The following is a 249,152-nucleotide window of genomic DNA, read 5'->3' as shown; positions in this document are numbered from 1 at the left end:
GGACGGGGCTTTGGGCCGCCTGGGCTAGTGGAAGGTGTCCCTGCCCGGGGCAGGAGGGTTGGAACTGGATGATCTCTAAGGTCCCTTCCACCCCAAACCATCCTGTGATCGATGATTGATTGAAAAGATGAACTTACCTTTTGCAGCATTCTAGCATTCATTAATACCCACCGCTGCACCACGTTCACTCATGTCTCATGCACACTGCTGGGATGGTACAGAGAGACCTTAATGTAAATTCAGACCTGCTCTGCTCTTGAGGAAAAACTCCAGTCAACTAATAGCTTCGTAAGATTTGAATGGCTCTCTTGCAAAAATATTTTTTCTGCAACTGATACATGCACTGAAATTACCAACAATGAAATATTTACATATCAGACAAGAAAAGTGTGGCCAAAATCCATGCAAGTTTTAATTCAAAGATTACCAGCATTATTAAACTAACCAACTATAATGTATCTAGCAGGTTGCAATGCATATGATTCATCTAGAAAGCTGTTCCAGTAAAAAAGATTAATTTATATACAGAACTGAAATACACAATTAGCTGTCATTACAGAACATCCTTTAACAATCCCAGCCAGGTGAACATGGTTATTCACAGTTTGTGGATACACAAATTGGTGCTCTCTAAAACAAAACAGAAGTTCCTGAATTTGTCTACAATGAAGTGTATGCACTGGAAAACAATGAACTACCCTGACTGGAAGTGAGGAATGGGTGACCACTATTTGTCCTACACAGCTTTTTCGTCTTCCTTGCATTGCTGTTTTATGTCAGTACTTGGTGACTTGACCTTCTGTTGCACAACAAGCACTTAAACCAAAAAATGTTTATCCTGTTTCCTTCTTCACCTCATGTAACAGCCACTGACATGGCAATACTGACAGTCAAATTTCAATCGGAGCATTAGGAGCAGCTTATCTTCTGAATGAAACAAAACAAGTACAAACACAGAAGTACACAGAAAGGATTCACTAATCGCCTCTCTTGCAAGGCTCAGTAGACAAACATACAGCGGCAACAGTTGTTTTTAGAAAGTATTTTATGTTCTTGCAAAGAAGAGTGGAATTGAAGAAGTAAATACTGGAACTAACACTTGAAGTTACAACCAGTTGTCAAACATACTACAGCTAGATTATCCACTGATGAAAGTCAGTGACTAGATCCCATAATGCTGAGATTCTCCCACTTCATCTCTGGGGCTGTGGTTCCAGAAATGTATGAATTTCTCTGGATTAATTTCTTCAGTCACAAAATCTTGATAACATACCTTCCCTTATATTGTGAGGCTTAATGGATAAACAAGATCCAGTGGACCTACTACATGGAGATTTTCAAAAAGCCCTTGATGAGGTTCCACACCTAAGGTGGTAGAAAAATGAAGTTGTCACAGGATTGGAGGAAAGGTCATTTTATGGATTTGCTAAAAGGTTACAGGATACAAAAGTTACAGCTGTTTAAAAGGCGGGAAGGAAAGAGCACAGCATAAAGGTAATTTTTCAGAATAGAGAACAGTTATCAAGGGGGATTGGTGGGGCCAGTTCTATTCAATATCTTCATCAATGATCTGGGTAAAAGAGTGCCCACACAGTGAGGGCAATACTAAACTTCTCCAGGTAGCTACATGACATATAGAAGGCACATAAAGCCAGAAGCAGCTCACAAAAATGTGGCAAATAAGCTTCTACATAGATAAGGCAATCCATTTGGGGGAAAAATAATCTGAACCAGGTGTACGTGGTGCTGAATTCACATCTAGCAGCTATCACCTGGGAAAGCAATCTTGGAGTCATGCTTGATGCTTCTCTGAAATCATCTGCTTAGTGTGCAGGGGCAGCCAAAAAAGCAACCAAATGGTACGCATCATCTAGTGAGGTATTGAGAACAAAACATAAAATATGATTTTGCCACTATTCAGAGCCTTGGCCCACCCCTCTTCTTCAGTTCAGTGCACGGTTCTGGCCTCCAGACGTCCAGAAGAATGTAGTGAAGTTAGAGATGATGTGGAAGAGGTCACCTAAAACGGTCAGGGCAGTGGAGCATCTAACTTACCTGAGAAATATAAAAAGATGGGAACTCAGCTTGGAGGCTGAGGAGGATACAGTCAGGTATTTTAAAAGCCACTCAGTATTGCACTAAATTCTGTAATACCAGAACTAGTGGCACTCACTGAAATAAGTAAGAGGTCACTTTAAAAGTGATAGAAGTACTTCTTTACACTGTGAATGGTAACTATCTGTAATCTGTTGCCACAGCACTTATGGAGGCAGATTGTACCAGGAAATTCAAAAGAGAGAAGAAAAATTAATGGCAATATGAATGAATACTAAAGGCTGGGACAAATTCTTTTAGCATCCTTAATCCTATTACAGCTGTTGCTGCCGAACTATGAAGAATGCAAACAGCAGATATTTTGTGCTCTTCCTAAGTAACATCTCTTACTGCAAATGTCAGAGAGGAAATGTTGGGGTTGTAGTCTGGCCCAAGAAGGTGTTTTTTATGCCCTTATGTTCCTTTTGTGTGTTCTAAGACAAAAGATGCTGATGTTGCACAGCTGTTATTACAGTATTCTGTCCAGGGTAAAACTACAAAGCAAGTAATTGTTTTTGTGGTTCCTTTTTTTGACTATTAAGGCACACTTTGTCATCTTGCTCATTTTCCATTGTCCTGTGCAAAATTATAGTCAGCGCTATTACTTTTACAGTTATCAAACAAGCAGCATGAAAGACTGAGAAATAGCACAACACAAGATAGGTTGACCACAAACCAGATTCTTTTTAAAGGATATGCAAATCAGTGTCAATATGATGATTATGAGCAATTCTAAAACAAGCAGATATTAACAATGTTATATGAAATAACTGATGTGCCTGGTTTTTAGTCCTTCGTTTTTATAGAAAACTAATTTTTTTCTTTTCCCCTTTTACAGACTCCACGCTGGACTAAACCCACAGTTCGTCCAATATCCAAGTGTTCAGCCGGTTTGGCTTCCATCACAAGAGGCCATTTTGTACACTTACTGATGATTTGAAGTAGTCAAAAAACCATGAATCAGACTTCAAAACTTAGAAAGAATGGTCTAAAGTAGAGTGGACTTCAATTATTTTTGTTTGCCTTCTGTTTTCTGAGCCTGTGTGGCATCTTTTGATCCTATTTCCTCAAGAAAGACGAAGTCCACAAACTTAAGAGTTCTGTTTGTGTTAAGGAAAACTGAAATTGTCATTGCTTTCAGTCAAGAGTTGAGGCCTTAAGAAAAATACCAGATGTTGTAAAATATGGCAAAATTGGAAGTACTGGTAATATTGGAATAGAAATAATGTATGAAACATAGCTGAGTCTCAAGCTTAACTTGGAATTCTGGCCAGAATTTTCATAACTAACAAGTAATCAAACCTAGTTTTCGATTCATTCCTTCATGCAGAGAAAGCAAGCTGTGAAACTTGAGCTTCAGACATCCTCTGAATTTTGTAGCTTTGATTCAAATTTGTTTCCAGCATGATACTGGGAGAGAGGGAAAGAGAAATATTTGACATCAGCTATGAAGGCCAACAGTTTGGATGATCCTCTCATTTGTTAGATGAAATAGGTTCTAGCACTCCTTGTTTGTATGTGTTTCAGTGATTTTTCATGAGTTTTCAGATAATCTAAGGCACTATGTGTTTACTTCCCCTGTCATAGATTCAGGCTTAGTGTCACACTGGATGCTTCTGTAGCTTCACACATCTTCCCAGTGGGTTATCACTTTTCAGTGGCAGTAGTGGGGTGATGAAATTCCTTTCCCTCCTCTTCCACGGGAACCATTACATCATTCCCTGGAAAAGACTCTGTTTCCTGCTCTGGATAGTGCATTGCCAGTTCCTCTTCCATGTTTTCCTGGGCATCAACATTACTTTCACATCCTCTAGCAGCACAGTTCTTGCCACTAGGCACTTCTGAAATGGACCCCACAATAACAGTGTCGGCTTTCATGATGTATATTTTTTCTGAGGAAGGAAAAAAAATAGTGCTGAGCATAATTAACAATCACAGCTGACACTAGAGGTGGTTCCTTTTCATGCAAAATCTTTATTCAGTACTCAGGTGGGGTTTTTTTCCCCTGTTCTTTCTTTAATCAGAGGCATGCAGATCAAGCCCATCACTGTAAAAACACAGAATTCAATAACTCACTAAAGCTTTTGGAATTCACATATTTTAAGTTGTCTATTTCATTGTTTATTTATAAAGTGCTTTATTTTGAAAACAAAGCACTGAACATACCAAGTGATAAAGAAGGCCTGCACCTTTCGTACTACACTGTCTGGTTTTGGAACACTGTCAATGGAACTCTGGGCATTTTAGATCGAGTAGATCTAGCTCCCATGTGATGAAGTCACTGCACTGTAGCTAGGACTACAGGAGAAAGACAAGTTAGAAAAGTCAGTAAGATATTCACAAAAGTCTGTTAGAAGCAGCAATTAATTGGGATCTAGGGAAGATAGATATGGAGAATCCAAGGCTTATGCTCCTGCTGTTTCGAGATGCAACAATACCTGCGTTAAAAGGAGCCTTTGGGCAAGGATCAGCACTGTACAGAAATTCTGGGTAGTTATCTGGGGTCTTAGGACCAGCAAAGAAATTAATTTCTTTCCAGCAGAGAATCAACTGGGGTAGGCTTGAACCTTGTGTCCAACTTGTTGACCCTACTCCTTTACCAAATGTAAATAAGGCCTTTACTATGTCTTGGACCACTACATTTTATTCAGAAGGATGCTGCAGATCGGACACTGTAGGTTATTGGTCACAATTGCTTGGAGATATTTGGTATGTTAAGTCAAATCACCAGATTCATCCCAAGTCCATCACTCACAGAAAAAAACAGAAAGGGCATTTAGTAAGGAAAGGTCAGCTCTAGTAATACCAAAAAACCCCCTTCAAATAATATCTCAAAATTGAGTTTACAGGAGACATTCTGACAGTGTTTCCAGAGTGTGTCTCAGGTAACAGTTCTCCCCCTGGGAGCAGGCTTCCTTGCCTGACTTTATCTCCTACCCTGTGTCATGGTCAAAGACTTTATGGAACATACAGGAGAAACATTTCAAGCTATTACTATGAAACCAAGAGAAGAAAATGATAGCTTCAGACATGTGAAGTAAAACTGTCATTAAGTGTTACAGCATCATTGTCCAGCTGACATATTTTGGATTTCAAATTTCTTCTGCAAATATACATCTTCTGGAATGAAAAAGAGGAAAAGCAGCATTTTTCTGTCAGGTTCAGAAGAGAGTAAGGTAAATGTGAAAGTAAGAAAGCATTATATTCAAATGAACAGATATACCAGAATTTGTGTGTCATAGGTTCCAACCTTTGTTAGAAGCTTTGGACACTTTGCAGTTTACTAATAATCTCAGAATGACATTATGTGACCATGGTTGAAAAATTGAAGAGGCAAGAGGGGAAAAAAAAAAAAAAGCAAGACTCACCAATTCGATTATTTGTGTGGTCTCTCACTCGAGAATCGATAGGACAATCTGGGGCATTCCCATTGCTCTGTGTCACGTCCGTCAGACTCAGATCAGGACTATGTGCTTTGTCTGTGCTGGAGACCAAGTTATTGTTGGTTTCCAAAGGGAGGGTTCTGTCGATTAACTCCTTCTCTTCTGGCCCACTGTCAGTACTCAGTATGATCTTCTGCCAATACAAAGAGGAAAGTAGAAGTGGGGTGAATGTAAAAACAACACTGTGAAGATTGCAGTAGGTCTACAGACTACTCCTGTGGCAGTCAGAACAACATCAGGTACTTCAGCACCACTGTCACAGGGAGTAAAAAATTCCAAAGTGTCTGACTGATATAGGAACTTAAGATTCTTTGAATTAGGTTCCTGCATCACTTAAGGCCATATTTGAAAATATCATTTCTAAACTAAATTCACAGATTTTTGATGACGTTTGCAAGAATGTACCTCACTTCCACTGAAATCCAGTTTCTTGGGCCTGCTTGGATGCTTTGGTAAATTCCACTGCCTTGTCCGCAATTTAGGTGCCGATGAGCTTTTGTAAATCCACCTATCTGTCGTTTTGACTTTTTGCCACAAGTCTTATACTGTATGCTCTGCTGCAGAGTCTGCTATCCTGTAATATAGTAGCAGCTGCATTCTGGGGGCTGAAGTTCAGTAGCACCTTTCAGCAAAGGGTATAACATCAGTAAGAAAGATAGATGCTGGAGGTAAGAATTTTAAGGGATTTGCTCAGAAAGAACTTTAACAAGATATTTTTCATATTTAGGTGTGAGATAGGTATCAGAGGACAAACCTGTACAGATGTGTAGTCATACAGCGAGTCAAACAGTCAAAACCGAAAATGTATGGTTTAACTTCCTCTTAGATTTTGCAAAGACCTACCATGCTTCTATGGAACAACAAAACCAACCAGAGGTTGAACTGGTTGAACTTCAAAATGGAATTGCCTCAGCAGAACGTCAGGTAGGAGAAACAAGCTCAGACTATTATGTGAAGAGTTAATTACAAACAGTCCTTTAAAAGAGGAGCCAGAACCTGAGAGAGGCTCCGGGTCCTGCATCACAAATTTCTGATTGTTCCTAGCTCTGTTTCCACAAGGTTGGAAAAGAAAAATAAAAACATAGTAAGACTCTGAAATGTGCAGTTTAAAACTCTTGCTCATCTCTGACTCATTATACAAGCAAGAGTGGAAGCTCCCCATAATTCAGGAATGAGCAATGATACACTGAAATTATGATAGCTGATTGCAATCAGATTTATTAAAATAAGTAGTATCTTGTATGTGTGCAGATGTACAACATTGAAAACAAAACTGATTTTTAAAAAAAGGGAAGAGTCTAAAGAGTGTTTTAGGAGATACAGACATCTAAAGATAACAAGCCTAATAAACTGAGAAGACTCAGAGGATGAAAGTTGCTGTAGTTTCACTGAAAGTGGGGGAACCAAACAGAGCTGCAATGATTTCAGCAGCTGAGGAACTGCTTTCTGTTGTGACCATATTGACTGATGTTTGTCTTGTTCATCTGCAAACTACACTGTTAAACCAGAAGCTGGTCTTGATGGAGAGTCTTCCAGACAAACAACACTCACTGTGTACCCATATTACAGTCATGCTAAATCCTACAAAGAGGGAAGGTGACATGGAGGGAGACAGAAGAAGAGTACAAATCCCGCTTGTGTGACTGGAGCAGTAAGGTAAAATGGGACTGACAAAGCTCTCCCAGAAGGTAGAAAAGGCATGTTCATCCTGTGATTTTGGATCTTGTCCCATAGAATGCAACATGAATGGCATAAGACCAAACCAAATACTCCCTTCACAAGCAAGATTGGCAGCATCACATTATTTAATGCCACATTAAACATAGCCCAAGACATGAAAGTAGCAAGTTCTAGTACATCTCATTGCTGCACCTAGAGGCTCACATGTTGTAGAGGCAAGTCCAAACAAAAAGGCTGGCACTCTTTAACAGGACATTTAAAAATATCATTATTTACATTGGAATGCAAAGTGATCTGGTTTGGATTATTGTTCACACTTACTGCACATTTGTTCACTAGATCAGAACCTGCAATAGAAAGAGGAAAAATTGTCAGAAGAAACTTCACAGCAACAACAAGAATGTTAATACTTGCTCTGAAAGATCACCTAGCCATGTGTCCTAAACTACTCTACTGCCCAACCCTCCTGCATGCTTTCTTTACCACAGAGGGCACACTTACATGACGTGGCTGAGGTGAACCAGCAACATGTTGCTGCCAAAACTGTGAGATCCTGCTCTCCCCAGAGCCCTTTGTGGCCATCCCTATCGCTCTCCCCACACCACAACTGGTATTAATCTAATGAAACGATGAACTGATTAAACTTTCTAGATAAGCAGAAGCCAGGCTTATTAAAAAAAAAAAAAAGTTAATAACTTTGTACTGGATTAACAAGTTGGATCAATTCATCGTGTGGTCAGATGAATATTAAGGGGATGGGATTTTATGCAAGAATAGAGGAAGGGAACACTGGGGAAAGAAGAGAGGTGAGAACGAGGGAGTGTACAGCATGCTTCTGTAGTACCATGAAGCTAGACAGACTCAGGCCCACCATCTAATCTCACCCTGACATGCAGCCACCTTTATTTACAATGCATCAGCTCTGCAATGCTGCACAGTAACAGTTTCTATTGCGTAAGGCAAGTGAGGAAGCAAAAATTCCATTTGGAGAAAACTAAGCTGCACACAAGAGCTTTTAAACCATATTCCTAAATAAATGAGTATAAAAAGCTCTAATGTGTGGTGATTAGGAGAATCTAACATAACAGAAGAGAATAGATCAGTCAATGGAAATGGACGTGCTGAGAGGGGATTAGTTAATTGGGCAAAATGTGTGTACTCTAGGGGATCTGCACGGGTTGCTATGGCTAACACCCACTTTTTTTGGAACACGTCTCCCACACTTGAGTGCCCAGAAATGAACTGGGCTCTTTTCCAGCAAAGCCTCCCTGCACTGACAGATCGTCCAGGCATACAGGTGCCATGGGAAGAACATGCCATCTAGTGGCTTGTCACAGCCAGGTGTCACCTGCCTGCGCAGGACAGCCAGGACTGCCCTTCAGCATCTCAGCAGAGACGTACATTTGACATGAAAAAGTTCCATGTTTTAAATTAAAATTCCATATAATAAAGTTCCATATTAAAACTATCCACTTATTCTTTAGACGCATGGATTACAACTCCTGGCCATCAGTCACTCACCTTGAGATTTGAGTCCGGATTTGTGCGAAGTGACAGAATGCAGATGTGCTGATAAAAGAAACCATTCATTTAGCAAAACTCATCATGGAGCGTGCAGGCTCTAACAGCTTTACCACACCCACAGATTTACAACCAACCTACAAAGTGCTCATCCTGCTTTCTATAAAAGACGGAATGTGGTTCCACAGACACACCCCATGTATAACTCTATTGAGAGTCACTACCAGTAAAAATCACTCTTCCTCTCATGCTCAAAGTCCAACCCCATTCCTGGAACAAACAAATACTCACAAAACACTTCAGGTATCATTTAATATTAGTGTCTGTGCTGAGAAAAGAAACCACTGGTTACCCTTTCCCCACCCAGCCTGTAGCATCTTCCTCCATAAGTTCTCAGCTGCTTCAATCTTTCTCTCATGTTCTCCAACATGCTGCATCAACAGTTTGCCTAGAACCCTTATTTGCCTTCACCAGGCAGTAGTGAACATTCTCTACCCCAATGACCTCCAAAAATTTTGGGATATTTGAGTTCCCAGTTGGCATATACTTGGAGATCGAACAGCATGCTATGTATTATAGCTTTAAAAACTCACGCTTTCCTTTGAGGATGAGGATCCGCTTCTTGCAAACCTTCCATTTCCAAAATAACAGCATGCCCACAAGTAGCACTATCACAGAGAGAACCACTCCCCAAAGAACTACACCTATAGCACAGAAAGGGAAATGGAGTACAGGAAAGGCCAAGAAAAGGCAGAGGGGAAACTTTTAGTAGATCTATGTGTTTGGACATAGATCCATGGACATCATTTCACAAGTTGTAGGGGATTTGCAGGAAGATCCCACATAAAAATTGCATTTACCCAAGATATATCCAAATAAAACATGCTAGACAGAGTAAATGCTTTATCTTTGTTACCTCCCGTTGTCATCTCCCCCTTGGCCGAGGTGGGAAAAGTGCCAGTCAGAGCTTTCTCCTCAGGAGTGGAACTGGGGTTTTCAGTTGTTGTGGCACTTAAGAGGATACTAGCAATGGTCACGAGGTTCTCGTGAAACCTCCTTGGGTCCGAGTTGTTTGTTTCACTGCTGAATCTCATGGACAAAGTGCTTGGGCTGAGGTAGGTGGGCAACTGGTCCAGGCAAACCTGATCATGTGTGGCATTTCCTTCACTTAGTGCCACTTTGTTTAACTTGGCACAGCTGGGGAATGAAAGAGAACAGTGTTATCAGGGCTACAGGAAACTGCCATGGTACATGGTAGGAGTATTTTTCATGTGACAAACGTCCCTTTGGTCATTTTTGTACCACTTGCATTTATCGCTTTCAGTGAAAAAGTCTAAACTTCTTCTCACCCCTGTGGCATTAATTCTTGACCTGGATGCAAACCTGATACTCAGACGTGTGTACAATTTGGTAAACTAAAACTAAAACTGAGGCAAGAGGGATTCCTTCCTTCCTTCCTTCCTCCAGTACAGAGCTGTGCCACAGGTACAGAGGCCTTCTAAACTCTGCACGGAGGCTCAAAGTTATCCCATTGCCTCTAAGATAAATTTGTATACCCTGTACCAGAAATGACAGGAGTCCCTTTTCATTATTAACTTTAATTAATTAGTTAGTCACTTTAAAGAACTATGGACTTACTTTGTGTGGGGCTTGCAGATGTCAGTGCTGGAGTTTTGATCAGAGAAGGTCCCAGAAGGGCACTCTTCACAAGTAACATCATTTGTTGAGGTGCCTGAATAAAAATAATGACTGAGGACCAACCAAACAAAATGCATCAGGTCCAGGCCTATGGCCACGATCAGGAAAGGTAAACTAGACAGGTAGGAATTCCTACCTCTGACTTTGACTCCAAAACCAGGTTTGCAAACAGTGTGCTGCTGGCATCGCATGCAGGTGTTCAGAACAGGGGTTTGACAGAACAGGCCTGGCCGGCACTCACACACACGGCTAGAATTGAAGGAGCAGGGCTCCTTCTCCACAAGGTCGGATTCTGTGGGGAAGAAACAGATGTGGTAACAAAGGATCACCCTGCAAGGAAAACGTAAAGCAGGGGCCAGAGCTGAGCAACATCAGTTCAAAGGCTCAGGAAACAGAACAAGCTGCTGGCACTCTTCACGATAGCAACTTAAGTCATGAATAATTGGAGAAGCCTGTAGGCAATGGCTTGTAATATAAGACAGAAACAGAAATCAGACTTGGGCAGCACTGGATGAGAGAAGTTTTTGGTAGTCCCAGGTCACACAGGAAGTGATACTAATTATGTGCAAGGTAGCATTCTGTTCTCTAAATCAGTAACCAAGGATGGATAATTTTGCTGCTGGAAATTCTAAACGAATAAAATATAAATAAAGCGTAAAGAGAGAATATAACTGAGAGGTAAGTGTGAGGGCAAGCAAACCTTTTGCACATGATACACAAGCATCACATTGTGGCTTTTGGAATGCTTCATTCACATATTGTTCAGGTCCACATCTCATGCAGTCTTCATCTGGGTCCCTAGGACATGCTTTCTTTTTAACATAGCCTGGAGAAAGAAACACAAAATATGCAGATACCTGTCTCACAGGAGACAACCATCCTGAAGTATTCTTGTATGCTCTTTTACCTGTTAGACACACTACCACAGTCTTCTCTTTGTACCTGTCATTTGTGTCTCTAGCATAAATTTTTGTCTTTGCCTTTCAAGTGTGAAGGGATCACAGCTGTCCTGTTACAACACCACCATGCATGGCATCACAGTCAGTTGGGATTGCTGCAGACTGGGCACACGGGCACAATAGGCATTTGCTGACAGTTAGAAAGAAAAGACTGCCAAGTCTGCAACGAGGGCAATATTGTCCTGCCATTACTAAGTTTGCAGGCAATTGTTTTTCATTTTCTTCTTGACTATAGCAACTGAGTCTTGATATTTTGCTACCTAAGGCATCGCTTTTCCTTTCAAAAGCTGCAAGAATTGCCTAGGTGCACATGGATTCATGCAGGGATGACCCCATCTCCCATGTTCACAATGGGAGGTTACGAGATGGTACTTCTTGAGCTGTGTCTTATATATCCCTAACAGGTTTGCAGTAGGGTGCTTTCTGAGCAGTCCTGCTAGTTTTACAGTTGCCTTGATGGTTATGGTTTAATGGTTTCATTTTTCAATTGTTTTCCTTTAAACAAATCAGATTACCCATGTATGTCTTTCTGATGCTGGATGTATATGCAATACACTTGCTCTGCTCAACACTTCCAACTCCCCTGGACTCCGTGCTCCCAGTTTGCAAGCACACTACCCTGGACCTCACAGACCTTCTGTGTATATGCATCATGTATGAAGTTGAGCAGCTGGCTGAATTAGAAGACCTCTGCAGGTCTTTGTCAAACTTAAACTATTCCGTGACTCTATATTTATGTCTGGTAATCATTTCCTAGTGACTAGTTTTTAAAAGCATCCATCTCGTAAGCCAGGTACAATAACCAGCTAGGAGTATGGGAAAGGCTGGGACAGAAGCATTCCTAATGTTTCAGCTCCTGAAGCAACAGATGAGGTATTCTACCACTGGCCATAGTGCCAAAGATATTAGAAGGCACAGTGGTCAGCTGTGACATTGTGGCCTTGCCAAAAGGTGGAAATAACTACCAGAAGGCAGTTGCAGAAGCAAAAGGGAAAGCTAAAGCAGCGACATAAAGATTGGAAGAGTTGAATGTTTCACAGATGGAAAATAGGAGAGAAACGAATCCCAGTTTCAACATCCAGCCTGCAATACCCAGTCAGAAAGAGTTAATCACAGGGAGGGGGAAGCTGGCAGGGAAATAACTCACCTACTATGCATTTTGCCAAGCATGATGTAGGAGTGCAGGTAAAAACAGCTGTGCTATATTTGGCCCACTAAATACCACCAGACAAGCCTGAACCACATCACTCCCACCTCCTCAAAACTACTCATCTGAGACTATTCTTTTCAAGGTGAGGGCTGACTGCTGAATCTCAGCACTCAAGCTACACGCACGTGTACCCGCACATGTGTGTCATTTTGCCCTTCCTCCCCCAAGGACCCAAAAGCTTTAACTTCAGTTGAGATTTCCTGTACACATGGGTCCCTCCCTTGGGGGATGTGTGCCCCAGGTGCAGTAGCTTTGAAGCTTGCCTAACAGTGTCTTCTGGTGCTGTTCTCCACTGATTGTGTTCATAGCTCAACAACCAGATAAAAGCCTGAGCAGTAGGAATACCAGCTGCAACCACCTGTACAGAAAAATGTGCTGAAAGTAAGTAGATTAAATAAGTGGTTTAAGTGTTTTATTTTGTACGTGCATTCATTCACTCCTGAGGATTTGCTGTTAACTGTGGGTGAGAAATTATCTTGAGCATTGACTGCAGCACTATCTTGTGGAGTGGGATATCTGATTTAGAGTCTAAAACAAACAAAAAAAAAACCCAAAACAAAAACCCACCCAAACAAAGAAGGTAAAAACCAAACAGAATAAACAGAAATGAAGCGGAATACCAACTTCTGCATAACATGAGCTGTTCTAGCATATACCATTATTTTCCGCGAAACTCTGTGCCTCCCCTTGACAGGAGGGAAATATTTTGTTCTGTGATGACAGAAAGAAAATATTCTTCTAGTATCCCAGGTATGAAGTCTCATTTTACCTTGCACAAGAATTAAGTACATGAGAAGAGATGGGGAAACTGTAGAACTTGATAGAATGATCTTTGGAGGTTTAGTTTGAAGTCTGTCTTGAAATTGAACTCGAAAATAACTGAGAGGATGACTTGCATGTGGGTCAGTGTGCTCAGACTGAAAGCTGTACATCTGTGGGCTGAAACGCTAAGGAATGTAAAGTCAGGCTGCATCAAGGGTTTGAGATGCTCCACTTTGATTAAGTAGAATTTTAGAAAAGCTTCTCTTTCTTTGCAGTGAGCAGTTGAGTTAGTAGCAGATATGAACAGGTTATCGCTTGAAGGAGTAGTGGAAGATTAAAATGAAAAAGGATTCTTACAAGTTTCTGTTGCAAAGGAGGCCCTGGAGGATGTGAAGAGATGTCCAACGTGGCAACAAAATGAGTTTCAGAAATAAGCAGAGGTGAAATGATTGAAGCTGGTGGCTCATTTCAGCCAGATATAAATCAGATCTTTGCTTTTCACAAGACCTCACTACGACATCTGTCATTATGGGAGCTTTTGCAAAGTATGGTTTTGAAAGAGAGAAGAACTTTTCTTGGGGCTGTCTCAGAGTCAGATCCCCACCCCTTTTCTTTTACAGGAGCAGTTTCTCCATCCCTTGGTCTTGTTTACTTATACAACCTCTGAATGATTCTAGTGGTGTGGCCAGCAGTACAAGACGTCCCAGCAGGAACCCTGATGTAACTGCATGCAAATTCTAGCAATCAGGTGTTAAACCCCTCTTTATTATTAGAGCACAAATGAATGTCAAAAATTTCCTTTCAAAAAGAAAAAAAAAAGAAAACATTTCTATAAGAAGAGATTGATGACAGTGAAGTACCATGAAATGCCCCACCCACCACGGGGCTTTTTGGCCAACAGGGGGAGTTTGAGACATTTCCAGAAGTCTTGTCTCACCAAAGTGTTTCCTGCTTCTGACCTCATGTGCCTCTGAGTCACAACTAGCTTTGTGCAAAGCCCACTGTGTCCCCTGACAAGGGGCTGTTCCCTTTCTCATGTGAGACGCTTTCTAAACTCTTTTGACTATGAGGATAATGACAGATTTTCCACACCTTCGTTTTATATTTTTTCTTTCTAATCAGAAACTTATTTAGCCTAATTTCACTGTGCTATTTCACACTCCGAGGCAAGTTGAAATGAATTCTTAGACCTGCCTACTTGCTACTTTGAAGTGTCAAGTCAACTGATAAAAAACACATAAAAAAGTCTAGCAAGTTACCTTGTTTGTAAGTTACAGATTGTTTGCATGCCGACTGAACAGAGGCAGGGCAGTGGGGAACAAGTTCACATCTGGATCCACTCTAGACAGCGATTCATGAAACTGTACTTTTCTCCAGGGACAAAATGCAATTCTGCAGGTATACCTGGTTCCCACCTATCTCTGTGAGAAAGGCTCCATGTTAATTTGACTGAATTACAAACATACTGACCTGAGGGACACTGGTAACAGCAGCTTCGTGAAGTTTCATCATAAAACCAATTCTCAAGTGTATCACACAATTGAGATGGGGTTAATGATGTCTAGAAATTGAAACAGAAAAAAGACACAATTAGAAAACGATTAGTTCTGTATTAGAGCAGATCCCAGTATCTGTCTCAAGTGATGGTAGTTGCAGATGGTAAGGAAAAGCCTACAGCTTTTTGAAAGTTCAAGTATCCTCAAAGCAACTAAACAACTGTTGCCCATATGCTTAAGCAAAGATTGCAATAATCAGTGTATTTAGCAACAATTCAGTATATATCTTCACTCAGCAGGCTCTTTTATCTGAAAGTCATTTAAACCTAGGAATGGAAGACCGTAGCCCAACCTGTGTATCAAGCATTTCAGCGCTCAGAAACTAACTCCTTGTTTCATACAATAAAAAGGGTAGTGGCATTGCCCTACAAAAATGTTTTTCAGCCAATGCTCCAAACACCCTTTGAAACCTAGCTGCAGGATCACTAAGAAATTAGTCTCTATCTCCTTTAGAAATCTTGTAGCAGTTAGCAAGTAAAACCAAAAGGCTAAAAATCACTGTCCTGAAATGATGCCATGTTAATTTGAGATAAGGATTTTTTAGAAAATAAAATAAAAATCCCTAACATCTGTAACAGATTTCCAGCTCTGTGTGCACTGGAATAAGAGGGAGTGTCATAGACAGCATCATCTAAATCTAGCTAGATTGGCTGTAATCGACAAATATAATTGTTTGCAGCAAATAAGTTATTTATGCAGTCATAATGCTTGAATTTAGTGACCTAAAGATGTGTTTATTAAAACCCAATAAATTGTTTCACTTATCAGCAACAAATCCTACACTGACAGCAAGAGGTTTTTGCCTTGAAAAGAATACTACAAATATTCATACAATGAAGCCCTTATTCAAATAACTAATCCCATTTCAGTTGTGAGTGAAGGTTTTCAGGACCAACCTTTGGTTTGACCACATAACTGACACTTGTTTAGCTAAAAAAAACCCACACAATAGTTCTAATATTAGCTTAGTAAATGAGACTCAGCTGTGAAGTGTATCAAGAAGCATATAATAAGACTTCATTTTTATATGGCAGGGCCACTACATGCTCTGGGAAATTACACTGCTACAAGTTTTCTGATGAGAAAATGTAATTTAAAAAATTTGGCATCTCCCTTAATAATCCCCTAAAAATATTGTTATCTGAATTTCATTTTCAGTATTTGCTAGAAGGTATAAATGGCAATTTTTTGTAAAGACTCAATCAGCAGATTCCCCAGAGATTTTCCCACATGATACTGGTAGAGCAATTAAACATTTCAGAAAGCTTACATCTCACTTTCTGCGGATGAATTTCCCATTGCCTTCGAAATAATACCTACTGTCTCCTACTGCCTTTGTATGCAGTGCAGAATCTTACTACCTAATTCCACAGCTGTATTCTCCTGTTTAATACACTGTTCTTTTCACCACAGGAGCATAAAACACAGAAGTTATTTAACTTGCCCCAGGTTACATCAGAAAACGGGAACTTTCAGTCAAGCAGGAAATTAACAAAAGGACAAGAAATAGAAACATATTGAAAGCATTAAATTTCATCGAGCTCCAGTAATAGAACTGAGAAATCCTGCCTGACACATTTCTGCACTAACCACTGGGCTACACAGCCTCCCTACAGAGCATTTTTTTCTAGTTTACTCTATAGACAAAATAGCAGATGTGTGCTTGCTCAGCCTGACTCAAATCAAATTTACAAATGTGCACCCTGTATTTTTCTTTTCTGAACAGGAAGCCCTAGACTGTAGGAAAAGGAAGTGGAATCTCCTTGCATCTGTGTGGAGAAGCACCCTGGTTAGCCAGCCACTCTAAGACTAAATTGAATAACAGGAAATGACACGAGACCAGTCACCAGACAAAGGGTCATTCAGGAGTCACTTCAGTGATATGAAGCGAATTAACTAGTTTTATAAAGAAAATTTAAGAAACAACAGCATCCTGGCTAATTAACTAAAATCCAGAAAAACTGGATCAGTTTCTCCGTAAGAGCTATGGGAAGTCACCACAAAAGCCTGATCTTCTCCTCCTGGTTCTCCTGGGCAACCAACTCTGGCTGCAAATGATGTTGAATTTTAAATTGGGATGGGAACAAAATTCTTGAGTGATTTATGCAGCACATAAGCTTACAGCTTAATTAAATGTCCCATTTGGGATTTAAATAAAGGAATAGCATCTGTGTAAAAGTGTGAGGGAAGGGCTGCTTTTTAAAAAGTTACCTTGTCTAAAATACTGAAATCAGGAGTTTAAGATTAGATTCTGCTCTTAGTTACTGCAATGCAAATTCTGATTATGAATTTGACCTGATACTAGTGCTGTGATAAATTACTGCATGAACTATGCATACATACTATACAAATTATGAAAATATGCATACAAAAGAGAGTACTCAACCCTTTTTTTTTTTTTCCTTTCCACGAGAGGGCAGCTATATACTACAACCACCTACGTAATACATGACACCCACAGCTTCACAACAAATGCTGCTTTCAAGTACCCAGTTATGCACAGCTTTGTAGCCACGTTTACTGTTTACTGAGCCAAGTCCAAGGTGCTCTGATGTAAAAAGAAGTCATTTTAACAAATCATGATGAATTTCTATGGCTGAGAAACCACCTTCTGAAGACCCCACCACTTCTAATTGGTAGCTATCTGCAAACTGTCTTTAAGAGTTGTCATCTGCTCAGTAGAGGTGTTTCATAAGTATGAAAGTTATTATAGATCGTTCTAGTGATAAATAATGTACATATCAATGCCCAGCATCAGTCGTCATCTCCCCATTCTTGTCATTTTTTCCCCTCTAAATCCTAAAGCTGTTTGATTTCTAATGTGACCTGTAACAGCAATGCAATGATGCAAAGTTCTGCTCTTAAACCAAGCAGAAAGGTTGGCCCTTTGTAGACAGCATACTTTAAGGTATGGACCTGGGTATAAACCAAGCCCCCATATCTCTAGCACTTCAGGGTTAAAAGCTCAAAATAAATTACATAAGCAAAACTGGCAGCGTGGAAAGGCAAGTGTCACTAAAAGTTATATAGGCTCTGCTTCTAACTTATGCAAGGTGTTTTGTAAGCTAAATTTCAAGTTTTTATGCATCTGGAATAAAAAAATCTTGCACTAAGAACCCACCAAAACTTCCATAAATTCTTGGGGGAGTGAAACTAATTGGTGCCTGAACGCAAAAAGAACATGCCTTGGAGAAATGGCAGAGGTGAAGGTCTCAAAATGTTTTAAGTCCTCCATTAAATTATGGTGCAAACTCATCTTCTGCAGAGGTTTGATTAGGCCACTTATGGGAAAAGGGTGAAGGAAAGTCAGTCATACAAGGATAACGTAATTTTCATTTTTCTGTCTCTGTGTAATGAATATCAGGGTAATAAATTAACTAAAACAAAAGATACCCAGACAAAAATATGAAGTGAAAAGGGAACAAAACCACGCATTATTAGTGGGTAGCAATAGGCCTGAACTGAGGTAATTTACCCACTCAATGACTGAACATGTGAATTACCTCAGTTTCACCACCTGTAACTACTCTTCCCACGTGTAAAATACCACCTCTGACATCTCATGTACAATTAGAGAAATTAGGGTGCAAGTTTGCAATAAAATATTGGCTTGTTTGATCTTTCATTTTGATGAGCTCAGTGTTTCTAATTAGGAAGAGATCACTGAAAACAATTCATCAAGAAACACAGCAAATTCTAGATTTCATATTTTCTAGTCCCACTCCCTTCATGACTCTGCGTTTATGGAAAGATACCTTATGCATTTTCTGGATTTGACCATCATCTTAGGTCTCTGTGTGCAAGAAGACTCCAAGTAATATGATTGATATGTTTGGGGTTTTTGTTCCTCAGCTGTTGTCTAGATTTCTGCTGTTAAAAAGGAGTAGCCATCAGCCATCAAATCCATTCAACTTTGGTGGTAGCACCAGGGAACCCCAGATAGGCTCTGTAAGGGCATGCAGGACATATTGTCACTCCCGTCCCACTGGGTCCTCAACTTTAGATTTGCTTGCTTTTACCAAATCTCGTCCAAACTGTTCCCAATGGTGCTGTAAACACTTCTTATCCTGCCAACACTTGCAGCTCAATTGCTAAGGGAAGGACAACTGCTACCAGGACAGGTCAGTTTGCTACAGCGGAACTTACAGTTTACGTTCTCTCTAGCTTTTCCAGTGAAACATAAAAGCATCTTCCCACTCAAAAACTTGGATAAGCAGTTTGCTCAGAACATCACATGCTATTTGTAATCAAAACAGAGAAGGGAAAAGCTAGTCGTCTTCTAACACTGTGGCTACAAAGGAATCTGATGAGAGCACAGAATGATTCTGTTTAGATGAGGGAAATTCTGAGAAAAATTCCCACCAACAGTAGCAGCATTGATCTCCCCAGCACAGAAACACACTGTTCTGAGCTGCATAGACCTGTTTTGAGCTGCGTTACCAACGGCTGCAACTGTGGAAGCCTGCTATGTACCGGGTTTGCGGTATTGCGACTGAGATGATGGTAGCCAACAGTGGAAGTTTCAAAGAAAATGTCCCTCTTGTCAAGCCTTAATCAGAACAAGGATCACCCATAAGAAGAGAGGGAATCACAAGGGCAGTGAAAGAAAAAGGAAAAATTAATGTAAAAAGGGATACTTTATCATATGAGGGCTCAAGAATACAGCAGGATGGAAAAGCATATGTGCTCTTACTGCTCTCATTGCCAACAAAAACCTCAGTGTTAAGACATTTCTAATATATTTCTGGTTGTGAGTGCTTGGACAAAACCAAGCATCATAAAATACTAAATAAGACACATAAGATTTAACTACAAAATAGTGAAAGTCTTCTGCCTTAGACTTTTATCCCATTTGTTAGTATGAGCTTAAGTCAAAGTGTAATATTTTAATACGTTCTAGGATGACAGTGGAAATGTAACCCTGTCTCAGAAAAAAATATGAACTTAATTACTTTGACTCAGGATTGTGTGAATAATAAAACTAATTTTTCCAGAGCAAAACCAGTTTATTTAAATTAAGACTCTTTGTTAGGCAGAAGCTGAAGGTTAAGGTTTGACTTAGCAGGTCCTAGTTGCTCATAAATAGCTCTTGAAATGAAAGGAAGATAGAGCAAAGGAGACAGAAAAAAGTTTCAGCCTCACATTTCAAAACCTCAACACTATCACCTTCTTACAAAAAAGCACCAGCTGTGAGTGGTGGGGTGGGGTGGGGGGGTTCACTTTCTTCATTCCATGGTGCCTGTGTGTAGAGGCCTACAAAAAAGAAAGGGCTAAGAAATTCTTCACTTACAGTGTTGGCCATTTCTCCTGGCTCCAGTATGCTTACAGAGATTGTCAATTAGCCAGTGAGAGAAGATTCACTTCATCATTTTTGTCCCTTTGTCCCTTACTACTACTTTTTTAGGGAAGGATTTGTGTGTAAGAACTTGCACTTCTGCCCCATTCCCTCCTTTTCTTCCTAGAATGCCTAGAAACACTGAAGACTGTGGTATAATCCATACTCAGCAGCAACTAGAATGTGGCTTTGCTTCATCAAGGAAATCACCAATAAGTTTTACAGAACAAACTCATCATCTCTGCAAGGCACAGAATGAAATGCGGTAACCTCAAAATCCTCTTTAATTAACATTCGGAGTATTTTTCATCTTTTGACTGTCCCTCCTCCTTATCCAGTGTTGTCTGAATCTCAAGACAGACAGAAACAGAACTCAGGTTCTGCCAGGGAAATTAAAATTTCTAGTACAATTTCACTTTTTAAGGCATCATTTCCCAGTATTTCCTGAAGAGAAGGAGATGTACATTTCCCTGTCCCCTCTCCAAAAGATAATCCAGTCTCAATGAAGAAATATCAATTTTATGCCAAGGACATATAGTCCATTAGTACTTAGAGTTCTGTTCATTAATATGTATTATAAAAAAACCTTTAAAATTCAAGGAAGATCACAGAAGTATTGGTGAGTAGGGGCGAGGAATCCAACTGTGGAGGACAGTAGGTCTTTGTCTTTCTCTCTGCTTCTGAGGAAACTCTGAAAGGATGGGGCTGTACTAATAATGGATTAGCGAAGAGGGAATATGTCTCTTACAGCTGTGCTAATCCTGTGGCTCTTTGCCATCCAAGGGTGCAATCCCACTTCCCCTCTCTTGCCTGTACCCACATTTTCCTTCCCATCTAACTCCTTGATTATTTAAGACAGAGTAATTGTGTTTCCAGAGGATGACTCAGTTCTAGGAGTTCATTTGACTGAAAACTCTGCTTTCTGAATTTGTGAAGTTGGTTTTCAGGGGGTCAGTGCACTGAAACAACTCACCCTGTGGCTGGACAGTCCCTTGCACTAAATTCAGTGCAAGAAAGTTGGTGGCACTGTGTAGCCAGGAGCAGGGCCCCCCCTTTGTGGGACAGGTCTCTGCTGACGGGCACAGCTGTAATGGGAAACCTCACAGACATTATTTCTGCATCTGTATACCTTATCAGAATTGAGTTGATCTGGACTGGGCATGAGACACGATGCACAGTTGATACTGCTTTATGCCAGCTGTAGAGGAACAGATAAGTATTTGAACTATTTCTTTTTTCAAAGCATTGGAGATCAAGGCACAATTAAATAAAGCAAACATATTTGATACAAAGCATTGGGGTTTTTCAGTGCTTGCTTTTGAGAATTTGTTTTAGAAAATAGGCTTTTTGTAGCTCTTCTCACTTTCTGCACATTTGCTATTTCAATTTAAATAATTGCAGTTGTAAAGATGTTGCTGAATTCAGTGGGCTACTCTGCAATTCAGTCAGTACAAGGTTTGACTCATTTAATTATGGTCTTTTGAGCTCAGAGAGAAAATGTGATGGTGAGGCAGAGTAAGAAATCAGCTTGCTACAAATGAGCTGTAAGTCAGGAAGAAACCATATTACGGTAAAAAAAAAAAATCTTCTACCAGCATTGGCTATTCTAGAACTGACTAATAGTGTAGCAAAACAGTTGACTCCCTTTCAAGCTTCTATCCAAATTCTGACAGTACAAATAAAGATGATAATCTAAGACTTCAAGTAGTCAAGCTTCAACTGCTTGATAGTAAAGACAGTATTAACAAATGAGAGTTAGCTGAATATTAAAACAAACAAACCCCAAATTGTGAACCCAAGTGAGGTAGAATATGGTTTAAAATATGACTGATAATTGTGACTTGCTCACATTAAACAGTACCACTTGTACTCCAGTGGCAGGAAAAGCAAAGGTTGATGTGATAGAGGCAATACAGAAAGACAGTGAAAACCCAGTTGCTTATCCCAGCAAGACCTACATATTTATTCTGGGTAACTGATGATTTTTCAGTGAGTCTGAATGTTGACAATGAGTATCAGAAAAACAAATTTTCTCTCTGCGCCTTTCATTCTGTGAACAAATCACCAAAAGTGATGTCAAATAGCAAAAATACCATCTTTTTTTCTACTGCCTTTCTCCTAAAGCAGTTTGCATTCAGCAGACTGGGCAAGCTTACCTGAATGCCCTCCTAAGCATTCAGGTGGGTAAGGACTACAGACTCCAGTCCTATAGAAGAACAGTGATCTTTCTATGTTTCAGGAAGGAGACAGTGGCAGGACAGATAACCATAGCAAACAGAGCAAACTTGCAATGTGGGAGGGGAATTTACAGCTAAAGACACAAGGGCAAACTCCTACTCTTGTACCAAAAGAGCCAGGAGGATCTTTTTCAAATATCTATGAAGAGGATGCAGGAGTTGGTTATTTTCAAAGATCTAATCAGAGTCAGTTACTTGTAAAAAATTTCCTGAGAGCCCAAGTGATGTGCTATATCATTCAGTTGCAATGTATAGACAGGTGTCTTGGGCTAATCCATGCTCGTATTTCCACTGCAAGGGAAAATGGCCAGTTTCAGGATCCAACACAACGTGCAGTTATTCACCTACTTGAATTTACCTATGCAAAGAGCCTCTGCAAGTGACCTTTTTTTTTTTTTTTTAATGTGTGTGCATAAGTGTCAGCCAGGGAAATCACCTGGATTTATGCCAGGTGCTGAGGGCTCATTGCCACGTGATCCACTAGGGAGAGGAGAGAGTGGCAGGGGAGGCGGGGAGCAAACCCACAAGAGGCAATACAATGTGAGCAGGGACCTAGCTTGCATCTACAGCATCAACTGAGTGCAACTAGAGGGCTATGTCTATTTTAAGTCAACTTGACACAGAAATAATAGCCTATTCATGAGAAAGTCAGTGTCAGAGGGGTGGGTGGTTATGAAGAGGAAGGTATTTTATTGTTTTGTTTGCCTTTACATCTTTCAGTTTTCCAGCCCTGACTCACTTGAGCAGAGTGAGCAGAAGCCCTCTGGACCAAGCTCCACAATGAATACACCTGTCACAGAGCACCTGGCCATCCAGGTGAAAATAAAAGCCACTCACACAAACAAATGAGAATGTCCCCCCACCCCTATCAAATCTTTCCTCATTCCCTAGCTGTGATGTGCCTGGGGGTGCAGCAACACTAGCCATGCCAACAAAAAGATGCAGATCATAATTTGTATTCCCTGCCCCTACCTGCAAAGTTCCCAGAGAGGGCAAACTCTCCTGGCTGCTCTGCTTTATAGCTTTATCTCCTGACAGTTCTGCTTTATACCTTTATCACACTGTGTTGCACAAAGCTCGTTTCTGTGGATGCCCACTACCCAGCACCCAGCCTGTGGGCAGGATAGCCCTGCTGCCTGGGGTGCCCCCAGACCTCTCCAGGCTCCTGCATCCTGAGGGGCTGCAGGATCCTGGTGCCACCCTGCCTTACCTGCGGGGCTGTCTGGATATCCTGGAGAAGCAGCAGCAGCCACAGTCCTTGTGCCAGGCTGCAGGCAGCCATCTGCAGTGGTGTTAAATCTCCCTAGCTCCCAGCATCGCAGGTTAGACAGCCAGGTTGCTCCTCCTGGAGGCTGAGATCTGCCCAGGGTCCAGCCCAGTCTTGCTCCGTGTCTGTTCATTCAGTCCAGAGCCATTCCAACTGTTCAAGACAAGCAGGAGACAGGCTTTGAGACTCCAGCAAGCTGAGAAAACAATTTAGAAGGAAGAGGGGGAGGGGGGGGGGGGGGGCTGTTCAAAAAAGAAAAGTAAAAAAAGAACAAAACAAAACCACGTCAATCACTAGTCCCGGAGCTGTCGGGTTTCTGTGAGTCGGTTGCATGCATCAAGGTTGTCACCCGAAGTACACAGTTGGCTGTGCAGAAACGCAGGCTCCTGAGTCATCTAGGCTGCCCTCAGAGAGCACTTCGCTACCTCAAAGCTTCAGCCAGGCATGAGTCCAAGCCCTGCCCCGTCCATCTGCCACACTCTCAAGAGCTGCAACCAAGCCTCAAGAGAGTTCCCAGTAAGAAACACTCATTTTTTCACTACAGTCATTTTACTCCTGTTTGAATGAGTGTGTGAAAACTCACAACCAAGCAGGGTGACTTCACAAAGGTTTAGGCTTTACACATTAACATTTAAACACCAACAGACTATCCTCTTGAGAATCCTTTTCTTTCCTCCAATCCCACTTGAAATCAATTCCTGTTCTGACCATCATGTCTTGGACTGCTACTCGTCATTTCACCCACTTTCATTTGTTACTCTGGATAATGTTTTTTGGGTCTGGTGTCTGGAAAGATTTCAGCTGGTTTAAGGTGTCATGAAGCTTTCTTATCTGCCCTAAAAGTTTTGTCAAAAGTAAAAGTTAGCCACTTCAAAAAAGGGCAGACTGCCTTGAAAACCTCTCTGAGGTGCTCAGGAAAGTAATGAGAATCTGAATTCTCACACCCATGGTTTTTTGCTTCTCACCCTTATCAGGAAAAACAGAAGAAATGAGAAAAGATTGCGAGTCAGATAATTGATTATTTTATTAAAGACCCACAGATACAGCACTGCCAACATGACAGAGTATCAAAGATGAGAGCATTCCACAGGGAACCTGGGATGATGTAAATACCTTCTTTAACTCACAGCTGTAACTGTTTTCTTTTTAACTAACTGCCCCCATCTCTTTCTCCTGAACAACATCTTATAAAAACCAGGCATTTTCAGAACATTGCATACTGTGTATTTGACAAATAAATCTAACTTCCTTTCTTCACCCTGTCAGGTTACTTCTCAGTTTCTAAGCTCTCTTAGCTATAAGAAAGCTGACTGTGGTAGGTATGCCATTAAGGTCTAGAGACAACTAAGTATCTGAATAGCCAAATATTACATTCTTGGGTTTCCTAATTAAATAATGGGCTAGAAAATGTCTTAATCTTGTGTAATAATATGCCATTAGGCAATTCTCCCAAATGATGAGTTTGATTTCATATGACACAGAAGTCAAGGCAATTAGTGATGCTATGTTTGATCTGTTTTCCTTTTTTTTTTTTTCCTGATCAGCTCCTGTCTAAGCTTTTCTAGCACGACAGGAACCAACGTGAGACACAGCCTGGAAAGTTTTAGCCTCTGTAAGTTATACTGCTGAGGTCAATGTATCTGATACAAAAACTAAGCATCTGAGTACAAAAAATTGTGTGTGGAAGACCTTTCCCAGGACTGGGAACACGGAAAGTTTTCTGGCCTGTTTTTCCAGAAAAAATAAGACTGAAATGAGCATACTGAGCATTTTGTATATATACATATGTGAGTTCCTTTTTAATCAATGGTGTTTTTTAACCCATTGGATAACTTCAGTCAAATTTGGCTGAGAATGCAATGCCATCAAGTTCTACAAAGTTTCATAGAAGGAGATGACTTGGATAAAGAGGAAAGATTCTAGTTAACACCCTCACTGAGGGAAAGGCTATGGTGGGAGACCACTGTTCCTCAGAAGAAAGAATCTGTCTCACACGTCCGAAGTGTAACCAGGCTTCCCAGCTGCCACCCTTCTTAGAACTTCTTATTCTTAAATTAATTCTTAATTGAACTAGACATTTAAAAGGATGGGAAGTGGAAAGTGCTTATCGTTGCTGCTGGCTTTTTGGAAAGGCAATTACATCACACAAGTCTGTAAGAAAAGCAACAGCAATGAAAAGAAGAGATTGTGTTTAATAGGAAAGTTCTAATCTGCATGCATTTTTAACTGAATGCATTAATTTCAGACTGTGTGTTTTGATTTCAAATACAATGAAAGGGGCTTTCCAAAAGAAGCCCTTATCAGTAACTGGAAGAAGCACCTCCATTTTATAACAAACCCACGCTACTGTTCTCTAAATGTTGCCTATATTTCCTAGAAAATAATCCTCTATGAAAAAAAAAAAAAAGCAGAACAATAAAAGCAAGCAAACAACCCCTATTTCTCTGTTCTTCCATCGGAGGACAATGTCTACCAGAAAAAAAGGGGAAAGCCCCTGTGAGCATGCTATTATTATTTAGAATGTTTATTTGATTACATCTGTCTCTAACATCTGAATCTTCTTTTGGTTTAGGTGTTAAAGGTAGCAATGCCCAAAGACAAGGTTGCTTGGCATTTTCTATTCTAATTAATTTAGTTAACGCCGAGCTCAGCTAATGCTTCGGTAATTCTTACACCAGGTATCTGATCTGTGCTGATCATCTGTGTGTGCAGCGTGGAGTTGAGGTGGAGGGGAGCAGAGAAGGTTCTGTAAATCAGGGGTTATTCAAAAGTCACTTGATACCTGGAGCAAAAGAATGCAGAGACCCAGCTAAGCCATGAGGGAAAATCTCTTTAACACGCGCCCAAGACATTTCTTCAGCACTGTTTACTCATTGTGCTGCTAACAGCAACAGCCTAGGAAAAAAAGTAGTAATAGAATATTGTAGAAGTAGCATTGTTGCACACACACTCTAGCAAAAGTACTCATGACATTTTCTAATTTTAAGTGGCCTATTTTAGTATCATTTTGCATTTTTAGCACGGGTATGTTCAGTTAATATACATCTGGTATCGGTGAAAAAAAAAACACTGAGAAAAGTGTCATCTCTAAACATTTGTCAAACAGATAAGGGAGACCATGAAATTTAAAAGGATACATATTAGAATAACCTTGTCTAAAATCTGAATTTCAGTGTCTGTCAGTGTTGCTATTTAGAGCATTGCAGTATGCTGATGAAAAATCACTAAACTCTTGCTACTTTGCTAGATGAAACACCAGACCCTTCACTCGGGTCTCAGTAAAGTAAAACTTCACTATGAGTCTCAGTAGTACCAAAGGCAGTGCTTGCTGGGATACATACTACATACTATCAGGGGTACAAATAAAAGGTGGAATTCTTAACAAATTTAAAAAGAAAAGAAAAATGAAGGCATTTACTGTAATAAAACCCAAAGAATCTCATGGTTAAAGGAAGGAAAGCAAGCAGTCACCAAGAATGACTTTCTTGACACTTCTCTTGATCTATTTATTCATTTTAGCCATCAGAGAGCTCTCTTCCTGGGGATCTTGGAAAGTGACACTCTGGTAACAACACACAGGGAGAGCATTCAGGATCCCAATGATTTTAGGCATTGTAAGTGAAGCCAATATACTGAACTTCTCTGGAAATCTTTCAGTAGCCCAAAAAGGACAGACAGGAGGGAGGGCAACACTGCTGCAATGTGATCTCACTGAGAAACATCACTTAGCGAGCAAGCAGTCGGAGCTTGAACTAGCTGTACCTGACAAAGTATTTGAATTTGTCTGAACATGAAAAAAGGAATAAAATCTCATTTATGCCCAGTATGCCACAGATTGGCAAAATTCTGTCCCTCTATGCCACTCTGATACTGTTACTTATTTTCTGGCACATACTCTTCTCTTATTCTTAGTATTAAATATTTGTCAAACCATTTAATTATGGCCCATCCATCAAACCACTCTGCAATGTTAAATACATTGCAGGTGCTCTTGATAACATGATCTGCAGAGCTATACTGATTTAGCAATTTACCTTGGTATATTTGCCACTGTGATCAACAAGGAAGATGGTATGAAGCTCTTGTTGCAGCCTTGTTGAAACATAGCAATGGCTTAAAATAGGAATTCCCAGCAGGAAAAAAACTGCTTATAATGAGCTGGGGTCATAATAAAATCCCAATACACAGGAGAAATCCCAGTCATTTCAGTAACTGTAGTTTCAGTAGATAGACATTCTCACAGGATGTTTCTGTTCTCTAGCAAAAATAATAAAAAAAGAGATCAGTTTCCTTGCTTTATATGAAGTTTCATGCATATGCAAACCAGCAATCTAAAATAAAAGAACATAGTTCTTGTTTGTTTGCAATTCAGTACTTTTGACTCAATCAGCTGTGCTCTTCCCGAGCACAGAAAATTTCTTGGCAATTAATGAACAACCAAAGGAAGGAAATGCATCCTGGTCTGTTCCCAAGCAATGATAAAGTTACTTTTTTTTTGTAATTATAGAATATAACATCAAAAAGTACTTATGTGAAACAGACAACTCCTGACTGTGGGAAGCTCAGAAATGCTGTCAACAGTAATTGTTTTTGTGGGAAGCTCAGAAATGTTGCCAACAGGAATTGTTTTTGCTGACTCTGAGCCACAACATAGCTGTTGGAAGAGCTCTCCAGATAGCACAGAACCTAGGCGTACTGGGAAGACAAGAATCTTCTCAGCTGATGTTAGTCTCATTGCAAGAAGTCTTGCTTCAGTTGAGATCTATACATCCCCCCCACAAAGCCCAGTGACTCCATTCATGTTCCCTAGTTTTCATTCCAATTACTTCCATCCAAACATATCCTCAGTTTAAATAGTACAATATATGGCAGTGCTACACTCTGGCCTTCCAGAAGCAGCAAAGTCACTCTTAGTATTGTTATACATAAAAAGTTAAATTTTCTGGAAGTGTAACCATGCATTTCTGCTACCAGAGATCTGGATTCAGTGTTTATATGCAAAACAAGATATGATGATGTGTCTGTCATTTTCTTAACTTTCTGATTGGTTAAGTCATTCAGAACTTTGAAACAAAAATTTAAGCAGCTAAAAATGCGTCAGACTAATCAAGTTAATAATAATGATAACATGGCTTAATTTTCACTTAGATTTCTTTTACGGATGTCATTTATATAAAGTTGATGTGGATAACAAAATCTTATAACTATTTTTGTTTTCTCAACTAATACTACTACTTTATATAGAGTGATAAAATAACTAATGTAACAAAAAAGCAACCATATAAAAGGTCTTTCTCTGGTGCATAGTAGCTTCAAAACTAAAGTGCATTTTGAGTCAGACTGAAAAATGAGAAGAGCTGACAGAGAACTCTGTGCTCTCAGGAAAGACTTGGCTTCCATGAAAGAAACCAAAACCAGATCACACAATTACTATGCCCACAGGCTGGCTGAGAGAGAAAGAACCTTAAAAGAAAGATCACATCATGTCTGTACTTTCAGTAATTCTGACTACAGCTTCTGGAAGAGTGGTAAATTTACATGTTGTCATTCTCCATAGAAAAAGCTCTTGACAAAGATGTTATTATTTGAGTGTCATTTGTATTATACCCTTCCTCCCATACCTTGCTAGAAATGGAGAGGTTCCAAGGTGAATCTTCCACAGTCCAGACAGGAAAGCCTCTCGATTGTTACAGCTGTAAAGAAAGAGGTGGGTAATAAAGCTTGGGCAGGTAATATCATGTGAAGGCCAAGGCATTTTAAAGATCCTTCATGCCCTTTCTTCACACCTCCCTAGCACTGGTTTGATTTAAAGCAAAAGTCTTCTCTGCTGCTCGTTTGCTGGAGTAATCAATACTGTAAGTCTAAATGACCCACAACAGCATTATTTATTTTGGGCCCCCTCCCCATCTTTTGCACTGTTACAAATTAATCCATGAGCACCAGCTTTGACTTTAGCTCAGTCTTACCTCATGTCAAAGTCTTTGTCTGGAGTTCCATAAAGCTCGTGGTTTCTCCTACCACATCAGAAAGTGCAGGAATGCTTCTATAAAGCCGTCGGGTAGACGAAAGGACTGGTAAAAGGCATGAAACTAAGTACATACTTGCCTTTACCTAGCAAGGTTCTAAACATATGGTATGTCCACACAGAGAGCTAATAAGCAACAGTCAGTTTGCAGTAAATTCACATCTTTTTATTTCACAGTAATTCCCCCCATTTAGAAAGTCTACTTGAAATAGTTAAGTTATAGTTAAAGAAGCATGTTCAAGGTTTACATTACTTTCGACTGCACAGTTACTCTTCATGAGTCTGGTGTTGAGCTTTATCTAGCACTAAATGATCTTGTTTTTCAGCTACTCACAAGCCAGTCAAACTCTCAAGTGTTAGAGTAGAACACTGTCAACGCAGATGTCTGCCTCAGTCTGAATTCTTGAATTCCCCTACTACAAGGTAACTCTTATATCAAGAACGTGTCTTTTGAGAAGCCAAAAACTGACCAGCCTAAAGCCTCATAAAAATCCAAACCTTGCACAAACTTCATGGTGAATGCATTTGGTTTTCAGTGGGGAGATCTCTAATAAATTCATTCTCTCTAAGCACTCTCAAGCCACTCACAGCTCCCGAAGTTGCCTGTTGTGCAGTATCTTCACATGATTGAATTCCCACATGGAGTTTCAGAAGCAAAACCAGACTTTCTCTATAGCAACTTCTCCTCATCAGCATATGACCAGGAACTGGAATTGAGAAGAGGAAGACTATCTCCTTTGCTTTCAAGGAGACCTTCAAAGTGGAAGTTTTGGAAAGAAAGTGCCATATAATTCATATAGAGGTCAAAGACAGAATCAACTGAAGGGACAAAAAAGCTTAGACTAGAAGAAACTCATGACCAGGACTGGAGAGGAAGGAGATCAGCTCACTAGGGAGGAAGAAAACTGGTGAGGGAAGCTTGGACTGATTGGATACTGTAAATAAAAACCGTGTTAGAAGGAATAGGCATATGCAAAGAAATTTTAATGCTAGCATTTCTTAAATTTTGAGTATCAGACTGAGTATTTTAAAGGTGTTCTTGTACTCCAGTCTAGGTGTTAATTATTTGAGTTTCATTAAAACTAAAATCTAACTCATCAGATCCAGTTTTCACCTACAGTTTTTGGAAGATGCTATTCAGCTGTGAACAGAATCAAACCAGAAAGTATATTCAGGTACTCAAGAATTCCCATCTGTACACTCTTGGCAGAAGATGCTAAAGAAAACTTCAATGAAAAGTACTATGAAGTGAGAGATTCAAGCATAGGACAGAATCAAAGTGAGAAGTAAAAGAAGCTTTTGCAGAACTTCTGTCATTTCACAAAAGATCTACTTTCAGACACTTTGTTTGTGTGAAGTGCCAGACCGGTCTTTTGTAGCCAGGTTTAGTTATTTCAGCAAAACATTTAACCTGTCAAGTTCATCTGTAAGTCAATAAGCAGTTCCCAAGTAAACCAGCTGTTTCAGGATGAAACACTACTCTTGCATTTACTGGAAATCACTTATGATCTTGCTGTACTCCCTATATTTACTTTTTTTTTTTTTACTTTGGGAATAAATACACCCTTTTAGAAGATTACTGGAATTATGAGTATTTCAATTCCTTTTAATAACAAGAAATTCTGCTCACATTTACTCAAATATAAATCCAAACAAACTCTAGTGAATTCAACAAAGTAACTCTAGATCTCTATTGGTGGAACTGCAAAGAATCCTACTGAGTTCAAAATAATGAGATATGCCTGAGTTTTCCTTGTTAACTACCTTTTGTGCAAATATTTTACATTTGTTCACTCTTACACAATTGTTAATGCTATTGTTGCAATTGAAATATGCTCTATGTATATGCCTGGGAAGTAAAACAAGGAAACTGAAAAAGCACCAAGAGTTCCAATTCTATACATTTTAAATCAAAATCAAAAATAAAAATGTTTGGGGAAGACTGGCCATGTGGTTAAAACACAGGAGTGGGAGTCATTAGTTCCCAGTACCATCACAGACTTTTTGGGTAACTCATATCCTTTCTTAGTACTGTGGTTCTCCTCATCTAAAGGCTGAGAGTTATAAAGCTTATCTATTAACAGAAGCAAGATAAGCTTTCCTTTGCTGACATAAACAAAACAAAGTTGGGAAATATTAACTAATTTTTGTGAAAGAAACAAATGGGAAGATTTTCAGGGCACAGTTTTTTCAAAGGCTAAAACTTTTTTTCTATGACTGTAGCTGAGCATCTCAACTCTGACAATTTAGGGTCTTATTTTCCTCTTCCTAGCAGCATGTTTTTGCTCTGCAGAAACCAATGGAATACATCAGCTGAAACAGAAAACCAAGTCCTTATGTTTGGTCTGCTGTTACCCAGGAAACTGGTGAAATTGAGGTTTTTAACTCTGAAGAGAAGAAGGGGCAGATTCTCTCTTGTGTTTTCAGATTTGACACACTCTGAAAACAAATTCTTCTGTGCTTTGAAAATGCAAGTTCCAAAGAGATGAAAGCCTCAAAAATCAAAGTTTGCAAATCATTCAAAAAGCAGATGTTTCACCTGAGGGTTCCGGAGACAGTCATTCCTTGACATGCTGATAACTAAACAGAATGAATAAGTCAGCACCATATTCATTCAAGACTCTTTGTATTATTTCTTACAATGTACTGACAGTAAGAAACACCTGATCCTGAGACATCACCAAAACTATCTTACAATAATCCTAGAGGAAGCAAATAGACAAAACACTAACTGGAGTTGAACATCGTTACTGAGAAGCAGACGGAACTATGTTTTAAAGGCTGAACTACACTTCTCTTAAAACCAATCACAAATGCATTATTAACCATGTCTAATTTGTTTAATTAAGTAAAGCTGGAGTTCCCAATTTATGAATCACACAGTACAGTCAGAAAGGGGAACTAAATCACCAGCTTTACCATCAAAGCATCCAGCAGTCATCACTTACGCCAAAAGAGAACACAAATGGGCACACACACTGGGACCAGCCATTAGCTGAAGACCCAGCTGCACTAAGACAGCATGTTCCCAAGCACTATGAACGGAAAAAGAAAAATCCAGGTCAAGTCAAGAATGTTGGGCTTCACTTTGGCTATTCCAGCTTTTGGTGGCAACAAAGTGTGAGCAACACCGTAGCTTCCAATTTTGCCAAATATATACATTATTCTCCCAGTAAAGTCTTCCACTGTAATCACACACATCAGTCACACATCAGAGTGAAGGATCCATGCCTCTCCCTGAGGGATTTTATGGCCCACTGCAGAAGATGGTTGGGAACAGGCTGCCACCCCTCTATGAGCACATTCGAGTTCTCTCTTCCCACCCCAAGACAAAAAAAATTTCATCTTAAAACCATTGCAACAAACATCTCCTAGTCTCTAATGTAAAAACAATGAAGTCAGGCTTAGGCAGATCCCTCCTCACCAACCGTTGTAGAAAATTCTTTCTCCATAGGGATTACTGTGCATTTTAGGCATTAGGGGGACATATCTCCCTAAATCTTGGCCACAGGCCGTGCAGCAGCATGACTGCCTCCAGGAACCAGAGACAAATAATCCCAGAGCCCTGTGCCTGCACAACAAAGTTCAGTATTTGTATTATTTTGTTGCTAAGGTCATAGACCTGGAGATACTGCTACACTATTGGGAACTCTTCCTTACCACACCATTCTGAATACCAGGTCAGCACAGGTCTCCCCCCACCCACCTCTTACATTCCTGCCTTCCCACTCCAGCCCTGCTCTCTACAGTCCCAGTATTTCATGCCCCCTGCTTCCTCCCAACATACCTCTCACCACTTCCTACTATACACTCCCACAGTCTCACCACAGTTTAGCCTCGTCTCCAGAAATCCCCGGCCTCAAAATGTTCCCGTTTTGCTCATCCACAATCTCGACATCCCACACACACTACCCCCACCCTCGGTTCTCCCCTGGAAGTGCAGATTCCAGCACTGGCTCCACCACAGCTCAGGTTGCTGCAGAGTCCACAGTCCAAGCACAGAAGCCCTGGATGAAACGCAATTTTTCAACCAGTAAATAGATGTAATTCCTTTACAATGTACTCCCAGGTGAAATCTTGGTCACCCTTCTACATGAAAGGGTCTATTATCTTGGATTGCGTAACACTTATTGCAGGATAAAGCCACCGTGCAAAACCTTGTTACTGCACTGTATCCAGTTCATGTATCCACACCCAACCTACCCCTCACGCACATGGTTCAAAGGCCTGTTACTTATCATTACTCTAGGCTCGATAAAACTTCTTTTGCCCATCTCTGGCATTGAGATTTCGCCTCATGCTCAGTACCAAAAGTAAAAAATCTGTTTCTCATAAAGCATGACCTCACTTTCTAGAAATGACTTTTCTGTTGTTATTCCTTACATTACTGATGTTCAAATTAAACTATCCAGGATTTGTAACTTTGGCATCTTGACTACAACGAGCAGCCACAGTGCTCGGCACATAGCCTTACAGACCTCAGCAGAGTGGCAGTGAGAAAACAGATGAAAGGGGTACACACGTTTGCTTCAGCTGCGGGTCACGTGAAATTAGAGCAAGAATTTTTTTGGTAACTCTACCCTGAAATGAGATTATGATCAGAAGCTTGACAATATGCGAATCACCTCCTTACCAGAAGACAAGGCCTCCATGCACATCCATGGCCAGGTGTCCTAATTAAAAAAAATACAGGTTTACTCACTTTCAGACCTCCTGTCTCTCTTCCAGAGAAACAGTGCAGCTAGAAACAAAGGGTTCTAGATCAAATTCTGGATCACATATCAACTATTAACCAAGCTCCAATTGCAAAACCTTTGATAATTTCAATTATGAATGGAAAGAGAAGACCAAGTTGGCCCAGCAGACAAATCTGTTTCTGTGTATTATCAACTACAAACTGACCTGGGCTCTACTCAGAGTGGAAATTTCAAAACATACAGTCTGCTTAACTGCTGCTGGAAAACCTGAGTACACTGGTTAGATTCCTTATGCAAAAAGGATCACGATATAAGCTTGATCTGCACTGATATAGTGACATAATTATAAAAACAACATAGAATGATCAGGTCATTCTCTTAAGTTAATAAGCAAATCAGATTTTCTGCTCTGAAAGAGTAAATAAAAAGCAAAGGAAACAATTCCTTATACCAGTGCAGACAAGAAAGTGAACTAATGTGCCAATACTTTAACATGGAAATTGAAATCAGTTCTCCTAATGTGATTTCTTTTTTTTTAATTATCAAAAAAAGGCACATGGGATGACTCAGATAATTAAAAAAGAGTATTTTGGGACTGAGCATTTGTGAGAAGTTACAGCTGAAAGGGGATGTGAGAACACAAGAGGAGGATACGAAGGGAGAGTTAAAGCTAGCCTGAAGCTAGCTTGGGGAAAAGAATCTTTTCTAAAGCTCTGCTACTCTGACCAAGATCTGGCATTGTAAATTTTAACCATGCAGTGGAGAGATATGGAGGGAGATGAAGAAGAAAAAAAAAGGAAAAAAAAAGAGGTTCCATAAACAGGTACCATTTTCAGTCTGTTTCAGCTTGTAAATGAGGGTGGCATAAAACAGGCCAGAACCAACATAAAAAGAGACAAATTGAGGTTAACTTGGGTAAGCAGGTGCATGTCACTGACTTCTTTCACCTGTTTCTAGTGGAGGAAGAGTCATAATCACACTTTCGATACTTTCACAAGTGTAAAATACTGAAAGTATTCCTAGCTATCAGGAGACATTTTGACTTCAACATTGGTTCTGTCCTGCATTCACCAGACACATCTCACATAAGTTACCTGATCTCACAGTGCTTCATTTTCTCTATTTTTAAAGTGGAGCAGGCTTGCTGTAATTTATTTCTGGATAAATTAAGAAGAGGTTTATGACTTCTAATGTTTTGGGTTTGAAGGCAAGGTAGTAAAAATCTTGAATTTTCTCTATTTAGTATAACATTTGGCAGTTAGTATTTTATAGTCACTGGATTAACTTCTTTTAAAATCAGTATTTTCAATAATGGAAATAATGTGACCACTTCCATTCACTTTACCCTACACGTGCACAGCCCAAAGCTAAACTGCTCAGTCATGCTTTTCATTTTCCATTCTAAGTCTTACATTAAGATTTCATAAACTTGCACTATTCCTTTCCTTCCTTAAAAAAAGTCTATTCATACATTTGATTTAATAAATAATGTATTTGATATATAAATAACAGTGAATGCCAAGAAGCTGCAAATATCATTGGTGTAAACCCAATTCCTTCTGTCAAGCTAGTTCCCAGAAATAAATCTGAAGCAGAAATTGCTGTTTCTGGCTTATTCAAGGTAAAATAAAACATCAGTTTTATTGGTTTTAGGCAAGGAAAGTAAGGTCAGTCTATAAAGTTCAAACAAATCACACTATGTATTTTGCTTTGGTACAATTTTAAAGCTGCAAAATGTTTTTTGGTTTATCTCCAAAAGACTTGGAAAAGCAGAGGGGAGCATAATTTGCAAACATTTTAAGCCATTATCTAGCTTTTCGCTGAATAAAATCCCATTTTAACATTCTTTTTCACATTCATAATTATTCTGATGTAATGCACCCTATAGCTACAGACACTGCTCTGACAATAAACTGGACTTTAACTGAATTATTGAGTAACTCAAGTTTAAGGCACTAGCAAATTATGTGTTGTTTCAAACATCTGGAAATTAATGTATTTGTATGCATTCCACTGAACCAGGCCATTCACAGGCCAATTCCTCACCCTGGCATTCAGAGTTGACATTACACTTCTCGTTTATTTAGTTGAGGTGGCAGATGAACTCTGTTGCTACAGCTGTCCTAGTGGTAACAGTACTAGTTAGTCATCCTGTACACATCACATCACAGGCCTAGGTGGGAAAGCTCATGCATCTGCTTAGAAGTAGCTACAAAAAGCAAAAAAGAAAAGTGAAAAAACATAGTTGAATGTACAAACTCTCACATGTGTATTGAATGCTCATGTATGCGCACAACTATGAAAACTAGGAAAAATCTGTTCAAATATTTATTTTTATCCAAATAAGACTTGTTTCCACACCCTGCGCCCATCCCTTCCCCAGAGCAATCAAGTCAATGGTTCACAGAGTTGAGGCAGTCAGATTTAAATTTGGAGCTGCTCTGTAGTGTCCAGGTCTGGTTTGCTCCCTCTGCTGAGAAGCACTGCTAAATCTGAAGCGTGTCAAGTGGGTCAGGTTCAGAAGCTGGTCAGTTCCGGTTCCTCCTGACACTCTGGACACCGAGTTCTGGAATCCAAAAGAAGAGGATATTAATCAAAGAATGCCAAAGTGACTTTTCCCGTTTTGATGAAGATTGGTGAGCTGAACAGGCTTTTGCCTGTTATCCAGCTCTATTTCCTTTTTTGTGTCTGTGCACACTAGTTTACACAGCAGCGGAAGGAAAATGTTTCCCTGTGGAGATAAGGAGATAATCTTCCAGGCGCTTTCGTTTGCTCAGCCATCGATGATTATCATACCCTCTAGTGAGAGAGGATCACGATTCCCATCTGTGCATTTCACAGCACCTCCAGGGACTCTTACCAGGCGAGGATGGTGAGACGGCTTCTCTTCCAGTGAAGCTCGCAGATCCAAACTGCTGAGCGTGGGGTTGCTGGAAGGGATGGTATTTTCCCAGCCGGCCAGGCAATGCTGTGAAAAGAGATGGGCTTGTTAGTTATAAATAGTAACTTCTACACAAGGAGGTTTTATCGGGTAATTAATTAATTTTTGTAGAGTTTTATATGACTAACAGGAAAGAGAAGAAATCTCTAACAAAGCAAAACTGCATAGCTATCCCCTCTTCCACCCTTCACCAGCTAATTATTTCTGAACCAATCTTCTGCTTTGTGAACTCAAGCACCTGACCTCTCTGAACCCACCTCAACTGACTCATCCAGTTCTCTAGACCACAGAACCAGGTTTCTTCCTACCTCTTCCTGGAAAATCTCTAGGCCAGGGCTAGGTCTGATTAGTAATAATCCCTGCAGCATAGCCTAGTGGCTGGAATACAGGACCAACTCTACAAAACCAGTTTTAAATCCCATCTTGTCACTATTGATTTTGCCTGGCTCCTATACACTGTGAACACTTCACAGAACCTTGTCTTTTAGACTCCCTAACATCTGTGGAAAGAAACACGGGCGCTCTTCGGTATGGTTCATCATGTTGAAAGTTCAATACCTGAAATAAGGCAGCTGAATTATGCCCCAGAAGCATACAGCTCCATATGGCACTTTCTTTTTCTCAGTGTAAAGCATGTGGAGATATGTCATATACTTTATGCCAGTTACACCAAGGTATGAACTCAGAAGCACACACCAGTGGTTTTTCTTGCTACCTCAGTGACGTAAATCAGAAATTTTAGTGGAAACCCTGCCAGGGGCATGAGTCCCAGTTTCTCTTTCCTTCTTGTGCTGTGAAACAACGCCCAGCCTGTGCTGTGCCCTCAGTATCAGCAAGAAAACAGCAACTTACTGAAGGTAATGCCAGGTCGTCTGCCGGTTCGAAGCTCTTCCTGCGATGGGCTTTGTATTTGTAGGCAGGCATAAGAGTAGACCTGGGAACGCTGACCCTGCAACCACACAACAGAAGTAATCACCTACACCTTCGACAAGGCAGCGGAAATTTGCATGTCTTCCCACTCAGAATCCAAGGGCCTAATCCCAAAGTGAGCCAAGCGAAATAGTTTTGGATTAGGGCGTTAGACTTACCATGTACATTCAGATTCTGGGCCAAATTCAGATAAAACATGCATTTCTCACTGACTTCAAAACTGGTTTTGCTTACAGAAAAGATCAATAGGGAGTTTTTAAGCAAGAGGTATCTCTGCCCTAAGAACAGCAACCTTCTACAGAGCTATTCTGATGCTGTTTTCTCCCTCATATGATCAGCTTTTTCTTCCCTACTGTTTCCTTGAGTTCTGCAATATTACAAAGCAATAACTCTTATCTACCTGACATAGGCTGGCTCTTCCAGTATCTCTGGGGGCTGGTGAGTACGTGGGATCTTACACATGAGGCAGACAGATTCTGAATCCAGAGGGACAGTGAAGAGGCGCTGGTTTAATCGGTAACAGTAAACACCTGTCACAGAGTAGCAAATCATCATCGTATTTCTAGTTTGTCAGAAGGTTCCTCAACTCAGTCAACAAAGCTGTGTTCTACCACAGTACCACACACGCATTCTATAGAAAGAGCTGCTTTTCCTGAAGTATCTTTCACATTTCCTGTCCCCAAATAAGTTCCTAAAAAGCAAAACCAAAACTTCAACCTCCTCAACTTATAAAGAGAACATTAGCCAATTACAAGAAACCCTGACAAAGTAAGATGACACTGATTGACAGAGGATTCCTAGAAGACTCAAGTATCTTTGGAGTAGGAAGTTAAATCTGGTTTAGAAGCTGCAGCTAAAAACAACACATTCTTCCTTGTCTGGCTCTCTGAGAACGACAGCCAAAGACTGCTCAGTTGTTTGTTCACAGGAATTGGATTAAGAAGAAATCTGATCTTACACTTATGGGAACTGTTTATCAAATCTGGTTCTTGTTCAGGAACTATGTAATCCAGAGCCTTGGGCCTAAACAAACATGCAAACAAATCAGTTAGTGACAGGGGCGCAGACCCTCTGAACAGCTTTTCCAAGCATACATTTGTGATTGGGAGGTAAATAAAGGCCTACAAAGCCACCCTTACAATTTCCCCACTCCAATCAGATTAAACTTCTCATTACTCTAAAGGGATACATTGCTGCTTCAGCTCTTCCCCCATATCCACTTACTCCAGGTGCTGCTCATCAATACACGCTTCTTTATTGGCCTGTCGGAACTCATGCAGCTCAGCAAAGTATTGGTCAGATTTTTCTGCTACTGAAGATTTTGTATCCAGGAGCCCTGAGAACACCAAGGAAAGAGAAAAGTTCGAGGATTTACCAAATTCAGGAAAGCACCAAGCAAGCCTCACGCAGAACAGTCAAACCAACCAAAGTTCTGAAGCACCAAAATGGATAATGACAAGAGCATGCCATCACATCAAGTCAGAGATTTACTGTGTGGTTTAGCCCCCTTATTGCATTTATTCATTTTGGTTACTTGGTATCCCCCTCTGACCCCACTCAGCTTTGCCACTTGCTGCCTGGCTTCCCACACCGCTGCTACTTCATCATTCCAGGGACGCAGAGGTCACCTCTGGCCCGGACAGGGAACAGTTTCTGACAAAACTGCAGCTCCTCTGCTGAGACCTGCTACGGGGGCTCTAGGTCTGCAGTTCTGTCACACCTCAATTTAAAGGGGTGGTAAATTGTGTTTTGACTCTTCATATTACCACTTCATGCCGAGGGCTGTGCTTCAGGTTTAGGATTCACCTGCAATCCAGTCATAGCCCAGAAAAGGACGCACGGCCCAGCTGCTCACAGGTATGGTACATTCTTCAGGGTCAGACTGAAACGCCACATGACCAGCTTGCTTCTGGGAAGAAAACAATTCATAAAGACTTCTTATACATCTAGCAGGACATTCAAAGGTACAGCTGAGGAAACAACTGGCAGCTGTTCAAATGGGACAGCTGTGGCTTAGCTGAGGCTGGATTCTACCTATGCCTCTACCAGCAATTTGCTCACCAACCCTTCGACTTCTCAATTCATAAAACAGTAAGAGGAGGCAGGGGATGTGCCCAGGCTAAGGTGGTATTTTTCAGGGACTTAAAGAAAATGCTGACTTCCCTGCGTCACACAACCCCAAACATCAGGCCAGCTGTGCTGCCCTGGAAGATGATCACGGCAATAGCCTGCCCTTCATGCTTAAGGAAACAAGCTATGCAGCAGCAGCACTGCACCGGGCTGTTGAATATTTCTCCCCGAGCGTATGAATCACACAGGCAAATGACAAGGAGTCTTACAGTGAAGTGCTACAGTTTTCTGGTCTTTGGTTCAAGGGCTAAGGAACGCAGGGCCTGAAGAAACTGCCAACAGCCCCTGGCTGCTAGGGCTGGGAACAGTTCTGAGCTCAACCTCCAATTTACATAGTGGGAACAGGGCAAGTAATGTTTTCCTGACGCCTTCTCCCCATCCTTCTATTGACTTATGAAAATAAGCAAAGCATTGGTTTCACCATTTACCTTCAACTCTTTGGATGGAGATGTCAGCAAGACTGATTTATGGATTATGGGCTCTCTAATGACGACATGCTGCTTGCTGGTCTGTTCGCTTTGTATTCTGCTCAGTGATGGCTCCAGATGACCCTTAAGCTGTTTTTTCTCATGGAAACCATGCAGCAGAGTGGACTGTGCTCTGTTCTCTCCATGTCCCAGAAGGAAGGATTCCTTCTCTGGACTTCCTCGAGCACAGCCATCCCTATCCACTCTGGAGGATTCTCTGCCACACATAATGACTGCAGACACTGGCATAACATTCTTCTCTTTTCCAGGAAAGCTGGAATCCAAACCTACTGCTTCCTGCATCTTCGGTTGTTGTTGCTGTACTCCTCTGTCATTGCTGGTGTGTTTAAGAGATGAACAGAGGGCTGCCCTGGCTGCGTAAGCTCTAGGTTCCAGAGACACCAACGTTGCAGGATCAGCTGTAGACTTCACAGCATCGACCTGATTTTCCTTCTGTAAAGACACAGACTCTCATATCACACAGCAGCATTCAGATTACAGATACCTTTCGTTAGGACATTTCACTCAGTAAGAGAAAATCAACCTCTCATTCCAGTCTGCTCACCCCTTTAAATTCCTGTGGGGAAAAAAGCAAAATCCTTGTATCATTCATGAGATATTATTATTGTTGGGAGAAGATAAGAAAGGGATCCACTTCCAGCTAAATGCAGCTTTTCCCAAGTTGAGGAACTGCTAAACTTTCAGCCTTTGTTCTTAGAAGAAATAAAAGGACTGTGTTCCACAATGTTCATTCATCTCTTAAATGAAGAAACCTAAATTTCTTCACCTGGAACTAATCTCTGAACCCTTTGCAAGGAGAACGTATTGGAGACCACAGGATAAACAATAAACAAAGACTAGCTACTTTTCTAACAGACTCCATATTTCACATTTCACTTTCTACCAGCTCCTCTACGTCCATGCATCTCCTTTACCTCACCCTTCCATAGGCAGAGCTGCTGCCTATCAGACAATGTCGGTTTGCTTGCCAGCACTTCTAGCACAGACACAACACATACCCCTCTCTTGGGCAAGGGGACAGATCTCTCAGTAGCTGTTCTATTACGAAGAGATGCTGGAAAGAGCGGCTTCCTGGGAAGTCTTTTTCTGATCTCTTCCTGCTTCATTTGGAGCCTTTGTAGAAGGTCCTGGCTGGCCTGACGCAGCCTCTTCAGGTGCTCTAACTCCATCCTATGAAAACATTTTCCTGTAAAGCCAGAGGAAAGGTGAACTACATAAATGGAAGCATTAAGCAAAGAAGCAAACTCGAGAGAAACGACTTTCAGAGGACTTTTCATAAAAACCACTTACAGCTGTTGGAACATTGAGGAGTGTCGCTCATAGCTCTTGAGAAATCAGCCAGTCTCAAAACTCTTTACGCTAAGAATGAGCACCACTGCACACTTCTCTCCCCTCAGATGTACTGTCAAGTATTTTGCACCCAGAAACTGGCAGCTGACTGAATAGAGACAAGACACTCTTACAGAGGAAACAGTAAACATGAAAAAAGTCACATCAAAAAGCCACATAAGAGACATTTGATTCAGAGGCTGATATTTAGGACAACCTTATGTAATTCTGCTTTAATGTTATTTTTAAGCATCAAAATTTATACTGTGGTAGGTAATACCAGGATGCTCATAAGTTCAAAATATGAATAATGAATATGAATGTATTGACTACATCCAAAAGAAATACAGAGTCAAGACTATCCTCCACGTTCCCCGGGCAGGAAGACTCCAAAAGGCTCAATTATGACTAAGGCTCTGACAATTCCAATCACTAAGCCCTTTTATTAGAAGAGGGGAAAAAAATGAGTTTATAAATAAATAAATAAATAAAATAAAGCTTAGTTAGATAAATAAATAAAGCTTAGTTTGACAGGAACACTGCTCAACATGTTTATAACGTCAAAATTGCCTCTAAATTTGCAGGAAGTGTTTTTTTTTAAATAAAACAAAGAAAACCCCTAAACCCAAATTCCCACATTGCTTTTGGCTAGAGTGATCGTGTTCTCAAGAAAACGCTGTGCTTCCCTAAGACCTTTTGTTCCAAAGGATCCCTAAACCCTGCTCCAAAGCTCATCTGATTTGCTTTTGTCTCTGCTACCTTGGCAACTGGACGTGAGGAATCACATGCATATGCTGCACAACAGCACTGGGATGAGCAAAGCACAGTGCTACCAATAGAAAAACTACAAGAAATAAGCCAGAGGTGCACTACTGGGCATAAAATAGAAATGTCAGTCTTGAGGCACTAAATTTGAGATCATTTGAATAAAACAGAAGTTCTCACACTATGCACACGACAAAACTACCAGCATCCTCTCATCATTGCTCATCAGAAAACAAATACTCTGAAAATAACATTAGTCAAGGGACTTTCTGGAAGGGTTTTACCAGATGAGGTCCACTCTTAGCATAATCTTCAATAAGCTGTTAGTCCTTCGTGCTCAACCCCAGGGGTTCAAGCTTATGAAATTATTTTAGCCCCAATCCTTTGCGAAAAGGAGCTTGGCTTCTGGCAGTTAAAAATAAATAATGGTTGTCTCACGAGATTCTAAGAACTTTCCTCTCTGCAAGAAAGTTGTCCAACACCTATGCGCAGCTCCCCAGAGCTGTTTCTGCGCAGACGCGCTGGCTCGGCTCTCCCATGCCCATAAGACAGGGGAGACGGCCCCGAGCGTTGTAAAATTCCCCTTTCCTCTTCCAGAGGCCAGTCTGGCAGCCGGCAGACGAGTGGGAAGCCCCGCCTCCCTCCAGAGTACGGCGTGGGGAGCTGCGAGCCTCACCAGGCCCGGCGGCTCCACGGCCGCGGGCGCCCCAACTGCCCGCGCCGACTCCGCGCTTTCAGGCCCACCTGCGCCGCGCCGCTCCGCTCCCGCGGCCGGGGCACCCCCGCCCTCGCTCCAGTCGCCACCGGGATTCCCCAGGAAGGCCCCGGGCCAGCCGTTCTCGCATCGGCGCGGTTGGGCCCGCCCCGCCTCTCCCGGCATGCGCGGGGCCCGGAGCACCGCCCGGCGGCGGCGGGAGGAGCCCCGGAGCCCCGCGGAGCCGCCGCCAAGCCCCCGCCCGGAGCGCAGGCCGAGGGCAGGGAGGGGCAGGACCCGGGCCTAACGTTCCTCCTTTTGGGCTCGTTCAACCGCCGCAGCTGATTGTCTGAAGGGAGCACGTACCCCCAACACCCCCGGGAGCTAAAAGGGAGCCGCTCTCAAAGGTCATCACTGAAAATCTGCCTCTTGTAGCACACCCGCTGTAATCTCCCGGGAGAAGAGCGATTCACCGCCCTCAGCCTCCGAACGCAGTATCTGCTGACCATTAACACTTCCTACAACGTGCTCAAGAAATCACTGATTCAACACTGACATTTTTAGTGTAACTTAAGAAGGAATCTCTTAAACTTTCTATCAGATAGTTCAGTATCATTGGTCTTGTTAATTTTCATAGGAACACAGATAAAAGGTCACTATTGTCAAACATGCTATTTACTACAACAGAGTGGCATATCATCGTCTGAATATATGATACTTACACTTGAAGATTTTGTATCATGACATGCAGAACACAGCAGGAGAAATATTTTTCCAATTCATTTTTATTGTGGTTTCCATTGTTTACAGCATTGATACAGGAATAATTCATGCAAATTTATCACCTTAAATACAGCAGAGAGAAAACTCACTGGTAAGAGTATTTTGAAGAGCTCCATCAACATAACACAATGAGAAAAGTAGCAGCAATAAGATAAAGTGCATTTAGCTGACCTTCTTTAATAAGAGTTTGGAGATTGGTTTTGGAATTACCTGTTCTAAGGATTAGTTTACTATTCTTTAGCAAAATCAGAACAGCCTCCTTGCCACTAGTGTTCATTCCTCCACCACTCTGAATTAAAGAAGTGCAGCTGTATTTTGTTTAAGAGGAATCCAGATCATAGGCCTTTCTTTTAACAGCTTGATTCTTGATCACTTGGGCTTCTAGGGACAAGGGTTAGAGACACACTTAAAAACTCTTCCCTCCCATGTTAGCAGTTTTGCTTCTTAAAAAATTCACGCGGTTCTTTCCCCCGTTCTATAGGTTAGGTTTCAGCACTACAGCGAGAATGCCTACATCACCAAAATCTGAACAGTTGTAGAAACACACACTGGCAAGACACCAGATTCTAAGAACACATCAGTCTCTTTTCCCGTCACAGATCAGACATTGGCTTAAAGATCAGCTCATTTATCAGATTTCCCCTAAAGGCCTGCTGAGGAGATGCTAACACCGCACACACGTCTTCAAAAGCAAGGTCAGCATTTCAGGTAACCTAGAGCTGCCGAGCAGTGGTACAGCATCATCTCCCTCCACCTGGAACTGACAATTTCCTGGTGTATTAGGGATGTGATTAATGTTTTAACTCAATAGCACAGCACATAGCCTATTATAAACGTGTATGTGACAGCTTGAGAGCCTAGAGATGCAAATTTATTCACCTAATACCTGCAGCAGAGTAACAGTGGATGATTCCACTTGCCACAAGCCCTAGAGAACACACTTCCAGAGGCAAGGACTCAAATTCCTTTCTTATTCATTCTCAGATCTGATCTAAGCCATATTTATGGCCTGGTGGTTGCCTGAGGAAACCAACCAAGCCCTCTGATGAAAGACACTTCAGTTTGGTTTGGATTCAAAGCTAATGGAAGCAAAAGGTTTGTTTGCTTCCTGCATTCCAGGGACATAACAAAAGTCTTACTGCCAGCTCCTATGATCAAGATACTTAAAGTCTTACTGTAAATTTTAGAACAGTCTAAAGTACATACTGACATATCACTATTTTTACTCCCTCAAGAATCAGGCAGCTTCTTCCTTCTGGAACTTTCATGACACACAAAACAGGAGACTTGTCACAGGCACATATATTCACACCTGAGCATGAACGAGAAATCCTAAGGCCAGCTGATACCATTTCCAAGAAAAAATTCTCATTGCCAGTAAGAAGGAAAAAAAAAAAATCCACGCTTAGTAGTTCTGAATTCAGCTGGGACCTGCTCAAAGATAGCCCATATTTTCTGAAGTTTGATGCTGAACAGATTTAGGTTGTCACTAACCTCAGAATTACAGGATCTGATTCCAGATTCCTCAGACATTTTATGGGGAACAGAAAGGTTATACCCAACACAAGGCAAAACACTGACCCACTAAGTGGAAAACAAACTTTGCAACGTAGGAACCTAATCCTGGTACTACTGTAATCAGTGGGAATTTCTTCTCTATCTTTTCCAAAAGGAAGAGACTCAAAGTCTCTACAGTTCTCAAATCTTATACTCCAGAAGTGCTCCAGGGCAAAACTCAACAATTAATTTCATCTATTTGCAAATAAAGAATGTTTTTAAAAAAAATGAATTGCCTTAACCCATTCTTGCCCTGGCATGAAATACAAGGGGGACATCTCCTGTCCGCCCCAGAGGAGCTGCACTTGCCAGCTCATTCTCATACTTTTAACAGAAGAGAAATAACATCAAATCATATTACTGCATGGACTGTAACATCCTATGGGAACTCTGCATAAAGCAAAATCTCTTACAGCTTGTAATCTGCATGCTGTTCTTGTGGCCAAATTGTGGTAATGGAATTCCAAAGGCCTGCTTCCAGAAACACAGCTGTGCATTTCCAAAAAAACCCCACATTCATCAACTTATCTCATAAGGCAGTTTGTTAGATTCTGTCAAGCAGCTTTTCTTTCTTATTTTTCTTCCTCAGCAAGCTGCCAAATTATCAGCACTACCTCCTTCAGAGGAGCCAGTCACATCTTTGCAAACTACTTGTCTATGACGTGAAATGGGCCAGACTGCATTACTAAAGAGCTCTTAAGAGGAAGAAACTAACTCCAAAGACAATAAGCTTACCAAAGCAAAATCTCTGTCTTGCTTTGGAAGTGAACTGGGTTTTGTTCATAGGTTTAAACATACTGACAGTAATAAACCTTCCTATGAAGGGACACGGTGACTCTGTCATGTTCTGTAATAACGGAATATTGACCTAGGAGATAGGCCTGCACGGGCTATAAATGCACTGTGAAACCATCATTACAGCTGTGTGCATGGGGCCTGTGTTTAGACAAACAGCTGCTTGTCACATACATCAACTTGGGGCTTGGAAATCAAAAGTTCTATCGTCATGTAGTAAAGTCAGAATAATTTTTAACCTAATAAACACTTGTTTGTTTTAAAGTTGTTACTGTACTTGATTTTGCTTTAAAAAGCCCCCTGTAAATGTATGAAGCACACATTCCTTCTGAAGTAGCCTGGTCTTACAAGAAGGAAAAAAAAGAGTTATAAACAGCTAGTGTTTAGAGGTGGGACACAAAACGGGGAAGCAGAATCCTACTGTTCACACAGCAACTGGAAACAGCAATAGGCTTTTGCTCATTCCGTTTAGGGAATTCCATCACCCACCATGTTCTCTGCAGTAATTAAGAGAGCACTGAAGGAAAAGCGTTGATCGTCTCTTCTTCACACACTATCTGCTTTGCTGAAGGTACTGATGTGTGAACATGTTGAGTTCACTGTCAAGCCAACCCGCTTTATTCCTGCAAAGACAGAAAATCTTCATTAGGTGAGTAAAACAGCTTTTCTCAGGCCAATCTGAAAGAAGCATGACTAAAACGAGTAAACAGCAAGGCCTGGAGAGGAGTGCCAGAGGTCCATTCCAAAATGCTGCTACTCTTCCTTGCCCTGCCTCAGGTCAGGAGCACTTGCCTGCTAACAGTCCCTAGGCTTTGAGCTTCAAACCGAGATCTCGGTCACAGCTTCACACTGATCTTACTGTGTTGGTAAGGAAGGTTTGAAAAATTCTTCCCAACAGCCTTTGCAGGGTGAAGAAAAACATCAAACTGTGTACAAAGGCAAAGGTGAGACTTTTTGCATAATTTTATAATAGCCTGAAGGAGTTTGTAGGAGTAGGGGACTGTACATTTTGATAAATGAAAAGGAACTGTAATTCCAAACAAACCAAAAACAAGAGGGAAAAGGTGTTTTGTGAGACAGAATATTTAAATGACTGTCAGCTGTACATGGGAAAGTACACAGTGAAAGGGAACACAACTTGGTAGGGAAAGATGCTGATGTCTGCACATCAAACGCTGTGACGGAGGAAGGACTGCACTCAAAGATACACCCTAATCTGAACATTTTAGGGCAATCACATGAAAAACAATTGTATGCAAATGTCTGTGTATACGGGATGGTAAAAACCTCACCTGAGCAGTTTTGCTTTACTCTGCAGTGAATCCAAAACTTCGATTTTTTTATTCATGACAGAAATTTCCTGCTCAAGATTCTCCCGTGTGACATCCACTTGCTGACACAAATGAGCAAACGTTCCAGCAAGCTCTCTATGAAACAAGAAGAATAGCTGGATATGACAACTAAGATCAAGCAACAAATTCAAGGAATAAATCCCTTTGCTGTATGGTGATACTGACTCAGATGTTCATCTTTTCACTTCCGCACAAGAATATGTTAACAGCATCAAGAGCAACTCGATTTGAAAAATGGAAATACATTAAGACTAATGCTTAACAGTACCCAAATACTACATCGGTGATTCAAAAATAAATGTAATATTCTTTTAAAACACATGTATCATTACACATTCTAAAATCTGGAATTCAGTATGCAGACCTATCTTGTTTTAACAAGGAATATCATTTAACCCCAAACAACAGAATTCAGAGAAGGTTTTAGCTGAATATAGGCAACTCACTGTTGGACTTGGTGGCTGCAATTAGAACCCGTATAACTGACGATGAGCTGCAACTTCTCACCAGCGTACTCTACAAACTGCCGTTTGAAAGCTCTCTCCTTTGCTTTTGTGGTCCAGGTGAGGCGCTCATATACATAAAGGAGCCCATAAAGGCCAAAAGAGAGAGCAATCAGTCTCCAACCCACAGCCTTCCAGACCTAAAAAAAGCACAAGGAGAAGCAAATAACAGGATCATCATCTAGGAACAATGCTAACTCCTAACAACGGTGCAGGCAGCATTGCGCTTATCTTCTAGGTGCAGGCAGCATTGTGCTTATCTTCTAGGCACATGAAAATGAGCCAGAGAGATAACCCTGAGGTCAGACAGCTCACTACTGATGCCCAGTCTACAAAATAAAAATACAAAACTCCAATAGTTTAGGTTAGGTATGGGTTAATCTTTCCAACACATTTAAATTACACCTGCAAGTGCAAGCGAACTTCATCTGGTTCACAGAATCCCTGTTTCTGAAGTAAAAGATATTTTTAAGCAACCATCTCCCCTTTGAGAAATCATCCACTGCTAGACACTGTGACACCAGAATAGCATGTAGGTATGGAACTGGCGCTACAGAAACTCAGATTCTTCCCACAGCAGGAACTAGTTATCATGCAACTTGAGTTAGATCTCTTACGCCTCTGCAGTTTGGGGAGATTTGAGATTCAAAACATCCATTACTTTCAAAAGACAGAAAAGCAGGAAGTGCTGATTTTTTCCAAAATAAATTAGGCATAGTATCTAAAATTAAGTGCTCTCCTCCCCTTCCAGGAAGGAAGATACACATCATCAGAGGCTCTTTGTAGATCTATCTGTCCTGATTCCTCTATAAATGGGAAAAGTAACTAGTTTTCTCACAGAAAAAAAAAAAAAAACCAGACACTATTTAATGCTTTTGTAACATATTTTGAAGGGTTCTCTTTGCAACAAACCTGGCTCCAGGCCTAATTATTATGCAAAATAAGCTCAGTATTTATACTCAAATGGGAGATCAAAGGAGAAAGTATTTCACTATCTGTGAATAGCAACTATCTCCAGTATCCAGCAGTGGAAGCACTTTTCAAGTCTGTGCTCCAACTTTATTTATATAAATGCCGCTCAGACTGCCAACGCACCACGCCACCAACCACGATGATCCCCATGGAAGTTCGGGAAGTTAACGAGGCCAGTCCAGTCACCATCGACACCATGAGCTCTTCCTGGGTCATAGAGCCCTGAGGCAAAGGAGGCAGACTGGGATTTGCTGGTGTTAAAGGGCGTTGAACCTAATTAGAAAAGCAGTGACAAAACAAAACAAAAACAAAGTACATAATAAGAGAAGGCAAGCCACTGCCCTTCCCACCAAAAAGACTTCAACAGCTACCGAAGTGATGAATATCACATCTACCCTGATCACTCAACAAGGTATCTCACCTGGTCATTATAGCCCATCAAGGCCCGACGACCATTCTTTGGTCCCAAAAACCTGTTCACCAGCATTGTCCATCCAAGAGAGAAATGGAATTCTATGTCCTCTTGGAAGTCGGCACAAAGCTTGTCACAGTTCAGATCATAGCTGAGTGTGAAGCACTGTCGGGGAACTAACATGTCTATCTGGCCCCGCAAAGAGACTGGGAGAAGGGGTTTTAAACCATCTGCACAGAAAATAAAAACATCAAAAAAAGACTACTGAGTTCACAAGAACTAACTGAACTTGTATTCTGTAATCAGGGTGGTTATGGGTTGTTCCATCGTCCGCAGTTATTTTTCTTAGTACCTTAAACTTCCTAAAGCCAAGCATGTTGCAAAGCGAGAGATACATCACAAATTACTATTCAATTCTTAGTTCTTCAGATCAACACAGGAGGAAATCTTTCCATGGATGCTCCTTAATCACTACAGGTAGCTGGTGAAATTTACAGTTTAGCCATAGCTTGCAGAACAAAATCTGAAAGCCAGTTCTAAGACTGTTCAGGCACCATACTCCTAATTAAAGCTTATATTCAGACAGGCACCTAGTTACAAGTTACTCACATTTCATTAGAATTTTGGTCTGAGAATCTCTCAAGTTTCTGAAGTCACAGTTCCTCTCTGTCCTGAGAATTAAGCTGATTTTATATATTCATCAGCAAATCACCGCACAAGCTCAGAGAGTGGAAAAAGCAGGAGGAACTACTCCTCCACACAACAGCATTACTAATCAAGATGTAAAGTAAGATGATGCCAACTGCATATCAGCCATCAGATTAAAAGAGAAAGCCAGTTATTTTGCATTACAGTTAAAGGAAAGATAAAGGGAAATATTGCCTGCTGAACTGACCTATCATTTCTTGCTGCATTGTCTGCAGGGAAGCTGTGATTGCATTGGAGCAACGATCTGACATGTTACGGCCCAGGCCTTCTTCAATGTGTTTATGCAGCTCCTGACAAACAAAGGAAGAATTATTAAACTTAAAATAAACATAGGTGAGACGCAGGCTACAGGTGCTAGAGCTCACAAGTTAAAAAAACCCTCCCAGAACAGAGGCATGCTTTCTGTCTGCCCACAGTTCTATCATTAATTTCATTTCCCCCCCCCGCTGCATTCCTCAGTGAAGGAGAGGAAAAAGCAAATAAAAAAAAAATCTCACATGTACTCTGTAGTCTAGGAAGAGTTCTGTCTGATCTATACAATGTGATACATCACACGCGTACCAATTTATCACTGAGATTACTAAAAGAATAATCAATTTCTTCCTTTTTTTTTTTTTAGATGTTCACTTTTTACAGAAGCTATCCAAATGCAAGAGACATTCTAACAAAAGATTTTTCAGTGCATGAAAAGCTTAGCTCATATTACTGAGCTCAGAGCAAAAAAGACCTCTTTAAATTGCTTAAGCAATCTGTATGAAGTAAACATCACTTACACTCTTGTAAACTTTAAGAACTACTTGAGATGGATGGAAGTCTGCTTGGTATTCATCTACCAGCACTGAAAGCCGTCTGATTTCTTCTGCCATTGCATTTGACACCTAGAGAAACAGCACAGGACAGAGTTTCTATATATCCTGTCCTAGGGAGAGACAGAAAACCACCACTGAAGACATGCATTTCTTAGGGAGCAGTACTGAACACCAGGCACTATGACTGTGCAGCACCATGCAGCCATTGTGCACCAATTGCAAAATGCAGTACTGGTGACTTGCAAACAAAGAAGATGGCCGAGAAGTATATAGATCTATGCTCTGTATAACAATGCAGACAGAAAAAGACTGAGGCAATATAAGACTTGCGAAAAATGTACAGGCCTTTTCTGTATATTCATACTCGTAAAAATGGCATGTTATTATTGATAGTAAGACAACTGACGTTATTATGAATAAGGAAACTTAAATATTTTTAGTATTTTAGGAAACATTTAAGACTGAAATATAGTAGCAATAATAATTCAAACATTAATCAAAATCTCATTGTTTTTTTAAATCATCTTATATAAGTCTCTCTGAAAGGCACCCCCAAGTATTCTACTTTTCATTTTATTACTTAAAAAAAAAAAGACTTCTTCTGAAAGCATTTCATGTCTTCCCATCTGTAACTCCCCCATTTCTAGTACTTCAAACCTTTGTCAGCGCTTTGCATTTTTCCCACCATGCCAGTAGTGTTTCAGACAATCTATTTTTCTGCAGCCACTCCTCCTTACCTGCCTCTCCACTTCTTCTGTGATCTGTTTTATTTTCCGCTTGTAGTCTTGAGTAAGGAGCTCCAGCTGTTTGTCAATAAAACCTAAACGTTCCTGTCGTTCCTCTCGCATTTCCAGACAGTAAACTCTGGTGAAAACAAAGTACTCATCAAAAAGCCAGATAAATGCATTTTTGATCTACAATTATCATTTGAACTCCAGAAACAAGACAGATTCTCTTGCCCAAGAACAAAATGTGTCAGTATCTACAACACACTACGTCTGCATGGCACAGGACAAAGAAAAGGTTCTTTTCCCAATACTCTCAGAATTCACTAGAAGCAAGACTACTGGTACGCGTCCATCCCACTCCCAAACACGCTGTATTCTGCTCTGCGTTTTAAATGCTCATATTCCCTTAAATTTCTCCCAGAAGACAAGCTTCAGTTATGCAAGCACCAAGCCCTCCTCACCGCTGTTCCTGGGCAGCAATATGCACAGAATCCATGATGAGACGAACATCTTCCGCAATCTGCTTTGCTCTCACCGTATGCTGCTCAAATTTTGTTTTTACTGCTGACTGCGAGATACATTCCTGCATATAAAAGGCAGCCCAAGATCAGCAGCAGGCAGAAGCACACTAACACAACTTCTCCTTCCCATATAATCTAGTTTCAAAACATGGTCCCGCTCCATGTTTATAAACTCCAGTCCCCAGCCCTTCAGGAGTAAAATCTAAACAGGTTAGTACACATAACACTCACCTCAAATCTTCTCTCGAAGTTCTGAAACTCAAACATTCTTACTTGAAAACCATCTGCCAATGCTCCACCTGAGAGAAGGAAAGTACGAAACAACCACTTAAGTTTTGAGAAAGCAATCAGATGTTGGACGTCAGGAAATGCTCCTGCTTTACCTTGAAGCCAGTGCAAAAGTGCTGCTAAGTCACCTCTTTGCTTTTGACTGTTCTATTAATAATCTGACCCACCCCAATTTTATCCATTTTTTGGAACAAGATATTCTCTATTTTCTTCTCTCTAAGAAAATGGAAAGTTTCTGTTAGCTTTCCTCACCTCCTTCTGGCATCCCCTGAGCCCTCTGAATCCTGGCATTGAGCACTTCTTTCGCTGACACAAAGAAAATTCGATCCCCTGCCTGGGCTCGATCCACCACACCCAGCTCATCTACCAGGAAACTGGTACACCGCTCCATGTGCTGTCGACGGACCTGAGGGATAAACAGGATAAACCCCACATGCAGTTAAACCCACTTTATGCTCCATCTCTTAAAGGTTACACCAGGCACCCAGATGCCCTCTGCTGGTCTAAGCTCCCAATACAAAATTAAAAAAAAAAATAAAAAATTGCTGTTTTATGGAATCTTCCAGAGGTGATCTAAGTGATCTAACTTCAAAAGGCCCCAGTGAAACTCTTTATTTCCAGCTCAGAAATTTCAAGTCATGTTTTGATCACTAATCTATACGCACTCTAGTCTCCACACTATGGTAATAAAAATCCAAACTGTAAAACAATCACATACACGACTTTGATTCTACCTGCAAGGCCCAGAGTCAAAATGAACTCTCTAATATCCATGCAAAGAGAAGGAATTTAAACACATCACAAACCTCTTCCATGTACTCTGGTTCAGATGCAGACGCATCCCAACGGTTATTTAAAATAAATATATTGGGTCGAGACAGACGTTCATTCACCTTGTGAAAGAACTGTTTCTCCTACGCAAAACAGAACGAAACCTCTTAAGATTAACATGTCAAAGTCTTTCAACTTTTAGCCAAATTCACTGAACAAGTGGACTTGAACATACAGTTTGCATCAACGTTGATTCAGAATTTGCCACCAGGACAAACACATCAGCATCTAGACAGAATTTGTCAATCCAACTGTCCAGCTCAGTGGTTACATCAATGCCAGGGCTAGCAATAAAAAGAGAAGAGACATTACGATGCTATGGAAACAGCAAAAACGGAATTTAAAAAGTTAATAAGAAATGTGTTTCAGCTTTTCAGGGCATCAATTTCCCATGTCTGAGCTACAGTGTCCTGAGGCGACACAGAGTACAGACTAAAAGGAAGTACCAATAAAGAGAAACTCTGACCGCCAACCACAGCAAAGGACTTTAGTTGCTGTCATAGATTAGAACAGGGTCAATTTCCTTGATGTTTGTTAAATTTGTATTATAAGACATTTCTGTAATTAATCTGTGATAAGCAGGAAAGGAAAGAAAGGTATTTCTCACCTGTCCATCAGCACCAGGTCATCCTTTAAGAGAGGACATTTGGAATTGGGCCACATTACGCTGACTAGGCTGCCAGCATTCAGAAGTTCATCTTGATGAAGGGCATGAGCCAGCTGGTTCACTGTCTATTAAAGACAGATAATTTATAGCATTTCCTGTATGCTAAGACCCATTAACACAATTATCTCCCCTTCAGGGCTGTTCACAGTTTAAGATAAAACCCAAATCCAAATCACCTTCTCACTGGGAGGTTTTCCACATAAAACTTTCTTGAGTCTCCTAGTCAAAAGACAACTAGTTTATGAGAGATTTTCTTGTCAAGAAAGGCCACTGAGGAATTATCAGGAAGTCTGTGCCTTCTGTCAGTCCTACAGAGCTCAGAGCTCAGGCATCATTTTGGTTCCCTGCTATCACTAACAAATACAACATACTGTCTTTTTCATAAAATGAACAAGTTCCATCCTGTAACTTGCTCCATTCCTCCCTTCCTACATCTATCAAAAACGCGTTCTCCATCTCTATTCCTTTAGTGATTAAAATCCTTAACTGTGAAATTGATTTATAGTGCTTTAATTTTCTTGTTCCTTCCCTTTTCTGGAACTTCGGAAGAGCTCTTCTCCTCTTACCTTATGCTTAAGGAAACTGTACCTTAACACTCTTCTTTTCCTCTGAGCCTTCAGTAAGCAGGAAAGCTTCATGTCCATCTGTCCCTTCTACACGCAGGAAACAATTCGTGGTGTGTCCAATTCCTGAAGGAAGGACTTTGTCCCACAGCATGGCATTTATCACAGTGCTTTTCCCATTGCTCGTCCTGAAGGCAGATTAAAGAACGGGACAGCTAGGCTTCTGAGAGTCAGGTATACTCATTTTCATATTACAGAAAGCAAGTTCTCTAAACTCAAGCAGCATCAGAAGCATTAATAATTTAAGTGCCATAGGCAATTTACAAAAAGACTTTTCTATTTTCTTATTTTAAGAATTCTTCCAAATCAAAGAATTACGTGCTACAGTATTTGTTTCCAATTTACAAGAGGATTAATATGAGGGACATGCACATTACAGGCAAAAGCTGGAGCACTAGTGTTTCTATAAATATATTTTACTGGCTACAATCCTAAAGCAGCCAGTTGCTTTACTAAGTGGAGAGCACAGGCAACATAAGCACGTGACTCACCTTCCAAAAAAAGCAACTTTCATGTGTCGCCTTGCCAACACTTCACTAATGCCACTGACTTTTGACAGGTATCCTTTGACTTCCAGCACCTGCTCTTCTGTGGTGACAGGATCAAGCTCTATATTCTTGTGTGTTTCTAAAATCAAAATACATCATGTCTCTGAATTCCAGAAGTCATCTCTCTCAGCACTGGGTGAAACATCTCCTTCACGACGCAACACACATAACTCAGTGTTTATCTGTGTCCCAAAGTCTGTGTGGGTAATCTTGACACAGGCAATTACACCCTGAGGTGATTTTGCATTAGCATTTATCAGCTGGTCTCTTTTGTGTATCTAATAACCATTCTCATCCTTAGGACTGCCTTAAACAGAATGCAGCCAACACTTCAAACACTCCAACATCCTTAAAAAAAGATAAATCTTCTATCTGTGTTTTAAGCTGTTAAAGCCAATTATTGGCATATGCTATATGTCACCAGCAATGACTCCTCTAGGCAAGAATATTTAAAGAATTATAGGCAAAAAACATAAAGGGTCTTGTATAGTTTATTAAAAAACTCCCAAACATAAAACCCCACGCATAGCTCACTAACCAGCTCAGTTTCCTAACACGTGTGAACTTGTCAACTTTAAAATATGAACCCTGAACTCCACCCAAATTCAATAAAATAATTTTCTGTTCTTATAAATACTGATATATAAACAGACATGCACGTATAAATAAGCACAGGTCTGTGAGAGCCATTTAACCAAATGAGGTTTTTTTCGTGTGTGTTTGAGGGAACTGTATGTGGGCAAAGCACCGTTACACACTCGTAGTTCAAGAATTCAGCTTACCTTCCAGGAACGAGGAGCTCTCATTGATGTATGCAGCCAATTGTTCAAAGATACCATTGATTTTCTTCTTTGCAGTGACAAAATGTTTAAGTGGAGAAGCATTTACCTCAGCCATGTGTCTTTTATCCTTCTTCACTGCAACTATTGACTTGGAACGTGTAAACAACAGGGACATTGCGCTACAGGGAAAAATCCAGTAAATGAAGGTGGCTCACCAAGTGCCAACAGCTATCCAGCTAAGCATCCTACCAAAAACTAGGTAAGTACACATTTTAAAAACATTTTTTCTTTCACAAAGAAGTTGTTCCACTTTCTACAATTGGAAATTACTCCTACATCAGAAATAAAAAAATTCCTCTGTCCTCCGTTCCAATAAACAGGCCCCCAGCGATCACTTCTGCCCTCCCTCCGCTTACTTTCAGGATGAGTTACGTTTTCACAAGTCAGGCATGGTCAGCTCGAGGCCCTCCTGAATACGAACGACCGCAGTTTTCCTGCCCTCTCCTTCACCCTGGCCAGGCTCCGTCCCGCAGCTCTTTCAGCGACGCCGACTCCAGCCTGTCCCCGTCTCTGCGGCAGAGGGACCGGCGGATGAGGGACACAGGCAGCCGAGCTCCCTGCTGGGCCAGGCTCTGCTCCCCCGCCATCCCAGTGCCCGGGGGGATGCACTGGGCAGATGCGCCAGGCGGCCGCCATCGCCTTCCCCTCAGAGCTGCGGGGGCAGGCGGGCGCGCGCGAGGTAAGGGGCGGGAAGCGCCCCTGGCCCGCTCCCACAGGGCGGCGCGCGCCTCGGCGGGGCGGCAGGACCCTGCCCCGGCGGGCCCGGCCCGGCCCTCCCCTCTCCCTGCCCCTGCCGCCGGGGAGGCGACACCCCCCTCCCCGAGAGACCGGCCCGGCCTCAGGCGGCTCCCACCTCCCCTACGGCCAGGCACCACCCCGCCGCTCACCTTCACCGCCGCTCCCGCAAGGCCGCCATGTTACCCGTGCGTCATCGCCCCGCGCGGGGCGGGCCCGCTCCCGGGGCACCATGGGCGCGGTAGTCTGTAGGGCGCCGGCGCGGGGAGGGGCGGGGGGGGGGGGGGGGGCGGCGGCTGCCGGTACCCGCCCCAGGAATGAAACCAGCGAGAGCGGCACCGGGGGGGGTAAGGGTTTAATGCGAGTTCCCCTGGTTGAAACTGTACATCCCGTGAGACAGACTCGTCATTAATTCCAATCACCGTACTGGGCAGAGGAAAGTCGCAACAAAATAAGTGAAAAAAACCCACAAAACCTGCTGAATAAATACATACACCTTTTCGACATCTTCTCAACGATTGGCCTATCAAGTCCCTTCATTTGGTAACGGATAGTTCTGGATTTCACATAACAAGATTTATTATTTTACTTTTCAAACTGATTGTCCCTGCCTGGATTTTTCTCCCTTGGGCACGCCTGAGTGTGTAGCCTTGAAATAAGACCTAAAAAGCGTGTGGAAAGCATCAGAAAAAGATCTATGTCACCTTCCCCAGGTCCATTCAAATTGCATAAAGTCCCCTGCCAGAATTTACACGTCTAAAGCTATTCTGCCTGCATTAATGTGACCCATCCTAGATGAAGGGGCTCTAGACCTGACAATTAGTAGAAGCTGGAGACACAGAGAGCTAAGAGGAAGATTTTTTTTTTTTTTGCAAGGACAGTCATGATGTGAATTTACTGCTCGTGAAACATACGGGTCTGGCAGAACCAGAGCATAATGGTGTCTGATAAGCAGAGCAGGTATCTCACAGGCAACGGCAAAAAAGGTTTCTCCCCTCTCTAACCATGGGCCTAGTCTAGACAGATTTTTATACTATCAGCTCATCACAATCTCTCAGCACTTTCCAACCACACATTTCTATCAGCTTCAACCCCACTGGAGAAGTGTCTGCAGTGGAGTGTTTTGGTTTGAAATCTCAAATAATAGAAACACTGACTAAGGATTTCCTCTAAGTACCAGAGAACAGCTCTTTGATGGCCCATTCAAATTAGATGCAAAGAAAATTATCAAAACAATCTCTGAGAACTGGAATGAGGCCACCAAAGACCACTGGGGCTTCTGGGTTGTTATCCAGAGACTGATTAGAGCTTTTGACAATTTTAACATGGGATAAAACAGAGACAATTCAGCAGTGGAGCCCTCCTGACTGATCTATTTGTTCTCAGCCTTCCCTGTCTTAGATTTTATCTACGCATACCAACATGGTCTGAATTTGTCTGGGTGTGCATGCTCCTTTTAGTTGCAGTAATAGAAGACAGGGAAGCTATCTTTTATCTCTTCAGCCTAATCCCAGAGGTAAAGTACCATTAGCGGACCTTCCTTTGGCTAAGTGGAAGCACCTAGATTGCCACTGCTGCTGCTTTGAACTTTGTGATATGCTTCCAAGGACTGCAAAGAGGTAAGGAATCAGATGATCTTCAGAGCTGCATCTGGTATGACATTTAACTGTTATGACTTGTGGAGTCAGCTCCCTGATTGGTTTATATTTGGAATAGTATCCAGGAATCATTGTCTAATGTCCAGTCCTGTATATGCTGAATGATGAAAATGGGCTTCCAGCTACTTGGAGAGACAGCTTGTGACTTGCCTCCAAAAAGCTGGATTTCCAGTCCAAGAAAGCATTTTTGTAAAGCCAACCAACCAGTGAAGGTTCAAGTAAATCGCATTTCCAAGAAACAGCGGATGACGAGCAGAATCAAAAATGAAGGCACAAAATCTCCTTCCAAATTCTACAGCAATATTCCTAGATATTACCTGCAGTATCAGAGAGGGAGATCTTCCAGTAGTGGAGTCTTAAAATATTGTTAAAAACCAATATTCAAAGAGCTTTGATCAATGCCTTAGAAACTGTCAGCAGCATTCCCTGTTTCCACTCAAAGTCAGCAGTGAGCAGGGCCAGGGAAAGGTCTTTCCTGTGAAGCATGGCTCTAGGGGTCAAGAAAGGACACTGCGATATAACGGGTTCCTTTGGTGGTTGGAAGACCTTCGTGATAATGAGTCAGGCGTCCTGGATGCATCAGGGTCCACCCTTTCCGTGGAGCTCGAATGGAGCAATTGTAGCGCAGGAACCGGCAGCCTCCTCCCTGATGGAGACAAACCAGACACATCAGCTTGGTAAAAACACCTCAAGGAAAGGGTCTTTGCCTTCTCCTGGCAGCCTTTCTGAAAGCGTGAGAAGGTGTTTGAGAGATCTCCTACGTTCTGATGCATTTAAAAATCTTCTTTTTACCCTAGCCCAGTCATTCATTGCAATCCTTAGTGTGAAGAAGCCAGATATGGATAAAGAAAGGGTTTTCATCTGCCTGGACTGCTCAAGGGGCTGTACTGCATTCTTGACACACTGGCAAACACTTACCTCATAGTCTATTCCAACTCGGTTCAAAGCAATGTTAATGGTAAAGGTGGAAGCGTCATGATGGGGCATTAAAGAGGGCTGCTCGTCAGGTTTGTAGCGAACCACAAAGGCTAGCTCAAACTGAGTCTGCAGGAGAGAAGAACAAAGTGCACATCTGTTACAGGGCTATAGTAGTCCACGGCTACTGAGCTGCAGAGCAGGGCATAATATTTAAATTGCATCCCACTGCTAAGAGAGAAAGGCAACAATAAGACAGGAGAATGTCACTGGGAAATTGCGTATTTCCTGATGTGTACACTTATGTCATACTCTGGGGTCAGTATGCATATTGCTAGAGGATTCTAGCAGGCTTTTCACAGAGTTGAAACTGGAGGAGGTGTTGAGCTGACCACAAGTTGTGATGCTAAGGTATACATACCTTGGTATAGTATCCAGGGTACAGTTTCTCTGTGATGGGTGCAATATAGTCCAGAAGAAACTTATACCATTCTCTTTCAAAGCCAATTTGGTTCATGTGTATGTCAATAGTTGGGACGTTCTCATATCCTCCTTGTATTCTGCTGTCCTGAAATAGCATCATGAAAATACCCATAAGGATGGGAACCCTGCACTTGTTGGTTCTGGTAACTACAATTAAATATGACGTTTATTTATCAGAATTTCCAGGATGGAAAACTCATTTCAAACAATAATTAAAACCTAAGGTAAACAATATTACCATCAGAAGGGCTGAACACTGTAGCTTCAGGGGACACTAAAGTGGACTCAGAAAAACTAGTCAGATTTAAGAACACATGCAAAATCACGGAGTTAATCAGGAACAAAAGTATTGCCTCCAGTTTTCTGGTTTAACTGTGAGATCTAATGCCTTCCTACAGGAGGCACTGCTGCCACCAAACATGCATGGGTAAAGTTATGACACAGAAATCAAAGAGCTCCTGCTTTTTCTTACCGTGTTGTCACCTGTGGACCACTGGCCATAATGTTCCATTTCTTCCACCAACTCATCACAGGCAGTGTCAGTGAATATGGGGAACCAGTACACATCTGGGCAGGGCTGCAGGAAATAGACAGGTGAGAACAGCAGAAACAAGGACAGGTGCTCGAGGCAAAAGGAGTAAGACTAAACTGATTGTAGATCAAGTCAGTTTAAGTGGAAAGTAACTAAAATGTTGATAGAAATTTGTCTTGTGATTTATGTGCCCCACTTCCACTTAAGAGAGCTGGAGATGCACTTCTAGAAGAATGATTTGGCTCTAAAAATACTTTCAAGGTCATGTTTCCTCTGGTTTTCAAAGACTACGAGGTCGTGCTGAACTGCTTATTCCTGAGAACGTCCACTGTGATGATACAAGCATTGTCCTGATGCTAATCTCCTATTCTGCTGGATAAGAGTGATGTTTTCTTACCATTTCTACCAATTTCCCTTTCAGAGCTGCTGTGTAGTTTTCATGGATGTACTTTTCTCTCCAGTCCTGCAGTTAAAAGATAAGCAAACCAGTCATTTCTGTGGGGCCTGGTTAAAGAGGCAATGAAAGGCCAGGCACTTGTGCAGCAGTATTTCACAGGCTTTGAAGATGCAGATGTTATGAAACACATAAACATCCTCTTTTCAAATTCTGTGACTACATTCCTCATCCCACCTGAGACACGTCGTTATTACAAAGCCTGGACCTTCCCTATTGGTGAAGCTAGTCATCAAGTCTTCACATGCCACATTGCTAAGCCTGCTGAGCATGCAGGTTCTCTCACCTCAGGATTGCTGAATATTTGCCAGAGGTCATTGTGGAGGTGAGTTGTCTGATAATTCTCCAGGGATAGTATGTGTCCAAACTGATGCCGATTTGTCAGGTACATAAAGACTCCCTGCAGGACAGGGGGAAACAATCAAGCTTTGTTTCCAGGCCTCACATTTCTGTGAGCCACTAAGAAATACAAGCACTGGACAGTTCCTCATGGATGATGGCTCTGCCGAAGCTGTTCAGTTACTCATTCTTTCTCCTGTGGGCCTTCAGTTTAATTCCCACCCTGGGTATGAGGAACTTTGAGAGGTTATAGCCAGAGCCAGTAATTCTGTACCTCTTGTCAGCCAGGGTTGGAAGCAGAGCAGAGCAGCTGCTGTGTGATTAGGTTCTTCCTTCTTACCCTGTCAACCCCATTTAGAACAGCCCTGAATAGGCCCAAGAACGAAAATGTTATCCACATTTAGTGGTCGCTGGCTCTGTGTGGTTTCACAGCAAAAGAAAAATCCCACACTGGTCCAAGCCTGCACAGTACTGAATAACACCAGTTCATCCTGTCCCATGCCCCAGCAAAGCTGAATGCCTTGAAACTACTTAATCTTGTCACCTCCACCCTGGCACGCAGCTCTCCCCTGCCAGCCTCTCTCTCGACTGACCTGATTTCGAACGTTGTGGCAGAAAGCCATGTCAGCATCTAGCTTGCCACTGTGGAAGAGATCTCCCTGGTCAAGCTCCGACCGCAGAGCCTTGGCTTTAACCATGTAAACACTGCTGATGTAGGGAACGTTCCAAAGCCCGCTGAAACACAGGGGTAGGAGGGTAAGACTTGAAATACCACTAAGACAGAAACTGCTGGAGTTGACGGGATGGCAGGCAGCACTGCAGCTTCAGCCAGGCTTGCCTAAATGAGCCAACTCAGAACAGTAGGGAGAAATCATACCAATAGGGATTGTCATTCCAGGAAAAATCACTTATATTGCCCAGAGCTTTTAAGCTGCACAAATGCTAGTCCACTGTGAAAGTAATTAATTGCTACCGTGTGTTTTTGCAAGGGACATAATGGCTTGAATCTCTTCCCAGAGAGATCAACTTTTTTTTTTCAGTGATTTAAAAAAACTGAACCAGCCAAAATTGCATAAGCTGATTTCCAGCATTTATCGCACATATAATGGCCTAAAAAAAAGAGGGCCCCTCAAGAATATGAACGAACCAACAACTGTATTTTGTTAATCTTCCATTCAAGGATCACCTGGTATTTTATGAAGATTAACCGACAAAGATTAAACAGCACTTCGCAGGATTTTAAGGATCACACTAACTATAATCCACAGGTGGGAAAACATGACATGAATAGGATGAAGTGATTTCAGCAGAGTCAGGACTCTCAAACCCTATAGGAAAATCTGCCCAAAGTATGTATCATCTCTGCTCAGGGGAGAACATAGAGCAGCTTCCAAATGGGAGCACAGACTTCTTTTCCTTTTCTATACACAAAGGCAGTGCTCCACTGTGCTCTCTAGTTCTTTGGCATTAGCTAGTTTGATGATAATGTGCTGCAGCAAGCTTTACATTTGAGGGATTATATCAGTAAGAAGCTTTCTCTGCATACTCACACCCTCCGCCTTTGAACAATATCCACATAATCTTCTGAGCGGGCATAGTATCCATCAGGGCTCAGCGCTCCCCAGAAATTCGACCACAGCTTCTCATGACGGCTTACCAGTGGGGCAATCACCAGCCTGTGAGCACAAAAGGAAAAGGAATTGCAGGACAGGATGTTACCACAGCAAGAAAAGGAAAAGATTTACAAACCACAGACTCTCTCTCATTTCCAGGGTTGCTGCTTCTGTTAACTGTGTTGGAATAAAATTCCACATAAGAAAGGGCAAATATGGTCACAATCTCCTCTCCAACTGCACCCTGCAGCAGGTCTCTTAAAATCCGATTTGTTCTAGTGAATATATAAAGACAAAAACTAGGGATGATTTATATCCACTGCCTAAAATCCAGAGATTACAACTACAGTTAAAAAAACACTAAATAAGAGGTGTTTGTCTAACGTTCTACCTCTGACACAATTCTCCTAGGGCCTTACACATCTCAGTGAGGAAAGAGCTCACTGTATTCTTCATGTGAAAGATGAGCAGTAAGGATTGCTCAGACCAAAGAACTCACTTGTTCTGTTCGATCAGGATCCTTAGAGTCTCTGTGTTCTTCAGAACTATCTCAGCATCCAGGCTAAAGTAATAGTCACAGTCAGGATCCTTTCTGCACAAATCCCTATAGCCAGAGAACAAGAAAAGTCACATCAAAATCCTCCTAAAACAGAGCAAGACAAGGGACAGAACACCAAGAATTCCTTCACCTTGTAGTCTAAAGGTTTTCTTCTGGATGCTCAGAAAAGTTCAGTTTAATGTAATAATCCAGAGGCCTAGCATAATATAAGCACATCAGATTCAGTATCCAATAGCAGGCACTGAGACACAGCCAAAATCACATTTAGCAAACTGTTTCCTCAGCTCAGAATGAAGAGGTTCCCATTTATCCAGACTTGAGCTCAAATTCACACCTCCAGATCACAGAGAGGAGGATACCCTGCCACTAGCTCTTAGTTTTACTACTACACCCCTCCTTTTCAGAGATATAGGTGCATATTCTTTGTGATTTACAACTGGGCATACAGACTGCTTGATGAGGGCAGGGCTATCCTTCTAACAGAGCAAAGGACCAGGGGGAACTTCATTTCTGAAACTGGAGAAAGGGAGCTGGTATTGAAGATGATTTTTTTCCCAATATATAATGGGCACGGGGAGTTAATGCTAGGAAAATTGAAAGAAAAGGGTGACTGAAAGAAGAGAAGCATCCACTTGACAGTGATGATCCTCAGAAAAAACAGATTGCCTTAGCTCGGACACAGGCTGACTCTGCCAGCCACCATGTATGGGCCTCTTCACTTACATGCCCAAGTTACGCGCCTCAGCATTCTCCACCTCATCATCTGGTCCAATCACTTTGATGGCGAGATATTCTTTGCCATGGTCTTTAACAAAAGAGTCCACCTGCATCACGTGATGTTGCTCCTATGCCAAAGGAAAAATAAGGAAGAACAGATAAGATGGGCTCATCCCAGGCTGCTCAGCCTCCTGTTGTTGAAAATGACAAGCCAGATGAACAACATCTCTCCCCACTTCCACATCTGTACAGCTGCATGGAGCTATTTTATAGGCGCCATCGCAGATAAGCACTGGGATTACAGAGCCTGAAAGTCCAGTCAAAGGTTGCAAAGGTGCCTGGAGTACAGGAGGAAGTATACATTTTCCCCACATTTGCTAAAACCATCACAGGACAACTTTACTTACATGGTTGTGAATGAAGAGCTGGATTCGTTGCTTTGGGTAATGAAGGTTACGAAGCCGCAAGAAAAACTGGGAGAGGAATGGGGTGGGCTGCTCGATGAAAATGCCTATCAGAATCATTGGCAATGCCTCATCCTACATTCAGTGAGAAGAGGAGAGAAGTGGTGGCTCATGTACCACGTCAGACACATAAGATCCTATTGTAAGACTTGAAAGCATTGGACATCAGCCTTACCTTAAACCCTGTGAGGCTTCGCAGACCTTCATCACACACAGTGCAGCCAGTCTCAAATGTCCATATTTGAGGAATGTAGTTTCCCAGGTAGTTCAGCTGCAGCTGCAAAAGGCAAAAGGCAATTTGCCACGTTACGCATTAAAGGGCAGGGGAGTTTCTTTGCATTCACCCCCAGTGTAAGATCATATTTCATCAGAACTTCATTTACCTTCTTCTTGGACTAAAGAATCTGAAAAGTGTGACTGCCTGAGGGTTCAATTACACGTTCAACTTTGAACCAGACACATCTTGCTGCTATGGACGTGGACCACTTACTGTTTCTCAAATATAAATGCACACAGGGAAAGTCAATATATAGGAAGACAGTAACCTGATACACTGGAGCCTCAAGGGTCACTTTGCAACAAATACATAACAAATTTTTCTCTCAGGATGCCCACTTACCTTGGTGGGTCCATTTCCATGAATCACCACAGGCAGAGTGTCATACAACAAGTTTCTTGCTCTCACTCGTGAGTTTTCAAACTTCAGAACTACCTCATCTGGAAATGACAATGCCATCATGTTATCAGGGGAAGGCTTTTATTGATAATTAGCAGCACAATGCCTCAATTCTAGTGAACAACTGCTGAAAGATGAAAGCATGAATGTGGATAACCATGCACAAGTAGTTTAAGAGCTACAGACCACATCCAGAGAGGAGAAAAAAATGTTCAAAATGATCCTGTGAGGTAGCAGGAGGATGGCTGGGCTGGCAAATACACCTTCTACTGGGAACTGGCAGAAGCCACACTGAAACAGTCTTTCAAATCTGGCACTGACAAACTGTGCAGTGAGGAAGGCTATCAATGGCCAGGGAGGAGTCAAGCCCTTCTCACCTAAGCATCCTAGGTACCTGCTGTCTCTCTTTTTCACCCCTGACAAAAGTCCACCCTGCTGGCACAGATATCCAAGATGTCTCAACACAACCACACAAAATCCTTTGGAAAACAGACTAGGACAGACCCAAGCTCCAGTCTATCACTGTTATAATGAGCACAGAAGTCAAAACTACACTGTTGTTATAATCTTTTACCTGGCTGGAATAAAGACAGAGTGGTGCAAGACTATAAACTGAAAATATTAGGCAGTAGTGTCAGGAGAGTAAGTGAATTACTTTTGCCAGGACTAGCAATATCAATCAATCAGCGGGTCAGGTCAGAAGCCTGGTACGGTCAGTGAGTGCTCACAGGCAATATCTGGCTGCATCTCACCTTCTGTGGCATTCCAGACAGTTCTGAAGCGGAAAGACAGGCAAGCCCTAGGCACCTTGTGTGTTGTTACTTGCACTGAAAGTCCCTCCCAGTTTCAATCCCCAAGGCTAATGCAATCCGACATGCTTGGAGATCAAAGTGGTAAGGAGGTGTAAGATGGAAAACCTGACCTGCATTCCCCCCTGGTGAAGAGGGAATTGCAAGGGAAACCTAGTTGGTTGCAGTGGAAATGCAAATAAATTCCAGAAGCATGGCAGAGACTTTTTAGTGAAGCTTATTCTGCAGGGACAAGAATTTCTGAAATTTAATCCCTTCAGCCACAACTTTATTTCTGGTGTCAACATGCAGTTGCATTCTAAGGAGAAATGAGCTTCCTTCTTCCATCTCACCTAATGCTCCATTTAGGTTTTGGAAGATCCGGCTTCTTTGGTCTAGACTGATGTTGACACTTTCCTTTAAAAGAATGAGATAAATAACCTTAATTAGAATACAAGTGGGCATCCATTCTTTACATGTGAGAGACCCTATGCTGAGCGAAGATATATTACATTCCTATAATAATTTCCATACTCTCCAAGCTCTGAAGCCTAAAACACTCCCAGCTAATCCTCATTTTCACTTGATCTGAGTCAATTTGTCATTTTCTAAAACAATTTAAAGATATTATATTAGGCAAAACCATGCAAATAAACATTTTAAAGCTGCTGTGTGTGTGCCAATAATAATACGCAGCATATTAATGAAGCACACTTGCAGCAGTGTCATATAAAACCCATGTATAATATGCAGGAGTGCCAAACATCTGCAAACACATCTAACAAAACATCTAGCAAAAACATCTGCTGTGAAGAGTTTCTTGCCATCTATCCACAGGGCAAGCGTTACCCCAAGTGTTGCCCCAGGTACCGGTGTCAAACCAGAACACAGTAAGGGCACAAGGCCAGCTTGTGCAATCTTTGTTTTTATCCCCTGCTGCAAGTGACACTCTGAATGGATTTTTGTCAGACTAAAACCCAGCTCTGATTTAACAGAGTTCAGTGTCCCTCCAGGCATCCGTTAAGATTGATTACTGGAAAGGACAGCAGGGTGCTAACATTCGCTGTCTAAACGCCAACTCAGTGGAATTACTCAGCCTTTGTGGGGCACAGGGCCAGAACTGCAGATGAGAACATTAAAGGAACTGTTCACGCTAAAATATCATGGGCCATATTCAGATTCAGGGAAGTAAAAAAGTGCAGCTGTTCTGAATTTTTTACCAGCCCTGCTGGTGAAAAAGTGCAACTCCTTCTCTAATCAGTCTGAAAGCAGTTTGTGCTTGACTTTACTGTTACAGTTTGACTTCTTAGTTCTGCTGCATCTGTGGTGTCCCTCAGGGACAGAGTGCAGTGCGTAATGCAGAACTGGGCAGGGACAACGGAAGTGGAATCACCCCGTAGGCTGGATGATTCGGCCAGCACACCACATGGTGCTGGAATCACAATGACGCTTCCAGGGTCCTTTCCAGACTTCTGTATGATGTTACGTGGCATGCTACATAGGCTGACGCACATTTTGTCGGCCAGGATCTGGAGGTGTTTGCTGAAGGCAGTGGGAGCCCCTTTGTTCTAGCAGAGCTACCCACTGTGATGCCCACGGTCCCTGTCCTGTGGCACAAAGCAACTAAAAGGCTGTGAACCTTGGTCCCTTTCATCACCTCAAATCTGCTCAGGCGTCATCTGCCCCTTTACCAAAAACAAGCTTTAGTGCCAAGTTGGACATCTCTAAGTCAGCACTGCACTCTGCAGGGAAGATACAGACTTAAAGTCTGGGTTTCACATCCCCTGGGAGGAGGCTGGTTAGTTCTGCCACACTCAGTAGCTTTAAACATCAGCACATACAGATATTGGTATGAGTTTCCAGTAAGACTTGTTTTAAGACATCTATCTTCCCAGCCACATTTTAAGCTTAAAGATAAAAATGGCTAATAACAGAACAAAGGGGTAGTGACTGAAACGCAAATTTTCAGAAGGGAAATGGATAACTAGACATACTACTGGCCTTTTCTGTCTAAGGATGCCAGAGCAGTAATTAAGCATCGATACATCTGTGATTAGCTTCTTTACTGTCAACAGGGATACTGCACAGAGGATTAACAGCAATGTTTCTCTTCCTAATCAAAAAAATCTAGCTCCACCTACTCTTTTTTCTGGATCCAAGAAGACATTCGTATAGAAGAGCTGGTCACTGTCATCATCCTGTCCTTTCCAATCCTCCACAAGCTTCTTCAGGTTTGGAGCATAACCTATGAATCCTGTCGGAATAAGTACAAAGGGATGTTTCAACCCAGACAATCAAAAAAGGGAAGTACTCCTGTATACACATACTCTCACTCCTTTCACACAAAGTCTCACTCCACCCTGTGTGCTGCAGAGATACACCAGCTTTCAGCAAAGGCAATTCCTGACATGGAATGACACCAGGATCAAACCTGTAATCTTCAGCATCAGAAAAGCTCAGATACCCACACCCTGAATGACAAGTCTCACTGAAAAGGGAGAAGGGATAGGGAACAGGTTCCTATCCTCTACAGGCAATCCATAGCTATGTCCCCTCCTGCAGGTAAAAGACAGGAGCATTGTTAGTCTTTCCATTATAGCCAGTTATGCCCAGGACTTCAGTTTGCACCGTCTTCTTGAAAGAAGCTTTCCACACCTGGTCGCTTGTTACTTCTGAGAGGTTCTCAGTTGAAAGAAGATTCTGTGTCTTACCTCCAGAACCCAGGAAGCGCTTTCCATCTCGCACCTGAGGGTACTTGGCTTCCAGCTTTCTGTCAGGATAGATGTAGTTCTCTGCTGAGAAGACCACCTTGCTCTTGGCCTGTTTGAACTTCTTCAGCAATTCTGTGGGGCCCGAAGCAAAAAGTACATCATAGCTAAAGACAGACAAGAAAGGGACAGAAAGGAATGGAATCAGAAAAACATGTCAGCGTGAAAAGTTTCTAGAAACAGCTAATTCTTTAGGAATCCCTTTCATTTAGTTCTGCTTCACAGTATGACATTTTTTGTCATAATTATAGCTAATTAAAGTGCAATCTTATTCATAGAGTGGAAGGTGTCACTTTTCACTGCAGAAGATTCCACACTGGCTTGGGGCAACTTACACTTGTTCTTAGTTTTACAAAGTTTTAACTGATGATAAAAACAAATCTTCCAAGCTGCAAAACATGCTGATCTCTTCTTGCTTTTCCCCCATTTGGAACTGTGAAGCCCTGGTGTCCTCACTATTTGTAACAACTCTATACTTATTGGAGGAAGAATTACTCTGCCATTCCTTTCTAGATTAAACAAACCCACAGGTCATGCTTTTTACATCTTTTGGCATCCTGCCACTCTCCACTGAGCTCTCTGCAAATCTTCAGGAGGAACCTATATTGGACACCAGTCACTGGATGCTGCACTCCAGCCGCTATCTCTTCAGTAGTGGGTAGAACTGACTAATTCCCAGCTAACACTCCCAGAATGAGACCTGCATTTTCTGCAAGAGGATTTGCATACTTCAGACTCATTCTGGTGAGTGAAAAAGTCACTCATTCCAGAGATTAATCATTCCCAACTTCTCTAAACACACGTAGACACTCAGAGCTGCAAAAGATGATCTCCCTGCCGTGGGAGCTAGAGGCAGATAACAGGGATCCCAGCCTTGCCTGTTGCTGGGCATATGAAAAGACACTGAGACTCCAAACTATCCTTTCCCTCTTCACATTTCTCTGGCAGACTAATTCTTGGCTCTCAGGATTGTGTTGCAGGCTGCCTCACCTTATAAAACAAATAATTCTGGTAAGAAAGGCCTGCCTAGATCCACAGAAATTGTCTGCTCATTCTCTGCAGATCGGGGCAGCCAAATTCCACTCTGGCAGAAACAGGTATAATGCTATCAACTTTATGCAAAAGTTGGAATCAGCCTATTCTGATCAGACCTTTCCAGCTGCCACGCATGCAGCTTAGGCAACTGCAGAGAATTCAGGGATTAAAAAACAGAGGAGGTCTGGACACACCTTCCAAAAATAATTTCTTAATTAATTTCAGTTAATTTCTTCTTAGTAAGAACCTGTTCAATCAGCCTTATGATTCAGTTCACGGCAAATACTTTCCAACCCATTACCTTTCTACAAAAAGGATGATCAAGTCTTCCTTATCCGCATACTGCTTCAAAGCTGATTTCAAGAGACGGACCTTCTGCCCACCTCCCGCTGGCTTCTTGTCATCTCCACCCTTCCATTCCTCATCCAGCCCCAGCACCTAAACAACGACAGGCACAGGGTCTACTGAACATGTCACTTTCCCAGCAAGACTCACAGGAAAGGACCAGAACCCACAACTTTACTGGTCCCGATAATTCCCTGTGCAAATCACAACAAAAAAAACCAGCATCAGGACAATTGGATTAGGTAGATAAGCCAGCCTTTGAACCATTCTCTGGGATGGACAGTCAGAGCAACATGTCGCACAGTAACAAAGCACTCTCAGCAACAGGGACAGGAGCACACTCTGCACTGTGTGTTTTGGCACTGCAATGGAAAAGTGCCATGGGGCTCTCCTGAGCAGGAGTTGTGGTTTTCATCTCAAGCCAACACTCAGGATGGAATAAAAGACTGCTGCAGAAATGCCCCAGTCACAGTATTTTTCAGCCAGCTGAGTAGGTGCGTCCTCTCTTGAACTTTTATTTAATCACTCTGAGGACAGGTCTTATTCATTTCACACTTCAAAATTCCCTTTGACCAACCACCACTGAGGCTGCTAGCCATCACCTGGACTTTGTAGTTGAAGAATCGAGCTGATCTTCTAAAGCGCTGGAATCCCTCAGTCTGCTTGGTGGCAACAGTAAGGACCAGCAGGTTTTCTGCACATAGGAGAAAGCAGAGACACAGTCAACTTGCGTTGTTTTCACAACCAGCCGTCCCATACCTAACGAAGAGGCTTTACTATCAGATACTGAGTCAAGGTAGGGATCAATAGTCTTAAAGGCACTTGACAGATTTGACAAAGGGAAGTCAAAATCCAACCACTGAGAAGCAGAGTGACTTTCCCCAGTACATTCTTTAAGTTGATCATGAATCCAGCAACAGAATCCAGGAGTCCCAACTTTTGCACAGTCAGTCACTGCTGTTCATGGACACAGGTTACATCTGTTCTATGTGACACTGACACATGTCCAGGTTCATTTTAAATCAGGCAAGAGAGATAGTCTACCTGTGGAGCTACCATATCCTGCTGAGAACAAAACAGCTTGCTTACACCTCTCTACACTCTACAATGTTAAGCAATATAGGCGTTCTCACTGCCCACAAAGCTTCAACCTCAAGAAGAAAACCTGCTTCAAATGCTACTTATTTGCTGCCTGCATTTTCTTGGCACCAACTCATCAAAGATTCGTAGACAGAAAAAAAGAAAGTGTGGATGTAGCCAGTGTTTTACTGGAGGAACTAACTATCACAGGGGACAGAACACGGCAAAGGTGCTCTCAAATTTCAGTGTTTGATTGAAGAACGCAAAACTAATTGCACCACAAGCAAGACTGTTCCTTTGCAACAGAGATTAGAACTTGGTCCTGGGTATAAAATGAGAGATTATGTAAAGATACAATTTAATTGCCTGAGTTATGAGCTCGAAAAAGAAAATATAACATATTAAGTGGTTTTTTGCCCTGCCTATTGAAAGCTACATTTCTCTTCTCTCAGAGTATGAAGGAAATTAAACTTGAAGATAAAAAATAGAACTACTACAAAATGCCCATTTGGAAGTCATCCATTTAGCGCAATTAGCTTCCTGTTCCCCACAGAGTTGCCTTTTTGTTACTCAGCATTGACTGGGTATAGGGAAGACCAAAATTAGGCTGAATGTTATTATTCGCTCTTCATGGCTGCTCCAATTTTCTACTGCATTCCTGAGGTGTCTTCCAGATTTTTTCATACATACACAATGTGAATTTAATTCTGACATAACTTTCGTTTACATTCTCCTTCCAAACTTCCTTTTCATTTCCAATCCCTTAAAAATGACAAAGCTAAATCCTGAAGCTCTCTTTCAGAAGTTCCTCTGTAGTAGCACTAGAATAGGATTTTTATATAAAAGCTCTGGATTCTTCATTGTAATGATTAAATGCTATACTTCATCTTACACTTTTGCTTAAGTAGGAATTTGTATAGGCTCTGGCAACAGTGTCTAAATATGAATACTGGTCATCTGATTTGAACATCAGAAAATACCAGGAAAAACTGAAAGCACATTTTCTTGGCTTGAACAGGCTTCTTTTGGAATAATGATTTTTTTCAATGGATGTACCAGATGCACCTTCCTAGTGTACCCAAACCGATATTCTGTCTGATCTTAGAGAGGACAGATCTAGGAGCCAGAGTCCTAAATAGACCCAACAAAGGCAGCAGAAGTGAAAAATAAGTGTAAGACTCCAACTTAGGAAGAAAGAGGATGTTCCCAAGGAAATTCCTAAAATCCTTTACCTGCATCAGAATAAAAAGAGAGATTGAGAACAGTCAATAGAAGGTCAGTTCTAATTGTATTTTGTTAGACATTCAGACAAAGGGAGTGATAAATACAAGAACACAAATGCTGCATTTGTGCAGTTTTTAAAGGCAGATTTTTAGATGTATGAAGTGCATTCCTAATCCAGCCCCTCCAGCACACTCCAGTTCCTTGTGTCCTGTCCAGTCAAAGGGTGCAAATAAAGAGTAAAATATGTATCTCCTCAGGGAATATGTTAAAGCCATATGTTAAAGTTTCTAGCCACACAATGGCATGCAGAAAACCATGGTGGCTTTATTATATAGCTCTAAGCTCATGGTTTCTGAGAAGGTGAGGATCATACTGTCAGAGAAGAGGAGGGCAAATGTGGCCTTGCCAGAGAGGAATGTAAAGACAAACATCAAATTCTAGTACCTGAAAGCATATGATAATGATAAGAGAAGGAAAGAAAGAAATGAGCCTGACTGCTCTGCAATTATTTCAGCCTGAATTCTCAGGCATCTCACATTAAATAGACCACCGATTCATTCTCATGCCACCACCCGAAGAATGCAACAAACTGTTTATGATACGACTGCCAGAAGTCTGCTGGACAAGATGCGAGAGCTAAAGGCTCACAGGGGTGAACAGGAAGCGGTGTCCTATTTCTAAGACAGAAAAGGTTTCACTGTGCAGCGTGTGAACGCACTGGAGCATGGAAAAGCCAGCACAGAGACAATTAATCTCCCCAGCAGAATTTCAAGTTAGAGATTTCCTTCTCATTACTGGTCTGTGGGGGTAGGACTCTAAGAGGCATTAAGCTCAGTTTTTGTTCTGAGAAGTCTCTGCAGTAGCGAGAGCTTTCCATCCCAAGAGACATTCCTTCAGTCCAGTACTAGAGGCTTGTGCCGAGCTATGCTGCCTCTGCTCCTTCTCCTTTAACCCTTTTTTCTCTTTCTCGAAGATTTTGCTGAACACTGGTGCAGCTGATGCTAGGTATTTCTAGAGACAGAGCAGTAAACCCTTTTACTTTCAGTATCACATGCAGGCATTTTAAAACCTCCAGAAGCAGATTTATGCTTCCCTATTTTCCATGTCACAGTTACTCTCCATAGGCACAAATGGTAGCCTATTCTGTTAAGCTGGGCCTCCTGGACCCAGAGACTCCTTGGGCCATGCTGACAATTAGGCATCGTATAAATACATTTAATGATGGTATGGGTGCAAAATATGAACACTGTGGTTAACGAAGAAAGCACTGGACTAGGAACGAGGAGACCTGGACCATACTGCTAGCTCTGCTATGGAGCAAGGAGTCAATCCTCCTCTGTTTTTCCATCTGTAGAATGGTAATAGAGGACATTCACCACTTTTGTGACGGTTTTGGAGCGCTACAGATGAAAAGGATCCTGTAGGGACAAAGCACTGGAACAGGGACTCTGATATCAATATCACAGTGAAATGACCGGGCAGACTTCTGAGTTTTTACAAAGAGTAAAAATCAGTGACAAGATGAGTTCAGTAACAAAAAATTTATTTACTTCTGCTCTGACTCTACAGGGAAAGCACAGCTGCAGCTGCATTTCAGGACAAGGAATTAATTTATCCCTAGGCTGTGCTTTGGGAAATCTTACTGTGCCACTTCCTGTCAAGATAGCGTGCAAGAGAATACCATTAATACAGGGATCAAATAGAAAAAAATCAGTGCAGGGTAACACAATCTCTGTATTAAATTTACATTTATGAAAGTTTTCTTTTAAAGATTCAATTAACTACAAATAACTATGCTTAGAGCTTTTGCACAGATCTAGAAGAACATAGAAGAGAGAAGATAGGTATCGTTATTCTCGTATTACTCTGTGGGAGCTGAGGCACAGAAAAGGTAAGGCATTTTTTCTTTGAGCCATGCCAGAAGTGACGAGTTCAGAAAGCAGTTAATTCCAAATCCCCCTTCCTAACCAACACACCTCATTCCTTTTTCCCAGCACTCAATTTTATATCTCTAGTGAGCTCTAAAACCTTACCAAAAACATGGAAAATTGGAGTGTGTAAGGAAGGCAGGAGAGTGCAGAGAGATTATTTTCTTACTTATATTTGCCTGTTATCCTAAATGCTGAAACTAATTTGCTTTAGTTATGCCACTACGGCTAAAGAACTCCCCTTCTAACACTCCCATGGATAAACATTAACTCTATTATTATTAAGTAATATATATAGTAAAGGTAATTATACCAGAATCACATATTGTGAAGGGAAAGATTCTAGGTAACAAGATGAAATCTACTCTTAATTGCCACTTCTCTAATGAAGACAATTATTCAAACTTCTTGGCAGAGTGACAGTGTGAGAATCTCTTTGTCAGCCTGCAGTCGTTCTGTAGCTGCCCCAATCCTCTACTGTTCTACCAACTACTCCTCAGAGCATCTACCAACCGTGTATGTGGGGATAGAGCGATGTTATTTTAGGAGCATCCTGGCTCTCAGGTCACTGCGTGGCCAGTCTGGGATCAATCGCTCCCTGTCACCTAACTCTTGAACTGTGTAAATTCAAAAGCAGGAAGGGCTGACCCAGGTGGGGCGCAACCCAAGGGAGTGCGAGGACTCCACTGGGATGAAATGGTGTCCGAGGCTCGCCTCGCACAACTCGGAGCTGCCTGTGCGGAGCTGAGGCGGCGCTGAGGAAGCATGTGCCGAGGATCCCCCGCCAGCGCGGGAGCCGGCAGCAGGCTCCCGATGCCGCCCAGGGGCTCAGGTCGGGCGCTGCCTCCGAGCGCTCAGGACAGCGGTGGCAGCCCGGGCGGGTGCGCCCGCCCCCCAGCCTTGCCGCCAGCTCCCCGAGCTGCCGCTCCCCGCCCGCCGCCCCGCAGCGGACACCCCCCCACCCCCCTCCCCGTTACCTTCCTGCGCGGAGGCTCCGCCGCCCTCCGCCCCGAGCAGCGCCAGCACCGCCCAGGGCAGCAGCACCGCCGGAGGCACCATGGAGGCGACTTCCCCGCCTGGATCCCGGCCCGGGAGCCGATAGCGACGGGCGGCGCAGCCTGCGGGACCCACCCGGGAGCCGCTCCGCAGGGACCCGGCGCCTCCAGAAAGCTCCGGGGGCTGCCGGAGCCTGTGCCACGCACCAGACCCGCCCGGCGGGGACGGGCGGAGGAAGCGGGGAGGCGGCGGCTCCTCCTCCCGAGCCGCCCCGGCCCCCGCGAGAGGCGGGGAGGCAGCTGGGGCCGGGCTGGGAGGGGGAGCAGGAAGCTGGGCGGGGGGGCCGGAGCGTGTGCGGAGCCGGGTAACATCTGCCTTGTGCGGGGACGCGACCTGCGGCAACTTCACCTGGGGCGCGGGGTCCCGCACGCCTCGGGCCGGGTTCACCGGGCCAGGGATCCGCAGGGGAGAGACACGCGTTCAGCAGGCGTGAGCCTGGCGAGGAGGAGGGGGCCCGCTCTCTGGCCAGCTGCAGTTCTGGCTGACACAAGTCATGAAGCGTGAAAAAAGCAAACCAGGAATGGATTATGCACGGCTCTGGAAACTGGAAGCCCTTATCGAATACCTTCTTTCCACCTGTCACCTCACCACGTGCTTTTTCTTGGCAAACACAAAACCTGCTGCCGTCTTGTCGCCTATACAAACTGTTTTTCTCTGGCTATACATACTTCTTGAAGTCTTACATTTATCTTTGTCCTTGTGCTGGGTTTTCTTGCTCTAGCCCCAATGACTTACCTACGCATCTTTTTCTAGTTTATCCTGCCTAACTTCAAGAAGAGGCAAAATAAACCTGTCTTACAAAATTACTTTTTTTAAAAATAGTGTTTAGGGTCATTTTTATAGTGCAGTGAATTAGATGCAGGGAAACCCTTTTGAGCCTGCAGGACAGCAGAGGAGGAGCTACCACTGACCATACATGAGGCCTTGAGCAGCACATTTCTACTGAAGCAAATACCTAGAAGCAACACTGCCGTTTTCTTAGGCACTGTGTATAAATAAACACAACTTAGCTTCCATTACTGAAAGCAACATTAAGAGATCACTTACTTTCTCTCTCCTAAGGTGTGAACAGTAGTATTTATTCATCTGCAAAGAACTCACAGAACGACAGAGGCTGTATAAATATTAGGTGCTGTTCTGCAAGACATTAAGTAGATGGGAAGCAACATTGCGGTGTACTACTGAGAGAGGCACTGAGTCCTGAGTCAGACCTGAGCTTGGCCCATGGAGCACATGTTACAGTGGGAAGGCAAGGTGTTGGGGAGAAAAAAGCAGTACTGGGTGGTTTAGCAGAGGCATAAAAAGCGAAGGATGCGTGCTGAGCAACGGTGTGGCTTGTGCACTGAGATAACAAAGAAACCCAACGCCTCAAAGCAGTATGTATTGCTTAGCTGGACTGGGGCTATAGAATACACGGCTGGAAACACACAGTGTCATAAAAGCACTGGGATAATACAGAAGCCTCCCTCATTGCAGAGTTCAGTTTTAATTAAAAAACTGGCTGTGTAAAATTCTGAGGCCCAAGTCGGCTGTTTTCTGCCAGTAAACCACCTCTTTAAATTAACAGAAATCACCGATACTGTAGGATTCAGATTTTCAAAATAAAAACAAGAAGGTATGATCTTAGAGGATAAAAAATTAAGCATGTTAGAAAGGCCACATTGTAGATAACTAATATTCTCCATGCTTCATAATAGCATCCTCTCAAAGAACTACTATTACTGTTTGGTTCACTGAGAATATTCTTGAGTGTGTTCAAAGCACTTTTGTTTCCATTCCCTCTCCCCAAAGCAGGAATTCCCTCATAATTACCAGGCAAACCGAATAGTCCTCATGCTCAAACTATGTACTACAGGCAACAATCCAAGGAAATACTAGTTTTCCCTAAGATGGTGATTTCAGGAAGCCTCCTTTTATAAAGCTAACAGTTTCACTAAAAAAAAAAGAAAACCCCAAAACCAAACCAGACTTTCACTTTAGATTTCTTCGGTACTTTGCAGGCCTGGACAAAGCCCCTGATAAATCTTTAGCAGCCTCAACACTCTAAGCCAGCAGCCACAGCGAAGGTGTTCAGCCCCTCACCTTCAAACCTCACACTGAGACCCGTGACTCAATCCAGAATTTTTCAAATTGCAAGTTTCTCATTCTAATGAAGTTAAATATGTCCATTCTAAAATGAAAGGGGGCTTGCACACTAGAAATCATGAATGCATCATTGTTTATACTGCTGTGCTCAGACTGTCCCTGTTTGACAGCTCTGTTTGCATTCTGCAGCTATGCCAACCCAGCAAGCATATTTTTTTTCCCTGTTTCTATGTTTGTACTGCTTTGTGCGCCCTGGCTGGAGTCGGCTGCCTGTCTTTTTAAACAGAGGCAGCTGCCAATGCAGATGTTCCAACGAGTACGTGCAACACGTGCTCCAAGCAAAGCAGCAACTTCCTAAAAACTGAAAGGATCTGAGCTGTGCTTTTAAAGCAGCCTCAAAACACACCAGACCTGAGAAAACGCCAGCCCCACTGAAACGTGCAAGGGACAGGGTCTCACCCACTGTTTTTACATATTCCAGTGCCCACCCTCCCCCCCCATCAAACACCTCATTTGAAGGAAGAAGAAAGTGTCTTGCCTGCTGCCCCTCACTAGGCTGGTTCACGGGCTCTATCTGGTCAGGAATTCCACATTTCATTTTAACTCACAATGTTTCTGTAAGGCTTGCTACTGTTTTTCGAGAGCTGCACTGGAGTACGAAGCTTTCCCTGGCTTGGTGTGCACGTCAAAGTCATATCATAAACTTTGTTCCTATATTTACTACACAGTGAAATAAAGTTTGGTAGACTGTAACTTGCTTTCTCACACTAGGCTCTGCTGTCACAACAGGAGTAAATTGCCACTGGAATTACGGAAAACGCCTCCAGGCCCGCTCCGCGTTTTTTCCATCGGTGCAGCCACCCGGGCGGGAGAGACGAAACCTCAGCCGTGGGCCGAAGTAAGGCCGGAGCTGCTGGCGGACACCCGCGGCTACGGCGGCGGGGGCGGCCCGCCCCTCCCTCTGCCGGCAGCGCCGGGCGGGAGCCGGGGGGCCGGGCCGAGTCCGGTGGGGGGCCCAAGCCGGGGTGGGAGGGCCCGGAGCCAGGGCGGGGTCCGGCTGCGCGGCGCGGGCCGGGGCTCCCCGCCAAGCGCCTCCTCAGGGAGGGGGGCGGCGCGACGGGGCTGTCGCAAAGCGCCGCAAAGCGCGCCAGGGCTGCCGCACGGCGCGGCGCTTCCGGGCGGCGGCGATGGCGGAGTGAGGGTCGCTGCGCTGCGGCGGGGGTCGGGGCCGGGGAGCGGCGGCGGGACGCGCCGAGGCCGCGGGACGGGACGGGGCGGGACGGGACTCCCGCGCCGCCGCCCATGTGGCTGCAGCAGCGGCTGAAGGGGCTGCCGGGGCTGCTCTCCAGCAGCTGGGCGCGGCGGCTGCTGCTGCTGTTGGCGCTCCTGCTCGTCGCCTACTGGTACCTGGGGGCGGTGCGGGCGCGGCGGGGCGCGGGGCGGGGGGCCGAGCCCCGCGGCGCCGCCGCCCTCTGCCTGCAGGCGGCCACGGGCGCCTGGCGGGCGCAGGCCGAGCGCGGCGATGCGCTGCCGCTGCCGGAGGAGGCGGCGGCGGCCGGGGGCGGCGGGCCGGGGCCGGGCCTGGCGCTGGCGGGTAACGGCTTCCTGCTGTTGGACGTGGCCGCCGGCCGCCTCTGGGTGTCGGCGGCGGGATCCGGCGGCGGCCCGGCGCTGGCCACCGAGTACCCGGCGCTGGTGCGGTTGAGGGCGCTGGGCGGGCGCGGCGAGGCGCGGGCGGCGCTGGCGGCGCTGCGGGACGGCGCCGTGCGGCGGGTGCGGTGCGTCCAGACCGGGTCCGGGACGGGCGCGGGGGACTGCGTGACGGTGCGGGAGGAGGTGGTGGCCCACCGGAGCCGGCCGCATCTCTACCTGCAGCGCATCCGCATTGCCAACCCCACCGAGCGGGTGGCCGCCTTCGAGGCCTCGGCCCCAGCTTCCGCGCCCTCGCTGGGCGGCCGCTTCGCCACCAGCCTGGAGAAGGTGGAGGAGCGGCAGTTCCTGCTCTCCTCCGGTCGCCTGCTGCTGGCCGGGAGCCCCAAGGTGGTGCTAATGGTGGTGGCCGCCAAGAAACTCGTGAGCCGGGTGCAGGTGGCACCCAAATCCCACTTTGACGAAACCGTGCTCTCCGTGGTGTACACCTCGGAGCCTATCGAGGTCTCCAGGCTGGAGGAGACATTCAGCAAGCTGAGGGAGTCGGCCAAGAAGGAGATGCTGGAGGTGATGCAGATGGGGGTGGAAGATCTTTTCCAAGAGCACCAACAGACCTGGTCTGACCTGTTCATTTCAGGTAAGGAAAGCGATGCTCCACTTCCAGAGGGTTGCTTTAGAGGGCGGCTAAAAGCTCAGTGACCTGGTTGCTGTAAGGTCTCCAGAGGCTCCGCTTCTCCTGACGGGTTTCTCTCAGGGGCCAGAAGGCATGTTGTGGGATAATAACTGGTATTGCCTGGTTTGGAACCCAGCACACTTTCCAGAAGGGGAGTATTCCTTACTGCTTAACAGAAATGATAGAAGAACATTTCTAATAGTAACTCTGGATGTGCTGGCTTTCACCTCTTCAGGAACTTTACTGATTTGCCCAGCACGTCAGCTCTAAGTTGGAAATAGAGTTGACCTCTAGTGACAGTATAAAGGACAGATTTTTTCATGGAAGTTAAGGACTGTCCTACAAGGATGCTTTTTCCTAACATTTTAATGGCCTTACGTAAAAGAGTAGCTGCACAGGTGGTATAGAACTTGCTGTTTTATAGCCAGTGAAAAGGTAGATGTTTCTTTGACAGATCATTCTTGCAGAGTCATGGTGACAGCTCCGTACAGCATCATCCAGAAGGTATATCAAACGAGCTTTGGCTTTAGTGGGAGCTTGGCTTTCAAACTCCCAAGTAGCAGAGTGGCTAAGAAAATACAAGGAAACATTTCACTTCAGTGTTTGTAGGCATAGGTTTATTAGATGTTATAAAGAATGCCTGTGTGTTGAACGACGACGTGCGCATTTGACCTTTTTCTCCTGGTTGATGTCATATTCATGTGTGATCCTCTGACTCTTGGTTGTTTTCTTTTATTACAGGGGTTGAAATGAGAAAGATCACAGATTTGCATACACCATCCAGTGAGACTGTTAACATGACCCTCTACTATGTGCTGTCAAGCATGCCAGCTCCTCTGCTAGATCCACGCATTAGTGGTGAGGACAGAGAAAAAATGGAAGCCAGCTTGAACTATGCTGACCACTGCTTCAGTGGCCACGCGACCATGCATGCAGAGAACCTGTGGCCAGCAAAGCTGACCAGTGTCACCCAGATCTTGCAACTCTCAGACCTGTGGAAGCTAACTCTCCAGAAACGGGGATGCAAGGGTCTTGTGGCAGCTGGAGTCCATGGACTTATGCAGGGAATGGTGCTTAGTTTTGGGGGGCTGCAGTTCACGGAAAACCATCTTCAGTTTCAGGCTGACCCTGACGTACTTCATAACAGCTATTCCTTACGTGGGATCCATTACAACAAGGACTTGATTAATCTAGCTGTTCTGCTGGATGCTGAAGGAAAGCCCTTCTTGCATGTGTCTGTGAAATTCCAAGACAAGCCAGTTAGACTCTACGCGTGTGAGGCAGGCTGTATGAATGAGCCTGTGGAGCTGACCTCAGAGGCACGAGGTCATACGTTCCCTGTCATGGTGACTCAACCCATCACACCACTGCTTTATATATCGACAGATTTGATCCACTTGCAGGACCTGAGACACACGCTCCATCTAAAAGCTATTCTGGCTCATGAGGAACACATGGCCAAGCAATACCCAGGCTTGCCATTCCTTTTCTGGTTCAGCGTGGCCTCCTTAATCACATTGTTTCACTTGTTTCTGTTCAAACTCATCTACAACGAATATTGCGGGCCAGGAGCCAAGCCGCTCTTCAGGAGTAAGGTATAAGGCTGCTGCTTTTGGCTGCTGTCCACTGAGTGTTGTCAACCTGGTTTTCTGTCAGCTGTGCCTAGGGAGGTTCCATCTTGGACTGTGAGGATTTTCAATCTCTCTTGCAACAAGTGATCTGTGACCTCTTCTTGCAAGCAGTAGGATTAGGGCAGGGATCGGAGCGGCAGGGCTCACAAACATTAGAAAAGAAATCCGTTGTCTGTCCTTAAACATTTGTAAGGCTGGAGATCAAGGCAGACACAGCTTTTCTGTCCTTTTTCCACACACTGGTGTAGGACATTGCTTGTTTTTAAGCCAACAGTTGCAGCTGTGTCACGAGATGATGTTTCTTGTTACGCAGTACCTGAATGCTTGTGAGAGAGCTGCTGTACTTGTCTTTACTACTGTGTGGGAGATGTGCACACTTGTCTGCCTGGTTTGAACGTGTGATGTGTCATACAAGAACACACAAATGCAAGCTAGTGTTCTTAGGTGAAGGTGGTGACTTGCTGGGACTACTGGGAAATGTTCACAGATTTACAGACACTGTGCAGTCCTCCATCAAACTACATTTACCACCATCATTTTGGGAAGGTGCTGAGTTAGTGTTTCTCCCATTCGGATAAAACACGTAGCTGTGTTAAGTACTGAGTGCTTTTTACTGTGAGTTGGAGGTTCTGACTTCAAGCTCTACTGCATCTCACTTTGGTGTAAAGAATTTGAAATTCTTGTTTCGAGTTGGCTTAGAAAACTTAGTTGCTCGTAAAAACTTGGCACAGAATAGACAATAGACGGCGATTTCTACTCCTAGTACTGGTACTTTCTGGTTGTGTGTTGATATGGAGTGGAGATGAAAGACAAGACTGGATTTGCTGTGTGAGCTAGCCATATTGTTCAGAGGCACCCCTCCTTAGGGTTGAACAGTTAGATGTAGCTTGCGGGTTGATTTTTTTTTTAAAAAAAAAAAATAAATCATCCTTAAATAGAGCTGTCAGAGGAAAAAGTTCTAGCTTTAGATTGCCCTGTTTTTCCAAATTATAAAAGCAAATTCAATTTTGGATAGCTAAGTCTGGACAGAAGGTGCTGGACTAAACTTGACAGTTAGTACGTAAGGGATGTTTAAAGTGAGTTGGCAGTTTTCCTCCCAGCTCACTGGCTTTGTAATGTTGAGCACTGGAGATCAGGCCTGATCCCAAGCAGGTCTGAATACCTGTCATCCATTGAAAGTATGGGAGTGGAAGGTGCTTGTGGCTAGACTAACTTAGGAAGAGGTAGGTTAGATATGTGTATCAAAGACAACTGCAGTTATAAGCCTATGATCATTATCAAACCCCCTTAGTGCAAAAGGAGGAAGCGGTCAGGAAGTAATTTCAATTATTGGGTAAACAGCTGCGCCCTGACATGCATCCTGAAATGTGTCCTTGAAATGATAAAATTATGTCCTTTTTTCACTGCTGTCTATCTGGTTGCCTTTGTCATCTACAAGACTTGCCTTCTGCCTTTTACAAAATGACTTGTTAACCATTACTGCAGGTAACTGTCCCTGACACTAGTCTCTGAAATGCCGAGAAGCTTCACAGCTACACCCCAGGGCTGACGTAACACCTCTTCCTTCTTGACATTGCAAAAAGCCTTGCAGTGTACAGCAAACAAGTCTGTTGCCGCGTCTTGATTGGACCTACTTAAAATGAAGATGATGCAGAACTTGATTCCAGAAACAGGGATGAAGTGGAAGCCAGCTGAAGCTCAACATCTCTGTAGCAGTAAGCAAGATTATGGGGTTGAAGTAACACTCTGTTTCGTTAATTGAATGGGAACATCCCAGTGTTCAAGTGAACTTAGTCCTGCTTTCAGCCTCCATTTGCACAAGACATCTGACAATTTTGCAGCTGAGAACAAGGACCTTTTGAAAGCAACAATCCTTTTGTGCCTTGTTAAGAGAGGAATCTGAGACTTGGAAGGTGTGGTTATTCAAGAGTTTATCCCAGAAGCTTGTGTAACAGATGTTTCTTTTTCTTTGTAAGCTGTTCTGTTCCCTACGAGTAATCCGTTTGGTGAAAATACTTGAAGATATACAAAGTCCTTTGATATTTTGATTTGTTTTTTAATTTTCCAGGAAAATAAAGAATGATGATTCCCTTCAGAGAGTTAACTTAACTAGAAAACTTTAGTGTAACTTCCTTTCTGGTATACATTTTCTAATTTATTGCTTGGGGGGGAGGGAGAGGATGTTAATAATTTTGCCTCCACTTCAGTAACAAATCAGTCAGCAGAACTGTAGATATCTAAGTGCTGGTAACAGGTTTTTCAGCCTTTGTGATTGTAGAGTGCAAAACCATTTTAATGAAATTGTCTTCTGGATTTACACTTGGAAATGCTGATCTGCAGGTTTCCTATTCTAAGCATATTGAGACTTTGTGCATTGATTTGTTTTGGCTATGGGGGAGACATCCCACTTTCTAGTGATTTAAAGGTCATTTGGTTTTAAAATACCAAAGCTGTTGTTTCTAAATAAATATCTTTCAGTCTAATCTGATCACGAAAGTGTGGTTGGTTGTTTTTTGTTTCTTGGTTTGTTTTTTGGTTGGTTGTTTTTTTTTTAGTTTCTGTTCTCTCTTCCCCTTGCTCCCCACCCAGTTGAAACAAGCAGAGCCTTATGTTACATCTGTGGCCAGTTTTGACTACAAAAGTACTTGGATTAAAAGGAAATACAGTGTGGAAAATAATACATAAATGGGTCTAAGCTAGGAACAGGCAATTTGGAAGGCACAATGAGACAGAAACACAGGGTGGTGCTAATCTCCATTTCCTTGGCTCTGTATAACCTTGTTCTATCTTGAGGCATGCAGGCCAGGCTTTAGTTTTAAGAACAGAGAAATGAACCTCAGGAACAATCAAGTAGCAGATTTAATGGTCATTCAGCAAGTAATGAATTTGGCACATTTGGTGCTCCCAGTGTAAAGCTAAGGTGGGATTTAACTTTGATTTTTTAAATGGGTTACTGTCTAGTTTGATGAAAGACCTCCCTCTGAAAAGTAGATTTCAGTGTCTGTTACTTAGCTGCAGACCATTCCACCTACTACTTGGGCTAGCACAGTTACTACCCTACAAGGGAATAGACTAGACACAGGGAGGCCATGGAGTACATTATAAATTGTACACTAAGTACATTGTGTATTGAAAGATATTTGTTATTGTGCTTTAAGAGAACATACCATAAGTTCCCGTTCTTTCTTACTGAAGTTCCATGAGCTGCTTAGTTTCTGTGAAACATCTGGCACGAAGATGATAAGAGCTTCCAGGGTGCTGTTGCCAAGCCACCAGGGTATCGGCTGGAGGCTGCGCCTTTTGATGTTCACTTGCAGAACTGCCAACAGTATGATGCCTACTGAGTCCAAGAAAGATACTTCAGCCTGTTTAGACTAGACCTGGAAAAGATGGATAAGCAGTCGTTACATAAAGCAGGAATGGAACCAAAAAAAAAAAAAAAGCTTTGAGAGTGTTTTACATTAAAAATAATTGTGATTCTTATGAGCATTCCCCCATATAATAAAAGAACTTTCAGAATTCCTTTACAAAGGAGAAAGGGAAAAAGAAAGAATAGGGTTTTTCTGTTTACAACATGCAAGATAGCAGGTTATATTTGTGAAATTGCAGAAATGCTTAAAAAAACTAAACAAAATTCCAAGTTTACAGACACACCCATAAAACAGGAAAGTTGCAATAGTAACTGAACATTAAAATTTCTACTTGATTTTTAGTTGGCATTCAATGAAAATGATAGTGTCGTGGAAGTTAAAGTTAAAAGCATAGTATGTTGTTCAGCTTGTAAATTCAGACATTAAGAGAGGCGATTCATGAAAAAAATTTTTAGAAACTCAATTCTACACGCAGTTAATCCTGATTTATGCTTTTGTCAGATAATAAATACAAGATGCCAGAACAGAGTTTGGTCGATTCCATTTGAAATTCAGAATGCAGCTTTCTCAAGTGCTATTGTTTGGGTAGGATAATACATGCTGGAGAAGCAGACAAAACAACAAAACATTATATATTTCTGCCTTCCACATGTGTGCTCCAGGCATCTTTCATCTAAATCAGTACCTACTGCTGAATGGAAGCTATGAAAATCAGGGATTTTGCTGCTTATTAATACTGACATTAAACAATAGATTTATTTCAGCTTTTTTGAAACCTCTAGTTTGGTCTGTATGTACAATGCAACTCTGGTTACAAAACTGGCATTATGATACTTGTTTCCATTCTACTAAGTTTGCTCCCTATGCATGACCTGGCTTATGGGATAGAGATGTTTGTTTTTTAAATAGCCAGTAACAGTTTTTCAGGTGAAGGGTAGGCGGATGGGAACATGACAGAGGATGGAAAATTCTTATAGTAGAAGAAAAAAAGGAAGAAAGAGACATAAGTCATTGATGTCAAATACCCATTCGTGAATTAGGACACTTTCTTCTGTGGCAGCAGCTCTGTGGTGGTCTAAATGCCTGCTCTTGCCTTGTTTGTTCTGTTAGTGAAAATGGTTTACCCTTTTTCATTAACAAGCTCACACTGCATTATACAACAGGTCAGCATGCTGATCTGGGGTGTAAAAATGCTCATTTGCAATGCTACAGGAACCCTGTTCTCTTTCGGGGGATGTGCTACCAATCTAACAAGTAAAGTTAAATAGGAAAGAAATGAAGTCTGGCTCACCACGCTGCGCCAGTGTTTCTCCATCATCATGGACAGCTGGTTCTTCGTATTGCTTGAAACATCTTCCACTTCAAAGCGATTACAGTTTGTTTTATTGAAGAAGTCTGGCATGCTAAAACACACGCAACTTGATCTGGAAAAGAAGATGCAGGTTTTCAGTCAGTACAAAGTGGCAGTTGCCATTCAGGCACAAAAACAAGAACAAAATGAAATTTCAAGCAGTCATAGAATCGTACAATAATTAAGGTTGGAAGGGGGCCTCCAGAGATTGTCTAATCCAACCCCACTGACGTGTCTGAATCTACCACTGTCTGAGTATATCAGACACTGTTACTGCTGACATACCACCAAGTGTTAGAATAATTCATTTAACATTTTCCTTCTGAAAACACCTTTGTGATGAATTCTCAAGGCAATGGGAAAGCAAACAGCTGCTACAGATAATGTGCAACTTGGAATTTTTTTTAACCGAGTTGCTTATATAGCCTGGATCCAAGGTCCATTTAAACTGGCTTTTTTTAGGCACTTGTGCGTACAGAAAATTATCCCACAATTACACAATTTTTCTATTGGTATCAGAATAGCACTACATTTTAAGTCACATGTCGCAGAGATAAACAATAACATATCAAATGGTTTGCAGAGTACAGCTAACCACCAGCACGCTTGGAGTCCTCTTTCCTGTGTTGACTTTGGCAGCTACAGGTATGTATTCAATTTCAGCATTAGTTTTAAAGGAAAAATGAGTTAAAAATCTAAGAGCAACTTTCCTTTTTTAGGGAAATTAGACATTCTGCAACAAAGCAGAGAAATACAGCATAGGCAGTTAATTAAAAAGTTTTCTCAAGTAACTAGGTGCTGTGCTGTTCTGTTCTTATTATAGGGGCTCGACCGCATTACTGCTCTCAGCCTTTAGCACATTCAGAGTTATTTTACTTAGCTTGAATACATTGAAATACAGTTAATCCACATCAAATTGTTGCATTGGCTAAGAGCTGCGTCTCAGCTGACACATAATCAAATCATGTTGACTTAACCAAATTCTTGTCTGTCAGGAAAATTAAACCATTCAAACAGGTTTTATATAACACTGGTCAGTTTTGATAGCTGTATCTTCAGTTGTATCACAGCCTGCATTTGTACCTTGCAGTGTTCTGTATAAACACAGTCTATATGTCAAAAAAACCCTCTCTCGTAACACTAAATTGTAGAAAATACCATAATATGAAATAAGGATTGGCTGCATGGTATTATTATGAATCCTATATATTATATCTATCACACAGTTGTTTATCAGTGAAGCTGCTTATTGACATCAAAAAAGCAGTCCAAATTGTTTACTTCATTGAAGAATACAAGCTAAATCCTGCAAAGATTGAAGGCAGCTTGAGTTTGTTAATGAAGCCTTAAGCAGAAGTTGACAGGAAGGCTTGGAGATGGAATGATTATTAAGCCAAGCACACAATGTCCTTAGCAAATCAGTCAGACATTGGCTCAGCTCCAGATAAATTGCGCATCTGATGTGAGATTACAGACTTAAGGATATTCCTACTGAATATCTCAGGTGGCAAAGATGCAGATGTCTAAGCAGCAAGCCAGCAGCTGCATAACTGTTAGTCCTTTTCTTTCCCAGTTCTTCTAGGAAGTATTGAGTATTTATTGGAAAACACAACCTAGCAGCTGTGGAAGAAGGATCAAGTGCACTTCCTCCAGAAAAAAATCATTGTCAGTGAGAACTGGGATCCACAGAATATTCCAAATGAGTAAATTGGTGGCAAGTATTTTTTTAGCCATTAGATGCAGGGCAAAAAATCAAACTGCCTGAATCCCACCCACCCTGAGTGGTGGCAGCCAAATGCATAAATGTTTAGAGCCTCCTGTTACAGTTTACAGTGGTACTTCTAAATGTTTGCTCATAGATGAGAGTTGAGTCTCCAGTTTGTACCTTTCCCCCTCCAGAAGACAAAGAACTTTCAATGTTAATTGCTTATTGATTGTGTTTTCAGATGCCATTTTGCATGTTCATGCTTGGGTGGGAAGCTGTTCTTTGCATTGATTTTTCATACAGTGGAAGGGAATTAATTAATTTAGACAACACTCTATGAACTCTCAGCCCTCCCCCAAACAGCATAAACACAGAGTATTATTGATCAATGGCATTAATAACTTTGTTGCTGAAGGACTCCCATGTCCTGCTGCAGGCTAAGCGCATTAGCAAAGAAATCACCACAGTTTCCAGGTCCTTGGCGTAGTCCTAACACACGATAATGCTCAGGATCCCCTCAACCTCAGTGTAGCGAGGTAGTTTATCAGGCCCCACTTCAGACAGTACGGTTTTTCCCTGCCTTTCAAGTTTATTTTGCTTGTAATGAGGTTAGTAATACACTAGAGGGCCCTGTTTAAGCTTTTAGAAGCTATTGTAACACAAATGTTAACAGTGTGCAGACTGGTGAATTTGCTAATCCTAACATACCCCACTGAAAAACTGATATACATACATATATATACACACTTTGATTTAAAATACCTTGTAGTAAGATAGTGTGCATCTTGTCATTCTTGAATCTGTAATTAAGTCGCTATTTTAATCCTATGTTACTAAATCACTTTGTTAATCTTTAAATTGGTCAACCGTTAAATGCTGCTAAAATTTAACCTTTCATCTACCTGACACCACAAATAAATCCTAATTTGCTATTAAATCATAACCGTGTGAGCTATTTTCATCTGTGACACCCCCTTCCTCCCAGGGGGACTCTGGTGACCCACTGAACTGCCAAGGTGCTGATGGCAGGCGGGAAGCACATGATATTCTCAGCTTTGGCTCTGCTCTTGGCTGCAAATATTACTGCAAGCCTTCTGTCTTCACTTGGGTCTCTGCTTACAATAGCTGGATCCAGCAGGTGAGGTTCTCAGTATTGCTGCTAGGGAATAGAGACGCTGAGCTATTTCTGAGGTCCTCACTGACTGAGATTTCTGCTTCACTTCTGATTCAAACGCTACTTTACGTACAAGTAACCTCTGCAGACAAGCCCTTACCAGTGCAAAAGCAGTCTCTGCAGCAAAAATAAAGTATCCTCCTCTTAAATAGTTGTCCAAATCATCATCACTTTTAAATAAGTCTCGATGTTTAGGAAGGCATTCTCCCTTTATACTGGAGCTATATTTATAGTCATAAAGATTTTACTGGTATCACTTCAAAATTGATTACTCAAAGTTTATTCATTAATAACATTGTTGCAATTGCATCCTAGAAAGCAGCACAAGCTGCTCAAGTCTGAACATCAATTATTTTTTAATTTAATATAAACTTTAAAAAGTGACTGAGAAGCAAAAATCTTATTTCAGTTATTTAAATCCTGCATCTTGGATGCAACATATACTATTCACAAATTCCTGGGCCTCGTGATCTGATTTTTCATTTGTTTTACATGTTTGTAGGTTAGGGCAACCAACTAATCCAAAGAGAACTCGTTGATAGATGCCAAGAAGGAAAACAGTTTGAATAAAGTCATAATCATGACACCTTTGATCACAAAGAGCTAGGAAATGATGTTTTTAACAACACAAGTATTCTATCTAACCATACTGCAATAAACACTATTTTTTGCAAGATGAAAGAAAAACATGTATCCCTGTCACCTGTGTATTGTCAAGACCAGAGTCTGTATTTAGTGTTAACGCTGGAGACCTTTTACAGCCTTTCCTCTGCCTTGGGCTGGAGCTTGCTACCCTCACCTGGGGGAAGATGTGAGGCCGCTGTGGAGAGGCTGGGCAGGAGGAAGAGTTAGAGCCACAGAAACGACTCGGCAGGGTAGGGGGTGAGAAAGCGAGGCACTGGCAGGGCTGAAGGCAGCAGGCAGGAGCTGTCGGGACCCCTGAGCCTGCGAGCGGGACTCACCAGAGCAAGCAGTGGCAATGCCCAGCGGGAAGAGAGCACGGGTGCAAGCAGATCCACGCAGGTGAGTGTGGGAGCGCTGCAAAATGCTTTTACGAAGAGGTTTTTAACACCCTGTGATCTTGGGACCTAGCAAGGGGAAGAGTAAAAACCCAGCAGCGAGTGCCGGCAGCATCTCTGCAGACCTAATGTCCCTACTGCTTGTTTTTAAGTCATTCAGATGCCAGGTGAAGACCTCTGAACTGTCACTGTTGGCTGACACACAGACACAAATGGGGATTTTTTTGCAAAGCACAAGCAGAATCACCACCTTTTAGCCTGGTACTAAATTAAAGCCCCTATTTATATTTCTTTCATTGTAATAAAAGGTAGGCAGTATAAAATCCAGGTGGATTTTTGTTGTGTTTTTCTTCTCCCTCCTGGCACGTATTTAGGTGGATTCAAGAGTAAAACGATTGATTAAAAATGGAGGACAAGCGACACAAAGGTAAGGAGTAGATAGAGTAAGGAAAAGATTGGAAGTTCATTGTGAGAACAGAAATGCATCTGGGTTCAGAGATAATTTTTTCCAGGCTTGCGGTTCCTTTCAGTCAGACATTTTGCAGTTGTTACCTTGGAACTGAAAATAAATATATATATATTTTTTATTAAACATAAATTGTATTAAATAAATAAGAGAAAATATGGCTGTTTATCATCTTTGGGGACTGTACTTTTATTACTTTTCTTCTAGTTTACAACCATTGACCACCATTCTGCTGCAAAGAGCCCATCAGGAACTTGTTTTGCCTAATCTCAGCCTCGCTGAGAAACAGCAGTCTTTATTGGGGTTTTATTTACCTTATTAAAAACGTAGTTTCACCTATCTGAAAGAGCAGAGGATTTGAGGAAGGCTTTTTTCAATCACATCTACTATGCAAAGGAAAAAAAAAAAAAAAAGGACTGAGGTGAATGGACTGATGATCAACCCAGTCCCCTGGTTTGTTCTTTATCAGTGGAAACAAGGGTTGCCCAGTTATTCAGGAGTCACCAGCTTCAGATTAACATCATGAGTTGTTTCATGAGTATCATTAACATAAGGTTGTAAATGATTGATTAGTAGTTCTGAAAATGAAAATTGTTAGAGGTTGCTTTGCTGTACGGAGCATGGATGTCAATTATGTACAGCACGAAAGAGAAGGACAGAAAAGGTAACCATGAAGCTCAAACAGTAAAAATTGGATATGTATATGCTTTTGTAAAAACTGAAACAAAACTGAAATTTGAACCATCTTCCTTTTGAAATATTTAGACAATATTGTGGAAATGTCTGAGCTCATTTGAACATATCAACACAAATTATTAATTACCTGCAAATTCCTATTAAGAACAAATTCTAAAAGTTTGATTAAAAAAATTCAACAGTTCCAGTTTGTGATCACTGGAATAAGTAACCCATCTTTTCATGGGCTTCTTTAAGATTTGGATAGAAGTACCACAGAGAATAAAACCTACAGCAAGGTTTTACTCTACAGCAAGGGTTTTTTTCTGTGAGTCTTAGTACTCACAGAAAAACCGTATGATTTCATTCATGTGTTTTTGCAGCTCTGAGCCTGTCATGGAAACAGTCTCTACTACACCTTTTCTTTTAAAATAAAATGTCAGGTGGAACAAAATATAAACCAATATGTCTTTCAATAACATTCAGCTAACGCACATTCCCTGTGCTTTGTTTCAGAATGTATGTGAATCGTTAAATATCACTACTATCTACAGTTATGTTTTCAGGAGTTGCAAGAAACACCCCAGGGATCAGACATCCCACTCTTTTTTCTTTCTTTTTTTTTTTTTTTTTTTTTCCTTTTTTTCTTTTTTTAGATGTTCTTCCCCCTCCAATGCTGGTGGTAGAAAAACAGTTCAAAGGATTTTGACAGCATGCATGGTCTCCCTCTGCAGCCTCCTTGGAGCCATTTCTTTTGATTTGAGCAACAGCTTGGAACTATGGAGAAACACAGGGAAAGCCCTTCAGGAACTTGCCTCCTGTGAAAACCTTTGGGCTGTTCGCCTCATCTATCTCCTGCAGGAAGAAAGGCACAGCTGGCTGTTCCCAGCAGCAGACAAGAGGAATAGATCATTTCATGCTCAGCTACTGGGGAATTTAAACTCCCTCTGTAAGGCAAGTGAATCGGAACTGTATTGTGAGAATTGCCAATGCAAGGAGGAGAAAATCTCTTTTTGTAGATTCTACATCATTGACATGAGACAAAAATTAAATAGCACAGGGGATACTGAAGCCAGGCAGGTGCTATCCAGAGTGATCTCTGAACTGCTGGAGCGTTTTAGTAGTGCCCATGAAGGCCTCAAAGCTATGAGATACAATCCTGACTGGGCAGATATAGTAGCTTTTAAACTCATCCTTCAAATAAGAGAAGCCATCCTTAAAGCTCATTTAATGCCAGCATCTACAAGCTTTCAAACAATATTGCATCAATTTTTTGTCATTCTGAACTATGCTATCTTCTCATCAGAGAGTGTACGTAACTGCTGGATGGATAATGTCAACCTATCACTTCATTTCACCCACTATGAAGGAATCTCTTTTTTCATCCCATTCCTGGGCTCAAATGAATTTGTGTCCATTGAAGCCTTGGTAAAGGGACTGCATTACACACAGAGCTGCCTCCTGCAGAAGGGACAGGAAAAGCTCATCAAGAAATCTAAAGAAATCCTGTGCACAATGAGCCTTAAGATCAGTCTGGTAGTGATAGCCTGCCTCATTTACCCCATAATCCTGATGTCCTTCAAGCAAATGACAGATTGGATACACAATTATGCCAGGAACCTCAAGAAAAAGACAGAAGACTTGAAAAGGGAAAGGCAGCTAGCTGAGGACCTCTTACACCAGATGTTGCCAAAATCTGTGGCCAAGCAGCTAAGGAAATGCCAAAAAGTTGAGGCAGAAAACTATGATCAGGTTAGCAAATGGAAAGGATGCTGTCACCAAGGATATAAAAATATTCACCTAAAAAAGCACCTACCTTGCTACTGGTTTTGAGGACCCTGGTTTTGCACCCATAGTTGAGCATGGATGGAAATCCAAATATTCACGACGAGTTTTGGAAAAAGCTGTGCAATGTGCAATGAAGCACTTAGGCTGATGGGAAAGGAGGAAGAGCTGAAATTTCCAGAAGTGTAGCTTTAGATGTCAGAGATCGTACATTGGCAAGTTGTCTTCTTTGGGTTTAAGAGCCTACTCATGAGAGCCAGCCAGCATCATTACATTACAAGTACACAGCAGCAAGAAATTCGTTTCCTCCTTGTAAAATGGGAAGAATCCCCCCCAAAATAGGACAAACCCTGTCCGTACTTGTCAGTATGATTCCATAGACATAACTGAAAGGAGAGCATGGGGCTTAGAGAAGGATGAGAGGGATGGACGATCTTGTAGCCTCAAGTGTGTAACTGCAATGAAGCCTGTCGACAGAAAAACAAGGGCAGGGTTTAGCCAGGCACCCATTTATCTGCAGCTCTGCCTCACCGCATGCATGCTGCTGTCAGTGCTGAATTTAGCAGCTGTGCTGCATAGCCCACAGCCAAAATCCTCACGCTACAGTAATTGCAATTCTATTCACTCTTTTTCCCCGGATGCTCCGCTACTTTCAGCTGTGAAACACAATAATAAATGTTTGCATTTAATTTGTAGGTGTCATTATCACAACAGCAACCTGTAATTGCACAATTAATTATAATTCACAGTAGTCATGACTTCAAAAGTAGCTGGAACCAAGGCAGGGAGTGAAAAGGTGGCTCCTCTGGGACGAATAAAAGGACAAATAAAAGAATGAATAAAAGAACAATTTTAGTTTAAACGCTGACACAGTTCAGGCAACACAGAGAAGAAACACTTAATTGTTTGCCAACAGCTATAACACACATTTCCCTTCCTTGATTCAGTTATTATGATTTCTGTGTTTTTTCTTTTGTAAGTTTGATTTTTTTAAAAGTTAATTTCTCCATAAGTTACTTCATCATAACAAAGATAGACATAATTTGAAAAGAAACAAAATCCAGTTAATATTTTCTGATTCAACAAGAGCAGAGACAACAGTTGAGTTTCTATTTCCCAGTTTGTTCAGATACCTAGTTTTGATCTCTATCACAGTTTAAATCACTTTGAAAGAAAAATCAAGCCCTTCTATAAGACGTCTGTTGATCTCGGCTCACAAGATTCAAAGTATCTGACTTTCAGCCTCCCATCTAGCACAAGGTATTTGGAGAAGTGCAGATGATAAACTTTAGAGATAAGCATAATTTTATCTGTCAAGTAAATAAGAACAATTTAGAGCCAGAGCTTGTTAATTTAGGGTTATATCTATTCAGTTCTGCAACACTGGTCCTACGTGCAACCTGTGTCTTAGGTTGTTCTGCTCAGAATTTCACAAATACCCAAACTCTTGAAAGGCTCCACCACTGTTGGCCTGGAGCCCTTAGCTTCACACTGTCCTTCTCCCTGTAACAGGTGACTATCTTTTTCTCGGACATCGTGGGGTTCACAAGCATTGCTGCCTCCTGTACTCCCTTGCAAGTTGTCGAGATGCTCAACAATCTATATGTTTGCTTTGACAGCAGGATTGAGTCTTATGATGTTTACAAGGTGAGTACAAACCTGCAGGCAAGGAATCTGGAATTTTCTGAAATCTTTCTTTGTTCTGTAGCGAATACCAAATACACCACACCAGCTGGCCAAAAGCCATGAAATCCAAGACCCACCATCACATAGGGACTACACCACAGCTTGGCAAGTGGTGGACAGCTGAGATAAATTTTATTCTGATCTGCTTTTGAAAGAAAAGCTCGGTGCCTGCCACTTAGTGACACATGACCCTTCCCATCAGGTGGAAACCATTGGTGATGCCTACATGGTAGTGAGCGGCCTGCCAGAGAGGAATGGCACCAAACATGCTGACGAGATTGCTAAAATGTCTCTGGATCTGGTGGCAGCGGTTCGTCAGGTTGTGATCCCTCATATGCCAACGGGCAGGCTGCAGCTGCGGGTTGGGATACACACAGGTAGGTGGGCTGAGGCGAGGGCATGAGAAAAATAGAATAGAACACAGTCTCACTGTGTGAGGAGAAAATAATTCTGCGTTTCTGTATGAGTCATTGACTCTCTGCAGGATCTTGGGATGAGTATTTCTCCTGGTTCCAGCAGTAACTGTGGTGAAATGACTTGTGTTTGCATCAGTGTGAAAAGGGCTGTGAAACAATTTAGTTTTGGAAAGTGCATCTTCCCCTGATATCAGCACCAATTAGCTACAGCTAATCAAATTGTGACTTCTCTCCTTAAGTAAACACTGTGCAGCCAGGCCCTAGATGCACTGAGTATTCCCAATTCCCATTGCTCTCTGAGGATCCAGAGTGACTACAGCAAAGGTGTCTGCATTTAGCATCTCCCTGCACTTTCTTCACTTGTTTCTTATTAGGGTCTCTCTGCCTTGTATTTTCTCAGGACCCTGTGTAGCTGGAGTTGTGGGGTACAAAATGCCTCGTTATTGCCTTTTTGGGGACACTGTAAACACAGCCTCCCGCATGGAGTCCACCAGCTTGCGTAAGTGACTCGGGCACAATCTGTGCGTTCCTTACGTGCCAGTCAGGCTCACAGCCACGCTCTACGTCTCTTAGGTACTGCAGTGACGGGAAAACCCCTGACACCCCCTCACAATGGGCATGCCAAGTGTGAAATAAGGTTTGTACAGGAGAAGGAGCATTCTCTGGAGCATATCCCAGGCTAGAGAACTAATTGCCATAGATCCAAAGAACCAGCATGTGCATGACCTGCAGTCCCCACTATCCCTGTACATACACTAGTCATCAAATAAGCAAGAGAAACTCTTGTGTATTCACATGAGCAAGTAGAGTCACATCCCTCATGCCATTTCTGGAAGACGATCAAAAATAAGTGGAGAAAGAGGATGACAAAAGTCAAATAGCACAAGGTAAGCTGAATTTGATTTTAAGGACTTTAACACAAAGGCATTAGGTAGAAACACCATGGCTACATAGAAGAGGGCAGTGCAAGTTTTCTTGGTCCAGCCTTTTCTGCTGCCTTTGCTACCCATACCACCTGTTTTTCCTGCTGTCACAGTCACGTCGCCAGGTCAGTTAACCTGCTGAACTGCTCCTATGTTTTAGCTGACATCTCTGTACAGTGTCACAGAGTCCTCAACCAATGTTTAAGGCATCTTCCCCTTCTTTATGCTTCTTCCTCAACCTGACATTTTCCAAAGAGGAGGTGGAAACACTGGGCTGATAAATGCAGGAGGGTATGGTGTATGGTCTCTGGGAATAGGGGAATCATTAATTTCTAGTGCTCTGTTCCGAATCCTAGCGCAGAAGATCCATATCAGTTCTGCTACATATGATGCCCTTCTCACAGATGATGCATATGAAATTGAACTGAGAGGAGAAATTGAAGTCAAGGTAACAGCTTTTCTGTAACTTCGCAACACTAAAGGCATTTAATGAGATAGGAAAGAGATATGATAGATTTGGTCATTGTTCTTCTGTGAATTGCAAGTCAATTTTTAACCATGGCCCCAAGGTTCTATTGCTAATTCAGTTGGAAGTGGTTATAAATTACTCCTAATCGACAAAAAAGTGTTATTGTGTGCTTTGAAATACAGCTGCTGTGCTGCACCTGCATGGAACCACATGAATATGGGTGAAAGTGTTAGGGTTCTGTTGCAAAGACACATGGGTGTAAGGCTGATTTTAAGCCCATAGCAACACTGCCAGTGACCAGCAAGTCCTTTCTCTGGACTGAAAGGATTATTAGCACCCAAACTGCATATAAATTACAATCTTTCCCCAAACAGCAGCCACTTATGCGAGGAGGAGACAGAACAAATACAATACAGGTAGTAGCACTGGCCATAGTGATTCTCTGCTCTGCTTCATATCCCATGAGAAGAGCTGTTTTCTGCTCTCTCCTTTCCTTGCCCCAGGGCAAAGGGAAAATGAAAACCTACTGGCTTCTTGGTAACAAGAACTACAGTGTCCAAAACGACAGCCTGGTGTGTCACTGGAATCCAGCAATCTCCAAGAAAAAGAAGATGGAAAGTAGCCAGGGATCTGTCCAACAAGTAAGGAGGTGAACGCTTGACAGGGTGAGACTTCCTAGATAATGAGCTGTTCCCTAAGGGCTAAGACCTGTAGAACTTTGCATCTTTGTCCTGCAAGTAGAAGGCTCTGCTGTGGACAAATACAAGCTCTAACGCTGTTCCTCTCTGTCAATAGTGTAGTGCAGGTGCTGGGGGAGCAGCACTGGCTGAGCAGAGCTCTGCAATGCCCTGGGATGAACTGGGCCCTGACAGTCACACTCAAGAGAGTTCCAGACCAGCCTGGACCCCTGAGAGTGCCACCCATGGCATCAGCCAGCAGCAGAGGAATGGCTTTCATCAGAGCTCCAACCAGAGCCTCCGGGAGAACCTCACTTCATTGGGCTCACCTGCTTTGGGGAAAGGTGCCAGTTTAGAACACAGGGCACAGTTTCGAGACCATGGTATTAAAGCAATGTGGAAAAATGAGTTTCTCCCAGGTTTTGTAGATGAGATGTGACAGGATAAGAAATGACTGTACTGCTCCAGGCACACACATGTCTTTTAAATAACGTTCTCTTTTCATTCTTAGCCATAATTCACATTTTTAACTAGTAAGTTTACCTGGGAACGTAAAACACCAACAGAATTTTAGGAAGGGGTCTCTATAAACGAGTAGAAGCCACAAAAGTGCAGGTAGAGTTCCATCAGGAGCAAGAATGGTAGATAAAAGATGTACAGCAGTGTGACTCCTGTCACTCCAGTAAAGCTATTCTAGATTTATATTTGTAGGTGAAACAGAATTTAACCATCAAAGTCCAGACATAGTGAGGACACTTTCAGAACCTGAGCCAGCTTATTTCAAGCTAGCCCGTACATCTCTCCAGTAAACTATCGCTTGCAAGGCATGTATAACTGTAGATAGTATGAGAGGGAGTACTAAGACCCTGATGGAGAAGAGGACAGGTAAATAACTTTTTGATCATTGTTTCAGAAATACAAATGAAGTGGGAACAATATTAAATTACTTCTATTAAGTGTCTGCAGCACTATGTCTTTCCAGCTCTTCTCCACTACAGAGGAATCTCCTCTCCAAACACATATTTTTTCCCTTATCCAATCACCAAGGGGGTTGATGGTGAGACAAAGATGCAGTCTAGCCATATTGAAGATAGCAGAAGGACAAGTTATTTCTCTCATCAAATTGTAAGTTGCTTTTCTTTCCTTGTTGGAGGAAAAGACGCCTCTGCAGTGATGAGCAGAGCATAGTAAATTCCTCTTCACTGTATGACTGGGAGAAATCAAAGCAAACTTAATTACTTCCTGACATTGACAATTAGTAACTCTACATGGAGCTCAATTAATTTGTAAGTAAGTGGGCTACATGAATTTGTTGGCATTAACCCTACCCTGGTAGGTGCCGCCTTTGAGCAATTCCAGAGTGAGGGAACCATTCTTCCGGAAACAGAAGCACAAGTGTGGGGTAGAGGGTTTGGCTTGTCTGCTCTCCCACTTGACAGGTTCATGTAAAACATTACTAGTGCATAAGAGAAAGATTTTAGCAGATTAAAGTTCTTTTTAAGGAAGGCAAGGCAGTGCTTAATGGTTGCAAAAGGCAACAAAAATAAAGGTATGTCTTTAAGAGGAAGTCAAGTTTGGAAAGCTGCAAGTGGTCTTTGTTTTTAATTTTTTTTTTCTAAAATAAAAGAAGGTTTATGAACTTCAAAAGGAAGCTAGTTGAGGTATCTCTTTGTCATTCACTTGGCTAATAAGAAAAACTGAAAAACCTCATATAAGTTGTCTCCTTACAGAATGAAAGCCAAGAGCTGCTCCCCTTTCAGTCAGCGCAGAGGAAGTCACTGTGTAAAGCAAGCTTAGTCTGAGGTGATGAGGTTAACTTGTTGTGAGGGGCTGGGGATCTCGGAAGGTCAGCTAAAGAACTATTCGGTCTTGCAGATAAGTAAGCCAAAACTGAAGGCTGAAATATTCACAATAAATGTAATATGCATGTTTCTACATGAAAAATAATTAATTACAGAACTAACTCTATCACTAATGTCTTATGAATCAAGATCAGGTGTTCTAAAAATATATTCACCCGTTCAAGCAAGAATTATTTCAAGCAAATTCAGTGGTTTAACTCATGCAGAATTCTGCTTTAATCATCAGAACGGTCACTCCGGTCTCACAGTTTATAAAAACCTAAAAAGATACTGTGCTCATCTCAAGCACAACTTCCCTTCCCACCTCCCCAAATCTCAGAACTTGTCTACATAGAATATTTACATGGGTGCAAATAGAATTTCATTTCCGTTAAAAGATATCTGCAGGCATGTGGTTAAGATTTTCCCATTAAAGTAGCTGGTAAGTTGCTCCAATACTTTCACATCAAACAAAACAAATGTAAATCATATTACAGCAAGCTGCATCACAGAAAGCCATGAGGAATACAAATCAAACACTTCAAAAATAAAAACCCAACACACCACCATCTCTTTTTAAAGTCAGCCTCTTGAATCCAAGGGGATGGTGGTGTGTTGTTTTTTTAAGTGCTGGATGATGATATTACTGGAGACGTATGGAAGCTGCACAGGCATGTTCGTACAGTGTTAAACAAACACAAAATCAGATGTACTCAAAACCACATAGATAAGTCTAGGTTGATGCTCAGTACAGATACTGAAAGGCTGGAATCCTTTCATCTGGTTCCTGTCAGCACTCAGCAAGTGGGATCAAATGCGAAAAAAAAAAAAAAACAACAACAAAAAAAAACAGGAAAGAGGGGACAGACATAGATGTTGTTGAAGAGCCATGACTTTCAAGTCAGCAAAGGAAAATGCCTCAGGTGCACATATGCCCTCACAAGCAGGCATGAAAGGAACACCACTGGGGAGAGGGAGAGGGCCAGCTGGGTACCGCAGGGCAGCTCAGAGCCACAGGAGCCCCACGCTGTCTCTAATTGTTATGAAAATCCTGGGTCAAGATCAGAGGCAAATTATTTGCATGGAGAATTGAGCCTGTTCTGATCTTCATCTCTTCAGAGGCTTCAGTGTGGATTTTTAATTTAGAATATAGTAGAAAGTAGCCCTGTGTGCTTGATGATAGACAGCAATTAGTGTTTATTAACGAAACATGCTTTGGTTCAACTCTGAACAATCTCTCTCCAGAGAGGAAGGAGGAAGTGATAAGCTGCTTTCTATGCATATGGCTGATGCTTTGATATGGTGGTTTGGTTTCCAAAGATTTTTGGGTTGTCTATGCCTAACATACATCAAGGCTTGAAGTGGATGAAGGCTGAGGCTGTACCAGGTTGGCTCGCCTAACTCTGAGACTGACTTTTGGTAAGATGAAACCTTTTCTGGACTGAAAAACCTGCATCTGGATCAAACTAATACAAATTCTCAAGTTTACTCTATGATGGGGTAGTGGATTTCAACCTAGTCAAAGGCACAGAGATATACCTTCAACTAGACAAATCCTATAGGGATAAAACCGGTTTCCATTTTTGAGTTTAACATACAAAGTCAGTTTCTCCATAGCCTTCGCCGAGTATCACTCAAAAGTTACACCTCATTTCCATACAGACCATACAGATTATTTTAGTCATCCTGCACTCTCCCGCTGCTGTTACATGGGTTACAGAGTCTGGATAATAAGCTGCCCTGGTCCTCTCAGCAGATCTCGAAACAAGAATCACTGCTTCCCCCTTCAGCTAGCCTGTTCACATTTGAATTCTCACAAGACCGGGGCAGGGCAGCACAATAATCAGCATTTTCCTAGACTGAACACCAGGTGTCATTACAGGCCTGCCTAATAAACGGTGCATTCACAGTCCTTTAAGCATCTTTTGTGCTGTCAAGAGAAGACTGGACTCCAGGCCCGCACACTTTGTCACAAGCAGTGAAAGGAGAAAAAGGGAATGTCATTGAGTTGCCACAGCATTTTCCTCTTGAGATGGAGAAGGACAGAGAAGCTGGAAGGGCAAAACAAGTCTTTTAAGACATTAAATGGGAACATGCCCTTGAAACCAGAGAGCAGGTAAAAAGGGAGGCAGATTAGTAAAATGAAATAGAAAAGAGCACATATCCTGGAGTATTTGTCAGCTTCTAGCTGGTCCTGATTCCCAGACTGACTCTGGCTGTGACCGTTCCCTACTCTCACATATTCCATGACAGTTGGGATGATCTCTATTGGCCTAGATGCAGAAATGGAAGCCAAAAAAAAAAAAAAAAAAAAAAATCGAGGCTGAGCACTCAACTCTGCTAACAACTTGTTCAATAAATTACCTAATCTGTGGGCTCTGCACTGCTTTCCCGGGTGTTAAGTAGTTTGTTATTATAGAGAAGTGTCAAAATGAGGGGGGGGGGGGGGGGAGGCTGGAAACAAAAATAGTCCATTGAAATTAATCAGTTTGACAAAATTCTTGCCAGTGACATTTCAAAGATCCTGGATGATACTCCTAGAGAAAGAGAGCAAAACCTATCCCAGACCATGCAGTAGTTGGGGTAATTCAGGTGCTCACCCAGAATGGAGGAGTCCTGTCCCCCAAGTCCCTTCTATCCTTCCATTAATGTGCTGGCATACTCCCAGCTCCTGCTGGGATGCTCAGCACATGAAGCCCTACTGCCGCTTTTGTTCTCATGCATTAAAGCCCAGCTGGAGCCAGGTGTTTGACCTTTAAAGTATTCAGTAACACCAGCCACTTTGCACTCATCTTATGTGAGCCAACGGTATTTTTAGTCCTCAGCTGAATGATGGCAAGCTGGGAAGCTCCCCTGGGTAATAGTCTCACACCCTGCAGAGGCCAGGCCATATATCCAATGACCCTGGCAAACCCCAGGGTAACAACCTCAGGGGCTATTGTATTTTGTCTCATGTTCCTGCTTTCAGTACTGCTCAGAAAAGGCCCCATGGACAAGTCAGTCCAGGATCCAGTTGGATGCCCAAGGGCTTTTTTGCCTTTTCCTATTCATCCTTCAGGACATGGTGCATTGGAGACTGCAGGGAGTCCATTAGCTGATCAACTGACCTGCAAATACAAGGAGCTGCTTAATTAGCAGGTCTATATGAACATAAGAGGGGGGGGGGGGTGTCACTCCCAAGAGAGCAACATAAAGACAACAGCTGTCTGAAAACATTTTTTTCCTTTCCTATTTAGAGAGTTCTTTAAAGACATGGCTTTCTACTCTCTGCTAATTAAAACCAGCAGTTCAGGCCTGCATTGATCATTCGGTACAAGAGCTTGCATATTCAAGCTCCTGGAAACAGCAAAAGGCAGCAGCATAAAAGCCCAGTGATTCCACGGAGTTTGTGCTCCTTGTCCTCATCTCACAGTAATTCCTAATTCTTTTATAAGTGCTTTTTACTTGTTCTCAAAGCAGGTCACGACTGTGCATGTCCTTCACAGACAGCATAGGCAGACACGAACTGACTTTGCTATGGGATCAGAACCACAGTTTATTGACTCCTAGGCCAGTGCTCATCTAGTTAGGCCCCAAAAGGAAAGGATGGCAATTAGAGGAATTGTCCTAGGCAAACCACAGAGGACACTGAGTAAGTCCATTCGCTATACTTCTAAATGTCATATCTGGCTGCAGCCAGTCCAGAAAACAAATTCTTTCTTTTGCAAAGTCCTTGAAATACAGAACAATTCATCCAGATTGGACCAGATGCATACAACTTTGTGACGTGCAATCACCTGAGTTTCTGCCTCTCTGGAACATTTCTGTCCTCGCTCTGCTCAGTATGGATCTAACAGTGACAGCAGTTTCCCCACTGCACTTGCTCGGTATTTCTTACTGCCCAAATTTAGGCTGACAGAGGCCTTAGCTATGGACCCCAAGGACTAGGGATTTTGTTTTTAAACTCTCAAGAACATGCACAAGGCAGGAGAGAGTCAGAATCTATTTCAGGAAGGTGTTTGTGGCAGTCAGGCTAAAATTAGACCATTTGTTCCTAAAAAGACAGTGTAGAACGACAGGGATTTGGCAAGAGGCTCTTCAGTTGGGAATGTGACACAGGAAGCGTCTACATGGCTGTTGGCAGTGATGTCACCTGGCTGCCCAAGGGTGCTGTGCTGCGGGGTCCTGGGAAGCTCCGAGAGAGAGCACTGGAACTTGTTCAAGCCACTCTGTATCTGCAGGCGGCTGAGTGCAGAGCAGGGCGCGAGGCAGAAGTGCCGACAGGCTCCACCGCTTAACGCTCCCAGATAAGGGAATCTGTAGCCATGACAGAGAACTGTTATTCTTGCACTATTTGTGATGGGCTCTCTTCAGCGAAGTATCAGTCTCCTCTTCCTGTCATGCCCCCCTCTTCTTACTGCTCCAGGAATTCCTGCCTTCTGAACTTTCTGCCTTCCACACATGGCTCACCAACACTTGTACTTAGCAGCCTCAAGCTGGCAGGATCATTAGGGAACAAATTGGTGGGCACTGGGCCTAGAAGCTCAGCCTGGAGGGACAGGACATTTTGTTGTCTCAATGAAAGTACTTGCTCTGAAGCTAACTTAAGGGGTACCAAATCAAGCTCTCAGACCTGTACAAGTAGGGATCTGTTCTGAGGTTTAAAGTACAGTAGTATAATGATTAGGGATGTGCAAAAAATAGCTCTGGAAAGCACACAGTGTTACAGTTAGGAGGTATAGAAGTTTTAAATGCAGCCACTCTCCTCCAGTAGAAGCTTTCTGGTCAGTCAGGTAATTACTGAGTATCTGCAAAAGTTCTCATTCATTCTTGCTTCTACAATCGCAAAGCTGCACAGACAACCGCCTAGTTTCATAACACCCACATGAGACAGGGGAGCATCGTACACACTTTGTGCAGGGGGGAAATACAGGACAAACAGTTGCTTGGACTGCAGACAAGATCATGAGAGTGATGCACATTTCCACTTCTCAAAGCAATACTTTAATCACTGGCCAATCCCGTCACCCATACAATTACAGAATAAAAGCCCTAAAAGCAGCTAAATCTTAGTTTAAATCATCCTGCTTTTAACACTTGACACAAGGAAACAAGGAGAGAGAACTACAGAGAGAGAAATGTGCTCTAGCAATTTAGAGAGCAGATTGTTTACAAAACCAGCAGCAAGACAGCATGAGATCTGGCTGTGAGTCAGGTCTGTTTGGACTTCAATGAAGGCCTCCTGTGCTGTGGGCAAAATGAAACTGATGTGACCCACCCCAAAGGTTTTTGTCTTGGTTCTGACTTCAGTGATAAGCCCCACAGCTGTTGGAACCTTGGACCAAAACAAACCCTCAGCTTTGTAACCCACTGAGCAAGACCTCAGAGATAATTTACGTTACAAACCTCCCCCCATTTTTTTTTTTTAAACTGACTAATCCTCTTCTGGTTTACATCAGTTCAAAAATAGCTGAAACTATTCAGTTTATGAACAATACTTATAATGATTTCTTTTTGCTAAAACCATTACATTTTCTAGAAAATGTTGTTTGCTGTTTTTCTTCTATTACCACCTTCCTTCCCTTCTACACACCCCACCCCCCCCCCAAACCAGCCATAGCCATTAATATAAATATGTGTGTGTATGTGTGTGTGTCTTTCCTCACTGGTAGTTTTGATGTATCTGGAAGGAATTATTGTTCTAGCCGTGGTTAGAGATTGGGATCCAGAATTCATTTTAAGCCTCCTAAAGTTAAAGAAAGGTCGGATTTGGAGCAGTCTAGCTGTTCAGGCCCATATCCCCTTTACTGCTTACTAGCGGCAGCTCTGATTTATTAGCATGTCATCTAGTGGATTTGTACCCTAGTTCACCTCTACGTTTCACAAGTCATCTCTCTGCACTAAAATATCATCATGTGCTAAAGTGTGAAAGATCTCCTGGTCCTATTACACTTGTCAGGGGCATCTGACATATCTAGGCTAAAGAATGTTGCTGCACCATATCCCCTCTCTCCTCCATTCATTCTTCCCGTAGCCAATATTTTAGACCTTCTTGGTCATTTCCTGATCTGCTCTGGCCTGAGATATGATGTCATAGCTCACAATGATCTTCACACTTCAACACAAGGCAAAAAATGTGCTGTTATCCTCAGGGAGGTGACATGGTAAAACAAATCCTCTTGGTCAAACAATGCAGAAGTTATGTGAAGAATCTCCAGTGGGCAAGGGACACTAAAAGCATTCTCTGCCTCCAAAGTTTTGTGGCATCTATCAGCTGTGCAAAGAGGAGCCATACTAGTGTGTTGGTTTTAACTAAACACAGCTAAGGGTTTACAGCATAGACACCTGTTCACAAGATGAGTTCTTTCAAAGATGGGCTTTGAATGAAGACCCTTTGGAGGGTTCTTCCACACTTCAGAAAGCACGAAAGCACTATGTCCTGTAAAAAGGACTAGTAACGTGTCCAACCCAGACAGATCGTGTGGTTGTATTCTTACCCTATCTGTTTGTTACTGCTTACTACTGCATGGCTTTCCCATCCAGCTGGCAAAGCAGGGCAGACAGAGACCAGTCTTGGGGGAGAGAGTGAGTGGATACACAGAAGAAATTGCTCCCAGATCAGGAAGTTCAGATAGACATGGATCAACCTTACTCTTGGACAGCCTACTCACTGCAGTGGGGCACAGCAGTGTAACCAGGGTGTTAAAGTTCAGGCTTAAAGGGCCCCCTTCTAACAGGCCACAGAGCTAAATCACTGGCAGGAAAGGGAGTCCAACATTTCCTATAAGCCTATCAGGCATGTGCAGACATACTGCACAACGCCTCCATGTGCAGCTGCTACTCAAGCCTGAGTACAAGCAAACTGTAAAAATGCTATTTGCTGACTTACACACATGAAGCTGTCTGTGCACACATGGAGCTGTAAGCCATTTTTTTAATTTGTGCAAATGGCCAAAACTTTCCCTACATCAACAGAGCTGTGTCATTTATGAGAGTAAAGAATTTATCCCCATATAGGTTGAAAATCCTTCAAGGTCTGGACTGAAACACCTAAAGGGAGAGAGAACTGAAGCTGTATCCACCCAGCCAATCAACAGTGAACAGTCTCATGGATTCTCAATCTGGTTGACAGTTATATTAACTGAAGTAGTAACCTTAACTCTCCAATAAGTGAACAGAGGACCTCTTCAGCTTGGTGAAAAAATCCCATTCATTTCTCCATCCATATAAGCCCACTGGAAGTGTGGGTATGATTCAACTTGCCTTTACAAGGAGCACTTTTTTGTGAGCTGAAGCTGACGCATTACATGTAGGAAGAAACCTTTGAACTCCACACTGTCCTCATCCTGAAGTTAGGTTTAAATTCTGGTTTTACAGTAATTAAACTATTTTGGTTAGAGGAATGATTCTTTTACCCATTGGCACAGCTCCAAGGGTTTCAGCTTTCTAGCAGCATTCAGTTGCTTAACACAACCATCTTTTGTCCCTGTAAATTAAGTAAATGAAATCCTGTAATTCCAGAATACCTCGGTCCAGCCCATGGCCATAAACATTTGACTCAAAATTAACTTTTACAGAGCGGGGGCACACACACTATAAGTAACTTGGAGTGAAATCATTGCTTTCCTCAGCATCCACAGGCAGATTTAACCGCCTTCCCCAAATCTCTGCCATTTCAGACAGCGTATTTGGCGTCTGCATTCACACGAGGAAGCAGCCCCTAACTCACCACCGTGAGCCCTGACATATAGCTAGTCCACCCACTTCTCTTTTGGCCAGACAGCGATGGCTAGACAGTGCATCCCAAGGGGAAGTGGCTGAGTCCAAAGTTCAGGGTGACAATCCTCGGTGGCAAATCTATCCCAACCCACAGTATTTTCTCTAGCCACCTCAATGTCACCACAAGGGCACATGGAGCAACGCAGCCCCTAGGGACTCTGTAGACAAAGGCACAGGGCCTGATACTCCTTTGCTGAGGCTTTGTAGCAAGTGACTAGTGGGAAAGGCAGGACCACGGGGTGCCTAACGTGACAGGGGAGGTGCGAATGTGGCACTGACAGTGGAGTTTATCTCAAGCATGAACACAGGCTCCAGCCCTGTAGCCTGAGCACCTTATCATAGCTTTAGAAGTGTTAGTTTTTGAAACGCTACTCGCCCATCTCACTGTGCTGACAAGCAACAGCTAAAATATCCTGCCCCTCTGGCCCATGGCCATGCCATCATCCACCACAAAAGGATGTAACTATTTTCAGAAGCTTGGCAAACACAGTGAGTATTTTCTGGGAAAACAAAGAAGGGTTGTCAAATCAAGAACAGTGGGTGATAAGAGTCACCATAGCTACAGTGAGTTACTAAGCAAGAACAGCTCGGCTAAGCTCTGGATGGTGGATTCCTCCCACTGCACTCACCCACCCAAGGCAGAAAGAAGCTCTTTTTCTCTTCACACATAGCCTAATGCGTATCCACTGCAGACTTCCAGGATGGTCTCCCTGGCACCACAAACCGATTGCAGTGCTGTGACATGAAGGATTTGCCTTCTAATCCTAGTGAGCAAGTGTGGGCACATGCAAGTATCCAGTTGTGCCTGAACTGATGAGAAGCATTGATGTAGAGGGCTGTAAATGTTAGCAGGAGGAAGAATAATACACAGATGAATTCTCTGCCAAACAAAAATTGGGACCGTTTACCTCCCTGTTCCCAAAAAGCAGGGACCTACCTACATAACTCTCTAGTCAAGGAAAGTCCACAGGTCTGAGATGTGTCAAAACTAATAGACAATCAGGATCCTGCTCCAGGAATGCAAAACTGAGGTTATGCACAGCACCACTGTCACAGGCTGAAGAAAATCTACAGAGTGTTTAGAGGAGGTCAGGCTTTATGTAATGGCTACATTTTTAGCTGGCCAAGTTATTCTTAGGTTCATCACCAGCCCATTAGAGGACGGAGAGGGGAAGTAAACAACCACAGCAACTTCTAGGACAGATGCCATTTCATTCCTGTAGCTGTTTAGCCATTTCTAGAAATGGCTTCTCCTTCTGCAGGCTCTATACTGACAAATGGCATGCAGCAATAAATAGCACAATGGGATAGTGTGACCTCTTGCCCCTTTATTTGGCTTCTTGGCTAGCAAACATTCTAGATCAATGGACGCTCTTGACACTGCTCCAAGCTGTTCCAGGATGTGCTAGTTTGCAAAGAAAAACCTGGCAAATGTTACCCCAGACAAAATGCTTAAGATATGTCCTCCCCACTCCCATCTCTTCTTACAGAAACTCACATTCTGCAAAACCCGTTATAAGAGTCCAGATCAACACATCTAGTGGTGGATCTAAACTTAGCCACCCACAGAACATCTGACACTCTGCTGTACACACAAACTTTTAAATATCATGCACACGCATTCATGTATCATACTCATACCATGTGCCTTCCCAAGACAGAACCACTGACACATACTTACACGGCTACCAGAGTCTAAACCCTGCAAAACAGCCACTCAGCTCCTTCTTGCACTGTACTTACCATGTTCTTGAATCAAAGATTGAAGTGGTCCATTTTATCAAAACCTCCCACAGTGTCCGATCTGTTTTCTGGATTTTTAAACCAGAATTTGTTCTAACCGAACTTGGAGGCATATTCTCTATTCTCCAGAAGAGGTCACCACACACCTCAGTAATGACAACAGCAGCCAACCTCAAGTAAAGAGGCTAGGTGGGATCTCACAGGAATGACTTTGTTTTGCTGGGGAAATCTCCCTCAGCCCAAAACAACTGGGGATATGTAATCTCAATGCTGCCCAGGAATGGTTCTCTTTCCTCATCCTGTCAGAGGTTATGAGTTCATAGATGCAGATATGCAGACTAACATAGCAGCCTTTCTGCTTTCAGCTGCTAATTAGCTGTATGCTTCGCTATACAAACAATTTTATAAACTGAGGCCTGACCTAGCTCCCACTGAAAGTCCAATCTTTCTATAATAAGGTAATGATATGTAGACCAATTAAACTTCAGTTCAAATACCAAAGGTATCCAATAGAACACAGAATGAAAGACGTGGATTCTGAACAGCTTAGCGCAAGATCAGCCTAAGAATTTCTGAGGACCAACGTAAAGATTGGGGGGGAAGCAAGACTGGCTGCGACAGGACTAAAAAGACCTACATGGTTTAAAACCATGCAAAGCTAATCCATGTTTTCAGTTGCAGTGTGAATACCTACAACTTACCTGTGTAGACATTCCTGCCTTTCCAAAACAGCTGAACAGCAAGATGCTGTTTGTCTTGCTAGAGATGAAGCTTAGCCAAAAATAGAATTTCAGGTGAAGATTTATGGAACAGAGTACTTCTTTAAGCCTCTACCTCTCACCAGGCACCAACCAGAAGTCTTGTGCTATTGCTCCGAACACCTCAGCTTGTTTCCTATTTGTTTCAGGATCCATTTTACTAGGGTCTCCAAAAGTCTCAATTTTGTTTCAGCTGATCCTACAATGTTTGCCTAGCATTCATTCCCTGCTTGCTTCTCACACTTGTCTAATACAAAGTCCCTTCTTTCTTCCTATCATCCTGCCATGATTAATCTGAGAATCTTCTCCAGTACTACAGCCTGTAAAAGGCATCTGTGTTTTACATACCAGCTCTCCAGCAGTTTTCACATTTCATCTGCTTTACCCTGCTCTGCAACTATTATTTACATCTACAACTTGATCCATTCCCTCTCCACTTTTTCCTTTGAGAGCTGAGGATACCATTTGCTGGAGTGGTGAACCCCAGGCAGTGGGACTCTGTGCTTAAGGTACCTTGGGAAAAGCAGCTTGCCTCTAAACGTCAAAAAAAATTACAGGAATATTGTTATTGTAGCAAGACTAGCACAGAGCAAAGTCAGGGATCTTTAGCATCAAACCACACAGCACTAACCTAAAAATGCCCTCATGCATGAAGAAAAAGCTCCTTTGGGAGATGAATCATTGAAAGGGCACCAGAACACCCACCAATGAACCAGTGGATCTTGTGTTTTTCTCCCTAATGCCATCCAAGTGCCAGCACCGGGGGATAATGAGAGAAGTCACACTGATCATGGCTGCTACAGGCCAGATACAGAAGTCCCATGTGGCTTCTTTGTTTCCACCCCTGCTGCAGCAGAGATCAGAATTGGGCTCAACTCCTCTCCCAGCAAACAGCAGTGAGCCACAGAGCATACTGAGACAGCCATTTGACTAGGACTGAGCACAATTTCCAGCTATTTCATCCCCTCCCTCACCGCTGCTTCCCTGCTGGGCTTCATTAGCGTCAGCAGAATGTGATAAATGTGCCTAACAAACCTAATATTAAAATTTTGCCATCAAAATCCAATGCTCCAGAACCACCTACGACCTGCTACTAAATGTCAGCCTGCTGCCCTCCTTGTCCTCAGGTGGCCTAGGCCCCTTCTTGTCCCAAAGGGCTACAGAGGAAAATATCACCTCTTCACCCCTATTAAAGAGGTCATTGAGCATTAGTGAGAGCAGAACAGATCAGGCAAAGGCAAAATGCATTCTTGGGACCCCAGAGAAGAGTGGCAACAGCACTGAATCTATCCTCTTAGAGGCCTTTACAGTCCCACAGAAGGTGGTGTTGGACAGGAAGAGGAGCCCACAGTGGGATGACCAGCCCACAAGAAAAGCTCCTTCTGCATCACCGATAGCAAAGGTTGGGTTTATTCCCCACAGGTGGGCTGTCACTGACACTAGGAGATCACAGCTCCTCCCAGTACACAGTCCCAGCTAGCCCTGAGGTAGGGACTAAATTCTCCTCTGGACATGCAGATCCAGCAGACAGACCTCAGCTTTACAGCAGGTAAGTGAGCTTAACAGTCTCTGTGCCAAGTCCCTTTTCTGTAGAGAGAACTGCTGCTGCAGATCCCTCTGCACCCCCTCCTGCAACAGGGCCTTGCTGTCAGCACATAACTTAAGGTGAAGGCAAAGAAGTGCCAGAAAAGCAAGCAGAGCACCTGCAGCTGGGTAATTACCAGCCAAGCCTGGGCTCATGATGATGCTGTGCACTGAACCCTGCCTCAGCTCAGCCGCTAGATCACTTGGGAGAGGGCAAGGGAGGGGGACAACCAGGAAAACGCTTGGATACCGCAGCTAAATGTTAATGTCTCATAATGAGGGGCCTCTGGTGCCAGCTTCCATCAAGGACTTGGTGATCTCACTTTGACAAAGGCGTCACTGCCCTTTCAGCCAGCTGCAGCGAGCCAGGAAATGCTGGCCTGAGCAACTGGGAAAGAGAGGGAGGCTGAAAGGGGTCACTGAGCTAGGAAGGAGGAGGATAATGAGTTACTGCAGCACTGCTCTAATGGTACCTATCTAGGCATGCCACATGCTATCAACTTCAGAGCTCGGCTTCCTCACAGCAGCCTGTAGAGATGAGGCAGATATATCCCCAGAGGAACAGTATGCCCTAACCCTACTCTTTTAGCAAGAAATAAGATCTCTGCTGGTACAGGATAAATCTCTCAGTAAGCTAGGAAACAATTTACTGTTGGAGATGAGCAACACATGCCAACCTGCTGCCTTCTTGATACTTCCTTCCACCCCATATGGAGGATTTGCCATACAACAGAACACTCAAATCACTTCAGAAATGGGAACAAAGCCATTTCTTGTCTCCCAAATATTTTCTACTGTCCTCAGGAGTTCCTTCCTTCTGATAGACTGAAGTTTGTTGTTGAAGTCTCTATCTTAACTGCACCACCCCAATGGCAATTTCCAAAACTGCCGTGACTGTTCAGACACTTGAGTTTCGATGCTACTCCTACCCCTGGGAAGATCCAGAACGTAAAGTAGAGACTTTTGCTGGATGGCTTTCTGTTTCTGCCTACTTCTTTCCACTGCACTAAATCTAATTTGAAGCCAGCTGTTCACTAGACAGTCCGAAGCTGTCCTCGCTGTCTAGGTTAGGCAGCACTCTGAAATGCACTCACATTGAGTGTCATTGTTCTGGGAGATGGAACATCCTTTTGTTCTGCTTATGGATAGCATCCAGCTGCAATGCAAGTTGAAACAAGGAAAATTCCAACTAGATACTAGGAAATCATTGTTTCTTGAAGATTTTCAAAACTCCACTTGACAAGGCACTGAGTAATTTGATCTAAGTTCGTTCTGCTTTTAACACGAGATTGTACCACAGACCTCCAGAAAGTCCTTTCCAACCTTAATTATTCTGATTTTACCAACATTGTCATAACGACTGTGCTAGTGAATATATTTCCAACAGTTACCAGAGAGACAACACAGAAGTCCTCCAAAACAAGTTCAGATATCTTGAGGTCAAGAAGATTTATCATCCATGTATATGCAGACTTGTGACAAGCCAATCAAACCAACAAAACAACCCTAGATTTTTTCAGAGAAGAGATGAGCCTGAAACTGCCCCGATCTTCTCTTACTGTCTTGTTACACTGCAAAGTACACACCTCAAACCTCTGAAATGATAATTTCATTTTCTAATAAGATTCAGATCAAGTGTGGTTTTAATCAACATTAACAAAAAAAAAACCCCAACAATATAGTAACATCAGACCTCCCTTTCTGTCATAGATGGATGTTTATAAGCGGCCTCCCCAGAATACCCATTTCTAGAGACTCATAACAGTCATGTCTTAAACTGATCTGCAGATTAAAAAAAACACTGAAAATGTTAAACCTGCTGGCACATCACAGAATTATTTTTTCCAAGCTTTCAGTACCAACAAGACCTCAAAGACCAGATGAAAAGTGTCAGATGGTCCTTCATTTCCATTTCCTCCATATAGATCCAGCTTAATGGCCTTTAACTTTCTGCATGACATGTATGAAAAAATGCAGTGAAAGATCAAGATGTATTAATGCATACTCAAGAACATTTCCATTTTTCAGTGGGGCCAAATTTCAAGCCCCTACAAAACACACAACAGATTTTATTGCTGCTCTTCCCCACTGGCCCCAAAACAGAAAAAGGGTCATTTCTTGGTATGGAACCTAGTAAAAAAATCCTCAGAACAGATGGGGGGTTTGGAGAATCAGTTATCTACATACATCTTCATCAGGGCACCCACACATTTTCCAGGTGCTTTTACAGTAGAGGGAGGTTTGGCCAACAGCAGTGATTTAAATACCCTCAAGACCCTGGTTAAGAACTGATACAGTTTCTTCTGCTCCCCCTAACATTTCTCAGAATTAATTTTGTTTGAAGCCAGTGCTTCAATTCATTAAAAAAACCCCACACAGCCAAAAAACCCACCAGACACACATTCCGATCTTGCAGCTTTTTAATGTCCCTGTAACTCTACATCTGGTAAGAAAGATGTTGGAGCTGCACTTCCTTTCAGACTAATTTCAGTTTTAATACAAATTGTGTATGATAAACTGAGAGAGAACACATAGAGGAAGTGTTTTAAGCTGGATCTGGGGAAAAAGAGGAATTTCTTCCTCAACTTAAGCTATGTAGAAGCTTTCTGTGCATGTCAGCCTGGGTTCAGCCACAGTCCCTGTCACTCAGGCCAGTAATTAATGCAACTTGTCAGATTTTTAGGACTTGGATTTCCCGTCTCCAAATCACACTCTTTTGTCTCATAGGTTACTAATGCCATATTATTGTGTTAGGTCATAACACTGTGTTCTTAGCTTGTTTTATGAGACAGCTGTTCCTCTGATTTTGTACTTCACGGTGACAAAGGATGACAGATGAATGTGCAGTGGATACAATTTGCTTCCTGCCTCACTTTATACTTTTCTCACAATTATTTTTCTTTGGATGGAAAGGAAAGGTTGAGCATTCAACCCAAGGAACACTGAGCTAAGCAAACTGACATATGTAAGTGGCACCAAGACAGCAGGCTGCAGAGACCTTCAGAGTCACAGCAACAGAATGATGCTGCATTGCCTAAGTGTAAAATGCTCCTTCTATTCACCATCAGAAAAGAGAACTATTTCCTCCCTCCTCCTCCTGGGAGAATGAAAACAGATCAGAACCTCAAACCAATCCTTGCACTGGCAGGAACTCTAAAGGTAGACTTGGGAGGGGTTGGAGGAAGATATAAAGGCTGGTAGCTGGAGACACAGAGCAACACTGAACTGGAGAGACTCAAGGGAAGGAGGAATCAGAGACAACAAAACACGAAGATGAACCTGAAACTTCTTTTCTGCCCTGGATTCCTTCTGCTGCTTATTGTCAGTCAAAACCAGGCAAGGGCCAGGCCCATTTCCAGCTTACAGGTAAGTGACTGGCTGCTCGATAGAACTGAAGGAAGCTGATGCTTCTTTAGGACTTAGACACTTCCATTCTCTCCGTTTCTTCCAACCCCAACTAAAGCAATAGGAGACACTTAAACAGATCATGACAGCAGGAACCATGAGGTGGGCAGACACAGAGTTATTAAATGGAGGGAAACTAAAGTAATTGATTACTGGATTTAAATTTCTGATCACATGAGGCAATTGAAAGGAGAACGTTTCCTCCTGTGGGGTCAATTTGGGGATTGCAGATTTAGGGTCATCCTGTGACTGAGTGAGGCAATAAACTTTTGGAGTAAAAGGAATTTTTCTGGAAGGATTTCAAACTAGAGCTCTAGAGCAGTCACCTGCATGCTCCTCCCTGAAGCCCCTGGTTTAAGCTGAAAAGGGAATTAATGGGCTGAACCTGCACGATCTCCTCCTCAGCTCAGCAGTGCAGTAATGCAGTCCCTGCTTGCAAGTCCCAGAGGTAGAATACGAGAAAGAGAAAGTGCGCGTATGTGTATTTGTGTCTGTGTATATGTGTGTGTATTTGTGTGTGCAGGAATTCCAAGTCACTAGGAAAACACATTTCAGCTACCTGACTAGGGATCTGGTATTCCCAAATATGAAGTAACCTCCTCCCAATCTGTAAAGAAATATATAATCCTTCTAGCACCAATTTCAGCATGTGTCCTGTCATTGCATCACTTCTCTTATTATTCCAATGTATCAACCATTTTTTCTTATTCCTTGTTCACTCTTGACATAGTCTTCCACAATTTATCCCATACCCCAGATCCAGGAAAGATTTAAGTAGCAGTTTGTCAGCTCAGAACTATAGAATACAGTAACAACACAGAGCCTTAGGGCATTTTGAGAGAGCATACAGTGTTAGCTCAGAGCAGCTTGGTGAGCCGCAAGAAACTAAGGATAACCATCATCAGCTTCAGAAATCAGTTCAGTACTTTCATCTTTTGATAAAGGTTCAAAATAAGTTTCTCCAAACTTAGCACTGAGCATGGCTTATACAAAAATAATGACAGAGTTCCTAGAACCCCTCCTTTTCCTCTCTTTTCCTCCCTCTCCACCTTTCCCTTTTTCAGAGTCTGTCCAAACTGTTAGATGAGGACCTGGAACATCCCCTGGTCTCAGAAGAGAGGGCCCATGAGCAAGACAACATGATCCCAACAGGTGCCTTTGATCAGCAAGACGCTGAATTCCAGTGGACCAGAAACACCAGGGACCAGCCTGAGGGCGTGTCCATGGATGACAGTGCTGTCCAGAGGTTCTTCAGTGACCTCCTAAGTTTACCCCGTAGATACCGAGCCAGAAGCAAAAAGGGCCTCTCCAGGGGCTGTTTTGGTGTCAAGCTGGACCGAATTGGGTCACTGAGTGGACTGGGATGCTAACTGCTTACTATGGTAAGAGAAAGCCAGAGGAAGGTGGTCTGTGTGTTTGTGTATAATTTGCATAAATATGCAGAAGAGCAGATTTAATTCAGCTTTAAGAAAATGGTGCCTTAAAGTAACTTTCACCCTCCTATCGCAAACATGTTTTACTAATTTTACCCTCCTCAGAATTCACTGTTATCAGATATGCACTTAAAACCTGTGAATGCCACATCTCTGCTTTACCTGCTTTCACTCCTTCCTTCAAGTCAGCTGTAAGCATTTCATCTTGTCACAGAAGCCAGGTCAGAGAGGTTTTCACCAGCCCCCCAGGAACGCTTGTGTCAATCCAAAGAAACTCTGAGTAGAACAGTGGAGCTGAACCTGGCCCTAGAACAGTAAGAAATCAGTTAATTTCCATGCATGAAATCCTGTCCACTTCTCTTTTTTTTATTTCTCTGCTTTCTTGACAGGACTGACTTTGAGGTGTCAAAGGACCTGTTGCCTTTCAGCAAGATATTCAGCCCTTATTCACATTGGCTCCACCAATCCATCTACTACATGACATACTGAGCAAATTGCACCCCACCTCTCCCCTGAATTACTGGGCCAGTGAAATACACCATTGCTGTACTGCCTATTTGTATCGGAGTAATAGTTTGTGAACATCTATCTGAAATTTACTTACAAAAAACCATTTGTATTGTTTGTGTACTAAATGTATAAATAAACAAGTCTCATTATGTCACAGATAATAAACTGTTTTTCATAATTTGGTGAATTTGCTTCAAGCCTTTGTTGTGATTCTTTCATGTATCATTCCTGAAACTAAAACAGTGCCTCAGTTTGCAGGTAGACACAATCCACTAGAATTCAGAAGCATTTCAGAGGGTTGCTTTCTGATAAAAAGGACTTTTTAGCTGCTCTTAAAAAGGAAAAAAACCAAAACAAACACACAATCAAACAAGACCTTCTTTTTACCAAAAGAACATAAATATAACAGGATCAAGACTGACATAGCCATCTTCATAGAAGAGCTATCAGAAACCAGGACACCAAGCCCCAAGTCTTTGCCCATCACAACCTGAACTAAAAGGGAAGCTGTCTTAGCTGACATCAGTAGAAAGCTGTTACTCTGCATTTGGATCTGCCACTGACAGAGGAAAACAACTGTTTCTTAATAGTATATCTCACCTTGTCCAAAAAAGGTAGCATTTTTTTTTATCTGAAGAAAGTTCAAGGGCGCCCTACTCTTCCATAGGCAGATCCAGATATTGCAAAGCATTTTTTGAACAAAAAAAAGTCAGTCAAGATTATACAAGAAATGTATCTGACCATTCTATTTTTTAAGCAAAGTATTCACTGAATCTAACTATGAATAAATCAGAGAATAGTTACTTGGCAAACATCCTGAGCCAAAGGAATTCTGTATGAAGGCTGGTTTGCCAAGATCATGACTGTGCTATCCTGATGCTAATGAGAGCTGAACTCTGCAAGCAGCTGCATGGAAATCAGTGAGGCTACTCACACCAACGTCCACAGTGACAGTCACAAATGAAGGCACAGCTGTTCACTTCCAGCCTTTTGCTTGGATTGGACAGATGGGCTACCCAGTTGTACTCCTCCCATTTTCTTGCCCACAAGAGAGATGCTCCTAGAAGAAAGTATTCTGGTAATAAGCCTATTCCTAACAGGGCCCTTGGATGTAAACTGCAACACGGAGCACAAATATGTATGCAAAGCAAGTTCATCAGCAACCCTCTAGCTGCACGTGCTCTGAATCTCTGGCAGTTCAGTTCTCACTGAGAAAGCCTGTTTGCACAGAGCAGCTAGAAGTCCAGTTTCTGGGCCTGCCTCACTCACTTAAACTTTATGATTTGGTTCTGCTCCTTCTAACCCCAATTCCCATAGAATGAAGGTGATCCAGGACCCATTGCAGAGCTATTCAGAGCCAAACTAGAGAAAGCTTTGTTCTTCTCTCATGCTATTTTCAATATGTAGCTTCCACCCTGATGCCACAGACTTGCTCTAGGAAGGACATCAGTACAACAAGCTCATAAACTTATATTTCAATACTTAAGAGCAGACTATCAGAGACCAGAAAGCACAGAATGTTTTGTTAATGGAGATACTATCCCTGAGCACAAACTACTAACAGCTTCTCTGTTTTCTCCACAGTAATTCATGGGCAAATTCTCCTGGAGGTCTGGAGTCTTATCAGGCAAAACAGATACACTCTCCCTTGCTGTAGCTTCCATCATACAAAGACCTCTGCTCAAACATGAGCAAAGAGATTTCTAATTCATAATTCTAACTTAACACATCTTCATACAGTCAGAAAGAGATTTTTCACTTCTTTTCCCCCAGTACACAACTTACACTAAGAAGCAGACATGCTCACTTGTGGAAACTTGATAGGAAGCATCCAGCTTTCTTAAATAGAGTCCCTCCTCAGGTATACTAGCCCCAGGGCTGGCCCAGGTGCAACCTATATGGTGGAAAGGTTAATTCCCACAGCCCGTGGACATTAGGGTGTCAAACAATGAAGAGCTGGTGTTTTGTGACAGTTGGTGCTAATGGGAAGGTTATAGCCTCCTTCCTAGTAATCCTGGGTCTGATAGCTTGCTCCCAGCTCTCAGTAACCCTAGGAGCAGGCACATTCTCATAGGCATAAAAACTTCCTGATGTTGAAATTTCACTGAAAATCCAATGAAGGGTAAATGCTACTGGAATTTGTTTCCTGAACATCCTTAGCCTTCTTCCAAACTCAGCTACACTAACATAAACTGTGGGTCATTGAAATTATTTGCAGATCAAATAACAGAGGTCAGAGGAGGTTGAAGACTGAGTTGTGAGCACTTGTGAACAGAATCCTAAGAAGATGAATAAGAAACAAATAAGAGCTCCAATTCCAATGAGGCTGAGCTGGTAAGGTGCTATCCCATCACCTGGCATTTTGTGTGAACATTTTAAAAAGCCACTTTTCAGAAAGGAAGCACAATTTATTTCACATAAAAGGCTCCATAATTAGATCCTGAGGACTGAAACCAGGTGTGTTTGTACTTTAGATAATTTGCTGAGTTCTATTAGCATTTAAATAATCAAAGCTAACCTTTGAAGTTAGCATGCCAGTCAGATGGGGGAAGCTCATCTCTAGCTGTGTCATTTCCATCTCCACTAAGTAGCAGTGCATGAATTTACAGACTAGGATTACAGAAGTTGCCAAGGAGAAGAGCCTGCAATAAAACTACTCCTACAGAGAAAGAAACACACAGATATATTTCTCAAATGTGTCTGCTTTTGGGGTACCTGTTTATAAGTGATGTTGGGCAGCAGTCAAGATTTAGTCTCATCCAAGACTCAAGTCTGCCTAGTTTAGTATTAGAGGGATAAATTGTATTTACTTCCTTTTGTCATCACACAGCTCCTACACACCCTCACTGCTTTATCCCTTTCCACTCCTGTCTGTCTTTACTACGCATAAAATCAAGGATGATGCACATCCTCACCTTAGCTATCTGCTCTTATTCTGAATCAACATAACACTCCCACCTGAATCGAGCTTCCTTCATTCATATATCATACTTTCAAAACACACACCTCATTTCTCTGTCAGACTCTTCTTTGCTCTGATGCTTTAAGCAAAGCCACCTGCCAACTGTTAGGACTGCTGGATGCAGAGATCATTGTCCCACACCAGCTGATGTTGCTAGTTTGCTTCCAATCTAAGATAAATTATGTCAGCTGTAGGTAGATTTGTGGAACAGAAGCACAAGAAAATGGGGGAAGGAGATGTAGAATCATGTTGTTGCTTGTTTGTACAGCACCCAGCAGTGGTAAGTCTACAACAGCTTGGTTTAAAACCCTCTGAACTCAGAGGAAAGGTTTTCTTTGGCTTTGCTGAGCTTTGGGACAATCTCCGAAATAAGGGCCCAAGCAGAAATCACTGCATATCAAGTGAAATCAGAGAGATTTATGAGTGTACTGGCTAAGCAAATGAGGAAGGCAGAAGGCAGAGACTTAGTGTAATTGCTTTAATATTACCCAGGTGGTGACTGAAAGGACCCTGTCTGCTGCTCTACCCACTGGATATTATGGGTTCTACCTCTCATTCTGTAAGGATCTAACAGCGTCCTCTTGATTTGCACCCTGGGATCAGTGGAAATTGTATTGATGTATACTCACATAGGAGAGATGCTGACAGTTTTACTGCAAGTTAATAAGAAACTGCTGTAAAGCTCTGAGAATTGGTAATTCAGAAACTTTTATCTGGGGACCATAAATCCAAAGATCTACAAAATCTCTTTAGTTGGGCAAGGCCCCTGGGCTTTCTGGAAAGCACATTTGTGCCATAGGAATTTGTCACTCCAACCCAAGTTGTGGGGGACAGAACACACCATCATTTATGGGAAAGATGGTGGGATATGAGGAGGGGGTGGTGAGTGATTCCCTGCTGTAGTCAAGGCATGCCTGGAGAGCAAGTAACGTTTATAGCTAAGTGGTCAGCTATACCATTGCTCAAGGCAGACTTAGGCTGCTAAAAGGTTAGTGCCTCTTGCTGTAGAGGGAAGGGTTTGCAGACAGTGCTGGAGGAAGTCAAGAACCATCATCACATAAAATTGCAAGGAAGGAAAAACTCCTAAACCTGAATCTCAGGACATGATCTATTCACATAGCACAAAAAGAAAAAGCTGTTGGGAGCTGCTGCAACAGAGGAAAATTTCTGATTCCCCCCACTTCTCTCCCCCATAGAGGAGAAATGATCCATCCCTCATCCCCTTGGATGGGAAATCAACCCCCTGCTTGGGCCAGCTCACAGCTCCTCTGTGTCTGCAGATGTGAGGCAGAGCAAACAGGCAGAAAGGGCAAGGTCCTTTCACTGCATCAACTCCTACCTAACAGTGATGGAGAGTGGAGGGGGGGGGAAATCACTGGGAAAATGAGTGCTGCCGGGAGGGGAGGATATGACTCTGGAGGAGTTGCTGCACTCAGGGGACCCCCCTCTCCTGGAGGGTCACCTGTAGGGCCAGTTGTAACCAGTTCCCTTATCAAAGCCGGGGGGCAGAGTGTGGCACTCTGGCTCCTGCGGGGATCTGGAAGGAGGCAGCTGAGCTCCCTCCAGGCACAGAGTGGGGATATAAGGAGAGGTATCCATGAGAGGCAAAGCAGCATCACGGTGCCGAGCTGGGTTGAGATAGGATAGGATAGGATAGGATAGGATAGGATAGGATAGGATAGGATAGGATAGGATAGGATAGGATAGGATAGGATAGGATAGGATAGGATAGGATAGGATGCAGCTCCCGGTTCTCTGCTGCGGGGCCTCGCTGCTGCTGCTCGTCCTGCCGTGGGCAGGAGCGCAGCCGGCCGGCGGCGAGCACGGTGCGGAGCTGCGGTCCCTGCAGGTATCGGGGCTCCCGGGGCGGCCACCCGCACCCGTCCCGCCGGGGCGAAGCGGGCAGGAGCGGAGCTCCCTGTCCCCCCCGCCCCTCCTCCCCTCTCCTTTCCTCTCCAGGACCTCCTGGAGGCGCTGGGACAGCTGCGGGAGGAGGAAGGGGAACCGGGCCCGGAGGACGAGCTGGTGGCCGGGGCTGAGGACGGCGGCTCCGAGTGGGACCTCCCGGGGGCGGAGAGCGGCCCGGCGGGGGCCCCGCTGCCGGCGCCCAGCCCTGCCCAGCCGGCGGAGGGGCAGAGCCAGTGGAGGAGCCTCCTCTCCGCCTACAGACGGAGGCACTTCTCCGGCTGCTTTGGGATGAGGATGGAGAGGATCGGCGCGCAGACGGGGCTGGGATGCAACCAGTACAAAGCCCGTAGGTCCCGGGTCAGAGCCCGGGGCACCCCGCGGCGTAGGGACGCGGGGGAGGCCGAGGCAGCCGCTGAGAGCGGCCGCTGTCCCCGGTGGAAAGCCCCGGAGCGGCTCCCCCAGCAGTTCTCTGCCCTTTTCTCCCAGGTTTCTGGAGGAGAGGGAGAAGCTGAAGCCGGGACCGGCCCCCAAGCGCTTCCCGAACCTCCAGGCCGGCGGCCAGCAGCCAGCCAGCCAGGCTGCCCCCGGAGCCCCCGCGGGGGTGGGGTATGGAGCAATAAACTTTAGTACAAAGCCTGCATTGCCTTTTGTGGGTGTTTTTTCGGTCACGGCGTAGCACACGTCAGAAGACACAGAAACCCCCTCCAGAGAGCTCTTCTCCCTCTGCCGTAAGGGCTCGGTCCCGGTCCCGACCAGGGCATCCCGCCCGGTGTGGACAAGCCTTTGCCGGAGGGTCGCAGCAGAAGGATGGTGGTTACATCCTTCCAGGATAATGATCATTGACCCTCCAGGCTGCACTGAAGAGGCTCTGTCCGGCACCGGGGCCAGCTCTGGGACCGTGGCAGCGAGCTGGGATGCCTTTCCCGACAGCTTCACCGCCACTAGCTGGGAATCCTCCCAGGAGGTGGGCTCTGGGCTTGGGGTTAGATCCAGGTAGTCCCACACGCGCCCCTGTCCCCTGGGCTAAGCCGCTGGGTCAGTGCCAGGGTTGGCACGGGGTGCCACTAAGGACAGAGCGGCTACATCGCTTTAAAAATACACTTGACCGCGGCTGCTGAACGGCTGCCGGGGCGGGCGAGGGGCCGAGACGCGTTCAGGACCCGGGACAGACGCCAGTTGCCCCGCTAGTCCCGTCGGGCTCCCCCCGCGTCCCCCCGCCTGCCCGGGGCTCGGCATCCCCCTCCCCGGGCCCGCAGTGCAGCCAAGCCCGGCTCCCCCGGCCCAGCGCAGCTCGCAGCACTGCTCCGCCCCGAGCTCATGTCACTCGGCTTCAGCAAAGCCCCCTCGCTCCTCTGCCCGGGGGTCACGCAAAGCCCCTCCGGCCTCTCAAGGCAGGGCTGTGAAGCACAGGCAGCCCCAAGCAGGCAGAAAGTCTCAAGGCGCTGCCAAACACCCCGCTGCGAAGGAACCGAGAGAGGCAGGGCCCCTCCTGCCCGCACTGAGCCTGGGGAGTCCAGCACGGGAAGGGGCAACCACACCACAGGGAGAATATACCCCCATCAGCGGGAGAAACAATCCATGTTTGGGGTGAAAATAAGTTTCCTCCCCCATGGAAAAAGTGAGGCACCAATTAACTATCTTAATTGCAGAGTGGCCTGTCCTGTGATCTTGGTGCTGCATGTCCTGCACCGGACATTGTTACATTTCCCTTTTGCTTCCTGCACTGATGGCCTTGTCTCTTCATTTCCTTCTTAATCTAATGAATTTGTGAGGCAGGGAAAGAGCTCGGATGGGGTACGGCGTAGTCTTGACAAAGGGTTTAGTCACTGGGAGATGAAAGGAATCCAAATCCAGCCTCTTCCTCAGAACAGGACTACCGAGGCTCTTTACAATCAGCTCACACTTGTCACGTCCCACTCAGCTGAGGGAGACAAGTGACTTAGATTCATAAATCCCCAGCGGAGCGGACAATGGTGAGACAAGTCTCTCACTCCACTCCAGCACTCTCCAGCTGCAAACCAGCAATAGGAGAATGGAGATGACTGGAAGGATGTGCAGCAGGCAGGGGCATCGGTTAGGACAGATGCAACAGCAGAAGGCATCCCCACGACATCAGCCCCTAGGCTTGCAGTCCTTACAGGGCTGAAAAACAAGGACTTCTCACCATCCTGCTGGGGAAGGAGCAGTGTCGCCCTCAGCTGAGCAAAGTTCGTGTACCATCCTCCTCCTCGCAGGGATCCACACACAGGGGTGCCAGCAGAACCCTTGGAGTTCTCCCTCTCTGCTCTGAGCAACCGGTGCTGCTTTCTAATGCAGCCTCACGTCCCCACACCTCCCATCCCGTACCCTGGGATGCTGGGGAAATGGGCCAACTTCCCAACCCTAAAACTGGTCACAGTATGCTTTTTGTAAGAACCTGCTGTCCTGTTAAGGCTCCCAACAGGGGTTTTACTGGCCAAATGGTCAGCTGAGCATGGGCAGTGTCTGGGTCTTGACTATCCATTGCTGGGTTATAAAGCCTCAAGTTCATATTAATCTTGCCAGGGTGATGATACTGAGATACCCTGAGCAAACAAACAAGCGAGCTTTATAGCTTCAACAACAGTGAGCTGAGTTCTGACATTTCACACTGCATTTGCTTTGGCAGGACTGTGAAATGGATAATAGAGAGCAAAATTTGGCTTTGAAAATACAATACCTACTGTGACAGCCATTTTACCCTATCTATGTACATGAAATAGTGCACAGAAATCTCTCTGTCTTAGAAAGTGTTGTCAAGACTGAAGTCAGGCCCCTGAATCTCATTTATCTGCTGTGAAATACAGAAGATGGAAATGGAAGAAACCAGTAAAAGAAAGGAGTATCTCTGGGTCTAGGTTATTGAATACAATCCTGGATTAGATTGTTTCACAGGGACAGGTCACTCAAAGCTAAATACTTCACAGCTGTGACTGATACTGTGTTGTTCGGTTTCTTGCTGCTGGGTTTGTGCCCCAGGGGTTGCTTTACAGATGTGCTGAGCTCAGGTAAAACTCAGATCAAGCGACAGAATGTTTTTGCACAGAGACAGCACTTAGTGGGTGGGGGAGTGTGTGAAAGGAAAGAAACAAAAAAAACCCCAATAACAGATCCTAGTTATCTTAAATTGAACACTCAATACTAATGAATAATTCTGGTTTATCTTCTCACACTTTGTAGGTTTACAAAATGAAGTTATCCCCTGGCACAAACACACACATACACGCCCAAGAGCAGCAGTAAGAGAATACTTGTAATTAATTACTGAATTATACAGACACTGCAGTATGGAGTGTTAAATAAATTAAAAAAAAGCTATCAGGATCTTAGTTCTTTCTTAATAGCACAAAATAAGAATGCATTGGGACACACAATAATACAAAAAACAAGTATTGCCTCCACGTACTGAAAAAAGAAAGCATTGGGGAATAAGAGGGAGTGCTCTTATAAGAAAAGGCTTCATTAGAACGAATTCAGAGTTGGGCTGACTTGGGGCTATATTAGGAAAAAGTAGCGTTTGAGCTTGACTTCACAACCTTGAGAATGTCCTTTCTAGTATAATTTTGGTAGCTGATCATGTGAACAGTGTGTGCACATGTTTGTACACAAACACCGTGTTAAGACATTTAAGACATGAGAAATATTTTATTGCTGTATTATTATTTAGAAACTGTACTCAGGAGATTCTTTCAAGATCTACATTTGTATTCAAAGTCAACAAATTATTACTAGACTGACAACTTGTTCATATATTCATTCTTCTTTCAATTTAGAATAACAATAAATGTTAGGAAAATGAGGGATAAGCAATATGCTTCATGATTTAGAACTCTCCTGCAGTTCCGTAAAAAAGATCAATTTTTAGTTGCACTATATGCACAAAGACAGTGCTGGAAGAGGAACTGGCAGCGAATCTACAGTTTTGTAATTTCTCAAGCATAGGCAGTTTTTAGTTAAACTTGAAAACTTCAGCTCTCAAAGAAACTTTTTTAAAAAGAAGAAAGAAAATTTATTTTTAAAAAATAAATACTTCTTGTTTTTAATATATTAAACTAAATATTTCATTTTAACCCTTCCCAAAACACACATATACACAAATACATTCATTCTTCCTTGGGGCCCGATTCTGATACTTCTGCTGAATAACACCGAAAGCCATCTATCTAAAGTCCTCATCAAGCAAGTTGTTTTCTTGTATGACGGTACAAGATTATTCCTGAATCTGACCATCTCTTCTTTAAATTTTATTGATGGAGGATCAAGCCTTACCATCGATGTTTAAAGAAATCCCATTGATTTAAACACTTAGCTGTTAATAAAGACTAGCATTTTTCAATGGTGCCGAATTCAGTTGTCGTGGGGGGCTGGAGGTACTCGCCGTCCCTGCAGAGTCACGTCTAGCAGTTATTATCCATATTGAGGTGCAGATCGGGGTGCCTCTGTTGTTGGCAGCATACAGATACAAAAAGTCTCAATGGTGATATCACCTCAACAGCAATGGGAAAAGAGAAGTGGCCCAAACCTGGGATTTTCAGCACACTCCATGGTATGCGGTGGCTGTGCATATTCCATATATAGAAGGAAAGTGTGCACGATGCTCTAGGTGTCCTAAAAGTAGATTTATCTTCAGCCTTTACTCTCCACCAAATACTCATCCGAAAAGCCTACTGTCTTCCCTATAAAACTTAATTTCCCCATGGAAAGCTTCTAACTGAGTGGAGTTTAGAGCAGTTTCAGGGTTGTTTCCCATCTCTGTAAATCTGACCATAGGGGTCTCTTGAAAGAAAATTGCTAAGAATTTCCAACTGGACTATGTAATCACAGCGCCTGGTATCAAGAGGAGGGGGAGTGACATGAAATCACTGACTTGTGACATACATTCCTCAGCAACAGCAGCTGCTGCCTAATGACAGCTAATAAAGGGAATCTTCCCTTGATGGAGCTGCGTGCCTGCAGTGGGACTGGAATGTGCCCCAGATAATTCCACTGATAACCTAGGAAGCAGAGATCACACCCAAAGAGTATAAAAGACAAACTTTGGAAGAGAGAGGATAGGACAAGGAAGAGAGAGACCTGAAGAGACATCTCAGGAGAAACAGCTTGAACTTCCCTACTCCCAACGAACCCAGTGCCATGGACACTAAAGGCTCATTTTCCTGTGGCTTCCTCCTGCTGCTGCTCATCCAACTCCAGTCCAGCAGAGCCAACCCCATCTACAACCTCAGCCCTGCCAAAGAACTGGCCAGCATGGAGGTGAGGACTCTCTCCTTTTGCAAGGTTAAATTTTTGGGGTGCTTAGCAGAGTGTAAGGTGGTGTTTTTGCCTTTCTTCTGCATGATCAGATAGCCACATTGGTGATCACATGCTGGGGAACAATGTCTCAGTTCTTTACAGGGGTTCAGAGAAGCTCTATAGAGCAATATCCCCCCGTGCTGGGTTCACTTGAGCTTCTAGGTAGCAGTGGGAATCAAAATTTTGATGTTGTGGGATGTCCACGTTGGGTTTTCAGTTCTTTTTCTCTTAGAGATCCAGAGTCCCAGAAAGGGAAAAAATCATCAAAGTAGCTCTATAAGAACAAACAGAAAACTTTCAGGTGGGCCCCTGTTTATCCCACTAAATGGCAGGAACAGTGAAGCAGGACAGCCATAAGGCTCTAGCTTTGTGGATTTAAGAGAACTGGCTGAATGTGGATGGGAGATGAGGAGGTAAAGTGGAGCACCTGAAGTCAAACTTTTAGAAAAGTTGCTGGAGGAATAGTATGATCAGTTAGTGTGACTCATCCAAAAAAGATTCTACAGCTATGAAATTACCAGATGCATATTTTAATGAATGATAGAGAACATCCATTGTTGCAGCACAATACAAGCTTAAGACTCAGTCTTGCAAGATGAAGTCTGAAAGCTCAAACCTTTCCTTGGATTGGTACCAGTGACCAGCTTCTCACAGGAAAAGACCCTGAGAACAAACTCCCTAAGATGATTAGGACAGTGTGAGCCAAAGCTAAAACTGCCCCATGTGTCTGGGCTGTTTCCAGCAGTTAGCTGAGAAGAGTGGCTTCCAAATGCATTCACTGTTAAGCAAGCCATAAGGCTCACTCCACTCTACTTCTCGAGATGGACAATTAGATTCCTCTAATTGGTTGAGTGGCCCTTGAGGAGGTTATCTGATCCCTGTCACACAAAGCTTTAAAAATTATAGAGAATGGTACCCAGGAAGAAGTCACATAGCAGACATAAATTTAGCATACAGGTATGTTCAGGGAGATATATGTTACTTTAAGGAGCAGCAATCCTGTAACTCCTGGGGCAGAGATTAGTGAAAGCTTCTCCAAGGGATGTCCACTGAAATAGCCAGGGGGGACAAGCAAGCAGATGGTCTGAGACCAAAAAAAAGAAAAGCCAACCGCTGGCAAGCAGCATTGCAGGCAACTTCTGAGAACATGGGAGTGGACTAAGGATTCAGAGGTACTTTGAGATTGTGTACTATTGGTGGGGTGAGTAGTATCTCCCTGTGCAACTCAGACCTTGCTTTTTTTCTCTGCCAAGAGCTCTTCTAACCTTGTCAGTAAGACACACTTTGGTGGCGAGCAGCTTCATTCAGCTCTTATCTAGAGCTACCCATAGGGGGAATTCAGGTGAACAGGGATTTACTGCAGAGGACAGAGCTCAAGCACCACCAGCAACCATGGGATCCAACCTGAGAGTCTCCCTAGGGCTGGCTATGGGACCATTGATGAATGCAGAACTGGGTGACTGGAAGAGCTAGCAAATGACCACAAAACTAGGAGTTTCATGAAAACAATTCTTCTCTTGTAGGCTCTGCTAGAGAGACTGGAGGATAAATTTGCAATGATTGAAGCCCTGGAGTCCAATCCTGACCTGCAAGAACCCAAAACCCAGGAGGAAATCCCACCAGAACTCATAGATGACAATGATGACCAGAAGGCTGAACCCAGGCTAGCACCCAGCACTCCTCTGTCCTACAGGGACCCCTTCCTCAAGAGACTGAGGGGGCTGCAGATGCCCAGGATGATGAGAGATTCTGGTTGCTTCGGGAGGAGAATTGATAGAATCGGCTCCCTGAGTGGAATGGGTTGCAATGGTGAGTCCCACCTAAGCCATTTTGCTGAATTGTGTCATGTGACGAGGAGTAGGTTCTCATTTCAGTCTTTAATAAAACACAGTTTGAGAAAGGAATTCATTTTAGCCTAATATTTAAACTAGCATTGCTCTTTCAAAAGAAACCCTGTGTCTATTTATTTGGTAGGTAAAAGCATTGCTGACAATGGTGGCCTATACTGAGAGAGAAACAGATTCTCGTAACATATATTTCATGTTTGGTTTGCAGGTTCCAGGAAGAATTAGGACAACATCCCTATACCCTACTCTGAAGAATGCTTTACAGTACCCGTTCCTCCCAAGATGAAAGCCGGATGCTTTCTAAGCTCTTCAACAGAAAGTTATTCCTATTTTTATTTATTTATTTATTTATTTATTTGATGTTTTTTAAAGAACATTTCTTACTCTAGCACCAAGAGACCATCTTTAAATAAAACTAACACATTAGACATCTATGCTGGACCTCTCTCCTGTCTGTTGCAATAAAATTTCTTGCATTTTCCTGAAGTCAAAAGCCTATGTTTTATTGGTACTCTGGTACCCACAAGGCTGGATCTAACTTACACAAGATGGAGAAAGTATGAACTTGGTAGAAACAAAAATGAGTTTTTCACTAGAGTTTTTTCCTCTGCACTAAGGAATTATAACAGATTAGCAGGAAAAAAAGCTTGCTCAACATAGAAAGACCAACATGAGTCCTCCTATAGACAGGGTTTCAGTAACAAGAGAGTCCTTTTGCTGGTATAGATTATTCAGTCAAGGGAACTGCCACAAATCCCTCACATAAGCAAGTTTTACATGAAAAGAAATAAGAAAAATTGTAACACTCCACAAGTTTCAAGATAACCAGAGGGAGGAAAGGGAATTCATTGTATATGCTTTCTAGCACTGAGCAAATAAAGGTTATGAGCATCAACAGAAAGATACATCATTAACTGTGTCTTGTCTCACTGTGCATGTGGCTGAGGTGCTGATCCCCAGTGTTCCCTGATGGATCCTCAGTGGGCTTGAATCCTACCATGGTATTTCTCATGTGAGGGCAGATGGGATCACTCCAATTACAAAGCAGCTTGTACAAAACATTTATCACTTTCTGGAAATGGCCCCTCATAAAGTTGTTCTAAACATGGTTAACGGGAACACTGCAAGTCTGATAAAGGTTTCATTTAAGCCTTTGTAGCGAGATTTCACACCTTTGATCTGAATTTGGCCCAAAACACATTCTCCCCCTCTCCAAATAGAGTTATATTGCCAAGACCACATACAGTTAGCACTCCAGGGACCGAATAGCTTGGATTCCCATCAGCCACAGCAATGGCATTGAGTCCAGGCTCAACACAACTGTCCTGTGATTGCACGTACTGCTAGAAACTGCATTATTTTGAGCATCTAATTTTGGGTCTCGTTCCCAGCATCCATTACTTGAGCACCCCGACAAGCTCAGTCAGGGCCTAAGAACACATCGGCACCAGGATACACTCAGCTGCAGAAGTCTAATTCTGACTTTGCTTATACATATGTGCCCACAGAGAGGAACAATACTTGGTCAAGATAGGCTACGGGGAGGCAGATGTGCCAGAGCCGTGACAGTTGCTGACAACAGCTCTCAGGAACCATAGCTACTGTGAAACTGTAAGTCTGAGTGCTGAATGGCACAGCACTCCTGCACATGCCTGTTCACAGCTAGGGCTGCTGTGCCACTGTAACAGGGTTTATGTCACACATCACATTTCTGACAAGCTGCCCTCCCAGTCACTCCCTACACTGCTGACACTGAGAGGCACCTGCATGTCCCTGCCATGCTGGGCCTTGTGATTCTTCCCCAGGGAAGAAGAGGAGAAGCCTACTCTGAGGCAATCATTTTGCTCCACTTCAAGGGGAAACAACACCTAGTGTGATACAAATCACATGTCAGAGCCTCTCCTTCCAGCAGCACCAGCCAAAGTTAAAATACTCTGTGCAATAGTGCCCATGTAGGTTTCCCTGGCAGGAGAACCGATTCCCAGGTCAAGACTCCCAGCCGCTACCACGAGACATCTCTGCAGCAAAAAGCTACAGTGACTTTGCATTTACTCAGAGACGGTTTCACAAATTGAGGTGGCATTAAGTCATCCTCTGGGGAGCCTTTGTGGGGACAATGTGGCTTTGTCTTCTCAAACAGGCTTTCCAAACACACCCCTGCAGTCAGCAGTTCCCTGCTGCAGCAAGACAGGAATGCTCAGGTGGATCCCTCCACAGTAGGATGGACAACAGCCTGACTTCCCATGTGCTGCTATAAAGGAAAGTAAAAACAATCCTCGTACTCTAGCTATAACAGCCCTTGCTGGAGCTGAATTTTACCCAGTCAAGCAAAACTTGCATAGACACTGTAAATTGTCCCTCCCTGTCAGCCCCTCAAGGCACAAAACACTAATGAGTTCAGTGGAACGTGCTAAAAATGGCAAGAAGAGTTGGTGCTGCCTGGCCCAAAGCCAGGTGGGTCCAGTATTAACAGCAAGCCAGTTCCTGGTGGAACAAGTCTGTATTGGCTTGCAGACAGTATTTTAATAGACCCTGCGGTCTGGGAGAACCTAATTGAGAGTAAGCAATCTAGGAAAAAAGCATCTCTGTGGCTTGGCTGGATTTTTACTGCTATTCCCATAAACACACTGAGCTGTAAAGCTCCCCCAGGGAAATCTCACAGTCAGGTCAGAATAGGACTGCACACAGAAATGAGCACTCGGAAAAGCTGAATGAGAGAAACTTAGCACTGATCGGCTCTAGAGGCAAAGAGTATCACCTCCAAGGACAAGCAAAGCTACCACTGGTCCTGTGTGAGCTGGATCAGAGAGAGCAGGGAACTGTCTTGGGAGCAGCCAGTCCCAAATAAGCACTCACACAAAAGCAACCCACTGTTTATGGAGACAGCAAGGACATCTGAAAGCTAAATGTCTCTCCAGAGCTGTACTGATTGCCTTCTGAAGAGGGTACAGAAAGACTGTGACCAAGAGGGTGAATACAGAAAACATAAAAGGCTCCACCAGGAACTTGCTTTAAGGGAGGCCAGGAATTTCAGCCTGTAGGTGCAGAAATGAAGGATCCTGGAGCAAGCTAGCAAGTGAATTAATTTATCATCTGTTTCACAGAACAGCCATATACCCTGTGACCCAGCAGTACCAATGGCAAGTGCCACAGTTCTTTTCTTCACCAAAGGTCAGCAGGGGAAGAAAAGGCAGTTACCACAGCATGGGATGGATTACACATTCGTGCTCTACCTTACTTTGCAGCAACTTGGACTTGTGTTCATGGCTCAGAGATTCAAAAGACAGTCCTGTTGTCCCATATACACATCGGGTGCTAACCTGACAGCCTTTTATTTCTTCTGCTTCTGCTGTCACTGCAGTGGATTTGCACAGTTGCACATTACCCACGGAAGGATACAGGTATTTCTTTTAACTAGGCCCTGCTCTCTTCCAGCAGTAGCCAGTTCTGCACAGACCCATGTCTAAATGAAGTTGGAAGGATCCACCTTCGATGCCTGTAAATTTTGAAAACTAATCCTAGGAGAACATTTTGGAGGAAAATATGGGATTGGACAGGAGGAGAAACAAGTAATACCAGACTCTTGTGAGGGCATGAACTGAAGATATATTAATCTTCAGTTCTATATTAATTCCTACTAAGTCTTCACACCTATCCAAGATACATCTCAAGTCTTCTAGAGAAAATTCCCCTAGGGGAAGGTAAGGTTGGTGACGTGTCAGTAATAGTGCAGGAAAAAGGCCATGCTACAGAACAAGCACTTTAGAATTTTGCTTTAGGAACTGTGCTGTGAGTTAGCCCCAAGACAGGGAATCAGTGTAGCTTGTAATTGTAAACAATTCAGAAACCGTCTAAACACAGGATGCCTTTGGGAGAAAGCTATCACTGCAAAGCAAGAGCTAATGTCAAAAGCAGCTAATGCAGGTTTGGTTCCAAGCACTGAGCATGAGGCAGGGCCCTGAAATCCTGCCCTCCTCCACCCTGTCAGGCATCAGAGGGCTTTATAAACCATAATCAAACCCCCACAACACAGCACCTAGGATGCATCCAAGTGCTATCATGCTCATTGTGCAAAGGAAGAAATACCCCAGTGGGATCAGAGAAGGAGCAGGCTAACACCCACCACCCAGCTCTAATGACATTTGCCACCTCCTGCAATGCCAGACTTCATACTCATTTCCTAACAGCTTCTGGCAGTAACCCTCACTGGCAGTGCATAATTCAGCAGCTTTCTTTCCTTTGAACTTGGAAATACAGTAATCACACTAGCATGCTTCATGCACACTGTAAGGCACGAGCCTCGCTTGGAAAAGTGACCTGGTTGGCGTGGGGTTTTTTTTGCAAATTAGATTTGAGGGTTTCTTTCCCCCTCAGATGCTGCACTATCCCCTTCCAGCTTCCCACTAAATGAAATGTTTCACTGAAATCCCAGTGTGCAGGTAAGAATGCCAAGAGGAGCTGTCACCACCGCTTTGTTTCTCTAAGAAATCATATGTGAAGTATAGGGCACACATCCTCCACTGCTGCAGGGAAGTGTGGAGCTGTGCCAATCTGCATAACAATCTGGCCATATCCAGCTTGTTTGATTTACTTTCACTGAAGCTTGGCCCCCAAAGGCCTTTCCTGATTGACATCTGCTTGATAAGTGTGTCCCAGTCATCCTAGGCAGCAACTCTTTATAGACAACAGTACGCTGGCACCATGCCCAGAGCCAGAGGCTACCAGCAGTATGGTCATACAGTTCAGAATTTAACAGAAAGCCTGTTGACAGCTCTGCCGTGTTGAGAACAGCCTCTCCTCCAGTCTCTCACAAGCTTACCCAGAGGTACAGCTCCCATTAGACAGTTGGCACCCAGTTGTCCAACACTCATCTCAATTTTCACACCGAAGAAGGAAGAGTCCAGAGACATGCTGACAGATAAAGGAAGGGGGATCTTTTCTGGTGCTTTTCTCACACCTTTGAGGTGTGAAATGTCTTGAAACAAATCAAGAACATTTCTTGCAGCAGATGTCCCTGTTCTGTCATTCCCTGCTGGAGCTGAACCATTACCACTCCAGTGACAGCTGCTATGGACAAATAACTTTAAAAGGGAATCTTCTGCTGGCTCCAATCCCCAGTCCTTTATGAGAGCAAGTGATAGAATGCAGTGGGCTTTGTTCTTTGAGTCTTATTCCTGCCATCATTGCAAGTATAAAGGGAAGAGGTGTCAAGATCAGTCTCACGGTGAGGAGAAATAAAACACCAGAGTGAAACAAAAAGGCAGGAAGAACTTTCAAGACCATAGGATGGGTTCTTGTACCTCACTGCTGGCAGCCAGAAACCACTGCTGCCTCTGGCCTTTTTCATTGACTGCTTGTAACAGTTTCTGAGGCCAGCTTTCCCATCATCCTATCTGAACAAACCAAAAGGAATTAGTACAACTGGGGTTCCTAGTTCAAAGAATCCTGAGCACATCAGTTCCTCTCTCAACGGTACAACTCACCCTTTGTAAACAGAAGGTTATACCATGCCTGTATTTTGTTTTCCTACCAGGAGATTCTATCCCTGACTGATATACTTCCACAAAAAAAAAAAGACAAAAAAAGGGCTTACAGTTGTAATCACAGTTTGGGGTCTTTTATGTGGAAAGGAAGGAGGATTTGTAAGACCTTCCCCCTACCTTCCCATCTCCTGAATGCTCTCTTGTAAAAACCAGCGGAATACTGTATAGATAAAGAAGCAGAGTTGGGAGGTGGCAAAGTTTTAAGAAAACAGAAGGTAGTGAGAAGGCAGCTAGGGTCAGGCCTGCTATGCTGGGAGTTGGGAAGAAGCAAAAGAAAGATAAAATCGATGTGTAAAGCTGGGCATCCCACAGAGATATTCTCTCGTATAAGCATCAAGGAGCTGCTGGGGCAGTCAGCAGGGTCTCAGGGTTGTCCTGTCTTTTCTGTTAAGAGTTATGAGTTCTTCAGCACAGTACTGTTTTCTGTGTTCATTTATTCAAATTGGTGTATATGGGTTCCAGTCTCCTGCTCCTAAATGCTTAAGAATCACCAAAATGTGTGTCAAATCATACATGGCCCATACAGAGACTTGTGCTTTTATTTCTGCAGTTTTGTAGCAGCCTGGAGAAAGGGACATCGTGATTACTTTTAAACAGTGATCTCAACCTCTAAACCTCACAAACTGATACCCTGCACTTCCCAGATGGTGGTGGAACTCACTTGCCATCTCATTTCAGCTGTGAACAAGCTTTTTCAGACACTGTATCTGAAAAGCTACAGTGGATGCTGAAGAGGCTGAGTGTAACCCACTGCGGCTGAAAAGTGCTTCAGCACCCTGGACAAGAAGAGCAGCTTCATTCTCTCATCTTACACACAAGTGCAGCCAAAGCTCCGGGCAGCCATCCTCTGTTTCTTCCTGTGGGTGCTGCATGATATGTGTGTGCACACATGCTAAAGTAGGCAGCTTGTATCCTGCCAGCAAAGCAAAAATTTAAAAAAAAAAAAAAATCTCAATGAACACCACTAAATTCTTCTGCTAGATACACAGTTTACAGGTATGGGGATCATGACACATGGTTGGATTTAATGAGTCTATAAACTTTGGTGGAACAGGATTTTAATCTAAACATGAAGTTGGTTGCTTTAAGCATAAATAAGCATAAATTACACAGCTTTTCTAGTAACCACCTTTGTCACCCATGATAAAGTACAAGACAAACCACTTGTAACTGGTTTTGATCCCTCCTTCTTCAGGTTTTTATTCTCTGCAATAGGAATCACCTTGCATATAATCTTGACATCCAAAGCAGCCCTAAAGCTCTAACGAAGCGCCTGGTATCTGCATCAGTCCAGCTGGCTGCTTTAGTACATTAGGCTGCAAGGAAGTTGCCATTACACCAAACTGTCAAGCTGTGTCTGTAAGTGTGGACAGACACACCTCTCCCATCCCTTTTTTTCAGGGGCAGGAGGTGAGAAAGTAGACAAAAGACATAGCCTGTTTCCTCCTTTACTGTTATGCTAAAGTGGCAGTTGATGTACCTCAATTTTAGGAAGGAAATGCTTCTCTCGTTCTCTCCTACATTACTGCATTTATGACTGAAGGTAGTAGCAGATCCCCCTGCTCTTTCCTCCTGATGACTCTCTTCTACCCTGATTCCTTGCTAGGAACACAGCTTAATTAAGACCACCGTGGCACTTCTTATTTCGCTCCCAAACACAGATTTTCCACCATCCCTGCTGAACAGGTGCTTTTATCTATTTCAGGCTCTCCTTGTCATTACATACACACCAAGCAAGAGACTGAGGGCAGGAGCCAGAGAGCTGCTGGGTAACTTTGTATTAAAGTGCATCAGAAAGCTGCTACGTGCATCCTGTACAACACAGCTACCTGATCCAGAAAAGCAGCACAACCATGGAGCTTTTGGGTCTGCTATTTCTACAGTGCTCAAAGACTGTACTTCCTCACATTTTTGGCCTGTAAGCACGTGACAAAAGATCAAAAATTGTCACAAGTTCTTTTCTGAAGGTAAATAGCAGGATAAAGCAGGAAAGATAGCCACAAACTAAATAAAAGCTGAAGATGAAATTAAGATTTTTCATATCCTGGAGAAGCTACCCGTAAAACAAGAGATACAACACTGCACTCTAAATGGGAGGAAGGTAGAAAGCAAGAGTTCTCGGGTAAGAAAAGCAGCAGTCGCCTCTAGCACAATGTGCATAATTCAGCTCCTTATTACCATCTGGTAATTTGGTAATTCCCTCCTTTTAAACAGCTGTTGGAAGAGAACATGGGACTAGAGTGGTCACAACCTAAAGGATTACACTAATTCCTATCTTCGCCCAGCCTCAGAGCACCTTCTGCACAAACTGTTAGATCCAGACAGCTCACAAATAGCAACCACTCATCTACCTCAAACCATGTTCTTGGATATTGCCAGGTTCTACTAGTTTTATTGTAGTAAAGGGCAAAAACAGGACAACACTAGAAACATCAAAAGGCCTTGAAAGTGCTGAAGGAGACACACAAACATTTTACTCTCAGACATGTTATGGTTACATGAATACTTCCCAAGTGCCATAGTTCAAATAAAAATATATTCATACAAATTTAAAAAAAATACAATTTATATACACTGTGGAATTAGCTTACATCATTTTGTAACAAAAAACAGTGCAAAAAAACAAACGGAAAGGTAAGTTGCTACCATTGGAATGGCTCACAGTAAGTTAACAATTCAAAACCACAAAATTAACACCGCACAGGAAACCTGCAGGGGAGAATGTCCCATACTACCCCCTAACTTTTGCCATCAGTACTAATCCAGTTCTTGGTTACTATTCCTTTAGCGTTGCTCTGAGTAAAAGGTTACAGGCACCTATGTTAGAAGTACATTTCTTGGTAAATCACTAAGCAACCAGAGCCCGAGTAGAAGCAGTTAGTGTGTTGTAAGAGAGGAATTAAGTGACCAAAGTGTGAGAACAAGACTGACTCAACCCAAGCCCCTTTGCATCAGTCCTTAGCAGAAGAGAAATTCTGCATCTCCAAGTCAGATGAATTTGTAATTCCCTTTCTGCAGGCTACATACAGTGACTGCACACTGAGACTTCCCTTTAAAGCAGCTGACAGGGTCACCCACCATCCTCATTTAAAACTTCTTTACTGAAGGAGTGAAATGGGTGTGTTTTCCATCTGAAACGTTTGAATAAGATAGATGCACAGGCAGAGCAGACAGTGCTGACAGCAGGCTGAAGGCAAGCGACCTTCTCATGGGGAAGCACAGCTGGTGCTCAGACAAACCTTGACAACATTTTTCAGCCGGTTGTCTTGTCTGAATTGCCCAACTCCAGGCCTCAGTAGCGATGACATCCTGCAGCAAAATATACTGCTGCAGTTTGTGTACAGAAATAAAACAGAACATGACGAGCTCAAGGCAAACAACCTATGTGCAGGAAGAGAAGGAACCTTTCACACACAATCACTCAACATCAGCAGGAGGAAAAAGATTTGTCACGGAGAGACATAGGGCATTCTTGACAGGTGTTCTGACAGTATGGGATTGCTAATTCCACGTTAGAGTCATTTGAAATCCCATCAAAACAGGATTCCTGTGATTTGTAACTGCCCACAAGCACAAATCCTTTGAATGAAAGGTAGGTTAACAGAAGCACATTTCAAACCTACAGTCCAGCTTCAGGGAGTGCAAAAGGGTGCTGCAAGTTTCTTGGGATAGCTCGCACAAAACCAGAGCTCAGGGAACACAGGCATTTTAGAAATCATCTACAGAGACTATCCTGAGAGAACAAACATCCTTACTCTACTTATAGGGAAAGAACTTGCAAGTCAAGACCAGCAGCTGATGCCAACTCATACGCTCTAAGGAACATGCCACACCTGTCCCAGCTAAGGAGTCCAGGCTGAAGGCACAAGATGGATACTGGCTGTAGGAAAACACCTTCGCTTTACTCTTGGAAGTTTAAGGGCTTGCATGCCTTATCTGAAATGGAGCTAGGATATTCAGAAGCCAGCAAAACTATTTTAGCAGAGGAGACAAGAGCTGTTGCTGCAAGTTCCACAGTAATTAAGGAAAAAGAACTGATGTATTCCCTGCTCTTTAGATAGGTCACTTCCCAGGCAGCTCTGGAGAGTGGCCATAGTTAACAAAGGGTCCTGGGACACACAGAGCTTCCTTTGCAACAACTGCCATTGCACATACCACAGCCCACTCTTTCCTCTGTGGAAATGATACAAATCCATTCCTGAAAACAAAGATCTCTTAATAAAGCAGCAGGTGGGAAAGAACACGAAGTGAAAAAAAGGCCTCCAGAGTCAATGGAGAGGAATAAAAATTAAAGTCTAAGTGCTTACAAACAGCTTTGCTAAAACCAAACTTTCCAGCTGAGCCATGCCATGTACTGTAGGACAAGGACAAATTCTACCCTAAAACATGGCTCAGGAACCACTTGTAAGACCAAGTTTTCTCTCATCCGTGGGACAAAATTCAAGTCTCCCATGACTCAGCTGTCCTTATTACAAGCACAGCCAGAGAATACATCTGTCTACCAACTATCTGGACTGCAAAGACACCATGAACATCTAAGAGTTGCAGTGACTTAAAGAGCCTTACATCAAGACCATGGTTGGTGACCTGGGCACAAAACCTCCTCCTAACCCTAACTGTAGTAGGGCTCAGCAGCCAGCAGTTTGCAGAGCAGCGCCCTGGAACAATCAGCTTCTACAAAGTCAGTCAAATAGGCTGTTTTAACAGATTTAGTGTTTTGACACATGTAAGGAAAGTGCACAAATTCTTTAGGCTTAGTCAGAAAAATCTTCAGCACAGATGAGTTCCTGAAATCAAAACATACAGTAATGTCTGACTTCCTTCTGCCACAACTCTCATCTAGCTAGCTCCTTACGGCAGACAACAGGTTAACTGCAGCGCTCAGAGGCTTTGTAGAAGCTTTTGAGATACATTCCCCATGTTATTTGGCCCAGTCTCTTGGCTGAGAGAATGCTCTGTGCTTTATCAAGCCAATCAGCTCTGCAGCCCCTGGAGGCACAATGCTGGCTTCCCACTGAGGGTTATCTGTATGCAAAACTCAGGAGGGCAGGTGCCTGCTGGAACAATACAGGTGCTGGCCAGGATGGTACCTGCTAAAGCAGTAAACTGGCTGCAACTGGCTTCCAAGTGCTGATTTTACCCTTACAGATATTCGGCTGTTGCAGTTGCAAACATTATCCCAAGCATTTTTAGGGCACAGACAGTCCCACTTATCACCCTGCAGCAGATCCTGCCTGTTAGGCACCAGCACCAAGTATCCCTCCTGTACGGCAGCCTGAAGTTACATCAGCTCCTCTCGTGACACAGAGATAATTCAACTAAGCCCAGAGAGAGGACATCAATTCTATCTGCCTCAAGAAAGCAACATTTCACCATCCTCTGAGGACGTGGGGTTCTCTGGTCTCTAACCCTAGCTGGAAAGGTGTCCTAGGCTCTCACTGTTGGATCAGTACAAGGACAAAGTGCCTACAAATGCCAAGAAATGCAGGAGTGTCAGGGTAGTGACAAAGTGGAGTGCCACAAAGTGCCTCAGAATAGTCTCTTACAGGGAAATAATAACAACAGCTACCAGGGAAAAGAAATCTCCCTTCTCTGAGATGCTCTACAAGCATATTAAATATTTATAATCCCAAGCAATAACTGGAGTTGAACTATTTTGAACTCCTCATTTAATGAGCTGCTCTCAAAAACATCGCAGCGGGGATGCTTCCTCATGAAAGTAGAAGAGAAATTAGGAACAAATGAAGCCAGAGTGGAAAAACATGGGCAACTGGGAGTACCCGCAAAAAGAGGTGTATTTCCAAAGAGTTGGGTTTTTTAATACTGCTTTTGAGAAAAGCCATCTTCCAGAGCAGCTATTTGGTAACTGCAAACTTCAGTATCGCCTCTCAGCCTTGACAGCGACCCCCTTCTCACACAAGTAAGGCAACAGTTGCAGGAACAAGGGAGGAAGAGGAAAAGGGAGACATACAGGAGGACAGGGAAAAGGTGCCGCAGTTCTCTGCACAGGACACAGTGGAGCTAGATGGTTCTTTTTTTCCAACCCTTAAAAAAAACCCAAACCAAAACAAAATAGCAGAACATACAGTGTCAGGACAACATCTGATGAAAGGAGATAACTGGGGCACAGGAAAAGAAAAAACCTGGATCAAGAGTGGTCAAACCAAGTGCCTGAGACCAATCAACAGCTCTGGGCTCAGGCAGCTCCTCTAATTCTCTGGCTAGCAAGATGTTTTCCAACTCCCCAGGCTTGATATGCATGTGAGAAGCCAAACGGCAAGTCTTGGGCCTTGTGGGGTCCAAGCAGAATGCGAGCGCGTGTGCAGGCTTGGAAGAGGGAGGTAGCCACACCAAGAGTGGGGCAGGGTGGGCAGGGGCATCAAATGGTTTGATAGTGTTGTCTCAGTCTTGCCTGCAGAAATTCGTGGGTCAGGTTGTGCCGAGTGATTATCCCAACAATCTTAAAGAGGAAGAAAAGAGGAAAAAAGATACAAGTCAGTATCACAGATGTGCCACTAAGAGACGTGCATGGTAGAGCTGTTGTTCTTTCCACCCCGCCCAAAAAAAGAGGGAACCTGCAAGCAGTTCTTGTCCAATGCTGAATTAGAGGGGGTTCAAGTTGAAATCTCGCCAAAACAATGCCCCTCCCTCTCCCAGCACTTTTCTACAGGCAAGACACTGCTTTAACTACATCCAAACAGACAGCTTAGCTGTTGCTGTTGTGTCTGGACACAGCAGTGGTTACCCCTGCCTAGGAAGGGAAATCCTGTTCATGTTAGCATACAGATGTAACTAAATCCTTTAGAAAGTGAAAACTGTAATTGGAAATCATAAAGCTGTCTCTTATGGCTTCATTAGAGACACTTCTGGTACGCCAGATGACATGACTGCAGATAGCTTGTATCAGATACGTTCTAGGAAGCTCTGAAGACCAAAACAGAGAAACGGTAAAGGCTAGTTAAGTGGCGACTGCATATTGGCCATCACTAGCTGGCGGATCACAAAAGGAACCTCTCCCAGCCTGCTGGGAAAACAGTCAAATCACACATTTCAGCTGATGAAACACCTCAGTGATTTTATACATTGAGTTTAGAACTAGGCTGCTCTCCAGCACTGCAAGAGCATCTTGTACTAAACATGGAATGAGTCAACATCTCGTTTTCAACCAACAAGCTCTGCAGAGTAGCTATTAGGAACCCCAGGAGGCAGAAAAATCACTGCTGTCTCACAGGGACAGACCAGTTCAGGCTTAAGGGAAACAGTTTCTCACTGTGTTTATAGGAAGTTACTGACACCTACTGACTATTCCTGAGCATTATAGATGGCAAAGAGACAAGTACAGCGAATCAAGCACAAACCATTGAGACTCCTTTATTTTATATATTATGCTCCTCATAGGAACAGCAACAGAACGCAAGTTCCCTTCCAGGAGAAAAACCTCCTGTTCCAACACACAGGAAATTCTGCTCTTGGCTTTGATTATAGCTGTGAAAGAGGAAGTCAAATTAGTGGCCTCTGATGAGCTAAAGGCTCTCAACAGGTACAAGACAGTAAGAGCTTCCACATGCTGCCAACCTGAGACAGGAAAGAAACTGCACGTCCTGCCCCTTGCAGGGAAAGCAGGAAGCAGGCTTGGACACAGAAGATGGTAACAAAGTCACAGTAATCAACAATGCTTCAGGGCCTTAAGAAGATCACATTCTGATCTCTTTAAAGCATTTCTGTTTGATGTTAGAGATCTTAGTTCTCCTGAAGGTGGAAAACATTGCAAAAAACACAGTGGCTTCCTTGCTCAGCCAATACAAAACAGAGATAAGCACTCACCTCTCCAACTGCATTCACAACCGGTAAATGTCTGAGTCCCATTGTCCTAAACAGGTTGAAGACTTGTGACACATGAGTATTTGGAGAGACAGCAAAGGGTGATGGGTTCATGTATGGGGTGACATCCTAAGCAAGAAAAACAATTATATTGTTTACAAGAGGCATTTTCACTACATCTGGGAATCACTAACAAGCAATTCATACAAGTCCTCCAAAGCACTGATCTCTGGACAGGGTACTGGACTGTGGGCATCTTCTATTTATCCACAAATATGAAATTATTTCAGGAACCTGAATTTGCCACAGTTTGTTTGAACACTGTAACCCATGATTTTAAGAGCCCAATGCTGCAGAAAGCCTCTGAGCAGAACAAATGCAGGTCCATGAAAATAAGAACGTACATTTAAAAAGCACTTTGGCCTACACAGCAACCTTCCTGTCACAATGACAGGTCTGCCACTGACTGAGCTGCCAGCACAGAGTTCCAAACAGGTACCAGCAGTTTGCCTGTCTCACTAAGGCAGGAGTCTAATCTAGAAGGAAGTTAAAGTAGACAGGCAATGCCTTATTTTGAAAGTAAAGCACCTGTGTGCGATGTTACCTCATAGCAGGAATGAGGATTGATTTCCACATGCAGACAAGGCTGACTGAATGCATGAGAAGTACATGATGTTGGTCACTGCACCCGAGGGTGGACTTAAACATGCTCTCAGCCTTTTTTTTAAAGGCTTGGGACAGTCCTAAACATATCAGGAAACACTGTCATACTGCAGTGCATCTCTTACCACTATCATGCGAGGGTTCAGCAGTGTGAGGTCCAGGTCATGGATATCTGGATAGCGGGGGTAATCCTCTGACATCTCTGCATGGGACAGACGAGGCTGACTTGCACTCTGCAATTAAAACAAATCCCACTGAACCGATGTGTCACCATCCCAGACAGTACACAGGCTGCAAGCAACACAGCAAACGATGCCTCCCGATTGCTCACCCAGATCTCCTTCTCCCCCCATGCCCACACATACAACTCCTGCCAAGGTACTCCTAGCAGCTCATCTCAGAATGCAGCAGTGCAAGCCCAAACCTATACAGGTGTTTAGCTGACAGAGCATCGGATCTGCTCTCCAACCTCTGACAGATCTACACTCAACACCTGAGGGCAGCAACAAATCAGCCTTGTGGAAGACAGGCCTCAAACACAAACGCTCATACTGATCTCACTCTTCTGGCAAGACCTTAGCACACAGCAGTGAAAACACACAGTAGTGAAAACACACAGTATACACTGCTGCTTGCTCTACTTGTGTTTAATATCTGCCCTCCATTCTCCAGTTCTGACAGGATTCCACCTTTACGCAACAAGCAGGCCTGTTGCTTTATTTTTTAAACAGTAGCTGTCCTTTTTTCCTGCGGATACTTAAACAGAAATTTAATTCTCTTTATTCTAGACCTGCAATGGAGAATTCACATTACCTTCTGTAGCTTTTAAAACACAGATACATTCCTTAAAGTGTTAAAATAGGTAAATTCTTTTTGGTGGTCCACAAATACAATTCCCAACCTCCTCAGCTGAGAGGGTAGGGATGTTTCTTCTACCATTCCTGATTAGGAAGACTCACCGACTGGCTCTCGGAGTAACAAACACCCCTGACAAGGAGGGTGACCAGCTGTGAGCGTAAGATCAAGCCATGGAAGGTCAAAGGTCTGAAGCGTTCCTCCATAGTCCACTCTTCACTGGGAGACTGGTCAGGGTACAGGTTGGGGTAGGGAGTATATCTGTCACAGATTTAACACTACATGTTATAAGTTGCATGAACTTAAGGAGAGACACATAGCCCACCTCCAAAACAACAGCTCTTTCAGCTCTTTGCAACCTTCTCATGAACATTTCAGGGACGCTTGCTAGAGACAAACAAGTCTTTTCTCCACCAAACAAAACAGCAGAGAGGGGTCAAGAATCACTGCCATGGGCAGAGCATGACAACAGCAGCAGAATGGAGACAGTCTAACTCTCAATTTCAAATCACCTGCTGCTAAAGCAATTTTCAGAGCCAAATTATTCAGATTCTAATAACAGCTGAAGCATCTGGCAAAATGTCGAGGCCAGGATTCCACTTGTAAGAGTCACAATCACTGGGTTAGAAACTGATTCACTAGACTGGGCTTCTGCTGGGAAGCAACTGCAATACAAGCCTGGTAACTCAGCCCAGCTACCAGAAAGGTGCTATCAGTATTATGGGACAGGTCACTAGCTCCTCTCTTGGCAGAAGTGAGCTTTGCAGAGCCCTCAGGATTTTACAGACAAGAGGGCACTGATTCCTAGAGAGAAGACATTTCCCCAGGTATTCCATCCTCACTAGTAAATATTTCTGGATAGGGGTTTGAAGGAAATTTAAGTTAACAGGTTGGACGCCATCAAGCCATTAGCCTAGGACTCGGTCACAAGTGTGAGCCCCAGCACTGGCTGATGAGACCTGACGAGTCACTTCTCCTAAACTGTGGAGACTAGCACTGTTCCCTCTGACACATGGAATGACAGGGACTGTATGAAGTATCACAACACATCTCAACATATGGAAACACCCTCTTTCCATACGTTTGTGCCTACCAGGCTCTCACCTTCTCTCTAGCATCTGTTGCAGCAGATCCTCCTTTTCTGGTGGCTCCTCCGTTGCTATGTGCTCATCACACATGTTACGCAATTCACTCGAAGGGTAGGATTTCATAGACTGACTACGCTTGCGCTGCTCTCCAGCTCGGGTGAGGATGCTAGATTTCTGGATACAAGTTTTCAGAAATTCACTAAGCAGGTCAACAGGCATCCAAAAGTAACTATGAACTATTTGATCACAGCTTTGTGTCATCAGATAAGGCTGCTGCAGTATTTGTAAGAATAGCCAATAGTACTCTCCTTGGACAGAGAACCTGGAGTTTAGGAACTTGGGCACCCTTTTTTGCTAGAGCAAGAGTATGCCACAAGCACATTCTTTATTCATTCTGACCTCAAATTTTAAGTTTCCCAAGAGACTAAAGCATCTGCCGCACAACCCCTCCCTACAAAGGAGGGAAGCATTTTGGCACCTACTACTGATCTCAATGGTCACTTCACTACTTCAGTGCCAAATTCAAACTTTTTCCATTGTCTATACTAAACAGGTTACTTAGTCCTCTTAACTGTTGCCTCTAGGAACACAGCCCACTCTTCTACATGACCCAGAGAATGGAATGAAATCGAGTCCTTGAAAATTCTGTATCACAGTAGGTGCTTATCTCTGACCCGAATTCTGCACTGACAAAAGCCTAGATAACAAAAGAAAGGGCCTTTCACCTGCAAAACAAAGCTCTTTACCCTGCAACTTATCAAACAAACAACTTTTTACCTTGAATTTGATGTTGTTACTTATCAGTTGATTTCCCTTCATGAACTCCCTCTCGTTGCCCCGATTCTCAGTCACTACAGGGAAGGCATGATGGACAGTTGTGCGCAAGATGCTAACAAGGGACTGGATCCTGGTGTGGGGGTAGACGTATGTCAAGTTGGGTTCCATGATGTCGCTAGCTCGTAGTCTGAGGAAACAGAAATCCAAGATTGCTGCACGCATTACGTCAGCAATGAAAGGCCGGTGATGGACAAACAAGGAAACAGACCAGTCCCAAAATGAAATCCTGAAGGAGTCTACTGTGGTTTAGTTCTGCCAGCTCCTTGTACCTGTGTGCTCACCTTCACTGTGTTATTAGCAGTGCCAGCACAACTGATTTAAAAAAAAAGTTGTTTTTTTTTTTAAATATAACATTGCATCAATGATGCACTATAGGCAAGGAAAAAGGTTCCAGCTTATAAGATACAAAGCGTTTAAACACTACTGGGAAAAGACAACAGGTGGGGAGAAGATGAAATTCTACAAGAAGCAAAGTCCAGTGGAACATTTCCACGAGTTCTTGCTGAACCTCGTAAATCTGCTCCTCAGATCTCCACCCATCCACTTCTCCTCAGAAAGGGCTCCAGCACCTCCTTCCTGCCACAGGTCTGATGCCCAACTCCCAGCTCCTCTCGCAGCAGTCCTTCTCACAGCTGCTCCTCTCAGAGCAGCCAGTATTATTGGAGATAAAGCATCATCCCCCTACATTACAGCATCCCTTTCTGAGCAAGAACCCTACCACAAACTAACCCAAGAAGAGCAGCCTTACTTATCCATTTCCACCTCTGTTTCCCACTCCAGAAGAGGCACTCCTCGCAAGTTCACGTGGATGTCATAGATGCCTTTGTTGAAAAAGTCTCCTGTCCATTTGGCTACCTGTAGAGCAAACAGAAGGTCTACTGAGTTGTTGCTCCAAGCACAAGACTCCTTGGCTTACCGTAGCCCCAGAAGGAATAGGGATTCAGGGCCAGCACATGTTCAAGCAATCTGCAAGAACCCAGAGCTAAGTCCCTGCACTCACCATGAGAGTGATCATTATTGGGAGCCCATAGGTGATCTCGTTGGTGGATTCAATTAGGATGACGGTCAGGCTAATTGTCATGCGGACCACTCCTCCCAGGAATGCTGCTGCCCCAATGAGGGCAAAGGTTCCCGAGTAGATGTGATCCAGGCCAATGTAGCTAGGGCAAAACACAGAGCCCGGAGGTTAGAATAACCTGAGAGCTCAGCGCGTGTCTGCAGCACATCTCTCGCACACACACGCACACTCGATGCACCTTTTGAGGAGGTTGGCGACCAGGCGTCCGAAGGCAGCCCCACAAAGCAGTGATGGCACAAAAAGACCACTGGGCACAGAGATCCCGTATGTCCAGCAGGAGAGTAAGAAATAGAGAAGGAAGAACAAGGACAGTGTGACTGGGCTGAAAGTACCTGCAACACAAGAATAATCATAACTAAGGGGCACAGGTCTGTCGGACAGACACCATCCACCCCTCAGCTCACAGCAGGCTCATCTCATAACAGATAAACTTAGTCATCTCCCAGTCCAAACACACATGAAGACAATGAGTAAGTGAAAAAGAGAGGAAAAGCAGGCGTTTCTTTCCACACGGGGGGCTTTAACCTGTAGTACTAGCAGTCCCCCAGAGCCATGAAGGCCAGAAGATGCTCTTAGCCTTGGGGTTCTTATGTCAAGGCTGCTTCAAGCAAGATGAAGCTCTGAAGCCTAAACATGGGATGGGGCACTGTCTCCTAACTACTCACCGTCCTGGTGGAAGAGCTGCAAGATAGCTGACTCCTGAGGGTTGAAGAAGAGTGTGGCCATGTCATTGTAGGTTTCATTCGGGCAGAAAAAAGTTTTGACGCTTGAATTCACATCCTCTGACATACCCTAATGTAGGACACAAAAGACACAAATAGTTAAAATACCCTCTCTGCTACAATAGCCTTTGGGCAGAATGAGAGTAACCCTTCCATATAGGGCTGTCAGCCCACACTTTGGGAAGTTCAGACCAAACACCAGTAGCAGAGACGGGGCCTGCACCATCACTGGGCTCCCTGGTTCACAGCCTGAGCTGCTTTGCCAAGGCACGAAAGCACAAAGGGTAGCTTTCATTATTACCCTAAGCTCCTGCAACTGACCACAGGCTTTCACTGGAGTTCTGTTATGTACTGCATGCTGTTAAAGCTCATTATGTGCCTGTGCTTCTCTGGAGGGTGAGCAATATGATGGGGACATATAATCTTCACATAAGATCCCTCACCTGCAGGGTGAGAGTGTTGTTGCCACTCTGACTGTTGGAAGACATCTGCCGACATTCCCCCAGAACCATGGAGGCTACAAAGACCACGACCGTGGTAGTCAATGACACCAGCAGGCTCTCCAAGACTCTGCAAGTACACAACAGAAACCATACACTGAAGCCACACTCAGCCCTGTAACCCAGACCCAGCTCTGCACATGACCTTGATAAGGCTGCAAGAAGCAGCAGTCACCACAGCTTAACATCAGAAGCAGGGGAGTCTGCAAGTCAAGCTGAATTATGACTTGGTTGCCAGGGATTGCATTAACTCTCCTTTTTAATTGCCTGCCCCAAAAAGGAGCTATTTCTGCCTAAAGAACACATAGCAGTCACGTATAAAAAGCCACAGGGAAGGGTTCAGTGATGAGGCTGTTCACATGGAAACGATGTTCTGTAGAACCTTACAGGGTAAAAGGCTCAGGACTGGACAGGCTGATGCACAGTCTCTCATAATCTCTTTTCTTTTGTAACTGCTGAAATGCACTTTTTTTTTAAACCTCAGATTCTTATTTAGGAATTGTCTAGAACAATCAAACAGCTATTTTCCAGAATTACATGGCAATTCCCTCCCTAAATAGCACAGATATTAGCTCAGTTGTGGATTTAATTAACCAAGATAATTAAAAAAAAAAAAAAAGAGTGGGATCAGCTATTCCTTCCACATCTGTTTGGACAAGACATAAAAAAATACCACATGGTCACAAAGCTCTGGTTGTTCAGCTATAGCCTTTGTTATAAAAAGCTCCCTTCACAGCCCTTGTAAGGGGGGTTGCAGCTCTCTGTACCACCAGAGTAATTATAAAAATGCACAGCGACTGCAAGATCTGGTTTCTGGTATTCACTTTCAAACTCTACGGAGGCTTCCTTTTGTGATTTCAAAAAGAATAGGTCTGGGATTTCCTCCAGCCCCACTCACTGGGTCTTCTAGGTTGATGCTTTTGCTTTGGGACACTGAATACAGATCAGAGATCCCCGCACAAACTCAAGTGAGCACAAATACCTGACCAGCTTTGGCTTGGGATGCACATTCCGCATGCGGTACTTTGCAAGTCTCTTGTTCAGGCAGTTGAAGGTGGCTCCGAGAAGGCCTCCTACAATCCCCATCAGAATGAAGAAGCCCAAGTCCACAGCTGTCCAGAGGTGGCATTTCTTATCAGACTCAGAGCACTATGTGCAGAAAAGCATAAAAAACAGCATTGCAGTAGTTGCTGCAACTTCCTACCAACACTTCTGTCTCCAAAGCAGGAGACTTACAGCAGCTATGACAAAAAGGGAACAATTCTGTCTTAGGTTATCAATGTATTGCAGCTAAGTATCAACTGCCCTTCACTGAAATACAAGCATTATCAGAAAAAAAAACAGAAACACTGAACTGAGAAGAGACTGGAGGTGTGGGGGAAACAACAGCACTAAATCTTACCTTGAACTCCCCAAAGTTCAGCAGCCCAGGGAGCTGGAAAGACCCCCAACTTCCAAACTGAATCCCAGAGCGGAAGAAATTCAGGGTGAAGGTGGCAGCCATGGAACAGAAAAGCTGAGGAAGTAGAAAAAAAGAATAAAAAGGAAAATAGTAAAGACTCCCAAAATTAAGATTAGCACAGTGAGCTCTTCCATGAGACTTACGCGTGGGGAAGGGAACCTGAGCCTTCTCAGGCTTTAGGAAAATAATCCACTGAGGTTTAACACTCATCCCCTGCTGCAAAAGAGAGCAGGGCCAGATTGGACTACTATAATCATCTGATTTGGTTTCCCACACAAGAAGCTAGGAATTTCACCAAGTAATTCTTACAGCAAAAGGTTCTTTTATTTTGACAAATATGTTAATTTGCAGTTGCAAATCAATTACAAGGCACTAACATAGTTTGTTTAGAGTTGGAATTGAGGTATTCATTGGCTCTGACAGTCAGAGTTGTTATCTTGGCAAATCCCCTGTCTCCTTTTATCGCTGTTGAGAAAGAGTAAACTAACTGAACCCCATCAACAGGGCATTTGGCATAAGAAATGCCAAAAGCATTATGAAATCCAATACATTTCTAATACACTGTCAACTTTATTAAAGTAGGCACTACGGGCAGAGAAAGTGGCAACCTGAAGGCACAGGGCATTGCTGTAATACAGCTCCCCAAGGCAGAGAAAAGCAGAAAGTAATCCAGTGCATGCCTACTCTGCTCCCAAAGGATCAGACTGCAAAAAGCCTAGACACAAAAGCCCTTTCTCCCAGGTACACTAAATCTGCTGCCTACAGCGTTGTCCCACAGATCCACATAGTACCAGACTCATCTCTGCTCTTGACCTGTAGTAATTCTGGAGCGTTGATAGAGCAGCCAATCTCTCTCCCGCCAGGAGAGCTCAGGAGGAGACAGGATAATGCCCCCATGGACCTGCGCTCCCAAAGGTCCAGCTCAAGGAAGAGACACACAGAAAGAGCCAGAGTCACTACTCACCACTTTCCATGTAAGTCCCTGGTTCCAGAAAGAGGAACCTTCTTCCAAGCTGAAAAGAGTACCCCCAATTGGGGCTCCAAAGGCAGCCGCAACCCCTGCAGCAGCCCCAGCAGACACAAAATCCCTTTTATCCCTGAAATGAAGAGGAAAACAATGTCAGTTTAGCAAAGTAGAGCTCTGGAGGTGCTTAGGTTCTGCAAAGTAAGGGACCATTTCCATTTATGGATATATCCCAGGGATACAGGAGTGACAGCTGGGAGAAGTGCTGGCCATGGCAGGCAACACCATTTATTCAGTAGGTTGCTGCAGCATCATGCTCTTTCTCTAGAGCACCAACACAGAGCAAAACTCTGGCACTACACAACTGCCCAGTATACAAGGAACCATCCCAAACCATGGGACTCCAGCATCACTTGAAAGAATTACAGAGAGGGAAGGGCAATTTGCTCAAGTTTCATTTTGTTGATCCAGGTGAACGAGCCTTCTCTGTAGTATACCTTGGTCATAAGGGGTAACTGAGCTTGTTCCTAACAATGAAGCCATTTAACCATTGAGATTAAAGGTTTTAAATGGGTGGAGATTTCCCAAGTAGTACAAAAAACCATCAATGAACATGGAGACCAGAGCAAAGCATCACGGTGTCAAGACCTGGTGTTGTCCTGCTGCAGAATGAAACTGCAGGGCACTAGAGAGAAACTGAAAAAACAACTGACTGGTTCATGCCAGCCTGCCACCCCTCTCCCAAGGAAGTCTGCTCACTCTTCCTCCTCTCCCCTCCTCCACATCCTGGGTACAGTACCTGTCACTGCGGAAATAGGGGAAGTTAAATTGGATCTTCCTCAAAGAGATGCTCTGGAACTACAAACAAAGCAAAGATTTAGAAACGTAGGAGATGGAAACTTACTTTTTACAGTACTCTTACAAAGCAGTGGTGTGACCAGGACAGCGACCCAGGCCAGCACTAACCTGTGGCAAACCCGCACCCACAACAGCACCACTGTGAATCATTGGACCCTCCTTCCCGACAAAAAGACCTGGAAAAACAGGACTGATGAGGCAACACACTCCGCCCTCGCCCCTGACAACCTCCCTTGCTGACAACACCAGGAGAGATCAGCTCACCACTCCCATGTCATGGCACAGTCGCCCGTGCCAGGCCTGCAGCTCCTCCCTCTCCCCTCAGGGTGAAGGAAAGTGCTGACCCCTGCCCCCTCAGCTCCCCAAATGTTGGTGAAGACTTCCACAGACTTTGCACTCCAAGTGGGTGGAATCATTCAAAGACAGGTGTTACAAGGCCTCTGAACTCCCCACATTACTCTGCCCTGCTGCCTAGAACATCGCCTCCTTCAGGCTGCTCTAGACGGTGTGTTCTGGAGAATCCTCACATCTCCCTCTTAGACTGAGCCACAAAGAGTCACTTCTGATTAGCCCACCCAGAAAAGCACCTGTTTCCCAGATAGTCCTGGTCCTTCTGTCTATTTTTTACTCCATATATGCACTCAGGGCTCATGACCCTCCTCCAGTCCATCAAAATCATTTTACTGGAAAGGCAGGAGAAGCCTTCTGTGCCCTATGTGCAGCAGGGACAGCATTTTTCCCCCTTTCAGTGATTCCTTACCCAAACAAGAATAATACATCACAGCCCTTCTTACCTCCTGCCACACTGAAGAGCACGCCCATGGCTTTGCACACCACTGTCCGCAGACGCACAACCCCTGGAACCTTTACCCCATTGAGGTAGCACTTAATTTCAGGAATTCCTGATCCAGCTGCTACAGGCTGCAGAAAAGAAACACTGATGCTGTGCTGCATCGACTTCATGGCTGATCAACAATATGTCATCAGAGAGCACAGCAAGGGACCAAGAGACCCTGCTTAGCTAAATCAATTAGCATTGTGAAGCTAGTTTGATGTCTTGGGGCAAAATGTGTTTCTGGCAAGAAGGATCCTTCATACCCAGGATCTGTGTGAGAGGAAAGGGAGGCTGTGTAGGGAGCAGCCTTACTTGGATCAGGACTAGAAGACTGGCAAGAAAGACAAAGGTCAGGTTGAACCCCAGCAGCTCCAGCAAGGATAACGCAAGACAGCCTTTCTCAGTGCATTCTTCCACCGCTGCAGGGACAGTCAAGGAAAACAACAACATTCCCCCCAGCAACACGCAATCATTCGGTACTGTCTGGGGGTCCCACAAGCATCAGGAGCCAAGCCTGTGCTTTCTAATCTAGCCAGGGCACCCGACACAACCCATCAGGAAGCCAGACTTCCTTTTCAGACCTCAAGACTGAACTACAAGGAAGGTAAACCATTCTTTCAGGGATTAGTCTTTGCCTATGTACACAGTACTGGAAACATTTATTGGTTTCAAGGGATGAATTGCATAGGCAAGTTGAAAACTTGATTAATCATCAACGTTACTGATGGCAGAAGTCTGAGAGTCAGCTGTTCTGAGCAAAACATTGCAACAGAAAGGAAAAGGTCACTTGAGTCTAACAGGAACCCATACACTAGGTAAAAGATACAGCTTTGTACCACCCGGAACTTGAGCTGGGTAAAGAGCCGTACAAAGAAATCCACAAAGAGGCCCACCTATGAAAAAGAAGACAGATTTGCCATCAGAAATTACTACATACAAGTAACAAAGACCACCCTCTAGTGAGTCCTGCCAGAAGTATGCACACATGGGAGGACAGAGGATGAAGAAGGCAAAAGAAGTGTCATTCAGAGTAAAGTAACTCAGAAGCCCAGATTTGCTGCCTCCCTCGTTCTCACTGGGACAGATCCATCCTAGAATTATTCCTGAAGAGATGCATTTCAGAGTACTAATCTGGTAGCATTTTTAACACCCACAACATACTTCAAGGTACAGAAGAAAGCTGGTGTTTAACTGAGGCATACAGTCACTAGAGCTAATTTTCAAACACTCTAGAAAGTACATGCAGTGATGCTAGTATTGTCAAACAAAAAAATACAGTTCAACTGTAAATTGGCATCCCTTTTTATTAAGTGTTCACTTTGGACAAGTTTTCCTGTATGCAGAATTAAAGGATTTGCCAGAATACTTTGCAAAGAAAGCACAGCAAGTTCTAAAAGAAAAAAAGGCTTTTTGGAAAATAATCTAGCAACAACGTGCTATAATTCCCAAAAGACAACTCTAGCTACTAAGCTCTCCACTTCATGAAAGAGAATGTTTCCTCTTTACTCCTTGGCCATTGACTTCTAAATTATTCCTGCTTAGTCTCCTGAATCTTCCTTATTCCCCGAACAGCATGACCCTTACCAGTCCTGTGCAGACTCCAATAGCAAAAACCATCACCCACTTCACTGCTTCGTACCTCTGGGCTTTCTGTTTAGGAAGAGGACAAAGCAACAAAGACAAAACAAAAAAACCCAAGTTAAAACAAGTCAAAGCAACATAGAAATGGGGATCAGAAAAAGGCAGTTTTGGGCTCCACAGCTCAGTTACAGCTAGAGTGATAAATCAACAGAAGATGGTGACAACAGCAAACTGAAAATATGGAACTGAAAGTGCTGAACATCTCACTTTAAACCTGAGAATCAGACCAGATGCCAGGCGCTATAATCTCTGCACACATTTTTATTCTTTACATAAAGAAACCAAGAGAACACATAGAATTTCTTTCATAAAGAAGAAAAAACCCCACAAAATATGAATGGTTTGGGTTGTAAAGGGCCTTTACGGATCATCTAGTTCAATCCCCCTGTCAAGGGCAGGGACCTTCCACTAGACCAGGTTGCTCAGAGCCCCATTCACACAGACCTTGAACACTTCCAATGATTGGGCATCCACAACTTCTCTGGGAAAATTTCTCTGGGCAATTTCCAGAGTTTCAGCTCTCAAGCTAATGAAAAAGAAGGAACAGGGTCCTACCTTGTTGTCCATACTCTCCAAAACTTCCAAGTATGGGTCATTGATACAGCGATCATAATCCAAGCTCTGAAAGAATGCCAAAAGGTCAATTTAAGAGAATCAGCTGCAACAGACTATGCAAAAAATTATGGATAGAAGACCTTGTTAAAGGTTACAGAAGTCATTACTACCCCCACAGTAGGTTTTGCAAACAACAGTAGCAGAAAAAACTCCTGGAAATAACTTTGTTTCAATCTTTTGAGCAGAGCCAGGCCCTGAGAATCAGGAAGTGAAAGAACAGACCAATTTCACTCCCCAAGCTGAGAGAGATACAGGAAAACAGGAGAAACAGGAACATGACTGATTAATACAACTTTAAATTAAAGAAGTCACACTGTACAGATTTAGACTTTACTTCAAGTGCCTCCAATTTGACAGTGCAGGGAATAACATTAGATCTTTGTATTTAACCTCTCCCTACAACAAGAACACTAGATAGGAATTCCTCTCCAGATGAACAGCATCAATTCTTAAGCTTATCGCAGCAGTTAAAAGCAATATAGTTGCCCAGTCATCCTCACGAAGTAACACTAGCTTCTATCTACATCAAGTTCACCTTTTCAAGCCAAGCAGTAACAGGCTGAGCTGGTGACACACATGCTGACAGCAACTGCTCTAAATAGCACACGGCCACTATACAGACATACAAAAAGCTAAAATTTCCTATAAGATGCAGGATCCCATAGATGGGGAGATCTGCTGTGAGCCAGCATGACATCAGAAACAGCAGTAAGCAACAATGACCAAGTAGCTACAGATGCTTTCTACAGTCATGAGGAAACAAGACCACTAAAGCCTATAAATCTCATATAAAAAAGTAGAACAATGCAGCAGACTCCAAAAATGAATTTTCTCAACAAAAGTCTGACTCAGGCAGCAGATATTCAAGCTCTACTCACAGGGCTTTAACCCAGAAATGTATTATGGTAAGCAGCAGTTCTTTGCAAGTGCAGCAACTCTTGGTATTTCTGGTGGCACCAGTGCTAGTGATGCAGTTGGAGTACCTGCCCCATTACAAACTCAAACAGATCAAAACCTGTCGGCAGTTCTTGTCACGTTAATGTCACAAGCTACGATCAGTTAATTTCCCACCTCATAGTCTTTGCGTGGAAGTATCTCATCCTCCTCTTCGTGAGTTTCTCCTAGGATTGTCTGCAAAACAAACAGATGTGGGAAAGTAAAATCATCAGGGGAATGAATGCATGTACAGGCGCTCATGAACACTGGTAGCAAAGGCAAAATTAGGGAAGGCCTATGCCACTATTGCTTATAAAGTCAGAGTATGGATTATCAGACTACCACTTGCTGTGGGTAACTGTATGGGGTCTTACCTTAAAGCTTGCCCCTCAGCAAGAACACACTACGTTACTTGTATATGGGAGCTGCCCACAGCACAGTACTAAACCCACATCCCAACTTCCCTCACAGCAGCAGGTCCCAGGAAACCTGCCCAGGCCGCATTCCCCAATGCCGGGCAGCTGAAGAGGCCCCGCAGAGCCGCTCTAACGGCTGCCAGGGTGCTGTACCCGGGAGGGGCAGCAACACAGGCGGAGGCACCGGCCACAGCGGCTGAGATACCAGGCCCCGCCAAAGCAAACGCTGACTGGGGTACCGGGACAGCGCGGGCCGAGGCTCTGGCAGCAAAGGCTGAGGTACCGGGCGCAACGCGAGGGAAAAGAGCGGGAACGGGCTGGGGCTGAGGCGCCGGGCCGAGCGCTGCCTGAGGTACCGGGCCGGGAGGCGCCGGGCCGAGCGCGGGCTGAGGTGCCGCGCCGAGCGCCGCCGGAGGTGCTGGCGCCAGGGCGGAGGTACCGGACCCTGAGGAGCCGGCACCAGGCCCAGCACCATAGCAACACTCAACGCCCCCCAGCAGCCGCCCGCCCTCAGGCGCTCCCCAGAGCAGGCGCGGCGGCGGGGCCGGGCCGAGGCCCCGGGTCGCGGGTGCTGGCGGCCGTACCAGCTCCTCGGGGGTGCGGCTCTCCCGCTCGCGGCAGCAGCAGCAGCAGCACAGCCCGGACCCGCACCCCGCCATCTTCCGCCGCCGCCGCCCCTTCCCGGCCCCACCCGCCGCGCCGCGCGTGACCCCGCCGCGGCAGCCGCTGCCGCCTGGCCCCGCCCCCGCCCGGGAGCTGAGGCCGCGGCGCCATGTCGGAGAAGGGAAAGCGCGGGGCAGAGCACGTGACCCGACCCGCCCCGCCCGCCCGCTCGCCCTTAAAGGGCCGCGGGATGGGGCCGCCCGCGCCGCGCTGCGCCTAGCCCCAGAGGTGAGTGGGGTCCCGGGGAGGGGGGCCCGATCCCTGACACCACCCCCCATGCCCCGCCGCAGCCGCCTGGGGAGCCCCCGCGGGGGCCGCCATGCCGGGCCAGCCTGCCGCTGCGCCGCGGCCCGGTCTGCTCGGGGCCGAGCCGCGCTCCTGGCGGGTTCAGCTGAGGCGAAGGAACGATCGGGCAGCAGCGCGATCCCTGCCTGACCCCGAGCCCGGCTGCGACGCAGGGGCTTCCCCCCCACCCCGGCGCTGCTGGCGCCCCTGCTTCCCCCGCAGCCCGCGGGGGTTCCGGGCTCCCCCCCCGGCGCTTTCCCCTCACTCTCCCCGTGGCCGCCCCGCTGGCGAGGCGGCGGATCCAGCCGCGAGCTCCTTGCCTGCCCCGCGAGCCTGATGCCACGGCCCAGGACAGCGGGGCCCTGGACGAGTCCCGTGTAGGCGTGCGTGCCCCATGTGAAGCGTACATCTGTGCAGCTGAGTTTAGCTTGGGTGGTAAAACTAAGCTTAGGATAACGCAGACCTCCATACAGCATCTGTGGGTGTCAGCTCAGGCCTGGAGGCAGGAAAAATATCCTACAGCGAAGCAAATGGGCACCTCCACGCTGATCAGCATAACTGTGCTGGGCCACAGATCTTTGCTCTGAGGTCTGCAGGGTGATGGAGACAGAAGGGCCCGAGTGCTGAGCCAACACAGCTGACAGGTGTTTAAGACTGTCTTAGTTTGCAACTGGTTTTGTTGTTTAGAAAATCTGTTTTCTCTTTGCAATAACAGCAAGCTTCTGCCGGGAAATCTGTGATGCATCTGATAGTAAAGAAACTGCTCCAAGTACTGCCTGTATACAAAATCTCAGTGGGGCTTTTTTCCGGTCTTTGTGTTTCTAGATTGTCAGTAAGATACGGACTGTTCCTCAACAGCAAGTCTCACCCTATAGCCACATTAATACATGAACTCTTCCCTTGTAATAGGTGTTAAATCTCAAGTGTGAAAACACAGGTCCTTTAATTTGCCTATGGTGCTGTGGCACGCTTGCTCACTAAAGTGAGATATCAGGAGTTGACTGCACGTGACTTTGTGCCACTAGTTTGATCACCAACGTATGCTTTGGGATTATTCTCCTAGATTAGTGCCATGTGGATGTCAGGCAAAGTCCTTTGAGAGAGCTTAGTCAGGCCTGTTACTGTGCACTCAGTTGCTTTTGCTTCACTTGTCAACAGGCCTGTGCTGCTGCTTTTTACCATGGCCACCTATGTTGGTACACAAGAGATTTAAGACTTCCAGTTCCTCTTGGCAGCAGAAGGCCTGCACTCTATCATATCTCCTGCCAGCTGGAGAGAGGTCCCCAGGTGGTAAAAGCAAACTTTCTCCCAGAGGGTTTTGCTTGATTGGCAGCTCAGTGTAAACAGTAGAAGATGAGTTCAAAGTCTTCTTGGATGACCTAAACCCACAGAGCATTTGATAAGGACAAAGTGTGCATTAGCTCACGCAACCGTTTCCTCCAAAACAGGCTCCAATATTATGTAATGCTCAGACAGCTTGCTGCTTCCCAGTGACAATTTTAAGTTTTGGCAGGTACTTAAGCAAATAACACGGATCCAAAATTTACAGTTCTCTAAATATCTGTAATCACAGATTTTAAAGGCATAGGGTGAAACGCTTTTGGGAGTTAAGTGGAGCTGGGCATCCTAGACCCACTTGTACCAGTTGATTTGCAGTGCCGTTTTCCTTTCTGTGAAGCCAACAAGCACAGCTGATCATGTTACAAAGCAGGAAGAAGGGGATGGACTCTGCTGACCTTGTTTCCAAACAGCCACAATTAGTGAGGAAAGGAACATAAACAGTGTGTCTAGTAAAGGAAAGCACTGAGTGCGTGCAGTGATATTGGTGCAGGGGACAGTTGTCTGTGGAGATGGTGTGTCTGGTGGAAGAAGGCTAACAGTTAGAAATGCAGCTGTCTGATGCCAGCAGAGACAAAACAAAGGATGGTATTTGTGGGGATGGCCTGATCAGAGGGGATTCTTCACTTTTTTTCTGATGCAGGAATAGTTTGTGCATTCTTATGTACCTGCCCCATTAGCACTTGCTCTCCTACCTACACTGTAAAGAAGCGCTGCCTTTTGGGAACAAACAGAATGGAAACTCTGAAGATGGATATGGTCCAAGAAGGAGCTGCTGGGGGAGGGGGGGGAAGTCTGCTGGCATGTCAAGCCCAAGGCCATAAGATCAAAGAGCCTCTCACCTGATGCACATGAGTATCATGGCTTGCTAAGCTGTAGTCAGGGCAAAAGTGACATTGACCTGACTCTTTTGAGAACCAAATTTGACCCAGCAGGCACAGAAGAGCTGCATCAAAGTGGCATGAAGCCCTCTGCTGTGTTATTTCTCTCAGCACTATCTAAACACATGCTTTTTACTGTGCTTTCACCAGATCACCCACTACAGCTTGTAGCAAGGGCTGGCAAAAGAGACTCCTTGATGATGATTAATGTTGGGGCTTGGCATAGGCTTCCTCTTCATCATCTGCTGCCCACCCCAGCAGTAACCGCTCCTTGCTGAGATCTGTGTCCTGTCTTGTACCCATTGTGCTCCTTCTGTTCCTCTCCTCCAGAGAGCTCACCATGGTCAATGAGACCCAGCATACCTGCAGTGCTAGTTCCAGCTCCAAGTCTGATGGTGGCAGCAGTAGTGGGAGTGAGAGCTCCAAGGACAGCTCACGCTGCTCCACCCCTGTCCTCGATGCTGACCGTCATGAGCGGCTGCGGGAGAAGATGCGTCGACGGCAGGACTCTGGAGACAAGTGGTTCTCCTTGGAGTTCTTCCCTCCACGCACAGCCAATGCTGCTGTCAATCTCATCTCCAGGTGAGGGCTGCAGGGTGAGAGAGGGGAGAGATGAAGTGTTTTTGGTGGAGGGCTGGGAAATAGCTAATGAGGCAGGCTCTGCCCCATGCTCTGTCTCCCCTTCCAGGTGACGAAGCAGGTAATGGGGCTGTGCTTTCCTGCTGAGGAGGGTAATGGACACCAGGTAACTTGTCTTCCTTGGAGGCCCTGAAGAGTTAAGTGTCATGGTGGGGTTACTGAGGGGGCCAGACTGTTTCCCCTCTCCTGTGCTCTGTGAAGATGGAACAACCCCACTGTCATGTTCTGGGGCTGAAGCAGAGTGCTGGGGGAGAACAGAGCAGAAAAGTACCTACTAAAAGCAGAGAGTATTAATTGATAGACAGTGTGCCCAAGTCTCTGGAACAGAGACTCTCACTTGTTTTCAGAATTACCCAGCCACTATGATTTGTGCTTCTGTTACTGAGGACTACAGTTTTAGCCTCTGAGATGGGTGTCCCCAGAGCTAAAGGTTATCCTGGAGCCCAGTGGGGAGCCCCAGGAGCCACCATGTACTTACCTGGAGGAGAAGAGGGAGTTTCATAACTTTTTGTAACTGCTATATGCCAGTGCCAGGTTTACTTTAAACAGAAGGGCCTGTTCCAACCCAGAGCATGAGAGACAAGTTAGGGGAGCCTTTGTTTCTTCTGTTAGGCACACTTGGGAACACAACAGAGATCTGGTCCATCTTTTCATATTTGTGGCCTCGACAGTTAAAGCTGGGAACAGGGGGTTGCAGCATAGTCCCATCTCAAGAGGAATGGGACTCGCACTGCTGTCTATTAGAAGACATATCAGTCTAATAGAGCATGCTGGGAGGAAGTTGATTCTACAGAGAACACTTAAGTTGTCTCTTCTTCAAAGAGACTGTAAGCTCCTCCTCATAGGGCTTTAAAGGGCGACTTTCCTTATTTTACATTGGCCACTTGCTAAACTCTTAGTTCAACACTTTTCTTGGTCTCTCCTGCTGCTGTTATCCCAGCTCTCTCTGTCTGTTGCTGGCATTCCAGCAGTGAGCAAGATATCCCAGGCAAAGAGAGGGGAGTTGGCTACATGGTAGGCTCACACAGCTCTAAAACCAACAGGTTTGACCGCATGGGAGCAGGTGGTCCACTCTTCATTGATGTGACGTGGCACCCTGCAGGGGACCCAGGATCTGACAAGGAAACCTCTTCCATGATTATTGCCAACACTGCGGTCAACTACTGCGGCCTGGAGACCATCCTGCACATGACATGCTGCAATCAGACCAAGGATGACATCACAGGGCATCTGCAGAAGGCCAAGCGGCTCGGGTTGAAGAACATCATGGCGTTGCGTGGAGGTGAATCCTTTAGTCCTATGAAGCTTAGGGCTGAGGCTGTATTGCTATTGTGTTCAATTCCAGGGTAAAAATGGAAAAATATGATTTAGAGGCTCCTTCCACAGTGGGAATTAAAAAGTTGAGACAGCATTTCACCTGATCCCTTTGTTAGCAGTCCTTCCAGCTCAAGGGTAGACAAAAGCAGTCCACGGGTAAAACTGCGAACTTGGAGGTTTCATCTTGTCTTCCTTCTGATAGTGGGTTTTTACAGCACTAGCAGATCTGGGTCCAGCAAACAGTTGGAGAGAGCTGTGGATTTGTTCTCTTCTCAGATCCTGTTGGTGAAGAATGGGAGGAAGAAGTAGATGGCTTCAACTATGCTGTTGACCTGGTTAAGCACATTCGCAATGAATTTGATGATTACTTTGACATCTGTGTGGCAGGTAAATGTCTTTCATTGGAGAGTGTAGGGTAGAGTGAGACAGGGAAATCAGCTCAGCAGTCCCTCTCTGGACCTGTGCTGTGACAGCACAATCAGATTGGCTACTTCTAATTTCTAGCATGTTGTCCTGACCACCAGGGTTTCACTTTTTTTTTTTCCCCTTCCCGCCAAAGGCTACCCCAAGGGTCATCCTGAAGCAGAGAGCTACGAGGCAGACCTGAGGCACCTGAAGGAGAAAGTCTTTGCTGGGGCAGACTTCATCATTACGCAGCTTTTCTTCCGATCAGAAACCTTTCTCAAGTTCATGAAGGACTGTCAAGCCATTGGCATCACCTGCCCTGTTATTCCTGGCATCTTCCCCATACAGGTGAAATCCAGTAATTCTGGTTCGGGGAGGGAACAAGGATCCAGGATGTTAGGTGTTTGTGGGTCAGGGCCTGAGAGAGGTCTCTAAATATCCTCCACAACATTTCTGGGAAATGAGTGTGCTAAATGTGATAAAGCTGTAAGTGGTTTGCCAAATTAAACTCTTAGGCATGTAATAACAAGCTTAAAAGGTTTTCTGTGCCCATATGGCGAAAGGGGATATAAAGGACAATGGTCTACCAGTCCTAAGGTGTTAGCCATCACTGTCAGCATGCTGGGCTCAGGCAAAGAAATGGGATGAAATCACCTAAAGCGACATGACCAGGACTAGGTTATCATCCTAGAGATGGGGCCTAGGAGTAGAATCCAGGCGCCCCAATTTGAAATCTGCTGCCACAAAATCGAGATCAAGTACCTGTGTTACTGGGGTGTCAGAAAAGAGCATTGCAAAAATGAAAATCCCCTGCATCCTCATCCAGGGTTACCACTCCCTGCGCCAGCTGGTGAAGCTTTCCAAGCTGGAAGTGCCTCAAGAAATCAAAGATGTGATTGAACCCATCAAGGACAACGATGCAGCTATCCGGAACTATGGGGTGGAGCTGGCAGTGTCCATGTGCCGGGAGCTGTTGGATAGTGGCATGGTGCATGGGCTCCATTTTTACACCCTCAATCGGGAAGTGGCTACTACCGAAGTCCTTAAGCGCCTGGGCATGTGGAAGGAGGACCCCAGGTGAGCAGAATATGCTGGCTTCTGTTAGTTCCTCTTTCACATCCATCCATCCATTCCATTTACTGAAGGCTCAAGCAATGGATGATTAGCACCTCTCCTCTGCTGCTTTTTTTAGCACCTTTCTGCACTTAGAATTTCACCCTTCCTGCAGATCTCTAACAAAAGTTGGGAAGAATAGAGGGGACAGCTGAAGGATGAATTTGTTTCAGTCTAGTGGCTTTAAAGTAGCCTGTTCTGGAACTTTAAAAACCTAAATCTTAGAGCTGCCACTTGGAAGAAACATGTTTTTTTGAGGTCTGTCACAACCCCTCTTACAGGCTGGGTGCTATGTAAGCTCCCGCTGTGGATTTCTACGGTTCTCTGAAGTTGATGAAGGGAATGTGGACTTTCCTCTGAGTCCACAGGCTTCGGAACAGACAAGAGGAAGCAAAGGAAACAGGATAGCTGTATTTGCTTCTTGTTAAAAATAGCTTCACACAGTGCTTTTCCCTTACCTTATCCAATTTTGGGTGTCAGTCCTGTATTTAACCATTTAACGGGCACCTACTGAGCATCCTGTGAGGGAACTGAGTGGGAAAAGATTTTCCATAGAGGAAGAAGAGTTTTCTGTCCTACTTCTTGACAAATAGAACTCTTCTCAGCCCCCATTACTTGCTCTCCCTAGAGTCAAAAGTTCTCCAGGGGAAGGGCTTCCAGCCTCTAGTGGAAAGTCAGCAGAGGAACTGTGTTAATGTCTGCTTCTCCCATGCAGGCGGCCCCTGCCCTGGGCAGTCAGCGCTCACCCCAAGAGAAGAGTTGAAGATGTTCGGCCAATCTTCTGGGCCTCTAGGCCAAAGAGTTACATCTATCGAACACAAGAATGGGATGATTTCCCCAACGGCCGATGGTAAGCTGTCAGCCTGCAAGGGCAGTGAGGTGGTGGTGTGATATGAAAGCCTGCTCCACAGTTGGTCTCTGTCATTAGTGGGTCTCCTGGACACGCTTTGGGCTTGACAGAACAGGTGGCTTCCTAACAGTGTGGTCCCCATTTGCTTGGGTTTGAATGAGGTGAGGAGAATGGCACTAGGATGTTGAAGCTTTTGGTCTCTAGGTGGATTTTGTTGGATACTACTTCTCCTGCATCACCAAATCAGCTCATCTTCCTCAGTGGCCTGTTAATCCTGTGTCTGCTCCCCTTACAGGGGTAACTCCTCCTCTCCAGCCTTTGGGGAACTGAAGGACTATTACCTCTTCTACCTGAAGAGCAAGTCTCCCCGGGAGGAGCTCCTGAAAATGTGGGGAGAAGAGCTGACTGGTGAGGAAAGCGTCTTTGAGGTGTTCACGTGTTACATCACCGGAGAACCCAACAAGAACGGGCACAAGGTGAGTGATGGCCCAGAAAGGAATAGTCAGTGTAGCACAGACAATAGTGCATATTTCCTCTTGCTCCTGGTACCACACTGTTCTTCTAAACAAGAATTGGCACGTCCCTATCCAAAAGGACTTGCTGAGATAGTGGCTGAAGGTAATCCAACAGCCAGAGCTAGGGCTCAACATAAAAGAAAAGCTGCCTATAGTATAACAGGACCAGTACTGATAGACTTCAGCAGTCATTCTTTAGGATATCCTGCCCCGTGAACCAAACCTGGGAATTCTGTCCTGAATTAGGTGTGTTTGAGACCATTAGGGTACTTCTGAGTTCCTTCAACATCCAGATGGTAACAAAAGGGTTGTTACATCCATTGTGACCCATCCTTCCTCCTCACGGTAGGTTACATGTATGCCTTGGAATGACGACCCTCTTGCTACTGAAACCAACCTTCTGAAGGAGCAGCTGGAGAAGGTTAACAGACGAGGAATCCTGACCATCAACTCCCAGCCAAACATCAATGGCAAACCATCCACAGACCCCATTGTAGGCTGGGGGCCCAGTGGGGGTTATGTCTTCCAAAAGGTACCACACTACTCTGGGCTAGGCAGTAAAGAGTTACGACCCAGTTTGGTCTCCAGGTCCTAGGCTTTCACCCAGATAATCCTTCTGCCTGCTCCTTATATCTTAATGCCTTCTTGCAGAGATGAGGCAAAGCTTCTTTGGTGTCTTAAGAGACAGACTGTCATTTCTATCACTTATTTCATACCTGTTTTCCCCCACCTCAGAACATCTATTGAACATCTATGGAGTTTCTTGGGTTTGCTCTCAGCAAGTAATTATTATTGGTAGCTTCTTTCTAGAGTGGGGCTATGAAGTTTTAGATACAAACACGTGCCTGCCTGCTGCATCTGATTCCATTCAGTAATGCATAAAGCACCCAGGTTTTTCATAGAATGGGAATCAATGAGGTAGTATCTCTACCATCCAGCTTCTCATGGTAATAACTAGGCATTTAAAAATTCCCCTATCTGCCCTTCTCTAAGACAGAGTTCTCCACCAATTGCCTCCACCCCACAGCACCACATCTGAACAGCACAGCAAGCTGCCAGGTTCCTTCTCTGGCCTGCAAGCAGTCTTATCTCCCATGCCTGTCTCCTACAGCCGTGCATTTTCAGGCCCTAGAGCCTTGCCACTAATGGCTGTGATAGGAATCTTCCATCAAGGTAAATGCCAAGCAAGTGGCTCATACTAGGAAACAAAGCAGCCTTGTTCAAAAGGGATCCAAATCGCTAAAGCCATGAGACCAGCAGATGGCAAATGCAGTTACGTTTTTCAAAGGAAAAAATTCCCCCGAGGTGAGGAGAAATCCATCATCTCACACAATAACCAGGAAATGGGGGGAGGGGAAGCAGTTGTTGGGAGCAGCCAAGCACAGAGCAACGGTAGATGGAGCAAGTACAGAATTAGGTTGTATAAGCACACAGGAAGAATTGTGAACAAAAGATGAGGACAGGGAATGGTAGGGTGCTTGGGAGAGCCCAGCTGAGACCCCTGACTTATGCTCTGGCCAGACTGGGCTGCCTTGCCAGGACACTGCCGTTCACAGTGCACCATGTAGAACAGAGGTCGAGCTCAGGCCTCTTCCAAGCACTCTACTCTTGTCTAGCATAGACTGCTTCCCATGCACAGCGGTTGTGACGCTTTCTGGAGCTTACTCCAGCCTGCCAGCTGGATGAAGAACAGGAAGGCTGTAGCTTTCCTGAGCTCGCTGCTCCTAAATTACTACCTCTGCTCTCCCGAATTTCCCCCTCTGCTCCCCCCAGCTCTCTTACTAAGTTGCTCAAGCATCCTCTGTAGGACCTGTTTCTGGGAATGAATGTACAAGTCTTAAGCTGCCTGGTTTCCATGCACCCCAGACTCTACAACTGTCCTCTTGGTTGCCTGTACGTGTCCCAGCCCTGCCCTGAGTAAAAGCTCTTAATCTCTTTGCCCTTCCTTCCCTGTAGGCATACCTTGAGTTCTTCACCTCCAGTGAGATCGTCACGGCACTGCTCAAAGTGCTGAAGAAGTATGAGTTGCGAGTGAACTACCACATTGTCAATGTCAAGGTAGGCTGTTGTTTACAGGACACTTTCTTTTCACCACCTTGGGAGAGAGGCAAATATCAAAGACTCAGATATCGCTATGATCAAAGCAGGACACGAAGGCTGATGAAGGGAAGGGCAAGTGAAGCAAGTCAGCTGTGATGCACAGCAGCTGTCTGATCTCTTACACAGAGAGGGTAAATGCACTTGTTCCAACTCACTCAATCCCTTCTCCAGCAGTTGCTTCAGAAAGGTTTTCCTTCCTTTGGCAGGGCCAGAATATCACCAATGCTCCAGATCTGCAACCCAATGCTGTCACCTGGGGCATCTTCCCAGGCAGAGAGATCATCCAGCCCACTGTAGTGGATCCTGTAAGCTTCCTCTCCTGGAAGGTGAGTCCTCCCTCCTGCTGTGATGCCCTGGAAGTTCAGAGTGGCTGGTTTGTTTTTAGTCTGTGACACTTCTTTCAATTGAGTACTGTTGTGATCTTAGCTTGCAGAGCTCCAGATAATGCTCCTCCTGCTCCCTCAGTGTAAGAAGCTTGCTCTGGCAAGAGCTCTTCACACAGCAAGAGCCCAATAACAGGCTTGGGAGCTACCACTGTCACTGTCGTGGGCCCCAGAGCTCTGGGCCGTTGCTCTCTCTCCCCTCTTACACACACAGGGGCAGTATTGAGCCATTTTATGGCAAACGTGTCTGGTCTGTTTTTGTCTGACACTTCTTGCAATCAAGTACGGTTGTGATATTAGCTTGCAGAGCTCCAGATACTGCTCCTCCTGCTCCCTCAGTGTAAGCATGAAGCTCCTTGCTCAGCTCTTGCAGTTTTTACTGAGAAGAAACAAGCCACAAGTTGGCCAGGCATGTGTGACACTGGTTGTCCTAAATGAAATATGAAAATGTAGCTTGAAAATGTGCATTACACCACTGCCAGCATTTTTTTTTTCCCCCTTGGCAGGATGAGGCCTTTGCACTATGGATTGAGCAGTGGGCCAAGCTCTATGAAGAGGAGTCACCCTCTCGCATGATCATCCAGTACATCCATGACAACTACTACTTGGTCAACCTGGTGGACAATGACTTCCCACTCGAAAACTGCCTCTGGCAGGTTGTGGATGATACTTTTGAGCTGCTGAACTCTCCAACTCAGCAGTGAAAATTCCTCTTCTAATCCTTTATTTTCTCCTTCCGTCCACGGACTGTGGGGAGAGAAAAAGCAGCTCCTGTGCTGATGGTAGAGCACACACTCCTGAGCCCAGTGACCCGGCTAGCGCTCTGATCTACCCACACTACATGCCCTTCCACCCCCAGCACAAAAGCTCACTGAACACTAGTCAGAACTACCTGAAGCTCTGAGCTGAGGCTCTAGCCTGAGCTTGAAGGCCAGCTCTGTGGGATGAAGAGGTGCTAATCATGGCTATGTTGACTACAGTAACAGGAGAACTCTTGTGCATCAATGTGATAAAACTCAGTGGGATTCTGGTAATGTTCTCATGCCAGAAACGCTGCCTTGGGGATAGAAACACTCCTGTCAGCAGTGCCTATGCAAGGAGACTATTTCAGCAGTTACTAACCCTGAAAAGCTCCTCAAGTTGCTTTTACATTGCACTCCTAAGATGTATTTCTTCATAACTGATCATATCAGGCTCTTTTGCACTCACTCCAGAAGGTTCAAGTTTTCTCCCTAACTTTTCTCCTTTTATTGTATTTCCTGTTTTCTTTTTCATAGGAATATGTGAATTTCACTTGAGTGAGACGGAGTAGGAATCACACTATTTCTCAGATTAAATACAGTAAGATACACAAATACAAGTGTCTCTTGTACTAGGCCCTACTCTTGTAAGTAGCAAAGACTCATGTTTGCAAACTAATCAGCCTGGCACAAAGGAAAATTTTAAGAAAACCAATTGTTTATGGGGCAATTCTGCCTTCACTTTCAACATAGGCCGTAAGTAAAGTATGGACAGAGCTCCAGAGTGGACCAGAGAAAGTTTAAATCCTAGAGTTTACCAAAAGCAACCAGCTACAACCTTTGGCTCAGTTCTGCAACTTCACAGGAGGTGGGGTGGTCCTTTTCCAGTACCTGTAGGGAAAGACAGCCTATCTTTCCTGACCCAATGCCTCTTAACACAGCCTTAGGCCCCACAGCACTGAAAGAAGGGGTTGGGGGAGCTACGGAGGCTGCTTTGTGTCCTTAACAATCCTGCAAAGCTACTACAGGCTAGGAAAACAAGACCTTGGGGCAGTTCCCAGTGGGATTTCAAGATCCCTGCCACGCTGTGAGCATCTCTTTTAAACAAGTAAGGAAGAAAAGCCTCTCCCAGATTCTTCAGACCCTCTCATTACAGCTGTCTGAGACTGGGCTCATATATCTAGGGTAATTACAGGGCATCAATCACAGAAGCAAGTAATGGGAAGGTTGGGGGTCAGACACGCCTGTCTTGCCTCAGCAAAGCTTTTGGTGTTCAGCTGTTCCCAGCAGGTTTCTTCATCCCTAGCCCATTCAGCACAGAAAGGAACCAGCAGGAACCAGTCAAGAGGTTGGCCACCCACTGAAAGGCTTAATGAAGAGCTGATGGACCTAGACAGGGGGAGGAGGTGGGAGCCATGTGGGAATCCCCCCCAGGGGAAGAGCCAAATCTAAAAATAAAGACCTGTGTTCACACCTACCCAGGACAGTCCAGACTTTGGAATCAACAGGATGTAGGTTTGTACAGGCAGGCTCCTGCTCATCTCTTTAAGACTGATGGATTTGCTTACTCCCCTGCATGACACTAAACTCCTGTCCAGGAAAAAACATTGAGAAAAGGGAAAGCCTGTAAGGTGGGGTTTTGACCTTTAATCAGAACTCCAGCAAAATCAGGGTCCGGAGGAGAAGGGAACGCAACCTCACAGCAAAAGGGAATAACCTCCAATTTGTGCCTCTAGGGAGGTAGGATATCAGTCCTTTAAAAAGGAACTTTCACTAGGTACCACCTCTTCCTGGTTGTCCTTTGGCTACTGTGCTTCTGGCCTGCAGCACTGCTTTTATCATGAGCAGAGCATTCGCTTTCTTGATTGTGCAGGACCAGCTCTTTGTTGTGACAGCCAGCTGTATCCTCCACGTGTCCTGAAATGAGCAGCAGCTGCAGGCAGGCCCCCACCATTCAGCAGCATCCTTTGTCCTTGAGCTGGAATGCTGTTAGCTGGCGCCACCTTCCAAAGGCCTTAAATAGTAAAGTGGACAAATCAAATACTCAGGTTACCCTTGAGGGGTTGCAGCCACCCTCACAGTACCCGTAAACACAGCTTTTCCTCTAGCAATGGCTATGCCCACTGCCTCACCATTCGCTCAGAGCCCTTCCCCGTCTCCCCGATGTTCCTGTAGCCAGTAAGTGAAGTGCAGAGTACAAATCAATGTGAGAAGAGGAAGACCAGTGCCCACTCCGCCCTGTGATTTCAGCCCTTGCTCTCATCTTGTTAAAGGAGGACCTAATCCTGCATGGATCTTTGGGAGGCAGTAGAGGAGTGAACTGGCTATTTGAGCTCTAAGCCTTTGCCTGCTCACTCAAATTTATAGCAATTTTGTCTGCCCCTGGGTGCAAGTCAGCACGGTCCTCCTGCACCGATGTGGAGCCTGTTTCTTCCCTGAGTGGGCTCTTGAGAGGCAGGGGATTAGTGGATTAACATCTCTGGTAACAGTGGGGAAGGGGGCACACATCAGGGAAATTGACTGCTGACACAAAGCTTTGAAAAACACACAAAGATGAACCCATATAAAGCTGGAAGCTATTTCCCTTTGTTATAAGCAAGTCCCATTCCTTGATGTATTCAACTTCTCCCTAAGCATGTGCTTTGTGCAGGGAGATACAGAGAACACCAGTTGTTCCTTTGGGGTGCTTTTTGGTCCACTGAGGTCCACCGAATTAAAGCAGTCATAAAAGCTTACCTGAGATAGTAGGCTCCTGGCTTCCTCCTCCAAAAAATTCTGCACCACACAGCTTTGCAAATGTCGTCGTCTCCACACCCTCCAGGCCTTTTCTATCAGCCGCTGCTGGTCCTGCCAGGAAAAGAGGCAGTGCACACATTAATTGGGCTCTGGCAGGCAAACTACCTCACTTCCCTCTAGTCCCACCTTGCTTCCAGTTGCTTTCCCAGGTCCCTCTTGAACAACTTTGCATTGATAACAAACACAGCTGACTACTAACAAATTTATTCCTGCAAATACCGTGGCTAATTAAGTCACAGCAGCCTGGGGAAAGGACAGTGCCCCACCAGTGCTCTGGCACAGCTCCTCAGTGACTATGGATGCACTCGCTATACGTGTGTCATCTTGTCTCGTGGGCAGGTCAGAGCACATCTCACACAGCTAATGCCCAGGAAGCCAGACAGAACCTGGGTCTGTTCCATAGACGGCTGGGGCTGAGCGGAAGGGGAAGCCAAATGACAGCCCTTGGTAGGTTGTGGACACCAGAGGGATGTATCAGGAACACAGATGTGATACTCGCTGTGAACTTTTTGCACAGGTTACAGACAATCTATATAAATCATCCTGTCTCAGCTTCCCATCTGTAAGATGGGGCAAAGCACAATTAAGTATCTGGATATGCCAGTCTGCCATGCTGGTATTTCAAAGAGAAGGATGGAAAAAGTAGCCACAGCAGCACACCAGGATTTCTGGTGCACTCTGGTACTTGTTAAATCCCCACGTCTCATCTCCCAGGATGTCTGTGAGGCTGCAAGCAGAGCAGGCTTGCCCAGTAACCCCATCACTGCCACCCTGGTGACACTCACCAACACCTGAGCCAGGATCACCACCCTGCTGGCTTCTTTCCACTGATGCCATCCCCTTGCCAGACAGCGCAGTCTCCTGTCACGCTGGCACCAGTGAAGTATCACCATGTGATGCCACCACCTCAGATACTTCCTCCTGTAGGTAACAGGGGAAGATAAGCTTTATCAGTCCAGCAGCTCTACAAGAGACTCCTTCCCTGATGGCAGCAACAACAGGAAGCCCAGAGCCCTCCACTCTACTTACCCAAGCCCCTTCTCATCCTGCTCCTCCAAGTCCACCTCTGCTTTGTTGTCCTGGACCCTTGCATGTGCAGGACAGGGTCCTACCACACCAGGTCTCTCTACCAGGTAAGGGAGCATCAGCCTTTCAGACCTGTTTTGGTTTCTGTAGATCACCAGCCAGCGGTGAATAGCACTGGGAAAAAGCCCAAGAGGGACAGCTGGTGCTGAACCCTTTTCTCTGCCTCTTCTACCTTCTAGGAAAGAAAAGAGGAATCACACAGGAGCTAACCTCAGGGCTAGAGAGGGAGAGATCAGAACTGTCATAAGCCCTTAGTCCTTTGGCTCCTGAACACAGAAGCAACCCACAGTCTGAGTTTGATTGCCATGAGCACTTACTCCACAGAAGAATCCCAGGCATCTGGCAAACACCGGATGGCAAACTCTGGGTGGCAAACACCACTCTCCTTCCCTCCTCACTCACACTCCCCACATGGCCCCATGAAAAAAAAAGAGAGAACTGGGCATCTTCTTACTCATGGACCAAGACAGAGACATCTTCCTGCTCTTCCTAGCACCTATCAGGGTACTGCACTGCCGTAAGCACTGGGAAAAGGCAGCTGCTTTTGTCCAGTAGTTGCAGGCCTGCAAACAGAAATAACACAGCTGCAGCCAAGACTAAACACAATACACACAGACAGCACACACACAAACTAGCCTTAGAGATACATTTATGTTCATATCCCTGCAGGTAGTTTAATGTGCTAGACCCCAGGCTGGAAACTGCACAGATGAGATCCCAGCAGGACCGACTCAGCCCTTCCAAATCAATCGACCTCTTTGTGATTTGCTAGCTGTGAGCCTTTTGAAAAAAGCTGCAACTCTGACAGCTCTTTCTGCTCTGCAGGGACAGTGATTATCCCATCTCATCTTTGAGCAGAGAGGAAGGAGCGCTCTTGTCTCTCTGGTCAAAATGTCCCCATTCCTTATTGCTGTGCTCCAGATGGTTGCCGCAATCAGTGCCAGATTATGGTGATGAAGTTGTGTGCACAGTCTGTAAAGAATTTCAAGGCAGGGACTAAGCAGTCACCATGAGTCAAACCAGGTTTTTATACAAGCCTTGATCATCGTGACTCAGTGTCTAGTGACTCACTGAGGTCTTCACAACAGAACAGGCAGTTAAGAATAACTGTTTCATAAGGACATTCATTTTTTCTCACCTGTTTTACAGTAGCCACAGATCCTAGGTGCAGGGCTTGCTGTCCTCTTGAGGCCAATCGCCAGCGGTGACAGGCTTTACCCGGAGAGGGTTCCTGCCACCTGTGGTTTCTCTCTCCTAGCACCTGCTGTTCAGCTCTCAAGAATTTCACTCTCCACTCAGTAAAGCTCACAACTAGGAGGTGGTGCTCTCTGACCCTTTTAAAACAAGAGAGTGCTTTGTGCTGCCTCAGTCTACAAGCTGTGACCTGGGCCCAGGTGACCAGGCACCTGAAAAACAATACAAGCACAGAAAAGTGGCAGATGCCTGAAGTCACATTTCTGTGTCAGCACCAAACAGGCTATAGACCAAATTCTGCCTTCTCACCCCACCCTGCAGTGTTCACACATAAGTGGTCAAAGCAAGCTAAAAGAACATTCAACAAGAAAAAAGCCTGTTCCTATTATTCCTTCTGCAATCAACATTTATGTATCCTTCTCCATGTTACTTATTTTTCCAGTGCCTTGTCCTTGGGAGGTGTAAATTCAGCCTCCTCACTACATTTTCTTTCTACTAAAAACTTCTCATTGTACTTCAGATTCCCATCACTGTTACATTGCAACTCCTCAAAGCCCAGCAGTATGTCTGCTTCCTCCTGATCATTTTAGAATTTCCTCCTCTTCAAAGGCCTCTGCAAACTGAATGCAATGTTATACCGTGTTTTTCCTTTGCCTACAAAACACTTTTCCTAGGCTGCCCTGCCACTACACATAGTGAAAGAGGAATGAAATTAGTCAGCCTTCAACCTTTCTCTGTGCCAGCACCTGACCTTTAGGATGATGCTTGAGGAAGGCTTTTTCTTTATGGTGTAAGAATAAAACTGCTAAAATCTCCATCAGCATGGAACTCAGCAGACTCCTTAAGTCTGCTTGCTGCAGAACCAAGCTGGATTTAAGACAGCAGCTTGTTGTCAAGATTCAGATTTTAATTTTTTTCTTGGCTGTCACAAACTATGTATGTACAACTAGATGTACATCTAGAATCTTTAGGGAGACAATTTTATTCCAAAAAAATCAATGTCTACAGGAGTTACTATTAACAGCACTGTAAATCTGCACCCACAATAATCTATATCTTGCAGGCTGATGCTCAGGAGGCCAGTCTTCCTCTGCAACCCCAGAAGCCAATCTGCTTTTAACTTCTGGCTTATCCTTTTGGTTTCTTGTTCCACTTGGACTTTCATTATGCAAATCACCCCACTGCACCATAGGGCAGAGGTGTAAATATCCTCTGCCTGGCAGGCTTCTCTGAAGATCAAGAGAATCTATTGCAGGTTATCCTAGCATGAAAAATGCCCCCCTCAGAAGAGACAGGGCTCAGCCTGTACCATATCCAGGTGAGAAATTAGAAGCGCTCTCTCATCAAAGGAGAACTCAGAAGGAAGATTAATGGTGGAGACACTCTACAGGAAGGAGCAACATTAAGGACTTCTCTCGAACACACTTCTCACTAGGGTGCCACCACACAGATTGATTTGCAGAAGAAAATGCAATTGGGTGGGGTGAGTGCAGAGTCTAAGCATCACAGCCACTAAGGTTTTACTGGGTTTTTAGTTACTCTTTCCTCTGCAGATCTTTGTCTCCTCTCAGCCTGAGCCTGCAATTCAAAAGGAAATCTGCTAGGGCCAAACCTGCACTTGCCTCAAATGAATCCTTGGCATAAATAATCTTATTCATTCTTACCCTCCTGAATTATCTCAAAGAGAATGACCTGAACAATTCCTGGTTCACTGCAGCTGGACACTTCACTGGATTTCAGGCAGACAGTAGCCTCACACAACATAAACCACAAACAAAACAGATTTCAATGAGAAAGTTTCTGAACAGCTAAGAGAGAAGTTGTTAATGACTGGCAGCAGACACCTTACTCTTCAGATCAAATTCTTGTGTTTTCAGGATCTGCACCATGACATAAGACTCCAAGATACACTAAAGCTTCACCTATATTGTAACTAACACCGAGATGAATTGAGTATCATGGTTTTCCCTTCACAGGCTTTACTGAATATTGCTTTTCTGCAGGAATATATTGGACTAAATTTTTCACATTAGTTTTAATTAAAATCAACATGCTGTATCCAGAATCAAGAAGATTCAGGTTTGTAAACATCAGATCTCTGTAAGACCTCTGCCCAGTATTCCTTTCGGCAATTAGTAATTCCAGTGAAAATGAGGCTTTCACTTTTTTAAACTACACAAATTTGTTTGTATCTCCCTTGCTTAGTTTACAAATACCACACTGCGTAACTAAGACTGAACAGAAGTTCTGGAAAGAAAAGAAGTTTTGAGTGAGAAGAACGAGATGGCAAGTGTGAGGCTATGGGTAACAGACCCCTTAATGTAGGAGCACCCCCAGGGAAGCGCTCCTACAGAAGCTCCATTTACACACAAGTTAGCTGTACTTTCAAACCCAAGCTCTGGTCTAAATACACTGGATTCTCTGCTACATAAATTGCTCTTCACTCAAAGCTTCCCTCAGAAATGCTTTCGGGGCAGGAAACAAACCTGCGCAGGAGAAGACGATCCCAGAATAAAGCAGCATCTTTCTGCTTCCTTGTGTGGCAATACCATGTCTGCAGGATCAACCTCTTCTTCTCCTGGCAGCTGTGCTGAGCCCATCGCTGCTGCAGCTCTCTCACAGCACGCTTCCCTGGGGGAGAACAGAAGACCCTGCTGAGCTGAGCCGAGCCCATCGATTTTTTTTTTTCCCATCACAGAGTTCAAACAAGAGCAAAGAATACAGGTGCTGCAAGTACCAAATGGAACCAGACTTTCTAAGATTTCCTGTCTTCTCTTTAAGCAGCTGAAGAGACTTTTCAATTTATCTTGTAGTTTTTTTGTCCGCAAGGCAGACAGACCTCCTTTCACACACCACCCCCCCCGCCCCGCCCTTCCCCAAGCAAGGGATCACAGCCCACTTCGACTCATCTGCAAGGCAGTTTTCCATCAAAATTGGGAGTGTTCCTTCCCTGGCACAGTGTAAGTACTTAACACTTAAAGCATGTGGAATCCCCTGAGGGACAGGATCAGGACTGTTAGGCAGCTCCAAAAGATACACCCTGCTCCCACTGAAGCAAAGCCTGACTGTTGGGCCTGAGAAGATATGTTCAAGCTTGGAATACCGCACCTGAACTCCATTTAACTCCCCAGCTGCCTGAACACTCCTTTGGTAGTGCAGGTAAAGCGAGATCCACCCCTTTTCCAACCAGCTGCCAAAGGAGCATCTGCCCCAGCACAAAGCACTACAGAACAGCAGGGCACATACCCTGCTTGTAACCACAAGGCAGCGACACAGGCACTTACTGACCCCTGGGATCGTTTGTGCCATTCCAGAGAAGCAGTGCACAGTTACAACCTGAAGTGGGACTTTCCCCATCCCAACCATTCCCACAGCATTCCCCTCCTACAAACACAAGTGCTGCTGTAGGATGGGGAACTCACGTTGCCAGTAGGAATGCCAACGCCACAGAGCATCAGCAGTCATCTGGTGAATGTGACGCCTGAACCTCCGGTCAGCTTCCACTTTCTGGGCCAGTCTCTTCTTCCATAGGCTGAAAGCCATCTGGCAGCAATGAACTTGATGTTTTAGGGCTGCTGCTGCTGCTTTTCGGTTCTTATTTTCCACAACCCAGTGGTGCCAGCTGAGAAAGGCTCTGAGAAAGACAAAGGTCATTGCATCAACTGTAGGAACAACTCACAGTTTCACACCCTTGTAACTGAAACTTTAACAATAAACATAACATGAGGGAGTTTAGGAAATACATCTGATCTGTTAACATCCCCTCCCCATTAAATGTCAGGGGAAATGATGGACAGGGCAAGTTCTTGGGCCTGTTGTGCTCTTCAACTTCCAAATGAGTAGAGAACAAGGCCAAGTCAGCAGATAGGAAGTTACCAGGGCTTGCTATCAGCAGTGCTGGGCTTGCTCTAATTTGTGAGGCATCCCACCAAACCAGAAATGATTGTGTTATATTTAACACAGGGAAAAGCAGGAAAAAAACCTAAATAATAGGCTGCAAAACTCCCACTGAGGACAGAAAAAACATAGCTAGAGGAAGAAATGTTTTCTTAAAAGCAAGTGTAGAGCTCCCAAAACAGACAGCTTTAGGAAACTTCTGGAAAGCATAATACCTACCGAGACAGCTGAACGAGCCTGCAGCACTGCTGGGCCTTTACAAGTTGCTGAGTCCGAGCTGACCAGACAATGAAGTACCTCTGCAGGCAGCACTTCTCTGCTTGGTGCCAGCAGCTCCTCACTTCCTTGTCAGAACTGCAGTTCTGTAATCAGGAAAAGCAAAAAGGGGCCTTGAACTGCTGCAACAGTTACTCCATGCAGCTCAGCCCTTTCTCCTTGCCGCTGTGACTTCTATGATTGCCCAGCTCTCTGTTGCTAACCCCCACACACCACATGAACACCCAGACATGAGGGTCTAACACATCCCTTTTAAATCCTTGACACGTGGCCAATTTCCAACTCAGCTGGCAAATGGTAGGGAAGAGTTACCCTGAGAAATGCCTCAATCTCCCAAACCTTCTGTCAGAGAGAAGAGAGAACAAAGAGAACAGCAGTGAGACCTTCCATATGCTGATACTGAAACCCAAAGGCTCTTTGCTAAATTGGGCTATGCAGAAAACACTTGTACATTTATATGCATCACACCACTTTTCAGGCTTACCTCTTCCCATGTAGAGTAACTGGTAAGAGGCAGGACATTATTGTCTGGAATCTGCAGTGCCAAAGACTGGAACTGACCTCCCACAAACCAATTTCTTCTGTAAGACAAAAGTGTAAGGGGAAAGGAAAAAAAAAAGATGATAAAGTATCTGGAAGGATGATGTGAAGTGACATGAGGGACTAACCAGAAGGAAGGAATTCAGCCAAACCAAACAAGGGGCCACTGCTACCAGCACCCCAAGGAACCAGTCTCCAACTCACCCAGATCCAGTACTCTGTGGAGGAAAGGAGGCCTGTAAGCACAGCTCCCCACCCAGCTCAGCTGGCAGCTCTGCACGCTGGCCTTGTTGCAGGAAAGAACTGTAATACGGTATGTGTGAGACATCCTCAGCAGTCAGAACGGGGGAGAAGCTCTGCTGGCTGCTGCCACTAAAACTGTATTCCTGCAGGTATGGAGGGAAGAATACACTGTGAGGTAAGTGTCCTCGCAGTGGAACCACTCGGCTAACAGTTCCAACCATGCCACTTCCTCCTCTTTTTGGCAAGAATTCAGGGAAATCCAGGATACATCCAAGGAAACTGCAGACTAGAAAGTACAGCTCTGGAGTGCAAAGATGTAAGTGATGGGGAAGTTATTTCTATACTGAACAGTTATACAGTTATTTCTATACCAAGAAGAGGGGAAACAGGCATATGCACTTTCTCAGTGATGAGGCTCTTTGTATCTCATCCCTTCCACCTTGCAGCCACAGACAGGAACAACTGCACAGGAGATCCTCACTAGCTCAGCACCTCCCCAGATCACTAAATGATGAACCAGGAAGGGCACAGAGAGAAGTGACTTTATGATTTCTGATTACATTTCAACTCCAGGACCCCACAGGCTCAGTGCTCTTCAGGCCTAAATACTAAGCACAGTTTGCTGATGACAATATGATGTTGAAGCAGAAACTCTTCCCCCAGAAATCCCATCAATTTAATACATCAGAGCAGCGTGGATGTATCAAGACCTCCTCACCTTTTCCAGTGAGCTTTGAGAGGCTAGAGTAGCTGGAGCACTGCTGTCAAAGCCAGAAGATGTTGACAGGTCCTCAGAAAACAGCATGGCAAGAGGTTCTTCACAGACAGTCCTGTGCGAGTGTTTGGGACTTTGTTCAATTGTTTTCAGTGTGAGACACTTTTGGTTCCATAATTTCAGAGCTTTTCTGAGTCTACATTGCTCCAAAGTCTGAGAGAAAAAACTGAAACAGAAGATATTGAGACAGCAAAGTGACTGAAAAGGCGTATCAGAGGGGGACACTAGTAGAGACATGATGGGTGATAGATGGTAAAAGGGGTCCTCTTCCAGGAGGACCAGAAAGTCAAGTGAACACTACTAATGAGGGCAGGGCTCCAGGAACTGGCTCATCTTCACTCACTCAGCTCTGTGATGCTCACACAGCCTTGCTTTCCACAGCAGATATACTCTCTGGAGCTTCACCGTTTGGCAGAAGTCATCAAGAGGGTAGCCCATTTTCTCCGGAAACTGTCTCTCTATAGTCCACAATGGCTGATCTTCGTGCCTCTTTGTTGCAGTCTTGTCAGCTACTGAGTTTATAACTGGTCCTTAACCAGTTACAGAGAGTGACAGAGACAACATTTGTCAAAAGGCAAATGAAAAGAGTTTTCTAAGAAACTCAGCCCAGCCCAGCCCTCAAACTGCTTCTTTTCAGCGAGGTTTAAGACCTTCTGCTAGGTTTATGAAACAGAACAACAAATCTCCCTGTAGCTTCACTGACACATCCAGAACAACTAGTCCTCTGCCCACTCTGTTTTTTTAATACCGTGCATCATCTGAGCCGCTCTGCTATCAGGCTGTATTCAGCTGTTTTTCACCACACAAGAGGAGGAAAAAGGAGCCTAAGCACCTCCAAATCTTAGATTCTGCACAGACCCCAAGCTGCTCACCATAATGTTGCCTCCATCGTAGGAGGAAGAAGTTCATCATTGCCTGCTTATCATCTTCTCTGACCTGCAGCATCTCAACCCACTGCTGGAAGTATTTCCTCAGTGATACTATTCTGAGATGGGCCAGGTTGTGCCTGTAAAGTGCCTTCTGCTCAACAGTCTCCTTCCATGCACTGAAGCACCTGAGAATACCAAAGGAAAATAAAACCACATGGAAAACCACATGTACAAGCTTGTGTTGCCTCCTGAAACTGGGTTTAGTTCAGGAAAGACGGACAGAAGCTGTTGTCTTCTGAACTTCTATTCGTTTATTTCATTAAAAGCAATTGTCATGCTTAGAGCACAACAGCACAGTGGGTGCACTCAGGTTTGGTCTTTCAGGACATCAAAGGTCAGGACCAAAAAGCTTTGGCAGTGCACAGGAGGCAAGTCGTAACATCTCTGGCCACAGCAGTTCCTTTTCATGTTTCTATCCCTACTTTATTAACTCCTAAAACAAAAGAATAGATGGCTTTAAGATGGAGCAACACATCACTGTCTGGGTTGGCTTTGGCATTCCTTGGACTTTCACAGTGAACAGACTTCACATGAAAAAAACAGACCTCATCAACTTACCGGGAGACCAAGTTTCTTTGGATCCGAGTTGTCAGTGCTAAAATCTGTTCCATTTCCAAGCATTGGGAACGCCACAGCCAGAAAATTTTTCGTAGCTGCTTCTTTTCCAGCAGAGCACGGGCTTCCAAAAGCCTGGCTTCCTCTTTGCTCAGTAGCTCCTTCTGCAGGCGCCACAGTCTGAAAGCTGCTGCGTTGCAGGGCAGGAAGAGACCGAAAGGAAAAAAAATAACTTAGAAGAACTTCAAACAACTTGGTGTCACACAGCAAATATGCCCTGGCTGAACTCCAGATGTCTGAGAAAGGGCACTTATGGGAGACAGCTCACATTGCTGAAGCAAGAGCATCTGCTGCAGCTGAATTAATACAAGGAACGTGTATGACACGGCAAGTGGGCCACCCTCCACCATCACAGACACTGGCCCAGCTATTTGCAGGATCAGGTTCTGAAAGAGCCTGGTCAAAGCAACAACTAGACACAAACCAAGAAACACAGTGAAACAGTGATTGCCTCCAAGCTGCTCCAAGGCTACGGAATGTGTGCTTACCAGCTAGCTGTCTCATATCTCTGATTGCTTGAGCTCTCCAGCAGAACTCCTCTTCTCTCTGCCTACGATGAAGATGTGTCCACAGTCCTCTCTCCACCCTGAAAGTCACAAGCAGGCTTTAACATCCATCTATCCAAAGAGGCACTCAGAGAGCAGAATCCATAGCCTTCTTTCTCCCTAGGTAGCGCTCTCTTTTTGTCTGGACTTGTTCTTCTGCCTTCAGAATCAGAAGGCACAACAAAAGGTTTTTCTTTTGACACCTCTACTGTCCTGCTAGAGACTGTAGTATTGCCTCACTCCAATCTCATTTACGCCTGTATCATATATGCAGGTGACAGCTGACCTCAAGAAATAGTACAGGAGTATTTCTGTCAGATACTCAAATCAGACTGAAAACACTAATGCACAGAAGCTCTGGAATAGGACTGTTTAGCTCTTAAAATTAAGTTACTAATTCTCACAGGGCTTATATGCAGGAATACATCCAAGGACCTGGAAACAAGTTTGCCACCATTTGAGAAGAATTTCTCCCTGTGCTTGTAAACTTCCACTTGTCCAAGATAACTGAAAGAGAATGATCTCAACTTACCTACGAGCCTGCTCCGCTTCCTTTGAGTATCCTACTGTAAGCTGGTGCTGAGCTGAAGTTGTCATAGTTGCTAATCTTCCTACTCGAAGAAACCCCACTGATGAACTTTGGGTATGGGGATATGGCTCAGGCTGCGGAGCTTGCTTCTTGCTCCATTTTGCTACAGCTTCCTTCCACTGAAGGAGAAACCACATGATTAGAACAAACTGCAGGCAGAGTATCAGCATCAGGGTTCACATCACTCAATTTCACACAGGGCACCCCCTTTCTCCTCCCTATCCAAACAGGATTTCTGCCTTCTCTGACTGCACAACAGAAAACTCATGGAACTGTTTCTACTGTCCCCAGCCCATCCTCACCCTGCGGAAGCTGACAGCTAGCAGAGCCGAGGCATGTCTTTGCTGGGCTACCTCCAGCTGCATCCTCCTTTGGTGCACAGCCCACTGCAAAGCACCAAGGCCCTTCCGAAGCAGTTGCTGTCTGTAAAGCTGCCTGGCTGCAGCCCTTTTCCAGAGAATGTGTCTCCTCCAGGCTTGGAAACACCTAGTTAGCATTTGTCTGTCACGTAAGGGCTGGAAACTTAAAAAGAGAAAAAACAAAAATGAGCTCCAGTTAACAGAAAGTTAAACACAGCCAGGAGGTGGCAATCAGAGTTCAGTCATCAAGCTGAAAAGAGGTATTTCAAATCATTCTCTCTAAAGAGTGAAAAACCTGCAGCCTCACACCAAATTAAGGTATCACTGTTGTTAAATTGGTAGCAATCTCACACACATCTTATCCACAGGTCACAAATTTGAATCCCATCTCATGGGTAAGCCCAGTTCTTGATCTTCCCTAACTGTGCAGTGAGCATGCCAGAATTTGCTGCCCTGGAAAGTAGCACACATGGTACCAATGCTTTTTCATTGCTAGCGACGACCAATGTTGGATTTAGACGCTAGAGTTTAAAAGATACAGAAATTAATTTTTTTTAGAGCATTCTCCATTCTAGATGGCAACTGTTTGGAAAGAAAGAGATGCAGCCCCTGAGCCAACTATGGCAGAATAATGTAGATTAAGTCCTAAAACCAAACATTCCCCAGGAACATGCTTCCTTAGCCACTTTCCTGCAGTTTTCCTCCCCTGTTAACTACCAGCACACCCACACATGGACACAGAGTCTTTTTACCTTTGCTCATTCACCTTCAATGACCAGAAGCTGTTCCCCAACACCTGCAAACAGACAAAAGACAGTAACTCACATGATTATTCACACTACTCTGTTGAAGAATTTGTCTGTGCCCAGCATGGCAAGTAATTTTGGATGGAGACCAGAACAGTGCTGCCTCAGGGTAGTGTATTATGTCAGATGCCTTTGACACTACCCCCACCATTGCTCTGTGCATACTCTTACATACTTCAGATATGGAAAATCAGAACAAAACTGAAATCTCAGGGCCCTGCAACTACACACAGAATGAAAACCAGTTTAATGCTTTCTTTCTGCATGTAGATGCAGAGAATAAAAACAGGTGTTTACATTCCCAAGAACAACTAAGTTAACAAGCTGGTCTTTAGGAAGAAGCATGTGAGACAGAAGGATGCATATGTTGGGATGGAGCAGGACCACAAGAGAAGAGATTCTGGACATTTGGTGCCAGAAAAAACTATAGGACAAGCATCCCCATCACTGTTGTACCTCAACTCTGCACCTCTAGCAAGAAGCGAAAACAAGCGCATGCAGTATCTGTGAACAGGGATACTACACAGTGAGCACACCCTCACCTCTCTGGACACAGTTTCCTGTGTCTGGCTCCTTTCTTCACAGCACTGTTGTTCTTTGGCACTCCTCTCCACAGAAGGTTCTTCAGATTGGTCGAAATCGGCGTCAGCTTCCCAATTCCTCCCGCTGCTTTGGTAGGAGTGTTTGTGTCTCCTTCCTTCTCTGCTCACGTTCATACAATCTATGTCAGAAGATTCACCAAAGCCTTCTTCAAGTGCCAGTCTTCTGGCTGCTTGTGATCTAGAGTCACATACCTTTTCTGACTCTTTGCTGGACTTAACACGAGGTTCAGAGTTGTTGACTTCTACAGATTTAATGCTAAGCTGCTGGACTGGTCTAAACTCTTTATCTCCAGGAGGAGGAGCAACTCTCATGCACACTTCCCTTGGAGTCCCATACATGGCTACACCAACGTTCACCTGAGCCCTCCTCAAATCTGTCTCCAGTGACACCTGCAGAGCCTCTGGATACGGACTGGCTGGCAGGTCTCTCTTCCAAGATACAGCACATGGGGATGCCCCACCAGATATCTCTTCTCCTTTACGAACCTTTTCAGGGGAATGACTTCTTGTGTGAACATAAAGACTACCAGTTTCCAGAGTTGGCTTTGCCTGGGACTGGCATCTGAAATAAGGGGAGCAACTGTAGGAGGAATCTGCTTCTGTATCCACTAGCCTGCCAGAGCCCACCCCAGAAAAGAGGGTTTCTGGCTGGATGTCACCTGAAATTTTGGTTCTCCATGTGTTCAAGTCAATGTACCTGTATCTGTGAGAGACAGAGAGAGGTTCTGCACGACTGAAGTCCTTTGTCACTGCACCAAGGCTCCAGTCTTTAGCAAACGGGACACCCCATTTCAATCTTGCCTGAGTGGCACTGGTCTTTACTCCAGCTAGCTGTTCTCCTGTGCTCAGGATACTAGGAGGTGAGTCATCAGGAGCAAAGCACAAACTGCCACTGACTGGAGAAGACTTGGGCTCCTGACGGAGGGAGCCCCACATCCCCATCAAAGCAGTTTCCTGCTTAAGCCTCTGGATTGAACTGTACAAACCAGCAGAAATCTGTGAGGATTGCAAAAGAGACCGAAGGGACTCCAAACCAGATGGATTGAGATCCCCCAAGGCCAGGGCTGAACTGTGAGGAGCATTCACACTTTCACTTGAACTCCTTGAAGAGGGACACGCCACTAATTCATCCGTAAGAGGGGAATCTACTGCACGAGATGGCAAACGTGCATTGACCAGTGAAGGGTTCACAGGATCCATACAAGAAGCAGCAGGAGGCTGATGCTGTTGTTTTTCCACTGAAGAGTCACTATTCTTGTTCCTACTTTCTAAACAGCAATGGCGAGCAGTGTGTATGGAGCAGCTACCAACTGCCCTTGACTTCTGATGGTGGTGTTGAGGAATGTCAATACCCTCATTCCTTCTCCCTTCTAAACTATAAACCTCAAGGCGTGAGTGTCTCTGAGGGAGATTCGCAGCAGGGAGCACTAACAAAGCAAGATGGGGAATCCTATGAGCCACACCCTTAGAGCTCTGCTGCTGCAGCCTAGAGCAGAGATTATTCTGCTGCAGGAAGCAGGAACTGGAGAACTGACTGGTGGTGTCCCGGAATGGCTGAGAAGGGCAGGAGAGATTAGTCTGTCTCAGACTGGGATCTCTCTTCCCAGCTGACAGAGGTGCGGGACACAGCCGGCCTTGTTCTGCTGTCTGGCTGGGAGTTACACTGAATGGTGCAGCCTCAAGCCAGTTATGAGAAATGTCTACTCAACTTCTAGTGCCCAAATACCGCTCAACATTGACGTTCTTCTGAATGTTTCTTTGCTCTGAAGAAAAATAAGAAGAAATAAACACAGGAGCATGCATATTTCTCATCACATCTTGCCTAGTTTGCCAGAGGCTTTGAGTACTTTCCTTATGAATTTCTTGTCTCCAATCCACCAGCCTCAGTCCTGAAAGTATTACAGACACTACACTCTTCCTGTTTCTCAGCAGACAATCATGTCTGGTAGAGCAGGAATGACTGAAGGGGACAGACTCTGTTCTCAACAGAAAATCCGGAAAACAAAGCCTTCTAGCATTATGCATTCACCTGCAGCCTCAGAAAGAACTTGTTGCTAGCAAGGCTGAATTATCCTGCTGCCAAGACAAGGTAGTCTGTAGCTGCTTTTCCAGAACGCTTTACATCTAACCAGATCTACGTGACACCAAACAAGAACAGGTCTAAAAAAATGTTTTTACAGAAGTCAGTGCAACATGGTTTCAGCTGGAGTACAATGCTTACCCCTCTTCATTGATTGGAAATCCAGCTCAGATCTCCTCCACACTTGTATTTTCTCCAGGGCTGATAGGAAAGGTAGTGACTTGACTTAAGGTACTGTTTAACTGCTGAACAAGTGAAAATTTGTTCACATATGCTACAGCCCTGCAAAGGTTCAAGGCTATAGAGGCAAATTTCCTCTTGTCCACATGTAAACATGAAACCATGTTTATACATCCAGAGAATCTACATTGTCCCCTAACCTGGAAGGGTTACAGCACAGATGGGAGACCTCATTTGCAGTCTAGCCACTAAATCAGATGGTTATACATGTAACACTCATGCTGAGCACAGATGTGTAAGTTGCTGCTAACAGGTAAGTGCAATTTGAGGGGACTGTGATTTCATTCCCTCAAATTTTAAAATCAAGTTGTCAGTCACTCTGTCATTCTAACCACCATTCTTTTCCACCCCCCTTTTAAAAAATGAAAATGGTATTGTGAAAAGACACACACACCTTTAAAAAAAAAAAAACCTAGTCAATCTGAAAAAAAGAGATAGCACAGCATAAGAAATCAATGCCCATTGTCTTTTTCAAACATACTCAAATACCAGAAAGCCTCCTGTGAAATTGCACTCTGCTTCCAAACTATGTTTATCTCATTCTCTTCTAAGAAAGCTTCTCAGCCTCAGTCATCCCTGTTTGCAAACAGCCCACTTGTCCTTCTCACATGCAAACCCTTTCAGTAATCACCACAAACTGGGGAGTAAACTCAAGTACTAAAGCAACAGGAGACAATCATGCAGTGTTGCAATTATCCTTGGGAACTGCAGTTACTGCCTTTCATCCATCACCAAGTGTATCATGAATGGAAAGATCCCATTATTTTTTCCAGACAAGACAAAGTTGGCAGCTACAGAGTGAACAGACAAAGCATGGCTGCCTTCTTTAGGGTGCCTATCACCACATGAAGTATAACCACAAAATGCAGCGGACTGGTGTTCTGTAGAAGCACTCCTTACATCCCAGGAATACTCAGCCAACTAGCAATGTATCACAAAAGGGTGTTATAAAGGATTTGAAATGTGAAAAGGTATGAAGCCATCATGTTTATCAGTGCTGCATTGCTCCATGAACACCTGGTACCCGGCACTGGCCTATTTTATGCTCAAGAACCTAGACATAATCTATCTTCTTGATAACTCGTGATTTTTTTTAGTTCTCCATTTCAGTTCTTTCTAGCAGGTACAAGGTTCTCAACACACTATGGTGTTCTTCACCTCACTCATTCCTAATTTCAGTCTCACTGAGATCACGAAGAGATAGAGTCCTTTAAAAATCATGTTTGTCTGCCTTCCCAAAATTGCCATTCAGGACTTTAATGTAACCACTTTAAGCAGTAGTTACTCTTACTCAAAAGGCAACAAGATTTTATGAGGTGCTTTTTTAAAACTTCTTCTAAGGCTAAAAGAGATACTCAAGGCAAGCCGCAGATTTTGCGAACTGCAAAATCCATGACCAATGGATTTCATACTAGCTTTTATGTTTCCAACTAAAACACTTAATGCACGCTTACTATGTACACTTTGCAGCAATACACTAATGCAGTAAAACCTGAAACAAATCCAATCAAGCAAACAAAAATTAAGCTGATCAATGTACTTCTGTTGTTATAAGCAAAAGTAGGTAAATAGCATGGTTCATGAAAAGTAAATCAAGCTCTTTCAAGTGAATGCCATTTTAGCATTATGGAAACAATGACAGACCCATAATAAACACGTAAGCACTGCACAGACAACACTAATTTTCCCATCCCTGCAGACCAAGGCTGATCCACTTCATGCTGTAGGTTGGGAACGGCGACTGGTCCAAGATCACGCCTCATGTGCCGTAGAAACAAGGCTTTCCCCCCACTCCTCAAGTCTTACAAACTGAATCATGGCTGCCATCGCACGAGCCTCTCGTCCCCACTTTGGCATCAACAGGCAGGCACAAGTGTTCTTCCCTCAACCAGAGAGAGGGCAGTTCCTGCTCCGGCAGCTCCCTTCGCCTGCTGCCAGCCAAGGACCAGCCGGAGGCCCGGGATGGGGTGGTGGGAGCAGGAGGGCCGTCACCCCCAGCCCAGGGGAGCCATTTCAGGCCCTGCTCTCAACTGGAGGCCCCAGGCCCCCACTCAGCGTCCCCTCGTAGGCACTTACTCACTCTGAGAGCCACCGCCGGACGTGCCACTGGGCCTCGCCAGAACCCCAGGGACGGGGCACACGCCTCTCCGTGCCTGCGCCTCCGAGCGCAGGGGCAAACCTGCAGCTTTGTCCCCCATTTCACGCCCAAACCCCGGCTGCGAGCCCGCCCCAGCTGGGTCGCTGTAAGCAGCTTATCCCCCGCGATTAGCACCGCCGCCTGCCACCGGGGCTGCAGATGGCGGCGGGAGCGCGACTCCGGCCCATGGCTGATCAAAGCTCTGGGCCGAAGGCGGCCCAGACGAGGCGGGGCGCGGCGGGCCGGGGCGGCTCCCTCAGGGGAGGCGAGGCGTACCTGCGAGAGGGGCCCTCACCGCCCCCGGGGCAGCGCCTCAAGACTGGCGGCACCTTCGTCATCCTCCTCCTCGCCCTCCACGTCCCGGCTCCTATCGGCATCGCCGGGTCCCGCGGCCGCCCCCAGGGGAGCCTGGGCCAGCCGCGGGCGGGCTGGGCGGGAACGGGGCCGCCTGAGGGACGGCACCGCTGAGGGAGGCACCCGCCCCGGGCGGGTTGTGGTTAATCCCAGAGAGCTGCCAGCTCAGCACGGGGGGAAAAAAAAAAACAAAACCCAGCACATCAGGACCCGAGGATTTAAAAAAACCAAAACAAACCAAAAAAACCCGAGCAGAGTATCGCACCTGCTGCACTGAGGAGACCCCGCTGACAAGCTACGAGGAGCCCCGCGGTGAAGCCAGGCTGCCGAGAACAGCAAGGCTGTGCTCCAGCACGACAGGCTCCATGAATCCCCACACGCCCTACTAAATCAGGTATTGATCCGTGAGCGCCTTCATGCTTATTGTAAGTACTGCCGGAACAAACACCCTCCTCCTCAGAAGCCAGGAGAGGGGCCTCGTTTTTATCATCACCTCTCTGATTTACTGCCCAAAATAGGTATCCTTGAGGCATGGTAAGCCTAGCGTATCTCCTGCCTTGCTCTGCTCCCCTCAGCTCCCAGTTGCGCTGAATTCTCCACAGAAAAGCAAACAGAAGGTCAGCTAGATGGCGATCAATAGATTTTGTGGTGTCTTTCCCGATGGAGAATGGCTGGGAGGGCCTCACTAGGTGTAACTCTTTGTTCATGCAAATACACAAAAAGCATTGCGTTTAAAATAGTTGTTTTCAGTCTGTGCTTCACAGGTCTAGGGGAAGAAAAAAACCTGAGCATTTAAATGTGTTATTCAGGGATCTGTGCTGTCACTACACAGTTCTCAAGAGCTGAAAAAAACATAAATTGAATATAAAGGCCTGCTCTGCAACTCCACAAGCCTCAGACATTTGTGCCTACCTATTCTTTTTTCCTCCCCATCTGATCACAAGAGCAGACTGATTCCTATTCCCATTGCACGGCAGCCTGCAAAATGAACGCACAACGCTCATCTCGAGAGAGTAGTAAACCAGACTATTGCACTTCTGTGGCATTTACCATGTGTTTGGTCCAGGCATAAACGATGATGGTCCAGGTACAGCAGCAGGTCACTGTAGTGCTTGTGCAGCATAGCGGAGGAAGCATCTGCTTACGTTTAAAGCGATGAAACTTGGGAGAAAATTGCTTGGCTTTAAAAATACAAATGCTGTGTTTCTAGAGGATAGAGCAAAGTTAACAGGGCTCTTGATCACTGAGGAGTCAATGCAGCAGCAGGTCTTGTCAAGAGAAATGCAATTATAGAATAACAGATGTAAACTTTGAAAATGAACCTGCTTCAGAAAAACACAGATCTTCCTAGTATTTTCATTCTGCCAAAGCTGACATACTCTTTTTCTTCTGAAAAAGAATGCCATTGAACATTTATTTTTTTAGGATTTTACCTGAAAGCCACAGCAGGACAGATTTACTGTGCATAAGATTAGAGTTTATAGTTTGTCACACCCCACAGAGCTCACCACTGCAATGTAAACAAACCCATCTTTTCTTTTCCCCAATCCTCATTTTACTAGCCCACCTCCCCACACATTTACAAGCAGTACCCTCTACTTAGTCTGAGTAAAGCTTAGACTAAAAGCCATCCATCAAAGCCCTGTAGACTTCCCCCATAATGACTCTCCCGGACTGCCTGGCTACAGTCCCAAACCCCCAGGAATACCTACATTTTCAAATGAGACATAGGCGACCAGTGTAACTTTTTCTAACACAGAAAAACTGTGTTCATTTTATAATTTTCTTAGAAAAATGTAACATTCCAAATTCTGTTAAGATAGGCAGCTGAAAACAAAAGGACATTTCAAGGCACAGAGTATCTATAAGCTACATTCAACAGGCATTTTAAGTATGCTGAAGGACATTCAACTTGCATAAAATCATCAGTGAATAAAACCCGAGACTAGATACTGGGAGCACGAGCAGCTCCCTGGCCCAGTAAGAGCATTTTATACCAACCCCAGCTTTGGGCAAACCACCACAGCTAGCATAGGGAGTTACAGTCATAAATCTTAGTTAAATAACACCATCAAAACCAGCTCAGGAACTCCCAGATGTTTCCTGGAAACATATCTGCATAAAAGCAGACTAAACTGTATTGTTTAAGGGCAGTCCAAAAGCCTTTTAAAGATATCTTGTCCAGGAATATTTTGAGCAGTTCCCTTACTTACAACAGAGAGGATGCACAATGCAAGACTTGGAAGGCTGCAGAAGCTGCATCCACTCACACAGAGGAAGGATTTAGGGGGAGGGAGGAAAGGAGAATACCAGGATTACAAAGAGTCACAGTGTTTAACATGACATCTTTGAGATCTTCTGCACTTACTGCAGGAACCCATCTTCAGGGAGGCAAAGAAATGTAAAATCAGATTGTCTCCTGTTTGCTCAGTAGCAGGTCTTGCTCCATCAGCACGGACATGGGAAGAGCAGAGGGCCAGACTGGGCAAGGGAAGCGTCCGTTCTCCCCCCTGGTGCAGAGAGCCTCAGTACGGCGGCTGGGCTGTCTTGCTTGAGTCAGGCCACTGTGGAGGGGCATCCTGCTGATCAATTGACTCATAGGTGTTGCGATCCCGGCCTGCACGGGTGACACCTGAATGGAGATGGAAGAGAACAAGCTTGGGAAAAAAACAAAAGCACAAGAACTGAATCCTCTAGAAGAAACCAACAGCTCAGGAGCACACCACATAGCTGCTCTACCAGCTCCCCAGCACCCGTGTTCTGTGTTCATCACTACACAGGCAGGAGGTAAGAAAACTCATCCTTCCAACAAAGGCAAAATAACTGAGATCCATTTGAACATGCCTCTTCGTTCCCCAACAACTGTTCTCTTAGTAGCCACATGGCTGTGTGAAAACCAAGACCCACAATACTACACAGCAGCATAACAGGCTCCTGTAATAGCATATTTCAGCAAGATCAAGTTTGAGATCTAGCGGAAAAATGAACAGACGAAAACAGAAGCAGCAGGAACTATGGCTAGCTGACAGCACAGATTTAAGAGCATGATTCATCCATGAACCACTCTTCCCAACAACGCAGCTATGCCTCAAGCGTGCCACACCATGGCACTAAATTTGAATCCAGCAGTGCTCCCAATTGCACTATGAACAATTTGCCTGTGGTACAAGACTGACACAAAATCACATTACTGTCCATGGGATGAGCAGGGAAAGAAGACAGAAAGACAGAGAATGTGCATGGACAGCTATAGGCCCAGCATCTGCCTTGGCTAGAAAGCAATGTGAATCAAAGGTGGGCCCCAAACCATATCAGAGGCTTGTTTTATGCAGCAAGGATGCTGCCAAGCAACAAAAAGGGATTTTGTGTGGAAAGAAAATGAGACAGAGATCATCAGGAAAAATGCAACACTGTTAGGTTCAAAAGGAAAATGCCAGATAGCAGGAAAATGAGAGAGGAAATTTGTCAACCACAATTCAACATAAAACAACAGCACAGTGTGTACTGAGAAATCTTGTGAGAAAGTTCGGGAGAGGATATGAAACTGCAGTGTCTGAATTCCAACCTGTGCCTGAGAGGACACTCTCAGACAGTGTCATGCCTGGGATAATATGGTTGAAAAGTGTCAGTGTTGGGATAATGTGGTTGAAAAGGGGGAGTGCTCCCAAATTCCAAGCAAAGGGATGAACTCCTCAATGATACCTACACTTTCCATGGGATACAAATGTGAAATCCCAGTTACAAGCACAGTGAGCAGCTAATAAAACTTGGCACAAACATGGCCCACAGCAAGGCACTGCAGTTGACTCACAGGCTTTCTGACCCAGTTAAGACAGATCTGCCTGGCATTTGCACAAGCAGCTGGTGGAAAAGACACCCACCTTCCACTAGCAGAGAGATGCAAATAGCACACAGCACCCCAAGCCATGGTTTCCTTCCATGGCCTCTCCTCCTCTGCACGTATCCACCTCTTTTTACAGGAAGTGTTACCTTCTTTGCTACCACCAAAGCAGCACAAGTGTCAGCTTTCAAACACTGTAATGCAGTTATACCACCCTTTGTCCTGCACAGCCTTCTTAAGAAGGCAAAAAGATAACTGTGCCAGGCTGCTGGTTTTGCCAGGGTGAACTCTAACACAGCAAACAATCCTTGGCAGCTGCCCTGACATGAACTAGCACCAGGCAAAGAAGCTGACTGAGACCCAGAACATCCAGCCACAGCCCCTTCTCTCTGGAAGGCTGCCACGTTATCACTTAGCAAGTACAACCAGGAGACAAATGAGTGCCTCCAGGCAAAGTCCCACAAGGTAAACATCAGTCCCATTTTGCAGGTGAGGAAATGGAGGTCCAAAGCAATCAAGATAGCTAGGACATGTAAGGCCCAGAGAAAGCATGGAGTTAGAAATCCAGCCTCTTTCCCTCCCATGCATAATTCAGCTAGAGGGGATGCTGCCTCTGCTTTCCCCCAGAAGGAAAAGAAAGGCTTGGCAAAGAGAGAAGGACACCCAAAGGCTTCCAACAAGCACACACAAATGCAGGAGGAGGAACAGAGGAAAAGCTTCTCAGTTATACTGAATAAGAGAGACAGCAGTGTTATCAGTACCATTGCGGGCAAAATGGCTGTCAGACGAGGACTCCAGGTCTGCAAGGGAAGAGAGGAAGAACGTAAATTTAAGGCCTAAGACACACCAGAACCACAAAATGGAAGAATGCACATGAGCGAGAGAGAGCGAGCAACCCACACCCCCCTGGAAAGAGGGTCTGAATCCAGCTGCACAGAGCTCAGGCTGAAGGGTCCAAAGTGCAAGGCGGTCTCCCTAACACCTGAGGAGGTGGCCCACACTGACATGGAGGCAGAGGAAGCATCCTACCTATGTTAAAGGTGTACTCTCCTCCACGCTCCCGATACATCCGATACACCAAATAGCAGGACACAGGTTTGAGGAGGAGGCTGAAGATGGCCATGCCTATACTGAAACGCTTTGCATCGGTGAGATTGTTGTTTGAAGGGTAGAAGACAGAGACATGAATGATGTCTGTGAGGATTGTGAGCAGCAGGCCCGTCAGGAACTGGAAACAAGGAGAGAACGGGACATGAACTGAATAGGGGATTAACCACTAGGAGTAACAGACAGTTACAGCATGTATTTCCTGCGAGATCTGTGTTCACACAATCATGCCTTCACCCCAGTATTACGCATTGCTAACCCTTGACATTGCCCCAGATAGACAGAGATTCCTAAATGAATGATCCTGTATTTCATGCATTTTCTTCACATCTGTCAGACACCTTCTCATGATATGCTCCAGGATTGTTTATTTTTGCTTGCCAATCTCTTTAAAATTCAGAAAAGGGTTTTATTAAAGCCCCTCCAACTCAAGCATATTAAACGCTTTGAGTCCTCCTCTTTACAAGTCACAACAGCAGGTAAAAAAAGAATCAAGTATGCCCCACCTCTGAGAAGCAAAATAAGTAATAGTGAATGCTTCTCACCATGGTTTATAGTGCTTAGAGATTTATATGCCCTCTTAAAAAAAGCCAAAACAAAACAACCCCAAACAGGGAACTTGACTTGTTCACTGCTGTATTGGGAACAGCTGAAAATGATCGCTTACTCAAAGAAGCTGTCTCTGCCCTCCACCCTCTCCCTGAGCAGCCTGGTGGAGGCATATACCCTCACACTCACCATCATGATGGCATCAAGGGAATCTCGCTGCACAATGGCCCAGATCCCCACTGCAAGGACACTGAAATTTCCCCAGGCATAGGAGTCTGGAAACATGTAATTCATGCATCCCCTGCCAAATAAGACACACAAAAAAAAAAAAAAAAAACAGCCCACATTCACAATAAGCCTGCAACAGTTTGTTTGCATTCATCCCTCTTCCCATACAAACACCTCAGTCTTAGATTTAGGATCTTCTTGTACACAGACAGGCACAAACAGAGAGTTCTGATTCCCTGAGAATGTCCCATTCCTGGTTTGAAGGAATACCCTCTTCTCACCCAGGCCAGGCCAGTTACCAATCACTCACCACACTGTGAGCAGCCAGTGTACCAGAATGATGGCCTGTGAAAAAAAAACAGGAAGACAGGTCAGCAAGTTGGGAGAACTCTGGGAGGATCAACATGAAATGACACCACTTGTTTCTGAGGGATGAGTGGAAGAGTGCCCTGCACCCATGAACCAGTACAGAAAGCTGGCGTAGCAACTGGGACGGTGAAGACACAAAACCATTTTTCTCTGCTTCTGTTGCTGAGTATTTCCTGTGGTGCTACACTGCAGTCATTCATTATTGTTGTCATCTCTTGACAGCAGCTGATTCAAGGCCCACTTAGTCCTTTCTAAATGGGTTATTGATTTTGGAACTCCAGAAGAGTTTGTACAGAAAGCTGGGCAATCTGATTCACACTATGCTAGCACAGTTTATACACGACCAATCTGGCATCCCATCACTGAGAAGTCCATGGATAGTCATGCCTGCAGCTCCCAGCAATTTCACCTCAGTCCTCAGTAAATTCTCCTTTTACCTCCTTCCATTCTGTTCAGAGCAGAGGTTCAACCTCACTGCAATATTACAGACCTGAAGGCACCTTCTAGGAACCCGAGACCCTGATCCCACCCTAGCACACAGCCCTCTTCACTCCCAGTGAAGCCACCAGGGCCCAAACACTGGCAGTGCCTGAAGTAGCAACAGAAGAATGCTGTCACAGATTCTTTACTTTGCAAATGTCCTTAATGATCCTGATCCTTGTGCTCAAGGGGACAAATCCAAGAGAAAGCATCTTACTGTAACAAGTGACACAAGGATTCTCTTCACCAGCACTTGACATTTCTGTAACCAAGGAGACATACTCATACATGTTTATTAAGACAGCAAATGGGAACATGAATGTACCACTTCAGTCTTTTTCTGTACCTATATCCACGTGCTCACTCACTTTTGAGCCTGCTGGCCAAACTCAACAAAGGGAGATCATTCATACTCACTCTCTAAACATTTGTGAAAACAAGAATAGGGAAGACAGGCTCTACTAGCAGCCTCATAAAAGAAAGGCTGAAGCCTGGATATATCAGAGGATCCATGGGAAACAGACATTCTTCCATTTTTTCTAGCTGTGAGAAAGGCTCCAACTGGCATTTATACTGACCTCGATATAAAGAAAAAAAACCACAACAAACCACCACCAAAACCCCTCTGAAGCACATTCCCCCCACATACTCCCACATAAGAAAAAAAAAAAAAGAAAAAAAGGAAATTGGGAAATGAGTAAGTAGCAAAAGGCTAAATTACTCGGTAGGCACAGGAAAAGCTGTATGCAGACAGGAGCATTAAGACACTAAAAAAAAAATTAAGATCTACTGACATCCCGCTACATTCACTGACTTAAAACATCTATCCATGCTCTAACTTAATACAAAACTAGTTGCTGGAGGAGAGAGTTAATAACCAAGCTGTGAACACGAGTGAAGCGCAGCCAGGAAATCAACAGGAGTGACGCGTCTGCTGGGGCTCGTACTGCTCTGCCGAGATACCACAATGTAGATAGATGTCTTATCGTAAGACAGAGCTCTTGCTTCACTGCAGTACCCTAGCACATCTACTGAGCATTCACCCTGAGTAGCCTAGACTTTGTCATAACTTCAAACACTGCTTAAACAGATTTTTATTAATGATTTTTTTTAATTGTTCATGAAAGCCTACAAAATGCTTCACACCCCCCCCCCCCCCCCCACTTTCCCTTCTCCCAAATTGTACCACGGAGACCAGGCAGAAACTGCTAATCAGTAAAATACAAGATGTTCTCGGGTAAGAATGGAGACATGCAAATAGCATTTACTCAAGAGACTATCACAACATCAGGGAAATTCTTAATTAGGTAGTATTTAATTGCATGTTACATACCCGCAAGACCCCTCAAGGCTCACCGGTTAACATAATTAGGCAGGGTGGGTTTTTTTTTTTTTTTAAGCTGTCTAGATCAATATTGCAGTTATTAAATTATGAAGCATGCTTAGTCATCAGCATAAAGTCAGGCAAACTAGGGCTGATAGTATGAGGGACTGCTGAAATAAAAACAGGGCATTCCCTTCCTGGTTATTAGTCCAATTTACCTGACAGTTCTTCAGGGCACTGTGGAATTAGCTGGCGGTCGTGGTATGTTTTAACATAGAAAATGTAGTGTTAATGAAAAACATTCTTTAAACCTATAGGCACTATGTGAGATTAGATAATTTGCAGGCAGTCTCCCGATGAGACAGCAGAATTTAATTTTTTTCCATCTGTTCAGGGACTTAAGTCTGTACCTAAGAAAGGCATACATTTCTTCTTTTGGGAAAATAACTAACACTTGAACTACTGCTGAGAGCAGAAAATAAGAAAGGTGAGACCTTTGTCCCCATCCTTTCCAGGCAGATGGATGACCATGTGATTAAAAGCATCCCATCAGAAGTTGGGGAGAGCTAAAGGAAATCCCTAGCTCCTCTGCAAATCCCACCATGTAATGGAACTAGTTGCCAAGCATAGAAAGAGCCTGGGTCTGCACGGGTCTTGTTAGATGGGAAACTTTTTCTAACAGGAACTCACTCCATTAAACATGCTTCAGCACAGAACCTAGCATAAGGTTGAATTTTGACTAAATTAAAAATTACATGGTTCCAAATTACAATTATTTTCTTGGAGTGGCCATTTGTGAGCAAGTCAGCTGTGAGGATGCTCCTCATTGTAACAGTAATAATAATGAGAGTGGTTAGGCAGTGGAACAGGCTATCCAATGAGGTTGTTGTGGCTCTATCCTTAGAGATTTTTAAAAGCCAGCTGAATATTGAGTTGAGCAACTTGATCTAACTTTGAAAGCTTTGCTTTGAGCAGGAAGTTGGACTAGATGACATACGGAGGTCTCTTTTAATCTAACTTATTCTATGATTCTGTGACCTAGCATTTAAAAATGCCCAAGTACAAAACATATGTTTCCAGGCACATGGATTGCAGGGCATTGTCCAGGCTTGATCAGACTCAAACTTTGTATTTCAAGGATCTGCATAGTTATTGCAATAATCCTAGGTGTCAAGCATTCACTGCAAAAATATGGCTATGCTGCTTCCCACATGCTTTGCTGAGCATTACTATTAGAACAGAGCCAGTAGATGCTGTTTCATGAGCATGTTCCTCATCGACTCCAGGGCAAAGCCTGCTACATTAATTTTACAGCTCTGCAAGTAGCTTAAAGAGAGACCTCAGGGCTAAGACATTGCTATGTTCTGGCACAAACACAGCTCAGTCATGCAATTTTCTTGGAGCTACTTCTATCACGAGGCTCATCTTTTTAATCTCACAGAAACTGTAAGCAGATCATGCCAATGAATAGCAGTAGTGTGTGTTATTTCCAGTCCCTTTCTGAATAAGAATCTTTCCCACCTTTGTGATATGTTCCAGGCAGGCAGGCCCTAACTCAGGAACAGTACAAAGACGCAGGTACAATTATTAACTCCCCAGCTCTTCAGCCCCAGAGCAGTACCGGCAGACCTGACAGCAAAGGAATTTAACGCTGAAAACAGCTTGCCCAGGACAAGCTCACTTTTATCTAGGAGGAGATTTGGGAATGGTTGTCTGAAACCAGAGAAGAAAGGCAACTTTTTAGTTGCACTGTCAGGGTGACTTATTCATTCCAGAAGTCTTGCGTTTTTCAGCTCCCCTATATCTCCACCTCCCATGGCAGAACATGTATTTCATGATGGCAAACTTTTAAATTAAATGTCCTTATTTTTTACGGTTGTTTTAGCATGGGAAACAAATAAAATCAAGTCAAGTTAAAAAACAAAGCAGAAGGAAAGAGTTTTTAATCTTCCTAGTGCTCTTGGAATCACACAATAATCCAAACTTGTCAGAGCAAAGTATTAGCTAGTTTCCAGAATGTAATACAATCACATGCCAGGCCTTGAAAAATCCATTTGCTTACTTGCCTCTAACAAGGGAAGTTGCTTTTCTTGGTGAACTAGTAAGAGGAGGAAACATCATTATATGAACGCCAAGCTTTTATTCAGCAGATGCATGAATGCTTTCATGTACAAAGCTGAATTCATAACGGCAGCTGAAATAATACTATCCTCCCACCCAACCTGTAGGCAGCCTGCTCCAAGGCCACTTCTCACAGCTTTATGAATCAATAGCAGAAAAAAAACCTGATGTGATCAGTGATGCTTTCATTCTCTTGGCAAAGTTTTAACTAAAGGAAGCACCTGAAACTTGCCATACCCAAACAAGATCTACAGAGTAGTGAAGCTGAAAACAGACACACACACCTAGAAATCTCAGGGCTCTGAAAATACATAAGAGGAAAAAAAAAGAAAAAAGAGGAAAATTTCATCTGTCTTTCAGGGAAGGCTTCAATATCAAACACCAACATGAAAAGCAAAAAAGTGATTTTAGCATCCTCCAGCTTCTCCACAAGGATAAGCTTCTTCCCAAAGTGAAAAGTGTAACTGTTATAGTTACTTCCCATTTCTCTGGTTACCAGATAGTCACCGAAATTTTCAAATTGTCCCCAACTGAAGCCTTCCCCCCCGCCTCAACAGAGAAGCAATTTCAATTATCTACTGGATGATAACCCCGAAGTAACTAGGATCAGCTTTCTAAGCTATTTTGCTTGACAAGCAAAAACTTTGCTCATGATCTTGTGCAGTGTTTATCCTGGATTAGCTCCGGTCAGCTGAGCTGCAGACCTCCACGGACAAAAGTTAATGACCAGCCATCGTCCCAACCCAGTTCTTGGCCACTTTAGCAACTGCCCTGAAGCAGGAGAGAACCCTGGAGTCCCTGCTGCCGACCTTAGTGACCAAGAGCTTCTGCAACGCTCGCCCATGTGATGGAGAAGGTTTAGCAACACCAGGCGCTGCTCCTCCTCCGAGGCCTCCACGTCTCCTGCCCCAGCGCAAAGCCGGCCGGCGTGCGAGGAGCGGGGCAGGCCGGGCCAGGCGCCCGCTGCCCGGGTCGCGGCCCACCACTGCCCACCCCCCACCCCAGCCCTCCCTCCCGCTCCTCACGGCGGGGCCCGGGCCAGCGCGGCGCAGCCCCGGGCCCCGCCACGGAGCAGCGCGCTCTCCCGAGCCCGCGGAGAGCGGGCGGGCGGCTCACGGGGGCGCGCCCGGGAGCGGCCGGGCCCCGCGGCCCCCTACCTTGAGGTTGACGGCAGGCAGCTCCATGGCAGCGGCCCGCCCGCCCCGTGACTCCCGGCGGCGGGGCCGCCTCCCGTGGGGCTGGGCCGGGCCCCACCGCCGCCACGGGCTGGCCCAGGGGAGGGCGGCGGGGCGGGGGGAGCCGGGACACCGCCCCGCCGGGGCGTCCCTCGGCGTCCGGCCGGCCCCGGCCCCGCCGCAGCCCCTCCGCCGCGGCGGGACCCCGGGCGCTGGCGGCACGGCGGCGGGGCGGGAGGAAGGCGGGGGCCCGGCCCCTGCCCCGAGCTGCGCCCTCTGCCACCACCGGTGGCTGCACGGTGGTTCTGGAGCGGGGCTTTGTGGGCTGGGTGGCGAGTGGTGACCTCTTGTCAGACGGCCGGATTCCGGGCGAGGGAATGGCCCGGGTGCTCTGGCTACCTGGTGTGCATTGCACAGCACCTGGTTCCAAAACCACGAGGGTAAAAGTGTGCCTGGATGAGTCTGTTCACTCCCAACACCCAGCCAAGCGATTCTTCCTGCTGCTCACCACCTAACCAGCCGAGGGAAGGTTTGACATCAGACTTGGACTGTAGTCAGTGTCCACTGCGTGTATAGAACTAAGCGGCTTTCTGGAGGAAAAGAGAGCTTTTGTGCACACATCAGCACTATGACAAAAAGTTGAGGAGTGACAAAGAGACTCTTGATAAACACCAATAAATAAAGGAATTGCAAGGTGCTTGTGCTCAGCTGTGTCACACAATAACCAAGTGAAGTCAGGGTCCGTTTTCAGGGCTGAGTGCTGGAGTCTCTAGCCATGTAGCTAGAATGGTTGCTTCCTCTGACCCTAGATTTTCCCCTAGAACTAGGTGACTGAACTCTTTGAAGCCTGGTACAAATCACGAGTTTTCATCTCTCATTCTGAAAGAAAGCTTGTCCCATTTTAGAGCTAGGGAAGTTGGTAAGTGATCTACCCAACTGCACATAGCACAGCTATAACTTAACCATTTCCTGTCTGGTTCCTAACAGCAGTCTTCTCCCCAAGTATGGCAAATGAACTATAAGAGAACCAAGAAGTCAGGATGACCTCCCCTCAAACCCTCCCTTTCTTGCCCAATGTATGCTTTACCCATCTGCAGTGTAAGACTACAATGTTTTACTGGGTCAGTTGCTTTTTGTCATCATTTATTCTTACAGAAAAGATGGGGTCTCTAAGGAGTGAGCAAAGAGTCAGAAGTTCATTGCAGAAGCTGGATGTGGAAATGCATGAGTCATCCTTCAATCTCATTTCCAGTCCAAGCAAGGTTATGCATGAGAATCATGCAATGCTGAACCTACGCTCAGACATTCTCAAACAAGCCACAAATGTAGCCCTATCTAGCCTGTCCTTCACTGTGCCGGGCGTGCTATTGACTGCGAATATGCATCACACTTGAAGATCTCCCAAGGCAAAGCATTAAATGCCAAAATGAAACAACCTAGAAAATATTAACCAGAGGAAGCAGCAGAACAAAATTGACTGGCTGCATAGCTCAGAACAGCAGTAAAAAAAAAAGTCTGCAAAAGCCCCCCTCCCAGAATCTCTGAATGTGCCACGTTACCAGATGAAAGATTGAAATATAACTCATCTATTGCCACATGACACATCATCTGTGACTTCATTTTCATTTGTGTCTTGCAGGGAAGCCCTACCTCTATTCACACAATTAGTGGCATTAGATGGGATCAATGCTAGTGGCCCCAGTAATGTCAGGGACTGGATTTTACCCTAAATGACAAAAAGATGTCACACCTGGCATGAGAGGAAAGATAAAAGAGAGACTTTGAATAGCCATATTGTTGGCTCAGTGTTTGGGTGTGAAGTGCAATAGCGATGCCCTTCCACCAGGATAGGTATCTGTCAAAGGAGAACTGTTTGTTATAAAGACAAATTCCACTGTCCCAGTTTAAGAATAAGCACTGTTTGGATGCAGCAGTATGTGGGCATCTTTGCTCCTTTCAGCATTCTCACTCAGTCTGAATGAGACAGTCTTATTATCATTTATGTAGCATGAGCCATAATTTGGATTGATGTGACTGCAGTTTAATGCAAAGCATTCGTTTCCCCTTGTACAATAAAAGCACTTTACTTCATTTTGTTCATCAGTGTATCATGCAATTAATTCAGCCCTGGTGATTATATCCTGGGCTTGCATGTCATGGACTCAAGGGATTTAGAAATGTCTTAATGATCTCATGGATATGAAAACAATGAGAGCTATGATAGACATTATGCATTTGCACGTCTCTCACACCTATCTGATCTGGGGGTTGGTTGTTTTTTATCTCTGCTGTGCTTTGCTTGTACCCTGTAAATTGCTTCTCTGTGTAACCTGCTGTCTCTGTTCCCTTCCCTAGGCATGATAACTCAAAGCAACATAAACATGGTGAGAAAGATAAGCAGCAAGTTGAAGAAGACCTGCAGGGAGAAACAGACGTCCGACCCGGGGGACTAGAAACAGGGTACAGAGATTGTCCTGACTAGAAGACTGGTCCAGGTAAGTCCAGCTCACTGCAACTAATATCCAGCAATTAGCTGCTTTAGGTCGAATATATTGGTGGTATGTCTTGTGCAGACTGAGTAAAAACCTAATACACAGTTGGCTCCCTTCCTGACAGCACAAAAGTGAGGCTAATAAGGCAGAAATGCTTTCCTTTGCGTTTTCAGTTCACGGTACCCTTGGTGGGTAAGGTGAGAGCAATTCCATGGAGAAGCAGAGGAGCTAATACAATTGCTCCTGCTGTCCTTACCTAGCTTGTGAGGACAGAGACAAGCTCACCCCTCATAGTTCTGCCCTTCTCGTCCCTCACTTGGGGTCTAGTCTGAAGGTAACTAAAGACTGCAGCTGACATCGGTGTCTTTGAGTTGTGCCCCTGGCTGTGGAACTGAGAGCAATGAAGGCATCAGCTTGGCACAAATGCATATGTTATCGATAGAGCCTTTCTGAATAAACAGTGAGGAAGGGCATATAGAAGTTGTCCTGGCTCTATAAACTCCCTTTTAAATCCCAATGGGAAATCAGCAAGAAACATTATTTGGATTGGAGGGGAAATGGAAAGCGTTTTGTAATGCTGGTGGGGAGCCTCCTCCTGCAACTTCACTGCAAAACAGTCTATGGCAAGATGATTGGGGGAGTGGAGAGGGTTACACTAATGTGGTATCTTGACAAGCACACTTGAAAGTCCTTTCCAATCTCAGCAAGGAAGAGCTGCTCCTCTATTTCTCTAGAATCTAACTAGAGCTTTGAGATATAATTGAGGGACTACTTTTCAAGATTTACTGGCAATCTAGAAAATGAACTGCCATACCAAAAATGGGTTTATGTGGTACATATGATCACTCAGAACATTCCAAAGAAACAACAGCCCTCATTTTTTCTGATAAAAAAGTATGAAAGCAATGCTTTTTCCAGGCTTTATGTAGCAGAGAGTGACTGGCATGGACTTGAACAATTTGTTACAGCATGGGTTTGAAATTGAAGCACTTTCACACTGTGGATTGACAACAGGGTAATTATTGGGGGGGGGGGGGGGGAGGGGAGGAGAGAGGGTTTCAATAAAACACCCCCAAGCTAAAATGAATGCAGACTATTACAGAACTGAGACAGAGTGATTCCCAAGTGTTTTAATTTGTGCTTCCACTCCTTGTCTCTCTTGCAGTCATCATTTTGGCAACTGCCAGCAACATCCCCGAGATTCAACAGCATTTGCAGAGCAGGCAGCTGCTGAGATGATTATGTCAAATCAGCACGCTGTCCTCTCTTTTCCATGTGTAATGATTCTCACCCTTGGAGAAGTGGTTTAAAATGATGCGTACCCCTTGGACTCATTGTGAGGCTGCTAACAACAGTAGCTGTAGAGAGGAGTTTGGGTGGGACTCTGTCACTCACCTTTCTTGCATGCATGCCCTGCAATTAACTTCAAAAATTATTCCACAGAGCCCTGCTATGGCTGGTTTGGGCTTGATCCAAAGTCCTTTCAAGAAAATAGAAAATCTTGCAAGAGTTCTGGCTTAAGCTCTCTGAGGGTAGTAGAGAAGCTGAGCTTGTGTGAATTCTTAATTCGAGTTTCTTAAACAATCAGTTGAGAAGAACATATAAATCAAGACTTGCTTGACATTTGTCTCCCTCTCTCTTGTTCAGACCTAATGCCCCCAAAGGCAGAACTGTCACTGACTGCACTGCAACTGGGAGATACTGGGAAGGAAGGGAGAAATTGCTAAATGTAACCCAGTGATACTGTCGCTCTGCAGCTGCTGTCATGCCCTTGAGACAGCACAGAGCGGCACTAAAAACCTTTGCTACACTCAGAAGTGGGTTGGACTTGTACAAATGTTGCCCTGGGGTTCTATATCACAGGCTGATCTTGCATTCCACACCTGGGCATGCTATGTACACAACAGCTTTCCTTTGCGCTGCAATTGCGAAGTCAGTAGTTGATCTGGCTGATACATAAATCAGGTTGTCTGATTCTTTTCACACTGCTGTGCCTGTGCAGCATGTGCCTGTGCTGCTGCTCGTCCTTTCTGCCTCGCCTCTGCAACATCACAGTTTGATTCAGAAAGAATGCGTCTTGGTCACGGGCTCTCTTTCTGAAACTGCAATGTGAACGTTCAGTCCAGTAATCCCGTGACTTGATTTATAATAATTAATTCAATTTTCACTGACCTTACACATTTAACTAATGCCACCAATTAAGAATAATCTGTTCTTTATATTCAGAGTTAATAGCAGACCAAAAGCTGAAAAAGCAAGAGCTGAAGAAGCAAGTCTCCTTTTGGAGTCTAAAAGCTCTGGCTTCAAATTCAGACTTGCTGTTTAAGCCTGCTTGTATTTCACATGATTTGCAACACAGTCTTGCCCAAAACACTGCTCGTGATCCTACAAGGATTCTGTATGTAGTGTATGGGGCAATGAATACTTACATCTCCAAGGATAAAGACCCCTGCAAAATTTCCTGCTTTCTTTCAATTGCACTGTTTCAACTGGATCTCTGCTCCTATATTGGAAAGCAGTGTGGTATCAAAACCTCACTTTTGATAATGGCTGTGCATGCAGTTCTCATCGGTGTCACACAGACCAGGGTTTGAGAGCTCTGCAATTGACTCTGATCAATTAAGTCCTTTTTCCCTTTATGCTTCCACTGACAATAGTACTGGCAGCACCACCCACTATTCTGCATCTGGGCTGAGGGAGGGGCTGCATTTCTCTCTCTGGGTTAACAAATTGTGTCCTTGCTGCTGTGGCACAGAGCTGGAGCCAAACCACCTTTCTTTATTCCTGCCGTTTGGGCTAAGACTGTAGTGCTGTAGGCAGAAATCTAAATAGCTACATCCAACTGAGTGGTAGGTTTTGCCTAAATGCTCCTTTACAAATTCCTCCTTTAGTGTACCTCCTAGCAGTGCAGGTGTATGCGGGTCAGAACTAATATTGCATTCATAGCATATCTCTGTAGTCATGACTGGGCACTCATCATATTAGAGGCATAAACTATTATGCTAGCAGCATTTGAGTGAACACACAATGTAGAGTGACACTACAATAGAAACAGGAGTGCAAAATGGAGATTTGCCTACCTAAATGGAACACGGGAGCTTAGGGGAGCAGCATAAAGAAGATTCTGACCACAGCACCAGGATTAATATTTCTATTCCTATAAAAAGTGTTATACATCTCCAGGTTCTTGAATATAAAAGGCTTCAGAGCTGTCTCCCACCAGAAGCCAGGGTATTGGGGTGTTAGCAGTAAAAAAGAACATCTTTACCAACTAACACTACTCCTGTTTAATACAGGTAGCCTCTGTTGCTCCAACATATCACTGAAGTCACTAAGTAGTAATATAAAGAAGTCTTAAACATCTCGATAGCTACACCAGGCAGAAACTGACTGTTAGCTGCAATCTGAGTGAGGGTACAAGGAAGCATGGACCACCAATTTGGGTAGAGAAATTTTTCTACCAAGTAGCGCAATTGCTCTGTGTGATTATCTGAAGTCATCAATGCTACCTGCTGGCCAGCTCCCTTATAAGCTTTCCTGGCTCCTACCACATCCTTAGGTTCAGTCAAAGAAGCAGAAGAGTTGCACAAAGGATATCTATCATATCTTTATTTACATATCATGGGAACACACATGCAACATGTCACAGGATTTACTACAACGGAACAGTCTGTCCCTATCTCCTGTTACCAAAAACTTTATTTTTGGCTCACTAGGAAAACTATCACTTCCCCAGAAAGCTCCTAAAAATAATCATTAAAAATAACAGACTTGGCAGGATAACTAAATGAGTGAGAGCTGCAGGCTGGATGTCTTGCCACATCCTTGCAGAAACCAGGTGGTTCTCCTGGAGCAAGGAAGGAAGGAAGGAAGGAAGGAAGGAAGGAAGGAAGGAAGGAAGGAAGGAAGGAAGGAAGGAAAGAAGGAGTGGGACTCGGTGGTCCCAAAGAAGGCAGGTAGAAAGTGGTAGTGTGTAACATCTAGGGAATATCTGTCTGTAGCAGGGAATGAGGGAGAGAGCAAGAGTTCTGTCAGAAGGTCCCCTCTCATCCAGACAGCCAGCTTCCTGCTGATCCATTTCCCAACTTTGATTCCATCTGGAGGCTACAAGCTTCTTATTCTCTAGGAACCTCTGACTCTTAAGGAGGATCTACCTTTCTTCTCAAGCAATAGTTAAGGAGTAATGTTTAAGCTCAAATCCCCTTTGGCCTGAAGGATCTTGCATATCCTCTGTTGAGAGGAGCAGATGAAACTGCAGAGCCTTTTCTTGCCAGGACCATCAGAACGGTAGTCATGATCATCTCTTACTAACCAGGGGAGGGGACCCAGCTCAATGACAGGAATGTGCTGAGGGAAGGGAGGGGGAATGCAGTCCTGATATGGAAAAGGCTGAGGCCACTCTATTTATAATTAACATGAGCTTCAGTCTTGTTGGAACCTGGCATGTTCAGAGCCTGCAGCTTCAGTCATTTGCTTGACTTCTTCCTCTAAATCCCATTGCTAGGTATAAACAGTGTGACCCCAGCTCCTGACCATCCAGGCAGGAGTCCCACCCTCCTAAACATTAATGAATGATCCCTGCTCTCCGTTGGCTGATTCGGGCTCCACGCAGCGCCCTTTCCTCCGGGTCACTCTTCGGTTCCGGTGGAATTTGGCATAACAGCGTAGCCCTATGGAAAAGACATACATAAGTGAGCAGGAGGGACCAGGGCTCACTACAGCAGTAACATCCAACAATTAGCTCTCAACCTCAGTTCCTGACAGAGCCTGCTGCAGCGGGGACAGTCCCAGGGCTGGGAAGCCTGGGCTGTGTCAAATGAGGTGGCAGAGAAATGCCTCACATGGGCAGGGCATATTGCTTTCTGGGCACCGCTGTTCTCTTTGGCTCACTGCTCTGGTGTGGGATTCATTGGCTCAGGCAGAAGGTTTCACTGGCTTCTTGAAATACCAATGAATTATCCTGATTGTTTCCAGTGATTTTATGGAAGCCCTGCTTGGTTTCCCCCTATTATTTCCCATTACTGTCTAAGTGATCTGTCCATTGGGAAATTACTATAGACTTAATGTGCAGCAGCAATGGCTGGGGAGCTCCCCTTGCTATTTATTTATCTGAAGCTTCAGGACGGGAAGGACGAGACTTTGAAGTGTTATTACTGGGAGGTCTGATCCGAAGCTCACTGCTGATCTCCTTCAGTTTCTCTGTTTTGGATGCTCGAAGTGCAGGGTCTGAAGGAAGCTATCTGATATAGCACTGATGAATACTAAGGGGGGAAAAAAGGCATTTTATTTGTAAAAAACACAAATACGTATTCTCCCATGGCAGTGGAAGGCAATGGGAGCCTCTGGTCAGGGTAACTCCTCCGTTCTGGCACCAATAGATTTATCTTTGGTGTCTATCATCTCACCAGAATGCGTAGCTAGTTGGGCCAGACAGGGTACAGCCTATGTGTAAATAATTCTCATGAAAGCCCTGATTTTCAGTAGCCCAGAATCTGGTCATTGGTGTTGGCAGGAGCTGATTTGATCATCCTAGAAACTGCAGTTCTTTTTACTTCCAGAGCAGGCAGCAGATAGCAACAGTGCCAGCACCCCCAGAGTGAGGGAAGCTGAGGATTTATAGCTTTTATAATGAGACAGCCCATAAACTGTCCTTGAGTACTTGTACACGGGAGACCCAGCCGATGTCACAGGTCACTGCGCAGCCTTTTGGAGTGCATGTCCCTAGGCTACGTTGAGACCCGCTACCTTGAAGTTGGGTTTCTGATCCTCATTACCAATCCCCTCAGGGCACTCTGGCCTCCCAGAAGGAGAGCACACAAGATCAGAGCTCTGCTCTTATCCAAGCATCTTGTCTATCTTATCTGGACCCTACATCTCTGGGGATCTTTTTAATGCTACAGAGGATGCACATTTGGCATCAACTTATAAGCTTAAGTATAAAGCAGGGCCGGGGGCAGCCCTCGTTAGTCTTGCAGACACAATTTTCTAGGCTAATCTATCAGAACATCATCTCTGATGAGGAACCTCCAAGTGTTACATGACACACCCAAGGTGAAGACTATCATTTAACATTGCAAGTCCAGAAAAGGAGTCTGTTTAACTGCGTAAAAAGGAGGTGAATGACCTGGTCAAAGTCACTAGGTACCTAACACAGGTCACAAAACTTGGCAACCAGAGTTTTGTTCTGGCAGATAAGACCCAGTGCCTGGCGCTGATCCTGAACATGCTCAGACTAGAAGAGTGCCTTTCAACATCTTCATAATGCAACTGTCTATTAAGGGCTGCTGTGGATTCTTCAGAAATAGTTTTAACAAAAGTCTGTGTCCTGCCCACACCTACTAAATTGCTACAAGTTCAGTTGAAATTAACTCAGGAAAGCCAAACTAGGCTTAAGGTCATGTAAAAGAAGAATAGTACTCTGTTTTTATAACCTGTGATACTTGAAAGCACCGATGAAGTGTTAATATATCGTGGCTTCTTCTGTTAGGTTTGTAGTTATCAGGCTTTTTCTTTTCAAGAGGGAGAACAAGATATCCCAGATGGCTCAATGGTCACATTGTGAGTCAGTGGCAAGGAAAGGCTAATAGCTGCAGAGCTTGGCTACGTACAGACTGCTATTCCAAGTCAAAGCAGCCAACTATGAAGCCAGCTGGAAAAGGGAGAGCAAAGATCTGAACTCACCTTCAGTGCACATACAGTCATCGTAACATTTGTTGTTAAGGCCTCGATTGTGTGGTTTGCAGAGGTGTTCACGCAAGTCGCAGCAAGAGCCTGCAACACAGGAACGAGGGTCAGCACAGCTCATTTATCCCCTTCCCTTGTAGGGCTACCAACACCCATGACAGTTCCATGGTACAGATATCATCTGTTTCCACAACATGCCTAGAGAGCCTCGCCCCTCCCTCTGCATATCACTTTCTATCAGTATTAGAAATCAGGATACTTGTACTAGAATCTGGAATGGATTTCAAACAATCTCATATTTAGAGAAATGACTCTACCAAGCTGATCCTGACCTGGGAGGCAGTCAAGGTGATGATCACATGGCTCTCCTTCAGCCGTCACAGTTTCATTTCCGCTGTTGGGGCTCTTACTGCGGCGTTTTTCTATGGAAAAAACCAGATGGTAACAGAAAATTTCATGCTAGTGTTTTTATTTTGGAGACTATATTGTTCTAGGGTAAAAACAGCCTCGAACTTCAAGAGTTTGAACTCTAAACCTTCATAGTCTAATCTCCTCCCTATTTCTCAACCCTCCATCTATCATTTTTTCTCTGCCCTCAAACTATGCATCCAAAATGAGAAACATTCTGAAACTGAGCACAAAACACAATCAGCATTAAGCTTTTTCTCTCTTTCCCCACCACTATGATCTGACATCCTTCAGCACATCTGCGAACACTAACCATGGGACAAGCCTTACAGAATAAATGACTTTTGGGAAAGAGGACAGGGAGGTTTAGCACCTTTCTTTTTAGCAGATGGCCACATTTCTGGTTTGAGATCCTCATAATCTGTCCAGTCAAAGAGTGCCATATCTAGGGTGGGCATCACATCCCCATCTTGCCTGAGGCGGGCCTGCAAACCACAAGAAACCAAAGAAACAACAGATTACACTTCTGTAGTGACACTGAAGTCTGCAAATCTTCCTGGTGCTTTTAGACCTTAAAAAGGCTTTATGAGTTCCCCCCCGCCTCTACCCCATCTTGTCCACTGGGAATTCTTGGCATCTCATTTTCAAAAGGGAAGAGCTTTCCCCTGTCACAGCTGAAGCCAAGAGAGAAGTTTCCATTCTTTCTATGTGAGGACAAAAGGCAAGCAAGGAGCATTAGGACATGCTGCCTCTCCAGCCAAGTGCTCCTACTGCCTCTCTGGTCCTCGAAGCTGAATGAAGATGGCTAGCTAAGGGGCAGGTAGGGCAGGAAAGAGAAGCAACTAAAGGAACCGTTTATGAAGAAGAGGTGTTTAAATGTCTCCATGCTTTTGAGGGAGGGCTTTAGTGTTAAGCAAGTATTTACCTCTAACTGAAAAAAAACCCACAACAAAAAACTGGACCTTATCTGCAGGAGATTTCTGTCTGCATCAAATGTACAGTGCAGTTGCCAGCTGTCTCTTTACCTGTGACCGTGGTGATGTGGCTGGAAGAACAGGAGGCTCTTCTGTGGAAACAGCTAGTTCAAGTGCAGTGATGAGAAGCATGGTGGGAGTCAGACTTGTAGCTTCCTCTGCTTGGAGGTTTTGAAACTGTTCTTCAAAGCTTTCAGGTTTCTTGTACAGGGAGCTTGGCCCAGCATCAGGAGTCTTCCCTGCAGAGGGCAACAGGTACAGTAGCATTAGCTTTCTCATCCCTTTTCTCTCTGTGTGGCATAGATTCGAGTCAAAGGAATTCAGATTTCATTCAGCTGCTGACCAGCGTGCTACCACCCTGAGCTGCTGTTTAGACCAGTGTAAAACAGAGTCATGTGCTATTAAAGTGATAGATCAGGTCCAGAGTATATGCATCTTGATTTTTACACACTTAAGGCATACATAATCATGCTTTCTTGAAGATATTTCTATCTCTTGCTTAAGAAGCAAAGGATTTCTTCTTCTGGTCTCAATAATACAAAAGGTACCTGTTTAACCATTTTTAAACCAATGGATTAAACTGCTGCAAATACCTGTGAACACATTCTCATTTGATTTTAGTAGTGGGTTACTTCAATTCAGCTCAAGTCAGGACCTACCTAACTTGAAATAAGAATATCTTCACAGTCTGATCCCTGCTTTTCCCAAGTATTAATTTAAATATAGACCTTAAGTTAAACCAAAGAAACAAGGCCTGTTTTGTTGTTTGCAAATATTGCTTCAAACCAGCTTTGTTGCATACTCTTCTGTATTGCTTAACATGAGTTGTTTAGTCAGTTTAGCTGGAACTCAAGGATACTGACACTCAGCCTGTCAAATAGTGTAGATTGACACAAATTGCCTGGCTTTAATAGAACTAAAGATTTACCACACTGAGCATACCATACCACAGAGACACACACCCACAACTTGACCTGCAAAGGAAAGCAATTCCAGTTAGAAACAAGCAACATAAAGTAATTAGTGCAATTTCACATGTGCAAAATTTATATTTTTGTAGTTCAGCATCAATATAGAAGAATACAAACTCTGATGAGAAGAAACTGATCTTCAAGTGAAGTAGAGGTTTTGTATTATTTCTAGTTCTGGTCATGTTTTGAAGTCAGTGGAGAGACTGAGCATGGCTTGGACACGTTCATAAATTGAACCATTTTCTAAAAAAAGCAAAAAAACAAAGCAGGCCACCCCAAAACAACCCCTCAAGTCCTAGGAACTTTCAGATCTCCCCCTGTAAGGCAAACAAGGTCATTTTCACAAAATTGCAGCCAGCAGTAAAAAACCTCTGGTTCTGGAGTTCCCCTTTTTTCTTGTGCCTCTTTTGTTTGGCAGATTTCTCCCCAGAGCAGGCACACATCCCACACCCTCCACACACCCATGTGGCTCAACCACAGCTGCATCTTCTTGCCCTCACACAAGTGACACTCATTTCAAGTGACCCAACAGCTTCAGCTTCCCTTGGAGCTCAAATACCTCTGTGGTGTTTCAGCCTGTCCCTGCGGCTGTGTCGCCGGTGCTCTCGGTTCTGCTTCTTTCCTCTCTCAGACCCAGGGGACTGGTTCTCCCTCTCAGGATATGGGAACTCAAAACCCAGGAACACCTCCTTATTCTGTTTCAGAGCTGCTGGCTGTCCCTCTGCCACCAGCTCTTCCACAGCTGGAGCTCCACTACCCATTCTGAGGGCCTCTTCTGCAGCCGGCCGCCCTCTAGAAGGCATGGCATGGACCCTCTCCTTCTTGGCCAAGCCATGCTTGTGGTGGTGCCCACTTCTGGGCTGCTGCTGCAGCCACATCTCTTGGTTTTGAAGGTGGTTGTTGTTCTCCGGGACATTTTTGAGCTTTGTGCCAGGGTCCAGGGAGACGGCAAGGCTGATGTCAGAAAGAACCAGCACACACAAGAAAAGAGAGAAAGTGGAAGAAGTTGCCATAATCCTGGGTGCTCTGCCTCACCTGCCATTAAAAAATAAGAAGAAAAAATAAGCAACCAACTTCTAGGAAGTGTAAAGGCAAGCAAGATTCAGATCTAGGTCACTTAGATGAAAACAGTTAGGGTGGCCAGAGCTGGAAGTGATTTTTTTTTCCCCTCCTTGGTTACCTCCTACTCTCCCAGCCCTGGTTACAGCAGCTGAGACACACGTGCAGGGCCTGCAGGGCTGAGAGGTCCCAGTTTCATGTGCAAATGAGGGCCATCAATCAGTAGGACATTTCCCTTTGATTCCTGACGAGCCCCCCTTCCCTCACATTCACAGCCTACCATCTGAGGGGCTGGGGAGGCCGGCTCCTGCAAGCCACAGCTCCGGAGCCGCCTACACAGCACCAGCTGTCTGGCCAGGGCTGTTGGCTGCCAGGTTGGCATCCTGGGCCTAGCTGGCACTGGCCCCTCCTCACAGCTGGTTTCCTTGCAATGAAGATGTCAAGATGAACAGAACTGGAGGCAGATGGCAGCCTCGCAGGACCAGCAACAGCTCTGAGCAGCTCAAGTCAGAGAGACATGTGCATACGGCTTCAGGGTGGCTGAAATTGGTCAAGGGAAGAAAAAGCACTGGAAATTTTGTCCTGATACCTCACAACATAGCAGGGAAACAAATCTGCTGTCAGCAGAGCAAGGGATGCTGGTCTAAAGATCAAGGGGCAGGGAGGCAGACTGAGTTTTCTCTAGGTTGTCCCACTTTCCCTTCCTGACCCTGCACAGCCTCATCCCATCAGGTGAGGCTGTCACTGGGAGGGCAATTTAAGTCCAAAGAACACCGAGACAGAGTCCCTCACCACAATTGCTGCAGACTATTCTCAGTCATTCTGCTTCACTGTAATATTTTTGAGAGTCTTCCTTCATCCCTGTGTTTGTGTTATGAGGCATGGCTTTGGGACATTGCACAAATCAGACATTTCTCCAGTTTGGTCATTTTCTCCTGTCCTTTCACACAAAACAGGGAAAGGGGTTTTCAGCATTTCCAGTGGAGCCTTTCACTCTGGGGTAGCTTTCTCAGAGTGTCCCTCTCAGGCTGGGCAGCATAAAGGCCTGTGACACTGACAGTGGAAAACCAGGCCTATGCTTACATTTGAGAAATACTGTCACAAAGTTAGAGCCACAGCTCTTCACTCAACCTCGTCCTCATCTTTCCTGCACCTCAGCTGCCAGTTGCACCTGATTTCCATCTGCCTGTTCACCAGGTGAATCACTTTGCTGCATAATTACAGTGGCTTATACTCCCTCCTACAGGTGCTTTGCTGCTTGACTGGCCATTGTCCCCTGTGAAGGGCAGCAGGTAACATCCTCTGAGGCCAATCTCAGTGCCTTTTTGGGGAGCTGACAGAAGACACCCTAAGAATAGCCTTGGCTCTTCCTTTCAATCTGAGACAGATGTGGTGTGTTTTGAGTCAGTGAAGCCTCTACCATCATAGAGGCCCCAGTCTCATAGAGCATTTGGGGAGTTTAGAGGGAGATATCTTCATCCTCTAACTGAAAAGCCTGCTCACTCACTAGCTGATTCTGCCTTTCCAAGATTCATCTCTGTTATGGCTCAGAGCCCGGGAGCAAATTTTCACCCTGGAAAGAGGTAGGCAGCACAGGGGCCTTCTCTTTAATGCGCTGTCTGAAAAGCGGGTCTTTCTACTGGCCACAAAGGACAACAAACTGCTATTTGAGGACTGATTTAGGAGGTGCCTGGTAGCTCATTTGCTGAAGGCAATAATACTATGAAATAGTATTTTATTGGCAGCTACCCTGGGACAAAGGAAAACCAGACTGACAGCTAAATCTATTAACAAAGCACTTGAAGTCCTGCTTCAAAACCAATGGAACAAACAGCAACCAAACAAAACCCAAGCTCTGCATCCACAGTCTTTGTTTTTTCCTCGGATTTTCTCTTTAAGAACCAGAGCAAACCAGCTGGATCAAGGCATCACTCAGAACAACTCAAAGAGCTAGAAACAGCATCTTACCTTTTCATCTGTAGGCAAAATACCAAGAGGAGAGAACAAGTGCAAAGAGAATGCGAGGCAGGTGTCTCCAATCTCACTCACACACAGACATGGGCCCTTTGATGGTGAACCTAACAGACACATTAGCTGCAGATTCTGGTTTTCAGCAGGAGCTAGAAAGCAGCTAAACGCTGCAGGGCAGTTAAACAGAAGGTCTTCTTCAAAGTGTAAGGGGCATTTATTTAAGCTGCCCAGCTGCCTTGTTGGCATCACACAGGATGAAAGTGCAGCTAGAGCACATGGGTTGCCTCATCTCTGCACTGGCTGAGAGGGCAGGCTAACGTGCTGTGTTACTGTGTCACTGGCAATCTTGCATTAGTAACACAGATAAATACCTCTACTGCACTGTTGTCGGGGGAGATCTGAGCTGTTTGTCAAATCAGAACAGTGCACGGACAAGTTTTGGTACCTTGGGTTAATGCAACACTGCTGTGCTAGAGGCACAGAAGTTCCATCCTTCTCTTAACCACTTGTTTCCATGCCCTGATCTATCTTTTACTTCAGAAACCTCTTCCTACCTCCTTTGTTTTTCTTACCCTACAGAAGCCATAAAGTTCACACTTCCAAAAGGCAGGTAGGTAACACAACAGCATCCCTAGTTCTCCTCGGTGTTCAGGTTCCTCAATGTCTGAACACCAAACTCCACCCTCTCCTCTGTCAGGACCACAGTCCACAGAAGATCACCATGCTAGCCCTGGGCTTGTTGGTCTGGGTGACAGCAGTGTTCTCCTGCTGCTGATGCACCTTTTCTGCAAAGGGTGAAATTCTGCCCTGAGACATATGAAAGACAGAAAGAAGTCTGGCCTTGTAAGATGTCTTTCCTAAATTGCTCTAAGACAAACACACATGTTACAACAAGTGCAGAATTCATCCTCTTCTTAGGGTTTGTATATTAATAAAGGAAATTGCTGAAGTACTCACCAACTTAAGCTGCCCCTGTAGTTCTTCACAACACCAGACCTACATCCTCCTTACTCCACCCAATGCCTTGCACTTCCTTTCTATACCCTCAGGATTATAAGCCACCTGCCTCTTGAGGTAGCAAATCTGCCTACTAACAAGAAAATGTGTAAAGCAAAGATAAGGTCTCAGAGCTACCCAGGGTGCAAGCTCAGGGCTGATGAGTGAGTTGCAGTGCTGTTTCTCAGCCACTATTTCTGATCCATTTTGGGTTAGTAGTGGATGGTCACAATCCTGTAAGGGAAATTAGGGGATTTTTGCATCCTAGGTAACTTTCCTTGAGGGCTGTCTCTTTCTCTGAACTCACTGATACAATTGCTATAACTCTGCTCTCTGCTTGTAATCCTGAAAAGCAGCCAGGGACTGAGTAGGTACACAGAAACTCAGGCATGTTTTCCCCTATAAATACAGTTATGTCACCTTGGCTCTGAAATAGGCTCTGAAACTGCCCCTGCTGCATTTGTTTTGTATTTGACAAAGCAGGAACATCAGATAATCTACATTCATTCACATATCTCACTTAAAACATGATACCTGACAGTCCTAGCTTTAACTTTTCACCTATGTTCTTCATGTCACAGCCAAGAGGAATGAAACTCTTGAACTGAGAAATAGAGAATATCAAGATCCCTTATCACCCCAGACCACAACTAATGCAGTTTGTCTGCTGAAGGGTTGAACCAAGCTAGACCCAAGCATGTATGCTGGGCCAGATTTCTCTTTGGCTCTGATAAGCTCAGACTTTGGCAGGCGTGCATAAAGATTTCCTGGACTGCAGACAATCCCAAGATGCAGCAATAGACAAAGTGTATGTGCATCTACATGGGTGTTGTGTGTATGTGCATGTGTGGCAGGGATGACAATAAACCCAGCTTCGTGTGCCAGGCTCCCTGTAAATAAGAAGCCATAGGGTGATGGATGGGCTTGGGAAGGCCTGGAGCAGATCGGACGGGGTAGGCTCTATGGTAGCTGACATGCAGAGAGCTGGCTGGAGCCAGGAGGATGGCATTGTGCAGATAAATGAGATTTCACTTCCCTGCTGGGTCTCCTTCCATCTGTTTTTCTGTATCTGGAGGCAAATGCTGGGAAGCTTCATAAACAATCTGCCAAGAGACCTTCCCATTTCAAAGGGCTCTCTCCCAGCTTTCTAGGGTCCCCCAAAGCAGACAGGTAATCTTATATGTACCCTTCTCTTTTCTTCCCTGGGGCAAAAGTAATAACACTTTTCTTCTCTCCAACATTTCTTGCCCACTCACTTTGTAAAGAATTTTTTTTTTGCTGCTGGCCCAGACATCCTTGGGGTGACAGAGTCCCCTGCTCACACATCTCCAGTCCCTTTGGGTCCCTCTTTGGAGCTGCCCTCCTTTCTTAGGCTTCCTTTATCTATCATCACCTTTCCTCCCTACCTTGCCTTTCATATTTATCTGACTCCACAGTTTCCTTGTCCCTCATGACTGTGTTTGGTGTGAGAGATTTCCCCTCTGCAGATGTTTAGGCTAGGCTACTTGAATCCTGCCACCACCCTTTGAAATATCTGCTTTCCTTTGCCTGTGTTGTTTTCTCTCACTTCTTGCCATCACCAAACAGCACTCCATTGTATGAAGGCCCAAATTCACTAATGCACTAATGGCACTAGTGGCACAAGAGACAGGACATCGAGATTCAGGCTCGCAGGGGGTTGAGTAGTGGCTGTAGCTGCCCCTGTGCCTCCACCAAGCACCTCCCTGGGGCAACTCATATCCAGCCACCACTTGAAATGGACTCCCTCAACATTAGTTGAAGGGCTGGAACTGGGACTCTGCTTTCGCTGACCCACTGGCCCAGGCAATCCCTTCCCCTCACCAGTCAGCTCTGGCTGACAGACTGCGCTCTGCCCTCCTAACCACCGAGGACAGAAGTGGCTTGTTCACATAGCACGACCCAGGAAATACTCTCTCCCGCAGCCCAGACTTGTGAGTAAGCTAGCAGTTTTGTACTTGGCAGTTAGTCACCGCTAAGCTCCAGCACCCTGGCTCTGATGAACACCGGACACCTTGCAAAGCCTTCAAGTCACCACATGCCTCTCCCCTTCAGCCACAGCCATGCCAGCCCTTCTCCTGTGCCCACCCTGACCTGCACGCTCTGCTGCTCTCGGTGTTGGTACCTGAGCAGGGGGGGGTACAGCACCAACACCCCCCAGGGACAGAGCTGCCCAGCAAGTCACCTTCTTGAAGGGGAAGAGGGGCACATGAATGAATATGCAGTACCCTCTGCTCTGCTTCCCTCTGGGACTTCACAGAGCGGCTGACACAGCCATCATAGGCGACCTGCTATCAGACTCTACTCTACCCAATAATGAGATTAAAATAGCAATGAGTCTGAGATTAGCATCCAAGATATAGTCGCTTGCTGTCAGCGCAGCAGAGAAGACTCTCCAGTTTAATGCACAATGCCTAGTGACAAATGAGACACAATCAATAGCAAAGGTCATTGCTCACCCAGCTGGAAAGCACCCGCCAGTGTGACAGGGAAGAATGGGGGCAGATTTGGCCCGATCTTCACTGGGGGCACAAGCGGATGTGTCCCGACTGGCAGAACAGTTAGGCTGTGCTTTCAACATTTTTCCTTGCATGTCATTCTCACTTTGAACCAAAATGTGTAGGATTAATGCCTCTTTCTGCAAGGGAGAGGAGATGGGAATACAAAACCATTTCCATTAAGCCCTCTGGTTGACGGAAGACTTCAGGTGTGAATTGGATAAATGTCACTTAAATCCTACGTGATGAATTACTAGCTGTAATAAGCAATTAGCTGATGCCAAATTGATTTAATTCAGAAACGAGATCTCACTTTTATCATCAGAGGAATAGCAGAGCACGGGTACTCAGGGGCTCGGTGCATGGCTCTGCAAACACAATGCCTGGGTGGGAAAAGCCTCCTGCACCCCTCGGCCACTTCCCGCAGCAGCTCTGGCTCAGAGCCGGGACGTACCCCTGGGGTGCGCGGGGCTCGGCGGGTACCTGCCAGCGGGCCGGTGCCTCTGTCCGAGGCCGCCTTGCTCTCAGGGAAGGGCAGAGCCATCTCGGGACGGAGCTTGCAGTAGCCCCCGAGGTAGCCGGGACCCGCAGCGGGGTGGTGGGGCGCAAGCCCCAAAGCCCGCTCCGCACCCCCCTGCGAGGTGCCCGGCGCTGCACACCGCGCCGAGGCGAGCCGGGCGGCGGGAGCGCCGGGAGTCCGCTCCCCGGCACGGCTGACAATGGGGCTGGCTGGAGGCTCCGCGCACCGGCCCCGCTCCGGGCTCGGCTCCCGCCACCCGAGGTACCGCGCACCGAGGGCGTCCCGGCGGCGGCAGCCTAGAGGCGGCGGTACCGGGGGTCCCCGTCACCCCCCGCCCTTTGTCTCCTCCGGGGCGCACGGAAAGTGGGGAAGGTGTCGTCCCCCCCCCCTCCCGCTCCTCCCCAATCCCGGTGAAAGCAAAGGGAAAGCAGCTCGGTGGAGCGCGCACCCCCGGGCTGGGCGCAAGGTGAGCGCGGAGCGGGCAGCGCTGCCTACCTGGGCGCAGCTCCTCGGTCTGGGCTGAGCCCGGCGGGCAGGGCCGGGCAGGGCAGCGGCTGTGCGTGCAGCGGGAGGGGAGGCAGGTCTGCCGGGGGGGCAGGGGGGTGTTCAAACCCGCGAGGAGGAGGAGGAGGAGGAGGAGAAGGAGGAGGAGGTGGAGACAGGGGGAAGGCAGTGGGGGAATGTGGAGAGGAACTGGGGACGTCGGGAATCCCGGGGGACTGGGGTGCATGGTACGGGGGGAGGTGGGGCTGGGAGGGGCTCAGGGGGTGCTGGGCGCGGGGACATGCAGGGGGTGCTGTAGGGGGGTGCCCGGTGCGAGGGAGGAGGAGGAGAAGGGGGCGGGGGGGGCGCGGGTGCGCAGGGTGCGCGCTCCCGCGGGGCGGGTGGCAGGAGCAGTCCCGGCCCCGGGTAGGCACCGGGGCAGACAAAGGACGGAGACAAAGGCGGGGCGACCCGGCCCGGGTGGGGTGGGGTGGGGTGGGATGGGGTGGGGTGGGGTGGGGTGGCGGCCGGGCCCCGCTCACCTGCACGGGGGGACGGGCCGAGCACGGTGCCCCCGGTTCCCCACAGGGGCTCCCCCGCGTCACGGTAACGGGACGGGAAACCGGGCTGGGGGAGCAGCGTCCCCCGCTCCCTGCGCCGAACACCCAGCCCCGCTGCAGCGGAAGGTGTCGCGGCGTGGGCAGCGCCGGCCGGGGACCCGCGGGGGGCGGCGGGTCAGCACCGGGCGGCGGGGACCGGCCCCCCCCGGCCGCTGCCTCCCGCCGCTGCCTCCCGCCGCGCCCGCTCCTCCCGCCGCCAGGGGGCGCTCGGGCCGCCCGCCGCTCTGACGTCACACGCCCGCGCCACCGCCCGGCCACCCGCGCGTGTGCGGCGGGGACGGTCGGGACGGCCGGGGGGCGCTCCGCGGGCCGGTAAGGGGAACCGGGGGTCCTCCGCGGGTCGGGGCGGTGGCGATCACTGGGGGTCCGGCGGGGGGGGAGCCCTGTCCCGGGAGGGAGCAGCGTTGGCCGCCCGGCAGCACGGGCTCAGCGCTGCGGGTAGCGCTCGTCCGCTGAGGAGCGGCGGGACCGGGGGGGGGGGAACCCACCCCTGCCCCGAGAGCCGCGCTCTGCCCCTCCGTCTGCCCGGCCGTTAGGGAAACCGGCGGACGAGGCGGCGGAGGAGCGCCTGGCCGCTCTCCTTCCTCTCCGCCGAAGCCGGGAGGCGGGCAGGGCACAGCGCAAGCTGGCGGGGGGGGGCCTGTGCTGGTTATTCTGGGCTAGCGCGGGAGCCCGCGTAGTAGTCACGGGCGCTTTGGAGGTAATGGATTACAAATGACATGGTGTCCCTGCCTTATTTGCTTCCCTTTTCCTCTGAAATCTCTTCAGTGAGGGATTGCTAGCTTCCGAAGAGCACCACGAAGGAAGTGCAGGCTTTCTTTTTCCTGATGTCTGCTCCTCGCTGCCCCTAGCCATCCCTCAGTGCTGGCTGTTACACCGGGAAGGTGGGGCGACTTTTTCTGCAAATTGACCTCACACATATAAGACAGCAAATACAAATGAATAAATGAAAGGCTTTTACCTGCAGTAATGCCCCAGTCAGTTACTCCAAAGCCTTAAGCTGAGGGAGTATTAAATATGTGATTGTTAGGCCTAACCTTGTGACTGTGTTGAAGGGTGGATCTCTTGAGATGCTGTTGCCTCACTGGGGCCTCTGGTTAAGAAAGGGTGATGTTTAGGCGAGGATGTGAACCTAAACCTTTAAAAACACAGATTCTTTATGCTACTCTGATACAGAAGATTTGCACAAATCTGAGAGTCACTGTGGCTGGGATGCTAGAGAGATGCTTAAGTATCTTAATTTTATTTATTGTAGCAGATCACTAATATTCCAGGAAGTCTTTGTATGCAGTGGTAAAATTCTGATTTTAAAAGGGAGAGAAGAGGAGCTGCTTGTTTTGAGAAGGCTGAAGTAATTCCCTGTAGATCTGAAAAACATGTTTGGTTGCACCTGAAGCCACTTGAAAATCAGTGGCTAAACAACTGATTGGAATGAGTGTGGCTTATCAGAGGTCTGGGAGACACCTGTGTTACGAGACAGCCGTGGTGCTCCTGGAGGCGTTTAAAGACATACACAGTTTACAAACAGCAGTGCTGCTCTTAGTGGTTGGAGTTTGCATGCATGCAGAGAGTATGGATAAAATAATGTAACAAGTTAAAATTTGGAATAGAAAGTTATGTACAGCGTAGCTTAAAACGTGTAAGGCACAGACTCCACTATTTAAGGAAAGCTGTTGGAAAGTTGAACCCCAGTGTTGGCTGTTCAGTCGTTGGCACATGGTATTCAATTTAGCACAGTAATGTGCTGCCCTTTATAATTGTCACAAATTTCAGGCTCCTCAGGGCAGTGGTCAGGGCACCGAGCCTGTCAGAGTTCAGGGAGCAGCTGGATGATGCTCTTAGTCATATGGTTTAGTTTTAGGTAGTTCTGCAAGGAGTAGGGAGTTGGACTCCAAGATGCTTATGGGTCCCTTCCAGCTCAAGATATTCCATGATTCTGTGTGACAAATTCTATGTTAATTATACAGCTGTGCAGGGTTTGGTTTCCTTGGGACTAGAGACATACTCCGAAGCTGCTGGTAGTGGACAGCAGATGAATACCTGATGCAGATCGTAGCCTGCACAAGCAATGTCTCGTGGTGGTGTTGTGAGAATAAACCCGTAAAAGTGAGAAGTTCTTGTGTTACGATAGAATATAGGGGTTAGAAAAGAAGAGGGGTATGTTCTAGTATGTTCTGAGAACATTTGCATGGTTTTAAAAAAAATGAAGCGTGTTCCTTGTGCTACTAAAAAGGGATTGCCTAAACTTTCCTGGGTCTTAGGAATCATGAATTCTCCAGTCCTAGCAAAATGCATCAAGAAGGGAGGGAGACAGCGAAGGACACACTTTCACTTTTTTTAAAAAATAAGACCCAATTTAAAAAAGCAGGAATTAAATTATGAGTAATCCATCAGTCTAAGGTATGAGCCAGAACACAGCAATGATAGTGTCTTCAGTTTTTGCACTACTGGTGATTTCTGATGATGTTGTTGGTTATGGAGGGTGCTTAAACCTTTCACAGAGGGCCCTGCGGGTTTGTCGTGGCAGTGTTCGTATGTGGTGGCTAGGCACAGAGGTCAGCTCCTTGGGTCTGAGCTCTGTGGTGCTAGGGAAGTGGATGGCTCCGTGAGCCGACTGTATTAATAATGTAGGAGCCAGAGGATAAACAGTATTTTTGTGATTACTTCCAGGTTCTGGGAAAGATGACCACTCTCACACGGCAGGACCTTAACTTTGGGCAAGGTAATGTGTTGTGCCAAACTGCAAACTGGTTTGCTTCCAAGGCTTCTTGTTGGCACATGAGCTTACAGGATTGTTGTTGGAGGGTTGCTCTATCCCTAAACTTCCTGCAGGTGAAATTTATGCGGGGAAAAATTCCTGAAAAAACAATAATTCCTATGAGTATGTGGTATTGCTCTGCATGCTTCCCCCGCTCCCTACTTCAGCATCCTTTACTTCTGTTTTTCAGTTGTTGCAGATGTTCTTTCAGAATTTCTGGAAGTGGCTGTTCATCTTATCTTGTATGTCAGAGAAGTTTACCCTATTGGGATCTTTCAGAAGAGGAAAAAATACAATGTACCTGTCCAGGTAGGAGATTTTCCTGGAAGCTGACAGCCATGTGGACGAGCAAAATAGCGGGGATCAGTCAACACTCACCAGAAACTAAATCACTTCCAGAGTTTGTTTTATTGTGCAAACTCATTTTTGAAGAGAACTTAGTTCCTGTCAAAGGGGGAAACAGCCCTGTAGCTGAGGATACAGCAGTACTCATGGAACAAGCAGATCATGGACAACAGTAGTAGAAGGCTTCCCCAGCTATGTGCCGTAAGGTAACATGAAAGCATGCTTCCTAGGAAGTAGAGACGGTTGGAATATCGTATTCCCAATATGCTATTGTGGGTATATAGTCCCAATATACTACAGCTGTGTGGGTACAGTGATCTGCCTCAGCTCATTAACCCTTCCATGAAAGAATTACTGGTTTGAATGGGCAACTTAGTGGTGAAAAGTGCTATTTGAAGCATGACTCAAGTGCCTTGTAACACACTGGTGCTTCCCTTTAAATGTCCCCATTTAACATTGTCCTGGTTTGCATCAGGGCCCAGCTCTGACTGTTCGCTGTATTTGCTGCAGATGTCCTGCCACCCGGAGCTGAATCAGTACATCCAGGACACGCTGCACTGCGTGAAACCGCTGCTTGAGAAGGTAAGGTCATACCAGGGACCTGGGCAGAAGTACTGCAAGTGGTTTTGATAGAAAGTAAGAGAACATAAATAACGGTCTTTGTTGCAAAATTATTTACAAATTTACCATATACAGTATACTAGCTGCTAACCAAAATAAAAATAACATCCCAAATCTGTCCTTGCAATTAAGGCCCTGCCTTGCTGCTTATCACTGGCATTTAGTTGCAGCTAATGCACACATGTGAGGATACACATGTATATATTTTCAGTTACATCATCCTACATGTTAACTTAACGTTCTGCTTCTGAGTAATTTTAAGCACTAATCTGGCAGAATAGTTTGAGTGGTTTGCTGTAAGCCAGCAAGCAAAGGTAGGTTTGAACTAGGTTTTGTAAGAGAAAGGTGTGACCATGTGAAACATTTCAGGATGTAGGATGCTGGCAGATTTTTCACCTCTGCTGTTTACAGACGACCTTAACACACATTTAGAGAATGGGAACAGGTCAGTTTTACATTGTGGTAGTACAAAGCTGCTGTATTTGGCCAATGGTCTAAACATATCTTAACCTCCTCATCATTGTCCATTCCTGAGTGATGCAATGAGATGGCTCTTTGTACATCTCCCCCTTTGTTCCAAAACAGTATCTAGGGAAATGTACTATTTAGTGCACTTCACCTCCCTAGGCCTTAGCAATAAACTATCAGTTTAACATCTAGCACGAAATGGCTTTGCAAAAGTATTTTTTCTGATCAGTAAGAATAATCTGACATTGCTCAGGCTTTGGGTAACTGCTAGTGCTGTGAGCCACAGCAAATAAGCATACTCCCGCTTTATGAGAAGTACGTGAAGCACGGTGGGGGCAGAAGACAGCTTGTTTTAAGGAAGGGATTTTTCTATCTTTGTTCTTGCAGAATGATGTGGAGAAAGTTGTAGTTGTAATCCTGGACAAAGAGCACCACCCTGTGGAGAGATTTGTCTTTGAGATCACCCAGCCGCCTCTTCTTTCCATTAGGTAAAGTTTCCTTTGCTCCAAGCCCTGCCCCTGCGGAGGTGTTCTGGAAGCAGCTCCCGGCCCCGGTACTTTGCTGCATGCCAGTAACAACTGCTGTCTCCTCAACAGTTCGGAGTCCCTGCTGTCCCACGTGGAGCAGTTACTGCGTGCCTTCATCCTGAAGATCAGCGTGTGCGACGCTGTGCTCGACAACAATCCCCCAGGTAAGCGCCAGAGCACGGCGCTGCCTGGCCTGAGCCAGGAGGTAGTGCCTGGTCCTCTGGCAGTCGGCCCCCGACCCGCAGTCCACCGCCCTTCTCTTACAGGGTGCACCTTCACGGTTCTGGTTCACACACGGGAGGCTGCCACACGGAACATGGAGAAGATCCAGGTGATAAAGGTGAGTGGTAGCTTTGCCTACCTGACTGCAGAGCTGGAAATTGCAGAGTTTTGGCACCTCTAGGGTTAAGGCCGCGAGATATTTTGAGCGTACGTTAGCTTCACGTGATGCGCTTCTCAACTTTGCTCTGAATGCGTTAAAATGGTTTACGCTGGTGACTGAACGCATTCGCCACACACCAGCCGTGATTGCAGACAATAGCTGCTTCAATGCCTCAATTAGATTGTAGTAGTTCTTACTGCATAATGCTTACTGTCACTTAAAAGTACTCCAACACATAGAGTAGGTACTTGAATTGAATCAACAACAATGAAAAAGCAGCCCTTGTCCCACATCCACTGCGTGTGGATGGCTGATTCTTTATAAATAGCAAGGAAGACTAAGATTCAAGTAAGTAGTGGGTTTTGGGTGCACAAATACATTTTATCTCACAGGAGAGTGTGTGCAGATCACTTTTTAAAGCAAGATTTTGTTAAGAATCCTTGCTTAGGTACAGGGGAACTTTCTTCCCCGAGCCGAGTTATTTTGGGTGTCCCAAAGCACAAGAAATAAACCTAGTAAAGTATAAAATTGTTTCAAAATGGAAGTCTGCTCTGTACTGCTTAGTAATGGAACAGGTAGTATAGTAGGCCAACCTGTAAAGTTGCAGCAGGACAGAAATCCGTGCCCTGAACATTTTGGAGTTGCAGTAAAATACTGGTATAATGAATGGAACATGCTAGCTCAGGACAGCTCTGAGCAGATCTTTTAAAGAAGTGAGATGTCACCTTTGGAATAACTAAAGCAGGTTAATGTTAGAGTTTGATGCTGTAACTGTCTCAGGGCCAAGTGTGTAAGTGTTAAGTTTTGCTGTTAGGAAAGGTTTGAGTTACCTGTTCCTTCCCTCAGCTATGGGATCTCTCGTTCACTTAATGCTGACCTAGTGCCGAGAAGAGCTCACCTTACAGTCTGCAGCCTCTGCAAATAAAGCACCTTGTGTTCCTGCCCCTAGGACTTCCCGTGGATCCTCGCTGATGAACAAGACGTGCACATGCACGACCCCCGGCTTATTCCCCTGAAAACCATGACATCTGATATCTTAAAGGTGAGTAGAGCACTGTGGCCCAAGAGGTGGCTGAAATTGCATCTAGTTCTAAGCTTTGTCTACTCTGATGCCAGCTCTGCAGTTTTCTGTGGGGTAACAATTCTAATACTGCTGAGCAGTAGCTTAGTCTTGGAGATGCCTGTGCCAGTACTCAAAACAGGGCAAGACTCCCCATCATAAAATAGGAAACCTGCTTATGGGGGAAGGTACAAAATCCTCTTACTTAGCCTGTCGCAGACGTTTTTTCCCGTATCAATCAGAACTGATGGTTGTTTCTCTCCTCCAGATGCAGCTATATGTAGAAGAGCGAGCCCACAAAGGCACCTGATTTCAAATCTTCCTTGCCTTCATCAGATCTTCCAGTGGAATAAGATCTCTCACAAACCATACCTTGATAACCATCTCCTCAGCTGGCCTTCTGGGTGAATGTAGAGCAGCTGCTGCCTCTTTATTTCAAGTGCTCTTACCACTGTACATAGAACTGACTTGGAATGTGGAGCCAGAGCCTGTTCCCATGTACCCTCGTGTGAGAGTGAGTACAGTGAATCCCTGGGGCAGGACACGGGCAGCTGCAGTCAGAGCTTTGTACAAATCCCGTTCTCACCTTAACTCCATTGCGCACTGGTAGCGCCATCCAGCGCTCTGCTGTGTGCTCCACCCTGGCAACGGGCTCCTACCAAGGGGGAGTGAGGCCTTACGGAGTGTCTGTCCACTGTGACTGTCCCAAGTAGTCTTCAATAAATATTCAGTTTTACCCCAGCTGAACTAGGCTGAGTTCTGTCCAAACCAGCCTCCCCCCTTATGCAAGGAAGTATTTTACGTGGAGCTTCCACCACTTTTCCGTACCTTTTCTGGAACATATGTGGAACCTGTCAATCCCTGTGAGCGGCCCTACAGCCATGGTCTCTCCCCCTTCCATGGCAGAGCTTTCACCCACAGGTGACATTTGTTTGTCCAGCAAGGACACTTGCCAAACATCCTGCTCTTAACAGAGAACAGACAAGGGAAACAATGTGAATTCTACACCTATCAAAGGAGATGGAAGAAGGCCTTAGCGTTGGCTCTATGGTACAGGAGTAGAAGACATGGTTCATGGTATTTGAGCTGAGCTTGTGGTCAGACAGTTTGGTAAGAGCCAGTAGAGTTGCTTCCTCTGAGTAAAAAGTACAAGAATACTATCAATCAAGGTTGTGCACTGCTTTAATATTTTATATAGGGTTAAACTCTTCAGTACAAACCAAGTACTGTGGTAGTAGTAGTAGTATGGAAAAAGCCCAGCACAATCAAAAGGCACTTATGTGTAGCCACCCCAAGGGATTTCTGTCTCCTTTTTCTCCAGCTCTTTATTCAAACAACGATGGGCTGTATTTGGAGAGGGAAGGCCTGTACCATTTTGATCATATACACTTACAGAAAGGGTAAGGAATTAAGAATCAGTGACACAGCGTTCATGAAAAAGGGTTGAGTTTCCTTATGCTATGAAAGGTCTGATGTGAAAGATACATGTTTTTATACATAATTAAACTGAAACAGGAGAATAGCGTACAAAACAAGTCTCTCTGTAGCCGAGTCCTTGAGGACAGCATTGATAAATCTGAAATGAAAAATTTTAGACTTATCTTTCACAAGTTCTATAAACAAGAAAGGGTTTCTCTTTAAGACCTGGTGTTTGGCTGTAGCACCAGGACATATTAACTAGAAAAGACACATTTAATTGTCCTCATCTTTCTCCTGTGGAAGGGCACTAGTAATTGCAGTAACATCCATGGTACAGGAGGATGAATGATGAAGACAGAAGTCCTTCCAAAGGGGTGGGCCTGCAGAAGTTCTGCTGTGAACAAGGAGAACTGGCTGCTTGTATTTGAGATCAACAGTGCAAGACAAAGCTAGGACGCTCACCCAGAGAGTACAGACAAGTAAGTGCACCTGAGAGCACGTGGTTACAGTCCTGAGGTAAAAGCAAACGCTTCTGTTGTGCCTTCATACACACGTCAGGGGCCCGATGGTGATGCTGCTGTTAGTCACTCGCACCCCGTACCATCCTGCCCAGAACTGGGTGTCTTGGCCCCCGTGCTGAAACCAGATGTAACGAACTCCAGCGGGGTAATTCTGGAAGGTGTGAGAAATCTGGAGAGAAAGAGGAAAATTCCTCTTAATTTGCCTGAATAACCAGCACTGACCTGTAAGCTTGGACAACTACAGTACACGAGTCTTGGTCTTGGGGAAAGCTCACAGCTTCTAAGATATCTTTTTTTGAGAGTGTGTCATACCCCTTTGAGGGACAGGGACAAAAAGCCTCTCTCATTCAGCCTTCTGCCCTAAAATCCTCCCCGGGTCAAACGTAACATTAACATTAAGCTTGATTCTTAGTGCGTTTGTCATGTAAGCAGCAATGTAATGGGGAATCTACAGCCAATCAAACCAGTTCAGCATGTTTAGCAGTTAAGAAAAGTAGTGTCTGTTAATACTTTAAATTACATCCATGCAGTAGTTTTAAAACAAAGCTTTTTGATCCAATAAAAACAAGAACCATGCTCTTGTAACTTAGTTATTCAGACAAAAACTCAAGTGAAAACTAGAAACAAAGAGACTGAGCTAAAAAAACCCCACAGAAGCCCGGGGGATACTTTTTAGAAAAGCGTGGGCACCTACAAACCAAACGTAGTTCTTTCATGGCACTACTGCTTCTTCAGCATTGCCAACAGCAAGGACTTACCTTTTGTATGGAATAGAGGAAGCTGAAGAGCAGAGAAAGAAGGTCCAACTTGGGACTTGCGGCCAAGTAAGACTTGCAAGGTGGAAGTGTCACAATACTGATGTAAAGCTGTTGCTGCTGCTTACCTCTCTCCAGGCTGCATCGTTCCACTGCTCTATAACCACGGGCTCGGGGTGGAACTCGTCAAGGACAATGTAGTCTTCAGAAAGCAGCCTCACCGTAAGCTCATAGCGACAGCCACAGTCAAATCTGGCAGCGTACCTAGAGAGGCAGGGAATATCAAGGAGCAGGGTTGTGTGTACAGCGTCTTCTTTAGTGTTCAAAAACAGTCTTCAAGGGGATCCCTGTCTGCAGAGGGAAAGGACTGTCACCCCCATAGCTATGAAGTTCTAAAACCTCCATCTATCCTGCTCTTCATAGGATTGCCACCTCTTTACAGCCCACTGAATAAACTTAGATTTAGCTTATGCTTTACTCAAGAGCTACACCTCCCAAAAGATAAAGAACTAATTTTATAGTGTGAAAAGCTTCAGAGGCCTAGCTTATCTCTAGGCCAATGCCAGAAATTCTAGTTTTCAGTGCATACGCTTACCAGTCCTTGACTACAATTTCAGGCCGTTTCTCATCCATCAACTGATTCCAGTATCCTTCTTTCTGCAGGGTAATGAGTTGAGACTTGAAGCATGGCCTGCAACAGCAATAGAATTATTCAAGCTTCACAAAACACATCTCTTCCCTCTCAAGGTCCACACCGCTTGACACCTTTACTCTTACCAAAAGTCACCCAGACCTCAAAAGCACGCAAGGCTGACACGGCTAAGGCGTGGTTTTTTCTGTAGCCAGAACAGACAAGGAAGTGAACTGATTAGCTTTGCTCCCAGATAAGAGGAATAGTTACCTACAAGCTGGATTAAGAGGGGTCCCTGTGCTCGTATAGCATACATACATTGGTAACAGGAAACTACTGTTTAATGGACGTAAAAGCAGCGAACCCTCCTCTGTTGACAGCTTTTATTGCAAGCTGTTAACATGACAAACACACCCACCCCCTTAGAGGTTACAGAGCTGTGACCTTGTCAGGTAAGCGCATCTGATTAGCTTGCCAAACCTCAACCTTTGCCCACCACCTTTGGTAGAACAGAGATCCCATGTGGATTATCACGACTATAAAAAAGTTACAGGAAATTCCTGGTAGGGACAGAGGAATTTAGCATGTGCTGCAATTAATTTTTTAGGAGTACACCTGTCTCTTTAGACTAACTAGTATAAAAGGTTAATTAAGCTCCTTCCTTTTCCTCACAGATGGGCTAAGGTTCAGTGACCTGCTTCAAGCCTTCTAACTGCAGTGCCTTTGCAGACAGACAGGAGGAAGTAGATCTCCCAGCTCCAGATTACTGGAATCCAGTTCTTACCCATATGAAGTGACAAAGTATTTTTGTACTCTGGGGTTTGGCATGCCTCTTCCATGAGGTCCAGGCAGATCCTCAATCTTCCATTTATCCCCATCATTATTATCAAGTTTCCAGTGCTGAAAGTCTTCTAAAAACACAGATATCAAAGCTGAGTGTTAGGACCTCATCTCAGTTTCCAGCAGTATCTCCACTTTTGTTAAAGAATCAGCTACAGAAGAAGGGTAGGAACCCACTTTGAGTTTTTCAGAGACAATGTGTTTTTCCTACAGCTGGAAGTAACTCCTGTCTTTACTTTTAACGTGGCTGTCAGCAGCTAGGACAATAGGCAGCAACTTTCTGACCACATCAGAAACTCATAATCAGTAATAAAGGGGAATTACTGTAGTCATATGAGTCCCATCTTTGACAACAAAAATTCCCCAGCTGCTTCAGCGTTTAATCCCAATACCCAATAGTTTCATTACCATATTGTACTTGCTGCGCAAGTTAACCCTCGCTGTCTGCAGTGCTGGGGCCTTAGTGACTCCAGTGATGTTTCTGGTCACAACCACTGGCAGGTATTTACCAGTACATCCTTTATCTCTACTTTATCTGCTGTCCCCGTAGTTTTACCGCGTATGCTTACTGGTGGATGTGACCCAGCAGAGCTCCATCAGTAGCTGGGCAGTCCCACACCACCAGCACTGCTTGAGTAATGACTCATTCTGACTGTTAGGAAACTCTTAGCCTTCTACTATAAATAATTAAACAAACCTTCAGCACAGGAGTTTTTGATTAAGTTTCTCTTCAGGTTGCAGAGTAGATAGAAGATCTTCCAGTCAGAGATGCTTCTGTCCAAATTCTGAGCGTAAAAGCCCTTGCGCTGGCACTTGCGCTTCCAGAGGGTGGTGAGATCCACCACGTCCCGCCACTGGGCGCAGACCAGGCGGCAGCTGCGCAGCAGGTCCCGGGCGGGCAGCAGCGAGAGCAGCTCCACCAGCACATCCTCGGGCAGGTCGCAGATGGTTGTCATCGCAGGCCCACGGCGTCGGTGGAGGAACACGCGATGGGAAAATCCTCGGGCGCCGGCAGCACCGAGCTTCGGGAAAGAAGCACAAGAGTTGGTTACCAACAGAGCTACGCGACCAACCGCCTGCGCCCCCGCGGGACGGGGTCGGCCCCGGGGAGCCCCGGGGCTGCGCGCTGCCCCCCCCACTCCCGGCCCCACCTGGGCTCCGCCCGTCTGCGCCCTCCGGACACGGATGTGAGGCGGCTCCGGCCCTTCCGCAACGGGCGGGGCGCGGGGCGGGCGGCGGGGGCGGTCCGTGGCCTCCCCCCGCCCCTCCGGCGCGGCCCTTTAAGAGGGAGCGCGGCCCGGCCCGGCCCGGCCCAGCGAGCAGCGCCTCAGGTAAGGTGGGTCCTGCCGGGGGGGTGCGGGCTCCCCCCGGGCAGCGCGGGAGGGGGGCACAGCGCGAAGAGGGCCGGGAGGGGGCGCGTAGGGAAGCGGAGCGCGCCCCACGGGATGGAAGGACCCCGGGAGATCCACCGAGCGGCTGTAAAGGGCTGAGAGTCGGGGCGGGGAAGGACGGACAGGACAGGGACAGGGACAGGGACAGGCAGCCGGGGACCGTCAGCCCTGGCCGGAGCGCCGGGGAGTCCCCGCTGAGCAAGGAGAGGGGTGATGCTCCGTCACCGGGCAGGGAGCGGGTGAGGCCTGGGAAATCCCTGCAGGAGATGAAACAGCAGGAGCTATCTTCTTTTTTTTAAAAAAATAAAAATAAAAATTACATTTTACCCTTTAGGACTGCGGTTGAGGTTGGAAAGGGGGATGGGAAAGGGGAAATCCCCAATGCTACCCCCATAAAAGCCAGGGAATTTTAAATAACAGTTTCCTCCTGCTGTCTGCAGTGCAGATAGAGGACACGTGACAGCTCTGCATCTGAAACATCTAGATTTAGGATGCTGTTAGAGTAGCAACTCCCCATTTCTCCCCTCCCTTGCCAGATTCGTCACCGCCACATTTCATCAAGCAGCACGTCAGGCTGTTTCACCTGCTCTGGTCCTGGAGCTCTCTTTGGCTCAGTGACACTCCCGAGGAGTTTGGCTGCACCTGTGCAGTTCACTGCAGTCCCAGCAGCTTCCCAGCATCAGGACTGAGCTGGGATAAAAGCACTGACACAGTGCACCCCACACAGGTGATGTGGGCTCTGAATCTGCATACTCATCCCTCCTTATTCCTGCAGGTCCTGGCCCCAGAACTCAGGACAACAGAGTGGTGTTGGGAGTCAGAGTGCAGAATTAGCATATGAAGTTAAAGCACACACTTCTGACTTAATTGCTCAGGTTATAAGGCCATAGAAAAAGGAATATTAGGGAATATCAACTGAATTAGTTTCAGTTATGCTCAGACCTATACTTTATACAGGCTCATGACTAAGGAGATTAAGTGCCAGCCCCTTGAGGGAAAGCTTTTCAGATATAGAAGGAACCACTGCAAATGCGGTTGGCAAGACGCTCGCCACTGATATTTAGGGACTGCTCTGCAGCATTTGGTATCTGTGATGCTCTTAAAGGCAGAACACCCAGATGCCTCCTTCTGCAGAAGAAGTCATTACTAAGAAGCTGATTTTGCAGCAGCAGAGATTTCTGGAAGGACTGATTCCAGTCTGGGAAACTGGCAAACTGTCCACAATTGCAGATGTCAGCTACTTGCATTTTGTGGATGGATTTAACTAAGGGCTTCACTTAGAACATAAAATATTAATCTACTCACGTGCTTCAGGGTATTGACTTAATAGGGGTCAGGAGGCCTTGAGGTTGGGGAGCAATCTATGCCCCCACAGTCATGCTTTCAGATAACATGCTTATTTTCCATTTTTTCTAATGCATCGGTGTTTGACATCACTGAGGGTGAGGGACCCCGTGTCCAAAGGACCACTGTGTCACCACTCCTTTCCTCCTTTCTCAGAAAGCTCCATCCAGCCTGGCCCAAGGATGGAGTCCCTCCCTGAAGCAGTCCTGATCAGAATCCTGGCTTCCATACCTGCGGTGGATTTGGTGCTGGCGTGCCGCCTGGTCTGCTGCCAGTGGAAGAACCTGGTCGATGGAGCTGCGCTTTGGATCCTGAAGTGTCAGCAGGAAGGTCTCACTGGAGCAGAGTCACAGGAGGATGCAGAGAACTGGCAAAACTTCTACTTCCTGAGCAAGAAAAGGAAGAATCTCATCAAGAACCCATGTGGTGAAGGTGAGAGACAAGCATAACAAGCCCCAAGGTTTCACAGAGATGACCAGTCACTGGAAATTTGGCCTCTCCAGTCTTTGGAAAAAGATCTTAGTGGCTATCAGGTTGCAGCACTTTCCTCTTGCCCAAGAATCAAATGACTTAATGCATGCTGTCAAATCATTTAACGGGCATGAGGCCCTTGCAAAGGGCTCTACTTGACACCAATTTTATATAAGCCCCTGCAGGGGTCCAAATCACATTTGAGACACAAAAACGTCCTTTGCAGAACCTGTCCAGTGCAGTAACGGTAGTAGCATCTGCATTTCTAGATCGCTTCTTGCCAGACTATGACAGGAAAGATCAAGCCTTTCCCCACTCAGGAGCCAGTCTGCCCCTAGCTCACCAGGCACTTCAGGCTCCCCCTCCTTGAAGCAGCTCAGGCAAATCTTGTTTGTACCCTCCTTACTACAGCCCATGTTAGAGCTGTGCACGTACCCCATTTGCCATTATTCTGATTATCTATGAACTTCACTTACCAGATCTACAAGATGCTTAGCAAAAAGCAGCAGTAATCAAGCCTCACAACCTGAGCAGCAACAAATACATTTCACACATGATAGACCAAAGCAATATCCACACAGCTTCTCCATTTTGTTTACAGATTATTTTTCTGAAAGCTTTTCCACCACCCAGGTTCCCTCTGGCTAAGACCAGAAAAGCCCAGTGTTTAAGGCCATACTACTTCTAGAAATACCATTTAGCAATTTCAAAAATGTAGACATAAAGCAATCAGCATCTCTCCCCAGGCTACTCCCATGTTATGACACTCAAAGTGCTGACACGCAGTTCAGAGTACCTAAATAATTTCACTGGAGGACCTTCTTAAATAAACCCACATGTACGTAGCCCTTTTGGTGGGGAACGTTTTCAGTTCAGCCAGACTAAAGGTTTTTGCCTAACCTTTATTTAACAAACTTCTCCATAGTCTACATACAAAATGAGTGCTGCATCTAAGAGCGTACCTTTCACAAGCCAGGGGAGGGTTCTAGGGGGAGATGGACAGCTTCCCCAGGCCCACAGAAACAAGGACTCATCAGAGTCTCTTTTCTGCCATTTGCAGAAGACTTGCAGCACTGGGGAGAGGTAGAGAATGGAGGTGATGGCTGGAAAATTGAAGAGCTCCCTGGGGACTTTGGAAAAGAATTCCCTAGAGAAGAAGTCCATAAATACTTTGTTACATCTTATGAGTAAGGCTGCTTTCTTCTCTTATTCAGGAAAGGGGACATTTTTGGTTCCCTCAGTCCCAGGAGAAACTATGATACCAGTTAACGTCTTGCATTTCAGGTGGTGTCGAAAGGCTCAGGTCATTGACCTTAGGGCTGAGGGCTACTGGGAAGAGCTGATGGATACAACCCAACCTAAAGTTGTGGTGAAAGACTGGTAAGTAGCAAGGATGATTCAGAAGGCAGACAGAGAGTCAAGAAAGAGAAGGGAGGGCAGGGAGGGGCATACACCTGTGCTGGGCATTAAAACCTCAGCTGCCAGGATCCCCGAGATGTGGGACTGGGCTTGGTCTTGGCTTACAGCACCACAGGCAGCTCCCACAAGCTTCAGACTGTCGGTGCATATGGCCTCTAAAAACCAGGTTCTTGGTGTGAAGGAGGGGAGGTGGTGGGTCAGGGTAAGAACCATCACAGATTTCCACCTCAAGCCAAGGCCCCGGTAACTTGATGAGATCAGTGGAACCTGCATTCAGCAAGATACAGCTGCGTGCTCTGGCTCTTTGCAGAGTTGGCACAGGTAAGGCCAGCAGCTTGGCTCTCTGTGCAGGTATGCAGGACGCAGTGATGCCGGCTGCCTCTACGAGCTCTGTGTGAAGCTGCTCTCAGAGAACGAGGATGTTCTGGCTGAGTACAAGAGTGAGACTGTTGCCATCCCACAGGACAATGACGCCAGCTGGACTGAGGTGAGTTGAAGCTGTGGGCTCAGCCAGTGACACCCAACCTGCATGAATCAGGAATATTTTCAAGCAGAGAGAAGCAGGAGAGTTCTCCTGGAGAAGGTGGCTGTCATGTTCTGTGGAGCCTGTGACTGAACAAAGGGATTATACTGGGAGACTACCTTACATAAAAGTAACTTGCTGAGCCACCACTGCAGGTGTAAGATAAAGGAGAGGTTCAGTGGCCTCTGAACAACAGTGGGGTCAAAGCTCCTTCTAGTAACTCCCACTAGTAAACGTCCTCATTGTTACCCAAGCTGGTAGGTATGGCTCGGGCAGGTGGGGTCAAAGGCTCTGTGCACTAAAGAAGGTTCATGGTGGTTTGACGCTTACCAACAACCATTTTGTCTCTTGTCCCAAAGATCTCCCACACCTTTTCCAACTACGGGCCTGGGGTCCGCTTTGTCCGCTTTGAACACGGTGGCCAGGACACGCTCTTCTGGAAGGGATGGTACGGCGTCCGTGTTACCAACAGCAGCGTGACAGTGGAGCCGTAGCCGTGCTCAACTGGGGCCTGCATGCTGGAGCCGGCTGCCCTCGGGGCATCCCCTGGCCATTGGATGGTTTCTGCATGGTGCTACTGCCGGGCTGTAGAGCATACACCCTTCTGCGTATGAACGTGCGTGCAAGGCGCCAGGGGCCACCATCCATCTTTCCTCAAGAGGACTATGCAAAGAATGTGAATCGATTTCTGAACGCACCACATGAGACAGCCTCGCCGCTTGCACAGATGTTCTCTGTCAGACAGGACATCACCTAAAAGTCCTGCAGACATTACTGCTCTCCTAAGCCACCAACCCCTAGCACCCAGCCGAACTAGACACCCCTCCTGCCTGCTTCCCAGAATTGGGCACCCCTTAACTTTAAGGGGTACTTTGGGCATATTTTCTGGAAGTTAAAGAATGGAAGAAAGGAAGAAAGAAAAGCATAGACTTCATGTCTGAGAAAATACCAGGGAAACCCAGAGCCCTGTCACATCTGTCACCAACCGCTTCCATGACCCGCAGCGAGACCCTTAGCTTCTCCCATCCATAATCAATAGTTGTCATTGCTGGCCACATAGGACCCCTACCTTGGCTGCCAAGTGCTAGTAGTTTAATTTTTAGTGATAATGCAAGGTGATAGGGCAATTCTTTTTTCTTACACTGTTCCCAGCATCTATTTATCAAGGGAAGTGTTGGGAACTGAAACCTCTCTGGTGTCCAACCCTGGGGCTTCATTTGGCTCCCTCAGACAGATGGCAACTGAGAGTAATTGCTGGGAGAGAGACAAAGACTTAGGGAAATGGGTTAGAAGCAAATTGGTGAGGGGGTCCAGGAACAAATGAAAACAAACTCCCCTATCCCTTCCTGGCCTCTGTGTGCTTCATGCAACAAGCACCCTGGTCATCCAGTATGACTCCTTGCAGGCAGGAGATAATCTTCACGCAGAAAGCTGTGCTTAGCCCCACTTGATCCCAGTTCTTCCTGCCTGCTAACAGTGTCTGCAAAAAGGACACGTCTGCCTCCACTCCATATGCTCACTGACAAGACAGCACTTCATGTGTACTCCCACTAGTGCCTCTTGATACCTCTCAGGGCTGTGAGCCACCATCCTGAACAAAGACACCTAAGCTTCCCCGAGCTAAGCCTGTCCCTGCTAGTTAGTCCTCTCAGAAGAGCTTCCCCTCAATAGAGCTGGTGTTGCGTAGAGAGACGGGTGCTTACATTTTTGTGTCCATCTGTCTTCCCTTCCTGGGCTGCTGACATGTACATACTTGAATGCCACTTTGCATCAAAGTGCACCATTGCAAGTGCAGTCTACTACTACCCGTAGCCAAAGGAGAGAGCTTCCGAGCTGGCCACTTTGTGCACGCTCTGCTTCATCGGGCTTGCTGCACCTGGGTGCCTGGGGCACAGCGGCCTTCCAAACCACAGCCATGCCCAGGCAGAGTCCAGGCAAACACAATAAAATGACACGGTTGTGTGTGGATCTTCCCTTGTGTGCTGGGTATTTGTGTCCTGTGCTTAAGCACGCTGCTTCTGTTCACCTGTGTGATGCAGGGAGATGTCAGCCAGGCCCGTCCAAAACCCAGGAGCTGTTGTATCTTGTGTAATACCGTGAGTCTCACAGAAAGAGGTACATGCTCTGTTCCCTGACCCAGCAGCCTGAACCTGTCAGAAGCACCTGATGGGCAACGGGTCTGCAGAGCAGCAGCAGGCAGAGGTGCGCTTAGAACATAGCGGGAGTTCATGCAAGGCCCAGAGGAGCTCCAGGAAGGCCCCTGCACAGCCCCGCCCTGACAGATGCCTTCCAGATCACCTGTGACTGACTGCCCCTCTGCTGTGAGCTCAGCCTTGGTTCTGACCTAGGAGAGACCAGGACCAGTTCAGAATTTAACTCTTTCCCCTCCATTACCCCTGCACACAGTCACACAATGCCGCTTTATTCACCACAGCCTTTAATGCAGCTGACAAAGTTGCTAGTTAGTATTCAACTCGCTGCCAACTCTGTCCCACAGAAGTGAGGCCTCTGTCTGTCCCTAAGGAATCAGTACAGCAAGGGGATCAATATTACACATCTTGATGCAATTGTTAAACTGAACCTTTCCTAAACCATCATCTCACAGTCAGGATAAACCCCAGGATTAAGCCTTCAGATATTGTGTCCCTTGTTACAGGGTAGGACCATGGTCCCCACTCTAGCCTTATCTAGGCTGAACTACTAAATGCACGCAGCTTCCCCAGCAGCTCTGCTACCACCAATGCAGCTGCCCGGGGGCTTCCCCCGCCACACTTCATGCCAGCAGGCCTGATGTTCACCTTGGCTCTTGGGGGCATCCTGCAAAGCTGTCCTGACCTTCCCGCTCACCTCCAAGGGCAGCTTTCCAAGACACTCAATGCCTTGCAGCTTCACTGCAGAGAACAGCTCCCTCTTGCAAAAGCTGCTGCTGGCCTCAGGGGAGCGATTACGCATTGCATTCAGCCACATCAGTGCTAGAGTCCCAAAGCAAGCCTGGGTACTTGGAAGAAAAAAAGTCTTGCTCACATTATAAATATTTTGTTCCAAATGCCTTTTGAATTTTGATCAAATACCAGAAGTCTGAACACATCGAAATCTGCACCATACACCAGTTCCAAGATGATGTCAACTCATCTGTCAAAGATGAACAGAGCGCAGAAGGTTAATGGGTTCTCACATGTTACAGACTTCATGGAAATTGAGACGATGCAATTTCATAGGATTACAGGAAGGCAGTGTAACTGTGACAAAAGGGTTTAGAGGTATTAAAGCTCCCAGCCACCGAAGGGCTCTATCACACACAGCTTCAATGGGAGTTCCTTCTGCTTTCTGTTGTGCCAACACCAGCAAGTGGCTGTGTGATACTACACAGCAGCTTTTGGGAACACTGATGACCAATGCAGACGAGTGCGCTGTACAGACAGAAAGTCTGTCCCCCAAGTAATTGAGAACAGATACTCTCATCACCCAGACTTAGAGTAGAAATCTGAGCATTAAAACACAAAAACTGAGTGTTGCTGGAGCATTCATGCTGAAGAAAAAAAAACCAAACTAAAACCACACGAAAGGGGCTTCTCCCAGTCCTGAGCATGGCAACAAGAGCTGTAAAAAGGGCTCTTATTTCCTTTGCACATCAACCCCACAGCTCACTGCAGCCATCTCTGGGGCAGACCACTGCTGAGCTTAGGAGTGAGCTATGCTGCACAGAGAATGGAAATGTCCTCCAAAACACCCTACGTTGGAACAAAACAGCTGGGGGCTGAGAACTGGAGAGTTTAAGATGCAAACTACACTCTTGGCCAAGACACCATCAGGAACACACCTCTTACCCTGGCTGCTTTAACACTTGGAGGCACTAAGGGAAGCCCTAGATACAGCACTCCATACTCCACCAGCCCCTTGCTGCTCTCAGCAGCTGGCATCTGACATCCTGGGTAGCCAGTTGCCTCTTGGTGGCTGCAGTTGTACGAGATCCCACTGTAATTTTCTTTTCTACAAAGACCACCACAGGTAGTCCTGGCTATAAATGCCACTAAACTTACAAGGTTGGTGTTGGTTTTTTTCTTCATAATAGCTTCTACAGCAAGTCTCTTGCAGAGGAACAGAACAGAGCAAAATGGGGCCCTGGCAAGGAAGCACTAGCATACATCTCTTGTCAAGTCTAATTGAATTTTTTCTATATGAAGCATCTATTATTACCCACCTGGGGGGTCTGTGGACAGATGGAGGAGTTTACTCCCCCACCAGGCATTCAAGACTGGGGATAGGAGAGGAAAAAAAAATAAAATCTATCTGACAATTCCCTGTTGCTTGCAGCCCAGCTGTTCTAGTCAGTTGTAAAAGGGAAGAAGGTTTAGGAGATTGATTCCTCCTAAATCAAACAGCTTGTAGGGGCTGGGAATGGCACCTTGTGAAAGCCAGGATAGCAGAGCCTCAGCCACACCTGTGGCAGGGGCTGCCAGCCTAAAGCTGCAGCCAAGATGGTTACAAATGGGATGGAAAGCCAGTGACTTATCCTTTCATTTGGGCCCACAAGCCTGTCAGGAGTAGAAAACCTCTGAAGAACAGGAAAACACTGGGATAGTGAAAAAACATCCCCTGGGCATACACCTCCCTTTGCAGCTCAGACATGGCCATTCCCGTGCCTCCTTCATTCCTGCCCCACACCACACAGATATCTCGGAGAAAAACAAAGTCCACGGGTGAGCAGCGTTGGCGCTGAACTAACTCGATTCCTGCCTCTCCTTCCATCCAGCTAGTTTCTCCTGGTGTCCTTAGGGCAGTGACTGCCCCGTCTTTCTCAGTCTCCTTACCTGTTAGGGAAAAAAAAAAAAATAAAAGAGCCTAGATGCTTTCCTCCTGGGGGAGGTGCTTTGGAGTTAGAGAGAACAGCTATAGCGAGTTCAACTGGGAAGTCTGATGGAAGCTGGAAAGTGTAACTACTGCCCAAGACAGCTGCCAGAGAGAGCTGAGCTCCTTACACAGCAGCCTGCACATAAAACAACGGTACCTGGGCAAGCCAGAACAGCATAGATGTGGTCAAGATTGGCACATGAGGAAGAGATGTCACAGGAACAGAAAAGCCAGAGCCAGCCAAGCATGCACACAAGCACGCTTCTGGGCTGGGAGTCAGCCCGCCTCATTTTTCATGGAAGAGAGTTTTGTCTCATGCAAAGAAAGATTGCAGCAGAGATGCCCGACTGCCTTTACTCCATCTCCCCAGCAGCTCTGGGCCCCAGCCAGCTGGCAGCACCCCAAGCCCAGCGCTCTGAACGCAGCCCTGCGTGCAGTCCACGCAGGGGCAACACCAAAACCCTCCCGTGACTATGGGCCCGATCCCTCCCCACGACCCTCGGCACGGCTGCTGAGCGTGGTGACAGCAGATGGCACTCGGGCTGCAGGCTGTGAGCCCGGGGAGCTGCGGGAGCCCATGCCGAGAGATGGGCAGAAGAGGTGCGAGCGTACCACTCCAAGGGTTGCATTTACGGGCTTATTTCTTACCGCTGCCCCGTGTTTCTTCTGGCTGCAGCTTAGGCTCAAGTTAGTGTTTTCTCCTCTTCTCATCCCGTTTTTCAGAGCAGCTTTTGCTATACAGACCCTAATGTTTGCCCCTGCCATCGGGGACACCCCATGCATTCTGGCAGTACGGTTGCCTCTTGGGCAACAGACACTCACAGCACACTTGTTTTGGATGCAGGCAGCCTTCTCAACTGTAACGTGCTAATCAGAGAGCAGTGAAAGCTTTCCTGAACACAGAGCAATTTGATTGGAAGCAGCACAACTCGCCCAACGCTATCCTAGGGCATTGATTTATTAAGAGTATTGCTCAAATCAGGAACACTCCTTTCCTCGCAGAGTATCTTCTTACCTTAATCCAGCCCACGAGAATCACAAGAATCACACCCAGAGCCGTGGGGCTGTCTCCATCCTTGTCTACACTGTGCCCAGGCACACACAGCCACTCTGCTACCTGCCTTGCATGCAAAGTTCAGCAGCCCTCCCCAGCAAAGCAAGAGCCCCAGCAATATCACACACCCCCTTGGCTAACCTCCCTTAGAGCAACTCCTCTGGCGCTGGTGTCCGTGCAGACCCATAACCACAGCACAGTCAGTGTTCCCAGAGGGGCCACGATAAAGTCATAAGGGTTCTTGCTGGGCTGATGGATCGTGGTGGAACACATGAACTGCAGCAGGAACAGGGAGGGGAGCCGGCTTCGGCAGTGAGATGCCTCCCACTGAGCGTGTTGCAGATGCGGATGCCACGTTCAGAACCAGGGGAAAGGGAACATGCTGTGAACAGCTCTGAGCCAGCTGCCTGGCGGGGACAGGGGACAAGGGGAGCCTGGTTAGTGGGAGGGGTTGTACGAGCACTCTCAGCTAAGGGCACTGAAGTGCACAGGGGTAGGTAAAGCCCCAGGCACGTGCACGTGTCCACAGCCACGCAGAGCATTCCAGAAACCACCAACGTGGCCTTCCTGTGCTGCCAGGGCCAGGATGTCCACAGACTGCCACAGGGAACTGGCACAGCCTCTCACCTGGCATCAAACCAGACTCACCTCTGGCTGGTGCTGCCACAGACCCCAAAACATTTCCTTTTGGCTTCCCATACCTCTTTTCCACATGCATGCCCAGGGTTGTCAGTGCATAAGGAGCTATGGGAGCTAAGAGCATTGTGGCCCACTGCCCTGTGGGAAGAGGCCAGTTGTCCTGACCACAAAGCTTCTTTGAGGAAGGGCAGGAGATGAAGGTAGAGGAAGGAGGATATCAGAGCTCTGCTACTTGCAGTCCTTCCAAAAGGTCCTGAAGTCAAGCAGTGCCATTTCCACCTCACCACACATGCAGCTCCTCTCGTTAATATTGACACATGAAGCACTGCAAAACGAAGCAGATAAAATCCCGATCCAGATATGAGTAATGACTTTGCATTTTTTTGTAAATTAAACCTAATCTTGTGTTGACTGTGCTATACAAGGAGAAATAATGAAACAGATTAAGATGAGATCTTGTTCACTCTTGCTGAACAAAAGCCAATTAATTGCCAGCAGGATTATTGTGAAGTCTTTCTCGTCTTAGACAAATACAATCAGATAGAGTCTAGGTGCTGGTGGAAGAGCCCTGCTCATTGGAGCGATAACTCTGCCTGGACAGATGAGTACGGTGCAGAGACTCAGTTAACCACATGGAGACTCCTACCTTGCTTTTTCCCCAGTCTCTCTTGCCAATTTGCACACAGGAGATGCTTTAGAACCAACACGCATCCCCCCAGCCACACAACCCAGGCTTGCCTACTCTAACTCCCCTTCTCCTGTCTGTGGCAGATACTCCCTATCCGTACATCACTCCTGACACAGATTCATCTAGCCTTTTTTCAAAGCTTTCTGGCTATGAAGGCTTTACCCCCTGCAAATCCTTTTTTACAGTCCTTCACCATGCTGAGATGTTTCCTCTCTGTTATCCAAGATAAAGCTCTGCTGCAGTCTCTCTGCTACTTGCCTGGTCCACAGCAGAGCCACCTTCTACCTATCTGTCTACCATGATGACAATCAAAGAGATCATTCCTGCCTCTTCTCATCTGTCCTGTTCCTGATATAAGATGGAAATTTGGGGAAAAGCAGGGATTGTAGGGAAAGGATCTAATGTCATTGCTCTCCCGGGAAAACAAGGGAAGGCTTGGCACAAGGACTGACTATGGGATTTGATGAAAGCCTTCAGCACTGCAAGGCATGTCACTTGGGAGAAATTCATGCACTGCTGGGTACATTCACCACCATACAGGAGCCCTACGCCACCACTAGCCTGTGGGACACAAGGAAAGATGCAACAGATGTTGTGGCACTGAAGGGTGAACAGTTGTCACAGAGAGGCACATCCTGGTTCTTAGCTGGGAAGCTTCAGGATAGGAAGAGAAACCAAGACCAGCATGACTGGGAAAAGGGGAACAGCTGTGCTTTACTCACTGTCCCACTCCACCAGCAGAGTAAAGGTAAGAGCTACCCTACCCTGCCAGTTCATGACAATCCCCACTTTTCTGACAGTACCAAGAGCTCCACGCATCCCACCAGGGAAAGAATCTGTAACAGCTAGAAATAAAAGGTATTGAGTGAATTTGTGGACAATTTACTTGGAGAAAATACTTCTTACTTTCACAACAGGTTAAAAAAATAAAAAGTAAAATTAAACCCTGTCAAAGCCTGCAGCATTCTCATTGACAGACAAAAATGACTTAACAGAAAAAAAATGGGCAGGGAAAGCGATTTTCTTTGCCTGCATTGCCAGGGGAATTAAATCTTGTTTTTTTCCCCGTCACCACCAAGTGGAATAATCCAATATATTAAAGCTAATGTGCTTCTTGTATTTATTGCTGTGTATTTGACCTAACAGAGTTTTATTCCTACATTAAGAATAAAACCATTCCGGAAGGCAAGCCGCAAAGCTGTAGATCAATTACTACCTTCTCCAACAGCTGAAAAGTGAGTTATTTCTTGTAAAAGGAAAAAAAGTAGAAAAATAATAATAAAAATAAAAAAAACTCCTTTCCCCTTGTGCAATGAGTTCTGCACTGCAGATCTGGGGAAGTTAGGAAATATTGAATTTGGTTTCTAAGCAACATTTAAAAAAAAAAAAAAAATCAGGCAGCAGCCCCAGTTGCCCTTTTCAGATGCTTGTGTCCCCCGTCCTGCACAGCACCAACTCGCAGTCACCCACCATCGGTGGAGAGCAGGGCTTGGGAGATCAGAGAGCACAGCTCCAGCTCGTGTTTCCCACTGCGCCCTCAGGGACCATGTCGGGTTCAAGTGTGTCCATCAGTGAAGGATGCATAATAACCCATCCAAGGCAGCTCTTGTTGGTAAGCAAACAAAACCATGGGCACAAAGCCAAGAAACACAGCACTCAAGTGTGAGAGCATTAGGTACAAGGGGACAGAGGCCCGGGGATAACCCACTGATCCAAAATCACCAAAACAAACATGAAAACATTCCTTCTCGTATCCAGGTTTGGGGCAAGCCCACAGTTATGGCGAGCACAGGGTGTCACCCTGTCTGGGAGAGATTCAGCCCAGCACACACAAGCAGACCCCCTTCTTTCTCACTTGCAAGGCTCTGACACTTTGCTTCGGATGATTAACTGGCACACCTGGTTCTGGGGATCCCCAGAGGCAAACAAACAGCTCCTAGATGACACCACTGGGGACTGTTTGCTGGAATATCTGAGCTGAGACCCCTCAAATCAGCCTTTCACAGAGAGCAAGGAACACTAATACTTACTGATGCCACTGTTTCTCAGGCATGGGCTACACCACCTGGCACAGGGGGTGCTGAAAACCTATCATGGTACATTTGGAGAAGCAGAGGACTTGACTTTTCTAGAAATTTTAATGGTTGCAGTGATTATGAGGAAAATCAGATAAAACAAAGGAAATTATACTGATTTGTTGCTGGGTGTTTTAGCTCAAAGAAATGAGAAGCTGCTGTACTTACAGTTTGACTCACCTTATAGAAAAGGAGATGCTGCTCATAGACAATTATGACAGTCAGTGCTTCTGTTCTTAGCAGAGTGTTTGGGATTCAGTATGGATGGAAAAGAGGTGAGGAAAGGGGCTTTGATAAAGGCAGGCAAGTCTAAAAGGCAAGATCATCTTTAAAAAAAAAAAAAAAGCATGGGATGCATTAGTTCCTGATCTGTATCTAGACAGTTCTTGCTCCATGAACAAGGGCCATGATATACTTATGTGCTTCTGAACTATCAGCAGATTTTATTACTCTCTATGAGCTATTGGCCCTATTTTAGCACAGGGATGGCAGAGACCTAAGCATGGCTTAGCTAGGGGTCACACAGGAAGCCTGCAGGTACAGCAAGAATTCCAAGCCCACAGCCCTGTTTTCTGAAGCACATTGCCTCCCCAGCCAAGCCTCATTCACTGCTTCATACAGCCTCCAACACAGCATGTGGCCATGCAGAATAAAAGTTTGGACATGACCAGCATACATTAAGAAAAAAACATTTCAATTGTTATGATTTCAGTAAGACAAAGCCATTCCTCTAAGTGGACTCCCTTATGCTATGATAACATGGACAGAGCTTAAGACAATTTGAATAGAAGTAACTATGAATTCCTATACACGCATAAGTTCCAGTTACATTTAACTGCAACCTTCAGCTCAAATGCAACCAGTAAATCTGAACAAACTAGTCTTTTTAATAGCTTTTTTGAAGGTTTTTTCCTGCTGCTTTTTTAAAGCTTCGAATAACTGTTTTGTGCATGCAGCCCCACCTGCCTGGGAATTTTTAAATTCTTGAGCAGGACAAGAGCTCTCCCTTCATGCACACTCCATCTAATCCTTTTATTTATTGTGCTTTTTTCCCCCGCATGCAAAATGAATGACATTTCATCTCATTTCCAAGCCCTATCACTGTCCAGGTCAACCTCCCTCAATAACAATACCCAGTTGGAGTCAGGTGGGAATCCACACAAGCTCTCCCTTCCCGAGCACATCACTGCTGCACATCTGTGTGGCAGAAAGCAGCTGAAAGGGTTATGTCCAGCAGGTAGAGAAACAGCCAGGAAATACCCCAGGGTGTCTGGAGAGTGTCTGCCACATGAGGCAAAAAAAGGGATCACGCTGCCTCTTGTCAGAGGGTGGCACAGCTCAACGTAGTGACATCTGTCTGCAGGGCACGGGATGCCTGTCCTGCCCAGGCGGTGGATATTGGTGCCAGCCAGTGAACACCCCTGAGCCAAGAGCTGCCAGGCTTCAGCAACACACCCTGGGTCTCCTCCCTTATGGGTTACACTCATCAGCCATGCTACAGCCTTCCCCTACACATAGACAAGGAGCAGCTGCCTGCAGACACCTCCGAACTGCCTGAATAATTTAATAATGCCCATTTCCCTTTCTTCCCACACTGCAGCCTGGCCAGACAGCTAACCTGCATCTCCAGAGAGCGTCAGAGCTAACAGAGGCAGAGGTACTGCTGTTTTCCTAATTACTTGTATACTACAACCCAGAAAGCCCAGCCAAGCTTTTCAGGCTCCTTTCAGGATCCTTCGGATCTTGAATAGGAAGAGGTCAGAATGGCCAAGGTGGGAGCAATTCCTGTCCAGGTGAACTGCTACCTTCCTTTGGACTGCGACTAAGTTTCATGCCTCAATTCACTTTGCACCTCTGGTCTTTCAAAATTCTTCAGGAGGCCTTTCTGGGAACTAGAGTCCTGCTCAGGTGTGCACCTCAAAGAGGCAGGCAGGCCTTGCACAGCAAGCACAAAAGCAGAGTGAGCACAATACAGGGGACATAACATACCACAGCCCGAGCTGACAGAGCCACGCGAAGAGCCACAGTGTCTTCTCTCTGCCCACAGGGTCCCAGAGAGGGCTTTGCTCCAGCCAACTGCCCTGCTCACAGGAGCAACTCTACAGGAACTGTTTCACAGCCCCATCTGCAATAAACACCCACTGCCAATTCACACCCTTTGATCCATTCTTCCCCTGACACCAGCAATCGCTCCCCTTTCTGGGTCTTACTTTCAGCTCTGCTCATCCCCCATACCAGGCTCCCACAGAAAGCTTGTCTTCATCAATATGCACAGCAGCAATTCCCCGGCTCATCTGCACAGGTAATCAGGAGTCTGAAGCTGGCCTCAGAGACCACGTAGCCTAATTAACTACTTGACACTATCACAGTCCCACCTGGAAACAGACCTGGAGAAATTACCCTATGTGTAGCTGCAAATCACTAGATAAGGATGAGTAACACCTTTAGAAAAACAGCAAATGCCCCATAAAAAACAAGAGGCAGAGCTTGCAACACCTGCATTTGTACAAAGTGCTAGGGTTGGAGAAAAAGAGAAAAAAGATAAAAACTCCAGTGAGAAGCAAATTCAATGCCTCCTGGCATGTGCAGGAATACCTGTGAATGCCAGGCTTGAGAGGTAGGCCTGTGCAAACCTCATGAAGTTCAACAAAGCCAAGTGCAAGGTCCTGCACATGGATCGGGCCAATCCCAACCACAAATCCAGGCTGGGCGAGGAGTGGATTGAGAACAGCCCTGAGGAGAAGGACTTTGGGATATTAGTGGGTGGAAAACTGTGAGCCAGCAATGTGTGCTCACAGCCCAGAAAGCCAACTGTGTGCTGGGCTGCACCCAGAGCAGTGTGGCCAGCAGGGCAAGGGAGTGGATTCTCCCCCTCTGCTCCGTCTTGTGAGACCCCCCTGCAGTGCTGGGTCCAGCTCTGGGGGCACCAACATCAGAAGGACACAGACCTGCTCGAGCGGGGCCAGAGGAGGCCACGAAGATGCTCGGGGGGCTGGAGCAGCTCCTCTGTGAGAACAGGCTGAGAGAGTTGGGGGGGTTCAGCCCGGAAAGGAGAAGGCTTCAGGAAGACCTTAGAGCAGCCTCCCAGGGGCTACACGAAAGCTGGGGAGGGACTCTTGGTCAGGGGTGTAGGAATAGGATGAGGGGTAACGGTTTTAAACTGTTTTAAACTAAAGTTGTGGCTGCCCCCTCCCTGGAAGGGTTCAAGGCCAGGTTGGACTGGGCTTTGGGCAACCTGGTCTAGTGAAAGGTGTCCTTGCTCATGGCGGGTGGGTTGGAACTAGATGGTCTTTAAGGTCCCTTCCAATCCAAACCATTCTGTGATTCTATGTACTGGACTGTAGGTAGGAGACATGTCACTGTCTCATTCAGGCACCCAACCCCAGAACAGACAGAACATGCTGACACAGACCAGCCTCTCTGCTTATCAGAGAACTCATGATGCAGAGGTGATAGGAATGTGGCCCAGATTTTGTCTGATGAACAAGGAGTGACACTGCTACAGGGCATGGATCCCACATACCACAACCTTGACCAAAAAAATCCAAGGGTATTACCCCAATATCCTTAGTACTTTGGGGATCAGTAACCTCAAGAGAGACCTAGTCCCAGGCCAAACTGCTGGCCTCCTTCCCAGTGTGGTCACCTGGGCTTTTGCGCATCCCACTGCAGTCTTTTCATCCCAAGCTCAGAGCCAGGGAAGGAACCAGGTGATAGACATCAAGGACAGCTTCGATATGAAACTAGACACCATCAGTCAATCACATCATGAGTCAATTGACAGAGAGTCCACTGAGGCATTCATTTGCCACCTGGAAATCTTTTAACCACAGCTCTGAAGACTGTTTAATGACAGGGATGTTTCTTTACACTGTCCTTCTTCGGAATTAATTTTAGCAGCTTCATTAGAAAGAATAAATAACAAAGGCACATGGCAAAGGACTCCTTGAAAGTCCAGGGGGACAAATTTCTCCTGTTCCTGAAGAGATCCTGGGGAAAAAAAAAAAAAAAAGGAAAAAAGAAAAAAGTGTAATGCTTCTGAAGAGATCGGTAAATAATGAACAGGAAAACCTTTCTCCAGCACTAAGTCAGTGGAGTTCCATGAATAATTCACAGCTGCTAAAGGGAAAAAATGAATAGAAATGCTTTCCTGCCTCCTGCGCTCTCCTTCCAGGACTAGCACAGCTGAGCTTGGAGGTTTCTCTCCTAGAAGTGAAGGGAGAGACTCCAGAGCATTTCTGAACACCTCTGTACTGCTGGGTTCAGTATGCTGCTCTGCACAGTCTCCTGCATGGCTGTTGAACACATCACTTCATCTTCAAGGTCTCAGATGCCCACTTACAGACCTTGAGACAACTCTACTGCCTGATCCTACCCAGACCAAGCACTGGGGAAAATAAATCCATGCACAGGGATGGTCATGGAGTGCAGCGAGGGCACAGGGCAGATGGCTGGCTGCTGACATCTTTCTCCACTGTGTGCCAGGCATCTCCGCTCTCCAGCTCAGCCAGCCAGGTCTCTTTAGTAAGAGCTCCCACCCCATAAGACAAGCCTGAAAGCTCCATTTAGCTGAGCTGCACTCTGTGGTTTATTCTTAACAAATAACAACACACTATCCTCTATAGCCCTTTTCATTCCCATAGCTCAGAAGGCTTTAAGCTTCCCAACAAGAATAAATGAGGTAATTAAACAGCAACACTCCTTTGAGGTAAGAGAAGGGTATTAAGAGATCCCCTCAGACCCCACTGAAATGCATCCACCTCTAGATGGAGGGGCTGGGAGGATAACACAAAACAGTTACGCAGACACATTTTGCTTCCCAGGTCCCCTCTAAATTTTGATCCAGTCCAGATTTTCTCAAATTATACTATTTAAAATTAAGCTTCCACCTTAAATACTATGAACAGCTTTTGTAATGCAGTTGGAGGAATTAGAACTCCTTGCCATTTTGATGACAGGTAAGAGACTTTCCAAGTCCTGGGGATTAAATTCACCAAAGCCCACAGATGTTAGATGACAATAGAGCTGGTATTCTCTCCTGGCAACTCTTACTGTTATGAGAGCCTAGCTTCGTATTCTTCACTTCATTGCATGTCCCTATAGGTTAGCTCATCCCCCCGCAAAGTTAAAAAAATCAAAGCAGTGCTCTGGACACAGAAAAATTTACCACTATCAAAGTTGTTCATGTGCTTTTTCTACACCAAGCTAGTTGCACAGGAACATAAACGCATGGGGGCTAACTTGGCAGTTTGCTTCTGCTCCTCCTGGCACCCTTATTCACTCACACAGCTCCCAGCACATGCCTGCACATGCCAGCAGGCTGTAAGCAACTGGTAGCCTCGGGCAGGCACTGCCTCGCCTCCTGCAATGACTGCAGGCAAATCCGGCTCACCCTTTACCACAGATGAGAGCACTGAGACCCAGGACCGACAGCAGGCAATAGGGATCTTCCGGAGCCCAGCAGCCTGGGTCAGCCCAGCCCCTGTGCCAGGGAAAGCATCAGTCTTTCAACACAAATGATCGACTGTGCAAAGCAGCTTCCATAGGGAAGCGGGAAATGAATTCCTCCCTGATCCCCCTCCTGAGCTCAGCTTATCCCTGAAGCATGAGATTCAATTACCCTTATCATTATTGTAGCTTGCCTTGCTAGAAATGTTATTAGCGGTGATGAAATTATCCAGTCCTGTTTTACACTAGAGAGAAACACAGGAGGCTCCCCACGACAGCTGTGAGGAAGCAGGCGCTCTCCTGGCAGAAGGGGAAAGGCTCTTCTCCAATTGCCACAGCAGCCCCTCCAGAGGAAGGCCTGGGACCGTGGCCTTAATTTATGCAACACTCATCACCGGCCTGAGGACCATAAGCACACACAACGGCTGAGTCATTCTGAACTACACCCTCACCCCAGCTGTGACTTACAGGTCTTTGCAGGAACACAGCATGCAGAGCCGGCTATTGACATCGCAACTCCAAATCCCACCCCCTTTTTGAGCTTTAAATAGGACTTTTCCAAATTGTATTACTTGAAATGAGTTTCCTTCATCAGTACAAGTGATCCTTGCCCCGTAATTGTGCTGGGCAGAACTCTAGTTATTTCACCTGGGTATGGAGGTTAACAGGAGATGTTTCTGACCTAGAGGAACATGAGCTTTGCTATGGAGGACTAGAAACACACCTGCCTCAAGAAAAATCAGGCAGGATTTTATTGCTGGAGATCAGGAAGTGATCTGGAAGCAGGCAACCCTATAGCTTCATCCTCTGAGAGCACCAGGTACCCAGACTGGCTGCCATACTGGGAGAGGAGAAAAGCAGGACCTGGGTGTGCAGGGTCACAAGGACCTGGAGACTACTGCACTGTGCACAGAGGGCCAGGCAAGGGACAACACATCCTGCCTTCCAGGGCCGCTTACCAGGCATTACTAAGTAAAGAGCAGCTGTGTCAACGTCACAAGCAAGACCACAGACTAGCCTCGGG

General features: G+C 45.1%; 16 protein-coding genes across 28 annotated transcripts; 7 read left to right on the top strand and 9 right to left on the bottom strand.

Annotated features, from left to right (window-relative positions):
• Positions 1–388: 388 nt before the first annotated feature.
• Positions 389–24,149, bottom strand: TNFRSF8 (TNF receptor superfamily member 8). The gene is made up of 12 exons (XM_074893087.1): positions 24,048–24,149; positions 23,706–23,915; positions 14,838–14,928; positions 11,137–11,262; positions 10,573–10,728; positions 10,377–10,470; positions 9,655–9,935; positions 9,332–9,442; positions 8,739–8,786; positions 7,539–7,564; positions 5,463–5,670; positions 389–3,986 (listed from the first exon to the last, which is right to left on the bottom strand). The coding sequence occupies exons 2-12, from the start codon at positions 23,775–23,777 to the stop codon at positions 3,742–3,744; spliced, it is 1,458 nt and encodes a 485-aa protein (XP_074749188.1). The 5' UTR covers positions 23,778–23,915; positions 24,048–24,149; the 3' UTR covers positions 389–3,741.
• A 12,580-nt stretch (positions 24,150–36,729) lies between these two features.
• On the bottom strand, positions 36,730–43,962 carry MIIP (migration and invasion inhibitory protein). Of its 2 annotated transcripts, none has more exons than XM_074893309.1 (10): positions 43,812–43,962; positions 41,972–42,159; positions 40,914–41,405; positions 40,162–40,264; positions 39,580–39,691; positions 39,314–39,378; positions 38,756–38,885; positions 38,278–38,374; positions 37,345–37,452; positions 36,730–37,050 (listed from the first exon to the last, which is right to left on the bottom strand). In XM_074893309.1, the coding sequence occupies exons 1-10, from the start codon at positions 43,945–43,947 to the stop codon at positions 36,886–36,888; spliced, it is 1,596 nt and encodes a 531-aa protein (XP_074749410.1). In that variant the 5' UTR covers positions 43,948–43,962; the 3' UTR covers positions 36,730–36,885. The 2 variants fall into 2 exon arrangements, with proteins under 2 accessions (XP_074749410.1, XP_074749409.1); XM_074893308.1 differs by lacking the exon at positions 43,812–43,962 and adding an exon at positions 42,264–42,403 and having other exon boundaries at positions 41,888–42,183.
• On the bottom strand, positions 42,327–57,644 carry MFN2 (mitofusin 2). Of its 3 annotated transcripts, XR_012632099.1 has the most exons (20): positions 57,588–57,644; positions 57,057–57,210; positions 56,641–56,819; positions 55,802–55,937; positions 55,276–55,438; positions 54,628–54,752; positions 54,196–54,304; positions 53,996–54,103; positions 53,442–53,595; positions 53,133–53,200; positions 52,842–52,963; positions 52,390–52,516; positions 51,617–51,721; positions 51,031–51,133; positions 50,145–50,365; positions 49,847–49,996; positions 48,695–48,891; positions 48,189–48,323; positions 47,386–47,519; positions 42,327–42,411 (listed from the first exon to the last, which is right to left on the bottom strand). XR_012632099.1 is itself a non-coding variant. In XM_074893306.1 (19 exons), exons 3-19 carry the CDS (start codon positions 56,813–56,815, stop codon positions 47,450–47,452), a joined length of 2,268 nt encoding a protein of 755 aa, XP_074749407.1. In that variant the 5' UTR covers positions 56,816–56,819; positions 57,057–57,210; positions 57,588–57,644; the 3' UTR covers positions 44,529–47,449. The 3 variants fall into 3 exon arrangements, 2 of the variants coding, with proteins under 2 accessions (XP_074749407.1, XP_074749408.1); XM_074893306.1 differs by lacking the exon at positions 42,327–42,411 and having other exon boundaries at positions 44,529–47,519; XM_074893307.1 differs by lacking the exons at positions 42,327–42,411; positions 57,057–57,210 and having other exon boundaries at positions 44,529–47,519; positions 57,588–57,622.
• Positions 57,645–57,773: 129 nt separating this feature from the next.
• PLOD1 (procollagen-lysine,2-oxoglutarate 5-dioxygenase 1) lies at positions 57,774–76,258 on the bottom strand. Its single transcript, XM_074892974.1, has 19 exons — positions 75,991–76,258; positions 71,384–71,475; positions 70,738–70,874; positions 69,345–69,508; positions 68,775–68,887; positions 66,987–67,050; positions 65,789–65,886; positions 65,345–65,446; positions 65,113–65,244; positions 64,712–64,833; positions 63,929–64,033; positions 63,367–63,492; positions 62,410–62,551; positions 61,764–61,877; positions 61,421–61,486; positions 60,964–61,068; positions 60,430–60,576; positions 60,012–60,137; positions 57,774–59,739 (listed from the first exon to the last, which is right to left on the bottom strand). Exons 1-19 carry the CDS (start codon positions 76,070–76,072, stop codon positions 59,584–59,586), a joined length of 2,193 nt encoding a protein of 730 aa, XP_074749075.1. The 5' UTR covers positions 76,073–76,258; the 3' UTR covers positions 57,774–59,583.
• Positions 76,259–79,360: 3,102 nt separating this feature from the next.
• On the top strand, positions 79,361–84,596 carry KIAA2013 (KIAA2013 ortholog). Its single transcript, XM_074892835.1, has 3 exons — positions 79,361–80,441; positions 81,219–82,072; positions 83,594–84,596. Exons 1-3 carry the CDS (start codon positions 79,457–79,459, stop codon positions 83,618–83,620), a joined length of 1,866 nt encoding a protein of 621 aa, XP_074748936.1. The 5' UTR covers positions 79,361–79,456; the 3' UTR covers positions 83,621–84,596.
• Positions 84,597–114,743: 30,147 nt separating this feature from the next.
• On the top strand, positions 114,744–116,891 carry LOC141953974 (C-type natriuretic peptide 1-like). Its single transcript, XM_074892976.1, has 3 exons — positions 114,744–114,875; positions 115,979–116,296; positions 116,737–116,891. The coding sequence occupies exons 1-2, from the start codon at positions 114,783–114,785 to the stop codon at positions 116,282–116,284; spliced, it is 399 nt and encodes a 132-aa protein (XP_074749077.1). The 5' UTR covers positions 114,744–114,782; the 3' UTR covers positions 116,285–116,296; positions 116,737–116,891.
• A 4,454-nt stretch (positions 116,892–121,345) lies between these two features.
• On the top strand, positions 121,346–122,365 carry LOC141953952 (natriuretic peptides A-like). Of its 2 annotated transcripts, XM_074892931.1 has the most exons (3): positions 121,384–121,668; positions 121,779–122,073; positions 122,214–122,365. In XM_074892931.1, exons 1-3 carry the CDS (start codon positions 121,558–121,560, stop codon positions 122,237–122,239), a joined length of 432 nt encoding a protein of 143 aa, XP_074749032.1. In that variant the 5' UTR covers positions 121,384–121,557; the 3' UTR covers positions 122,240–122,365. The 2 variants fall into 2 exon arrangements, with proteins under 2 accessions (XP_074749031.1, XP_074749032.1); XM_074892930.1 differs by having other exon boundaries at positions 121,346–121,668; positions 121,779–122,365.
• A 4,420-nt stretch (positions 122,366–126,785) lies between these two features.
• On the top strand, positions 126,786–129,370 carry LOC141953973 (natriuretic peptides A). The gene is made up of 3 exons (XM_074892975.1): positions 126,786–126,998; positions 128,561–128,846; positions 129,093–129,370. The coding sequence occupies exons 1-3, from the start codon at positions 126,879–126,881 to the stop codon at positions 129,107–129,109; spliced, it is 423 nt and encodes a 140-aa protein (XP_074749076.1). The 5' UTR covers positions 126,786–126,878; the 3' UTR covers positions 129,110–129,370.
• A 7,419-nt stretch (positions 129,371–136,789) lies between these two features.
• CLCN6 (chloride voltage-gated channel 6) lies at positions 136,790–156,398 on the bottom strand. 2 transcript variants are annotated; one of them, XM_074892972.1, is made up of 23 exons: positions 156,303–156,398; positions 155,438–155,497; positions 154,307–154,372; positions 153,695–153,760; positions 152,937–153,003; positions 152,423–152,529; positions 152,070–152,196; positions 151,384–151,451; positions 151,217–151,275; positions 150,418–150,550; positions 149,394–149,507; positions 148,974–149,140; positions 147,935–148,061; positions 147,435–147,561; positions 146,948–147,101; positions 146,692–146,851; positions 146,440–146,546; positions 145,632–145,818; positions 144,871–145,028; positions 143,871–144,027; positions 143,037–143,144; positions 142,252–142,377; positions 136,790–140,887 (listed from the first exon to the last, which is right to left on the bottom strand). In XM_074892972.1, exons 1-23 carry the CDS (start codon positions 156,375–156,377, stop codon positions 140,807–140,809), a joined length of 2,601 nt encoding a protein of 866 aa, XP_074749073.1. In that variant the 5' UTR covers positions 156,378–156,398; the 3' UTR covers positions 136,790–140,806. The 2 variants fall into 2 exon arrangements, with proteins under 2 accessions (XP_074749073.1, XP_074749074.1); XM_074892973.1 differs by lacking the exon at positions 136,790–140,887 and adding an exon at positions 141,783–141,912.
• Positions 156,399–156,541: 143 nt separating this feature from the next.
• On the top strand, positions 156,542–167,567 carry MTHFR (methylenetetrahydrofolate reductase). 4 transcript variants are annotated; one of them, XM_074892967.1, is made up of 12 exons: positions 156,542–156,609; positions 159,216–159,467; positions 160,568–160,806; positions 161,118–161,228; positions 161,401–161,594; positions 162,073–162,323; positions 163,075–163,209; positions 163,505–163,685; positions 164,074–164,256; positions 165,681–165,782; positions 166,031–166,150; positions 166,714–167,567. In XM_074892967.1, the coding sequence occupies exons 2-12, from the start codon at positions 159,226–159,228 to the stop codon at positions 166,909–166,911; spliced, it is 1,956 nt and encodes a 651-aa protein (XP_074749068.1). In that variant the 5' UTR covers positions 156,542–156,609; positions 159,216–159,225; the 3' UTR covers positions 166,912–167,567. The 4 variants fall into 4 exon arrangements, with proteins under 4 accessions (XP_074749068.1, XP_074749070.1, XP_074749071.1 ...); XM_074892970.1 differs by lacking the exon at positions 156,542–156,609 and adding an exon at positions 159,574–159,630 and having other exon boundaries at positions 159,256–159,467; XM_074892971.1 differs by lacking the exon at positions 156,542–156,609 and adding an exon at positions 159,574–159,660 and having other exon boundaries at positions 159,285–159,467.
• Positions 166,125–186,734, bottom strand: C23H1orf167 (chromosome 23 C1orf167 homolog). Its single transcript, XM_074892966.1, has 23 exons — positions 186,600–186,734; positions 182,140–183,962; positions 181,544–181,587; positions 180,735–180,954; positions 180,376–180,551; positions 179,787–179,884; positions 179,242–179,428; positions 178,627–178,808; positions 178,098–178,284; positions 177,698–177,920; positions 176,941–177,122; positions 176,681–176,777; positions 176,140–176,282; positions 175,446–175,657; positions 174,510–174,654; positions 171,968–172,235; positions 171,284–171,392; positions 170,773–171,004; positions 170,529–170,664; positions 169,684–169,794; positions 168,665–168,961; positions 168,426–168,537; positions 166,125–166,177 (listed from the first exon to the last, which is right to left on the bottom strand). Exons 2-21 carry the CDS (start codon positions 183,397–183,399, stop codon positions 168,902–168,904), a joined length of 4,272 nt encoding a protein of 1,423 aa, XP_074749067.1. The 5' UTR covers positions 183,400–183,962; positions 186,600–186,734; the 3' UTR covers positions 166,125–166,177; positions 168,426–168,537; positions 168,665–168,901.
• A 2,017-nt stretch (positions 186,735–188,751) lies between these two features.
• AGTRAP (angiotensin II receptor associated protein) lies at positions 188,752–198,365 on the bottom strand. 2 transcript variants are annotated; one of them, XM_074892705.1, is made up of 6 exons: positions 198,187–198,365; positions 193,046–193,080; positions 192,697–192,808; positions 191,881–192,079; positions 191,613–191,651; positions 188,752–189,642 (listed from the first exon to the last, which is right to left on the bottom strand). In XM_074892705.1, the coding sequence occupies exons 1-6, from the start codon at positions 198,211–198,213 to the stop codon at positions 189,536–189,538; spliced, it is 519 nt and encodes a 172-aa protein (XP_074748806.1). In that variant the 5' UTR covers positions 198,214–198,365; the 3' UTR covers positions 188,752–189,535. The 2 variants fall into 2 exon arrangements, with proteins under 2 accessions (XP_074748806.1, XP_074748807.1); XM_074892706.1 differs by lacking the exon at positions 191,613–191,651 and having other exon boundaries at positions 198,187–198,364.
• Positions 198,366–204,290: 5,925 nt separating this feature from the next.
• Positions 204,291–218,057, bottom strand: DRAXIN (dorsal inhibitory axon guidance protein). 3 transcript variants are annotated; one of them, XM_074893102.1, is made up of 8 exons: positions 217,821–218,057; positions 217,291–217,378; positions 210,293–210,768; positions 208,814–209,001; positions 208,162–208,273; positions 207,713–207,802; positions 207,378–207,467; positions 204,291–205,366 (listed from the first exon to the last, which is right to left on the bottom strand). In XM_074893102.1, exons 3-8 carry the CDS (start codon positions 210,744–210,746, stop codon positions 205,254–205,256), a joined length of 1,047 nt encoding a protein of 348 aa, XP_074749203.1. In that variant the 5' UTR covers positions 210,747–210,768; positions 217,291–217,378; positions 217,821–218,057; the 3' UTR covers positions 204,291–205,253. The 3 variants fall into 3 exon arrangements, with proteins under 3 accessions (XP_074749203.1, XP_074749204.1, XP_074749205.1); XM_074893103.1 differs by lacking the exon at positions 217,291–217,378; XM_074893104.1 differs by lacking the exon at positions 217,291–217,378 and having other exon boundaries at positions 210,293–210,687.
• An 89-nt stretch (positions 218,058–218,146) lies between these two features.
• MAD2L2 (mitotic arrest deficient 2 like 2) lies at positions 218,147–224,800 on the top strand. 2 transcript variants are annotated; one of them, XM_074892743.1, is made up of 9 exons: positions 218,147–218,210; positions 220,569–220,620; positions 220,847–220,965; positions 221,512–221,583; positions 222,478–222,578; positions 222,687–222,781; positions 222,884–222,957; positions 223,949–224,041; positions 224,328–224,800. In XM_074892743.1, exons 2-9 carry the CDS (start codon positions 220,581–220,583, stop codon positions 224,367–224,369), a joined length of 636 nt encoding a protein of 211 aa, XP_074748844.1. In that variant the 5' UTR covers positions 218,147–218,210; positions 220,569–220,580; the 3' UTR covers positions 224,370–224,800. The 2 variants fall into 2 exon arrangements, with proteins under 2 accessions (XP_074748844.1, XP_074748846.1); XM_074892745.1 differs by lacking the exon at positions 218,147–218,210 and adding an exon at positions 218,706–218,782.
• A 423-nt stretch (positions 224,801–225,223) lies between these two features.
• Positions 225,224–229,430, bottom strand: LOC141953853 (F-box only protein 6-like). The gene is made up of 6 exons (XM_074892741.1): positions 229,377–229,430; positions 228,923–229,247; positions 228,170–228,296; positions 227,350–227,445; positions 226,883–227,018; positions 225,224–226,168 (listed from the first exon to the last, which is right to left on the bottom strand). The coding sequence occupies exons 2-6, from the start codon at positions 229,179–229,181 to the stop codon at positions 226,022–226,024; spliced, it is 765 nt and encodes a 254-aa protein (XP_074748842.1). The 5' UTR covers positions 229,182–229,247; positions 229,377–229,430; the 3' UTR covers positions 225,224–226,021.
• A 26-nt stretch (positions 229,431–229,456) lies between these two features.
• Positions 229,457–235,346, top strand: LOC141953854 (F-box only protein 2-like). The gene is made up of 6 exons (XM_074892742.1): positions 229,457–229,556; positions 231,117–231,392; positions 232,492–232,618; positions 232,716–232,811; positions 233,202–233,337; positions 233,733–235,346. The coding sequence occupies exons 2-6, from the start codon at positions 231,143–231,145 to the stop codon at positions 233,865–233,867; spliced, it is 744 nt and encodes a 247-aa protein (XP_074748843.1). The 5' UTR covers positions 229,457–229,556; positions 231,117–231,142; the 3' UTR covers positions 233,868–235,346.
• The last annotated feature ends 13,806 nt before the right edge of the window (positions 235,347–249,152 follow it).

The sequence above is a fragment of the Strix uralensis genome, chromosome 23, assembly GCF_047716275.1.
Source record: "Strix uralensis isolate ZFMK-TIS-50842 chromosome 23, bStrUra1, whole genome shotgun sequence".
Taxonomy (NCBI): domain Eukaryota; kingdom Metazoa; phylum Chordata; class Aves; order Strigiformes; family Strigidae; genus Strix; species Strix uralensis.
Note: the sequence above shows the minus strand (reverse complement) of the source record. Positions and strands in the feature narration are given on the sequence as shown.

Bases quoted from the DNA above. Each gene is read 5' to 3' on its own strand.
- TNFRSF8 (XM_074893087.1), bottom strand. From the start codon at position 23,777: ATGGCTGCCTGCAGCCTGGCACAAGGACTGTGGCTGCTGCTGCTTCTC. The intron at 11,263-14,837 runs GTCAGTATGTTT...TTCTTTCTCCAG, and splicing joins CTGTTACCAGTGTCCCTCAG to GCTATGTTAAAAAGAAAGCA. The intron at 9,443-9,654 runs GTAACAAAGATA...TCTGTGCTATAG, and splicing joins GGGGGAGATGACAACGGGAG to GTGTAGTTCTTTGGGGAGTG.
- MIIP (XM_074893308.1), bottom strand. From the start codon at position 42,294: ATGAGCGACACTCCTCAATGTTCCAACAGCT. The intron at 38,886-39,313 runs GTAAGATCAGAT...ACTCTGTGACAG, and splicing joins GATAAACAGTTCCCATAAGT to GTGTTTACTGTTACCGATTA. The intron at 37,453-38,277 runs GTAAGTTGCTGT...CTCTTTTCACAG, and splicing joins ACGACCTGGCATTACCTTCA to CATTGCCTGGCCGGCTGGGA.
- MFN2 (XM_074893306.1), bottom strand. From the start codon at position 56,815: ATGTCCCTGTTGTTTACACGTTCCAAGTCAATAGTTGCAGTGAAGAAG. The intron at 54,305-54,627 runs GTGAGAAATACC...TTTTATTGCTAG, and splicing joins GACCTGGTGCTGATGGACAG to CCCTGGCATTGATGTAACCA. The intron at 53,596-53,995 runs GTTTGTGATGTG...TTTATCCCTCAG, and splicing joins AACCAGAGTACATGGAAGAG to GTCCGTCGACAGCACATGGA.
- PLOD1 (XM_074892974.1), bottom strand. From the start codon at position 76,072: ATGGTGCCTCCGGCGGTGCTGCTGCCCTGGGCGGTGCTGGCGCTGCTC. The intron at 71,476-75,990 runs GTAACGGGGAGG...TCCTATGTGCAG, and splicing joins CGGAGCCTCCGCGCAGGAAG to AAAACCTGCTGGTCCTTACT. The intron at 61,878-62,409 runs GTCAGTCGAGAG...CCTGTCCTGCAG, and splicing joins GCCACAACGTTCGAAATCAG to GGAGTCTTTATGTACCTGAC.
- KIAA2013 (XM_074892835.1), top strand. From the start codon at position 79,457: ATGTGGCTGCAGCAGCGGCTGAAGGGGCTGCCGGGGCTGCTCTCCAGC. The intron at 80,442-81,218 runs GTAAGGAAAGCG...CTTTTATTACAG, and splicing joins GTCTGACCTGTTCATTTCAG to GGGTTGAAATGAGAAAGATC. The intron at 82,073-83,593 runs GTATAAGGCTGC...CCATTACTGCAG, and splicing joins AGCCGCTCTTCAGGAGTAAG to GTAACTGTCCCTGACACTAG.
- LOC141953974 (XM_074892976.1), top strand. From the start codon at position 114,783: ATGAACCTGAAACTTCTTTTCTGCCCTGGATTCCTTCTGCTGCTTATT. The intron at 114,876-115,978 runs GTAAGTGACTGG...TCCCTTTTTCAG, and splicing joins GGCCCATTTCCAGCTTACAG to AGTCTGTCCAAACTGTTAGA.
- LOC141953952 (XM_074892930.1), top strand. From the start codon at position 121,558: ATGCAGCTCCCGGTTCTCTGCTGCGGGGCCTCGCTGCTGCTGCTCGTC. The intron at 121,669-121,778 runs GTATCGGGGCTC...TTTCCTCTCCAG, and splicing joins CGGAGCTGCGGTCCCTGCAG to GACCTCCTGGAGGCGCTGGG.
- LOC141953973 (XM_074892975.1), top strand. From the start codon at position 126,879: ATGGACACTAAAGGCTCATTTTCCTGTGGCTTCCTCCTGCTGCTGCTC. The intron at 126,999-128,560 runs GTGAGGACTCTC...CTTCTCTTGTAG, and splicing joins AAGAACTGGCCAGCATGGAG to GCTCTGCTAGAGAGACTGGA.
- CLCN6 (XM_074892972.1), bottom strand. From the start codon at position 156,377: ATGGCGGGGTGCGGGTCCGGGCTGTGCTGCTGCTGCTGCTGCCGCGAG. The intron at 153,761-154,306 runs GTAGGACCCTGT...CTTCCTAAACAG, and splicing joins TGGAGAGTATGGACAACAAG to AAAGCCCAGAGGTACGAAGC. The intron at 144,028-144,870 runs GTGAGAGCCTGG...AATCTGTGACAG, and splicing joins CAACAGATGCTAGAGAGAAG to ATATACTCCCTACCCCAACC.
- MTHFR (XM_074892967.1), top strand. From the start codon at position 159,226: ATGGTCAATGAGACCCAGCATACCTGCAGTGCTAGTTCCAGCTCCAAG. The intron at 161,595-162,072 runs GTGAAATCCAGT...ATCCTCATCCAG, and splicing joins CTGGCATCTTCCCCATACAG to GGTTACCACTCCCTGCGCCA. The intron at 164,257-165,680 runs GTACCACACTAC...CCTTCCCTGTAG, and splicing joins GGGGTTATGTCTTCCAAAAG to GCATACCTTGAGTTCTTCAC.
- C23H1orf167 (XM_074892966.1), bottom strand. From the start codon at position 183,399: ATGGATCCTGTGAACCCTTCACTGGTCAATGCACGTTTGCCATCTCGT. The intron at 179,429-179,786 runs GTAAGCACACAT...CCTGCAACGCAG, and splicing joins AGATATGAGACAGCTAGCTG to CAGCTTTCAGACTGTGGCGC. The intron at 175,658-176,139 runs GTAGGTATTATG...TGTCTTTCTCAG, and splicing joins AGGCTCGTTCAGCTGTCTCG to AGCCTTTCTCAGCTGGCACC.
- AGTRAP (XM_074892705.1), bottom strand. From the start codon at position 198,213: ATGGAGCTGCCTGCCGTCAACCTCAAG. The intron at 192,809-193,045 runs GTGAGTGATTGG...CTTATTTGGCAG, and splicing joins CACTGGCTGCTCACAGTGTG to GGGATGCATGAATTACATGT. The intron at 191,652-191,880 runs GTAGGATGCTTC...CTTCCCTTGCAG, and splicing joins AGAGTACACCTTTAACATAG to ACCTGGAGTCCTCGTCTGAC.
- DRAXIN (XM_074893102.1), bottom strand. From the start codon at position 210,746: ATGGCAACTTCTTCCACTTTCTCTCTTTTCTTGTGTGTGCTGGTTCTT. The intron at 209,002-210,292 runs GTATTTGAGCTC...TGCCCTCTGCAG, and splicing joins CAGGCTGAAACACCACAGAG to GGAAGACTCCTGATGCTGGG. The intron at 205,367-207,377 runs GTGAGTTCAGAT...TCTTTTCCATAG, and splicing joins TGACTGTATGTGCACTGAAG to GGCTACGCTGTTATGCCAAA.
- MAD2L2 (XM_074892743.1), top strand. From the start codon at position 220,581: ATGACCACTCTCACACGGCAGGACCTTAACTTTGGGCAAG. The intron at 220,966-221,511 runs GTAGGAGATTTT...TATTTGCTGCAG, and splicing joins AATACAATGTACCTGTCCAG to ATGTCCTGCCACCCGGAGCT. The intron at 224,042-224,327 runs GTGAGTAGAGCA...TCTCTCCTCCAG, and splicing joins TGACATCTGATATCTTAAAG to ATGCAGCTATATGTAGAAGA.
- LOC141953853 (XM_074892741.1), bottom strand. From the start codon at position 229,181: ATGACAACCATCTGCGACCTGCCCGAGGATGTGCTGGTGGAGCTGCTC. The intron at 228,297-228,922 runs GTTTGTTTAATT...CTGTGTTTTTAG, and splicing joins CAAAAACTCCTGTGCTGAAG to AAGACTTTCAGCACTGGAAA. The intron at 227,446-228,169 runs GTAAGAACTGGA...TTGCTGTTGCAG, and splicing joins TACTTTGTCACTTCATATGG to GCCATGCTTCAAGTCTCAAC.
- LOC141953854 (XM_074892742.1), top strand. From the start codon at position 231,143: ATGGAGTCCCTCCCTGAAGCAGTCCTGATCAGAATCCTGGCTTCCATA. The intron at 232,619-232,715 runs GTAAGGCTGCTT...CTTGCATTTCAG, and splicing joins TACTTTGTTACATCTTATGA to GTGGTGTCGAAAGGCTCAGG. The intron at 233,338-233,732 runs GTGAGTTGAAGC...CTTGTCCCAAAG, and splicing joins ATGACGCCAGCTGGACTGAG to ATCTCCCACACCTTTTCCAA.